The 288,358-nt window shown below is 39.1% G+C and overlaps 13 protein-coding genes across 31 annotated transcripts in view; 8 read left to right on the forward strand and 5 right to left on the reverse strand.

Annotated features, from left to right (window-relative positions):
- c2cd3 (C2 domain containing 3 centriole elongation regulator) overlaps positions 1-8,487 on the forward strand; it is a 31,006-nt gene extending 22,519 nt beyond the window's left edge. For 3 of the 5 annotated variants that reach the window (XM_017491235.3, XM_017491236.3, XM_017491237.3), the window contains 11 exons: positions 1-150; positions 1,304-1,630; positions 3,085-3,223; positions 3,309-3,373; positions 3,520-3,725; positions 3,955-4,085; positions 5,459-5,602; positions 5,727-5,920; positions 5,994-6,789; positions 7,309-7,417; positions 8,155-8,487. The exon at positions 1-150 is cut by the window's left edge and continues 474 nt beyond it. In XM_017491235.3, coding sequence (XP_017346724.2) covers positions 1-150; positions 1,304-1,630; positions 3,085-3,223; positions 3,309-3,373; positions 3,520-3,725; positions 3,955-4,085; positions 5,459-5,602; positions 5,727-5,920; positions 5,994-6,789; positions 7,309-7,417; positions 8,155-8,289 — 2,396 coding nt within the window. In that variant the 3' untranslated portion in view covers positions 8,290-8,487. Of the gene's footprint in view, positions 151-1,303; positions 1,631-3,084; positions 3,224-3,308; positions 3,374-3,519; positions 3,726-3,954; positions 4,086-5,458; positions 5,604-5,726; positions 5,921-5,993; positions 6,790-7,308; positions 7,418-8,154 lie in introns of those variants that run through there. The other 2 variants (XR_001815231.3, XM_017491238.3) reach the window with 2 other exon arrangements.
- A 9,065-nt stretch (positions 8,488-17,552) lies between these two features.
- ywhag2 (3-monooxygenase/tryptophan 5-monooxygenase activation protein, gamma polypeptide 2) lies at positions 17,553-31,379 on the reverse strand. The gene is made up of 2 exons (XM_017490158.3): positions 31,143-31,379; positions 17,553-19,320 (listed from the first exon to the last, which is right to left on the reverse strand). Exons 1-2 carry the CDS (start codon positions 31,227-31,229, stop codon positions 18,664-18,666), a joined length of 744 nt encoding a protein of 247 aa, XP_017345647.1. The 5' UTR covers positions 31,230-31,379; the 3' UTR covers positions 17,553-18,663.
- Positions 31,380-40,256: 8,877 nt separating this feature from the next.
- Positions 40,257-45,992, forward strand: ca4b (carbonic anhydrase IV b). Its single transcript, XM_017491416.3, has 8 exons — positions 40,257-40,397; positions 41,562-41,606; positions 41,713-41,874; positions 42,406-42,551; positions 43,355-43,447; positions 44,694-44,760; positions 44,971-45,134; positions 45,546-45,992. Exons 1-8 carry the CDS (start codon positions 40,337-40,339, stop codon positions 45,714-45,716), a joined length of 909 nt encoding a protein of 302 aa, XP_017346905.1. The 5' UTR covers positions 40,257-40,336; the 3' UTR covers positions 45,717-45,992.
- A 5,531-nt stretch (positions 45,993-51,523) lies between these two features.
- Positions 51,524-54,690, reverse strand: proca1 (protein interacting with cyclin A1). The gene is made up of 4 exons (XM_017491415.3): positions 54,285-54,690; positions 53,820-53,952; positions 53,358-53,492; positions 51,524-53,268 (listed from the first exon to the last, which is right to left on the reverse strand). Exons 1-4 carry the CDS (start codon positions 54,610-54,612, stop codon positions 51,702-51,704), a joined length of 2,163 nt encoding a protein of 720 aa, XP_017346904.1. The 5' UTR covers positions 54,613-54,690; the 3' UTR covers positions 51,524-51,701.
- A 7,377-nt stretch (positions 54,691-62,067) lies between these two features.
- Positions 62,068-66,975, forward strand: zgc:174895 (purine phosphoribosyltransferase family protein). The gene is made up of 5 exons (XM_017491414.3): positions 62,068-62,290; positions 62,466-62,559; positions 62,992-63,138; positions 65,356-65,451; positions 65,846-66,975. Exons 1-5 carry the CDS (start codon positions 62,168-62,170, stop codon positions 65,989-65,991), a joined length of 606 nt encoding a protein of 201 aa, XP_017346903.1. The 5' UTR covers positions 62,068-62,167; the 3' UTR covers positions 65,992-66,975.
- rab34a (RAB34, member RAS oncogene family a) lies at positions 66,351-79,209 on the reverse strand. Its single transcript, XM_017491413.2, has 12 exons — positions 78,947-79,209; positions 78,375-78,428; positions 76,794-76,857; positions 76,155-76,246; positions 75,708-75,773; positions 75,449-75,550; positions 75,301-75,365; positions 73,266-73,317; positions 72,626-72,707; positions 72,443-72,533; positions 69,198-69,305; positions 66,351-67,022 (listed from the first exon to the last, which is right to left on the reverse strand). Exons 3-12 carry the CDS (start codon positions 76,845-76,847, stop codon positions 66,955-66,957), a joined length of 780 nt encoding a protein of 259 aa, XP_017346902.1. The 5' UTR covers positions 76,848-76,857; positions 78,375-78,428; positions 78,947-79,209; the 3' UTR covers positions 66,351-66,954.
- A 1,054-nt stretch (positions 79,210-80,263) lies between these two features.
- LOC108277970 (TLC domain-containing protein 1) lies at positions 80,264-92,726 on the reverse strand. Its single transcript, XM_017491056.3, has 4 exons — positions 92,202-92,726; positions 84,717-84,799; positions 84,161-84,243; positions 80,264-82,374 (listed from the first exon to the last, which is right to left on the reverse strand). Exons 1-4 carry the CDS (start codon positions 92,405-92,407, stop codon positions 81,970-81,972), a joined length of 777 nt encoding a protein of 258 aa, XP_017346545.1. The 5' UTR covers positions 92,408-92,726; the 3' UTR covers positions 80,264-81,969.
- Positions 92,727-98,602: 5,876 nt separating this feature from the next.
- On the forward strand, positions 98,603-109,543 carry nek8 (NIMA-related kinase 8). Of its 2 annotated transcripts, none has more exons than XM_017491055.3 (15): positions 98,603-98,717; positions 99,265-99,470; positions 99,803-100,035; positions 100,136-100,267; positions 100,367-100,575; positions 100,680-100,759; positions 101,052-101,239; positions 102,364-102,511; positions 102,894-102,970; positions 103,671-103,788; positions 103,895-104,045; positions 106,969-107,132; positions 107,247-107,399; positions 107,809-107,967; positions 108,951-109,543. In XM_017491055.3, exons 1-15 carry the CDS (start codon positions 98,671-98,673, stop codon positions 108,977-108,979), a joined length of 2,094 nt encoding a protein of 697 aa, XP_017346544.2. In that variant the 5' UTR covers positions 98,603-98,670; the 3' UTR covers positions 108,980-109,543. The 2 variants fall into 2 exon arrangements, with proteins under 2 accessions (XP_017346544.2, XP_047017451.2); XM_047161495.2 differs by having other exon boundaries at positions 101,109-101,239.
- A 643-nt stretch (positions 109,544-110,186) lies between these two features.
- On the forward strand, positions 110,187-143,479 carry traf4a (tnf receptor-associated factor 4a). The gene is made up of 7 exons (XM_017491054.3): positions 110,187-110,699; positions 131,971-132,022; positions 136,493-136,597; positions 136,894-137,055; positions 138,492-138,653; positions 139,796-139,951; positions 141,152-143,479. Exons 1-7 carry the CDS (start codon positions 110,557-110,559, stop codon positions 141,782-141,784), a joined length of 1,413 nt encoding a protein of 470 aa, XP_017346543.2. The 5' UTR covers positions 110,187-110,556; the 3' UTR covers positions 141,785-143,479.
- A 52,998-nt stretch (positions 143,480-196,477) lies between these two features.
- On the forward strand, positions 196,478-202,162 carry LOC108278302 (uncharacterized). Of its 3 annotated transcripts, none has more exons than XM_017491569.3 (5): positions 196,478-196,585; positions 199,043-199,161; positions 199,276-199,325; positions 199,433-199,588; positions 200,334-202,158. In XM_017491569.3, exons 1-5 carry the CDS (start codon positions 196,487-196,489, stop codon positions 200,504-200,506), a joined length of 597 nt encoding a protein of 198 aa, XP_017347058.2. In that variant the 5' UTR covers positions 196,478-196,486; the 3' UTR covers positions 200,507-202,158. The 3 variants fall into 3 exon arrangements, with proteins under 3 accessions (XP_017347058.2, XP_017347057.1, XP_017347055.1); XM_017491568.3 differs by lacking the exon at positions 196,478-196,585 and adding an exon at positions 196,592-197,949 and having other exon boundaries at positions 199,457-199,588; positions 200,334-202,162; XM_017491566.3 differs by lacking the exon at positions 196,478-196,585 and adding an exon at positions 196,592-197,949.
- Positions 202,163-203,200: 1,038 nt separating this feature from the next.
- tada2a (transcriptional adaptor 2A) lies at positions 203,201-222,179 on the forward strand. 2 transcript variants are annotated; one of them, XM_017491565.3, is made up of 15 exons: positions 203,201-203,461; positions 205,340-205,446; positions 205,539-205,598; positions 206,766-206,857; positions 209,040-209,197; positions 209,530-209,618; positions 211,223-211,295; positions 212,261-212,324; positions 213,697-213,740; positions 215,923-216,033; positions 217,493-217,564; positions 218,113-218,245; positions 219,862-219,905; positions 220,349-220,422; positions 221,571-222,179. In XM_017491565.3, the coding sequence occupies exons 1-15, from the start codon at positions 203,437-203,439 to the stop codon at positions 221,754-221,756; spliced, it is 1,332 nt and encodes a 443-aa protein (XP_017347054.1). In that variant the 5' UTR covers positions 203,201-203,436; the 3' UTR covers positions 221,757-222,179. The 2 variants fall into 2 exon arrangements, with proteins under 2 accessions (XP_017347054.1, XP_053543343.1); XM_053687368.1 differs by lacking the exon at positions 203,201-203,461 and adding an exon at positions 204,690-204,777.
- Positions 222,180-230,317: 8,138 nt separating this feature from the next.
- On the forward strand, positions 230,318-239,484 carry dusp14 (dual specificity phosphatase 14). 2 transcript variants are annotated; one of them, XM_017490121.3, is made up of 3 exons: positions 230,318-230,574; positions 237,439-238,223; positions 238,371-239,484. In XM_017490121.3, the coding sequence occupies exon 2, from the start codon at positions 237,535-237,537 to the stop codon at positions 238,177-238,179; it is 645 nt and encodes a 214-aa protein (XP_017345610.1). In that variant the 5' UTR covers positions 230,318-230,574; positions 237,439-237,534; the 3' UTR covers positions 238,180-238,223; positions 238,371-239,484.
- Positions 231,206-284,098, reverse strand: synrg (synergin, gamma). Of its 10 annotated transcripts, none has more exons than XM_017490880.3 (24): positions 284,027-284,098; positions 279,339-279,379; positions 278,721-278,851; positions 277,345-277,472; positions 277,143-277,248; positions 276,892-277,003; positions 274,741-275,031; positions 273,833-274,108; positions 272,480-272,554; positions 272,124-272,320; positions 270,878-271,087; positions 270,512-270,639; positions 266,841-266,959; positions 266,513-266,575; positions 263,079-263,873; positions 254,140-254,664; positions 252,974-253,134; positions 252,750-252,803; positions 249,960-250,056; positions 248,188-248,336; positions 247,536-247,646; positions 247,313-247,351; positions 244,325-244,357; positions 241,550-242,506 (listed from the first exon to the last, which is right to left on the reverse strand). In XM_017490880.3, the coding sequence occupies exons 1-24, from the start codon at positions 284,059-284,061 to the stop codon at positions 242,375-242,377; spliced, it is 4,008 nt and encodes a 1,335-aa protein (XP_017346369.1). In that variant the 5' UTR covers positions 284,062-284,098; the 3' UTR covers positions 241,550-242,374. The 10 variants fall into 10 exon arrangements, with proteins under 10 accessions (XP_053543137.1, XP_017346369.1, XP_017346363.1 ...); XM_017490874.3 differs by having other exon boundaries at positions 254,140-254,682; XM_017490875.3 differs by having other exon boundaries at positions 272,480-272,557.
- Between the last annotated feature and the right edge of the window lie 4,260 nt (positions 284,099-288,358).

The raw sequence follows: 288,358 nt of genomic DNA on the forward strand, positions 1-288,358 counted from the left end.
TGAGGGAGGAGAGGCTAGAAGTGCAGCTGTGGGTGTCCTTCAGTAAGGAGAAGCGGATGCGGCCTCACAAGTTGGATCGTCTGGTGGGGTCCGCCTTTGTGGATCTTTCAGCCCTCACAACAACTTCAAAGCACAAGCAGACAATAAGTGGTATAGTAATATTTATCTTTATTAGGTACACCCAGCTTATTCCTATACCTACTGGCCATTTTATTAACCAAAAAGTTGCACATTGTAAATGTACAGTTACTGACTGTATTTTATTTTTTTTAATTAAAAATTAGTCAATCAGTCAGTCTTCTAATTGAATATTAGAACAAAATAAAAGTATGCATCTTCAAACTGATATTACGCAAGTTAATTTCTGAACAACTGTTAATTGAACAACTGCAGCTAAATCTTGTTCTATTTATAATAAACTGAACTTACAGCACACTACATAGAAGGGGTGTAAACCTCGGGCTTCCACATGATACGATGATAATTATTCTAGAAAGGCACAGCCTTGTGTGTTTTGTGTGCTGCCCATAAATTGTTCTACCAATCTCCACACTTTCAGTGAACTAAATGCTTTATCTTTGAATTTTAATGCAGTTCTCTTATAGTCCTTCCCAGTATACACCAAATAATGAAGTCTGTGTGGTCTAACCAGATAGTCCTTAATAGAGCACAAGGTGTGTTGCCCTTAATTGAAATGCCCAATAATACAGTTTAAGATCATGAACCCTAACAACACCTGATTGCTTAGCTCTCTGTAGTGTTTAAATGCAGATCCTAGGTACCTTGTCTGCTCATGTAAAGTGAGAAATTAGACAGTGTGATTTATTAAAATAGTCAGATGGTGGGGAGGAACAATGAGAATTAAAAATTAAAAAATGAAATCAGGGGAATACATTCATCTTCGCAAAAGATATCCAACCCTGTAGAGAGACTTTCAGATGATTCCATTTTTCTTAGTCATGGTTAATGTTACATATAGTGCTTATGAAATTGCTTTAGTTTGAAATTGCAAACTGTTAGTTTGGGTGAGTATTGAATATTTCTATGATACAAATGCATAAGGTAACACTGCTGCTGAAGTTAATCTTCTCTGTGGCAAAAATAGTTGTAGGCTCATTAATATTCAAATGCATCCAAATACTAAATATTTTACTTAATTAAAATTATAATTCAATTTTAGCTCTTACAGTAAAAATATAGAAGGTACTTTTACTGTATTTTTATGTACAGATGGGTGACAAAGGAAAAAAATAACAGTGGAAATTAACTAAGGACATGTGTGATATTTCTGATTCCTCTTTAGGTGTGTATCCTCTATTTAAGCCTTCTGCTGCTGATCTGGGGGGAGCTGCTCTGAGAGCCAACATCACTGTGACCGCAGGATCCTTATCACATGCACCCATGGCCCCACCACTCGTGGAGAATGAGGTGCAGCCAAGCAGTTCAGGAGAAGAAGATGATAGAGGACCCTCATCTATACATTCTCCTGCTCCAGTCAGTCAGTCCAGACAGTGTTGTGTAAATATTGAACAACACACTAAATCAGTGCTCAACTCAACTGTGATCACCAATGAAAACAGTTTCACTGCAACTGTCAGTGTAGAGCGAGCTATGCACCTTAGTTTGAAAGGTAAGATATACTAATGAAATAAAAATATCTTACACAATGTACTTCTTACATACAGGAAGTAGGGATATGATAATATTAAAATTTCTTATTCTCTAACCTGTTATTACACTGTTGCATTAAAACATATTACTTGTGTACCCATTTCATTGTGCTTGACATTTGTAAACATGATCCCTTGTAGAGGCAATTCATTCTAACTTGTTTCTCAAAATTACCTAGAACTCTGTTCAGTTAACCAAATTATGGAATTGCCAAGAGGGACACATTGCCACCTTCATATTAAAGACAACATTTGCAGGCTTCCATATGGGCCAATGTTTCTGAGAGTGCACAACTGCTGCCCAAAACTTCTGTCCACTTAGGCAGCTGCCTTCTAATGGAGTGCAGGGATAGTATATTTAATTGGTACTGGTAACCCAGTGGTTACTACTTGCATAACGCAAGTTGTGTACTTGCATAACTTTTCAGTGGTGCCTGAACATTTGTTAACCCTTTAGAATGTTCTATATCCACCTTTTTTACACAGCATTTTACCATTTAATTTGAAGGTGAAATTAGAGTCAGGTATTTTCAATCATTGTGATGACAATCAGGTGAGTGAGTGCCCTGCTTTATTTAAAGAACAGGGATCTATCAAAGTCTGATCATCACAACACATGTTTGTGGAAGTGTATCATGGCATGAACAAAGGAGATTTCTGAGGACCTGTAACAGTACACTAGGTCACAAAGGAACGCAGAGTAAATTCTAAGCAAAAAGGCCTCTCACATTGGCTAATGTTAATGCTTATGAGTCCACCATCAGGAGAACACTGAACAACAATGGTTTGCATGGCAGGGTTGCAAGGAGAAAACCACTGCTCTTCAAAAAGAACATTGCTGCTCTTCTGCAGTTTGCTAAAGATCACATGGACAGAAGGCTGCTCGACAAATGATTTGTGGACATCTGTCCACGAAAGTGGGTCATACAGCAAGACAACGACCCTAAACACAGAAGTCATTCTACCAAAGAACAGTTAAAGAAGAATAAAGTTAATGTTTTGGAATATCCATTTCCTCCAAGCCAATGTGCAGGATGTGCAACAGTTATTCCGCTATAAATAAATGACCAAGTATAATATTCTAAAGAGTTCACAAACTTTCAAGCACCAATGTATATCCTTTCCATTTCCAAAAAGAGTATTTTTGGCTTCAAACCTGATAACTCTATCATATATTGTTACCTCTTTTGGCTGCTCCCATTCGGGGTTGCCACTGTGGATCATCCATCCGCATATTTTGATCCTGGCACAAGTTTTACGCTGGATGCCCTTCCTGACACAACCCTCCTCATGCAACCCTCCAGTGGCTGGGGTTGGTTCCCTGACCAGGAAGTGAACCTAGGCCGCAGGGCTGAGAGTGCAGCATGCTAGCCACTAGTCCACCAGATATCATACAGCGTCTATTTATTCACAGGTTGCCCTTTAGCTGAGCGGAGTAACACCCTCCCCAGCTGCTGGGTGTCATATGTAACAGCTGATGAACCCGCTACAGTGAGCACAGCTCCAGTACAGGACAGTGAATGCCCAGTGTGGGACCATCAGCAGGAATGCAGGTGAAATGCATTCTCTCATGCACATGCACACATGAACATGGACACAATATATCGTGTGTGGCTAATCAACTTACATTTTTCTCAGGCTTTCAAAGGAGCTACTTTTAGATCCACAGCAGTCGCTGGTGTTCAAAGTCTGGCACAAAGGAGGTATAGTCTGTGCACATGCAGTCTCATTTAAATTCTGTTCTTTTTTGCTTTTTCTTTTGTGCTATCAAATTGAGTAACTGGTGATCTTAAAAGAATTTCAACATTTACAGTTACATTTCCTTTTCCTCTGTTTTCCTGTTGAACAGAAATAGAGCGTGTGATAGGCTTTGCTTCAGTGGACCTGTCCCCACTTCTGTCTGGCTTTCAGTCCGTGTGTGGCTGGTACAACATTACAGACTTAAGCGGGCAGTGTCAGGGTCAGATCAAAGTGTCTGTGTCTCCTCTAAAGGGTGTGCAGGAGCTCCGTGCCCAGAGACAGGCCATGTGTGAGAACATTGCCACAGAATCCAGTGTATGTATATTATAAGCTCCATTTATTTTTATGTACTTTACTTATCCGCAGTGTTTTTATATCCTCAATGTCCCAAACTGGAAGAAACTTGGCTAGGAGTGCCTTATTGTACATTGTCTCATGAGCAGTTGACTATTAAGGGTGTTTTGTGATTTAAACTCACAACCTTCTAGATTAACAATTATTTCATCAAGTTAAGTGAAATTGACATTAATGCAAAAATTTTCAGCCTCTGTTTAGTGCCATGCCACTGTGTTATCAAACCACAGCTGTGTACAGCAGCTTCCCGAGCCACATTACTCGCTTCTCTGAGCAGAGGATCAGCACTCCTGAACAGGGGGACCGAATGCTTTTTACAAGGTATGAACCTTTTAAAAACAATGGTTTAATTTCTAAGATGGCTTATAAATGAAAATCACCATATGAGTCATTAATAAGATGGTTATTTATTTATTATTATTATTATTGTTATTATTATTATTACTATTATTATTTATAGTAGTAGTAGTAGTAGTAGTAAGACCTGTTGAACTGTTTGTAACATTTCTATGTCATTTAGAGGTGCATTTTGTAATCTATAAAAATATTTCTATACCTCTAATGATTAGAGATGCATCAGCCAATAATCAGTATTGGCCGATAAAGGCAATTTTAAAATCATCCGATGATCAGTGCCAATTATATCCTGTCAATCAAAAGAGGGCGGGAAAACACATCGATTTCATGCTGTGTGTAAAGATGTCTCTTGTGTGGAATGACGAAAAACTGCAGTTTGTATTCTCTGCACTGCTAACATTTTTACACCGGACGCTGCAGCAGTGAAGTGGGAGTTTCACTGAAAAAAGATTTAAATGAAGATGAGTTGACAAAAAAATATATATTGCACAGAAAAATAGTGACCAGTTACTGTGAAACAACTTGTTCAAATGGAGAGAATAAAGTTTTTATTTGCATTTCCTTCAGAATTGTGTAATTAATTATTATTCATTTAAAAGAAGGCATAAAAGGCAGAGCTATCGTTATCGGCCAATATCACTCTGAATAATCAGTTATCGGTATCGGCTGAGAAATTTAGTATCGGTGCATCTCTACTAATAATGTTAGAATTTCAAAGATGCCTTGGAAAAAATGTGAATCTCTATATGGCCATGCAGTGGATATTGCTAGTATTCCCAACAAGATTTCATTTCAAGTCTTAATTTTAATTTCATTTTGACGGTCTTTAATAATTTTTCCATTTGCTTTTTAAGAGTCTTTTAGCTTCGAGAAGCTCATCATTCCATTTTGAATGGCATCTTAAGGCTTCTATTAATGTTTTCCTGGCAGTAAAATATCTCACCCAGTCAGAACAGAGCTGCCTTTCTCTGCTGTGAGGCAACTCACAAGGCATATACTCACAAGGCATATCTAATGGGTGGTGTTTTAAATGCATTTTTTTTCACTTGGCATCAAATGGCTCTGAAAATTACAAACTGCTGCTTTAAGGGGACAGTTCTATGAAAAGATCCTAAAATGACTAGCAACGAGATAAACGTTGCTAGTTGACAAATGGTAGCACTAGATTTCATGTACTGTTAGCCGCATCAGCATTTTTAGTGTAAGCATTTCTTAGTTTAAAGGGATTGCGTAATTAAACCATTCGAGATAGTCTAAATATTAGTTGAGAAGCTTATTTGCAACGATGGGATACATTAGCACTGCTGAGTTGATCTTATTATCATTATTTTTTTCAGGTCTAGCCTGGTTGATCATCATGATGAGCACGTGGACAACATTCGCCAGTTCCATAAGACTCTGCGGGAGAAGGAAAGTGCCATGCTGAGTAACTGTACTAAAGACATGAATCCCTCTAGCTCAGCACTCTTCTCAGCCCTCAGGTATCAATTATCTTTTTGTTCTGGTTACAAATTAAGTTGTGAATTGTGATTAAACATTTTCTGGGCTTATATTTGTGCTTAAGAAGCCTGGAGATTTTGTGAATCAGGTTTTACGGTCTTTCAGGAAAAACCTCAGTGAGCTGGATGATATCCGAAAGTACTTCAGTCACAAGTTGTCAACACCTGTGTTCTCTGTACTGGGAGAGCAGAGTCAAAACTCTGTTGACAGGAAAATGCAGGGGGATTCAGAAATAGATACGCAACAGCTATTGCTCAAGTCCAACCAACTGGTGGGAGAGGTCAATGACATCATTAAAAGTAAGCCCATCATCAAATCTGCTGTTTTCCCAAATACTATACATTGTGAAAATTTATATCCATGTTTTTTCAGATCTAAGTGAGCACCAAACCAAAGATTCATCCTCAGACTCACATAGGAGTCCTTCTTCTCCAGATGAATCTGAAATGTGTGTTTTTTCAAGTGTGGAACATTCAAACCTAATAGAGTCAGAGAACTGTGAGACCGAGAACTTTAATAAAAAGGCCCCAGAAGCAAAGCCAGAGGACCTCTCACCGCTCATGTCTCTTACTTCAGAAGAACCTGGACCTAGGAATGAGCAACTCCACCAGGACATTATCTCCACTGAGGATGAGTATAAAGAAGAGGATGAGGTGGATGAAGATGATAACGAGGAGTTTGAGGAGACGTTGATAGAACCTCGGCCACTCAATGAGGTCACTTCGGCCACGGACAGGACAAGCCCATGGACTACCATGCTGTCTGATCCTGAACTTGGCTCTTTAGAGAGTCTTGAGGCAACAGAACAGCCTGTAGACCTCATACACCAAAAGGGGAGAGAAACTACAATGTCTCCACCAGGTACTACTTATAAACCACAGAGTACACCTCCTGATTCAGATCTCTCTACTGGGTCTGAATCATGTGAGAATGCAGGAGGAGAAGCAGAAGGAGGTGCAGGAAATGTGCATAATGTTTGTGTGGAACATAGAGATGAAGAGGTGTTTTTTAATGAGGATTCCACACAAGACACCAGGCAGATGACAGAACATGATCATCATGACAGAACGACAGATACAGAAGATTGTAACTCACCATTATCTTCTAGCTTTGGATCTAGCACAAAGGCAAACAGTGAAAGTGAAAAGGATGAAAGCAAGGTAAAACTGTATCCTTTTTACCTGCAATATTGTCTGTGAAATTTTTCATCCAAGACAAGAGTAACAGGTCAAGTTGACTGGACATGTTTTATAGTCATTAAGATATTCTTCATGCATTGAGATCTGTATGTGTGATTCATGGTGACGATATGGAACTTGTTAGGCTAACCATAATCCTAGGTTCAGAAGACATTGAAGGCTGGAGATGTGATACAGTATGAAACCTCAAGGATAGATACATTATATGTATTTGTTATACGTCACATTCTCTGTAATGGGACCTTAATGGCAAATGTAATTGTGTGCATCTTTGTTAAATGCTGTTTTACCAACAACAACAAAGAAAACCCTGATGTCTGCAGGTTTTATGAAGATCTCCAACATGACTGGCTAAAGATATGCTGCTAATGTTTCGAGTATTAAATCACTATAATAACTGTCTAATTTCTGATTCCTAAGGCAAAACCCTATAACATCACAGAGCTGGCATTTGACTTCTATTTATACCTTAACCGGCTTTCTTCTAGCTGTGATGCTGTAGAGATTCCAAACTTCTTTCTTCCATCTCACCACTTGGAGGCATCTATGAGAGTGCTGCGTTTAGCTCCTGTGTTTCCCTCAACCTCCCCTGATCCTGTAAGTGTTGCTATTATATTTCATTTCTTTTTTGAACATTATGGCAACTCTGATGCATATCTTCAAATGGTAAAGATTTCAAAGATGACAGAAGGTGTTTTACATTGGGGGTGGAATTTTAAGCAGCATACATGTGGCATGAACTATGATGTCATACTCAAATAATAGTCAAGTCATTTTTCTTTTAACAGAGATTGAGCGTTGTTTACAATAATTATACCACAGCTTTTTAAAAGTCAGTAATTTTTCTAACAATTATGTTATAGCAGCTCGTTCCCTCACCAGCCTCTCACTTTCCCTCTTTTGGAGTTAAAAAGACAAAAATGCTGCTTGTCATGAAACAAACAAACCAGAAAGGACAAACTCCTCTGTGCTTTGAACTGCTAAAAAGTGTGATGATCATTAGTAAATTACAAATTTTAATCATTGGTAAATCACTGTGGTATAAGAGGAATACCAGCATACAATCTTGTCTCTCTCTGGCATACCAACTTTATTTATTATTATTATTATTATTATTATTATTATTACTGCAGTTGAACCTGCATTTGCAATTTAACAATTCCTGAAAGTTTGGGGCTGTCCCAGCACCCCTACTTCCCTCATCCTTGGATGACAGATATTTACTCAGCTGAAGTGTCTGTGTTTTTAATTTTTCCAATTCTTGGAAGTGTTATGGGCATTTTATGATTTTGTGCCACAGTTCCCCTTATGTCTTTTAAAATAATCTGTTTTAGGCTTCTGGAAAATCTGAGTTTACATATCATAGAATGACTCGGCCAAGACCCAGTGTTCCTCCATCATCGGCGAAGAGAGAAGAAACAAAAAGAATTGCAAAAATCTTTGCGTCACATTTTTCACAGGGAAATTAACAGTTTTGTATATATTTGTTGACTTTTTATTCTATTACCTTTTATGTGGTGCAGCCCTTCTGTATAATAACCGGATGCCTTTATTTATATGATCTTAATTATGTAAATGAGATATTGAATAATGTGAAGGATAAAATATATTTGGCTGTTAATTTTTTTTAAGTAAATTTTTTCTAAATAAAGTTCAGATTGATTTTCCAGGTGTGTTTATTTGATCAGTTGCACATGTAGTTAAGATCCCAGGTGAATAAATCATTAATGCTTGCATGCCATTTAGGTCTGTTTCCACTATGGCAGACAGCAGTGTAGCAGAGCACCCAAGGGCACTAAGCACTTGGCTGGCAGATGAGAAAATTGCCCAATTTGAGTTGTAGGGAACACTGACAGTCACTGAGAGCAATGTAACTGAAGTCTTATCTAAGGGCAAAGAGGCAAACACCGCCTCCACTCTGCCCATTTTTCTGTCTCTATATCTGTTCAATTTAGATTTGATCAAGGAGCCAACCCCTGGTTGAACTTCACCTGCATAGGGTGAGTCCAGATGACAATGGGCTTGTAAGTCTGATTATACTAACTACTAAAATGTATTTAATAGGATTCCGTATTTTGGAGTCTTGGAATTAAAAGTAAAACTCAATCCAGTTTTTTGTATTTAAACCCTTATACAATAGACAATGTCACAACGCAGCTTTACATAAATCTGGACGTGGATTTAGATCCCTAATGAGCATGCCAGAGGCAACAGTGGCAAGGGAAAACTCCCCTGTAACCTTGAGAGGAAGCAGAATCAAAGGGAACCCATCTTCATCTTGTGGCTATTACGTAATATATACATTCTAATTCTTAAATATTAATATAGCTCTGCAGAAATAAAACTTCATGGTGCATGATCTTTAGTTTTCTTGTAATGCTGTAAATGGGCTTCCATTTGTGGCCGTGTATTCTTAAATCCTTGTGAATGCCCTGCACTATTTTTGTGTATTAAAGGCATTCACAAATCAGCATCTGCATAGTGGTTAAGACAAGGTAGGTATGGTGGTCTAACAGACTGATAGATGGAGACATTAAATAGAACATATTCATTACACTGGATGATGTCTGGTCACTTGGAAGAAGTTCTTCCTTTCTCCAGTTTCTGTCTGTTTACATGTGGGCATCCTGCATTTTCTCCAACTGGACCATGTGAGCATGGTAGAACTTCTGAATGCTTTGAAAAGATTCCACATGCAAACAATCTACCAGCAACATTTTACCCTCCCTAAACTTCTGCCCAAGACTCTAAAATTGTAGAAACAAAGGTTTGACTATTTCTTTTTACATTTACATTTCATCACATAGAAAATATGAAAAACATATTTCAGATTCATCCTTAAGATAAGCAAGCTTTTCTTTTAGAAGCTGATGAGTTGCCTTCAGGCTCAATTGCCCATTTATTTTGTCTACATGTTTTAAACTTAAAAACAAAATTATATGAATGACTGCTAAGCAATTCTGAAACTGCGCTCATTAAATAAAGGCACACTAGCTTGGAAAAGTTAGTGCTTACCCAATTCTTTTTGCTTGTGTCTTACTAAGGTGATAAGTTGGCCAAGAAACTGGAACCTATCTGCTAGCAGCACTTTGTTGTATTTCAGATATGGCTGATAGGATAAATTTTGCTGTGGAAGCTTGTGGTTTGAGGTGCACGAAAGCGCTTTCTGTCTCAGAAGTTCCATATTTATTTAACAAAAATTAAATAAATTTAACAGGTAATGGGTTACTGCAGTTTAATTACTGTGCTACTACAGAGACATTAGCATATAAGAGATTAGAGAGAGTAGCATATAAACAGCAGCTGACATAACCAGGTATTCGAAGTGACCCAGGAGGGTATTGAACGCTGTCTTCCACTCGTCCCTCTCTCTGATCCAGACTAGAGGGTATGCATTCCGCGGGTCCAATTTTGTGAAGATGGTGGCCCCAGCAGGGGGTACTTATTTTTGACTGTTATGTTGTTGAGACCCCAGTAGTCAATGCAAGGGCAAAGGGTCAAAGAAGAAGCCAGCACCCAGGACGGATGATGACGGCTGCAAGGGACTCCGAGATGTATTTCTCCATGACCTCTCTCTCAGGATGGGACAGATTATACAGTCGACCAGATGGCAGGGTGGGTCCAGGAAGAAGGTCAGTGGCGCAGGCGTAAGGGCGGTGAGGTGGTAGCGAGAGGGCCTGGTCCTTCCTAAAAACCTCTGCCAGGTCATGATTCTTGTGGGGCATGGATGAGAGGTCTGGAGGGCTTAGGGTAGGAGGTGCACTAGCGGACATGGTGGGTGGAAGTGAGGATTTCAGACATGAGTGGCAGAGGGGACTCCAGGTGACGACTCTTCTGGCTGATCAGTCTATCTGGGGGTTGTGTTTACTTAACCAGGAGTGGCCCAAAACCAGGGGGGTGCTAGAGGAGGATATGATCTTGAATCGGATTAGTCCATGGCGGTTACCAGAAAGAACCAGATGCAAAGGAACAGTATGTTGGGTGACCTTGAGAGACCTCTCTTGACCAAGAGAGAGCTCCAGTGGGAATTGATAAACTGGCTGAGTTTGTTCATTTTGTCTTTATTGAGTTTTAAAAAGTTGTTTGCCATCCAGCTCATGTTGGGTCCGAGTCCACCTTTGTCGAGTTCAAGTCGAGACCAAGTCCTTAACCAATTGACTCTGAGTCCATGTCCAAAAGGGGCCAAGTTGGACTCAAGTCAGAGTTCTTAATGGCCGAGTCCGGCCGAATCCAGGAAGTAATTAAATTGAAAAAAGATTTTAAATTGCAATTGTAAACTCAACAGTGAGCTGTTAAATTTATATTTTAACCTTCACAAACCAGTGGCTATATAAATGTAACAAAAAATACCACTAATACATCTTGCCATTGCCATTAGGAAGGTCTATCAGTAGTATTCAAGGAAGAAATACTATGGAAATTGTCAAAAGCAATTAAATGAAAAATGAAATAAACTTCACTGTCTGACATATAAAGTGATTCTTATTAAATTTAATGAAGATACTCAGTCAAATGAGTGAGTAATTGATTTCCTCTTTGTCTTTTGTTGTTTGATTAACATTAATGACACAGACAGCAGCAGGTTTATTAGACTGCTGTCACTTTAAGACCTAATGCACAGATCCAATATACTGTATTGACACACCTCCAATTTTTTTCCAACTGTTTAAATACACTTAAGACATAACCGACTGTGTTTGTATGAATACTCGGCCAGACCTGCATTTTGACATGATGTGTATGTATTTATTTGACCGTAATAAGCCCCTAAAGGGAACTCAATTTGGTACTCACATGATGAGGCAGCTTTCTGTGTGTGCACAGAAAGTCCCTGGTCAGGCAGGGAGACATTCATTATTTTCTTATCATCTTAATTTTATCTTGTTATACATTTTTTATATTCTTTTCATGTTACACATGACGCGGACTCAACTGTACTTGGAAAAATATCCGAGTCCAAAATGTCTGAGTCTGTGTCAAGTTCGATTACAAATTTACCCGAGCGCATGACAAGTCTGAGTTTGTTTGTAATTGGCCTCAAGTCTGGGATCAAGGACTCCAGCTCTACATCCAGCTTTTGACATCTTCCAGAAACTCACTGAGACTCTATGAGTCTCAGTCTCACTGAGTCTCAGTGAGTCCCAGAAACTCAGTGAGCACAAGTTATTAGGCTTCAAAGGGAGATAGAATTGTGTGTCATCAGCGTAACAGTGAAAAAAAAATGTTTATACTTCCGAAAGATGTCACTCAGTGGAAGCATATACTGTATATTAAAAAAAGGACAGGCCCCAACAAAGAATCTTGAAGGACTCTGTAGCCCGTGGTCAACAGATAAAAACAATTGCCACCATTAGAAAGAACCACCCTTTCCATAACTTTGGACAGAAAATGTAGTTTTGAAATAGGATGGAAATTGGGTTTTTAAAGCAAAGGCTAACCTATTTCATGTTTGAGATATGCAGGGACAGTGGCAGAATTTCATCATAGGTATTTGATAGCACAGAGACACACAAACAGAAACTATAACCCAGTATTCCCCATATCCAAGGTAATACAGTTCAAAATATGAGAGTACATGATATAAGAGAATTTCCTTTCAGCCTGTTACATTTAAGAGGTCTATGAAAAAAATTATTGGCTTCCAAACCAATTGGCATTGTTATCTGCTAAAAGATTATGTTTGGAAGCTATATGTACTCTATAGTTTCCATAACTCTAACAATGTCATGTCTGTGGCTGTGTGCTTATCCTGGCTTGTCTTTATGCCTCTAGAATCATGCCTTCACCTGCCTGTCAGCGTTTACTTCCTGCTTTACCCAGTCCCAAAACAATTCCCTGAACTTGCTTCCTGTTTCCTGCTGCTGCTATGACCTCCAGCTCTCCTGTTGATAGAACATTTAACATTTCTGACAGTATTTCAATAAAAATAGGAAAGGTTCAATCATCAGGGGCATACAGACTACTGTAGATTCCTTTACAAATACATTTCACGTTCATTTGAAGGGTTTCATTTGTGTTTTGTCATTCCACAGAGTAGGATGATCATATTCAGGTTACCGTAGCAACAGTTGCCGTGCAACAAGGTGATGGAATTTTTGCATAGTATCTTGTGGAATTTACCCCAGACTGATCTACAGTACCTTTCATTAAATCCACATTTTTATGTCCCAGTGTGGCTGAGACACTATTATGTTAATAGTTTACACAATTCTTCCTTAGCTCACTGTGTACCCCTGTATTAATTTGTTGTAGATAAAGTTGATTAGCTAATTTTTTAAGTTAATATCACATAGCACGTTTGCACATAATTCCACAATAAGTATTTTTATTGTGTTTATTACAATTAACTAATAGTTTTGTAAAGGATTATAATGGCCAATACTTTTCTGACATTAGAAAATGCCACATTTCTGAATAAAGATTATGCATTCCTTAATTCAGCTCTGAAAGCACTGAAATTCAGTGTTCAGCTTAGAAAGAAAAAAAAGATTAATAAATCAGAGACAGTGAGCAGGAAAAGGAAAAGTAAAGATAAATTCAAAATTCCATCATTCACCTTTCATTGTTGTTTCAAATAACAACTTAAAATGTACATAATCACTGAATAGTAACCTTTTTTCTTCAATCAGCCAATAGAGGGAAGCAAGTAACAATGCTTTGCTCTAGTCTGTGTGGCTATGACACCTCCAATATATTTCTCCCTTCTATGTTCAAACTATTTGGCATAGTACAGAAATATATCTAGACAGTGATTCAGTTTATATTCATTAATATTCTGTGCATGCATCTCTGAAGAATCCTCTAAAACTCATTATAATTCAGACTTAGTCCAAAATATATTGCGTTTGAGTTGGGAAATCACTGCTGAGGGAAATATACAGGCTAGGGTTGCATATCAGCTCATCAAGCATCTTACCTGTTCTGGTGAGTGATGCACTGTGGAGTTTCAAGGTCTCTTCTGCAGCAGAGGTCCAAGTCCACTTTGGTGACATTGTCAAGGTGTGGACCTATGGTGCAAAAACCTAAGAGGGCCTGAGCACACGTGCAGTCTCACAGGCCTTGTATGCATTTGCCCATGAGGATATAGAGAGTCTGGTTCCTAATTCCTGAGCACCCAATATCAAAGTGGTCTCTTACCCCTTGTAGTTGTTAGTGAGGACCAACTACAGTGGATTATTTTGTTTGTCAGAATACAGTAGGGAAGATGAAACAAGTCTTACAGTGTCTTTTATTAATAATTTAACATGTCATTAAACAGCAGTGCTTTAGTTACATGAAACAAACCCATCAACATAACCATTAATTACCTAATTTAGGTAATTGCCTAATTAATGTCCATAGTCAATTGATGTTGCCATGTTACATAATTTAAAATTATCAGAAGGATCTTGTACAATTTTTGTTTTGGTGAAAAGACTGACGAAACGGTAATGAACTTCATTCATCTACATATTGAAGATGAGTTTAATTTTTCACTGTTCTTTGCATTGCAGCCAATTATTTTGAATTATGTCCTATTTGTATCTTGTTGAGACAATTCTCAAAAAAGTATTTTAGTGATAAATGACACTGTGAATTGGTGAGACATAACAAAAGCACCACATTTAACACAAAAGGCAACAACCAGGAATGTGATGAATCTTGAGGACTGTCCCAGATGCCACTTTTATACCCCTAAACCCTCAATTACTTGCATACTACAGCGCCCTCCACTAATATTGGCACCCTTAGTAAATATGAGCAAAGAAAGCTGTGAAAAATTGTATTTGTTAAATATAGGTTTGCAACAATTATTGCCACTCATTTAAGTCAATACTTTGTACTACCTCCCTTTGCCAAGACAACAGCTCTGAGTCTTCTCCTATAATGCCTGATGAGGTTGGAGAATACATGGCAAGGGATCCGAGACCGTTCCTCCATACAGAATCTTTCCAGATCCTTCAAATTTCTAGGTCCATGCTTGTGGACTCTCCTCTTCAGTTCACCCCACAGGTTTTGAAGGGGTTTCAAGTCAGGGGACTGGGATGGACCTGGCAGGACCTTGATTTTGTGGTCAGTAAACCATTTTTGTGTTGATTTTGATATATGTTGATGTTTGTTTATTTTAAGTTTTCTGGCAGAGACTATGTATCCTAATAAAATGTCCAGATCCTCTGGCAGAAAAACAGCCCCAAATCATGAAAGAGCCACCACCATATTTAACCGTGTACATGAGGTACTTTTCCATACGGCTACCTCTCTGTGTGCACCAAAACCACCTCTACTGTTTATTGCCAAAAAGCTCTATTTTGGTTTCATCTGACCATAGAACCCGATCCCATTTGAAGTTCCAGTAGTGTCTGGCTAACTGAAGATGCTTGAGATTGTTTTTGGATGAGTAGAGGCTTTATTCTCAAAACCCTTCCAAACAACTTCTGATGATGTATGTGATTTTGGATTGTAGTTTTGGAGACTTTTTGACCCCAAGCCACAACTTCGGCAATTCTCCAGCTGTGATCCTTGGAAATATTTTGGCCACTCAAACCGTCCTCTTCACAGTGCACTGAGACAATATAGGCACACGTCCAATTCCAGGTTGATTCATAACATTTCCAGTTGACTGGTATGTTTATGTTTATAACCTTTTGCCTTTTCTAGAACCTAGAGATATCTTAAGATAATCAAAACAAGTGGTGAGCAGAAAAGCGTCTCAGAACAGCAAAAGAGCACATCAGATTTCATCAGGATATCACTCATGTCAGCTAAGAGGAATCTGAGACTATAGTGGGTACAGGCTCATCAAAAGATCACTGAAAACTGAGAAAATGTCTCCTGGTTTCCAATTTTTGACTGCTTAGTTTCAACGATACTGTGCACACTGTAACCTCAGATTCCTGAACATTTTCACCCCAGCAACTTCGCTTGGAGAAGGAGAAGCATGCCTTAGCTTCCTGTAAACTTCTGATTCAAAAAAAAAAGAGGCAGCTACTTATTCAGGGGCAGGAGTGTGGACTTGTTTAAATTAAAAAATTAATTACACCTCGCATAGGAGCGGTATTTTAATGAATGAATAGCCTACTTTATTATGCAGCTGTTTGAATTCAGTAAGTGACATATTGAATCGAGAGCCTTGTATTTCTCAATTATACAGTATATATACCCTGGAACCCACATATTGATCCTTGAGATTGAGGAGCGGAGAAGGGTGACCCTGGATTTTTATGTTCTCTCTCTGGTTTTTATTAGCCAGCAGGTTGTTCTGGGTTTCTACACAGTGTAAATGAGAAATGCTTCTCCAGCCCTGGCAACAGGCTATCCATTGGCTGACCTGGACACTCAGACAGTCTGCTATTGGCTGGCAGTACAGCGTAATTTAAAGAGTGAGATTCATGCCTGCACAGCCGGGTGTGTTACTGCATGAGGCTGCAGCTCAGTGCTCCACACAGCAAATTAGTCTTACTTTGATGTGGGCTAATAACAAAATTTTATGGAAATGTGATACAGAATTAGACTACAGTGAAGTGTTGTATTGCGTATTGTTATGTTAATGACAAGCACATTTGATAATTTAGTGCAAATGGTAGCACTCAATAATATACACAAATAAACCTTTGCATTCCATCTGCAAATTTGTATCACCAATGTTTAATGCTAACTAGGCGATTGTATCTGTTGAGTCTGACATATGAGATGACAGCCCCGTATTGTCTGACTGTTCACTCTGCAGCACAGTCAGATATATGATCAGTTATAGATCAGTTCATATTGAGAGTATTTTTTCTTGGTTCCATTGGAAAACTGTTCATCGGGTACAAAGACACTGACATTGCTATGGGTAGAGCTAGAGGAACTCTCTCTATCTCTCTCTCTCTCATTTAATTATTGACTTCTGGTACTATTAAAAATGTTTGTTTTTGTTTTGTTTTGTTTTAAATTATGATCAGGACCAGAATGAGACAAAAATGTGCTCTACAAATAAACTCTAAATGTTAATTGCGAGTCACCTTGATTTTTTCCGAGTATGATCCATTCTCCTCAAGTACAGGTTTCTAGCATGTTTTTCAACAAAAAATTACCTAGTGATAGACTGCAGAAAGCTGCGTTTGGTCGTTTGATATATCCAACCATGAGCATATGGAAAGGAATATGGTGTCCCCTGATTCAGTTTCATGGTGTAGGCTAAACAATAAAGTTCTGCTTTAGTTTACAATACAAACACACACAAGTCTAAGAAATACAACATGCAGAAGATTGTATATTTCTGACTGGGTTGTGTTTGTATTATGCAACTATTTTGATCATCTAAATAGCTGCATAATATATAATATGTTGGTTTTTTTTACTTGATTCAAAACAATGTCTCTCACTACACATGACCAACATAGAGGCATTCTGTCTATGACCACTTTTTTCTTTATTTATTTACTTTTTTATCATGTCTTATTATTTTGGATCTTGTGCAACTGCTACATAATTATTCACATTCAAGATAAGTGTCACTCAGGAGACAGCTAAAAGTTAAAAAAGGAAACAAAAATAAATATATGAATGAAAAAAAAAAATAGTAATACTGCCAAATACAATTTATGGTCCATGTTCTGATTGTGTCACAGAAACACTGATTCTGATACTTCACTGTAGCTCAAACCATACATGTTTCATTTTGCATAACATGACACAAGAGAGCAGAAACATTGTTAAACAATGTCATGATATAGTTTACTGTGGAAAAAAAAACATGTGCACAGTTAAGTGATCAGTAGTGTTTTTCAAATTTTACTTTAGCTAAAGAAATAAAACATATTTCATGTCACAACAGCAACGCCCAGAACAGATCAGTTTATTCATAACAATCACAATTTTTAAATTAGCAAATCAAAAAAAGATAAATAAGAAGTAATCGGTATGAAGCATGTTTGACTTCTCAATCATAGGAATACATAACATCCAAGGTATAAGTTAATAAAGTCAAGCTATTGTATAAATACATCACCAGCATGCACAATATTGAATCATTGATAGTATCATCATCTTACACTGACAAAACAGTATAGTTGGCGAGTGCAAAAATAAATTAAACACAGAAGTAAACCACAAACTTTTGAAGCTGCAATATATTTTTATTTTCCCTTTTTTTTTTTTTTATTTTTTTTTTTTTAAGTCTCTGCCTATCAGATGTGACCTTTTAAAATAACCTATGGTTCCAGAAACATCATAATATGATGGCAATAATATTTTGCTTTGTTAATGTATATTTGATTATTTTGGAGGTCAAAACATTAGTGTAATCTGATAAATATGCCACGTTCATTTTATTCACATTTAAACTCTTATTTAAACTCACAAATTTGCCTTATATATGTTAATCTTTTATGTGACTAATACTGGAACCAATTAAGGCTATTTTGCAGACATTAAATTCAAGTGTTTTTTTTTTTTTGTTGTTGTTTTTGTTTTTTTAGCTCACCCTCTTTTTCAAATGCTTTTCTACTACCCAGAAACATAAATGACTAGCATCTCTTTATCTCTTTGAACTACATCAGTCCATATGCCAGTGCGTGGCTGCAATTCCAAACCAAGGACGACCCCTTCCCGGCGGATTGACTGACATTTTCAGTGGTTTGGCAAACGTCATAGAGAACCAAGACAAAGGAGGCTCGTTCAGCTTTATAGATTTCTGTTTATCCTCAAACTAAGACTTCAGCCCCACCCCTTTTTAACTGCTCTCAATATTTTTTTCTTTTTAAATTCATGGAAAAATAAAGAACTGCCACTGCAGAGGAAACCATGGCAAAAGCTGCTTGCCAAAGTCCACCAGCCGTATTTCTTAAATAAATTTTTCTGCACAGAGAAAGATCTACCACTTAGTTGTTGCCCTCGCCGCCCTCGTCATCCTGCTGATCACTCGTCCACAGTGTCAAGTTGTCTCGCAGCAGCTGCATGATGAGCGTGGAGTCTTTGTAGGAGTCCTCGTTGAGGGTGTCGAGCTCAGCAATGGCATCATCAAATGCTGTCTTGGCCAGGTGACATGCCTGCTCCGGTGCATTCTGGATCTCATAGTAGAAAACTGAGTAGTTGAGTGCCAGGCCCAGGCGGATGGGATGTGTGGGCTGCATGTGTTCCTTGCTGATCTCATGCGCCTCATTGTATGCCTTTTCGGAAGACTCCACCACTGTGGATCGCTTCTCGCCTGTAGCAACCTCTGCCAGGTAGCGGTAGTAGTCGCCCTTCATCTTCAGGTAGAACACCTTGCTTTCATGCTGTGCATCGCTGCAGTTCTTGATCAGATAGTTGTCGAGCAGGCTAAGCACATCCTGGCATACAGTCTCCAGCTCTTTCTCAATCTTCTCACGGTAGGCTCGCACCATCTCAATCTTCTTTTCATTGCCATCAGCTGAGGTCTTCTGCTCAATGCTAGAGATCACCCTCCAGGAGGAGCGGCGCGCACCTACCACATTCTTGTATGCCACAGAAAGTAGGTTTCTCTCCTCATTAGACAAAGCCTCATTTAGCTCTGTTACCTACAACACAAACAAGATAATGCTAGGTGAATAAAATAATTAGGAAAATGCACATTCTACCAATGTCAATTCTTCTTGTTCAGTCCCTGCTACAGCATACATGGCACAGCCTGTGTTGTCTATCATGTCTTCATTTTCACTCTGCATGTGTTTATTTTCACGTTGCTCTAGTGAAATTAAAAGCTCACTTTAATAAACACTCTAGTCAGTGTGAGGAAAGCAGCTTTGCAAACACTAAGCTTAGTTTACTGAGCAAAGAAAACTTTTTGACAGTTTATTCATCTTCAGTAACCACTTTATCCTGGTCAGGGTTGCAGTGAATACGGCGCCTGTCCCAGGACAAGGAATGTCACGATAACTAATTTTATTGGACCAAATATTTGCCAAATAATTGTGATAAACGATATAGTCATTTTAAGATCATTTTATGCCACCGATATAATGATAATATCATTAAAAAAAAAGCATAATTTGTCTTCTGACAAAAATATCCGTTGTCATATTTATTCATTTTTTGTCAATTTTACTCTGAGTAAAATGGGATCGAATATTAGTCAACATTTCAGTTGAGGAGAAAATGCAGAAATTAAAACCAAATATTCACATATTTTATATAATAACTTAAACATGTATCAATAAAAACATGTGCAAACCGCCCTTGCTGTGAAAACGTGATCTCTTGATATAATAACATTTCAAGGAGTAGACTATTGTAATACAATATTGTGAATTCTTTGTGCTTTAGTTATTCACTGTCCATGTTTTAATGCACTGTTACGGAAAGAGCGTATTCACGACTTACCCATTCTACCTAGCGCCTTACTTAAGTTCACTTGTGCGTCATTTTGTGCAGAAGCGAGTGGTAACATTAGGTTTATGATGTGTAAATGTCTGATTAATCATATGTATATTGGATGCGTTCGGGTGAGTTAATTAAGCCGCTAGGAAAGCGCTTCAGTTTACCGCTGTTCATTCTCTGTTCAGCTTCAGCTCACGCAGCTTAAGCGGCTCGATCCCTGACATTATTGATTATGACTGGATTATTTGAAACGCTAGATCTATTCTTTCTTGATTTTTCTTCTTCAAAAAACATTGTTAGTGTATTGTTAATATCTTGAATGTTGTTTTTTCAACAGTATGTTTTAATTAAAATCTTGAAACACTGTAAACTTTACAGTAGTACTAGTATGTCCTTACTGAGGCATATAAGGTTCCGATTATACCTTTATTAGTACACACAGTGGGTATATTTATGAAGCTGGGTATGAACAAATTTTTGTTATTTTTATGTTCATATGAGCATTTACACAAGAAATCTGGTGTTCAGGAAAATCCTGTTTTTTGTATTCCTACGAGAGCTCCTGAATTAACATATACGGAGACTTGCCCGTGTGAACCTCAATCACATGAACTTCAAATCACTGACAATTATTTACTGCAGATTTCAACACAGATTACACTGTCAGGTTTATATAGCTTGTTTATTTAAAATTACACACAAACATTTTGTGAAGCCCAGTCTGTGAGCTTTGCCGTTAATGGAGCTGCAAATGAAATCAGCTCTAGTGCTAGTACATCTGCCTTACATTCATCAACATATGCACGTGAGCACAAAATAAACCAGTGTTACCCAAACTTTTATAAATCTGTTGGAAATTTTGTAATTCAGTTTGGCCTTTGAAAACATTTACACACAACTTTACTAAAAAAAAATAATAAATGAGAGACCCAATGTCACTAATTGCTATTTAAATGCGAGGCAGATAGCGCCAGGCCATAAGTCCTTGGTTGCATAACAATTATGATCACACTGAGCTCCCTGAATGTGACTGCACAGGCGTAGCGATGAGCAAAAGCTAATGCAGTTTCCAGTTTCCATGGCAATAATCTACTTTTGTACATCTGAGAATCTCTATCTGCTGCCTTGTAAAGCTGCAGAGAACTACTACTGAGCATGAGGAGCTAAACTGATGATGGGCTGTGTGTGTGTGTGTGTGTGTGTGTGTGTGCGTGTGCGTGTGAGAGAGCGAGAGAGACTGACAGACAGACAGATAGACAGACAAAATGTTCTCATGAAAAGTCTTGCACAGCTGCACTGTAAGTTAAGATGACTAGTACATGGTAGTCACCTGTCACACTGGCCTTTTCCATGACCTTTCTCAAAACTCAGTCAGGAGCACTGTATTTTATTTCTACTGATTTTAAATTGCAATGCCATACACAAATGCTTTTAATTATATTTAATATTTAATTATGTAGATCATCACTTGGTCTGCATCTCAGTGTGTCTGCAAAACCAATTTTCAGCCGTTGTTAATAAAAAGAGCTTATAAAACCATGCCATATAAAACCAGTAGAGCTGTGCATGGTGTTTCTTTGGTCCATTAAGTCATGTCATGTTTTAAGCTATATGCAATCATTTCCGCATAGTGAAAATAGGATCAGAACATGACTTCAAGGGCATTAAAATATGCAGGATATGGTGATCATGAGTACAAAAAAAGAGAACAAACCAGAATAGCAAATGTGCAGCTATTACTTAAATAACTTGTGTTGGGAGAAGTATTAGTGAAGCAGTGCTTTAGAAAGCATTATCGCCCAATGCATTTTCAGGTCAGTTAATTTATAATTGTTGTGATTGTTTCTTGGGCTATAAGCACTGTTTTATTGCACAAACAGTAGGCAATATGTGGGTACTTGTACGGCTAAAAGGGCTTTAATCTTTGGGCCTGACACCATTTTGCAGTTAAGCAGCTTTTAGACATCCCTCAATAAGCACCCAAGCAATTATAGATGTTTAGGATTCACAATGATGTATCTTTATTTGTACTGATATTAAGATGCATTTATTTACCAATGTTCCAGATCAGCAGACAAGGCTGTTCCACACAAAACATAATTTATATCCTTCATAGGTAGTGTTGATTATTCAAAAAGTATATTTGTGGAAGACTTTTCCCTCCAAATTATAAAAAGGGTTGGTCCTATTCATTGCTCTATGTCTGATTATGTGATAACACCATAAATCAAGAGTCATCCTCTGCTCCTTTACAAACAACTGGCTACAAGTATTGATAATGCGCATGGAGTAGGGACGGGCGATATGGACTTAAAACTATATCATGATATTTTCTAGTATTTATTGCGATAACGATATCAGTGATGATATAAATATTGTACCATTCACCACTGCTTTTAGCTACAAGTGATGCTGCATGCAGTCTTGAGAGCCTCAGGAACACAAACATTGATCTAAAAGTAAAACTGATTTTCTGTAACCAAACCAGTTCCAGATTGTAGAGGTAGCTCCTCGTTTAGCGATGAACTCCTCCTCAGCTTCACGTCCACCTTCCGCCGTACTTGTTTTCGTTCTGCACGTGAGCTGAGAATGGGTCGCAGACCGTCGCACACAGAAATACGTCATCGACTAGGTTTTATCGTTATTATCACGGGAAGACTAATTCTTACTGTGGGCAGAATTTCTACCGGGATATCGCCCATCCCTAGCATGGAGAAGAACATTAAGTAAACTAATAAATAACCTTATCTGCAGACCTAGCTTAACTAACGGGTGAAAAATCAATCCAAATTAAACAACCCATGGCCAAATCTACCCTCTACCCTACGTTATTATACAGCATACATAGCGCAACTGGTTCTGAACCCGAGTCCTGTTGCAATAAGACACTAATATATGTACTGTGAAATGCTGAGCATCATAGCATGTAAACTGACATCTAAATAATTTTAAGAAGAGCTGACCCAGTAGTAGAATATACATTTTAGTTTAACTGCATACAAAATATGTGGTAAATATGTGGTAAATGCATACAAAAAAATGTGGTAAATGGTAGCACCAGCAAAGAAATAAAACTTGCTTTTCAATACTGACTGGAATGGTTAGTTAGACAGTTGATTAATTTTGTGAAGCATTAATACTACTGTGCAAAGTACAGTCAGTCAATCAATAAATACTTACTGCACAACTGCAAACATATTGCAAGGTTCACCGTTATGCCTTAGTGCTTTTTAGTATATTTTCCACAGAAACAGACTGTTTAGGACAAAAGTCCTTCATCAGCTATGCAATCAGAGTGCTTCTGAGGTTGTAGGAGGTTAAACACATGATATATATGCAACATTTTTGTTACATTTGTCAAATTTTGGAGAATAACTCGACTCAACATCCACCATCATCTCATCTTCACTTTTTTATTTCATTTATGCAATCAGGCCAAATCCCACACAAATTCCTTTTCACTACTTATATGTTCCACATAGAGTATGACATAATGGTCTTGTACACCCTACACCAGTGGTTCACAACCTTTTTTCCTTGGAGGACCCCACTTGTATCTAAGAAAAGCTGAGCCACAAAGAAAAGCCTTGCTTTCTTTTTTGATGATGAGTCATCAACACTTTTACGTTTCTTAGACATGTTGTTTTATTCATAAAATAGTGACGCTCTGACTGTAGGAAAAACGAGCTGCTAGCTGAAACTTTTTGAGCGTGGGTCATCAACGTGCACATGTATTTTGGGGGAATCACCGCTTGTACCTTTCTTTGCCATTATTATTATTATTTTTTTTAGATTGGCATTGTAAACATATGATTTTTAATAACATTTTACAATTAAATTATAGTGGAACACTTTATGGATGTTTGACCTCAAAGCAAATGAGATCACACACACTCCCAACCCCCCTGAACTGTGGTGTCCCCCTAAGGGTTGGAAACCACTGCCCTACACTACAAATACACCTTAATAAAAAAATGTATGTATACAAAGCCCTACTGCTTCACAGCGAGAGGGTTGTCAGACTAAAATCAAACTGCAGATGCACATCCACCCATCGTACCAATTCCTCTTTAAGTATGTTATGGCTGCTGGTTGTTTTTAACATTTTACCCCATAGTACTCATCCTTTGTTCATTTGTGTGTGCATGGTGCCCTGCAATGTGTATTCTCCATATATCAAGGATGTCTTCCTGCCTCACACGCAGTATTCCTGGGATAGGCTCCAGATCCACTGCATCCCTGACCACAATAAACAGGTTACTGGAAGTGAGTAAGTGAGTGTTTGGCTGTTGATGTGCGTGCGTTAGTTCTGTGTTCCTGCCCTAATTATTTCATCCAAATCGACAATGCCAACGCAACTCTGGTGCACACAGCTGTGCACATCTAATGTAGGTTAAGCAGCACTATTGTTTCCAATATTTAAGGTGTTTTTTTTTTTTATGACAGTCTTACAGAACATTAATAGAATGCTGAGTGCAAAGCATGTCGCACGATTATTATGTCCGAAACCACTTTCTCACTTGTTCACTATTTACTACTTTTATCTAGAGCATTAAAATAAAGGGGGCTGCTGTTAGGGATGCTGCGATCAGGATTTTTGCAGCCAATATCGACTACAGATATCTTGTTATCGTTCAAGTTATATATAAGTGATAGGTAAGCGTTCTGTTGACCATCACTGTTAAGCTTTTTTTTTTTCCAGATAAAGTAGTACCACAGATATTGCCTTCGTTATATTATTTGCAGTAGTAATGTTGTAGATTCTTGTTTTCATTGAGAATCAAATAAATAAGCACAACAAATATTCATTTTACAATGAACATTTTAACAGGCCTTTAAAAACCACGAATCATGAATTTTTCATTGTTTCTCGAGACCTCGTAATAATTCCACTCATGTGATGACATGACTGAGGCGCTAAAGTTTAACATCATCACGTATTTTACGTAGTCACATGTGTTACGTCATCAAATTGCGATTGGTTCATGAGATCGGACAAATTTAAAGACTACCGTTCGAGTCACAGATTGTGATTATCGGCCGATATCGATTGGCGGCCGATCGATCGGAGCATCCCTAGCAGCTGTAATGAAGAGATTGGACTGAGCTCAGAAAGGACTTACTAGCATGTACTAACACATCTTTACAATTCAAATCTTACAAATTACCTAGCAAGCTGAAAGTTGAAGTGTAGAGTGTAGCAGAGTAGAAGTGATTACCTGCATTAAATACACCACTAGCAAGTAAATACTCGCTTTAGTGGTCATTAAACAACAACTTTACTTTACACATATACCGGATTTAAGGTGCTCACTATCCAGGCAATATAATTTGATTTCGAAAAAACAGCATAAAATGGCTTAACCGCATTGAACATGACCAGAAAAATTAACATTTGTTACACTTATGTACTATTCTTGAGTTTTTGAGTACTAACACTATATATTTTCCTATTACAGAAAAACAAAAAATGTTACCCTTCAAACCTACCAAATAGTCTATTTGTGTGCTAATCTTCTGGATCTTCTAGATTACTAATACTTTTAAATGCAACGTCATAGCATGGGATTTGAGATAATGATGACAACACATACAACAATGGTTGAAAATCTTAACGAGAAACTAAAAGAGCTCATCTGTGTTGTTTGTGTCTACATGCTGCCGCACAGTGAAAAATATTTAGTACAAAATTGCTAAAAGCTTTACAGATAAACTTTTATCCTGCCAGACCGGCTACTTAGGGCATATCAGCCTGAGACCGTAGCACTCAATTTATTTAATTTATTAAATCAGCTGCCTAATTTTTTCTATTTAGTATAAAAGGGTTATGACAGGGTTCAGTTGTTATAATAAAATTGGTAAATGTAATAAAAGTTAAATAATTTCAACCATGTGTCGGGTGTTTTATTTTAAATAAACAAAGTGGGCAGTTACGTACATCGTAAATTTATTAGCCCTGTTTTATTTGAGCATTTTAATCAGAAAAAACATCATCAAAGAATATTGTGCAGGCACTGAAATTAACTTAAAACACTTTATTTACCATAACATAGATATTCCTATGTATCCAGCCTAGACTAGGCAAGCCTTGCTTGTAGGGCTGCAACAACTAATTGATCAAATCGATCATAAAAATAATTGCATAAATTATTATAAATCGATAATAAAAACTAATTTCATTATGGATGAGTTGGGTCTGTGCCGTCACTGTGGATAACCTCGTCAGTGACGTCACTTCACAATGGTGAAAAACACATTTAAAAGAATAAAATGTATCTGAGAAATAGCGGAGGTCACAGAGTGAGCTGCTGCAGGAAAAGTGTACAATCCAGGTCATCCAAAACATGAGAGTGTTTTATATAAAGCGCTTCAAATAAACTCGTAAGTGTATTAACGCAGCTTGTCGTGTCAGACGCTGCGACAGATGCGTGTGCTGTTTAACGTGTTCCAGACATGTTTTCTTCAGCACGGAAATCACATTTTTACCTTTATATCCTTATCTGTACATGTTACAAATTCACGCCAATATTTCCATTTTACATAAAGGCCTGACAGTGAGAGAGTCTCCATTAAACTTCACTGAACGAGTCCACGCATGCACGTCAATCAGACAGCACACGATAGAAAGGAAGCGCAATAATTCTGACTAAAATATTCATTTTGATCAAATATGTTGTTTGATGCTATATTTAGAAACAAAAGTAATGGTGTTTTTTTTATGTGAGCAGTAACTGTAATGGGGTTAGAACATGTAATTGTATAGAAATGTAAGAAGGGTAATACATTTACGGAATAAATCAACATGTTACTGTGTTTAAATGAGTGAATGTGTGTGTTACTGCAGAACACTCAACCTCTTACCAATTAACACTTAGTTTGTGCTTTTGTTTTTTCTTTCTTAGCATTTTTAATACAGTGATTTAACTTCTGCTTTATAGCTTGTGGACAATTAGTTGTTTTTTGTTTTCAAAATATAATGTTTTTTTTTTTTTTAATCCTTTGCACATGTATAGCAGAGCCCAGATAGATACATTTAATACCTATTTCATAGCCTTCAATTTGCACGTTTGAAGGACAACGTTGGGCAGAACGTGAAATAACATGTTTTTTCAAATAAATACAGAAAATAAAAATTGGCCTTTTAATCCAAATAATCGATTAATCGAAGAAATAATCGACAGATTAATTGACTATCAAAATAATAGTTAGTTGCAGCCGTACTTGCTTGGCTGGACCACCATCGGCTGCATGGCAGTTTTGTGGATCTAAGTGGATTTAAGGAAATCTCTAAAGAGAGGGAAAAATTTTATTGGTCCCCTGTGTTCTTATACTGAGACCAAACAGCAAGTTTGCTTAACAAATAACATTCTGTAGATATTTGAGCAATAACAGCTGGGAAATATACTGTAGTATGAGCTACAACATCATCCTTTCATCAATACATTCCTGCCTTCAAACTGTATAAATTATTTTAACAATCCTTCAGACAAGGATGTAAATGTAAACACGGAACCTACACCTACACAATTTTAGTTAACTTGCCTGCAAGTACCAGGAAAAAAGACATTGTCACAAAATTACATTGTCAACCCAGAGGCATTTGCAAACAAACTTCTTCTATCGGCATTCATTTCTTTGCAATCACATTACAATAAATCTGACAATTTTGCTGCAAATTTCACATTTTTCCACTACCTGGCTGTTCAATCGTCCAAACTGGGGACTGGTCTGTGTAAGTCACTATCCAATCCTAGTGCAGGGGGCATACATAATCAAAGCAGAAGTGGCAAAATATGGGTTGCAAACAATTATTGTAGTATTTGAATTCCTTACACTCAATATCCACTCAACTTTGTTCACTTGTTCTGCTTGGCACTCAAGTCATATTGTGGACAAATTAATCTGGTTAAATGTAAATGTCACAGTCCTAGTTTTAAGGCATGCTACTTTATTGAAATATGCCACTTTCAAACAGTTTTTTTTAAAAAGCTCACAATCTGCATATTCACCCATTTGCTGTTCATTTAAACCGTATCCGTACAAAGGTAACAAATACTACACAATGCCTACATTTCAACCCCAGTTTGCCAAAATATTCCTACAACAGAAGACAGACTGTCTGGGCAGATAATTTTTCAACTGCCAGGACTGTTGTAATTTCCATATAAGGATCTGACTGTTTAATTAACTGTTTATTAACCCTTATTCTGAATAAGCATGCTAATTATGCTTAATCATGCTTATGCATGTGTGCAGAATATTTATTTGTGATTTCATCTGCGGGGCTGGACAATGATGAGCAAGAGTGACTGCTTATATTTATATTGCTTAAAGTTAATAGATACCAGAATTGAATTGAACTGAATGACAAAATACATTCAGTGGTATTGACAGACACCAAAAGCAGGTATTAATCAAATTTTGATTAATACCGAACTGAACTTGAACAAACACTGCAGATGCACTGTGCCCACTTTAAAACTTGCTTTTGAAAGCAAATGTACAATGTAAAACTAGATCTCCTTCATAATCACAGCTGGTTAAAAGAAATGGAGACATGTCAAATCAAAAGCTGTAAGAAAGGAGAAAGAACGCACCATGGCTACGACATGATGTCAACTGGCAGAGGTGGGGAGGGCCTCTGTGCTGTGTGTCTGTTACTGACGCCTCCTCCGTGTGTGCAATGAAAAGATCAGATTAAAATCCATGTCCTTGCCATTTTTTTTTTGTCTGAACAGAATTCACACAAGGTGCTAAATCATTTAAATTCCTTTAATGGCCCTGAATTGAGAAAGGCTTAATAAAAACCATATGGAAGAAAAACAGTGTTTAATGCCTGTGATTATTGTAACTAGTGAAGTCATTCAGTAAGTATGTTCCTTTATATGCATAATAACAAATATGTTCTTTATAGAACAGCATGGAATAGATATAAGCATATACTGACATAATAATCACCGGAGCTAAAATGAGAACAAGTAAGGGCATGAATGAAGAGAAAGCAATACTGGGCCCCACTGCAATATGACAGCGACGGAAGCTTCGAGAAGGATTTCTACTGCCTCTGACGTTGGCTTAGAGGGGAAAAGCACATTTGTGGGAAAATAAAACACACGTGCACGCACGCATGCACGCGCACACACACACACACACACACACACACACACACACACACACACAATGACATAAATACAATGTTGGTGAGGATTCACGTTATGGTCATACCAATTTAGACATGATAATGCAAATGACAGAAATGTATGTGAGATTTATCTTTGTATCTCTTGTCTTGTCCAGATGTGGAGCTTTTAAACCTTAATCATACACAATGATGGGAATTAACGAATTAATAAATTAATTAATGGGCTTTCGACCAGTAGGCAAACACGATCAACTTGATTTATCTGGAAAAAACATATTGTCCATGTTGTCCTTTTGTAAAGAATTAAGGTGTGTCTGGAACACATTTGGTTACATTTTGTGTCGCTGTGTTCCTTCATTCAGTTGACTGTGAGCTAGAAGTCAGAAGGCACCACCCAAGCAGCAGATATAATATACCCTGATATAACACACCCTGATATATTATACCCTGATATAACACCCTGATATAACACACCCTGATACAATATACCCTGATATAACACACCCTGATATATTATACCCTGTTATAACACACCCTGATATAAGATACCCTGATATAACACACCCCGATATAACACACCCCAATACAACACACCCCCAATATAACACACCCCGATACAACACACCCCCAATATAACACACCCCGATACAACACACCCCCAATATAACACACCCTGATACAATATACCCTGATATAACACACCCTGATATATTATACCCTGTTATAACACACCCTGATATAAGATACCCTGATATAACACACCCCGATATAACACACCCCGATATAACACACCCCGATATAACACACCCCGATACAACACACCCCCAATATAACACACCCCGATATAACACACCCCCGATATAACACACCCCGATACAACACACCCCCAATATAACACACCCCCGATATAACACACCCCGATATAACACACCCCCGATATAACACACCCGGATATAACACACCCCGATATAACACACCCCGATATAATACACCCTGATATAATACACCCTGATATAATACACCCCGATATAACACACCCTGATATAACACACCCGGATATAACACACCCCCGATATAACACACCCCGATATAACACACCCCGATATATCACACCCCGATATATCACACCCTGATATAAGACCCCCCCTCCCATATATCACACCCCAATATAACACACCCCGATATAACCCCCCCATATATCACACCCCGATATAACACACCATGATATAACACACCCTGATATAACACACCCGCATATAACACACCCCGATATAACCCCCCCCCATATATCACACCCCGATATATCACACCCTGATATAAGACCCCCCCTCCCATATATCACACCCCGATATAACACACCCCGATATAACCCCCCCATATATCACACCCCGATATAACACACCATGATATAACACACCCGCATATAACACACCCGCATATAACACACCCCGATATAACCCCCCGATATATCACACCCCGATATAACCCCCCCCCCATATATCACACCCCGATATAACACACCCCGATATAACCCCCCCCCCCCCCCCCCCGATATAACACACCATGATATAACACACCCGCGTATAACACACCCCGATATAACACACCCCGTTATACTGCTCTAATAATCAGCTGAAAAGAACATGCGAAAGCACCCACATTGACACGGCTGTGTTTTGAATATTCCATATCATATATTCGTGATCTAACCAGGAGTGTCTCTGATCATTCTGTAGCTGAGCATCGCCCAGGTGTCCCAGTTGCTTTTAAATTCGACACGGACATTGTGTGACAGTAAATAAAAAAGAAAGAAAGAGAAACAGAAATAAAGAAAGAAAAGCCCGTGGTTATTGTGTTTAGAAATTAAACGGAGAGACTTACCGATTTCATGGCTGCTGCCATATCGTCATATCTCTCCGCCTGCTCAGCTAGTCGAGCTTTCTGAACCAGCTGTTCACGGTCAACCATGTTTAATGTTTTGGTTTGTTTATTCTACGGTATGAGTGAAATTTTAAATATGCTGGGGTTCTTTTCTGTCTCTTTCCTCTTATCACTGTAATTTGGTGAAAGAGCACCGCTCTGCAGCTGTTCTTCGCCGTCTGCTTCTGGGCCCCTTTAGCCCCTCCCATCATACCCCCCCCCCCCCCCCCCCCCCGCCCCCAACACGCGCGCGCACACACACACACACACATACACACTCATCCCTCCTTCTCGCGCGCTCTGCGGCTCTACGTCAGCGTCTAAACCTGGCGCGCGCCTCGCGCGTGATGTAACGCTCCTTATATGATGGGCCCAAAAGCTAGTAAATCACTGCGCCGTTCAACCAACCTGAGCAGTTTCTTTTCAAAAACCTCTGTACTCTGTTTCTATTTTAAACATTTGTGATGCTGTAAGCTGTATAACTTGGTTCTGATTTGTTTCTATGCCCACTGTAGCCACATATTTCTGTTTTTGGCTGACAGGAGTGGAGCCCATTTACATTTACAGCATTTAGCAGACACCTGTATGCATAGTGACTTACTGTACAGACATGCTTTGTAGTCTTCATCAAAAGACACACCCCATTATGATCTTCTGTTGTAGCCCATCTGCTCAAGGTTTGGAGTGTGGTGCATTCTGAGATGCTTATGTGCTTATCATGGTTGTAACGAGTGGCTGTTTGGGTTTCTGTAGACTGTCAGCTCAAACCAGTATGACCTCTAAAATCAACAAGGCCTCTATCAGCAGCTAAATTCTAGAGACTGTTGTGCGTGAAAATACCAGGAGACCTGCGTTTCTGAAATACTCAAGCCATCCCATCTGGCACCAGCAAAGTCACTAAGTTCATATTTTTCCACATTCTGATATTTGGTGTGAACATTAACTGAAGCTCTTGAGCTGTATCTACAGGGTGTCCTAAAAGTCTCCATACATAAGGGAAATTAACACTTTTTAGCAAAATGTCTTCCCAAATGAATATTTTTTCAGATAGACTTTAAGAATGCTTTTGACAAAAGAACATATTGAAATCATTCTCATGGCTGGTTTAGGAAGCTGTTGCAAGGTTGCGACCTGATGAACAGGAAACATGGCAAGCGCATCACACACAACACTATTGCCAGACCTCATATCAAATTCAAAAAGAATGGAAGTGCTGTGGACTGATTGAGAAGTGGACGTCCACAAACATGCACTGATGAAGGCACAACAGACATGATGCTGGCATACATAATCCCTTATGTATGGAGACTTTTGGACACCCTGTATACATTCATATTTATGATGACTATCAAAAACTGATTTTGTTTAAGGCCTGTGATTTTAGTGGCTTTTTGTTTGCAGGCTCATGCTTATACCTAATCACAGCCATGCCAAGCATTAAATAACAATAACTATGTGTCCAAATATTTATGTACCTGACTGTAGATGCACTAACTGTACTTACACTATCCTTTTGTTTGACAAGCCCAAGGTAGTGTAAAAACCACAACTGTGGCAACCCTGTTTGCTGGACAAAGACCAAATTCTTTAATATAATATGAAGAGGAAACACACTAATCTCTTTTTTTGTCTACCATCAGTGGTTTGCTCCAACAGCCCACCCTAAACACTGCCTCACTGAGCTCCAGATTGTTTAATGGTTGTACAAACAAAAGCACAAAAATGATTTTAAAAATAATAATTTTAAAGAAAAAAATACAGTAGTGTTAGCTACATAATCAATGGGAATGGGAAATGATCTTTTTTTTTTTCAAGAATATAAGTTTTGACTTATAAAATATGAAAGCTCATGAGATGAAGCTGTAAAGAAAGAAGGGATGTCAATTCCACCAGAAGCCTGTCACGAGAGGGAGGCTGCGACGGAAGCAAGTGCAGGTTTGGCAGATGTAATATTAACAAAGTCCAAGGTTAAGGTAGAAGTCGTAGTCAAAAAACAGGCAGAGGTCAAGCAAACAGGCAAAACTAGGCAGAGCAGAGAATCGAAGTCAAAGGAGTAAACAAAGGTCAAAACTCAGAATTGCGAAACACGATAACAAGGCTTAGATAACAACAGAGACTAGGCAGCTGAATGTTTACGTCACAAAGTTCAAATGTCCTCTTATAAGCTGTGTTGTGAGCATGTGTGAGATTGGATGCAGGTGTGTGTAGTAGAACGCCAGAGAAGGTGAGCGTGTGTGAGTGAAGTGTAGTCCTCTTCGGCCATGTTTGAAGTTTGTGGTGCCTCCTGGGAAATGTAGTTGTGGGTTTGCTGTGATATGACAAAGCCTCTTTAATGGGAATGTACAAATCATTGTGAGCTGGATAGCCAGCCATTTGATGTGTTAAAAAGTATATACCTTATAGGTATATAGGTTATTTTTTTCTCTAATCTTCAACTGTTTTGATGTGCCCATGATAGCCTCAGATTCCGGATCTTGGCTGACAGGAGTGGAACCCAATTTGGTCTTCTGCTGTTGTAACCCATCCACCTCAAGCTTTTGTTTTGTGCATGCAGGTGAGTGATTATTTGAGTTACTATATCCTTCCTGGCAGCTCGAACCAATCTGACCATTTTTACAGGTGTGTTTATGTGTGTGTGTGTGTGTGTGTGTGTGTGTGTGTGTGTGTGTGTGTGTGTGTGTGTGTGTAAAAATGGTAAGATTGGTATGGGAATGTACAAATCATTGTGAGCTATCAGGATGGGGCAAATACTTTATACAGTGAATACAGCAAATATATACAGTGCTGTGATAAAGTATTTGCCCCATCCTGATTTCTTCTGTTTTTGTGTATATCTCATACTAAATAGTTTTAGATCTTCAAACAAAATCCAACATGTAACAAAAGCAACCTGAGGCAATATAGTTTTTATTTAATTATTTTATTTATTGTAGCAAAAAAAAAGCTATGCAACACCTATCACCCATGTGAAAAACTAATTGCCCCCTTAAACTTCACCCTAAAATCATGTTGTGCCGCCTTTAGCAGCAGTAACTGCAACCAAACACTTCTCAGTCGTTCAGCAGTTTTTCACAGCATTGTGGTGGAATAGAGTCCTAGTAGTATGTTCAATTGACCACACCACTTCCTGTAGACTCTTGTGGTCCTTGCTGGGTGCTGTTGCCATTCCGGGTGGTGGGAGTCCCTTCTAAGTTGCTCTCAATTTTTATTAAATTGGTGATTGGGTACATTTGTTGGAGCTTTTTACAATTTTGCAACCTGGGAATTTTCACCTTCACTTAAACATGATTGTAAGTTGTATCATGTTGGTGGTAGAGAACTGTTATTACGTTTGCAGAAAACGCATTACTTTTGTGGGATTATTACATCAAAATCTGCAGATTTGGATTACGTTTGTGGTTTATTATGTCTTTGACATTATTACATTTGGGGGTGTAACAATGGCACTGTTGATGAAGAGCTGTCCTTTGAACCAGGGCAAATTATTAAGGTGAGAAATCTTTACCTACTCTATTAGGTCACAATACCCAGAAGTATTGTGGTGTATTGTATAACTTGAGGAAGTAATTTACTTATGTAAACATTTGTTTCCATTTCACAAAAGTTTTCAAGTCAAACCCCTCAACAACATTAACATACCCCAAGAGAGTCATTTTTTTCATTAAAAAATTACAGGTAGAACAGTTTGAAGCAATTAGCCTTAATGTTAGAATACATTAGCATTAATGTAGTATTAATGTAATATCACTGTTTTCAGTTTATCATGGTATCTGCCTACAATTTCATGGCTATTTGTATAACATTACCTATATTGTTATGATATGATAATATGACAGATAATCTGAACAAAAGAAACAATTTACTATTACATTTGTCACAAACATTGCACTTTATCTAGTAATATATATATATATATATATATATATATATATATATATATATATATATATATATATATATATATATATATATATATATATCCCTCCACTAATATTGGCACTCTTGGTAAATATGAGCAAAGAAGGCTGTGAAAAATTGTCTTTATTGTTTAAACTTTTGATCTTTTGTTTTAAAAAAAAATACATCACAAAAATACTCTGCTCTCATAGATATCAAATAATTGCAAACAAAACACAGATTTATCCAAAAAAAAAATTATCTTTGTTAAATATAGGTGTGCAACAATTATTGGCACCCTTTTAGTCAATACTTTGTGGGAGGTACCCTTTGCCAAGATAACAGCTCTGGGTCTTCTCCTATAATGCCTGATGAGGTTGGAGAATACATGGCATGGGATACATGAGACCAATCCTCCATACAGAATCTCTCCAGTTTCTTCAAATTTCAAGGTGGACTCTTCTCTTTACCCCTCAGGTTTAGTTCACAGGGGACTGGGATGGTCATGGCAGGACCTTGATTTTGTGGTCAGTAAACCATTTTTGTGTTGATTTTGATGTATGTTTTGGATCATTTTCCCACTGGAAGATCCAACCACAGTCCATTTTAAGCTTTCTGGCAGAGGCAGTCAGGTTTTCATTTAATATCTGTTGATATTTGATAGAGTCCATGATGTCATGTATCTTAACAAAATGTCCGGGTCCTCTGGCTGAAACCACCAAAACCACCTCTGTGTGTGCGCCAAAACCACCTCTGGTGTTTACAACCAAAAAGCTCTATTTTGGTTTCATCTGACCATAGAACCCGATCTCATTTGAAGTTCCAGTAGTGTCTGGCAAACGGAAGATGCTTGAGTTTGTTTTTGGATGAGAGTAGATGCTTTTTTCTTGAAACCCTTCCAAACAACTTGTGTTGATGTAGGTGACTTCAGATTGTAGTTTTGGAGACTTTCTGAAACCAAAACACAACTAAATTCTGCAATTCTCCAGCTGTGATCCTTGGAATTTTTTTGCCCAATTGAACCATCCTCTTCACAGTGCGTTGAGACAGTATAGACACACGTCCTCTTCCAAGTTGATTCATAACATTTCCACTTGACTGGAACGACTTAATTATTGCCCTGATGGTGGAAATGGGCATTTTCAATGCTTTTGCTATTTTCTTATAGCCACTTCCCATTTTGTGAAGCTCAACAACCTTTTGTCGCACATCACAGCTATATTCCTTGGTTTTACCCATTGTTATGAATGACTAAGGGAATCTAGCCTATGTGTACCTCATATATATTCCCCTGTGAAACAGGAAATCATGGTTGAATAATTTCCTGTTCCTAGCCTCCCAGGTATGCAAAAAAATGCAAAATATCAATGTCATATCACAGCAAACCAGTGCCTACATTTCCCATCCTGCACTGTGGCCTACAAACATGGCCGCCATGGACCACAGTTCCCAGAACACTCACTTTCATTCTAATCACGCACACCTGCATACAATCTCACACACAATCACACCACACTGTTTGAACACTAAGCCTTTGCAAAGTATTAAGTGTGTTTTCCGTATAGCAAGCCATTGTTCATCGTGTCTTGTGTTCTAGTTTTGATCTTGTTCTAGCCTTCATTTTTGATTCTTGTTTTGCCTCGTGTTTTGCCCGTTTGCCAATCGCCTGACCTAGGACCACGTCTATGTTTCACGATTTGGAATTGTCTGCCTGTCTCTCATATAATATAGCTCTTATCTGCATTTGCATCCGTCCTCAACTCCATTATGTGACAATCAATGAGAAAATACTTCAAATATGTTTTTCTCATATGAATTGAATATGAATATGAGAAGGGGTGCCAGTAATTGTTGCACACATATATTTAACAAAGATATTTTTTTGGATAAACCTGTGTTGTATTTGCAATTGTTTGATATCTATGAGAGCAGAGTATTTTTGTGAATTTTTTAAACAGTAGATCAAAAGCTTAAACAATAAAGACAATTTACCAAGGCTGCCAGCAAAATAAGAAAAGCCCCTTTTTCAGGAGACTGTATTTTGAAGATAATATTGTAAAATCCAAATAAGCTTTACAGATCTTTATTGGAAAGGATTTAAACAATATTTTTTATGCTGGTTCAATGAACCATTAACAATTATTGCACATGCACCTGTGGGACAGTCCTTAAGACACTAACAGCTTACAGGTGATAGGGAATTAAGGTCACAGTTACAATAAGTTAAGACACTAAGGAGACCTTTCTAGTGACTCTGAAAAACACCAGTAGAAAGATGCCTAGTTTTCCTGCTCACCTGCGTGAACATGCCATAGACCTGCTATAGGGAGGCATAAGGATTGCAGATGTGGCCAGAGCAATAAACTGTAACGTCTGTAATGTAAGATGCCTAAGACAGTGCTACAGGGAGACAGGAAGGACAGCTGATCATCCTTGCAGTGGAAAATTACACGTGTGTGTCCCCCAGACATGATCGAGAGCTTGCAAATGCCTTGGTGGAAGAGTGGTTGTAAAATCTCAATGCAAGAACTGACTAATCTGGTGCAGTCCATGAGAATGAAATGCATTATAGTACTTAAAGCAGCTGGAGGCCACCAGATACTGACTGTTATTTTAATACCCCCCCCCCCACCCCACCCACTTTGTTCAGGGACTCATTATTCCATTTCTGTTCGTCATACGTCTGTGAAACTTGTTCAGTTTATGTCTCAGTTGTTGAATAATTTTATGTTAATCCAAATATTTGCATGTTAAAAATTTTGCTGGAAATAAAAGCAGTTGAATGTGAGAGGATGTTTCTTCTTTTGCTGAGTATATATAGCTGAAGCTGTGCTATACATGTGTGTGTGTGTGTGTGTGTGTGTGTGTGTGTGTATATACATATATATATATATATATATATATATATATATATATATATATATATATATATATATATATATATATATATATATATATATACTAGGGGCTGTCAGTCAGCAGCTACATGTAACGCAGTGGTTTCTTTACAATAAACAAAATATTTGGTCATATTGTGTCTGAAATGTCAGCTACTTAATATTAATTTTGTGATATAGAACTGTTGTTGAAAAACAATATCACATTCGCAATCGTGCTGTTGTACTGAATATAAGCACGGCTGTGAATCTACGATAAATCCTGTAACTGCTTTTTACATTGTGATTACTGCACTTTGATCCACGAATGCAGAACTGAGTCTCACTTTTGTGGGCTGCTCATGTTATCATTTGTTTTACACACATTTTATCATCACCACAATTTTCCCACCTGTCCCAAACCATGAAATAAGCTATCTCAGGGACAAGTTGTATGGACAAAACCTTTGGTTTTGAGCCCTGTCTCTGCTATTAACTATTGACCATCGCCCTTGGCAACCCTGAGGCACAGACTTGATCTTATCACTTTTTCTTCTTGCCACCTCTACCATGACCAACTCCTTCCTCTGTTTTTTGTTGGACTTGGCTTCTCCCCAGCGCAGACGTGTGTGTCCTGCCTGGATCCTACTGACAAATTCTTGGATCTGGAGATTGCTGATCTTATGGCCGATGTGCACCAGGCAACTATGCACCAACTATTGGATCAGTTCCAGGACTAGTTACATATATCATAAGGCTAATGGTTGCAATGGTTTACAGGGATTACACACACTTCCAGTGTCCATATCACCCACTGGTAAAGTGTAAAATGTTAGTGACACACTTTGTACTTCCCTGGCAGTTTGCTTTGGTCATTTGGTCAATTCATGCCAGGCCATCTGTGAGTTGATTCAATAGCAAGTATTGCATCTGCATGTCAGAGGGGTTGTCTGGTATACTGCCTCCCTTTTTGTACCTCTGGGAGGTTGCTCACCACCAACAGGTTCCTGTTCTGCTTGCCTACCATCAGCAACATGGGGTCTGTGGTTTTCAACCTGGCTTTGGGTCTCTCTTGTCTGACCTGTTGCTGCAGTGTAAGGTTACTCATGGTCTTTCCTGCTACATGGTCTTTCTAAATTTTCCCTGGTGATTTCATAGCCCTCAGAATGTAGTTACTTTCTCCCATCTGCATTCACATCTCAGGATCCCTTGATTTGTTATCAATATTCATTGCAGTGATTTCTCTGTAGTCCATCCATTTTGGCCTATATGCCGTCCCACCTCTTTGATGACCTGCGACTGTCTCTTCTTGTTTATTTTTGTAGTTTCTAATGGGTGTCTATTGAGACACTAGTGGGTTAAGTGACTAGTCACCCTCTCCCAATGCAGTCTTTCCTGCTGACATCCAGACTTTCCTAGAAGTCTCCCAGTCTTCCTGGATGCCAACTGCATCTACAGGTTTGCCAGAGTTCTTACCAGAGTTTTTACACACATCTGTACACTACATGAACACATGCTCTGTTGGCCAGCTACAGGGTCATGAACCAAGGGAACACCAATCAATGACGTTTTGCTTCTTAACCTGGTATATCTTGTGGTGGTGAAGGTGATAATTTAGTAGAATAATATTTAGAGAAATCAACAAGGTTTCCCTGGACTTCACTAAGTCTCAATTGTTGAGTTTTGGACATCTCTGTAGGACATAATTCCAAATCACTGGGAATGCTGACAACTTTTTTTGTGGTTAGAACGTACATATAAAATCTTCTTTAGCTCAAGCTTCTTGTTTTTAGCATTTTCCATAAACTAGAGAATTTCTGAAATAAGCTTCATCAAAATTACTGATTTCATGAACATACAGTAGCTGCTGATGGTTTCTTTCGTTTCATATTCATGCATGCACTGGCCTGGGAACTTGCTTGCATGATTTGGGTTTAATTTGTCCTCTTAGATGGAACAGTCACAGGAAATCAGTACAGTACACTATGTTGCCTTTTCTGGAATGGGGAATTTCCATGCATAATAAAGAAATGAGTTCTCGAAACTTATCACAAAGCTTTATCACACAGTTTTACAGCTTTTGTAGTTTCTTCCTCAATCAAAACACATAAAACTGTCTCAGCTGTAAAATATATCATCAGAATAGTATTTTTAAATCATGCGATATATTCTGGGTACATCCTTATGCAAACACATTTTTCATTCTGTCCAAAAATGGACACGATCGCCTTTGGTGGGTGCCTCAGAAAGGAGGAGTTACTGATGTGTTGTAAGATAACACAAGGTCATATAAACTATAAAAGGCTCCTCCATTAAACATCAGTGTTAAAGTAGTGATAACCTTGGTTAGGTTTTTTGGTCATAGTGAGCAAACAAAGCAACATGCAAATCTTAAAGTTATTGGTTCTTTTGGTGTCTATGTTGGGGATGACTGGCGGTGCAGGTATGTCAGTGAATTTCAATTCTAAATGTATATATTTTTTAAATAATTTAATTTAGATTTTATAAATATGTCATTAGGTTATTTCAAAAGACACCAACTCGAATAACACATTTGTTCTGAAATTAGTGCCTTCTGAATTGGTCATTTTTAGTGAGGCCAAAATTTTGGAAATAAAACTTATTTCAGGGGCATAAAGCAGAATGTACTGACTGTACTTTACTATAGTTGTTTCAAGTGTCTTAAATTCTAAGGCTATTCATTGTCTGAATGTTGACAGATTCAACTGTTGAAGTAACCTTTCAATTAGCGGTTTTCTTTCACGTTTACAACCGTTAGAATAATGTGTGGTAACTTTTCATGAAATTTTCTACTTCCCTAAAATGGTGGTTTCAAGCCACATTGCTCTACACTAACATTCTTCTTTAACAACAATAAACTAACTCACAAAATATCTGAGTTTAAAGCCTTATTCTAATGTGAGGCGTGTTCTTTGAAATATGCTATCAGACTTTAAAACAGTAGCCTTTTTTTAATATATATAGTAAACATGCCAGGACACAGAAAAGATCACAGAAAATGCTATTCCTACATAGAAAAATTACCCTACTGTAAAAAAATATATAAATATATATACTTAGATTTCCCACTATGATTCCAGCTCAGTTGTCAGCTGATTCCAAATCTTTTGTAGGGAGATGCACAGTGTTGATTCTGCTTAATGATCACACAATCTGTCAAATTACCCAGTTTGGGGGGAACTGCCATATGGTCTATTACCGCTGGCCCACAAACTTTCAGCAGGTTAAGAAATACATTGCAACATGAATTACTAAAGTGCTGTAGTCCACAGACCAGTATATATTCCAAATTTCATTGTGGGGTTTATCATATTTTTATTCTTATAAGTCTTTTTCATTTAATTTCCTTCTCTTTTTTCTTTTTAATTAGTAGTTTTCTTAATCTGTGAGGTTTTGTTTTTGACATGCGCTTATCATTCTTGAGGTCCATTGTCAGAGATCTGAAGCATATGGTTAGACAGCATTTAAATATTTGTTTATTGTGCAAATAGAGTACTAAAAGTAGGCTGGTACTAACATGCTCCAGTTTAGCTGCAATAGTAAAACTTCAAGTCTGTCATGTCATAAACCTGAATTGCTCTTTCAGAGTGGTGCTATAAATCTCAGGTTTCCTGTGACAACAAATGCAAGGGTGAGTTCTGATCATTATTATACAAAAAAAAAAAAAAAAAAACTTTAAAAAATGGTATAAATGGTTTTCTCAAAAATTTTTTTAGCACACTGTTGTTAATCTATAGGGCCGGATGAATGGAAGGACATATCACCAACCTGTGGGAACAGAAGCCAGTCACCTATTAACATTGTAACAAAAAGAGTGGAGAGTATCCACCTGGCACCCCTCAGTCTTCAAGGTTACCAACATGTTTTCCAAAGCATTATCACAAATAATGGTCACACAGGTGAGAAATTAATCAGAAAAAATCCTAATGAGTAGATGAGTTCATATTGTAAACTGACTGAAAATATCCAGAAAAATCTGTCATCACAATTACAGTTCATTGAAAAATCTCACACTCCTCAGAATTTGCAACTGGGTGATACATTAACATTTATTTTCTTGTGGAAAAAACACAACCATTTTCTAATCTATATTATAGCTGAATACATACTGAAATCTGTAGTTCAGAACACTTATTGAATACAGTATGTGCTAGGTTTTGTGATACACCACTGAATATTTCCATGAGAAACCCATGCCATTTCCTATGTGACTTTGGCTTTCCCATCACAGCAAAACTATGTTGTCATTTATGTTACCAATTTTGTGACATAGAAAAATGAATAGTATGAAAAGGTTCTGTTGATTAGTGTTTTTACGTCTTTGATTAGTGTTTATTGTTACTGGTTGTCTGGATGGTTCACTTAAATTGGTAGCTTAAAATAATCACTAAAGTGAGTTAAGGAGCTAATCACTATTTCTCTATCCCCAGTCAAGTTTAACTTGTCAGGTGATGCTGTGATTGATGGTGCAGGATTCAAGGAACCTTACAAAGCAATGGAAGTCCATTTTCATTGGGGCAAGAATGGTGGGCCAGGATCAGAGCATACTATCGATGGAGAGCAGTACCCTATGGAGGTGTACACACACACAAACACACACACACACACACACACACACACACACACACACACACACACACAAACTCTCTCTCTCTTTCTCTCCCTCTCTCTCTCTCACCACTCACTTTAATAGGAACATTACGCTAATACTAGGGGTAGGGCCTCCATTCGCAGCATGGGTTGCACAAGATGTTGGAAACATTCCTTTGAGATTCTGGTCCATGTTGACATGATTGCATCATGCAATGCCTGCAGATTTTTGGGGTGTACTTTCATACTGCAAATTCTACTGCATGCCAAACCGCCCATCTGGCACCAACAATCATGCCACGGTCAAAATCCCTGAGATCACATTTTTCCCCATTCTGATGCTTGATGTAAACATTAATTAGCCAGAACTGCTGGCCTGTATCTGGATGATTTTATGCATTGCACTGCTGCCACATGATTGGCTGAATAGATGTAGATGTACAGGTGTTCCTAATATAGTGCTCTGCAAGTGTATCTAGTGGCAAGAAAAAGTATGTGAACCCTTTGGAATTATGGTTTGCACTTTTATAGCGCCTTTTAACCTTAGCGGTTCACTTTTTTTCATTCACCAATTCATACACACTCACACACAAATGGCAGCTGAGCTGTTATGGTATGTGTATATATGGTATATATATATATATATATATATATATATATATATATATATATATATATATATATATATATATATAGAGAGAGAGAGAGAGAGAGAGAGAGAGAGAGAGAGAGAGAGAGAGAGAGATCATGGTGCATTAATTTAATAGATGAGTGTCTTTGTCTTCACAGATGCATATTGTTCACATAAAGAAAAATTATAGCTCTGTTGAAGAGGCTGTTAAAGATCCATCTGGACTAGCGGTTTTTGGATTTTTGTACGAGGTTTGTTTGCTTGTTTGTTTGTTTAAATAAAACAACCCACACTGTACGGTGTCCACAAAGTATATTATTATTTATTACTTTTACAAATGCTTTCATGATGATGAATTAAGTCATGCCAAATCTTTACCACATCAGGAAATAATGAATTATATACTCATATATCAATAGCCAGTTGAGTATTAACATCTTGCTAGCTCATTCTTTTAATCATTGCTGCATCTGGAAATAGTAAATCATATAGTCATATATATCAGTAACCTTAATAATAAATATTACAGTTAAGTACTAATTCCTCATTAGTGTCACAGATTTCCCCTTGTGCTGAATGCAGGAGCATTTACCACGTATGAACTGCCTGAAGCACGACAGAGAGTGTTTCTGGGTTGACACTGACTTTTACTATGACACATGTTTTGTTTTGGTTTCTGTCCTCTCTCCGCCCCTGTTATGTGATTGGTTCATTCCTAATGTCTCAGCTGTTCTCGTGTCCACCTTTGATTACGTTTAGCATTTAAACCCCTCATGTGTCTTTGTTCAGCTCGAAGTATTGTGTTTCTGTGTTTTCCTCCAGACCCATACCAAGCCTTTATTCCGCGTTTCTTAGTTTCTTGATCCTGTTTTGGTCCTTGTGTTTTCGATTCTTGCTCTTGATTTGTCTGCCTGTCTATAATTTTAATTATAATTCATATAATGAATAGCAAAATTAATAAAGAACATTTACATTAAAAACTTTTCATACACAATGTAGATTAAAGCAGTATAGACCAACTTTTTTTTTATTTTATTTATTTATTTTTTACTTTGAGACAACATGATCAAAATCAAATCTATTCAAACCCATGGTAAGGACTGTGGCATACAGTATGCTGATAAGCGTAATTATTAAGGCCTCTCTTGTAATTGTTTTAAGAGTTGATTTTCTAACACTGTATTATAAACTTGTTTCATGCCAGAGGTGTTAATGTTAAAGTTAAAGACTATTTGTATAATTAATGGATATTAATTTATGACACAGTTGGCTGTTACTGTATATGCTTCATTATTTCCTGATGTGATAAGGAATAAGGAAGTGTATGAATTAATTCAGCATTATGTAAGTATTAATTAAACATTAAATATGTTTATTTTTGGACCATATAGTAAATGCTTTAAGGTGTTTATGAGTTATTTGAAAATTATCAAATTTAAATAAATTTGTGATGGAATTTTTATGTCAAAGCAGTTGTTGTCCTTTCTTATCTCACAGGAATCAGACCGTGAAGACAATAAATATGATTCCATCATAAATGCTCTGTCTGACGTCAGATTCCCTGGTAAATCTCACATATTTATATGGGTTCATTCATTATCATGCTGCTTTGGCTGTTTTTCTGAGGATCATATCTCTTTATAATGTTTTATGGCATTTATATGGCATTTATAGAGAACTAAATCAAAGTTCAAAGGCATGCTTTAGTACCAACTCAGTTACTGTTATGGCCTGAGGCTGACTGAATATTTTCATTGACTGGATTCATTTGCAGGCAACAAAACCGTACTGGCATCTGTGAATTTGAACATGCTTATTCCTCCCCACGATACATTGATGCGCTACTTCCGCTACAGCGGTTCTCTGACCACACCTGACTGTGCAGAGTCAGTCATTTGGACTGTATTTGAAAGCACCATTAAGCTTAGCAAGAAGCAGGTAAGTTGTGGTTGATGTTTTTAACCCAACTCAGTCTCACACAAAATTGATGAGTTGCTACTAGTGATCGCAACTAAAAATCATCCCGACATATCAGCTTATAGAATATTTTGCCACCCTTGGCTCTTCAAACAAACAAACAAAACAAAAAAGTACACAGTACCTGGACTGAGAACCTAGCCCAGTAGTTTTCAATATGCTGAGTGTCCCATTTCTTACATTTTTGCACATTTTCTTGTCTTCATTAGGTGAGTCAATTGTGTTACTCTGCGAAAACATTAAAATAAGCAAAGAATTACAGTATGTCTCCCATTCCCTAGATCTGATTGAGTATCATTGACCTGCAACTAATATGTGAAGTTCTGAGTTCATTTGTCCAGCCAGTTGACTTTAATGTCCCTTATTCCACAGCTGTCTACATTCTCTGAACTCTGGTTTGAAAACGGAACTGCCATGACTGATACGTTTCGCCCTGTGCAGCCACGCAATGGTCGAACAATCTTTTATTCCAGAAGCAATATTGCATCTGTCAGCACAGTACTGGTTGTTAGTACTTTAATCATTACTTTTTTGACTCTTTAGGAAAAAAGGATATGAAGTCTAGTGTCACTGATTAGACAATTTGAATGTCCAGTGCTTTTTTATTTGAACAACCAAAGTCTTTGTTACAGTCAACAATATTCAGATGTTCTTCTATCCAGCTTTTTGTAGCATTGTTTTTACCATGTGTTTAGGACAATTGTGTAGTGTTTTATAATAGAGATAGAATATATAGATAAAAGCACACCTATATATTCAAAGGGAAAGTTTATCTTATAGCCAACAGAAGATTATGAAATAAAATATTCTATGTTCTAAGTTTCTTCCTGTTTAAAAAACACAAGTTGAAAACGTTATTGATCTGAAAAATACAGGCACAACAAATTTGGGTTTGGCATGCACAATACATGTAAACCTGAGTGCAAAACTTTGCATGGTTTATGGACAATACGTTATACCTCTATTACCTTGTTTATTGTTTAAATGCTTTTCATTGTCTAATTGTCAACGAATTCCAATTCAGAAGTTATCATTTATGGCAAACTCAAAAGTTTGGATGTCCTTAGATATTCCCTACTGTCAAATTACGTGCCTACCTTCACAATTGTTGGGTTGAGGACTAAAGGTTAAAAGTCATAACAGGGAGGTTAAATGATATAAAACAGTGGTGAGATGGAGAATAATATATATATATATATATATATATATATATATATATATATATATATATATATATATATATATATATAAAATTATTATTATGTAAACATCATTGTGCCAGTTAAAACCCAGAGTTAGTCTTAGCAACTACAGCAAAATGCTGTAAAAAAAAAAAAAATAAATAAATAAAAATAAAAAAAATTAAAATGGCAAGTGGTTTTCATTGCTACATTTTTTTCTGCAAACAAACAGAAATGAAACTCAACCAATTTTATGATTCACACTATGTTATATACCATTGTTGTTGACATTTTTTTTGTTAAAAAAAAGAAAAATAATTAAAATTTCAATACATTTTTGATTGTAGGATTTTCTCATGTTAAACCAAATGTACTAGAAAACAGTTCATTATTGAAAATTCTGTTTGTTTTATTTGATTATTTTTTTAAAAGAAATGTGTTTTACATGTGTAAATCCTATAGTTAAAAAGTTATTGAATTGTAATTTTTCTTTTAAAAAACAATAGACCATAATCTTGGTAAAATCTTACTCAGTTACCCAAATGTGGGACGCTGCAGGTCAGAGTAATGGGTGTGTCTAAAGGTATGGGCATGACTAAAGTTATGGGCGTGTCTACAGGTCTTTTCAATTGGTCGCAAAAGCTGTCTGTTTCACCGAAAGGCGGGCCGTAAGCTTAAATACTACTGGCCAACAGGTTTATTAACAGGAAGTGACATGTCTGACGTGGACAATGGGTGTGTACCTTGTAGTCACTATCCCTAAGCTTATTTCTCTCCCTTTTTTTTTTTGTAAAAATGGTGTTAATGACAATAAAAATATTAAATATAAATTTATCTTCGGAATTTCTTTCTGTTAACTGAGACGGCATGGCGCAGGTTACTGATGTCATCACCAGTGCACGTTTGTTTTGGTCTTGGTGTCCAAGCAGTTCATTCGGGGCACCCTTGATGAGGATCAGAGATGATCAAAAACAAATTACAATTATTATTTGAAGGATACTAATATCTCTTAAAAGAGGTATGCTAAGTTCAAAATTTGCTTTCTTGTCTATTACCATTGTACTGACTGCACATAATAGCAAAAACATATCTGTTATAGAAATGGCAATTTCTACTGTTTAACTTTTAATACAACTATGATTTACAACTGTTTATTTCTCTGTAATTTCACAGCGAGTGCATGCAAACTAAAAACGTGAAAGTTTTGTCTGAGAAGTAATAAAGCAATGGAAATACTGGAAATGTTGATCATAAAACACTGCAACATTAAGCACAGGATTATTAAAAGGTAGACTGCTGCTTCTAGGTGACTGAGAACTATTTAGTAACCTCCTATTAATTGGCATTATGTAATTTAGCAAACTCACAATTTTAACAAGTAAAACATTTATTAAATTATCAATGGCGGTAGTGTGGGATATGTGTTCACAAGTCATTTTGAACAGTTTTAGACAAATCCAACATTCAAATACACTCACTGACATTCACACCATAGTAGCAGTCCATAGAACAAAAGCCACCAAATTCTATCATTGAATAAAATACTGTGAGCACGCCTTTCTTTCCATGGCCACAGTATCCCACAGTGTTTTTGTAGATTTTCAACTTTGAATGTGTAAGAAATTACAGACTGCCTCTCAGCACATTCCACCCCGAACTGTGTTAGGATAAGCTTGCTCCCTAAAAAGGCAGAATTATCAAAGGGACGATTTATCTCAGTCCCAGCAATATGCATATAATACCACCTAAAGTGACATTCACACAGTTATAGCATGGGTGTGGCCGTGGGACATCAAGAACCATCTCTGAACAATGGGCTATGTGACCGTAATTAGCATTCAGAAAGACATCTGTCTCCATATCCCTACCACCTCACCATTTGGGGTCAAACCTGTAAAAACATCTGTACTGTGAGAACAGAATGTGATCACATCAAATGTTATCCTTAATTTGCATTTAGAATGAAACTTCATTTACATTACATACAGAAAACCTGGTTTGAAACACAGTATAAAAATTATGTGCTGATATTATTGCTTATAATTGAGAGATTAGCTTCAGCGGGGTTTAACGGGAGATAATTTTAAAATATATTCATCTGTACTGGGCACGGTGGCTTAGTGGTTAGCACATTCGCCTTACAACTCCAGGGTTGGGGGTTCCCTCCGTGGCCCTGTGTGTGCGGAGTTTGCATGTTCTCCCCGTGCTGTGGGGGTTTCCTCTGGGTACTCCGGTTTCCTCCCCCAGTCCAAAGACATGCACGGTAGGCTGATTGGCATGTCCAAAGTGTCCGTAGTGTATGAATGGGTGTGTGAATGTGTCTGTGATTGTGCCCTGTGATGGATCGGCACCCTGTCCAGGGTGTACCCCTCCTTGTGCCCGATGCTCACTGGGATAGGCTCCAGTTTTCCCCGTGACCCTGAAAAGGATGAGCGGTTTAGAAGATGGATGGATGGATGGATTCAGTTGTACTTGGTTCGAGTCTGCAGTTAATCTCCGGTGGCTGCGTGTGAGTGATGTCACTTTCACTTCCCCACCCACCCTAATTGGCAGGTTTCTCTGCAAGGCATGGGAAATGTAAATGCAAAGGGATTTGCGATTCTGTTTGAATATTGTCCAGCTCCATACACCACACTGAGGAAATGAAATAGTAAATGGTGTAATTGCTATTGCTATTTCAATATGACAGAGTCATAATGCATAAGACACATTGTGTGAAATGCAAGTGCAAATGGACTTTGCGTTACCATTTGAAATTTAGCAGACAATGTACATTCGTGTAAATGAAAATGCAAACGGTAATACATGATTTGCATTTTCATTTCAATTATGTCACAATTTATGCATCCATAAATAGTAAATGCAACTGCAAATACAGTTTGCAATTGCTTTTGAATATTGTCTGCAAAATACCTCCATATAGAAGTTTCCTGGTTTCATCAAAAAGTACGCAAAAATGGTTCCCAAACACTCAGACGCCATCTGTTGGACATTTACAGACTTTTTTTATTTGCCAGTTGTGCTTTATGTACAAGGTTTGCTATATCATTCACCATTCTCATCTTTGATATGATGGATGTCGCAAATGCACAACAATTATTCAAAACTTTGTATCTTATCATGCTAATCAAATAATTTCACATTGTCCCATTCATTTTGTGAAGGGCATTGTGGGTTTTCTTTGTAAGTTGCATATTAGTTAGATTAAATATAAATAAGTACTATAGGTCCAAAATCACGTTTTAATATCTGCATGGAGATCCAAAAGGGACTGAAATTCTTGCTTTGAAGTGTTGACATTATATTATATTATGTTCACTTTTAATGCCAAGGCTTGCACCACTAAAACAGAAACTGCATTATAAAAGAATTGAATTTAATCACTTAATCACATTTTCACTCCGCTTTACCTGGTGGGGGTCCCAGTAATGAGGGGCATATTGTTAAAAATCATGGTAATTAGCAGACTACCTCAGCAAACACCCTGGACAGGGTGCCAGAACACGGAACATAAATATAAATAAACATCACAAAACAACAGCCTCAGAAACTACCACAAATGTGATCAGTGAGTGCACTACAGCCCAGTCAAGCTTGTATTCAAGGGCAATATGCCAAGATGTATACCACTTTTGGAAAAAAGAAATTTCCCTGGACAAAGAAAAAAAAATTATAGCCTTTCTTCCATGTCCTGACATGTTTATATTTGGGGAAAGCCAATGGAATCTCTTTAACCAGCAAGGTCTGTTGTCAAATGTTAAATATGCTAGTTGTCACTGCATGGACCTTTGAATCTTCTTGAGATTCCCATATTCAAAGAAGATACTTTCCATAAACACTACAGGAGAGAAGTACCCTTGAATACCACCAATGTGAAATCACCTCCATCCACAACTAATGGATCTTAATATAATTGCACCTCAACCTTTTGGAGCACAAAATAGATAGTTTGCCACTTTCGTCCCTCAAGTATGAAAATGGATGGAAATATTGCCAACACACACAATGCAGGATAGTTAATGAATCACTGATTTTTGAATCACATTAAACACTTGATATCAATATAATTATGTGTTTCTGTTGTTTTATCCATATCTATATGTGTGGAACAAATATGTACTGTTAATGTGTCAGGGCAGAGAGAGGGAAAAGAAATGCTCTTTGTTTCACCCAAACTGCAAGCTAGATAGAACCATGAGGGTCAGAAAAGGCCAAAAAATCCTACAAAGATCTCGCTTTGTATGTTCCTAATCTACCAGCATGTGAAACTGTATTTGCTTCTTTGTCGTTCTCACTTTACATGTTTTATTTTATTTTGCTAGTTTTATAAGAGGTTGTTTTTCTCTCATACAGATCATGTTTAGTCTGTGGTTTTGTGTTTCTTTTTTTGAAGCAACTTCATATTAGAATATGAAAAAGAACAAGGTCAAGAACATGGTTAATGTACAATTGCACAGCAGGGTCTTTAGCTTTACAACTAGTCCCACCTTTTTCCACCTGGACCAATTTTGTTCTATATAATAGAATGCAGGCTTGTTGTATAAACCATTGTAATATGCTATTATGCTCTTTTTTTTGTACCATCTGAATAAAGCTGCACATTGTTTCATAGCTCCTACTCTAAAAGTGAAAAGTACCAAAGGGCTTTGAGGGAGGAGTCTTGAGTAGGAATGGGTGTAGTTTTCACATCACACCATAATTTGAATGATCGTATGACTGGTGTTCCCTACTTCTTACCCGTCTGTGCAAAGAAAAGTGTATTATTATGGATTTAAGAGGATGCATAGCATTCTTTTGTTCTATTTTGCTTGATCTTTAGATTCCTTACAAATACAAAATCTGTCAATTTCTACATACAGTTTTGAATCTTTTTTGAACCAGCCAGTGTAGGTTTTTTATGTGTGCTTTCCTACACTCTACATATGTCTTCTGAACATGTGAGAGTCAGCTGACAAGAGATTGGATTTGCTGTGCTGGCTATTCTGATAGTCATTGAGTTGGAGGGCTGGTAGAAGGTATCAAACTTGGATTATCATTTTTGCAAAGAATGTAACCTTTTCCCATTTAATCCTTTTACTCTAGTGGCAAAGGTCTGAGAAGACCAAAGCTCAAACTCAGTGCATATTATAACTCCATTATATAGAATACAAATAACCTGACAATGTGTTTTTTCAACTTGCTTTATTTAGTGACAGTGTTGGATATTGGCAAATGTGCTGTTTACCATCACTGAGTTTTACAAAACAGTATACTTTAAATCATGTCTTTCTTATTGTACTAACAACTCTGATCATCATGACACAGGCTAACTACTAAGAAACAATTCCACTGATTTTGTTTCAGGTAGTTAAACCAAGGTTGTTGTGCCTTTGTTTTTTCTTCTACTCTTGTCATCTCTCTCCTTTGATCTTCTTCTCTTGGATTTTCTAGTTTTGAGAGGTAGCATGGATGGTGTGATAGTCTGTAGTCTAGAAGAGAAAAGCTGCCCAATGCTTGCCTCAGCACCCTTTGCCTGAGTAGCCAGATCAGTTGTAGCTGAACCTGTTGAGGTACTGGAAGCTATGGCTTCTCGCCTTGCCTTGATATCATCCTCCATTATGGATAAGTTGGACTTGGGTCGCCAAGCACTCTTTCTGACCCCAGTGCCCTTTAATGTTTTAAGTCGAATTTCACCAGACGTACCTGTTGTAGGTTTTTCTGCTGTGTTCTTTGGTCCATTATACTGTAGCCTCTGTGGTTCAGGAAATGGTTTAACAGTCAGCTCCTGAGTTGTGTCAGTCGGGAGAACTTTTGGTTCTTCTGTTGTTAAGGGATCTATGGGGGAGGGAGGGCTATACAGCTTCCGACTTTTCCTCCTCCCCCCTTTCTGCCTTGACCTCAGCTTTTTGGTTCCAACAATGGGTGTATTCTGTGCAGTGGCATTAAACGCAGATCCCTTTTCACGCAGGGACTCAACGTTGTGTGGAGCCTCCTCCCCTGGTAGACTGATGGGTGTGTGTTTTGTCAGACCTGCTAAGCTGGTGCTTTCAGTTTTACTCACAGCGGTGTTATCTGTCATCATATTGTGTAGGGTGCCTTTTACAGGGAGGAAAGTTGGAGTTCGATATCTCTGCTTCTTTTTTGGCACTCTTTGTCTTGGTATAGCAGTTGTAGGTTTGCTGGTGATAGTCAATGACACTGTGGAGAAGAGTTGCACAAATTCCATATCCTTGATTTGATTTTGTGGTCTTAACATTTTGCCATCTTGCTTTGCATCTGCAGCAGTGGTGGTGCTGACTTGTCTCTCGACAGGTGTCTTCTGATGCTCATCCCTCATCATCTTATTGGAGTACTGAAAATCTCCCACAGAACTGAATTTGCTGTTCATGAAGTTGTCGGTCTTGCTGACCCAGTCAAAATTCCCAGAGTCCTCCACAAAATTGTTCTTGTTGATGATGTCCTCTGCTCTGTTGGCAGAAGGAGCCCCGGTGACATTCCCATTGGCTTTTAGAACCCTGCCTGTGTTTTGTTTTCTCTTTTTCCCCTTCCCCTTTCCTCTTCTCTTCTTTGAGTCTTTTTTCTTTTTGCCTGCATTCTTCTTCCTCTTCTTATCTGAGTCCTGTGTTTCACCTGTGTTTCCACCATCATTTGATGAGCTTTGTGAAGTGGAAACTGTAGCAAGTACTTTGATGAAGTCCTCAGCTGCTGTGACAACATTTGTAAGTGAAGGCTCTTCTGTTGCAGGGTTTTTGGATCCTGAGGTGCTTGAGGTGCTTTCCGACTTCTGAATTTCTTCTTGCTTGCCTTCATCTATCTCAGATAATTTTGTCTTAGAAGGTGCTATGGTCAACACATCGATAACTTCAATGTCACCAAAATCGTAGGGCACTGAGTCTCTAATCACAGCAATAGGCACTTTGTCATATCTCTTACACCTTTATAATAAAAGAAAGCAATAATTACATATAGTCATATAGTATAGCAATCATATATCATGCAGAAGATACATATACGTTTTACTTACACTCCGTACCAGTGCCGCTCAACACATTGCTCCTCAAGGGAGAATTCAAAACAGGGAGCTTCAATCACGTTAAAGAAAGCCTGGCCAACCACCCGTGATGAAGTGTCATTAACCGCTCTCAGACACCGCTTCATTCTGCAGGATGACAATATTATTGATTTGTAATTTTTTCACAAGTACTGAACAGCTTCTTAACAAATAAGGTTACATGTAATTGTTACAGATTGAGTATGGAATAAACTCTTGGATGTGAACATTATATCAATTTCATATTTTATCCTTAGCTGTAATGCAGCATATATACTTCTCGATGGCTTGATGTTTTCCCTTCTCTAAATCGTCTGATTTGACTCATAAAAATCTTAATAATCATCTAATTACATAACTCCTGTGTGTTCAAACATGCAAAGCATGAAACTTTGTAAGCTTCCAGGGCTATATATAGTGAGCGAGGTTACTCACTCATCGTCGCAGTCACAGTGTGAAATGGAATGCCACTTAAAGTTGGTGAAGCCATATTTAGAAGAAAATGAGTGAATGACATGGGGACAGTGGTCATGCGTACGACAGCATTCATCCGTCTCAGCAAACTCTCCTGGAGAGGAGACATGAACAAGTCAAATAAGCGCAAAATAAGTCAAATGAGGGCAAAAATCAGAGGTGTATATAAATATAATAAACAAAATAAGATTTTTTTTTTTTTTTTTAAAGTAGTAAAGATAAATACAGGCTACTGATAAAAGGTCCATTCAATTGCTATATTTTAACAGCTGGACAAGTTTAAGAACTTGTCAATTCTTGTTTTTATATAAAGTGTATCATGAATCACCTATAAGTGTCTACTAAATGAATAAAGTCCACAGAATGTAAACATAACAAAAAAAAAAAAAAGGAAAAATAAAAAACCTTGATTATAATGATCCTCACCTAGTTGATCGTAGTTATCGGCGATGTTTCCTGCTCCACACCACAGAGTCCCGGGATAAGTGAAGCCCCGCTTGGATCTCCGCAAAGTGTGTCTGTCGCTTGCAGGGTATCTCCTGTCTTCAGTCTCTCGTCCTACACCCATAGATTTCCCATCGTCGGCTTTCTGAGGACTCAGCCCAACATGGCACCCCGAAGTGTCCGCACACGGAGTCGTATTGTGCAGAAAGTATGAAACGTGGCTCTCTTTTTCCGCGTCTAAAGCAGAAAGTTCGCCTTTAGCAAAGTCTCCGTCTACGTAAGACAGAAACAGGAAAAAAACTGACCACATGACCGCTCTGCACTTTCAGCACCACGGCTTCTGAGACAGCACCAGATCGGCCGGTCCTCAGATGCTCGAGTGAGCTGGTTTTAAAAGACTCCTGATCATGGGAGGGGTCTCGTCTCACACTTAATTTCCATCTTCCCATCATGAGACGAACTCTTTAACCTGTGTAAATCTGAAAAGCTGTTATTTAGCCTGTTGTGCGTGCAACACAGTGCAAAAAAAAAAAACGCCTAATGTAAAATGATTTAATTTAATTATTTACCTTACAAGAGCCCGATGTAATTCCTATCTGCAGATATACGGTGTCATTTTTAGAAACCGATTATTGTCACCTATTATTGCGAGTAGTAGGCCTATATGGACGCACGAGTAGCCTATTGTTTGCAAACCTGCGTCATGTTGTAAATGAGTTATTTATGAATGAATGAATGAATGAATGCGCGTCGTATGTGGTTTCCCAGGGCTGGGGGAGTTCACACTCGGATAATGAACTGAGAAATAGTACTTTGACCGAAAGTTACCCTTCATTCTTCACAAGCTCGAGATTTACTCTGTTGACGCGGCGAGGGGCGGGGCCTGTCACCGTCTCCACAGCAACAAGAGATGGGGTGATTCCTAAGGCCCAACGAGATTGAGCTTCACACACCACAAAGAAACAGTGACCTGATTTGGATTGGAGCCACACTGTTGTTGGTTTTGTTTTTTTTGTTTTTTAACTCTGGGGACTAAACATGGGCACAGACTAACCACCAGAGTAAACCAGTGTTTTAACCGACATCAAAGTTCTACTCATATCAGTTGCTATAGACAATTATTTATATCCTTTTGTCAGTGTAGAGCTATTCATTAGAACATATGTGCAAACTCCATACTACTCATTTTATTTTCCTTGTTTACTTTTCATGATTTTTTTTCATCCATCAAATAGTGTTGCAAAATCAATTTTCACTTATTTTTGCGGAATTATTATTATTATTTTTTTTTTTGAGCTGGTTTGCCATGGTTTGAGAGGATTTTAATCTCCATAACATCCATGGCAGTATATATATATATATATATATATATATATATATATATATATATATATATATATATATATATATATATAAGCAATGAATGACATAAATATGATTCCTTTTTGTTGAGAAGCAATACACACTGCCACACCCTCTTACACACAACTGTAGTTTTGACATATAATAGGCCTATTTGGTCAGTGTTTTTTTTTTTTTTAAATAACTTTGAACAATGGTTCAAGAGATACCATCAAACTGGCAACTTGTGTTTCTATCCCTTGAACCACGTTTTTAAATGTAGGACTGTAATGCAGTGAAAAATGCAATTACATCTCAGAAAGGACAACTGAAACGATGAAGGTACATTTGTTCGAATGCAAATAGTCTGTGCACAACATTCAAATTGTTGTTATGTCTAGGATGTAACAAGCAGCTGCACTGAAGAAGTCCTTTTTATGGTCTACAGATACTCCAGACCCATAATCTATATAAGGGGGATCTGGAGAAACATAAACCATAACATTTTAGTAACATATATGCTATTAAGAGAAACATTTAGTAGGCTAGTAACTTTTACATGACTATACCGTGCATTGTAGCCTTGCATAAGTGTTCACACACACCCTGACTGGTCACATTAAAAGAAACACATGTACCCCTGCTTATTCATGCAATTATCCAATCAGCCAATTCTGTGGCAGCGGTGCAATGCATAAAATCATAATAATGTGTATATATAAAACGTTGTGGACAAAAGTCCTTCAGATGTGTAAACAGATTGCTTCTGAGGCTGCAGCGAAAGTCACTTGAGCATTTCTAGCATTTGCAGATACACCAATCAGCCAAATCAATTTAACTTTAAAACCACCTGCTAATATTGTGTAGGTCCCCCATGTGCTATACCAAAACACCTCTGACCCATCAAGGCATGGACTACACAATACTGTGTTTGCTGTGGTATCTGGCACCAAGATGTTAGCAGTAGATTCTACACTACCTGGCCAAAAAAAAACGTCCAAAATAAAATGCTGTTACTTTCACTATTAAACATAACGTGTTGATAATATCGATTTTTTTATGTGACTTCACCAAGTGTGTTAAAGCTCTCTGATGGTGATAATTCAAGATTTTTTTTCTGATCACATTTCTTCCTCAAAGATAACAGTTCACCACTCTCCTTTCAGGTTTTAATAATGCGTTGGACAGTTCTTAACCCAATTCCAGTGATTTCAGCAATCTCCTTAGGTGTTTTCTTTGCTTGTTGCAGGTCAATAATTTGCCCCTTCTGAAACACAGTAACATCTTTTCCACATCCATGGGATATGTCCTCCAACAGGGTTGTTTAGGAAATCAGATGCTACACACTGCATTAGTTGAGGTTAAAAGGAATTGTTGCCAGCTGAAACATACTGTATTAATCACTGCAATAATGATCCAGTCATAGGCTCTTAAGTATTTGCTTATTTAAAACCAAACTGCGACCTTTTTTTGGCCAGGCAGTGTATAAGTCCTGTAAATTGCAAGGTGGGGCCTCCAGACTTGTTTGTCCAGCACATGCCACAGATGCCCGATCAGATTGAGATCTGGGGAATTTAGAGGTCAAGTCAACACCTTGAACTCTTTGTCATGCTCGACAAATCATTCCTGAACAATTTTTGCAATGTTGCAGGGAGCATTATCCTGCTGAAAGAGGCCACTGTCATTAGGGAGTATTTAATTGCCATGAAGGGGTGTACTTGGTCTGCAACAGTGTTTAGGTAGGTGGTACGTGTCAAAGTAACATCCACATGAATACCAGGACCCAAGTTGTCCCAGCAGAACATTGCCCAGAGCATCACACTTCCTCCGCCAGCATGCCTTCTTCCTGGTGCCATCTCCTCTCCAGGTATGTGATGAACATGCACCCAGCCTCCACATGATGTAAAAGAAAATTTATTCATCAGACCAGGCCACCTTCTTTGTTGCTCCATGGTCCAGTTCTGATGCTCACGTGCCCGTTGTAGGTGCTTTTGCCCGTCGACAGGGGTCAGCATGGGCACTCTGACCGGTCTGCGGCTACACTGCCCCATACACAGCAAGCTGTGATGCACTGTGTGTTTTGACAACTTTTTCAGCAATTTGTGTTACAGTAGCTCTTCTGTGGGATTGGTCCAAACAGGCTAGCCTTTGCTCCCCACATGTATCAGTGAGCCCTGGACGTCCATGGCCCTGTCCCTGGTTCACCGGTTGCCCTTCCTTGGACCACTTTGGGCAGGTACTAACCACAAGATCCATTGTTTTTGAGTTGTCTAGCCATCACAGCTTGGCCCTTGTCAAAGTCGCACAGGTCCTTACGCTTGCCCATTTTTCCTGCTCCTAACACATCAACTGTGATAAGTGACTGTTCACCTGCTGCCTAATATATCCCACCCTGTTACAGGTGGCAGTGTAACAAGATAATCAATGTTATTCACATTCATAGTGCACAGTCATAGAAGTGCCATATTCTTTTTGATATTTTTTCCAGTACTTTGTCTCATAATTGTTCTCATATATTTGGTCATCATGATGCTGTTTGTATAGCAAACTGCAGGAGGGCAGCAATGTTCTTTTTGGAGAGCAGTGGCTTTCTCCTTTCTCCTATTGTTGTTCAGTGTTCTTTTGATGGTGGCATAATGAACATTAACATCAGCCAATGTGAGAGAGGCCTTTTGCTGCTTAGATGTTACTCTGGGTTCCTTTGTGACCTTGTGGACTATTACACGTCGTGCTCTTGGAGTGATCTTTGTTGGTCTCCACTCCTGGGGAGGGTAACAATGGTCTTAAATTTCCTCCATTTGTACACAGTCTGTCTGACTGTGGATTGGTGGAGTCTAAACTCTTTAGAGATGGGTTTGTAACCTTTTCCAGCCTGATGAGCATCAACAACTCTTTTTCTAAGGTCCTCAGAAATCTCCTTTGTTCATGCTATGATACAATTCCACAAACAAGTGTGTGAAGATCAGACTCTGATAGATCCCTGTTCTTGAAAAAAAAACAAAAAAAACAGGGGGCTTGCTTACACCTGCTTGTCATCCCATTGATTGAAAACACCTGACTCTAATTTCACCTTCAAATTAAACTGATAATCCTAGAGGTTCACATACATTTGCCACCCACAGATATGTAATATTGGATTATTTTCTTCAATAAATAAATGACCAAGTATAATATTTTTGTCTCTTTTGTTAATTGGGATCTTTGTCTACATTGAGGACTTGTGTGAAAAGCTGATAATGTTTTAGGTCATATTTATGCCGATATATAGAAAATTCTAACAAACTCTCAAGCACCACTGTATGTTACCAGAACTAATTTAGGTTTTACGGCAGTGAGGTTAATACTTATGCTATCACAATTTCTCAATTATTTATTTGTAAATAATTTAGCAAATTATAGTGTATAAAAATCATATAAAAAATAGCACAGTAGAAGCTCAAGAGTTAAGTTTCTGCAGTATAATGCCCTCAAGCCATGCTCTTAACCCCCAACTGCTCAGCCATGCTTGAACTGAATTATGTCTCATTTGGAATTTGCTTCAGAATAAGCAAGAAATTAACTAATGTGATTGTTATATTACACAATATCAATAGTTTAAATGTGTTGAAGAACTTGTGCAAATTGATAGAAGTATATTATGATTGTTTGCTAAGTGTTTTGAAAACTTCTCAGTCTACAGTAGCTGTTCACAAAAGACCATTATGTTCTGTTACTAGAAGCTAGTATAAGATTATATGGTCTAGAATATCTGAGTAATCTTGTGACATATAAAATGAAATGTAGCTGAACAGTTACAGTTAAGCATGTTAAACTTTGCAGGAACGCTGTGGACTGATGCACATCGTTCTTGCAGGTCCCCCAACTAGAGCCACATTAAAGTGGAAAATAAGCGTCTCTGACAGACTCAGTGTTTTGTTCTGCTCTCTAAAAATTTGTGTAATGCGCATTGTGGGCAATAAGCTTGTGCACAATGGAATCTGGGAGGCAGAAACAAATGATGAAATATCAGCAGAGGCAAACAGCCCACACTCTTGGCAAACCCCCTAAATTAACATAGGCTTATTTAATGCTTGCTAATACATTTATATGAATCTGCTGGACTTACTACCCAAGCAAGTTAATCCACTTGAATTCCTCTAATAAAACTTTAAAGTTCACTAAAACCATGCTGTGTTCTGTGAAGCTTTAATTTTCAGAACATATAAAGGCGCATACTTTATTCATGTACTTGTGACTTTATTATTTTATTTTATTTTTTCTTGTCTATCTCTCTTCCTGTCCCCAGAAGGTCCATGAAGCATAGCCAGTGATATCTTTTTTATTTAGTTATGGCTGTGGATATCACAACCTAATATTATTATTTTTTTAATTATATTTAATATATATTATTGTCTGTCACATAAGAAGGTTGAAGACAGATGCAAGTGCAGAAAAGAGCTTTATTAAAGAGAGGCATACAGACAAATCCAAAACGTGAATCAGAGTCATGGTCAAAAACATGCAAATGGTCAGGTGATTGGTAAATGGGCAGAAACGAGGCAAGGCAAAACACAAAATGAGAAATTATAAGCAAGATCAAAAACCATGAAACAAAACACGAGGAACAAAGGCCTGACATGGTGTAAACACTCAATACTTCGCACTGAACATAGACACACAAGGAGTTTAAATTGTTGTGTGAAACACAAAACATTGATGACACATATGGGGAAACAACCAATGACAATACAGGGGTGGAGACAGGACAGAAATCATCACAGCTCACTGAAAACCCGGAAGCGTGCACTTGTGCTTCAGGTTTCAGAGCGCGCTGCTACAGCACTAGCGCCTGGGGAAGTTGTGAGATTATCCTGATGTGTTTTGTAAGTGAAAAGTTCTGGAATAAAAAAAACTTGATGGCTCTAATTAATAGACAAACAGTGTATTTAATTAATGTTCAGGAAATAAATCTGTACTGAGTGGGTCCAGGGCTATTTTACAGTAAAAGGGGACCATATTACTCTTGTTGTAGCAAACTGAAAATACTTGATGCCAAAACAGAAAACCAAAAGAGAGAAAATCTGCATTTAGATAGAAATGCTGTGAATTGTCCATTTTAATCCTGAAAATAAAAGATTGTGATATATCTTTTAGAATCACAGAAAAATATAGTAATGTAGGTAGCCCAATTTATAATCTGATATATCCTGCTGTGAAAAAGTATCAATCACTTCTGGGAAGGTTCACTACTGTGCCGAGTTTTTCCATTTGAAGATACTGGCTCTCGCTGTGGTCCTTTGGAGTCCCAGAACCTTTGAAATAGCTTTATAACCCTTCCCAGACTGATGTATTTCAATCACCTTCTTCTTCGTCATTTCTGGAATTTCTTTCAACTTTGGCATAGTGTATTACTGGGTAAGACCTTTTAACCAACTTCATGCTGTTGAAAAAGTTCTGTTTAAGTGTTGATTTGATTGAATATGGTTTGCAGTAATCAGGTCTGGTTGTGTCTAGTCCAGCTGAACTCCAATATGAATGCAGTTTCATAGATTTCGGGAATTAGTAACTACGGGAGCAAATACATTTTCACACAGGCCCAGTTGGTATTGGATAACTTTTTTGCTTCAATAAATAACATCATTTAAAAACTGAGTTTACTCAGTTACTCAGGTTGCCTTTGTTTTATCTGAGATTTTGTTTGAATTTCTGAAATTATGAGATATACACAAAAACAGAAGAAATCAGGGTGAGGCAAATGCTTTTTCACACCACTGTATTTTGCAGTTTGCAGTTTTTATATTATACATCTTCCAGGTATTTTATATATTATATATATATATATATATATATATATATATATATATATATATATATATATATATATATATATATATATGGTAATATTTATAATGGTGGACATATTGGGACTATTTTGAATTTTGTATTAATCCGCGTGGCTGTTTTAATTTATGTTTTTGTCGGAGGTGGGTTTCTGAACATTGATTACTGTTGCCAGATTGGGAGGTTTAACTCGTAATCTGGATTCGTTGGATTGTACGAGGTTAATAATCTCAGGCAAAACCTTATATAAAAGCAAAGGTACAGAACCTTTGCTATATATACATACATTCATATATATATATATATATATATATATATATATATATATATATATATATATATATATATATATATATATATATAGTACAAAAATTGTATTTTGATAAAACAATGTAATCAAAACAATGACTGAAATGCATGATTCAATCTTGTTTAAGATTACGTAGTCCTGTAGGTAGTTCCTGAACGAAGTGCTTTCTGCTGTGTTGTTGTATATATTATCTGAGATTTGTTACAGCCTTGAGCTGCGTTTTGTTCACAGTGGTTGGCCCGGAAAGAAGTAGAGTGAACCTGGCAACCCTGTAGTCGACAGCGCCCTCTAGTGTCAGTGCTAATGGGGCACTCCTCCACTCAGTCCGCCAGGGAACAGTTTCTGCTGTTTCGAAGTTTGCGAGATTTCAGAAGCAGCGCTGATCCTCGTCAGTATGAATGTGTTTGCTGTACCTCAGAAGAGAGATAAAGGCTGGTATCTGTCACTTATGGCACCTAACACAAAGGGCCCAAAGTTTGCGTGGCTTGATCCCTCCAGACTTTATTGCAATTCCCAGGTATGTCATGTTTTAATGTCAAACGCATTTAATAAAACTGTCTTGGAATATATAATGTGCTTGATTGTAGGATTATATAATTATATTATATATAATATTATAATATTATAATATTATATATAATTATTATAATTATATAAGAATTTTTTGTTCTTTTCATCTGTTTCCCGACCAGGCCTTATCAGACTGTGTGAAAGATCTTCTCAAACCATTCCACAGTGATTCGATTGACCTGGTGGCTGGAATAGATGCAATGGGCTTCATCCTCGGTACACTGTATTTGTAGCTGAAAGCAGTACACCTCTAAGACAGGGATGACTCCAGTTTTATTTTTAGCTCATTCCACATGTAATATAAACTGGACTGCGCACCAACCACAGAACTGTATGTGTAGGGTCTTCTGTGTATTTACCGTGCTCTTCTATGCATTTAAATGAAGAAAGCATGCTTCAAATTAAATTATTTCTCTCTTTGGGCTACATGTTATAACCTTCTGCAATATATTACGTTTATTTATTAAGCAATATTCTCCAGTAATTCTATTTTCACATGGACAGAGCTTTCAAAATGACATTTTTTAGATGCAAAAATGTACTTGCATAATAGTTTTATTATTGCCTCACTGTGTAATTGATGCATGCATTTTGTGTTTTTTATATAGATAATTCAAAAATAATAGTACTTAAATTCTATGTTTTCAGGTTCAGCTATTGCCACCACTCTGGAAAAAGGATTTCTGGCCATCCGAAAAGCAGGACATCTGTGTGTAGAAACTCAGACGCAGGAATATACTGATTACTCTGGCAGAAACAAGCTAATGGAAGTACGAGATGATGTGTTAAAACCAGGTACTGAAATCCAGAACACAACTGAGTCCAAACCAATATGTTTTAAACAGAATTATTACTAACAGTAATGCCAGAAATTTCCATAGCCTAGTATCTAACTTTGTTTGACTTGATGGAGTAATGTAAAGATCTGGCATCCTAACCTCCTACAGTGTTGGGCATTGCACTTTGAATAACCCAGCGTGCTTGTTAAGTTGATGATAATAAGTCCTGTCTGTGTTGTTAATCAGAACATCTTGTTGTAAAGTTTACAGGTGGCAGATGCACTGAAAAAATAACTCAAGGATCATTGTATAAAACTGTATAAGGATTTGTTAAACATATTAAATAGAACTATGTACAATGAACTTAATTTATTGTAGTAACATGGACATTATAGCAATATGTAAAATGGTAAATGGCACATGTATATAGTGCTTTTATCCAAAGCGCTTTACACTGTGTCTCATTCACACACATGCACCAATGGTAGCAGAGCTGCCATAAAAGGCACTAACTTGGCATCAGGAGCATCTTGGGGTTCAGCATCTTGCCCAAGGACACTTCGGCATGTGGAGTGATGGGGCCAGGAATCAAACCACCAACCCTACAATTAGTGGACAACCCATTCTACCAACTGAGCCACAGCCACCCCCAGCTACATACCTGCTACACACGCTACGTATGATTATATATATATATATATATATATATATATATATATATATATATAATCATTATTATTATTATATACACAGTATCTCACAGAAGTGAATACACCCCTCACATTTTTGTAAATATTTGGTTATATCTTAATGTGACGACACTGAAGAAATGACACTTTGCTACAGTGCAAAGTATATATATGTAGCAAGTAATAATCTGGAAAGACCTTTGTAATATGACAGTCTAAAACTGGATTTAAAGAGAAGCAAATTAGTAAATGAATCACATGTAAATGAATCATACTTAAATGAATCACATGAAAATGTATCACTTGAATATGAATCACATGAAAATGAATCTCATGAAAATGAATCACATGTAAATGAATCACATGAAAATGCATCACTTGAATATGAATCTCATGAAAATGAATCATACGTAAATGAATCACATGTAAATGAATCATATGAAAATGAATAAATAAAGACAAAAAAAAAAGAGCAGTTATATAAGAAGATTAAAGGCCTTGCTCAAGGGCCCAGCCATGCCAGCTTGGCAGTACTGGGATTTGAACTCACAACCTTCCAATCAAATGTCCAATATCTTACCACTGAGCCCACCATTGGCCCATGGCACTAGTGAATCATGTATCCCTCCCATGCAAACAGTATGGTCAATTTTGCTCTCATGGCCTCCATGGCTCCCAGAAATGGAAAGTTGTGGCATGTTTTGAGGTTAACCCCTTAAACTGCCAAGACCTGCACGATGGTCCGCACTTTCCTCAATTACTTTCACTGTAATTAATAAATAATTCATAGTAGTTATTATAGAATATGCTACAAGATGAATATCTGAATTATAAGATGGAACTTTAAGAGGTTAATGTCACAATTGCCAGATAGTTGGATCAATGCAGTTTTCAAGTAATGTTTAGTATGATAAGGATTAGTTCTGGGCATCATGGTGGTGTAATACTGCCTCACAGATCCAGGGTCCCTGCAATCCTCCGCTCAGGTAACGGTCTGTGTGGAGTTTTGCATGTTCTTCCCCTGTCAAAATGGGTTTCCTCTGGGTTCTCTGATTTACTCCTACTTCCCTAAAACTTGCCAGTAGGTTTGAGAGTGTGTGAATATGTATGTCTATGTATGGTGCCCTGGAATGCCATTCTGACTGCCGTGCCCCATGTTCCCGTGATAAGCTTTGGAGCCACCTTGATCCTGACCTGTATATATAAGCACGTATTGAAGAAGATAATGGACCAGTTCTTCTGTAGATCAGTGTATTCCTTTTCTGCACTACAAACTGTGCAGAACATCCTTCACCCTAACGTTTGTACTGTAATAACACAAAACTAATTTATGTAACACCTCTCTAAGCCTTCTGCCTTATACTATAGTCAGTCTCATGCCACATGAAGTCAAAGTAAAATACACAGGTGGGATAACGTGAACAAGTTCTTACTAATGCTAATTATACGCTGATAATACATTTTTCTGTTGCCATAATGACCACTCACCTGGCCATTCAGTATGGTGTTCTATTATATCATGGTGCATTTGTTTTCTTTTGAAGGTCTGCGTGTTCTCATAGTTGACCAGTGGATTGAGACTGGAGGTACAATGAAGGCTGCCATCAAACTGGTAGAAAAACAGGGAGCATCTGTTGTAGGTGAGTAAGCATTTCCACATTGCAAGATCCACATTTTTGCTCTCGGTCAACTCACACAACACTGGGGGATAGATTTGTTATGCTGTGGGGACATTTTGCTTTCATGGTTTAGATCTACTTGTTTGCCTAGAGGGAAGTCACTACAAATTAATAAAATGTTATTCTGACTGATCTCCTTTACCCTATTATGAAACATCACTATCCTAGGAGTACTCTGATGATGTCACCATTCACGGGGCATGAGGATCACTGGATGATTCGCGTATTTTATGAAAATGTTGTAAATAATATATTCTGGTCTTCACAGTCATCAAAGCTCCAGCACCAGGATAAAACACTTCCTGTTGGTTTTCCTTTCATTTGTAATCTGTCTCTAATGTTCCACTCTTTGCAGGTGTTGCTGCTGTGGCCATTGAGAACAGCGAGGGTGGAAAGTGGATAAAGGAAAACTACAAGCACTCACACTGCATCCCTAAGGCTATTCAGTCTCAAATAGACAGGCAGTATCTGGAATTCTTCAACAGTAACTTCAACAGTTAGACACGTTACAGAATGGGTACCTATGAGGATATTGATACTAGAAACGATTCTGTGCTTCCTTCTGCTATATACACACCATATGCCACATATACACATTGTTCTAATGTTTTCTGGTCTATCTGAGGATAAGTGCATCCTCACAATGGACTGGAAGAGAAAATTATGCTAAACGAAGCTAATCCAATATATTCTTCTGCCACAAAAGTTTACTTACAAAACTGGATTTTATTATTAAGACTTAAACGAAGAACATGAAGTAATTCATAATATAGGATTATTGAAAATACATGTGGCTCACTTTTTTTTTTTGTATCTAAAAAGGATAAACTTTAAACAAAATTCTTAAGCAACAAGCCATGGAAAATACTTAAGAAATTTTAATTAAACCAATTTAAGAACAGAGTATACAATATATAAAGAAGAACATTGTTAACACAAAAAAAGTCAAAAATTGTTCAGCACATTACTGTGTAAAACGGTACAAAACTCCTATCCAACTATAGAAATGTATCTAAAATTTCTGTTGGTGTACTTAATACTACTTTCTTATTGCAACTGCATTTTATATTAAAATACAATAACTGTCACTTAATTGTGCAATTCAGTATGATATTAATAAAAGTGTTCAATGTAAACTAAAGAATTAACAAATTACCTGACCGTTATGATTTATGCCACAGTACCATAATAATTCAAACATCAAGCACAGAACAGAAGGAAAAAATTTTGTGCAAACGGGGGGAGAATAAAAAAAAAAAAAATAATTTTAACCGCAGAAATGAAAAAGAAAAAGAGCAAAAAAAAAAAAAAAAAAAATCAAGGAATGTTTACTCCAGCCTGTACTAAGCACATATTCTTAATAAACATTTAACACTTTATAGTCTCCCTTGTTTGTCTGTACCTATAAGGTCACTTTGGTACCATCATTTAATTCAGTGCAAATATCTCAGGTTTTCACTCCCTTTACTGACAACAGTTTGGCGGTTTCTTTTTAGAAGTTGCATACAAGTTACTCGAGTTGTTACTGATTTCTGTGAAGAAAAAAAGACAGAAAAATGAGTATACCTTGTTGCGTAAATTTAAGTTGGCTTCAATTTTTTTTAATAGACAATCATATCACATGCTGTTATTTATACTTCATATACGTTCTTTGTATACACTCACAGTCCACTTTGATAGGAACACCCGAATACCTGTACATTTATGCAGTGATCCAATCAGCCATCACGTGGCAGCAGCAAAATGCATAAAATCATACAGATACAGCTCAAGAGCTTCAGTTAATGTTCACATCAAACATCAGAATGGGGAAAAAGTGTAATCTCTAGGACTCTCTATGATTTCAGAAACTGCTGATTTCCTGGAATTTTCACACACAATAGTCTCTAGTGCTTATAGAATGGTGCCAAAAATAAAAACAAAAAAATAAACACTGAGTGAGCGACAGTTCTGTGGTTGGAAAGGGTGGAGATGCCAGGATGGATATAGCAATTCAATCACTCATTACATTTACATTTATTCACTTAGCAGACGCTTTTATCCAAAGTGACTTACAAATGAGAAAGATACAAGCAAAGCGACATATCAAGCAGAGAACAATACAAGTAGTGCTACCATACAAGATCCATTAATTGAATTCCAGAAGAAGCAAAGTGCAGAGTTGAGGTGTAAGTGCAATTTTTTTTTTTTTTTTTTTTTTTTTTTAATTATGAGTTGGTTCATGGAAGAGGTGGGTCTTTAGCTGTTTCTTGAAGATGGTGAGAGATTCTGCAGTCCAGTTTGAGATTGGGAGTGCATTCCACCACTGAGGAACAGTTAGTGTGAAGGTTCTGGAAAGGGACCTTGCACCACGCTGAGTTGGAATTGCTAAACGTCGGTCGCTAATTGATTGCAGATTGCGAGAGGGAACGTAGGCCTTCAGGAGAGAGTTGAGGTAGGAGGGTGCTGTTCCTGACAAGGCCTTGAAGGTGAGCATCAAGGCCTTGAACTTGATGCGGGCAACTACAGGAAGCCATTGGAGGGAGATGAAGAGGGGTGTGACATGGGTTCTCTTGGGCTGGTTGAAGACAAGGCGCACTGCAGCATTCTGAATCATCTCAAGGGGTTTGATGGAGCTGTCTGGGAGACCTGAAAGCAGTGAGTTGCAGTAGTCCAGTTTAGAGATAACAAGAGCCTGGACTAGTATCTGTGTAGCCTGTTTGGTGATGTAGGGTCGGATTTTCTTGATGTTGTAAAGGATGAACCTACAGGACCTCGCAGTTGCTGAGATATGGTCTGCAAAGGTCAAGCCGTCATCAAGAATCACCCCAAGGTTCCTGGCTGTCCTGGTTGGCATGAGTGTGAGTGAGCCGAGCTGTACAGTGAGGTTGTGGTTGATTGAGGGACAGGCTGGGATGACGAGATCATCACAACCGTGTTGAGCAGAAAAGCATCTAAGCAGGCATAAAACATCAAACTTTGACATGGATGGGCTACAACGAAGACCAAATCAGGTTCCACTCCTGTCAGTGAAGAACAGGAATCTGAGGCTATCATGGGCACGGACTCATCGAAACTGGACAGCTGAAGATTAGAAAAAATAATCACCTGGTCTTTTTCCAATGATACTCATCCTGTTCTTGTCTGACAGGAGTGGAACCTGATGTGGTCTTCTGCTGTTATAGCTCATCCACCTCAAGGTTTGATATGCTGTGCTTTCTGAGATGCTTTTCTGCTCACCACGGTTGTAAAACGTGCTACACTATACTTACTACAGACTTCCGGTAGGCTCAGACCATTCTCCTCTGCTCTCTCTCATCAACAAGGTGTTTCATACTGCAGACCCTCTGCACACAGGAAATACTCAAACCAGCCCATCTGGTATCAGCATCCATGCCATGATTACAGTCACTCAGATCACACTTATTCCCCATTCTGATGTTTGATGTGAACATAACCTGAAACTCTTGAACTGTATCCTTATGATTTTGTGCTGCTGCCACATGACTGGATAACTGCAAAAATGAGCAATGTTCCTATTAAAGTGGACGGTGAGTGTAAATTTCAACAGTGGAGCCCAGAAATAATACAATGAAATGTGAATTTCAATATGAAATTTATGGTGGTCAGTATGTCACCAATGTTGCAGATTTTGTTCATAATGTAGCAATCATTATATGTAGAAGTTGTTATCTCTGTATTTATTTAGTGATTCATTCTATACTTACTGACAACATCCCCAATGCGCCTGGAGCTGCTTTTTTCCAGTTCTGCCAGCACATTGGCCTCAAATGTTACTGATGCCACACGGAAGAAAAACTCCCTCACATTTTCTCCTGTAGACAGCACAATATCTGTTTAAACAATTATTTATAACATTCCTTCATTAAGTTTTTAATAATTGATTTATTATTCAGAAATGCCACTATGTTCAATTTCTATTAATTCTATTTGATTTGTATAGCAAAAGACGTCACAAAGCAGCTTTATAGAAATCTTAGAAATAGAAATCTTTGAGAGGAACCACACTCAAAAGGGAACTCTTCTTCAGAGTGGCGCTGAATAGTAGGAATGATCAGAGTGGAGTGAAATGTTTGGACAGGCTGGACTGAATATGTATTTTTCATGTACAGTGTCTACATCTCATCTATCATCAAATAAAGTGATTCTGTAGGATTTTCTTGATATCTTCATGGTTTTATCCAACTGCTGAAGCCGTGGTCTGCAAAGAGCTTACGAGCCAGGTACGAGATCTCATTGTCGAAAGTTATGAATCAGGAAGGGTACAAATCAATTTTAAAAACATTAGATGTACCATGAAACACTGTAAAAGTCATCAACAACAAGTGGAGAAAATGGGGCATCACAGTGACATCACCAAGAACCGGACATCCCTCCAATTTTGATAAAAGTACAAGAAGAAAACTTATCAGGGAGGCTGCAGAGAGACCTACAGCAACATTAAAGGAGCTGCAGGAACACCTGGCAAGTACCAGTCACTCCCTAAATGTGACAATGTCTCGTATTCTTCACATCTCTGGGCAGTGAGGTAGGGTGGTTAGACCTTCTCACAAAAAAAAACATCCAAAACCGCCTACATTTTGCCAAACCATATGTCAAAATGTGTTAGGGTCTTATGAGACAAAAGTAGAACTTTTTGGGCATTATAAAAGATATGTTTGGCACAAAAATAAGACAGCTTATCACCCATCAAGGGTGAAGCATGGTGGTGGAAGCGTCATGCTATGGGGTTGCATCTCTTCAGCTGGGCCTGAGGCAGTAGTCAAAATAGAGGGAATCATGGATAGCTCCAAATACCAATCTATCTTTTTTTTTTTGGCTCAATACCTGCAGGTCTCTGTTAGACAGCTGAAGATGAATAAAAATAAATAAATAAATAAATAAATAAATAAATAAATAAATAAATCCCCTTCCAGCACAATAATGATCCAAAGCACAAATCCAAGTCAACAAATGAATGGCTTCAGAAAAAGATGATCAATGTTTTGAAACGGTCCAGTCAGAACCCAGATCTAAATCCAATCAAAAACCAGTGAAACAGCTTAAGGAGGGCAGCGTTTGATATCATCGAAATGAAATTGTTTCCCTAAACATGTAGAGCTACTTCCTTTTTCCAGATGCCATGGTGGATTCTTTCACAAGTAATTATTTTTTTCCCCCCTGAGTACTAATAGCAACCTCACATGTGCAGTCTATAAATGGCTCCCACTTTGTCACACGTATCCTCTTTCCCAGTCTCTCTTTGTCGAGAAAGTGGATTCAGGACACTGAGTATAGTGTTAATCCTTTGATTTTTGCTAATCCTTTTATTGTTCAAATCTGCACCATCATAGAGAGCAAACAGAGGTGTGCCATAGGTGAAGGCATTTCTAATATTGGTTTTTACCAATTTCTCCATGTGTTGAATGAAAAAAATTATAAACTTTTGTGCATTGATGAACTTTGTCAACTTTCCCAACAATCTGTTTCAATAGCGACACATGCAGTGTGCCTCGCAGGTTATGAAAATACTTTCGTATATGCGTCAGTCACCTTCTTCTGGTACTGCACAGCTGCAGTGAGAAGTGAACCCAAAAGCAGACACAGAGACCACAACACAGCTTGCGGTGTTGCAGCTGTACAAATAAAAGTGGACTGAATCTGCTGAGCAGTCCCATGGAAGAGGAGAGATGGCCTTTACTGTGAGGGAATGCAGAGATGAAGACGTGAAAAAGGGCATAGGTCAAATGTGAAAGCTGTTGACAGATATAATAGCGCAGTGGACAAGTACCTTGCATACAGAGACACTTTATACACTGATGTGCTCAGTGGTTGTGACTCATTCTGTGAACTTGCAGAGCAGTGCATGCTGGTAGCTCAAAGCATTGCAGCAGATTGAAAATCAGAGTGAGAAGCATGAGTACATACAGCAGTAGCACTGAGAGTGTATACGCTTGCGTCAAAGCAGCCTTGGCAAAATTTCTGTTAGATCCTCCACCTCACATGACTGGACGAATGCCTAATCCATTTCATGGTACATCAGCCCATGGGAGAGTTGCTGGGCTATCCCACCAATTTCATTAATGGGTTATGTTTATTAGCACACTGAAGCTGCAACTTGATAACAGCAGGCATACTAGCTGCAGTGACTGACGCAGAAACCCTGGGCTTGGGATCAATGCTTCCAGTAAAAAGACCAGTCACCTCATTAGTACTACAGGCTGATATGAAGCGTGGCACATAAAGCCACAATGTGAACAATATTTATTTTTAACATATTTATCAATTTCATTCACATCAAAGCAAGACCCTAGTATTCCCACACATGAACAAAAGTGAACTTTTAAACATGTTGAGTATGATAACATGATATCCTATACGAATACCACATTAATGTGTGAAGCATGTATGTTCTTGCAGCAGGTAGACAGATCATGGTTATTAGTGGTGTAGGTAACATGGCGAAATAATTATTTGTACACATTCTTTTCAGTTCATAAAGCTCAGCTATGGCATGTAAACCGTATCTTTACTAGAGAATGCAGGTTTGGCTGACCTGAGCGTGCAGAGCAGCTATTACAGCGTGGTCATTAAAAATTAGCACAAGGAATTGGATGCAACAAAAAGGTATCACGGGTGTGGAGCAGTGAAGCGAGCATGTAGAGAAACTGTCACGCATGAGAGCACTTCAGTTCTGTAAGCACCGAGACACAAGCGTTTGATTTCCCCTCTCTCACCAGTGTCTACATGATGCTCCCAACATTGACCAAACTGTTGCCCAGTGTTAGTTTGACGCTGACTTTTTTGTGACGTCATGAAAAAAATCTATATTAGCATAGAACAACGTGTAATTATTTAGAAAGCCTTTTTTTTTTTTTTTTTTTAAAAACAGTATCCCACCATATTTTCATCATAGCCCTAACTAAATATAATTTTTTATTAGTAGTACTATTATTCATCAGCAAGATCTTACCAGACAAAGCAGACACAGCCCAGTACTCCGCTTTCATTTCTTGGGCCACTTTAATGGCGTCCTGTTCATTAAGAGAATACTGTGCCGGGGACTACAGGAACACACAACAGTGGGGTAAACAATATGTTGCAGCATTTTTTTAAAAATCTGTTCAACATTACAATATAAAAAAGAAACACTTACAATCAGATCTTTCTTTGTGCCTACCAAGAAGAGCAACACACTGGTGGGGTCGTTCTCCTTCATAGCATCCTCCAGCCATTGCCTTTAAAAGGAGACAATATGTTGCCTAAAATACATTTCTAAGCACTTTTAATCTACACTATGTGGCCAAATGTATGGCGACACCTGACCCCAGTCACATCCATATGTCCTCATTCAAAATTTTGTCCCGCCTTTGCTGCTTTAATAACCTCCATTCTACTGGGAAGGCTTTACACTAGATTTTGGAGTGTGGATGTGGGGATTTGCCCATTCAGCCACAAGAGCATTAGTGAGGTCAGGCACTGATGTTGGATGAGGAGGCCTGGGGTGTAATCGATGTTCCACTTCATCCCAAAGGTGTTCAGTGGGGTTGAGGTCAGGGCTCTGTGCAGGTCATTTGAGATCTTCCACTCAAACCTTGGCAAACCATGTCTTCATGGAGCTCGTTTTGTGCACAGGGGAACCGTCAAGCAGAAATAGCATACAAAGGTATTCTAGACAATTATGTGCTTCCAAGTTTGTGGCTACATAAAACATTTGGCCATATAGTGTATTTTGTGCATTTTTACTTCTGCAGAAGTCAATTTTCTTTATGAATGTTAGAAGTTATATACTTTACCTGGTATGGTCTAGTGTGGCCACATCAGTCAAATCAAAAACAATTATTATGGCTGAAAAAGATTAAGTTTATACATCATCAATAACAATGGCAGATAAGCAGTATTCTTTACTGACTTTCACCAAACAAAATTTAAAATGTAGTTACATGCCAGTTGAAATCTTAACATGCTTAAGGGTGGCGTGATTCACCTCAATTCTCTCCAGCACAAGCTTTTCATTTTAAATCTGAGATGCATAGATCGCAGATGGTAGAAGGGTTTTTATTAGGTGTATTAAGTATAGTGTGAATGAATGATAGACAATCAGGGGCTTTTTCAAAGTGAAAGGGAGAATGGTTTGATACGTCTGTGTATTAAACAGTACATTCAACAGACTGCATAATAAATTAGATTTATTGTCAGAACATGCCACTTATATGCCATGAAGTGTAATAAACATCAAGCCCATACCCCCTCTTCTGAATCTTGAATCAGGAGAGGGTACAGGAGTTTTAGGCAAAACACACTTCTCATAAGAATGCTGTATTCACGGTAATGGTCTAGCATACAAGCTAGCATGCTAATAATGCACACACAGAGGGTTAGGGTAAGTCTCTCTGCTTCATTCAGGCATCCTTTTCCAGATGATTCAATCCAGAGTTAAGAAATCAGTGCAGTTATTGGAAGTTCATAGCTGCAAATACTCTATATTCAACTCAGTATAGTGGAGAAGATAAAAAAATATGTTTGAGCTTCACTGACTCTAGCTAAGATCAGAATGTGAAATAAAGCACCCAGAGTGCTTCAGGGGTTAGCAGAGGCACTCTGACCGGTTTGCGGCTAGGCAGTCCCATACACAGCAGGGTGCAATACACTGTATGCTGTCACACATTCCTCCTGTAACCATTATTAAAAGATTTTTGTGGTTGTTCTATCATTTGGGACGGGACAGTCTTTGTTGTCCTCATGCATCGAGGAGACTTGTGTGCCCAACTATGTATGTACAGTGCCGTGAAAAAGTATTTGCCCTGATTTCTTCTGTTTTTGTGTATCTCTCATACTAAACATACTACTAAGTTTTAGAAATTAAAACAAAATCTAAAACAAAACAAAGGCAACCTGAGTAAACACAAAATACAGTTTTTAAATTATAATCTTATTTATTGAAGCAAAAAAACTTATCCAATACCAACTGGGCCTGTGTGAAAATGCATTTGCCCCCGCAGTTACTAATTCCCGAAATCTATGAAACTGGATTCATAATGGGGTTCAGCTGGACTAGACTCAACCAGACCTGATTACTGCAAACTCTGTTCAATCAAATCAACACCAGTAACACACTATACCAAAGTTAAAATAAATTCCAGAAATGATGAAGAAGGTGATTGAAATACATCAGTCTGGGAAGGGTTACAAAGATATTTTAAAGGCTGTGGGACTCCAAAGAACCAAAGAGAGAGCCATTATCTCCAAATGGAAAAACTCGGCACAGTATTGAACCTTCCCAGAAGTGTCTGACCTTCCAAAATTCCTCCAAAAGTACAGCAACTACTCATGCAGGAAGTCACAAAAGAGACAAGGACAACAAAGGAACTACAGGCCTCTCTTGCATCAACAAAGATCACCGTTGATGAGAATGTTCTGTGGACTAATGAATCGAAAGTGGAACTGTTTGGAAGACAGGGGTCCCGTTACATTTGGTGTAAACCAAACACAGGATTGCACAAAAAGAACATCATACCTATAGTCAAGCATGGTGGTGGAAGTGTGATGGTGTGGGGATGCTTTACTGCTTCAGAGCCTGGGCAATCCAATTTGCAATAATTGAGAGAAACATTAATTCTGCTCTCTACCAGAAAATCCTAAAGGAGAATGTCTTTTTTTTGTATTTACTCAGGCTGCCTTTGTTTTATGTTGTATATTATTTGAAGATCTAATAAGATCTAGTACGAGATTTACACAAAAACAGAAAAAAAAAGCATTGTATGCATGTACAAATATATATAATATTTATTTCCACACATACTAACTCTGTATATGTACAAATGTACTAACCCTGAGCTCCTCTGTAGTATGTGGAAGCAATGCACTTGAACCTTTCCTGACCTGCAGTGTCCCACCTACAACAAGAAAGAACAAACCGGTAACTATTCAGTGGTTTGTAAGATTTAGAGACACATGCTAAACTATGCTCAATACTTACAGCTGGAGGCTGAATGGAACTCCAAGAACCTCAAATCTCTCCATCTCAAAATCTACACCAATGGTAGCTTTGTAATTTTTGTCAAAGACATCTTTGCAAAATCTAAAAAGCAGATGATAAAAGTTAAAACACTAAATGAAACTTTAATATTTTACTGCACTGTATTTTACATTTTAACATTGTCTGGCAAAGTTAATTCTTTAGTAAACATTAACCAGTGGTTTCTGCACTGTTTTCACCCAAGAAAAGTAATGCTTACCTATTAATCAGACATGTTTTCCCTACAGCCAAGTCTCCCACTACAATAACCTTGGAGATTTTAAACCTTTAAAAATGAGAGTAAATTAAACATTCTGTTAAACAGCAAATGCTAGTGTAATTTAGTCCATCACAATCAAACAAGGATTAGAACAAGGGGACGAATTATAGATGAAAGCTTTTTTCCTCTCATGCTTTAAAAGACCTATAAATACAGCATATATACCTCACTTAAGAAAATTACGGTTATGAGAATAATGATTTAAAATCAAGAACATTTTTGTTTTAATTCAGTCCTGAGGTAGGGCATTAGACTGTAAATGTTTGTATTTTCACTGTAATAAAGAAATTGATAATTAGCTGATGGGAGGAAAAAAACATAAGAGCTGGGATTAAGAAACACTGCGATTGAGAAGCCTTTAAACAGGCATCAAAGCTGTAGACTCACCCCACGGTGCCAGTTCTCTGCTCCTGGCAAGCGGTCTTCACTTTGGAATTAAACCCATCTTCTGTGTGTAACGTGGCCTGCTTACTGAAGCACTAAAGCAAATGAGATATGGATACTTGGTCATCTTAAATAAGAGAGAGAAATTACAGCAGTAAAAATAAGAAAAATAATACCAGAACCACCGTCACTGATATTTATAGGGCTACACTGACATTAAAGGCAGACAGAAACTTCCTTAAAGTTCACAGTACAGTAACAACGTAAAATTGTGCATAGATGATGCTGTTTCTTCCCTTTGTTTGCACAGCTGATGAAGTGCTTGTCTAAAATGTCCTGTTTTCCAGAAACGTACTTCTCTGCCATGTTTACAAGCTAGTTATATAGTCCTTGATAGTCTCTATAGACTGTATTGTGTACCAAAAACTTACAAAATATAATAAACACTATAAACCACCACAAAATATCAGTACTTTCTTTGACAACAGTTTTAAAACATTTTTTCCCCAATGAACCTTTGCCCAAAGTCCTACCCTCAAAACTAAAGATGTGGTTAGTGAGCCAGAACATGCAGTGAATAAACAGCTGAATGATTGTGCCATGTGCAGTCAGCAGAGTTCGTCGTGATGAGTGACGTATTACCTTAGGAAGCTGGCTAATGATGCGGTCCTTGCGCACAGGAGGCAGGACACTCATGATGAAGGCCCTGTGGGAGAAACACCAGGGTATGAATCACACCTCACAATGTGAGAACAGGAAACACACCTCATGATCAAGTCGACGGAATAGTTACTGCTGATCTACATGAGCTTCTTGACTTCATGTCAATATAATGTCTCGGTATCCGGCTATTTAGTTTGTATTGTGGAATCAAGTTAAAGCTGGGAAGCATTTTTTTTTTTTAAATAGAAAACTGAAATGTGAGAAATCAGAATATTTACATTAAATGCTAAATAGAGACATTATTAGCACTCTTGGAATGCTATTTGTCCAATCAAATTAGTGGACTGGAACTAACTGTTGTATAATTCAACCATGACAGCCATGTATTTTTTAAAAGTCATAAAGAGACTGATTTACATCAGACAGCTTCTAGGAGTTGATCTAAATTCCAATCATTAAACAAAATAACAATGTACAACGATTACCCTGTTCAAAAGTTTGCTCAAAAGTTTGTATGGTCAGAGTTATAATGTCATGCTAGCTAACCTCTGAGAGATTAGGAATAAAGCTGTTAATTAGCCTTAGCTAATGTGTTTCGACGTTCCTCTGTGAAAGAGGCACCAATTTTGCATCATTAACTGAAATCAGTGTGTGATGTGAGAGGATGTATTTTTCCTTTCTGAGTCTTTCTTGCAAATTTCCTTTTATACTTTGAACAAAATATTAAGTTTCTGCTTTAACTTGAGTGAATAGAAATGATTAGTTCACCTCCCGAGTCTTCAGGTTCGAGTCATTCGTTTATCACGTCACTGGGGCGCTCACCAGAAGAACGAACGACTCGATCCCAAAGACTCGAGAGCTGAACTAATCATTTCTGTTTCCGGGGAACATACGTGACAAACGTGACGTGACAGAAGAACGAAAAAAGAACATGAAGAACCACTCTGATCGGGAGGTGAGGTGAACCAATACAGTGGTTCCCAAACTTTTCCATTGCAAGGCCCCCCAAATGGCATTAACATTTGACCGAGGCCCTCCTTTTGCAAGATGTCTTTAAAACACATTAAAAATACAGACTTCTGAATATATCCCCCCTTTGTTTTAATTAATAATTACATCTTGCATCTTTACATTACATTAGATTAGGAATTGATTGTGTGTGTGTGTGGTTGTCTGAGAGTGAGAAAGAGAAAATCATGTATTTATTTATTTTTCACACCAAATTGTTGAGGCCCCCCGGGCGCCCCCTGGCGGCCCCCACTTTGAAAACCACTGAACTAACAGACTGCATAGCCTGAAGACCAGCTAAACAATTAATCACTCATTTCTGTTTCTCATCATTCGGCCTTGGCTTGCATTAGCCTATAGTTTATTTTATAGTTTATTAAGTACTAGATGTGTTGGGGGAAATTTAACATGTAACATTTTAATTATATTCTGCTGAAATGAACGAAATAACTCGGGAAAAAAAGATTCGTTCATTTTGCAAGATTCAAAGATCCGAGTCAGTAAAATGATCCGAACTTCCCATCAGTGATACCGGGTTAAACGTTATCATACCGTTATGTCTCCACCACCAGGCCTGGTGTAGGTCAGTTTACCTACTCTGCTGATCTGTAAACATACATACATACATACATACATACATACATAAATAAATAAATAAATGTGGCTACGATGATGCCTCACTAATCTGCCATGCTAATCCTACAAATCTGTAGACAAAGAAATCCAACCCGGCTAAAGTTCCTCCAAACTGCTGTATCTGTTTCCTTATTTTATCAACTCCAACACCATTTTAACGTTTAGCATGCTAATTTATACCATAACATTACATTTCTAAAACTGAAATTCATACTGGAGTAAAAGAGTACAGAGTTTTTTAAAATGCGGCGTTTCAAGCACTTCGCTTAATACAGTCATTAAGAGTAAAATAAAACTAGTTGCTAAGAAACCAGACTCTAGTGTATACATTCCAAAAGTTCAGCTGGAAAATTCCAAGCCGCAATCCTACAGTACTACCGCACTAAACAGTATGCATTTTTATTTTCTTACCATTGGAGGCGTACTTTCAGCACACTATTTAGTAGGGTAGTAGGTTTGCGGTCTGGGACGCAGTCTTCTGCACTTACCTCAGCACAGAGGAGATTTCGCTTTGCTCTTTTTAAAAGCGTCGCTAGCACGAAGCAGTTGTGTTTGAAATTCGCTTTAGTCCTATTTAGGAAGTATGTTTGGCGGCACCATTAACAGGAAAACTTCTTATATGCTCCAGGCTACGGAAGTGCCCGATTACAGCATGCAAATTCATTCCTAGCGTCTTTTCCCGACCATCCTCCTGTCTTCCCAAAAGAAAAGAAAAGAAAAGAAGTAACACATTGACGATGCTCTCTGCTGCCCTCTAGTGCTTGTTGTTCTTGCAAGGAAGGGGAAGAAAGACGAGGGGGAGGGGGGCATACAGGGGCGCAACCATGATGTCACAACCCTGGTCCTAAAGAACCCCCTGTCCTGCATGTTTTATTGCTTTCCCTGCTCCAAAAACAGCTTATTCAACTACTCAGCTAATTAACATTCTTTTTTTGAGTTGAAGTGGGTGTGTTAGAACTGGGAAAACATTAAAATTTATAAGGACCAGTGTTGGGAACCTGTAGCATAGGGTAAGGGATTTTAAAAAAAGAGTACTTTTGTACTTTCAAACATAATTTACACCGTAACTGTATATGACATGTTGTGTGCATGTAAAAAAAAAAAAAAAAGGATGCTTTTTTTTATTGTATAATGCATCTCTGCCCAAAGAACTGCCACTCAGTGGCTGTTTTTTGTTTGTTTGTTTGTTTGTTTGTTTGTTTGTTTTTGAGGCTCTAGAGGCTCTAGAGGCTGTTGTGCATGAAAATCCCAGGAGATCAGCAGTTTCTGAAATATGCAAACCAGCCCATCTGGCACTGACATCTATGCCATGGTCAAAGTAATTGAGATCGCATTTTTACCCGTTCTGATGTTTTATGGGAACATTAACTGAAGCTCTTGACCTATATCTGCATGATTTTATGCATTGTGCTGCTGCCACCTGATTGGCTGATTGGATAACTATATGAATGAGTAGGGGTGCAGGCATTCTTTTTTTTTTTTTTTTTTACTAAGTATTGCAATCATCCATTTTCTGGATACATGGAATAAAAACTATACAGCTATACAAATACATTACATTTCACTCTTATCTCATAGAAAAAAAGTCTCATTGAAAAATCCTTCACTTATAACAGTTCATGAGTTAATTCTTACTTGCAGATATGTTGCGTAATAGCCATACTGTAAAACTATCTGGGTTTCAGCATGAACATGAACTGCATTATGTCTTTATTATTGCTCTTTAATGAATGACATCATGTTGTGTATCAGTTGCAATTACTTATCTGTTTTCCCCACTTGTATGCAAAGAAATGTGTCTGAAATTAATTTAGCACAAGTTTATTCACAATAATTTTATGCAAACACATAAATAATGTCGGGTTTACACTCTGTAGTCTAAAGGCCTGTTCAAAGTCTTCACTCATCATAAGGCACATTTGACTTTAACCCTTTATGTTTAAGTCACAGTTCTGACCTGCAGTATGCAAAAAAAGAATAACTTCTCAATGCAAATCTTCAAATGGTGACTTCATGTATTCACATACCCCCATAGCCTGGATGAAATACTTCCACAAACTGCAATAAATAATGTAAGGAATGTGTCAGGTATACTGTATGTACAGTTGTTGACTTATGGTATATTCTTGCAAAATCATCTTTTTGTGCTTTTGTACATGCAAAAGAAAAAAAAATAGAACTATGCAACATAAAGCACCACTGCATCATTCCTTTAGCTTGTAATACTTTGCAGTCCTCCTGATTACACAGCCGATGTGCTTTTAATACTTGAAAATAAGGAAAACACTGTTTGGATAGGCCTTTTTTGGCTGAGAACCATGAGCATGTTATTTAAAATGGTAGATTCACAAATGGCCCATGGACATCTAGCTACTTCAATTGTTCATTTTAGCTATTAGCTGTCTAGCTGTTCAATTATACCAATAAAGCCACAGTTTCTCTCTGGCATAAAATACATTTTCATTCACCCCTATTTACACAACCTACAATACCATACTGAATGAATTTACTTTGCTATTTGATTGAGTTCGATGAGTTTAGTCAATCAGTTGCCAAAAATCTCATCTAAATCTCATCAAAAAATCATCTAAAATTTCATCTAAATTTTTTTAAAGCACAGCCAATGTAATCAAATGACACATAGACAATTTAGATTTGCTGCCTGGAGATTAGCAGACACATGTACCATTATGACTGTCTTGGCTGTAAATGTGAATTACAAACTTCCATCTCAAAAAGGTGAACATTATCTATGGTATAACAAGATTCTTTGAAAGTGTTTACCATTTAATGCTACATTATTGCTTGTTTTGCCATGAAGTTAATCCACAAGGCCTGACAATGAAGGCCATACAGTTTATCCACATCCCCATTAGACATTGATCACAATTGCACAAACACAGGAGGCAGTGAGATTCTTGAGGAGCTCTTGAGAGAAGGCAGAGAGAGGCAGTCATAGATTTTCAGAGTAAACACAAATCCCAATGAACTGGCTACACAAAACCATTAAATTAAGACTTTTCTTACACTTGGTTGTTTCATGCGTCTTGAATACAAGAATTATATCTGGATAGGGAATATCCACATAGAAATACACGTGTAATTGCACCGAGGATGCATTTTAAAAATTAATTTAAATCTAATTAATCAAACCACTTCAAAAGCATGTACGTTTTAACTACATGTTAGATAGGTGTAAATATATCCATCTCTCCAAGCCAAATGTTTGAAAGAGATTAAAAACAGAATGTACACATCTTGATTTTTGATGCAGTAACCTTCTTTTGCATAAATAAAACTGCTTAATTCATAGTAAGTTAATGTGTAATACTGAAATCAGATTTCAGTCTGACTAATGCATGTCGAGATGCTTTTACCTCAAGTATAATTTCATGTGATTCCTATCAGGATACCACCCACATACAAGACACTGAAATGACCAGGCAAAAACGTAGTCTTAAACTGAGGGTAATGAAGCAGACTGTCTTTTTATTCGCGCTCCAAGGTCTGATCAGTCATCAAAGAGCTGAGAGGAGCTGCTGCAGTGAGCGCCATTATGTATGACATGGCCCTTCCTTCTGGGGCAAAAGTCAGCCCTGAGCAATCGGTAGAAGTAGATGAGGATCATGGTGTCCATGATGAGCACGGTGAGCAGGAAGTAGCTGCCATGTTGCAGCAAGGAGAAGTTGAAGATGATGTAATAGGTTATGTAAAACTGGGTGCCTAGGCGGAAGGTGACATACGTGAAGAGGTTGAGGAACTTGTTGGCATTGTAGAGACCTGACCCCTGAGCTCCTGCCAGTTTCAGCAGCAGCCGTGCATGGAGGGTCATGCTGTTGACCTCAACCAGGAGGGCAACCACTGCTCCGGCCACATATCGCTGGGTGTACAGATTGTACAGGAAGCACCACAACACCTGTAGGTTACAGATACAGTAAGGAATACATGGATGCAATGAAGATGTTTTTGTCCTATGTAGGGGTAATGCCATGGTAAATATGGAGGTGCGGCTTTTTATTTGCTGTTGAGCATTATGGTTGTTTTTTTTCTTAATGCTTTTGATTTTGTGTTAGCTTTATGGCATTGGGTTACTGTGTTGCTGCATGTTCTGGAATATCAAATATTGAATAACAAGTTTTCTTAGTTCATCCTGTTGGTGTTTCTCAGTTATTTATATGGGTTTTGTTTGTGTGTGTGTGTGTGTGTGTGTGTGTGTGTGTGTGTGTGTGTGTGTGTGTGTGTGTGTGTGTTAGATCGTCTTGTTGACTTCTGCCAGCTCAGCAGCCTTTATAAAGACTACTATAAATGCAAGTTCCCACTGATTAATAAAGAGCTCTACTTCCATTCATGTGCCCAAGTCTGGTCACCACAATGTTAACTTAAAGCTTTGGGTTAATCAGTTATTGATTTGTAAACATATTATTCAGCTATTCAGGCTCCAAAGTGAAACTTGTAAATATGTATAGTTAGGAGAAAATATGTGTAGTTAGGAGAGTGAGGACTGTAATTTATGCCTGGACCTGTCTAGCGTTTAAAGGATTAAATCTATAGATCTAAAAATCAGTAGATTGTTCTTTCTTTGTTTTTACTTGTTTTTATTTTTATTTCATTTTATATAAATTATATAAACTAGATATAAACTAGAGTAAGAGCATTCATCTTAGCAAGTAAATTTAAATAAAATCAAAATATTTATCACGTCTTGTCACAATATAGCCGGTTTTGTCCCAACAACATGGCTGACACTTGGTGACCTGACTCATTCACACACTCTGCAGCACTGAACTCATTTGTCACTAATCACACACGTTACATAAATAACCCGGACTTTCACACACAATGTGATGTCTCATCCTAGGGACCCTACTATTGTATCCATTCCTTCTTTCTCATTGTGATTGTTACTTCCTGTTTGACTCTGTGCATATTTGTTTCATACACTGCTTTAAACTTATTTATACAAATATAATCATCCTTTACTCGCATGATGAAGTAACTGTAGGTTTATACATATCTACAGTCAATGTTGCTTTCCTCCTCAGACAGTGATACACCATGAGACACATCCATAATATAATATAATGCTAAATTTACTACTCCTGTACTTATTGTTGCTTACATAAAGTACATTTTTTTAAAATACTGTAAAGAACAGTAAACAGTAGTAAATGAAACAAAGTCAAGATTTGGTGTGACAAAAAAAATAAAAATAAAAATACTAGTCTCCAGTACTATTTGTGCAGTTTTATTAGGGAAATGAACTGTAAAATTTTATTGAGCATCTTGCAGAACCAGCCACAGTTCTTCTGGAGACATTGACTGTTGCACTTGTTTCTTATTTTTGCACAAAAACCCAGCAGCCTTCATTGTGTTTGTTGTCTGAAAAGTGTCTCTTATGTAATATGCTGCTTTCTTTAATGATATATAAACATTTTTCTGTAACATTTAATTTTGTGCTAGAAAACTAATGTTTGGGAATCTAAAACGTTTTTTGTTCTGACTTGATAATGTAGAAGTAATAAAATGAATAAAAAATCTATAACAAAGTTTGTACTAAAAAAAAAAATATGGTGCCTAAAACATTTCCACTGTACTGAATTTGTGAAGGAGATGCAGACAGAATGGCTTCCTCACTCGGACCATTATCATTGTTGGACCATATTGAGTTTTTCATTGCTCTGTGTTGCACAAATGCAACTCACCAAGAAGTGATGAAGCAGGAACTCCCATGATCCTATGGCATGTCCTGAAAATATGATGTCACCAGCATCTTGCAAAAAGTAACCTGTGACAGCAAAGGCCCAGGATTAGTTTATGTTCATGTTTTGCATCACAGTGTTCCAGTGTGAGTAGAAATAACACTGACTATTCTGGATAAACTACATATGGTGTGATATTCATTAATTTATATATTATTTATTATTTATTTTATAAATAATTATGCAAATGCACATATATTTCCACAGCACTGAAATAACCCATGTGAGGTTAATCAAAACTAGAAACTATTGCTGAAATTAATTTAAATTTCTTGTGTATTCTATACAGCACTACTTCGTAATCTTTAAATAAAACTTCTTTTTTTTAAAATTTGCACAAAATTCCAAAATTCATTGCTCAATATTTGCTCAAGCTGGTTCTCACATACATAATAATAGGGGGGAAAGGCATTGTTAATGGAGAGTAAACAGTTCTTAAATCAGGAGCGTATTATTGTGTCATAAACCAAGCTGAAGTGGATATGGGGTCGTTACTGACCTGCTGAAACACTCACAAGCAGGTAGCAGACTGGTGTGGTGAATGAATGCATGTTACTCAGCATCTCTGGCCAAAGGCTCACACTGTAGAGTGATAAAGGAATCACAGATAAATTCCTTTGAAGTTGGCACTTCAAATGATTTCTTCACCTGAACTACTCAAAATAAATACATATGCAAAAAAAAAAAAAGTGACAATCTTTCAATTAATCTTAATATTTATTTATACCACAGCACTGTTGAATTCTTTAATATAATTTGGTCATAAGACGTAGATTAATTTTCTACAGCAGCAACTACAAGACAAATCAAATGTTAATGCACTCCTTCTAATACATTATTGTTTCAATAGTAACAACTTACACAGGGACCTGTATAACAGACACTCCACATAAACAGATTTTAAAAATGTGTGTGATGTTTATATGGTGAAGTTTTCTGTAAGAAGACATTTATTTAACATTTGTAGATGGATTGTCCACTGTCAGCACTTTGTAACTATCCTTTAAGTTTTCTGACATAATAGAGTCTTCAGGATGAAGAGCGTTGCATTTTGCAGTTTACGTTAACACCGGCATCATGTAAGAGGAATAATACACTTCGGGACATGCTGTTATTAGAAAACTGACAATAATCAACTTCAGGAAAGAAGGAACATCACACCACAACACCACTGATTGTTTTCCTATAACAACATTGACATTAGGTTAATACATTGGGGAAAATTAGACCATATGCTCAGGTTACTGTTTGTATGTAGTTTTGCACGTTCTGTCCATGTTCTTGTCGGTTTCATCCAGGTTCTCAGGTTTCATTCAACTTCCCAAACAACATACTGGCAGGGACATTGGTGCTAGGAGATTGCCCCAGGTATAAATGAATGCATAAATGTGTGTGCACATGGTACCCTGCAATCTCCTGACTGTCATTTCAACGCCAAATTCAGCATCTAATTCCATTTCCCAGAGTGCACCTCCGACTACATACATGGCTACAATGCACTCCAACTCAGAGTTTACATGCTGAAGGTCACCCAATTACTGATTACACACACCTAGACTCAATCACCACCACACTATGTAAGCACGATCACAACACACTTCATGCTCTCTGTTCACTTCATGTTCATACATCTGACACACCAAGCCTTTATTTATATGTTTGCTCATTCTGTTTTTGACAAATTCTCATTTGTTTTCTCATTTGCTGATCATAGTCTGGTCCTCTGAATACCAATATCTGTTTGTATATTGCATGACACTTCTCCTGATTCTGTATTCTGTCTTTGATATTGGGCTTTGAATGTGTTTGTACTTGCCAGTCTTTACTATTAATAAAAGCAAAAATTGGAGAGCAGCTTCTGAGAGTGACCCAGAGAAAGCAAGGAGCAGCAGAAAATGCCCTGGATTTCAGAACACACATAGCTGGCAGTGAATAGAATGAACCAGCTCTTAAGGCTGCTGTGGCAACTCAGGGCTGTGGCCGGGTGGAATACCGACACACAGGTGGCAGACGTGGGGAAAAGTGCTCTTTTATTTTCAATTAGTGAAAGGAGGTGAGATGAGAGACTCGGGGAAAGGGGTAGCTGTCGGAGACTTTGGGCTTCTGAACCACCACAATGGGACTGGACCAGGGGCTGCCGGACTCCTCGATGATCCCATCATGAATCATCCGGCTAACCTCCTCCTCAATAGCTTGATGGCGAGCTTCGGGGATTCGTCAGGGCCACTGTCTAACCACCACTCCCGGTGTGGTCTTAATCTGATGCTGCAGCAGGTGTGTCGGGCCTGGTGTGGTGGAGAAGATGTTGCCATGCTGGTCCACTAATCCGTCAGCTCCTGTCTTTGTGTCAGGCTCCGGTCTGGACTAAGGTATGCTTGGGAGGATCTGGAGAGAGAGTGCCACATGTAAATACTACAGGATTAGGCTGGACCCACTTCTTTAACAGGTTAATGTAGTATAGTTGTGCATTGGCGCACTTACCAGGCTGTTGTAGGCGGTAGTTTACTGGGCCTACTCTCTCTAAGACTGTACAGGCCCTGCCAGTGAGCCAGGAATTTGCAGGAGGCTTTTGGAACTAGGAGGAGCACCAGGTCACCAGGCTGGAATTCCCAGGGCTGCGCCAGCCAGCTGTAGACCCTAGGACATATCCTGGACATATTTTACTAGGGAGCAGAACGGGGATGGTTGTTATTCCCATGCCTCCCAGGCCAGGTCCAGCGGTCCTCGGGATTACCATCTGAAGAGGCGCTCTAAGGGGGTGAAGCTGGTAGAGGCCTGAGTGGTTTCTCGGTCGGTGAAGAGCACATAGGGGAGAAGGAGAACCCAGTTCCATCCTTCCTAATCTACCACCTGCTTGTGTGTTTGGTTGAACTCTTTGACGAGGCTGTCCGTCTGGGGGTGGTAGACAGAGGTCCTCAGGTATCTCACCTGCAACAGCCGACACAGATCACCCATTAGCTTAGACATAAAAGGTGTACCTTGGTCTGTTAGCAGGTCCTTGGGGATCCCGACAACAGCAGTACGAGTTCACTTGTGATGTTTTGGGAGGTAGCTTTCCACAGGGGGACCGCCTTGGGGTATCTGGTGGTGTAGTCTAGGATTACTAGGATGTACTTTTGGCCTCGGGTGGATTTTGGGAGCGGCCCTACCAGCTCCATGCCTATCCATTTGAAGGGGACGCTGATGATGGTGAGTGGGTGCTGAGGAAACCCCTTTTTTTCAACCTTTCTCAGGGTGTTTTGAGGACCCACATGTCCTCCCAGTGGGTGTGCGTGGGCCAAATGCGTCAAGAGCTGAGTTTTGGAGAGGGGGATCACCAGCAGATCGCAAACCTGCCCACAATGCTCTCTTCGGTAATAGAGTAGGCCATTTTCTACTAGGTAGAAGGAGGCAGGGAGCCACTGGTCGACTAGCTCTATCTGCCACACCTGCACGCTGGTGGCCGGGAGCATCGCAATGGTCTTGAGGGCTCATCCCAGGGAGGCTGGGCAGGCCAGGGTCACGGTGCTGCCAGAATCCAGGAGAGCCATGACCGGCCGGCCATGCACCTTGACAGAGAGCATGGAGCACTGGGCGCGGTCATGTTATGGAGGGCCCAACCCACTAGCCAGGGTTTGTTAGCTGGTTTAGGAGATGCTTGGTCTGGCTCAGTGGGCATAGACACGTCCCGGAGAGTTCCACAGATGGGGGGATCTGTTGTGATGGTTCCTCTCCCTGTAGAGATTGGGGTCTACCCGGCGGGGCCCTTGGTTACCGTGCAGCCCCGGGTTGAATTCTCCCTGCTTGCCCCTTCCATTGTACAGGGTGGTCAGAGTGCATTTGAGACTCTCCAGCATATTTGGGGGTTGTTGGTGCCTCTCATCCCCATGGCTTTCCATTCTATGGGTGGCATAGCCCTTAGGAAATGATCCATTACTACCCGCTCAATGACCTTGGTAGCAGTGTGCAGCTCTGGTTGTAGCCACCATTTGGCAATACGGAGCAGTGAATCCATCTGTGCTTGAGGGGTGGACGTGGGATAGTAAGTTCAGCAGTGGAACTTTGCTGCCATGTTAATTGGGATAGGCCACAGTGTGTAGGGATTTCTCCCTTTAGAGTCTGCAGTGTCAGCCACCGGGAGAGCATAGTAAGCTCGCTGAGCCTCCCCAAGGATGTGGGCCAGCCATGTGTGTTTCAGTCGCCCTGCCTTGTAGCCATGTGCTTCCGTGCTGTCCAAAACACTCGGCAGTTGCACGAGGAGCACATAATGTTTGGCATGCGCGGACTGTAGGCCCGATGTCACAGCTGCTTATCACTGTGGGCTGAACCATCACCTCCTCACCAAGCTTGCTTGTCATTAAGAACAGAAATCCCTGGATGCACCTATTCTCTCTATCCGCCTTTACCACCTACTATGCAATTGACAAGTCCCTAAGATTCTCGACCTTCCTGAGGTAAACCATGCAGGGCATGCAGGTAGTTCAGGCCAAATTGACAGTCCCTGAACATAAACAATGCAGGAAAGCTGGACTGTGCTTCTACTGGGTAACAACCAACACAGAGTTGCTCATTGTCCAGTATGTCTGGTTCCTGTACATTCATCAACCATGAAGGTGCGGGCTCCTCTTGATCAACGTCCGGCTTCGCACTAATTGATTCCAATGCAGCAGGAAATTTCATTGACAGAACCTTTGCCAAAGAACTCAGGCTCTGCCTTCAACCACTCCGACAACCTCTCCAAACCCAAGCTCTAAATGGAGGTCCAATAAGAGGAGCTTCCATTACACACAGCACTGAACCATGCCAATTTCTAGTCAGCATTCACCCTTCACCATAAAACTACCTACCCATTGATCACTGTTACATCCAAATATCACCATTGGCTTTCTATGAATGTAAAAACACAACCTCATATTTCCTAGACAGAAAGAGAGCTCATTCTGATGAGAGCATCAGAATGCTAAAATCCTGCTGTCTGGTAACAATGGTGCTAACAGGATCCACCTCTATTGAGAGTCCCGAGACCACTGAGAAAGTGAAAATTTGCATTGGAATTCCAAGAATACCAAGAAGCGTTCAGCAAAGCCAAAGCCAGTGACCTACCACCTCATCATCCATATGACTGTACCATAGAACTCTTATACCTTCTCTCAGCTGCCCAACGCAGTTAAGGATCTACAATGATTCCTGGGGTTTGACAATTTTTACCAGTGCTTCATTTGGGGCTTTAGCTCTATCAACTAGGGCTCTAACCACCCTGTTTAACAAGGGCTTCAAGAAGCTAAAATGGAATTCTAAGGCAGAAGAAGCACTGGTACAGCTGAAAGCAGCATTTTTTGTCTTCCCTGATCCTCCAACATCCAGACCCCACTAAGCCATTCATTGTCGAGGTGGATGCCCCGATACAGGGGTCAGAACAATAACCCAATGATTTGAAAAAGCCCAAAGTTCATCCTATTCCCTTTTTCTCTGAAAACCTCATCATAGAACATAACTATGATCTGGGGAACAAAGAGCTGCTGGCTGTTAAGTTAGCCTTGGAAGAATGGAGAAACTGGCTCGAGGGTGCCCTGCACCCCATCATCATATTCACAGATCACATGAACCTTCAATATCTGAGAATTACAAAATGGCTCAATTCTCACCAAAGCAGATCTGCCTTATTGTTCACATTATTTCAATTCACCATTTTATTCCAACCAGGCTGCAAGAACAGCAAAACAGATGCTCTTTTACACATGCTACTAGAACTAAACCAGGAACCCATTTTCCCCGAATCATGATTCATAGGTGCACTAAACTGGCATCTGGATCATGAAATAAACCGTGGCAACCACCATCATGCTCAGAGCACATTGCCTCAAGGAAAGACTTTTATAACTCCTCATTTATGGCCCAGACCCATGCTCACACATCATTGTCTACTGGAAATATAGGTATCCACAAAACTCACGACTTGCTCAGAAGCAAATGTTGACAGACATAATTGATCGGTTTTCCAAGTCCCTCTGCCTGGTATCACTGCCAGAGTTACCCACAGCCTTTGAAACCACAGCACTCATGTTTAATCACATGTTCTGATACTATGGTTTGCCAGAAGACATTGTAAGTTACCAAGGAACACAATTGACCTCCCAAGTTTGGAAAAACTTAATGGAGATGCTGGGTGTGACTGTCAGCCTCACCTCGGACTATCACCCTATGGTCAACGGCCAAGTGGAGCAGTCCAACCAGGAACTAGGAAAATTTCTATGGTCCTTCTCAAACCAAGAATATTGGGCCTGCTTTCTCCCATGGCCAAGTATGCCCAGAATACTTTGAGGCTTTCGGCCAGTTCATCCCTTTCCAGTGTGTCTTCAGTTACCAACCTCCCCTATTCCCATGGAATGTCAACCCCATGGACACTCCTGCAGTCAACAAATGGTTCAGGTGGAGTGAGCAAGCACTTGAAGTGGCTCAAAGCAACAAAAAAGTTTGCTGATCGACACAGAACAGAACATCCTGAGTATCTGCTTTTAACAAGGGTGCAGAAAACTTTCACACCGATACATTGGACCTTCCAAGATTCTCTCATGCATCAATGACATCACAATGACATCACAAGCTTCCTAGAAACTGCCGGCTCTCTCCTTCCTTCCACGTGTCATGCCTCAAGCCTGCAATTCACAGTCCATTAGTGGAACGAGTACCTCCAATCACAATACCTGAAACCCTTAAAATTGAGGGAGAATCGAAGCCATCCTCAACTCACCTAGCAGAAAGGGAAAGCTCCAGTACCTGATTGACTGGGAGGACTATGGTCCTTGACCCCCACATGGTTCACGACTTTCATGCCCAGCATCCTGAGAAAACAAAGACTCATCCCAGGAGCCAGCTAAGGAAAAACCCCCGGGGTGAGCTCCTCAAGGGGGGGGGGGGGGGGGGGGGGTGTTCTGTCATGTCAGTGCCAAATTCAGCATCTGACTCCATTTCCCAGAGTGCACCTCCAAATAAAGACATGGCTACCATGAACTTCAACTCTGAGTTTACACATGATTACTGATTACAAACATCTGGACTCAATCACCACCAAAATACATAAGCATGTTCACAACACAGGTATTTATGCAAAGTATTCGTTAAGCTCTGTTCATGCATCTCGCATGCCAAGGCTTTATTTCATTTGTGTTCATTCTAGTTTTGACCTTTTGACCCTTGATCATAGTCTTGTCCTCTGAATACTTATTTGTACATCACCTCTGCCGGATTATGGATTCTGTCTTTGATATTGTGCATTGACCGTAACTGTCACTGTCTCTGCCACCTGACACTGACGTCCCGTCCAGGGTGAATTCCCACATCACACCCAGTTATTTGGACTCAGTTTAACTAGGATGAAGTGGTTACTAAATATGAATAAATTAATGGACATTGGGGGAAAAGGGCATGCAATAACAAATAAAATATTTCCACTGGCTAATGGTTCTTAAAACACAGACATTTTTATTTTATTAACTGAAAAATTCACTAGATCAGGACAATAAACTACTGATTATTATGTGCTGACATTTTTGTTAGGTTTCCAACATTCCCTGCATTGTTCTTCAGCTTCTGTGTCTTCATTCTCAAAAAGTTTCATACATACATCATGCATAAAATCTTGGACCCTTAAAGATTTGAGGATCCTAGAAAGAACCCTAGAGATAGTGTTTATCTATCAGAGAAGGATCCAAGTTAAACCCTTTTAGCAGTCTAAACTACTTAACTGTCCAAAGAACCTCTTTGGAAAAAAAAAATTCTGAGAGGGCATATATGCGAATATATTGGCAGACGTCAAAATAAAACACTTGCTATTCTAAGCTATCTTATACTCTCCTCATAGCTTATGAGTAAACCAAATCAGCACTAAAACAGCTCCAACTCCATACCTATATTATCCCTGGAACTATACCTTATCAATCCCAAATTTGCACACACCAACTAGCTTTTCCACACCATCTACACAAGCACAATCATTGTCACTTACCAGGTAATGGCCCATGGGCCGGTAAGCAGTGAATGGACAAGAGACACACTGAGGTTTCTCCACTTCCAGGAGCGAAGCTCATCGTGCTCGACTACTTTAGGCAGGGGCAGCTTCCTCAGGAGGTGATGGACCACCCTGAACATGAGAGAGAACAACAACACAGAGAAAACAGGGTTCTGGCCCACCATCAACAATATTCCATCCATCTTCTCTCGCCTTCCTTCGTAACGTCCCCTGTGCTGTGCTCTGGGCTTCCTAAGGCTATCCCTTCACTGTTTGGTCTTTCCTGGCCCTCTTTGTATTCCTTATTACCCGTCACACATTGTCTCGCATTTCTCAGCTCCCTGAGGCAGTGAGAGGGTCTTAATTCTGTGCATTATTCCCCTCCTTTGTGCCAAAGACTTCTGCTGCTGCAGCTCCTGCAGGCTGAATGGTGTGAGAGGGGAGATGGAAAAAGAGGGGGAGTGGAGAAGAGAGATGAGAAAAGGGAGGGGAGTGAGCTCAAAAATGGCCAGGAACCAAGGAGGAGCTACGTCGCATTATTTCATGAAATCATAACAGGGATGTCTGAGCCAGAAGCCATCACATTTTTCAAAGCACTGAAATGGCAAGACAAAATGGCTGATTGTTCCCACCCAACAATGTGCTGTTTCTGTGTCTGTTGGGAACAAATTGCAGGCATTGTCACGAGACACGCAGCTCTCCATTTTTTTTTTTTTTTTTTTTTTTTGCTGTTGTCAGTGGTGAATTTCAATGAAGTGCTTTAGAAATTAGCTTAAACAAGAACTGTGTACATTTTGTCATTTAAATCGAACACCCACTTTTTAAAGAGAGAGACAGATATCAAGTGTGATTATATATGAGTGTGGGATGTGTGTGAGAGAGAAACCACTATTTCTCCCTAGTCCTCACTCTTTCAGTGGGGGAAGGGTGATGAAAATAGTCATGCGTCATGCATGATGAACGAGCAGTATCTTAACTCTGAGCACAGGCACAGCAAGAACAACCAACCTTAAAAACAGTAAAATAAATGAATAAACTAAGTAATAATAATAATAATAATAATAATAATAATAATAATAATAATAATAATAATAATAATGTTGCTTTTATTATTAACATTTAAGATTTAAGATGATCAAGTATCATAAGCAGGGGCAGCAGGGTCATCTATACGTGACAATGGATAGATAAAGGGGAAATTTGATATTGGTCTATAGCTGGACAATTGACAGGGGTCAAGGTCAGGGTTTTTAATCGGGGTTTTATAACTGCTAGTTTAAATGATTTAGGTACATAGCCAGTGCTAAGGGAAGATCTGATTACTTTTAGAAGGGGTTTGATTACTTCAGGAATAATCTGTTTGAAGAAACATGTAGGTAAGGGATCTAGTAAACAAGTTGATGATTTTGATGAAGAAATTAATTAAATTGGTTCGGTCTCTCGAAAGAGAGTAAAAATTCTAGTTCTTGATCTGATATTGTTATATTATTATCTACAGGGTTAGTTATAAAACTATTTGGTTTTAAATTAATAGTCTGAATTTTTTTGTCTAATATTTTCAATTTTGGCAATTCATGAAATCATCACTGCTATATAATGTTTGTGCACATTTTTCTGCAGTGGTTTTCCATTCATCCATTCATCTTCTTCATACCACTTATCCTACTGGGTCATGGGGAACCTGGAGCCTATCCCAGGGAGCATGGGGCACAAGGCAGGCTACACTCTGGGTGGAGTGCCAATCCATCATAGGGCACATTCACATACCCATTCATATACTATGGACCCTTTGGACATACCACTCAGCCTACCATGCATGTCTTTGGACTGGGTGAGGAAACCGGAGTACCTGGAGGAAACCCCTGCAGCACGGGAAGAACATGCAAATTCTGCATATTCCCATGGTGGGAATCGAACCCCCAACCCTGGAGGTGTGAGGCAAACATGTTACCCACTAAGCCACTGTGTGCCCTGCTGTTGTGTTATTCCTAGTTAATTTTGCTACCGTATTAAATGAGATTCTAGGATTATTTAGGATTAATCTTCAATTAAGGTGGAGAGATAGACTGATCTAGCATCAGTAACAGATTTCCTATAATTCAGGAGGCTCTCCTTCCATGATGCTTGAAATAATACCAATTTGTTTTGACACCATTTATGTCATGACGTAATTTTCGAGTGGTCTGTTTTAAGGTGCGTGTGATCGTTATACCAGGGTGCTAGCTTTTTCTCTCTAATTATTTTTCTTTTAAGTGGAGCTACCTTATCTAGCATGTAGTGGAATGTTGACTCTAAGCATTCAGTGGCCTGATCAAGTTCATTGGGATCAGACGGTGATCCAATCATAGTTGATACTGCTGGGAGGTTATTGATAAAACTCTGTGCAGTAGCTGATGTGAATGTACGTTTGATGCAGTAGCATGGCAAGGTGCATATATTATGATCAATACGCAATTTAAACGAGAGAATTTAATTAAATTTAATAACTGAAAGTAGTCTCCTAGCTAGTGGCCATCTGCCAGCTTATGTATGCAGGGTAGATAGCTTTTCTGTAAATGTATTTCACTGCCATAGAGTTAAAATATAGAGAGTGTACTTGTGCAGTTGTCTATTATACAGTTTTTGCTATCACAGTGTTACAAAAAAAGGGGTCCAAAACACTATGCCCGTGTGCATAGAATAGACAGGTGTGTAAAAATTGCACACTATGTAACAATTTGCTCTATTTTACTATATATGTTATAACAGCTTCAAATTAGCACTAGTAGTGGTAGCTACTGTTGAGTACTGGTCCACAAGTGTTTGTTTAAAATGTAGGTGAGGCAAGAGGCCAGACAAGAGCACTGATGACGGGCTTCCTGCTGTCTGATTCTCCAAAAATTTTATAGATTGAATAAACAAAGTCAATCAACTGGGGACAATTGAAACATAATGAGCTCTGTGGTACTGCCTGAGGTACCATTTTAACCAGAAATAGAGCTACAAAGTCTGCGAAAGTGCCCGAAATCCCAAATTCCTGTTGTGGTAACAACACAGGCTCACCACGAAAGACCACAACCAGTTGACCAGTGCACTCTCTCGATATTTTAAGTCTGTGTACACTGCTCTGTGATGCAGCATGAGCAGCAGTTTAAAATAATGTCTTCACACGTGTCTCAGAGGAAGCATGTGTTAAGACTTCACCTGCCCAGTTGGTAACTGTTATCTGTCATATGATGGGGGGAGCTGTCTGATTGGTGGGATTTGACAGGTGACCAAATTGGGGAGAAAATGGGGGAAAATAATCAATTTAAAATTTTTTTTTTTAAAGGTGCTTCATGGAAATGTGTAGTTGCAAGCAGCTGTAACTACCAAAAGCTATGATATTGTACCATAATATTGTAGCTATTAACATCCTATAAATTACAAGTAACACTTCCCTAAATTAATACATTTAAATACATCTAAGAAGGATCAATCACAGGATATTCACTTATTTTAAATGAATCCTTGGTCTGGAGCATATGGATATTTTGAAATGGAATAGAAAATGGACACAAGAGGGCAGCAGAAACAAACATAAGAATGTATTGCACTCTTCAGAAATCAAGTTATTAAAAGTTATTAATCAGTATGTAAACAAAGTGTGTTTGAATTTCCTCAGTGCTAAGTACATTTGTTATAGCCGAAGCAAGCAAAACTGAGTTCAATTTGCCATAAAGCCTGTCAATCAAAAAAGTCATAGTAAAGGTCTTGCTACAGGGCTCAATAGTGGCTCCAGTGGACTCTAGCCTTAACCTCCTTGACCTCAGAAAAACTCTGGTATCTACGCCTTGTGTACAATAACTGAATTGAATTGAATTTAGACTCTCTCTCTCTCTCTCTCTCTCTCTCTCTCTCTCTCTCTCTCTCTCTCTCTCTCTCAATCAAGATGGTCTGCCATTGAGCTGGATTTCATACATTTTAATGCAGAGAAACACTGTGTGATCAGTGCTCTGGAATGTGTGGGGGAAAACTCACATCCTCCAGGCCTGAATCACTTTGATTAATGTTTTACATATTCATTTTCAGAAGGACACTAGTTAATTTATAACCACCACATTCAATAATATAAATTACAGAAATGTGCTATGAAATACTGTAAAATAGTGGTTTCTATAACCATAACAGCTTGTATTATATGATAAAGAGGAATAGAATAATAGATTTTCTCTCACTGTGCCACCTCTGACAAATTCAGAACACATTCATTAATGCCTCAAGCAATCGTGTGTGTGTGTGTGTGTGTGTGTGTGTGTGTGTGTGTGTGTGTGTGTGTGTGTGTGTGTGTGTGTGTGTGTGTGTGTGTGTAATTATGAATTACTGGTTAAAGTGATATTGCCTACAACTATCACTCTACAGATGTGCAGATAGTTCTGTGATGTTTTCAGGATGTGGCTCTCGAAACAATGCAGACTAAAAATGAATATTGTCCTGCTAAAACTAAGAAATCTGTGTCTGTCAAATTGTTTAGGATGTGGTGTGTAGGAGCACACTGTAATGTTTCAGAACCAGGCCCCTTGTAATAACCTTTAGTACTTATTAATAAATCATAAAATCCATAATTAATTCAGCTTAATAAAACATAAACGTGATCATAATATAATTTTTTTAAAAATTCTTTACACACAAAAATTTCAAGAACTGCTCATAGACAAGGAATGTGCTACGCCTCCAGGTTTGTACACAAAGTATTTTCCATCACATGCAATGAGGAATGACTGATCTATATTCTGTATAAAGAATACCACTTATCAGAATATTTAAATAATAATGATTATATTCAAATAATAACGATAAATCAGAATATTAAAATTATTTGTGTAATAAGCTGAATTAGGAATATTAGAAGCATTAAAAAGTGATAATTGTTGCCAATATTAATTTTGTTTGTGTGAAAGTTTCTGATGAACGTTCACACCCTAAGACTGTCTGGTTGCATATTTCCACTGTGCTGTGTGTTGGCTGTGTGACTCAGTCATTGGCAAGGAATGCACAGAGCTGATGTTCTCACTGAAACTGAGAACTCCAGTGAGCGAACGCATGCAGTGGAACAGTATCGCTGAAACAGTTCACAAAAGCACTTATGAAAACTCATTCAAACCTGAATCTTCACCTTTTTCATTCCTTACTGTCTGCATGTTTTATGTGTCCCTAATGAATATGACATGCTTTGTTGCAAACTTATTATAGACTGCTACTATTCACCTCCAATAAAAACAGAATTAAAAATGTTTCATTTAACCATCATGTCCAATACAATCTCTCAAGTCTATCGATTGTATCCAATCAACAATTATCAGTCTCTGAAATCCAGCATAGTCTGACAAGCCACCACTTAAAAAAACTAAAAACATGATGTCAACTGCTAAGTTATTTTCCAGCTTCTGTATTATGTGACAAAACTGTGTCCACGTGGGTTTCCTCGGCCAGATATAAAATTGGCCAAGATAAATTGCCCCAGCTGTGTATGAGTATGTGAATATGTGTGTGCCTGGTGTCCTGCTGGTGGCTTGGTGGTTAGCATGTTTGCCTCGCAGCTCTGGTGTTGGGAGTTCGATTTCTTCCTCCACCCTGTGTGCACAAATTTTGCACATTTCCCCGTGCTTCAGGGGTTTCCTCTGGGTACTCTGGTTTCCTCCCACAGTCCAAAGACATCCTGACTGGCATTTACAAATTGTCCGTAGTGTGAATGTGTGTGCGATTATGACCTATGATGGGTCAGCACCCCGTCCAGGGTGTCCCCCGCTTTGTGCCATGAGTTCCCTGGAGTAGGCTCCAGGCTTCCCTTCCTCCTTCACGCCTAGTGTTTCCAGGGTAGGCTCTGGATCCACAGCAACCCTGACCAGGATAAAGCGGTTACTGAAAGTGAATGAGTGATATCTTGTCTAAGAGGTAGTATTTGGTAGAAGTTACCAGCTTGGTTTGTGTTTTGGTAGGTTGTAGCTAGTCAGACCAGCTGGATTTTTCAGTAGGGATGGTGTTGTGTATTTTCTCTGGAAAATAAGAGTGTGCGATGATTTTTAAAAATTATTTTAATAAAAATGTATGTTTGTGATCTTGCATTCCTCAAAACAAACCAGGAAAGACCTTATTATAAAGTTATAAAAATCAACAAAAAAGAATGCTAACTAATTACAACTATTAAAAAACAAAACAAAACAAAAAAAGCGTATTGCCCCATCTTTTTTTTCTTTACAAACATTTGTCATGACTATGCTATGCTTTCAAGCAATTACTCTGTCCATAATTGTCTTTAATAACAATGAAATGTTTATTACATAGTTTTCATAGTGTCTTTTTTGTTTGTTTGGATTTTCTCAAACGCGGTGAATTTTCCAGGTTCACACTTAATTTGTCCCTTTTTGGTTTCCGTAGGATACAGGAAGCGTTGCTTAGAGACGAGAGACGTCGGAGACTAGAAGCACTTTGGCAGAATTGAACCAAGATGGAGAAGTACGAGAAAATCAAAGTGGTCGGGAGAGGAGCATTCGGGTAATGCAAAGAAAAACGTGTCAAAAGCGCTCTTTTTATTTAAAAATGCTGTCTTTTCAAAATAAGTCCAATCGACAGCTTTGCAAATGTTTTTATTCGCACTATTTCCTTTTTAACCTGTACGATTTGCTCTACTGTTTGCGCGCGAGCCTTATTCTTAGGGAGTTAACGGATTTCTTACAAAACAGCTCTCAGGCTTTTCCCACCACAAAACAAGTCAATAGAATACTGAATACTAGCTTTTTAGATTTTTTTAGATTTGTAGATACCATCTATTTTATTAGATGGTAATATATAGGTCCAGCCTGACTAACTCTTGATGCAGAATAATTAATGCCTCTTTGGCTTCTTTAGAAAGAGGCATTAACCTAAGAAAAGTGGATCTACAGGTGTATATAGGTGTCTAAAGTATAATGTTTTTAAACGTATGCATTAGAGACACCACTTCTTTAGTGCAGTACATAGTTTAATAGTCTGATTCCAGTGATAAACAGATCAGACTCGAGCCTTCACCTTGACCATAAGCTTGCCTTTTTCTCTGGGACAGGATAGTGCACCTTTGCCGTCGACGAACTGATGGTGCTTTGGTCATTCTAAAGGAAATCCCAGTGGAGCAGATGACCCGGGACGAGCGTCTTGCCGCACAGAACGAGTGCCAAGTTCTCAAGTTACTCAACCACCCGAACATAATCGAGTATTATGAAAATTTCCTGGAGGACAAGGCGCTCATGATTGCAATGGAATATGCACCAGGCAACACATTTCCTATTTTTTATTACAAGACCGTTTACAGCTCATTCAAACGAAGAGAAACGTTGACCTTTCGTGAAAAATGACTACTTAGACAAATGAAATGAGTGAAATAAATTTTATTCTGTCATAGCCAGATTAGACCCATTATAATGGGACTGAATAATGAACAATCTGCAGCTTAGGACACCAAGCCAAAATGTACACGTGGCCTATTCATTCAAATTTCTGTTGCACAAAATTCACTGACTTAAATAGTACCTGAAAATGCCTTTTTCTATTGCCGTTCAGAATACAATGGTGATTTGTCATCATCATTATCTGTCATATTTTAGGTGGAACTCTTGCTGATTACATCCAGAAGCGATGCAATTCCCTGCTGGATGAAGACACCATACTGCATTTCTTTGTGCAGATCCTACTGGCCCTCTACCATGTACACAACAAACTTATTCTTCATCGAGACCTTAAAACCCAGAACATTCTACTGGACAAACACCAGATGATAGTCAAAATAGGTGACTTTGGGATCTCCAAAATTCTAGTTAGCAAGAGCAAAGCTTACACTGTAAGTGCCATGTGATATAGCCCAGTTTCACTTGTTTCACAGTTTCACTTCCATTGAGCATATTTGTGCTATAATTAAACATTCTTGATGGTAATGGCAGGTGGTTGGGACACCTTGTTACATCTCTCCTGAACTGTGTGAAGGAAAACCATACAACCAGAAGAGTGATATTTGGGCTCTGGGCTGTGTGCTCTATGAACTCGCCAGTCTCAAAAGAGCCTTTGAGGCAGCTGTAAGAAATATTCTCACTTGATTTGTCTCAAACCACATAATTTCTGCCTGAACCTGTATGGTGAAAATCTAAGAAGGAAAAGTTGTTTTCTCTTCTCAGAACCTCCCGGCCTTAGTCCTAAAAATCATGAGCGGCACTTTCGCCCCGATTTCAGACCGCTACAGCCCAGAACTGAGACAACTCATCCTCAACATGCTTAACCTGGACCCATCCAAACGACCGCAGCTCAATGAGATCATGGCGAATCCTGTCTGCATCCGGCCCCTGCTGAACCTCTACACTGACATCGGCAATGTCAGAATGCGCAGGTTGGACAGCTTAACGACATTCACTACATAACAACCACTAATTAACATACTTAAATCTGACTTTTGATAAAAGTCTGAATAACTGACTAACCTGTTTCCTACAGAATTGAGAAGTCACTGCCCACCATGCAGACTGGTACTCATGGCAGGCCAGGAAGCCGTGTAACTGGAACCAGAACAAGGGGTTAGATTTCATGTCTCGATGTCATTTTTTGTTTAGAAGTCATGGCATTATGTTAGAGCGTAATATTTGATAGTATATTTATGGAAAACATTTTCAGATAATAAAAAGATTGGAATTTTACCTTTATAAATATCAATGCTTTTTTAGTGAATATAAACCTATTTAAATGTAACGTTATTTTAATATACTCATTGAATGTATTTGATTGTATTAATGTATTAATAATAATAATAATAATAATATAGCTGAAAGTAGCAAGAACATGTGTAATTTTAGGTGGCACTTTTTTCAGGTGGTTTGTCAAGCTTAATTTCGACCAAGATGATGCATTCTCTGCCCTTGTCGTCAGTGTATACGTGGGGCAGTGGCATCTCCATGCCACTCCGGCTGCCCATGCTCAACACCGAGGTGCTGCAGGTTTCGTTGGGCCGCACACAAAAGATGGGTGTCACCAAATCAGGACGCCTCATCACTTGGGAGGTTAGTTGGTCAAAATCCAGCTTTGAAAGCCAGTGTTAACGGAATAGATACCCCTCTAGAGTTATTATGATTTGAGAACTGGGTGGTGAAAGTGTTCAGTTGAAATGTTAAAAATGGCAAAAAATATGGAACAAAGTCTATCAGTCCTTGTCCTCTTCCCTCCGTCTCTTATTTAAACTCCTGGCTGTGTACATACACCTGTCATTGGCAGAATCCCAAAACCTTCTAATAGTCTTTATCCAGATCAGACAGACCTAAAAGCCTTAAAAAACATTATCGTTAAGCATATAATTTGAAGGATTGAAATGTGCTGTATTTTGAATAAACAACTGGACGAATGATTGATTTCTTTCAGTATAAGTGGACTGAATAACATTTGGTAGAAAATAAAAGGTTTTTACAAAATTTCTTAAAATTTCAACTAATGACTGTGCCTTAGTGGTTTGCACATTTGCTTTGCAACTCCAGGGTTGGAGGTTTGATTCCTGCCTCCACCCTGTGTGCGTGGAGTTTGTTCTCCCCGTGCTTCTGGGATTTCCTCTGGGAACTCCAGTGTCCTCCCCCAGTCCAAAGACATGTGTTGTCGGCTGATTGACGTCTCTAAATTATCCATAGTGTTTGAATGGGTGTGTGATTGTGCCCTGCGATGGGTTGGCACCCTGTCCAGGGTGTCCCTTGTTTTGTGCCCTGAGTCCCCTGGGATAGGCTCCAGGCTAGTGTGTAAGATAAGCAATACAGAAGATGGATGGATGGATTTCAACTATTTAAGTTTTTTTGTGTGTATTGTCTTTATTGTGTGTGTTGTGTGCCCATTAAGCATGTTCTGCTGAATACATTTTTCAGTGGAGTTAGTACAGGGTGTAAAATATCCAAAAATATTAAACACTTACCTGCTCACAAACAATATACCGTTACACTTAGTTACCAGTTAATCTTACACTACACGGCTGATCTTGGTTACAACATTCAAACGCAGTAAACATTTAAAATCATTAAAAAAGAATAAAGCAAGCTTTTTTTAACATGGTATCCTTGACATGCTTGATTTTGTTGTTGAAGTATCTTTTCTTGAGGTGGTCTGACACAGAATGCCCCGTTTATCTTTTGATGCGACACTGTGACAGGCTCCCACTGTGGGCTGTGGCGAGGTTTCTCTACCTGGTGCTGTGGAGCAGATGCAGCACCAGTTTATCTCGCGGTTCCTAGAGGGGCAGTCTGGCGTCACCATCAAATCTGTCTCCTGTGGAGACCTCTTTACAACTTGCATGACAGGTACACAAAAAAGTGTAAAGCTGCTAAAGCTAAAAGGAAATTTCATTGTCTTCAATATTAGAACACAAGTCCAGTCACCTTGACCTACTACTTCTAGATGATGTAATGTTTTTCCTCACTACAACATGAAATCTTTTTTTTTCTGAGCCTTTAAAGAGTAGTTAAAAGACTGAAACAAAGAGCCAACCATTAATCCAGCAGCTCAACACAGCATTAAAAATCTGCTCTCACAGTTCATTTGCTTTACCATTACTGTTCATTACAGATGGCAGATTAATATTTAATGCTTTGCTTAGGATTATACTGTTTTTGTTTCATCCTAATCCCAGTTCACTCTTTGTCAAGAGCTGTTAATTCTCTAGTCTTCTCTTTTTGCTTCCAGACAGAGGCATAATTATGACATTTGGAAGTGGAAGCAATGGGTGTCTCGGACATGGAAATTACAATGACATAACACAGGTAAATGTTTCCTATGACATCTTATGGTCAGTGCTAGTTAGTGTTCAGTTTCACAGTTAGTATTTCAGAAGAATGTGAGCTTAAATCCAAGGACTGCCAGAAAGCCAGTGCTGGACCCTGAGGTAAGGCCCCAACCATCAAATGCTGAACGGTTTGCTGATTGATTGTATCCTTTATCTTCGTTGGATAAAGGTATCTGATAAATGGATACATTTCAGTTCTCCTAACACACTGGCTGAGGGCTCTGGATTTAATCTTAGAATAATAAAGACTGAAATATGAGTAGGGGTGTTACACATGAACAGTAGTGTCTGAGATGTACACAAACAGTAAATATAAGGAATGCAAGGCAATACTTGCACACATGTACGTGTAGAATGATAGAGCAATACAAAACACAAATTCTGTTTTTAGAAAAATATTTTTCTAGCTTCAGAATAAATAAATAGATTTTTTTAAATATTGTATATTAGGGTATCGGCACTGCAAATGTATTCTTGTAACATTTAGTAATCTGATTAATTGTAGGGACTTCAACAAGTCAGTTAAACAATGTTTTTGATAGAGACTACAAAGCACTTCTGAAAGTTGCTCTGGATAAGGGCATCTGCTAGGGGTTTATTTTCTTTTCCCACACATTTATAGAACAGATCACAGCTTCATGTTGCTTCTTCTCCTGTTGTCTTTTGCGTCTGTGTAGCCCAAAATAGTGGAGGCTCTCCTGGGCTATGAGCTGGTTCAGGTGTCCTGTGGTGCCTCCCATGTGTTGGCTGTGACCAATGAGAGGGAGGTCTTCTCATGGGGAAGAGGAGACAATGGTACATTAACATGAGCAGTGATTTGGCCTAATCATTTTTATACCTAGTCATTCTGAATTTGTGGTACGACCCCCCCTCCCACCTCTTCCCTTCCTCACTCTGGCAGGTCGGCTGGGACTGGGCACCCAGGATACCCACAATGCCCCACAGCAGGTCAATATCCCAGTAGATTTTGAGGCCCAGCGAGTGTTGTGTGGGGTCGATTGCTCCATGATCATGAGCACTCAACACCAGATCCTGGCATGTGGCAGCAACAGGTACAGGGACACTTCAGCAGCACCAAACACCTTTATTAATTTGCTTTAGGTAGATATTTGATATGTTTTCAAAATTGCTGGCTCAGTCTCACAGAGCTATAGTTTTCAGTTCAATTCAATTTTAGTTGTATAGTGCTTTTAACAGTGGACATTGTCTCAAAGCAGTTTTACAGAAACATATGCACACAGGATACAGATTTTAAGTATGTGAATTTATCCATTTTGAGCAAGTTTGAAAGTAAAAGTAAGTTCATTATGGTTTTTACATGAAGTCTGTTTATTGAACAGTCCACTGTTCACTAAAGAAGACCCGAGTGTAAAACTACATGTGGTAATTGCAGTCCCAAGGCCATAGTAGCAACCGTAGTCCCAGCAACCACAGCGAGAATGTGGAATTGAGGTCCAAAACCATTTCCATGATACTTCAAGCGGTATTATCCTAATCAATCTCCAGGCTGTAGCCTCCAGTTGATGAGCGCTCCATCCAGAGGTAGGGCATCAGGATGGTTCAGGCAGGTCTGGAGAGCAGAAAGGGTCAGGATCACTGGCATCTCCGTAAAATCATGCGTGGGTTGACAGAAGGAGAGAAGGAAGATGAGTATTTTCACTTGATATACTGTAATGGCACGGTCCGTTATGTAAAAGAAGGGCTGAACTATCAAGCTGCATCTCAAATGGTGCACTTTGTATATTTTAATGTGAATAGTGTGTTCACATTGGGCAACTCATTAACGTGTAGTGCACTTTTAATAAAAGGACAATGTATGAAAAAACACCAAATTGAAACACGGTCAGTTAGACACTTTTTGCAAATTGAAGGATGACAGGTTGTTGTATGTAGTGGAAGGTGTGGAACCACCAGAGGGTGCTGCAGGTTATATTTTGCTGAAAGGCTTCAATTTAACTCAGTTTTATCTGTACAGCACTTTTAATAATGAACATTGTCACAAAATAGCACGTTCGTCTCACAACTCCAGGGTTGGTGGTTCGATTCCTGCTGCGGCCCTGTGTGTGCGGACTTTGCCTGTTCTCCTCGTGCTGCGGGGGTTTCCTCTGGGTACTTCAGTTTCCTCCCCCAGTCCAAAGACATGCATGATAGGCTGATTGGCATGTCCTAAGTGTCCGTAGTGTATGAATGGGTGTGTGAATGTGTATGTGAGTGTGCCCTGCAATGGATTCTCACCCCTTCCATGGTGTACCCAGCCTTGTGCCCAGTGCTCCCTGGGATAGGTTCCAGGTTCCCCATGACCCAGGAGGATAAGCGGTATAGAAAATGGATTGATGAATGGATTGTCACAAAATAGCTTTACACAAATCTGGATACAAACTTTTTTAATTTAAATTGATGTCTAATGAGCAAGCCTGAGGCAAGGAAAAACTCCCTCAGGCGACAGGAGGAAGGAACCTTGAAACTAACCAGACTCAAAAGGGAACCCATCTTCATCTGAGTGACATGGTTTTATTGTGACATTGTGTGATTATAAATCATTACAGTTCTCCAATTGTATACTATATAGTCAAGCAGGACTAAATGTGTTAAAAGGAACTTGAGCAAAAGCATCATTAAGTTTCTTGTATTTGAGGTTATTAACTGCTTAATGATGGTTTTATGAGTGTAAACTCTTCTTAGCAATTGCTGTCTTAATTGCTATCTTTAGGGTGTCTGTGGGGTTCCATCCACAGTAAGCCCCTGGTGATATGTAGGCTATCCGTGCAGGGACATCTTCAGCATCAGTGAGGATTTTTCAGCTGAGCGAAGCTCCATGCAGATGTTGGTCCATCAAGGTGGATCAGGCACGGCCAGAGGGCAGCAGGAATCAGGATCACTAGTATCTCAGGAGTAACTTAACCGAGCGAGAGAGAGAAATAACACAGATTATTGGGTATTCTCTTGTACTGTAATGGTATAAGATATATATTGTGCCCAGAGTGCAAGTAGAGACTGTGGTAAGACTAACTATGACAGCATGACTTAAAGGGAGAGCCAGAAGGTAACAGACATGATTTATCACTATTTCAACTCCCTGCCTTCTGGCCGCAGGTATAGACGACCCATGTGCAGAAAGGCCAGCTATGGTAGGAGTTTTGTTCTTTTGGCTATACGAGTGTTAAACAGCCATTGTGATGCCAGATGCATTTGTTGTATGATGATCCTGATGTTTTTCTTTTTGTTCCTTTCTCCCCTTCTATGCTTGTCATTGTTTATGATGGTTTATATGTATGATGTTGTTGTGTTTATATTTTTCTACGCACCCACAGTGGAAACAAATTTCTTCTTTGAGGACCAATAAATTATCTATCTATCTATCTATCTAGCTATCTATCCATCTATCTATCTAGCTATTTATCTCACTATCTATCTATCTATAAAATAGGTACTACATTTTCAAGTATAGAGTATATTGGATACTATGCCAGTTGAGACACAGTTTAAGATTAGACTTAGATTCCATTGGGAAACATCATTAACCTTTAAGTTAAGCTAAATTATACTAACAAAAGATCTTGACCATTTGCAACACATTGGCAACATCGTATAACAAAACCCTTTTTGCAATGCATGAGCTTAAACACCTGAGGCAGTGTCCCAGTATCATATCCTGTAGCATTTCCTTGACCAAATAGTTCTGATTGTTGATTCCTGTTATGCTTGTTACTGTATATCACTGTGAAAAGCATCAAAAGAAGCCTTATCACAGGGAAATGACCTTGCCTTACACTTCCATTTTTAGCCACATCCTCTGTACTGACTCATACATATGGATGATTATTACATTCAGTATTGTCAAACAAATATTTGAAACGGAATAATTGTATGTTTAATTAATGGGACCCACATGTTTGCTTCTAACCAATATGAGCAGATCACATTTTAAAATGGCATTTTATTCTAGAAAGGCCAGTGATATCTATCCATTTACAGGTTTAACAAGCTAGGCCTTGATACAATCAGCAAGACAGAGGAACCCCCTTCATGTTGTCAGGTAGAAGAGGTCCACACATTCCAGCCTGTTCAGTCGTCCCCGCTGAATGTAGAGAAAATTCTGTACATTGACATCGGAACTGCTCACTCTGCCTCAGTCACAGGTGAGACAAGGATCCTTATGACTATCGATCTTTTTATCTTTGTGTACAGTTATTGCAGTTCCAGCATGAGAGATTTCAACTAGATATCTGTTGAAAATGTGCTCTAAAACCCAGAGAAAGGTCAGTGTTTCACATTTGGCAGTAACCAGCATGGGCAGCTTGGCTGCAGCTCTCGCCGCAACAGCAGAGTGCCCTTCCGGGTGCCAGGGCTGCAGGGCATCACCATGGTAGCGTGCGGAGACGCATTCACTCTGGCTATTGGTGCAGGTACTAAAATTAAGATAGTCTTATAATCTCTTAACAGTGGCTGTTGTATCAGGCTTTAAGTATCTGAAAAACATTGTTTTGTCTTTTGTGTCTAAATATCATTACAAATCATCAATATAGAGTGCTTATATTACATATGTCCCTGTTGGCTAGTTTTATTAGATCATTTGGTACATCTGAATCATTTACAAATTCCAGTTTCAGCATCAGATCCATTTTCTGAATGTGCTTAATGATTTAGTCAGGTCCATTAAGCAGCCTCATGTTATAGACTTCTTAAAGGCAGAAGGAGTTCATGCTTTACACAGAATTGTCTCCAGCCTGCTGCTCAAGACTGCAGTTAAAGACATTAGTTACTAAGATGCTATTACTATGTGATGTGTTACTGGTGTGTTTTTTTGTCCTTTAGAAGGTGAGGTGTATACCTGGGGAAAAGGAGCCCGTGGGCGCCTCGGAAGGAAAGAAGAGGATTCTGGGATACCGAAGGCAGTGCAGCTTGATGAGAATCACCCATTCACAGTTACATCAGTGGCTTGTTGCCATGGCAACACACTCTTGGCCGTGAAACGTAATGTAGCATAATATGTCTTTTGACATTCCATTAGTAAACTCTGGAATCATCCAGGCCTATGAATTTTTATATATATATATATATATATATATATATATATATATATATATATATATATTCTTATATTATTTATCATTCAATGGTTCCTACTGTTCCCATAGTTGAATGAAACATATGTACATATATATATATATATATATATATATATATATATATATATATATATATATATATATATATATATATATATACATACACACACACACACACAGACACATATATATGTGTCTGTGTGTGTGTATCAGCTGTAACCCTGTTAATCTTTCAAGAGACATTCATTTCTACATATTGTTATAACTTTGGAAGTTGTATAGTTGTATAGAAATAGCACTACAACTTTCAAGAGTCACTCTATACACATATCTGCAGCACTGTTGGTTTTATATTATTGAAATCTTTCTGGATCCTAAACCCTTGAGCAGTTTTTGCACTAGCAGTTTTTGTATGTTTGTTGGGTCTGAACCTTTGCATCAGGGCCTCAGATTTTTAACGATCACTGATCCTGGGCTAAAATGGCTTTTTGTCTGTTGTGCTCAGTTGACAATAGTAGCAGCGTAAAACAAGTCGTACTTTGTTTAGGTCCCTTTCGGCATCAATAGCCAAGGGCTTTTTACTAAATGCACTGAATTGACTTCAGATGTGCTTTGTTCCCAGGAATACAATAAAAACAGGACTGTCGTGTTTAGGTCACTACCCTGCTGGAGTCAGGGGCTTTTAAAATGTACAATGTGTAAATTGTAAACAGGAGGAATAACTTATTACTTTGTAGTTAATAAAAGATATAAATATTTTTACTGATGTAATTCCATGTTTAGATTTATGTTTTATTAAGTGTTTGTTTTTAAGTGAGGAATATATTTATTTAATCAAATATACTCATATACTGATACTCTTACTGATAATGACATTCTCTTTTACAGCATTTTTTGAAGATCCTGTCCCTAAGTGACCCTTAAATCCCAGTGGTATCTGCAAGAAAACAGACAACTTCCTCTGAAAACCATTAATGAACATTCAGTGTAATTAACCACGAAGACTTTTAAAGACTTTGCAAAAAGTGGACTGCCAAAGAATTTCAAGGTATTATGATAATCACTGGAAGTGCAATAATGTCTGAGGTACTATTTCATGGATTATGAAGGCTTGTGTATTTATTTATCCAATTGAAATCACAATGTATGGTGTGGTTTTTTCTTGAAGGCAATATCATTTATGAATGCTGTTTGTAAATGCTTCAGCTCTAGGATTGTCAGTTTGCTATACAATCAAAAAGTCATTATGTAACACACTCACAGGAAGTCAGACAAGTCCTGTAGGATTATTATAACACAATACATGACATGTCACACAGCTGGTTGCCAAAGAAAATTGGAAAGTTGTTACTTTCTCTGTTCCGGAATGTGTCATGCTTTATATGATTTATAATTTTATAATCTTTTGTTCACCAAAAGACTTCTAAAGGTACAGAGATTTAAAATAAATGCTTTTGGTTACATACAATGACTAAAATGAGTTTCTGTCCACACCCAAAAGCATCTACTTGCTGTATCAGCTAAAAAAATTTTTTTTCTTTTAACGACAGAGTCATTCCATCCTTCTGAATGCACATTTATTTAATTATTATTAATTTCTCGATAATACATATTCTTTAATAGTGTTTAAATGACTTACACTGGAGTGTCTTTTGCTTGGTGTATTTTTGACAATGCACATCCACCTATAGAGGGAGTCCTTCCCTTAAAGAATAGCTTCCCCCCCGTCCCCCTCCCCATTTTTGATGATTTTCAAAATAATGCTACTTGTAAACTTAAGTGCAGCATCTGTATGCAATGAACATCTGCACAGTTTTCATTTTAAAAAAGAAGAACAAAAAATTTATTTTGAGCATATTTTAAAACATTTCAGTGTTTTTTTTTTTTGTTTTTTTTGCAGTTATGCACGGATATTATTTTAAATTTAGCCTATTCATGCATTTCAAAATCAGATTATACTGGATATAAAGATATGGAGATAAACCTGTAGGCCAGTTAGGGCGCGTGCGATTACAGTAAAAAAAAAATAAAAAATCAGCCAGACACTATCGAGTGACTTGAGAAGGGTGGTGACGTAATTAGATCCCGCCTACGCTGGGCCGATGGGCGTGGCTTATCCGAACTAAACAGATGGGAGCAGGAGCTTTTGTCCACACAAGACTGTCAGTGTTCGTGGAAGACGGAACGTGGACGCGTCTCGCCTGTTTGCTCGCCAAGCTCATTGTTTTCACCCAGAAGACAAACCAGCAATCGCAGGTGTTTACTGGAGGGAGCTGACACGTCTCCCAGCCGGACCGCTTGCCTGTTTGTAGGCGCGACCTTGTTGCTAGAGAGACAAGACGGTCTTGACAAGAGGACAATAGCGATCATCTGTCTGGTGGCTGCAGGCTGGAGGTTAGCGAACCTTGTTAATAGAAGCAGGGTCGTTAACTGTTAGTGAAGTAGCAGGATCCGCTTTCTGTCATTGATCCGCTTTGGTTGGTCCGAAGTCGCCATGCCCGGCTACGACTATAAGTTCCTGGAGAAGCCCAAGAGGCGCTTCCAGTGCCCGCTGTGCAGCAAAGCCATGAGGGAGCCGGTGCAGGTCTCCACCTGCGGCCACAGATTCTGCGACACCTGCCTCCAGGAGTTCCTCAGGTACGAGGCCTTCTTATGGACACACCACTGTATAGATAGAGTTTAGAGGAGATGAAGGTGGAGGAAAGGTCATGTAGAGTGGTTTCTCATGACTGACAACACCGAGACAATGTGGCTCTAGCTTTTAAACACACACGCACACACACCTCTCATGTACTCTAGCTTGTGACACTTTGCTGAGAGCTGTTACTATCAACTGCCTCTGTGCTGCCTTACATCACCAAAAGGCTTTGGAACAGCACCAGGGCTTTGTTGACTGTGCAATAAGACCCAAAAGGTTTTACGCATGCAATTATCCATTTCTTAATGTGCAGTACAGTCAGGGTAGGTCTGGAAACATTGGCACAGTGGCCTGGTGTTTGTGTGATTATTCATCTCAGTGTCTGGCTGCAAAGGTTGTTTAAATTATTACAGTAAGTGCTTTAGTTTTTGGTCAAAGATCTGATTAATCAGCCACTAACAAAAGATCTTAGCAGCTTTGCATGAATAGACGTGGCCCTTTTGTTTGACTGTATGATTTTTTGGGATGTATGTACAATGTATTGTGTGTGTGTGTGTGTGTGTGTGTGTGTAATCAGGCAGTGGATAGCCTAAGCTCTGGCCCTGTCGGTCACTGTAACCCTGAGGCAGTTCATTGGGAGGATGGGGGCGGATAGGAGTTAATAGAGTCGAGCAGCCTCAGACGTGGGATTACTGAGGGATTCTTTATTGGATTTAGGGATCCTGTGTGCTGAAAGACTGACGGACCTTTTGCTCACAACTTATGTGTGCTTCGGTGGATACGTATACACATACAGATGCATGAACTACTTCTCTGTACATACTGAACCTCCCATAGAAATTTCCACAGTACCTTATGAGTAGTGTCATACTGTGGAGTTGCTATGTCAGCCTTCATGCATGTTTATCTTCAGCAGTTATTCTAAAGATCACGTTTACTGTGTTGTGTCAACAGAGAAACAGGAAGGGCACTACTTGTCATTTAAAAATAGAAGCTCTTTATCGTGCTTTCCCTACATATTCAAACGACGAGGCCTGTTTTCCTGCATACTGTACAGTGAAAGCACGTCTGCTGGGAATGTTTCACTACAGAGATATTAGGTGTCCTGTGACAAGTGTGGTGTCGACCTCCAGTTCAGGCTGTCGGGTCAGACACCTCTTTGCTAGCAGCTTGGAGAAGTTGTGCTCCCATGAATAGCATACCATCATAAAATGTGAGATGTGTTTTGTTTTGTTTTGGGAATATGCCACATCTCTGCCTCACGTTCTCATTTACAGCTTGAGTGTTGTCTCACACACATATAGCATGTAGTCTAACTGTGCTGCAGGAGCAGTTCATGCCATGGTGCCAATAAATATATTGATTTGTTGAGAGAAGAAGAGACTTGTTTGAACAAACCCCAGCAGCAGGTGAATCATGAGAGTGTCCTGAAGGGAAAATGATGAATCATATTTCTTTTGAAACACGGCTGGCACCATTTTAGATATTTATATTACGGAGATACTACTGTTAGTCAGTCTTCTGGCCTTCACATAAAAACATTCAAATCATGTAACTTGTAACTATGTTATTTTGCGCCAACTTGCCTGGGAATAGTATGTGTGTGTGTATATATGTGTGTGTGTGTGTGTGTGTGTGTGTCACCCAGGTATAAAGTTTACAATAGGTGATTCGGGAGCTGCTTATCACAACATGTTCCCACATTTCTCACTTTTTATGAATAGCTCAGATTCTGATCCTTGTCTGATATGAAACGCTGATGCAGGGTTCTTCTAGTATTCCTCATGGTTTTGACAGTGTTGTAAATGATCCATGTTTCCTCTGAAGAAGGAATGTGTAAATAAAAAGCAGCATATCAGAAGGCCATGTGAGTCCTGGGAGAGGCCCATGGTCCTGGTTTATCGCTCCTGCAATCAACCATGAGTCAGTCACATGCCCACACCATGATTGCTGATTGGGTAAACCCCGAGAAAAAGGCAATTAAACCACATCTTCAGCACAGAGGAATTCCTCATGATGAGGGTTATTAACTCTGAACTCACAGATATATAACAGCCACTTGCAGTGTACAATGCTGTAGTGTCCTGTGTGCTGCGGGCTTTTGCATCTCTGTTCTCTGTGATTTAGTGTCCACTATTTGCTGACTTGTATTAAATGGGGGTAGCTTCCAATGGAGTCTGTTTTCTTGATGTTTAAGTCTTTTTTTTTTTTAATGTTCTTAGTATTTTAGGTTTTATCATTTGTCACTTAAAATGTGAGGTATGATATGCTTAATGACATTTTAAGAAAACCAAAACAGGTTACCTCTTTACTATTTCACTATTTTACATTATTAGTGTAGTTTGTACTGTTAAAAGAAAAATGAAAATAAATATTGTTAACTGTTACCGTGCTTTGATGAGCAACATTTGTCATCCCTTAAGACACACCTATGCTAAGAGAACATGGAAAAAAACAGTGTTTTTCATTTTACATGAAAAAAACGCTGAAGGCCCCAAGACAAGTTTGCAAGTTGTATTAATGTTCAACTCAATTCAAATCATTTTAATAACCGCCATTGTCATTGTCATTATTAAATAACAGCCATTTAATAACAGCCTGTGAGCTCCCTAATGAGCAAGCCAGAGGAGATAGTGGCAAGGAAAACCTCCCTTATAGGACATTACGAAAGAAACCTCAAAATGGAGCACATCCTCTGCCGGTGATAGATAGTGGGATGTTAAACATCAAAAAATTAAAAAACACTATTATTGGACCTACAGAGTGGTGAATTGCATCAGCTTAAACTTACTGCAGTTGTTTAAATCGCTGCTTAAACAAATGCAACCATCTCGTATTGGAGAAGAATGGACGAACTACAGGCAAACATTAGACCCCATCATTAACTGTCGTGATCATATAATGCAATCCTTAACTGTGATGATCATATGATATGCTACGTAGGAGCATCACATGTTTGTTTACTGTTTATTTGTTACAGATTTTTGTCAGTCAGTTCTGCAGCCCGTGTGACGTCGTCTTTATGGTACTCGTTGACATTCAGTAACTGACTGTCTGATTTGAAAGATGTCGAGGCATTCTCTGATTAGTGATGTTAGATGGGACAGTATTCTCATTAGTCCTATGAAACAAGCAAACCCACTTCACCTTACTGACAGGCAGGTTTTGGGTGCCAAGACTAGTGTTCACTAAAGGAAGAACAATCACTGTAATATTCTGACAGTATACGTCAAATTCCACAATATGTAATTATTTCATTATTTATTAATTATTTTCATTAATTTATTTATTAACATTGAAAATGTGTGGAGGATTTTGAAGGTGTTGTTGCAAATCCATTAAATGGATCCTTGTAACCTTGGGGACTTGAAAACGATTTGCCAAGAGGAATGGGCCAAAATTGAACACTGAAAATTTAAGGGTTTCATTTATTTCTTACTGTAGAGCTGTATTTGCCAACTGCTTTACCAACAAATGTTGTTAATTTATGTTGTCTGAATACATTTTCCCTATTAACTGTGGGGGTTTTTTTGTTTGTTGGTTTTTTTTTTGTTTTTTTTTAAACATATCTTTTGTCGACGCTTAGGAATACATCCTTTATTTGTTATATTTATCAGAAAAAAGAAGTCAAAAAAGTCAGAAAAAAGAAATTATATGTGCAAATTTGAAGTGGATATATGCGTTTAAAGTATATTAAATCAAAAAAGAAAAGTGTCCAAACACTTAATACACCTCACCGTATATATGTCTGTTTTATGTCACCAATCAAAGCAAGGCAACCAAGGGCCTTATTTAGGCCTGTAGAATCCAATTGGATATCAAAACCAACAAGTCAGACTAGGCGCAGGTTATTTATTCCATCGGCTCCTCCTTTCCTTCTTTTTTCTTTTTTTCTTTTTTTTTTCTTTTAAGAAATGATGGCTCGTAGCAAGTGCACACAAAACCAAGTATAGAGGAAGGATGAGTTTAAATAGGACAGAAAGGCCTAATTGACGACTGGCAAACTGGAAAAGAGAGGTTTACTTCTCTACTGCTAGAGCCATCTGTAAGAACGGCATCACTCACCATTAAACTCCACATGAATTGACCTCTGTCTATTTAGACCTTTTCTACTGAGGGCAGTAAAATGGTCTCTTGCCAGTTAGATGGCTAGTGGCTCTGTTGAGGAATGAATAGACTGGGGATGTGCCTTTTTTGCCTTGGCTGAGCCAAATGAGTGGGGTTTGCCAGCTGGGATGTCTTGTATCAGGAAATGTGCAACTGAGTCTGCTGAAAGGGTGACTGCATCCTATCCCACTTCCACTGCCACCACTTGGCCACCTGGCATCAAGTGTTGCTACGGTCTCTGAAATATCTGAATGACTGTGTTTACATGTACAGCATTTTGTGAATTATAACATTTGTACATAATGGAATAGGTCTAGATGAATGGATCACATTTTTTTGATGGACATCCTCAACCTTACATAAAATACTTAATGACAACGAGGTGAATGAATGTTCATTTAAATAACATTACCTTACAGAAAGCTTCACCGTGTCATTTATATATTTCTCCTGTTAAATTTGTTACTATAGAAACAATAACATATTTGAGCCAGCGTGTTAATATAACCCTGTGCTTTGATCTCGGTGAAAGCAGAAAGGTGGTTGTGCATTTGCTTTTGCTGCACCAAGACTCTGGATCAATCTAGACATCAGGCATGCTTCTTTTGTGTACATGTTTAAGTCAAAGCACAAAACGCACTTTTCATTCGATCGACATTGGGGATGGTTAAATATACAGGGAGTCCCGAAAGTCACCATACATAGGGGGCTATGTTTGCCAGCACCATGTGCTGAACCATTTGCTAAAAAGTGTTCATTTTTCCTATGTAGAGACTTTTGGAACAATCTGTATATTACATTTGTATGTATATCTGCATATGTCATTGTCTAAAGCAGCTGAGAGCAGTAACTGTTGGAAAACACACTATATAGCAGTTTTGCACAGCAGTTTGGTCAATGGACATTGTGCTTTTTAAATGACAAATGTGCTTAAGTAAATTTTATTTATTACTTATTTATTGTGATTTGCAGCTGAACTCCTGTCACAGCTGTTGTCACTGAGAAGTAATCGACACCTTCAGAACACAAATCTGAATGAATAATTCAAGAGCACAGTGATATAAAAAGACTTTAACCCCTGTGTTATATAGTTTTTGATGCTGGTTCAACATATAGATCTCACGGTGCTTTACAACCTTGAAGCATAAAAATAGATGCACAGTTCATTCTGGTTTCAGTTCATTTCACAGAGGAATACACCTGTAAAAGATCATCTCTCTGGTCAAATTTTTTATATATATAAAATACCAGAGTGAATTTTGGCCCCTTATTATGTGAAAGTCCAATAGTGCTTACAGATTAAACCAGGTGTTTCACATCTGCTGCAAACGCAAACAATCATTACAATATCTCTGCCTTGACTGTTTCTTTGTCCAGAGCAAAGTGCACAAGACAATGCAAAAAAGAAAAAAAACACCAAAAAAACCCCCCACAACAACCAACCCCCCTGCGCATGTGTTTATGTTTTCTCCAACGACTCGCTTTGTTGAGATTTCAGATAATGGTGTCATTGGATATACGCGCTTGTATAAAGTGGTCATACGAGTAGAGGAAGGAAAGTGAATCTCCAGGTCCAGCTGTGAGAGTTGGACGTTTGTTTCACACAGCTGCAAGCTCACACGAGAGCCATGTGCAGTATAAGAATGTTATTGCAAACATATGTCATTTGGAAGTTTTGAAAATTGTCCACAGTTTTCTAGGTTTGTAAGTGTTACCAGTCTTAAAGTTGTGGTGTTAATTACAAGCATATTAATCTCAGCAGCAAAATCCAGACCGTGTCGAATTCTCGCCAAGCGTGCACTTGATAAGCCATTAACGTTATTGTTCTTTCATTAATAACCACCGGTTTACACCCTCACAACTGCTGGGTTTCTGTACAAACAGCTGTTAAAGGGGTTTAGAGATATGAAGCTCTTTTTTGGAAAGGGCCCAGTGGTCCAAACCTTCCTCCCTCTTACTGAGTGCAATACAAAGTGAGTTATTTAAGCTATGCGCTAAAGTACCCTTACTCTACATATTGAGCATGCTGGGACCCGAATGTGTTTTAACCCAGCCATCTCTGAGACGGTTTAATAGTTGAACAGAGGTTCATTTCAGGTGCGTGACTGAACTGTGCATTTACAGATTTGCATGTTGATTTGCATGTTGTGGTATAAGAATATGACTATAATATTGACAGGCCTGTTAGGCAGATTGCATGTGCGTTTAAGGCTAATATCTCTGACAGACTTTTAGAGCGGTTTAGACTTGTGTGTACTTGTAACTAGGGCTGCAACTAACAATTATTTTCATAATCGATTAGGCCGATTATTTATTTATTTATTCTTTCGATTAATCCAATGGGGGAGCGGGGGGGCATTCAGTATCATTTTTTTTTTCCATTTATTTAAAATAAAATCCACAAACTGAGTGTTACAAATATAAACTTCAGAATAAAATTTTACACAACTGTTTGTCCAATTATATAAGACTGAAAAGACCCCAATACACACAGACACACCAGAATATATAATATTCATTCAGGACTGTAGTTTAATTCAGTGCTTTTTGTGCAGCCATAAAAATAATGCAGAAATATTAGTTTTTATATGCAAGTTTATATATATATATATAATATATATAAACCGTGAATCACTTATCTGTTGCCTCAAATTATTAATCCTCATGAGTGCATGTACTATAGTAGAAGAATCACTCAGCTGTAAAAGGAAAGAAGCTCTAGGACTATGCTCAGACATTCCAGTCCAGTCAGATTTTTTTGGGACATCCTACTTACAGATAAGAGCTGGAGCTAGACCAACAATGATGATTAGTTTCCTTTGTTTGAAAAGCAAGTCAGTTTTTGTTCAAAGCAGTCAGTCGATATTGTTTTTATGTACAACAGTCCGAGGCTGTGTCCGAAATCGCGTACTACCCTACTACACAGTAGGCATGTGAAAAGCAGTACTCCATAGGGGTAGTGTGTCCGAATTCTCGGTAGGCGAGAAATACCCGGATGGCGTACTGCTTAAGGTGAGATTTTGCAGTATGCAACCGATGGACACTACACGAGTCAAAAATCCCATAATGCAACGGGATTGGTATGGACAAGCTCAGAAAAAAATTGTGGAAGACAGCGCAGCGGCTCTTTTTAAGTATTTAACCTTGCTTAAACAGCACTTGTTTAACAATACCTGAATAAATTGTAAATTTGTTGAAGGTTTAAACAAGAAAACAGTGGTCACAGCGTTTGAAAGCGTTTTTTGTGATCTCCATCATGCCTTAACCGGTCAAAATAACGGCATCGAATTTACCTCGGACTGTTATCCCCGCCCACATTAAATTACTAATTCAGTTTACTTTCCTGATGTGCATTTTGCCGTTAGTGTGGTTGCTTAAATTGGGTTGTCCCTTTAAGATTTCTGTTTTTATGAGACGTCGAAGGTCACATGACAATACCAACATGGCAGATGTCGTATATCCAGGATTGTATTCATACTACATACAAATACTGATTAGTACATACTGTTTCAACAGTCGTGCAGTATGCACAGCATCGAATGCAGTATGTACTGTCACAGTCAATCAGTATGCAAGCAGATGGAACTACAGTCTAAATAAAATGCACCCGATTTGGTGCCTTACAATTTGTAATGTGGGGACACAGTCTAGCAATCATATTTTTTAAAAGAAATCGATTTTGCCTGCTGTGTGAATTAAATCTGGGACAAAGCTGTGTTTTCCAGTTTGTGGGATACCTGAATGTGTGTGAGATCAGTTAGAGAGAAATGCAGTAGCAAACAACTAGGGGTGAGCTGTATAGTAAATATACTAAAAATTTTGCATTAAAATTATATTTACTAAAGTAAATTACCCACTAAATACCCACCCGCATTCAGATTCAGATTCTGTATGAGTGAACTTGTTTGATGAAGCAGTTATTGTACAGTCCCTCCAGGAATTCGCGATTTTATATTCGGAGGAGCTTACAGCTTTTTCAAAATTACTGCAGATTTTCCGCAGATTTGGGTCAAAACACGTCACGTGGCGTCGTCGCAACACATATTCAGCTAAAGCCCTCTTCAGGTCACGTGCGTTGAACATGAGTACAGCTAAAAGGTCTCATTTACCATCAAGCATCACTGTGAAAGACCGTGAAGAACAATTTTGCGCAACTGCAATTTCGCCAATTTTTCCGCAAAAAAAAACACATAAAATACTGCAAGTGGCATCGCAATTTTTTTAAAAAGCCGCATCAAAAGCAAGCATCGCAAAAATCACAGCAATCCCAAAAAAACTCTGTGAAATCCTGTATATTTGAGAAGACAGTTGTATATCATTACTACAAATGCCTAATTTGAGCGAAGCAAATCGGCTCTTTCCAGTTAAATCTAGATTTCTTTTTTCCAATCAAATAAAACGTCACAAACACTTCAGTTACTTTTTCATACTTACTATAGTATTTAACCTGAAACCATTTCTTGAAGTTTAATCAAAACTGTTAATACATGATGTTCAGAAATGTCTGACAGGTAGTATGACCTATTGAAATACTTTAAGACATTTTTAAAACATTTTCACGATGCACAAAATACTGTATATCGTGGGACATTTGCTAATAGAGCGGCAGAATGCAATTCCGTGTTTAAGAAACTTATGTAAAAACCATGCATTCAGTGATACTTTTACATAACTATACTTTTACATTATGTAACATGTACAAAACATAAAAAAAAAAAAAATTCAGGATGAAAATTAGATATGTTTCTGATTCCAATCAGTAACCTGGTAGAATGGAGTTAATGAATAGTAACAATAGATTGTTAGGATGTCATTTTATCACAATATCTATATTATTTTATTACATCTCCCAGCCAGACAAGTAACCAAAGTTTATTCATATGATCACTGGGATCACTGTGTGTGGGATCTGGTGTTCTAGCAGAATTGTTCTCCTCTGTTTTGTCACACCTGCACAGAGCCGTTGCGCTCATTTCTCCCACAGTCCATCTGCACAGGTCAGTGCTGTGGCTCGTGTGCACCGTTCCAAGCCGATCTCCACGCCCACCTTCCCACACCAGTACCATCTATTAATCTCTAGTGTCGTTTTCAGTTACCTTGCCATGTCCTAACTTGCATGCTAACAAACATCCTGAGGATCAGAAGGCAGCAGTGTTGGTTTGCTCTGAAGAGGAAGGGAAGGGCTAGGCGACGCTCTCCGAGTGATGAGTGATGTGAAAGGGCTTGTGTTGCATAGTGACAAGCATGACAGGAATCTATGTGCAGACTCAGGAAGAGGGAGCAGCTGGAGGAACGCTGAGTGGGAACGGATGCGTCTCCAGCTCCGAGGGCACCTGTTCTGTGAAAGGTCCTCTTTTAGGCTGCAACAGGTGCTGGAAGAGGAGCTCAGTTAAAGCGTGCACTCATTCACCATTATTGCCAGCACGTCCGGTTAAGGTCAGCGCCTCCATTTCTGTTCTTCAGAGAAAAGAGCATCTGTGGTGGCTTCCTTCCTTCCTTTGCAAGCACAACGGATCTATTCTGTTAAGCAAGGTGGGCCTGTTAGCCTCCCAGTCAAGCACATCAGTGTGTATGTGGCATCCGTCTGTCTCACTGCCAGCTTTCAGATTTATCAAATTGACAATTTGAGCACTTGTCCTCGGGTGACACCGCCAGGCCATTGATGCAGTGTGAGCAAAGAAGAAAATAACTTCCCCAAGTAAACTGTTCCAGCTTATTCATTAGCTGATGAATTCCCTGCTTTCCTGATTGAGCACTTTGCAGCCAAAGAAAAACTTCAGAGTGGCATTTCATGATGTGGATTTCTTAAGCAAATCTGTGCACTATTTACAAGCACTGTCCTGACAATCTGTGTGTTAGATCAGGCAGACATACAAAATGTGCAGTGCTGGGGGTCCTCCAGATCAGGTTTGAGAAGCACTGTGTTAACACATCATGCCATACTGCCCTGCCCGGGCAAAAGCTCTATTGGAGAAGCATGTACATCTGAGTTTTTTTCTGTGGGATGATGGCTATTACAAATTGGTGCTTTTGAACGTTGTTTGGTGGCAGGTGTTTGTTACCTGTTTGGGTCTCACTGATGGAAAGGTGGGAGCTTTGTCATGATTTTCTCAGCTGTAGGTCTGTACAAGCAAATAAACTTGTACACCATTCTTTCTCTGATACAAAGGACCTCACCTTCCCTGGTTGCCATGGCCACTAAAGCTGTGCTCGCAGCCAATCAGTGGCTGGGCTGAGTGTACTGACAGATAAATGATCAACATGTCATATTTTTTTCCTTCATCTCAGGGTCTATGGCCTTGGCAGAATTGCATTTAGATTATTCAGCACTCGTCCACTTTCTGCTTTGAAGAAAGTAGTTTGATAAATTGATCAACCATTTTAACAGAGTAGGAAGCAGCAGCAAAGGAGGAAAGTTTTGGGGCGGGAGTTTCAGGATGGTGGAAATGACTCATAACAGATTATGTGCGTGGCAGTGTTCCTGTGCCATCCACCAGCACCCTGTGACTCAGCCTACCAGTTACTCAGCTGAAGATAACGAGCAAAATCATTAACTTCCTCCGAAATGCTCCATACTTTTGAACAACTTTTAACTAACTGACTCACAGGAAAGTTTATCAGTTGAGAAGTCCAGCATAGTGCTCACTTTGAACTTTGATTATATATATATATATATATATATATATATATATATATATATATATATATATATATATATATAAATTTATTTATTTATTTTAATAAGCGGATAAGGAAATGGAAGACAATAATTTGACCTGAAGGCAGCATTTTAAGGGTGTGGTTGAATTTTTATTTTTCCCCACAACTGCTCAAATGTGATTAAGTATAGCCTCCACCAAGCACCTGGATGAGCAGTTCTTAACAGCGTTCCTTCACAGAATGAGCTGCAGAGCCTTTACTTCTCATTTGCAGCAAATTTTCTGATCATGCTATAGGATGCATGATATGAACCTAATTCTATATTGCAGTTATGTTGTGATTTTATATTATATTTCCAATATCCTCTTCACCATAACAACCTGGTTATTGCCGGTTGAGGTAAATGTCTGGATTTATTAAATCACCAACAGAAGCACTGAGGATAATCAGGATGCTGACCCACATATAATAAAACATTTAGGTTCGCTGGCTTATATGCGTGTTGCAGCAATCTACAAAATCGTATAGCAAAGTCTAATATTCGGATAAGATAAGCAAATGTATACAACAACACTTCTTGATGCATATTTCTATGAATTATGTAGAACTAGATAGAAACATGAAAAACTCCAGTGTCACCGCTTTCTAACAGAGCTGTAACTTTTTCGACACTTGAAAGTCTTTATAATGGACAGATTTGTGGTTTCTTGGTAACGTGACAAGCTGCATATTCTCTTATTAATGTCAAAAGAAAGAAAAAGAGAGACTGGTGAAGGAGTGACTGTTTATAGCTGCTGTGGCATAAGTGATTACATGAACTTGATTAGCAGATGTTCCACAACATTAAACATAACTATAAATGGATAACACATACAACATATCGTTCTTTAATAAATAAAAAATGGTTAGCGTTGGTGAATTACTGTGGTATAAGAAGAATAAAACATTTCTGACCATGCAAACGGACCTCCACTTCATCATTCTGGGATTTAAACCAGTGACTTCTGGCTGCTTTAAAACAGTTTTATACTTTTTTTTTTTTTTTTTTTTTTTTTTTCCATTTCATTTCATGGTTTTAAGGTGACGGCATTTCTTTCTTCTTTCAGTTCCCACAGTGGTTTAGAAAATAAAGCCCTAAACGAACAGGTATTTAACATGAAAGCATGTGAGTTAGAACCTAGGAACAGTCTTTTATTCCAGCAGGCACATGCTGGGTCATGCTATAAAAAGGAAAAACTCTGATTCACTGGCTCCTGCATTGTGTGAAAGAGCACAACAAAACTACACCTTGTTTACCAGGTGAAATACAGAAGCAAATCAAGGCAGAACACTAACATTTACAGTCAGCCTAGTCCGTAAATATTTGGACATTAACCAGGTTATTGTTATTGAACTTAAGAAAATATATAGGTCATGTTCTCAGATTCAGCTTAAGGGTATTTACATCCAAATCAGCTGAATGGTGTAAGAATTACAGCACTTTTAATATTTCGTCGTCGCCCCCCCCCCCCCCCCCCCCGACTCTTTTTTGATGGGCCAAAAGTAATTGGACAGTTGGCTGCTCGATGATGAGGTATGTGTTATTCCTTTATTATTTCATTTCAACTCCAACCTACTGTGGTAGACAGCAAAACTTACAAAAGCTTTGTCAGTGACCAGATATTTATGGACCTGACTATGTGAAAAGGGTGGCAGAAACGATGTTACTGGGTAAAAGGATTATCTGGATGCCCTCTTGCTGTCTGATGACCTTGCCACCGAGAGTCAAGACACAATTATCACTGTGCATGTTTGTATTACAAACTGTTGGAAGAGCTGGAGAAGCAGTATGCAATATGACTCATTTTGAAAGTATGTACTTCACTGAATGGAATGAATTTACACAGAACATATCATACTCATTTCGCAGAGTAGCTGGCTACAATTAGCGATGTTGCTAGCATAACTACTTATTTTAGTCATGTTTAGAATAATGTAGCTTTCCCTGTAACAGCTAAGTAGCTTTTGTTGTACTACACCACGGTTTTCTCTTTTCACATAATCAGTTCTCTATTATATTTTAATCAAACAAATTGCAAAATGAAACTTATTTTATCCATCTTTAATCAAATTGAGTGTTTCTGTTAAGTATAGAACATGTGTAGGTGCGTGCACTTGTCTAGAGAACAACAGCAAAAGCTACAGATGGACAATCAAACGTCTATGGCCATATTTATAAAATTTTATAAGTATGAATAATTCCGTATCATTTTATTTTTTTGAAAGAATTTTTAAGTTTAAGGCATATGTTTGCATATCAGAAATTCTGAAAGTTTGAGGAAAGGAAAGATCTCGGTTGATGTTGAATTATATAAGCAGAATACATTTAAGACATATGGTCCTAAGACGCCAACATTTTACCCGATGCAAATATAACCACTCCTGGTCTCTTCAATCCAGGAGAACTGGCAAAAACAGTTCTATATCTGAGATAAACAGGACATCCTGCTTCTGAATACCGGAACAGCACTTTTAAATGGCTTTAATACCTGCAGTTTTATATTTAGGGCTCAGATCTTTGTGAAATCCCTTCTGAGACTCCCATGTGCTGGCTCTCGATCTGAATTAGGATCCTGAAAGCTGAGACTCCTTTTGTTGCTGTTTAAGAAGGGATCACGAACACCTTTGAAGTGCCACGTTCATACGGGTAGTCTTGTTGTCAGTAAGCTCTTCAGCCATGTGTTGGACTTGTACAGGATCACTGGTGCGCTGCATGCCCTCACACCTTTTTCCCTTTTTCTACAGAGGCCTCTTTACTAACATACGACACGCCACCAGTAAGTAAATGAGGAAAAAATTATCCTATCTGAACCAATTTGTTTACCATTTCCCCACTTTTTCTCATGTTTATGTGTGGGGGTGCAGGGGGGGATGAAAGACAAGAGTCAGAGGGAAGGAATAAGGAAGAGAAGGTGGGCATGAAAGTCGGAGCTGTGAGGTTTCACGCTTGTCTTCACTTGGTGGGAGCATTTCACACCTACAAAGAGATCAGCATCTAAAGCATAAATGTCTCGTTAACTAAAAGCCTTTTCCACCTCCTATCTTCCCAAAGATCTACTGCATGAAAGAAATCCTGTTTGTCCCAGGCTGTAATTCTGGTGTTGATGGTCAGCACTAAGGCTGAGTCGAGTTATTAAACCTTGCATGCAACATCAGGAAGATTGGTTCAGCAAATACAGCAGGAACTAATGAAATGGAATTGATTTCTCTCCTTCACGATTGCACCACACTGCCAATTTTCATGACTTAGAATTAGCGGAGTGTTTGAGGTGCATGCTTTCCACTGAACTGTGATTTCAGTATTCTTTTAGACAATTTTTATTGTGATAATGTATTAATTAATTATCGGGGTTTTCTCTCTTTTAGGTCTAAATGATTAATATATTGTGAAGTGTATCATATATCTTAGAAATGTTCAAGTATCGCAATGTGAGATTTTTGTCGTATTGGCCACCCCTACATTTTACTTTAGCTCAAACACACTTGGTCTTGCCCAGGTCGTAAAAGTCGAGGTGCAGTGCTCGAAGTGTTTTATTGTTGGAGGTGTTGTGTGTTGGTCATCCAGTGCAATGTCAGCACTTGTGTCCATTCTGCAAGATTAATATCGCCGCCTTTTAATGTTTCAGTGACTGTTCCACTTAGTTCTGTGAGCCTGAAAAGTATTTTTCATTTCCGAATTAGATTTAATGTATTAAACAGTGCTGAACGGTGTGGTTTTCTTGACACTACTCAGTAGTATGATTAGGGTATTGTGTTGCAATGGTGGGAGCACTGTCAGTCTGGTATAGTTTCAAGGGCATCACCACATCTGAACCTTAACAATCTCAGAAACAGTCTACATCACTAATGTTAAAGAAAGCTGACATTTTGGGGGAAATAAGTAGATATTTTACTAACCTTTTTGAGCATGGAGGGAGAGTGTGAATTAGATCACAGATGGTGATTGCTCTCTCAAATGTCAGGACAGAGAGTGTTCAGAGAAGTGCAAGAAGCAGTGGTACGATGGCGTAAGCGTGAACCTGTGTGACCTGTGGTGTCACTTGTGTCAAAGCGAGTGATTGAGCCCCCTTTGAATTCCAAATGGCAAGTGCATTACGCGTCAGTGTTTTGACAGAAACTTGCATTGATAGTAATCAGCCGCCTCTTCTCTCACCAGTGCTGTATCTGTCAAAAATGTTTTACTCATTATGAAGCTACAGCCCTATTTTCTGCTCTATTTGCAGTCAATATAATGTGTGGTTAGTTCTGCCAAAAGAGCATAAAATACATATTGCTTATGTGTTTCTAGCATTTAGATGTCTGATGTCAGGTCAGTTTCCACTGCAGGAACATGGGTTAATCCTAATGGTTTTTCCTGGCTGATAGATTCCATCGACCTTTTTACTTCCTGTTCCAGAGGGGATCATTTTTAACAACAGTATTTAGATGGAACTTGCAGTATTGAATGTTACTGATTCATGCTAAACAGAATCACAGATTTGAGCTTTACAGAATGACCAGAGGAACGGTATAGACTGCCACAAGTTCTTGTTTTGAATTGCCACTCTTTGTGTTCCTCAGTAACAGTACAGTAACTACTCTGGAGCTGACATTAAAATGGTGTGCACTTATTTCCAAAGCGCCCTACTGTGTCTCATAGACCCATTCACACACACTCACACCCCAATGGTAGAAGCATTTTTCTTGGTAGCAGAGCTGCCATGCAAGGCGCTGACTTGCCATCGGGAGCAACTTGGGGTTCAGTGTCTTGCCCAAGGACACTTCGGCATGTGGAGTCATGTGGGCCGTGATTCGAACCGCCAACCCTATGTTTAGTGGACAACCCGCTCTACCACCTGAGCCACAGCCACCCCTTGGTTCCACCCAAAATGGTTCCTGGAAACTATGGCCCAGGAACTAAAAGCAGTTGTAGTTCCTCTGGTGGAAAAGCACTTAATATTTTTGACATCCTAAAAAATGTCTTGGGTTCCTATAAGATTTGTGTTTTAAGACAACAGTAGTTGCAGTACTGCAAGGTCTGGGACCTCATGTCAATACTACACATAATGACAAATCAAATACTCCTAATGATCAGTGCCTAAGAATGATATGTGGCAATGTCTGCATTGTTACTCCCCAAATGTCAAATGAGTGGAGACTATACAGGCTAAAAGCAAGATTCATGCTGTCTAACCATGTGTTCACATTAGTAAAGGTTAATGTGACAAGCATTTCCTATGTACGTTCTTGACACAGAGGTAATGACACTGTAAAGAGTTAAATCCAGATTATTGTGTATAGTGAGTTTTTAGGACCAATCCTACAGTTGGGTGCCCCACTAATTCGTACAGTCACCATTCGTTTCCTGGGCTTGGTTGTAATTTGTCAGCTTTGGGTTTAAAACTAGAAAACCAACTTGTAACAATATGGTTAAATTTTTTTCTTGGTTTTATTACAACATTCAAATACATTTTAAACAGAAATACCATACAACAGGCTGTGTACATTCTGACTTGTAGCATTTCGTATTGGAGCTGGACAGCGAACACCCACAAGAAGAAAACATGGAGCGACATCAGCGACTTGCCACTTGCTAGCGTGAACACATGGTACTAACACATGTTTCTACTCACACACACTTCCTTTTAAATCAGGAGTTAAAAATCTCCACTCATGCTATTGTCACTACAGATAGAAGTGTGAGGTGATGTAATATGCACAACACTGAGAGCTTTTCAGTCTTTTCTGTCTTTCAGAATTCACACACACACACACACACACACACACACACACACACACTACTGACTAGTGACTATTGAAAACTAGAGATTCCACCTTTTCCCATGCCCATAACACCTCACTGGAGTCTCAGTTTAATACCATAAAGAGTCTGTGTACTGTATATCCAGGGTAAACAATTTTGGCAGTGCCAATATTTGTAATAATAATAATAATAATAATAATAATAATAATAATAATAGCAGTATTGGTAACAGCCAATTAAAAAACAAAAGTTATGCATTTTATTTAACAACAAACAGGTGAAAGATCACGTCACCCTTATTAGTATACACATGCACTTACATGTACAGAATATTTCTGTGTTTCAAGTATTAAGAGATCTCCAGCAGAAATGTAACCTCTCTATTTCCTGAAACTGACACATAGACACATTTATTAAGATACAAAGACTAGATAGACTAAAGCAGGGTAAACAGTGACTACATTAAGATAAGATAAGATCTTAGCAAGTAAAAATATCTTGAATATAGTCAAATTCATCTCGTATTTCTTATTATAATGTTACAATAAACCAAATATCAGTCCATACATGATTTCGAGTTTTGGGGGGGGGGGGGGGGTTTTGTTAGATTTTTTATTGTTTCAGTTAAAAAGGCTTGATTTTGTTGTGGCTTTTTAAAAAATTTGCGAGACTCATGTTTGACACACGTGATTTGAAGGGGGCTTTGATTGAATGCTCATTGTGATGACGTCACATGACACGTCTTGGCCCAAATCAGCAGAAAATCTGCGGTAATATTGAACAATTGCAAGCTCCTGTGAATATTACGGCGTTTCCATGATTTCGCGTTCATTTTATGCGATCCTTTAGAGAACGGAAACATAAGATCATTAAACCTATTTCTAGACATTACTCTTTTAGTTTTCTTATTCTGTTGCAGATCTTTCTAGAAATAAATGCTTAAAATGAGCAAAATGATCTGCCAATAGAACAAGAGTATTTCAAGCTTGAAATACAAACATGGTAGTAGACTACAAATGGCTTGAAATAGGTTTAATAATCTTGTGTTTCGTTTGTTGTGATCTTATACTAAGTAATACTGGATAAATTTGACTGTATTCAAGGTATTTCTACTTGCTAAGATGACTTTTTTTTTTTTTGCAGTGTGCGCACTTTAGTGCAGCTCAGGAAGAGCTGGCATTATGGATGATTCGGTGTCCTCAATTAACTCACGATCCACTCATTTGAATTACTCTGTCTGCATTGCAATTAGCCAGAACATCTCAGCAAAAGAACATTGAAAGTGAATTGAAAAACCGAGTACTTTACTGTTTGCAAAGGCTTCTTTTCTTGAGAATGCTTTGTCGTGATTGGCCACTTCTCTGTTAGCCCATCTGTCAAAAGCAGTGTAATGAGTCTTCGTGCAGTGTTGTGATGGCTGTCCACATCTATAGCAGCAAAGAAATGGAGGATTCTCTAATGTCTGCTTCAGGGCACAGCAGAGAATTTCAGGCACCACAATAAGAGAGACCACAGTGGAGTGGGAGGATTAAAAACAGATATTAAAAACTACACCCACAGCACAAGCGCACTTAAATATCCTATACTTTTGCTCATTTGGCTGCCCAGGAACTTAACTTGTGTTTGTTCTGATAATGCGTCTATTGTTTGAATAAAATACTTTTAATTGTTATAGTGCTGTGGCCATCTGCAGTTACTTTCCAGCATTCATGAAGAAGGGTTGAGTGCTGGGAGAGTGAAGATACCCTGCAGGAGTTCCCCTCTGTCCTGTCGCTTTGCTGGTCCCTGATGCACCACAGCATCTGTCATGTCTGCCTGTATATTAGAGGAGACCAGCATGACATCTGAATATTTAATGCAGCCACAATAGTCACATGTGGTTTGCCCCATGAAATCGGATCCATTTAGCTTGCTTATTACATATTGCTTATTTCAGTTCTCAGTAACTGCTTAACGAGTGTTCTTGTCCATTTCTGGTGTACCACAGTCTCCTAAAAACTGGCTTTTGGCCCTCAAGACGTAAGCATGAGCAGTTTTAGCTGAAGCACAGAGGTGGACAAATCATAAATACATTAGCTAGCCCATCTGCAAATAAAATCTCCAGTGTGCTTACAAAGTCCCATTTTATGGTTAATTGAATAGGTTAAAAAGTGGCAGCTAACATAATATAGTAATGTAAGGTGAGCTAATATATAAATTAATATCCATCCTTCCATTTTCCATACCACTTATCGAACAAAGAGTTATGGGGGAGCCTGGAGCCTATCCCGGGGGAACTCGGGGCACAAGCCGGGGGACACCCTGGACAGGGTGCCAACCCATCACGGCATATAATTTACTGTGTAAAAAAACAAACAAAAAAAACGTTTCTGAGCAAGTTGTTGGCCACCATTTGTCTATGAGCTGTGGTGTTTCTCGTCACGTCACACGTAAAAGATATTATCGTTAAGCGTCATTATATTTTTCTCCATATGGTTAACTGTGAGGTGACTGTGTCTTGTGCTAGCAGGAGAGTTGTCTTGCTTGGGTTTGTTAGTGCTTCCAAATTCCTGATTCATGATTCCGGGCGTATGTGATCAATGCAAGCTAATTAATCCATCGATTTATGTAGTGCAGCAGATAGTGGTATTCAGGTTGAGTAGTGCATGCTATACATACAGCATTGAGCAGCACTGTGAAGTGAAAAAGAAAAATGTTTGCTTTACAAGTCAATAGCGAGTTTTTATTTTCTTTTATCTGATTGTTGAAAAAGAGAAGAAGGAAAAAAACAAATCGTTGGTGACCGCCAGCCTACTGAGCCTGCTGGTCCACCAGGCAAATGAGAATTTAAAAAAACTATTAACCCGGACCAATCTTCACATCCTAAGCACCCAGGCTACTAATTTTTCTAATCCTTACGTAGTAGATGCTCACTAAGGGTCCCTTGTGCAAGACTTAAACAATATCTATACTTTGCAACCTACAATGGGGCTTCTAACCTTTTAGAATCACACAGTTCATCATGGGCATTGTAAGGTGCTGTTGTTCATTTTGTCTCTTCTGTCCTAATCTTAATTTATGGTCACAAAACAAACATGAGTCTCCTGGCTCTAAGCTGATGGGACACTCGGTTTTTCCACATCATCGGCTCTCTTCCTGTATGGGTGCACATCAGCAGGGGCCTTGGATCCATCTGTAAATTACAACTTAATCTCACGATGACCTGCCTGAACAGGCGAGTCCAGTGAACCAGTAGTAATCGGTTTTATTCAGCAGCACATCCATAAGGGTGCTAAACAATTGATTGGTCTTTTTGTAGACCCCAGTGCCCTTGTGACACATTGACCTTAATGGAGGGCACGCAGTAAGCTTTCACCAACAGGCTAATGAAGCTGGAGGCTTGTTGTGTGCCTGTGTTGGCCCTCGTCAGGTGACATTTCAGTTCCAGCAGATTAAGGACACTTGAGACTCAATGGGAGCATTGTAGGCTTCTTCGTGCTCGTTAGATCTCAAGCTGCTGATTCCATTGTTTTTTGTCTATTTATGGCATTAAAGGGTGGCAAGGATGTCAGAAAAAGTCCATTCATTAGACACTGAGCAGTTCATAGACAGTACCTCCTTGTGAAGACTCCTGAGCACATGAAGCCTCCAGCCTAATAGAGTCTCATACCCCCCCCCTTCAGACTCACTCACAATGTACTGAGTGTCTCTTTTCATTATACTTAAATAATGTTGCTGCTTCATGCTTTACCCAGATCTTGCGGGTAATTTCTGTCTGCTGCTCATGCTTTAGGAAATGTCTGTGTTCGGCATTAGTCACTTAAAAAAAAGTTTTCAACTTTTCCGCAGTAAGGCACTTAGGTTTTTGACAGGACTGAATATACGCGCACACACACACACACACACACACACACACACACACACACACATACGTACCTCTACCACTACTTAAGTCTAATATCACATCCAGTATCTGCAATTGAATATTTCACTGCCCTGAACAGGCTACACTGCAAGCAGAGCCTCACTAATGAGCTGTTCCACCAATCTAATCTGACCTTAAGTCACATACCCTTCTCTCTCTATCTCTCTGACACTGTCAAAAAGAGCTCCAGCAAAAACACTCACTTTCCAGTCCAGCCTGACCCTCCCTGTGTAATCATTTCCCTATGGGGGAAAGGAGCAAAGCACAAAACCCCAGCTTGAAACACATTAGAGCAGGACTGAGATGCCTTGCTGTATTTTTCAGATATCATGCTATTTATATTAGGGGTGGGGGGTTGGGGTAGAGTGGGGGGGGGGGGGGGGGGGGGGGTTATTACTATGGCTATTATTTTGTACAGCCATAGAAAGTAAGATTGGAGCCATTTGATCATTCTTAGATACATATAATATTAAATTAAAGATATGTTAAATATTCATTTCTAGATACGCATATTAAAGTCAGCTGTTTTAGAGATTATAATCTAGACGTGTTTGCATAGTTGCATGATTGGTCATAAGTTAAGCAGGCTGGGAACTCGGCCATTTGTTTCATTACTCAGCTCAGCAAATTTCTGAGCCCATGTTGATTTGACAATCCTTTGTGTTCATACAGATCTGGGTTTTAGAATAAACAATAAATATGTTTTAGCCCAGTCTTTTTATAGAGGGATGATGGAATTGTCTGTGCATAAATGATACGTGTGCTGCCACACAGTCAGGATGACCTTAATAATGTGTGTTTCTTCTTCTGTTTGTAGTGAGGGGGTGTTCAAGTGCCCAGAGGATCAGCTCCCCCTGGACTATGCCAAGGTAAACCATTAAACCCTTCCCCACTCTGCACTACACTTTCATGCTATTCTGAAGCATTAGTTCATGCTCTCTTAGCGTGAACCAAAAGCCAAACAGGACCACGTTGTGGCCCCTTCCTCCAATCCTTATGTTGCTTTAATCAGATTATGCCTCAAGGTAACATCTCAGCAACAGTCTGCAAACGTGTGCAAATGACACCAACCAATAAGCCTCTTATTAACCTGGGAATATCAGATGTGGAAGTAGGAGGGCAGATGTAGGATGTGGAGGTGTTTAGAAAGAGAATACAGGATGAATCATCTCAATTATTCTCCAGTTTGATTTGCCTCTGCTAGAACAAAGCTTGCTGTCTCCCGGATGGCACGGCAAATGTCACTGCGAGGCACTCAAGATGAATAAGTCTGAATTTCGACGATGATTTAATGCTAGCTCTTTGTTTGTTCAATGTGGTCATGATGTCAAGACGAAAACGTTAATGAGCTCTAGGTATGGTTGTGAGGGAGATTGTGGTAAGAGACCAAAAAAAGGACCCATGCTATTTCTGGGAGATTTCTCTAAAGACTTTCCTCACAGTAGCTTTCCCAAAAGTGATACTTTCTCCAATCTATTTATGGGAGAAAATTACAACCTGCATTTTTGGATCATCTTGCACTACACCCTGATGTCTTTAATTAGAGTTTTGGCTCGTTTCAAACCCTTCCTTTTAAGCATTTAATCGGACCGGACCACTGTGGGCAACAAATGGCCCTTAGAATTTAAAATGCAAGTTATTCTTCTGTACTTTATTTCACCATTGAATTAAAACGGATCAAGAAATCAATATTCAGAATAGATGTAACAATGTCCGACATGTTCTCAGTTAAAGCCTTATTGTGGCGTTTGAGGCGAAATGGTAACTTGTATTCTCCCGCCTCCAACCAGTAAAAGCCACCGAAAAAGCCCCTCCGACTTGAAATTTCAACTCGTCAAGTCTTCTCAACTAACAGTTCCTTCTCCATTTATGGAGTGATATCAAATCAACATGGCAACCCATACTGAATAGTGTAAATTCGAACATGCCGAGGTGGGAAATGACATCATTACAACTTATCAGTACACTTACCACATACCAGACACCATGAATGTATCACTTATATGCTTTAGTGACTTGCAGGAAGGCCACTGGTTCCTTAGTCATCTCCTCATGTCATGGCGTGATCAGTAGGCAGAATGTTTCTGCATGTTTCTTAGATCTTCAAACATCTCCAAACATCTCCAAATTGATATGCAGTGGGGAGTTATGGTCAGGGGTAGGGTCAGTTTGGTAAAGTCGTACCTTTAAACAAAAAGGCTAGTGACTACATGGCTAGTAGTTTGAAATTGCCTGGGACCTGCGTTTCAGCTTCTCTGCCATAACAAGATGAAAACGTTTCAGACGACCTGTGTGTTTAAGAACGCCACTCACAATGCACACACATTCACGCATTACTCCGTCTTGCTATATACCCCACTTGTCTGGTTCCATATAAAGTCCAAAAATCGCTAAAACATCCTCCTGATCCAAAATCCCTGAATGTCTCAGGCTTACAGATCTTTGGTTCTCAGAAGTATTTCTGACAAAATATGAGCCAGCCTTCGCTACATGAAGTCAGATTTTGTGAACTTTAGAGTTTAGTGACTCAAAGCAGACTATGTCCCCTCAAAGGATTGACTACACATATGATGGCACACTTCTTTCTTTTTTCTTTTTCTTTTTCACGTTAATCTGAAAGACTGCTTGCTGGGATTTTCAGTTACTCTGTTTAATGCTAAATGGTGGGGTTGGGGGTTTGAGCTGATTGGATGAAGCATTTTCTTCATGTTTAAATAGACAACAAGAGAATGCACAGCAAACACACCAAGTCATGCACACACACAGTCATGACCTCGGTCTTGATAATACACTCTAAAACAATATTCAGTTTAGGAATGTTGTAAACGTAAATATTTGTATAGCTAATGTCCTGTCTGAAGGTCATTTCAATCTCAAGTAAGCCCCTGTATAATTAACAAGCATTAACATGCTTCGTAGGGGTATGTGGACTCAACACCGTCCTTTAAATAACTGGCCTAATAAATAAATATCTATAACCTTTTATGGCACCAAAGACCTCATGGCCACAAATTTTTTTTTAATGAATTATGCACAAGTGGAACATTGCTTGTAGCACAGTGGTGTGTCTATGGCAGTTATTATCATGCTTTAAAAGTGAATATTATTTAGATGTAAGTTTGCAATGATAAATAATCTAACAAAAAACACAGTTATTTAATAGAACTTTGAAATCATCCAAACATTGCATTGTACAGGGTTATTTTCCTGTTTTTCAAAAGTCACCCACACAGGTCTAACTTTTTAAGACATTGGACTGGTCTTTGCTCACTGATAGGTGTAGCTTATTTACAAGGGCACAACATATGGAATTCAATTTTGTGCCGAAAGCATTTAACGTAACTATTCAAGAAACGAACAAAAATATACAATGAGAAAAAAAGAAAAACACTCTGAAACTGAAAACAGTGAACTCGCAAAAATTTAACCTGGTCCTCAAATCCTTTGTTAACAGTTTTCTAAGCTTTTTGCTAATCATGGTTTATGAATGCCTTGCCAGAGTTTTCATTTACGCTTTCAGTGTTTTCATTTATGCTCCGAAAGTTTACATTCATCATTCTGTCACAAATCCCACATATGGGTGGGGCTTTACAGTAACTTACTCTCATTGGCCAGTGAGATTTGGATCGACAGCTCTCTGACCTGGAAGTAGAGACTTCAGTGTTTTGGAGAGCGTTCTGGATGCAGTTCTCTGTATAGTTATAGTGTTTGTACTTTGTAGTGGAAATTATCTATTTACTTAGTCAGTATATTAGTTCCTAGTTAATATTTGAGGTTTGGGTAGTCGACTTTTCAAGATCAGCTCTCAGGAGGGGCACGGAATGGCATCATCATCATTGTCATCATCGATGTCATCCTCCTCCTCAGCTGTACACTCGAGCTGTCAATCTCACTAGCCAATGAGAGTAAATCGTTGTTAAGCCCCGCCCACACGAGAGATTTGTGCCAGAATGGTGAACATCAACTTGCGGTATGTAAACGAAAAATTTGAAAGCGTTAGCGTATAACCCATAATTAGCACTAAGGAAGCGTAGAAAACTCTTAACAAAGAATACTGCTTATTTGAGGGCCATTTACGTTTTTGCCACGGAGTTCACCGTTTTCAGTTTCAAAATATTTCTTTTTTTCTCATTGTATATTTTTGTTCATTTCTTAAAAAGTTCCGTTCAATACAAATTTGGCACAAATTTAATTCCATAACTACATGTTATTTAGTGAATATAACAATAAATTTATACCACAGCACTGTTCTTGATTCTCCATTCCTAATGGCCAGAAGCACAGCTCTGACAGGAGTTCCAGCTTCCAGTTTTCTATTACTGTGCTTGTTCTAATAAATTAGCATTTCTATAGAAATAACTTGCACAGGGACAGCCAGAGGAAGCCGTTTCGACACAAGAAAGTCTTCAGGATGGAGTACTTTGTACTTTCCTTTTTTTCCTCTTACTAACTTTAAGAAGATAGGCTGGTGAGGGAATGACTTTTTATAGCTGTTATAAAGTAAGTCATAACAAGAACTAACTTGTTGCACTGATGTTCCACAACATTAAATTAATTCAATTATAAACTGATGAGAGTTTGACATATTGTTATTTAATTATTTGTTGTACAATTGTTAACATTAACAAACTGATGTGGTGTAAGAGCAATAAAACACTTTGGGTGGTGCTATTATAGGAAAATACTATTCTTTACAAAATACATAATGGCACTGTTATAATGCGACATTATGTAACTGTTTATGTAACTTGTTTCAATAAAAAAAGCAAGAAAAAAGAAAGAACTAGCCTTATTCAGCCTGTAGCTAAAACATGGTGTTCTTACACTACTGTGAGTCGCCCTGGAAAGCTTGACATAGTATCTTACAAAATTTAAAGCCAGAGCTGTTGGGTCAGATCTGACACAAGGTTATCATACTCATGTATATGAAGTGACAAATTTAGAGATTTGAACCCTACTGAATAAATGTTAGGCAGTCAAACTGCAGTGCTGTTTCTTACCAATAATAATTTTGATCATTTTGCATCCTGTGTATAAAACAGTACATCATCCCTATATCCCAAAATAACCATGTGCATATTTATTATAGATTATAATTGCACATTTTCACAAAGGGTGCCAATAATGATGGAGTTGACTTTCAGAAACAAAAACAAAATATGATTAAAAAAACAACAACAACCTCTCACTAGTTAACAAGGCACCTGTTGGACAAGTATCTCTAATCTCTAATTCATTTGTTTCTACTGTATAACCTGTACATGCAACACACCTTTTGTCCAGTTCACTTTTCATGTTGTTCTCACACATGTCTCATTTACTCTGGCTGTGTTGTGCAGATCTACCCTGACCCTGAGCTGGAGCAGCAGATCCTGGCCCTTGCTATCCGTTGTATCCACAGTGAGGAAGGCTGCCGCTGGACCGGCCAAATGAAGCAGCTGCAGGTCAGTTCATCCCATCACTCTGTATGTATGTTTTTTCTTCTTTTTTTCCGTGGGATTTGATCTATGTTTATGAATTTTTTTCCCACTACCAAGAACTGTTTTGATTTTGTTCACTTTATAGTTATAACTTTATAAAATAGTAATCATTTTTTTTAGTTATCCTCTACCTGTATCTCAGTTGCATTTGCAGGTGTTATAGCGCTCCATTTGACTGTAACTATGAGCACCAGTGTTTTATGAGACTGAAATAGATCAAATGTAACGTGTATGTGCCTTTGATTTGCTTTCTCCGACAGAGCCATTTCTCTACCTGTGCATTTAATGTGATCCCATGCCCTAACCGCTGCAGCGTCAAGCTGACACGTCGCGACCTGCCCGAGCACCTGCAGCACGACTGCCCTAAGCGCAAAGTCAAGTGTGAGTTCTGCGGAAGCGAGTTCACCGGCGAGGCCTTCGAGGTACTCACCTTAGAACAGTCACGAAAGAGTGATCGTTGTTGTTGTCTTGACTTTGAGAAATGTGCAGTGGTAGTGCTTGCCTTGTGCGTGAAAACAGGCAATTTGGCTTACTAATCACTCAAGCCTTTTAATCCAGTAAGCCTTTTTCTCAGGGTGCCTTCACAACTACCTTACCTTGTTTGGTGTGGACCAATCATAATTATTTTGACTCCCGTCTTCACACTTCACGCATACTCGTGCTCACGAAAAAACCAACTGGTCCGCCAAACACTGGTGGTCTCGGCCCTCATCCAGGTGGTTCAGATCATCATAAAACCTAGTTTTACGATTATCCACACCAAAACGACATGAAAGGGACTAACCACTTGTATCATTGTGGTAAAGCTTTATTTTCAGTCATCTTTTCATCTTCTCAACTATAATAACCAAAACAGTGTGGAACTGTTGTTGCTACTTCTTTATGAGCAAAGAAAATGAAGAATGTGACACCACATGATTCATTGTGTGAAGACCTCTTCTCACCACAGAACAAAATTGTTTATTTCTAGAGCACATTAATGCATGCACAGTTTGCTGAAATACACTTTAATGGATATTTTATCATCTAATTGACCAAAAGTATAACTCTAAAATAGCTCCATGTTGGAAATTGATATTGACGTTAAATTAAGGGTACTTGCCTAAAGTATGCTGTCTTCTCAAAATACATCTGCATGGGAAAACAACCCTCAGTGAGACCAATAAGAAGTTTTCACCTGAGAAGCACAGGACAATTGCAAGCACTTCATGTGTCTCAGAGGAAGCATGTGCTAGCCTTTACCTTTTCCCATGTGATAGGCAAAGGTAGCTAGTAGGTGAGAATGTACAAATAGGGATGTAAGGATGCACTCTGGTCACAATTTGATTGATTTTACAATGCTGGTTACACGATTTGATTCGATTTGATTCTCAGGAAATTTTGAGCAAAATTTGAATGAAGAAAATTTATGATTGAAAAGATATTTCTGAATTATGAACAAGGCAAAACAATATGCTTTTTTTTTGTCTGTGCAAAATGAAAATTTAAAAAATTGGTATGAAAAAAATTGTAAACAAACTGTACTACAGGTTCACCACATTTTAAAAATCTTTACATTCACCCAATACTTTGATTGAATAAAGTAAGTCTCTGACCCAGGGAAAATGCTTGATTGAAACATAATGAGCTCCATAGCAGTCTCTGAGGTGTCGTTATAAACAGAGCTCCAACGTCAGCTAAAATGCCTGACATCCGTGACCTCGTTCTCAGACACTGTAGATTGAATTCTGTGGTTGGGTTTATAGTTCAAAGCTTCAATTAAAACCAGATGAAGCATCTGTGAAGGGTTTTTTTTTTTCTTTTACTTTATCCCTTTTTTGACTCTTCCTCATGCCTTTTATGTGTTTGTCTCTTTCAGAATCACCAGGGCATTTGTCCCCAGGAGAGTGTTTACTGTGAGAACAAGTGTGGAGCAAGGATGATGAGGAGACTCCTGGCCCAGCACACCATGGCTGAGTGTCCCAAACGCACACAGCCATGCAAGTACTGTGGCAAAGAGTTTGTCTATGACACCATCCAGGTCAGTTTCATGATGCAACCATGAACCACTCCAAATAGTCACCTCTCTAATCTGAGCTAACATTTCTTTTTACTTCTGTGAGTAGTTGTCTTCAGTGAGTCATACCTCTCTGTCATACTTTAACACAAGACATTTCGCAGGTGTTTAAGATGGCGAGGTGGTGCAGTGTAAGTAATGTGTATATGTTTGTGAGTTAGTTAAAGGAACAGTTGGGTCTCAGTGGTGTATGAATAGGGGCGAAGGCTCCTAAGACTGGGATGGCAGGAGGCTTGTGACTATATGAACAGGGGCATTCATGGTAGAGCTGAGTTTGGTGCCAGTGAGTCACAGCTTGAGCTGGCCCAGTCTCTATACCCGACACCTGCATCACACACAATCCTCTGCTCACACACACTATCCTCACACAAATTCACGCAGTAACTTTCAGTAAGTGCTTTCTGGTGCATTAAACTATATTATACCACAGCACAGTTGAACTCTTGATTCTGATTGGCCAGAAGCTGTTGATTCATTTTCTCTAACAGCAGCTCTAACAGTAGTTCCATCTGCAAGGCAAGATGTTACTAGGGTTAACATTTTGTACCATTCCGTAAGTTTTCAGACACCCGAAAACCTCCTTGATGGAGGACTTTATGCTTTCCATGACATGATGATTTTGTCCTATTTACTTGAAAAGAGTGAGGGGGAAAATGAAAAACCTAGTCAGAGTGTTTATAGCTACTATAATGTGAAGTGATAACAGGAACTAACTTGTTTTATGGACGTTCCACAACAATAGATGTAATTATGAATGGATAAAAAGTACGATCTGGGATAAATCACTTCTGAACATGCTGTTATTGGATTCGGCATGACTTTTTGGGATTTATTCCTTACATAAATTATTGGACCATAGTTCCATTTAATACTTCTTATTCAAGTCCATGGATCCAGTCTTGTCCTCTGTTTTCTACAGTCTCCTCCAAAAATATTGGAACAGCAAGGCCTGTTCTATTATTTTCATTTTACATTGAAGACATTTGGATTGTTTAACACATCTAGATGTAAATATCAGGAAATTAAAGCTGAAAACTCTGAAAGCTCTCATCTCATATTCATCTTTTTGAGCTCAAAGGTCAGGTGCTGTGTCTTCTTTTTTACAGAATCATCAGTACCACTGCCCACGTTTCCCAGTTCAATGCCCAAACCAGTGTGGTGCCCCCAACATCGCCCGTGAAGATCTTGCAACCCATGTGAAGGAAAGCTGTGGCAGTGCGTTAGTGCTCTGTCCCTTTAAAGAAGCTGGATGCAAGCATCGAGTGAGTCTCACTTTCCTTAATGACTACATTACAGTTAAGATGTAGTCCACTTGGGACACTACAGTTTTTTGGGATTTGGGGGATTTTGCCTGGATGATTTAAAAACCAGAAAAACAAAATGTATTTTTTTTTTTCTCCTGGTTCTGTAACTATCCCTCAAAAAATTTGAACTTTACATTTACAGCTTAACTCAATTTTGATCATATGGGTTGAGAAGGCTGAACACAAAGCAGTAAAGTTAAAGTGACTCAACATTACCTTCCCAGCACTTAAGGGAAAACACCCATGAGATAATTGTACACAAAGTGTACACAAATCTATATAGATGGTTCACTATAGTGCAATCCTTAGTTCTGAAGCTAGTCACATTAAATTGTGCATAATGCTGTTCTTACCCAGATTCTGCCCCCTGTACTACCTGCTGTACTGCCATACTGTCCTGCCCAAATTCTAAATTTAGAATTTTGAAATTTGAAATTTAGAATTTAGAAATTTGAGCTTAAATTTGACTACATTTGCAATGTTAATTGTGATAATTACAACTAGGACTATTCATTCAGCAATATATTGGCAGGAAGAATTCAGTTTCCTTCGTCAGTCTGCAGTTCTATCCCTCATATTTTTGAGCTTAAAAAAGGCAAGTCACTGAGTCTAAAGGCAATGGACTAGATAGTAAAAATCATTGTGCAAGAAAAATCTAGCAACCTTGGACATGTGAACTTGGTTTTGACACCTTGAGTAAGGCTTGCTGAAGCCAATACACATTACTTTATCGGTCACTTTTTACATGTTTTCAGCCGTCAAAATAAAGGCGTTTTAACTGCAAACAGTCCACATGTGTGCCTGGTTTTTGATTCTTTTGTCTGACAATAGCCAATTTTTTTTCTTGCTTTTGCTGGCTTGATTTTTTCCAGTTTCCAGTGCACCTGTGGCTTTTTATTTGGATACTAGATGTGCTCTTGCACTTCATTTTTGACTACATACCAGGTATTTGCATAAACTGAATTGTGCACCCAGAAAATATAATTACGCATCTGTGTAACCTGAGTGTTAATACCTTTCTTGTCTACATATTAAAATAAAACTTACTCGCTGGCTCAGAAAAGACTCGCAGCCCAAAAAACTGCTATGTCATGTTTTTTACTATTCATATTCTATTACAGTACCCATGTCCATTGACAAATGCTCTCTCACTTACAGTGCCCAAAGCTGGTGATTGGCCGACACCTGGAGGAAACGACCAAGTCCCACCTGACCATGATGTGCAACCTGGTAGGCCGTCAACGGCAGGAGATCTCCGAGCTGCGGCGTGATCTAGAAGAGCTGTCAGTGAGCAATGATGGTGTACTCATCTGGAAGTTAAGCGACTACTCGCGCAAGTTGCAGGAGGCCAAAATGCACAGCAACCACGAGTTCTTCAGTCCACCCTTCTACACACACCGGTATGGCTACAAGCTGCAGGCATCCGCTTTCCTCAACGGCAACGGTAGTGGTGAAGGATCGCATCTCTCCGTTTACATCCGTGTGCTGCCTGGTGAATATGACAACCTTCTTGAGTGGCCCTTTTCCTACAAGGTCACTTTCTCCATTCTGGACCAGAGTGATCCATCACTCTCCAAACCACAGCACATCACCGAGACATTCAACCCAGACCCAAACTGGAAGAACTTCCAGAAACCCAGCGGCAGCCGCAGCTCACTGGACGAAAGTGCACTAGGCTTTGGCTACCCCAAGTTCGTCTCGCACGAGGAGATCCGCAAGAGAAACTACATCCGTGACAATGCTATCTTCCTCAAGGCCTCCATCGAGATCCCACAAAAGATCATGGCTTGAGAGCTTGAAAGCTTGAATTCTTGGACCAACAGATTACTGACTTCATGTGAAGACCCATTGTTCCTAAACCTGAAGTATGCTAAAGGAAAAAACTTCAGGAACTCCAGGAAAAAAGATTTTGAGTTCATCTGTTTGATCTGTTTGCTAGCCCATGGTGAAGCATATGAAAGTTAATGTTTTGCGCCACAAAACTAGCATGTTATATTTGTTTTTATAGGGTTTTTTTTTCAGTGCTTTTTCCTTGCAACACAAGCCTCTGGACTTTCAACAGTGCCTAGAAATTTTCAGTTAAATATTTGTTTAAAAAAAAAAAAAAAGACACCTTATAGTGGGGTGTAAAAGGTTATATGTAGCCTTTGCTACATATAGAAAGTTTGAATGCTGTGTGGGAAACAAGGCACCACTGTTCTAAGTACACAGCAGGTGACAAAACTTGTGGGGTCTGGGCTAGGTATTCAGTGTACACACTCGAGCTTGACTTTTGTTTACACACTCTTTCCCAGTGATAGTCCTTCAACAGAAACTCAACAGCAGGGTCAGTGGCACACAGTTTTCTCATTTACTTAGTTTGAAGTTAACTAACAGCAGCTGTGAAGTGAACTTGTCTCAGTTGGTCACCTCCTGTCACTTGAGGTCTTTCCAGGCTCAGCTTTTAGTTTAGTACATCGTGTCAGAGTGTAACGTTGAATTTTATTTCTGTTAAAAGAATGCTTTGGCATTTTTTATGAGCACTCTGTCTTTTTGAGTGTAAGGAGAACGCAAGGATGGAAGAACTTTGTTTACATGCTATAGGTCTACAAGTGTAGGAAGAGGGGGTGGTGTACTAAAAAGCAGAAGCTAGCAGTGAATACTTAACATTGCATACCACATACTATGTACTGTAACACTTACAAAACCTCTGTCTATTGAGTGGTTTTTGCAGAAAAAGCATCATGTGAAAACTTAATTATTTTGCGTGAATGAAATGTGAGGATAAACTGTTTGCAAATGTGTTCTAAACCTGGAGATGGGACCTCCAGACTTTCTACCCTTCTCTTTGTCTTACTCTGCTGGTCACTGGCAGCTGAAAGAGAGTACAAGGGACTCCAAAGTATGTTGGTGCCTCAAATGGACGGGCGCTCCAGTTTGCCTTTGCAGCTTGCAAATTTGAAGAAGTGTGTCTCCATATGTCTGAGGAAGACAAGCTCTGTGCAATATGGCAGCCAGTTCTCAGACCACAGACCAGGAGGGCCCGGTCCGTAATATGTGAATACTAATGAAAGACATACGGATGCACATTCGTACATTCGCTTTCTCATGTTCCTACTCTTCATGAAAAGTCCTGATTACACCACACTGTTATACCAGCTAATGTTGTCAAAATAACATTAAGAAAATGTGGGGGAAAGTTTTTTGCAAGATTCTGTATTTTACAATGTATTTGAAAACATTTTATACAACACTTTTGGGGTGACAAGAAAAGGGAGCTGTTCTTGGACATTTTTTTGACCCTTTCTTCGTTTCAGTCTCTCTGAAATTTGCTCCGTTGTTTTGGTCTGCATTTTTTTGTTGCATATTCTGTCTGTACTATAAGTTCTTAAAAAGTATTTATTTTAAGCCATTGCCTAGGCTCGATATGCACACTGGTGCAAATGTTTTTATATGTTAATAAATGATTGCTTGTCATTTTCCCCTTGAAATAAAATGATCACTGTAGCAATTGTGTTTGCTTGGGTTGCCTTGTGTGTTACGATGTGATCTCTGCCCTTAGGATAGTTTACAGAAAATACTCTGCTGTGGATAGTGCTGCCAAGTTTCTGTCACGTGGCAATTTGATGGCCCACTATTTATATGCCTGCCTATCACAAATATTTACTGTTCACATCCTTCACTTCCTACTTGGTTTCGGCTACACAGTAAACACAGACTGCATACCTGCTGCAGAGGACAATGCAATAACTTTGAATACAAGGAATTTCTTGAAGCAACATTTGTCTCCTGTCCTATTCATAATGAGCTTATTGCTCAACCCATTCAGCTGTACTGACTCTTGTTTTGTTGGGAAATTCTTCTTGTCAGCATTTTGCCGTGGTGGCTGCATTTCCCCAGATCCCCTGCACGAGATTTCTCACTCTCACATTATTTCATACTCACCTGTACCAGGCACTCATGAGTGTTTGCATGCCAAGTCTGCCTGCTTTTTCCTCACAACAATAACTAGCAAAGTAGCACCACGCACTACAATTACTTCATCCCTAAACTTCCCACCCTATCTGCTTTAAAAACCTAGAGAGATGGAGGGAGAGGAAATAAGGCAGACACATGTTCCGCTTTGAAGTTGGTCCACTGTCGTGGGTTTTTTTTTTTTTTTTTTTTTTTTTTGGCACCATAAATGTGGGGGTTTATAGAAAAGGTGGAGGAAATACTTCCTCAGATTTCCCCCCAGGAGAAAAGCCGTTGCTCTGCTTAAAGTGTCCAAAGCAGAATTTTTGGTCTTAACTAAAGCATAGCCTTTGAATGGTATGCTGAAACATCTGAGAAACAGCTACGAATTAACTGCAAATTCATGTTTACAAGAGAGTGATGACTCTGAGAGTCATTCATGTTAGTAAGCCTCTCCCTGAGCTGTCTCTGTTTGCAGAGCCAGATTTAAAAAGTTGCACGGTTATTTAAAGCTACGTGTAATAATCCAAAGACAGAGTAAAGTTTCCTGGCATGGTGGCTTTGTGCTCCTCTGTGGCATAAAAAAATAGTAACCTCTAATTACACATTAGCTCGTATGTGTTTCCCAGCGGGAGTGGAGGAATCATATGTGGCTCCTGTTTCAGCCTTAAATTCATTGGCTGAATCCTTGATAGTGCCCTACTCCCTGTGTACATTCATCACATATGGTATGAAATATGGGCTTCAACACTCTATGTAGTGCAGTAACGTGTTGTTGATTTTTTTATTATTATTATTTAAACATTTTTTGACTAATATTTTTAATCAACGTCACCAACATTCACTCACACTCCCTCTTTGTTCCTCATAGTTAAACCTTAACAAATGGAAACTTTCCCACCGATAAGGGCTCTGATGGAAGTGTGCTGGAGAGAGAGACTAGCACAGCAGACTATGTTTCTTCATACTCGCTGTGTATTTGTAGTGGTGCCATACTGCTGTCGGTCACGTCTAAAGTTAAACAAAGCATACACTGGGATCAGGGACAGAGAGAGATCTGCTGACTCGCTCTTCTCTCCCACAGATCACTGAAAAACCTTATCAAAGACAAGGCAAATGTCCAGCACTAATAAAATGTTCCTGAAAGACTCTTTTTTTTTTTAGCAATAATTAATGTCAGACTGTTTTTAGAAGCACCCACTGCTAGTTATTATTGTATAATATTCCACCAATGCCTCAGTGTTTTACAGTTATCATACTAAATCTACAGACCCTAGTTTTAGGTCTGTGTGACAGTACTGAACTTTGGTATTTCGCATTGTTTGTGACTATAGTATATTTCCCTCCCTGCTGTCTCATTGGAACACGCATATTGATTTGCAAATTATGCACCTTCTTACAACCTTCATTTAAATTTGATTTGTATAGCACTTTTAACAACAGACAATGTCACAAAGACACTTTATAGAAATCTTAATGTACATTTAGATCCTTAAAGCCAGAGGTAACAATGGCAAATAAAAACTCCCTGAGACGGCATGAGGAAGTAACCTGACTTAAAAGGGAACTCTTGCTCTTCTGGGTGACACCCAGATTATAAATCATTACAGTACACACACGTGTAGAAGAGTAAAGATAAACAGTACATTGTGTTGGGTGTGAGCATATTTTGAGTAAGACTATTGAGAGAAACACACAGCAATTCTTTATTATTACAGCAGTTTTTAGAGGGTACACGTCTACAGTAACCAGGTGAGATGACCTTATCTTCACTATCACATGTCCAAACCCTCAAGCTGGTGTTTTAACTGCAACGCCTAGAGGCCAAGAGAGTTGAGTATAGTTCAAAATGCTCCATTGTACATTGGTATTCTAAGATGGAAAGCTACCTGCGTTATGAATGATTTTCCACATTCCTCCTCCTCCCCCTCTTTTGACTCACTTGCTTGGAGAGCCAGTATTTAGCATGCCTATGAGAGTTCCTCCCAGTTTATGAGTCACCAAACATCAAACCAGGAAACCAAGAACAGCACTATTTCGAGGCATTAGGTTAACAGGAAATATTTTTAGGTAATGCTTTCATCTTAACGATGTCCCAGATAATTTAGTTCAACACTGCTGTTCTGCAGCCACCTTGCTGTGCTCTCCACTGAGTGAACGCTATTGCCTGTAAAATGCACTCTCACTCTTGAGTCGCTGTAGCACTGATGTATGTGCCTTTCCATACTAAACAGAAAGCCATTTTTCTCAAGCCAGGAAAGTGTGGCTCAGTGCATGTGTGAGGTCAGCAAGGACAGTTTTTGCCCTTTGAGCAGTGAATTATGGCCCAATGCGGAGATGAAAAAGCTATATTCAGAGTAAACAAATAGTGTGGCTGGCCTCCATGGCTCACATCACATTCCTGTTTGTGACTGGGTTTGTCCCAGCTTGTGTGCGCTGTTTAAAATGAATCAGCCGTGTACACAGGCAGTGGTGTTTCAATGTATATATCTATTATAATGATTAAAAAGAAACTGTTTTAAGAAATATTAACATTTCATATAAAAAGTCTAAATTCAAAGGGTTGACACTGATAATGAAGGAATTTGGTAGACACAATCCTGTAGTTAGCTTTTAGATCTGCCTCTTAGTCTCAGTTTCAGTATTTTTTTGTACACTTTTCTATCCACAAATGTTAGGAAGTTGCAAACTTGCATGTCTATCTTTAAAAGTTATTAAAGAGATTTGTTTGAACAAGTTAGTGGCATGTAACCAATATTTCTGCATGTGTGCCGACATGTCAAAGGTGCATGGTTGGTCATTCTCAATGTCAATCAAATGGCCTCTTTTTTCCTGAAAGTAGGTGGTCCTTGGCAACGTTTCATAACAAAAACTAGAGGTCTGGCCTCTTAGCTAAACTGAATCTAAATTATCCAGTGTTGGCACGGATTGTTAACATTTCTGGAGTTAATATTTTAACACCCAGTGCTTTGGCTTCAGCTAAAGAGTGACTGCATTGCTGCTGAGACTGAGAAGCTTGTAATCAGTCGTGATGAGGTGAAAAGGGGTGTGCAAAGTTGAGAGGACAACAGACATCAGAAACCTTCACAAGAACACAGAGACACACTCCACCAAAGTCCAAGTAGATGTAAAGCATGACCCTCTAGTTGACTGCCGTGTGACAACCATGAAAACTGCATTAAGCTGCATATTACTGATGGGCACTTGACTGTTATTTTAGCTAAATTGTCTAGAGATAGGACTCAGGCTCTTTTGTTTTCCATTGTAAAACTAGATTTTGTGGACTAACACTGATGTCATGGGCACCTGAGAGAGAATTTCTCACAGCTTGCTGCTGGAAAAAAAAAACCCAAAACATTATACACTCTGACCTTCATATATGCCAAGGTTTTGTTTACTGGAATTTTTCAGCGGATGTTCAATATTCAGGAATTCTAATGAGAATAAAAAATGGACATCCGCTCCATAATCCCCTTCGCTCTATCTTGAACATCAATATTCAAAATCTATTTCCTCATTAACAGTAGATCGGCATTATGTCATTTCTTGTACGTCAGACATAGTGTAAGACACTCTAACAAAACAAATGTTTTGACTATAGGAGTAAAAATCTAAATCAAATTAGTATCTGCGGTTCCTACCCATCCATCTGACACACACTTGCTCTTGCACTAGGGATGCAAACAAACATTATACATTACTTGGAATAAATAGATAATGTGTTCATAACAGATACAAATGCAGACACAAATATGGGAGGCACACAATTCAAGAAAGTTACGAAACAGTTTCTCAGGGCTTCAGGTTAAGACCAGAGGACGGGACGCAACAAAAAACTGCATGAGCAGGAGGTTGTTCTTTTACATACAATGAACATGAGCATACAATGCTCATTCAGTCATCCTTAGTCTAAGCCTGGTGGTCAGTATTGCTGTAGTAGATATTACGCCACTAGTTTTTATATGTTATGGAAAGAAAGAACCAACTTAATTTGTTAGAATATATTGCTAACTGGTATAAACTGGGATTAAAAAAACAGTATAATTGAAACTAATTATGAAGTGATATAGATGAGGTTGAGGAACTGTAATAGCCTATACTCACAGTGATGCCATTTCTACCTGTTTTTTTCCCAATGCTTTCCAGTGTTTCAGGTGCACAGTCACAGGGTTTATAAAATAAAAAGAAGCGAAGGATACAACAAAGACAGAAAGAAAGAAATCACTGTTAGACCATGCCCATTTTGGGTTTAAATTCGAATACAGAATATTTTATACTGAATATCTGAAGCAGTAAACAGATACACATATTGTAGTGGACTTGCATTACACTATTACTATCTTGCACACTTTTATATAGGGCCAGTCTGTAAAGCAGTGCAGATCAGTAGGTTGTGTGTGTGCTCTCACAAGGGAGTTCACAATATGTAGACACATGGGGGATGATGTGTAATGAGATTTGTCTCCCTCAGACAGCCACATGCTGTTTTTGTTAACTTCAGCTACTCTTAAATGTAATTCATCAAGTGTCAGCCAAGTGTAATATTAGATATTTAATTTCATACATAATATTTCTCTGCGATACTTTAGCAAGTGGAAGGAGCAGGTAACAAGAGAGCGGGAGTAAAGTGTGCTGTGCCACAAGAAAAGTAGATCTGACAGTTTTGACTTTGTGGGAACATTTGGTTATTCCCACTAGAAGCGCCAGAAGATTTCCATTTCATTACTAGGGTTGAGGGTAGTATTAGATTTAGGTCTAGGCAGAGCATTAATTAGCTGCATTAATAATTATGTCAGGGGAAGAGGTAGATGTGTGTGTGTGTGTGTGTGTGTGTGTGTGTGTGTGTGTGTGTGTGTGTGTGTGTGTGTGTGTGTGTGTGTGTGTGTGTGTGAGTGAGTGTGTGTGTTTATGTGTGTGCGCTGCCAGTGCACTCTGTTTTCCCACATCTGCAGAAAGGCTTAAATATCACTCCTTCCTCCTCAAACATCTGCCTCCAGCATCAGGGCTTTACATAATCTTCAGCTGCTGTACAGTACAGTGAGCAGTGAAGCACCTGTGGGGAGAAGGAACATTAGGACGTCAAGGGTGACAAAAGTAGAGCTTATTACAAAGAACGAAGTAAGGAGAGAAACTCAATCACATCAAAGGAAAACACACACACATTGCTAAGAGTAGATTGACATAATGGATTACACCCATTGATGGTCATTATAATGGAGGCAGGCACTAATTACCCCCCAACACACCTGACTATGTAGAGTGTTAGTGTGTGGTGTGTTAATATGCCCCAGTTCCCGCGTTGACTTTCAGGTGTGCTGAGTCACAGAGATTCTGCCCCGCGGCTCAGCCAATGAGCGCCGTCTGACAAGAAAACCAGCCAACAGGGGAAAGCAGCTAGAAGCGGTTGCCAGGGTGAGGAGACTCAGTTCGATTTTGCTCGGCTCTGATTGGTCGGTTCCAGCACTGAGGGAAAGAAATTCCACCAATTGAAAACAATTGGTGTTTTGTTACCGAGCTGTTGCGTCACGAGACTGACTTCAGTCAAAGCAAAAGAAAGAGGCTCTACTAGTTAACTCTTTAGATCAACACCAGACAGGCTTTGACTCTTCCATTCTGCATATATATGAGTGCACTATTCTTATCCCTTTGATAGACTTGGTTGAGGTTTTTGATATTGATTAGAAGGCTTTTATTTAAAGTTTAAATGTTACAGTTAGGGCTTGTTTAACTACAGTGTAAAGGTCTCTAGACTGGAACAGATCAGTTTAAAAACACACAGGGATCAGGCTTGATTGAGATTCATAAAGAAGAAAGAGAAATAAAGCCAAATGATGAAATCTAAATTTAGGCCCTCATGAAAAGCACATTGCCTTATTCACATGCGTCACTACAACCACATCGATGCAACTGTGTTCAATATTGACCGCATATTTAACTGGATGTAAGCCACATTATAAACCCACCCAGTTCTAAAAAGTTAAACATGCTAATAAAGTACTCCTTTGATTTAAGACTGTTTAGTGCTACACGTTTACTTCACTGACTATAACCAGTACTGTGTTTAACCCAATGACAACAAAACAGTGCATTTCACAAGATACATTTTTAAAAAGGTGGGCTACAGAAAGGTTTTCCATTTCATGTCTTGCCTATTTAAAAAATAAATAAATAAATAAATAAAAATTTAAAAAAGGATTTTTTTTTTTTAAATGTGGAAAATCACTTTGCACACTAAATTGTTTCGCCAAAGGTTTTATTCACAATACATTTGAACCCATTTACCTTTGTGTTAGTGCCATATACATTTTTGACTTCTTAGATGTTTACAGTTGTGTCATGAAGTAGGTTTATGTTTCAGTTCCTCCCTCTTAACCCCCTAAAAGTCCTTATTATTATTGAGATTTACTATATACTACTCTTTAGTAACTTCCATGAATTATTCAGTAACTACTGTAAAACTAATCAGGATTAATTAATTATTAGCATTAAAATTTACTGAGCATATAGAGTGGTAGGACTCCCAGCCGCTGGGGGTGCACAAGCTAGTGCACTCTCAGTGCTGTTCCCGAGCCGGGTTAAAACGGGAGGGTTGCATCAGGAAGGGCATCCTGCATAAAGCCTAAGGAAGATGAATTAATAAACGCATGAATGTAGAGTTAGGGTTAGGGTTAGGGATGGATAGTCATAGTTCCATCTTGTTTGCCTGATACATTTCTGAGACGCAAAGGCAAATACATCAACTTTTTTGTCTACTCAATCTAAAATGTGGTAATTTCTCTTTTTTTCTTTCTTTCTCCCCTTAGCAATGAGCTGTGCATGTGTGTGGATGTGGCCATGGGTACTTCAAAGCAAAAAGCGGTGAGTAAGCTGGAAAGCTGTCAAGTTATTTGTTTTGAATAGTTTTATGTGACTGACTACTGAGCCACAGGCATAAGCATAAATAAAATGCTCACATGTAATTTTACCCTGGGTGTGCTGTGTTTCTGAGAAGCAAACTGACATTCTGCCTCATTTATCACAAAAATCCTGTTAGTTCAGAAAAATGTTTGTATCCTATGGAGCTCCTGAGTTTCTGTAAATTTATGTAAAAGGAGCAGTTGCTGTTCCTCCATAGGGGCAGGTGGGGCAATAAAAAAAAAAAAATCTCACATGCAATCTTCAGTAATGCAGTAGTCAGAAGAATAGTCAGAAGAGTAGCCCGAGAGCCAAGGATTACTCAGAAAGAGCTCCAGAAACACTTGGAGGCAGCAGGTACCATTGTCACAGAGAAAACAATAGGCAGTGCACTCCACTGCTCACGCTCATCCCGCAAGACTCCATTACTAAAGAAAAGGCATGTCGAAGCTCGTTTAAAGTTTGCTGCAACTCATTTGGACAAGCCTATGAACTACTGGGAGAGTGTAGTCTGGTCAGATAAGAGCAAAATTTAAGGTTTGGCTGTCATACTACATACCATGTTTGGAGAAGAAATTGCACTGCACATCACCTTTAAAACACTACACCAACAGTGAAGTTTGGAGGTGGAAGCATCATGGTGTGGGGCTGTTTTTCATTGCATGGTAGTGGCAGACATCATATAATTGAAGGAACGATGAATGGAGCCCTTTACTGGGAGATTCTTGAGAAGAATCTGCTGCCATCCACGAGGATAATGAAGATGAGACATGGGTGGACCTTCCAGCAGGACAACGGTCCAAAACATACAGCAAAGGAAATTGGTTTCAGAGAAAAAATCAAGGCGTTAGAATGGCCCAGTCAATCACCTGACTTGAGTCCAACTGAACATGATTTAAAGACAATATGTTTAGAAGAATGGGCCAAAAATCACACCTGAATACTGCGGAACATTAATTTCTTTATACAGGAAGCGTCTTGAAGCTGTCATTACAAACAAAGGCTCCTCCACTAAATATTAAATAAATTTCAGTTAGCATGTTCAATAGTTTTTTCCTGTGTCATTCCACTTTATTAACATAGCTTCATTTTCAGAGTTTAATGCTTGGGTTTCTGAGTTAATACCAAAGTCTGGTGAGAATTTCATGTGAATATCCTCATTGGAAATATATTTACTGAAAACAATGGTGATGCGTCCAATACTTATTTCCATCACTGAATATCAACTGTTCCAAAAAAAACATTTCTTCAAGATCTTCATAATGTCCTCATTCAGAATGCCACACAATTGTACTGCATAGATAGATAGATAGATAGATAGATAGATAGATAGATAGATAGATAGATAGATAGACAGACTTTATTGATGGTTTGCGGGAAATTGTTAAAATACAACACATTCTGTTAAAATATTTAATAGCTCTATTGTGAATGATTGTAAATAGTTACTATTTCAAAGATACAAGCCAATGTTCCACTGATTTGCTTGTCTTTGTAGATGCTGCACAATGGTGGGGCAGCACACACACTGCCCCACATCATTCCATAGTGTTACAGCTAGTCGTCAAAAATGGGCCAAGCAACATGAATACATTTCTGCAAACAAAGGCAAAATGTATGTGCAGACAATGTGTCCATGGTGTACATAATCATTTCTACTGTAAAATACACTGAAAAGGTTGGGAGAGGGAAAGGGGGATTATGGAGTGGTTGTCCACACATCAGAAATACACCTGCTGTATTGAACACAGTTGAAAAAAGGTATGCCTAAAATTTGCTCAAAATGGGCTAACAGATTATACTGGATGACTGTATGTTGTCAACTGCCTATTATGGGGTAATTGAAAAAATTCACTAGACAGTAGTCTATAGCAGAAGTGCAATAGGGTCTCCATTTTTTGTGGGTATGATATTATTAATGTCATCCTGCCCACCAGAATCTATGGTCAAGAGTCTCTGTTGATAAGGAGACTCATTAAAGTGAACCTCGAATGATAAGCTTCAAGTCAATTAATTGGAGTTACTTGAGCTTTAATTATGGATTATGTTGCAAATTTAGCTTATTAGGCTACTGGAAGATTTAGCGCACAACACATTTAGGAGGAAGTGGGCAGAGGAGACTGATGTGTTTTTTTCAAGGATGAAAACTGGCTTATAAATATGTTTTGTTTGCTACTGCATCTTCTTTTAATGTGTCAGGAACAGGTAATGGAGGCGGATGCAAGTGCAGATAATTTATTGTGGAAAGTTCAGCCAAAATAAACAAAAAAGTAAAAATAAAAATCATTAACATGAACTATAGATATGAGACAAGAAACATACAGCCTATAAGCGAGAACATGGCAGACTCAACAACATATGACAACTACAACAGGGAGACACAGAAAAACTAGAACTTAAATAGTGGTAACTATTCAACATGGCCTATTGAGTCACAAGTGAGAGAGTGTTTAGGGAATGTGTGACATGCAGGGGATGATGGATAGTTCACTTTGGCACCACAATGACAGAACGGACCACCCCGAGCGGCCCCTGATCAAGTGCAAAATACATGGTCATGATGAGTCCTGGACATGTCCCTCTGCTGGTAGGGGCCCTTAGGCTGATGAGATCCACAGGGAGTGCTACCCTTAGTAGAGCAGGCAGAACATCCTCTGAACAGTGAGGAGGAGCAATGTCCTTAGCATACCTAAGGAAGGGCAAGCGGGAGGGAACAAAGCCCAAGGCAGAGTAAGAGGGGGGAGTGACTTCATCCACAAAGCCAGAGGGGGGGGGCAAGATCCTCCATAAAACTAGAAGGGGGAACAACATCCTTAGTGGAGCAAGGAGTTGGAGTAACGTCCTCGGCAGAGCATGGAGGCAGGGCAACATCCTCAGTGGAGCAGAAAGATGGAGCACTGTCATCAGTGGAGCAAGGAAGCAGAACAATATCCTCAGCTGAGGAGGAAGGTAGAGCGAATTTCAAATCGGAGCAGGGAGATGGAGTGATGCCCATAGCATAACCGTGAGCCCTTATAGCATCCTAACAGCATCCTCTGCAGGGCAGAGGGGCATCCTTAGACAGGCAGAGATGCAGAACAATGTCCTTCAGTAGGGCAGAGAGGATGGGAAATGTCCCCAGACTGATCAGGAGCCCCATCCTCTAACAACACCTTTCTCAGGTGGCACATGGCCTTGAGCCATTCCAGTGTGGTGTTAATCCATTCCGTTGTCACCTGTCATTCCATACAGGAGTCCCTGATGGAACTCAAAATATCTGCTGCATTCATGGGTTGGTCAAGTGTTCTGTCAGAACTATTAGTAGAGGCAGATGCAAGTACAGATCATTTATTGTAGGGGCAGTGGTAGCTCAGTGGTTAATACACACAGTAGGACTACTGATTGGAGTCATGAGTTCAGATCCCAGCACCACCAAGCTGCCACTGCTGGGCCCTTGAACAAAGACCTTAACCCTCAACTGCTCAGTTGTATAAATGAGGTAAATGTAAGTTGCTCTGGATAAGGGCGTCTGCCAAATACCATAAATATATTGTGGAAAGTACAGCCAAAACAAACTAACCAGTGAAAACAAGAACCATTAACAATGGATACATGGCAAGAAACATAGAAACTATAAGCGAGAATGCGGCAGACTTAACAACAAACAACAACTACAACAAAAGATGGACAACAGCTGCGTCCGAAATCGCGTACTGTGACAGTACGTACTGCATTCGATGAAGTACCTACTGCATGGCCGTTGAAACAGTACGTACTAATATGTGTGTGTAGTATGACTACAGTCCCAAACATACTGTATCTGCCATGTTGGCATTGTCACATCATCATGATGTTGTGCAGGAGCTGATGGGTAGTGTAGTTTCTTTAGTTTCTATAGCCAGCTATAGTTTCTATAGTTTCTATAGCATAGTTTCTATAGCCAGCACTAATTCAACTGACAACACTACCATTACTCTGCACGCCCAAACTTTGCTAGTGCTTAAATTTCTTGCTTCTGGCACCTTTCAAAGAGAGATATGTGACTGATATATACCTTTACATTTATTCATTTAGCAGATGCTTTTATCCCAAGCGATTTACAAATGAGGAAATACAAGCAAAGCAATATATCAAGCAGGGAACAATACAAGTAGTGCTACCACACAAGATTTATAATTGAGTTCCAGAGAAGCAGAGTGTGCAGAGTAGAGGTGTAATGAGCCATATGAGCCAATGAGCCAGCACACAATCCCCAGTGTACTGTGTGCCATTATCTGTTCCATTATGACACATGCCCTCCTGCTTTACCAAGACAGCATAAGTGATTGTGCAATGCACAAGTGATTGCTTTAAGACTATATGGGAAGCCTGGCTAAAATTGGGATTAAAATGTTTACCGAAATGTCTATATTTCGTCTATATTTTTCCTTAATCTAGGGAAATCTTCCTTTTCCTTAATTCAATATTTTTGCTAATCAAATGATCAAATATCCCACTGCAGTATCACACTGTTCATTCATTAAACTCAAACTCAAACAGAAAGTCGGCGTGAAAATCTCCTTTGAAGCCTGTGTCTCTGGTTGTTTATTACAGTTTCGCATTCACAGTTTCAGTGGGATGGAAAATTAACGCTCATTGGACAACAGGCTTTTAGAACATCATTTTGAGCCACACCTGGCTGCACAGTCTTCACAGGGAGTGAGTGGAAAGTGGGCAGGTGAGTTTTACGCAGAAAAAAAACATCTCAACAATTATTGTACCTTGTGCGCTTTGTTTATCCTGCCTCTGGGTGCACTTCTCATTATGATGACTGATAGACCTCTCAAAGTGGGGTGGATAGGGACCTCATAACTGTCAATGACTGAAACAGTAAAGTGCATGACTGACACCGCAAACTTAAACATATCAGCACTAGTCGAAATCGCTTGGAACCTGCAGCAGTGGTCTAATCTGTAAATATTGTAAATAAACTGTAAGTATAAAGTTATTTTTGATTATTTGCATTCGTTTCTGATATTTGATGTTTTTAAGTCTGGCTAGCAAGCTAACTGTCACTTCCTTCTTCAGCTAGCAACTTAGGTACTCTTTTGGACAAAATGGCAGACACTGCTAATGATGACCTGATTTTAGAAAAGTATTTTGATGCTCATACCTATGAGAAAGATTAAACACAAATGACTAATATTATAATAAAAAAATCAGAGAGCAAAGAGGTCCTTTTAGCTTTCTTGGTACAATAAAATCAATTGGCTGCTTTGTTATTAGTCTGAGATTATCTGGAGTGTCCACCATACAAGTGTCTGAATTACTGTACAACTGACAAGTGAAAACACATTTAAATCATTCTTGTTAAAAGTTTGTATGCTTCCTCTATTTTAATAAGCACCAGCCGCCACTTATGCATTGGTGCATGAGAGTGTGATGTGCATGAGAGATGGAAGAGCACATTGATGTGAGAGACACTAAGTCATTGAGACACTTAAAAGAATGTTTCAGTGTGATGTGCTTTGTGTCCATGATCACCTGAGTACAGTGTAGAGATTTTTTTTTTTATTGCTGTTGTTTTGTCAATTCACCTTTTCTGTAATTTTTTTTTCCAGATTTTAGCCTTTTCAGATGCTGTTACAATACTAAATATTATTTTAATGGTGCAGACATGAGTCAAAATAACTTCCGCTTTCTGAAAAATTCTTTCCTATTGCTGTTTTGTCTACATTTGTGCTTTCATCTCTCTGTGAGCCTTGTCTTTTATGAGGTTTTGTGGGTATCACTAAATGCAAATCAGCTGTAGCATGATCGCATTATGGGGTTGGGGGGGGGGGGGGGGTGGCTCACGGAGCCTGCATGTTCTCCCCACGCTTCGGGAGTTTCCTCCTGGTACTCTGCCTTCCTCCCCCTGTCCAAAGACATGCAAATTGTCCATAGTGTGTGAATGTGTGTGTGATTGTGACCTGTGACGGGTTGGCAGGCACCCCATCCAGGATATCCCCCACCTCGTGCCCCAAGTTCCCTGGGATAGGCTCCAGGCTCCCGTGACCCTGTGCAGGATAAACGGTTAGGAAAATAAATGGATATCCTGTATATACTGTATATATAGTTGTTCACTGTATAACTTCCATAAGTGTCAGATACAGTATATACAGTCAGCTGTGAGTAATTGCATGTGGAAGACAATGAGGACACTGGATATTAACTGCTTTTTAGGCTACCAGGCCCCAACAATAACAGTCTTGAGGAGACACGACCTCTCATTACAGTGCTAACAACCCACATAAACATACGCTGCCACAACCTATAATTAGGCGGCAGAATTAATGTCACAAACACAGGATTCCAATTAGACCAATCTGCTGGCCTGATGTCATGCTCATTGAAAGAGAAAGTCCTGCTAATGTAGGAGAGTCTGGACTCAATTTGGTTGCATCAACACATGTGCAAAGGCTGTACTGGAAAGTGTTAAAATTTGTGAAAACTTCTGCACATAATTTTATAATAGCCACTGTTGTTTCCACTCCTGCAGTTTGTGTTGATTGTTTATTCTTTAACAACATGTACAGTAACGTGTACAGCAAAAGTTTTCATACCCCTAGGCTAAAGGCATTTCATTTTACCATACATTTCTTTTCAATTAGGAGGTCAATTAAGGCATCTACTTTGTTTACATCTGGGTCATTTTAAAACAATTGATTAGAGACAGATTTATTTCCGCTTTAATTCCCTATATCATATTGTCATAATTAGGAGTTAAAGATCCTACCTTTAGAGACCTTTAGTGCCTTTTTTCCCTAAATACCATGAGAAAATCCAAGCAGTTCAGCCAAGACCTCAGAAAATATTGATTCTCATAAGTCAGGTTTCTCTTTAGGAGCAATTTTCAAACACCTGAAGGTACCACAAACATCTATATAAACAGTTGTATTTAAATGTAAAAATCTCTGAACTACATAGACACTGCATCATCCAAGAAAGGGACACAAATGAACTCACAGAGATGAACGAACATAAGGTCCAAAAGGTTCAACCGAACCCTAAGACAAGGAACTTGAAGGCGCCAGGTACCAAAGACCATGTACCATCCACCATTAAGAGAATCCTACATATCGTGAGATCCTTGAGGAAAGCTACCTTAAAGTATTTGATTCAAGTTCAAGCAATAACACCAAGCAATAACATCAAGCAATAACGCCTAAATAATCTTTAGGGTATATGTGTGGTACCATTAATAGCAATCTCACAGCAAACTTGAGGCTGGCCTTGTGGGCCCATCCTCAGCAGCAGTGAATGATTCTCTGGCAATGGGGGCAACAGCATCCAATCATCCAAGTTTACCAAACCATCCAAATCTGTGCCTTTACCTAAGAGACACACTATTAACAAAATGCTTGACTGACATGGTGAGTTCCACCCTTCATTGGTAAGCTGTTCCATAGCTGGGGGTTTTGTAAGAAAAAATCTGCCCCCCTGCTGTAGTATTGATTATTCTAGGTACCAAAAAAGAACCTGCACTTTTTGATTGAAGCAGGTGGCAGATCATAAAACCCCAAGGTCATTAGTAGTATTTTATAATCAATGAAATATTCTACTGGTAGCCAGTGCGGTATGGAGAGGGGTGATGTGATCAAATCTTCTGGTTCTAGTAAAGACTCTGGCTGCTGCATTCTGGACTAACTGGAGCTTGTGTATCCTCCTACTTTTTATGGGAAAAAAAATAAGTAGATACTTTGGCACATGTTGATCCAGGGCAGCCATGTCGTTTGAACTCACACAGAATCTTGACTACTGAGTTATTGGTGAAGTTTTCTTGTTTGGACCGAATGTGATGAAAGCAATGCACAAAAAGAGACTAAAGCATTTGGTAGAGCTAATATGAATGGTTTGATTTAGCATAGCTCATGTGTGTGAATCATGTTTCGCCCTGGGAGACGTGGATGATGTGAATGTGGTGGAGGGACAGCAGGTCATATCCCAGCCTTGACTCTTCCTCACAGTTTTTGTGTGTGTGTGTGTGTGTGTGTGTGTGCTGGTGTGTGCGAGAAAGACGGAGCACATCTGGAACTGTAGCCACAGAGCACAGACAGGCATCATTCCCTTAAACACACACACAAAGAATAAGACTGTCTGGTGACACTAAATCCAGAATGTAGCTTGTGTGTCTAATAAGTCTCTCTTTTACCCATTATCTCTAAAAGGCCTTGTGTTTAGGAGATTCTCCTTGGAACATGCCCATATGTTTCAATAAACACTGTGGTTACAATAAACAACTGGAAATGATCAGAACGCATTGCAGTCTTTCTAGATTAGCAACACGTGTGGTATACAAAAATACGAAAAGGCCCTTTGCAAATTCAGAGCTATAGTTGAGGTTTTCTGCGGAATAAGTGAACTCGATCTCTTTTCTGACACAAATTTTCTACATCACAACTGTTACTCACATTTGGGAGTACGATGAGTTAGACTGTTTCAACTGAACTGGCTATATGGTCATATACTTTGAATAAAGCTGAGCTCTCAGCACTGTTTTGAGTGACAAGTGCAAATCTTTCCCGATTAATTTTGTACCCATAATTACAAATTTGATTTGCTGTACAGGCGAGGTGCCATTTTGAGAAGAGAAATAATTACTGCCAGGAAAATTAGACACCGATTTTTACTTTGGGACAGAAGACAAGAAGCTGATGTTACCTTTGGTCTGTCAACGGCGACTTTTCATCTGACATGAAACAGCTTCCAGCCGAAATCCGAGAGCTTTTGAATAAGAGCCCATAAAGAGGCAAACCAAGAAAAAGGTAGTAGGGGCAAGGAGGATGTCTGCAAAACTTTTTACACGAATTTGACAAATGTTTTATCCACAGCAACATTACAACTGAAGAAGAATCTCGTCCGAAGTTCTAAATAAGCAGGTCTCACTGAAAAGGCCTGCATTTTTAAAGAACTTAAGAACAACAAATGTGTCTTTTCAAACAGTCTCTCAGGATAAACACAGCACAGAGGGGTCACGACAAACCCGAAATGCTCCATCTATGAGGATCTTTAAATTACTGCTGATCCCCTGCTCCCAGCATTTACTGGCTGACTAAAACTACATAGAAGATTTAGCAAGGCATGCTGGGTCGGGGGCTGGGGTTCAGCCATCACCAGAGTGTCTCTCACTTCCTGCTGGGGCTCAGTGTATACAGTGTCAGGTTTCAACATATGGAGCACATTATCCTCCACACTGACAAAAACTCACCCAAACTCAATGTCCCATGAAGCTTTTTTTTTTTTTTTTGTCTTAGTGGCTTTTTGTTGTTCTGTGTGCAAAGAAGGAATATATTCAGTAGTTTGTGTGGCAGGAAAGGACAAAGTTTTATCCAAGACACACAGTAAAGATAGTCAGCAAATTTACGTTATTACTACTAAAAACTGTGCGGTGTAATTAGTGTTTGTGAACTCTAAAAGTTGTCGTGTTCGCTCTCTCAAATTTAGACACAAAGTTCCTACATATTTGTCTACTACAAACGGCAGTCATTTCAACCTCTGTTATAATAACTTCTTGAGTTGATGTCAAATACAAGTACTGTTGCAACGTACCTCTATACTGGGATGAGTTGTAACACTAACTGGGGTAAGTTGTAACAATAAGAGGCAAGAAGCCAAAACTGAGCCCACACTATACACTTTGCATTAGAAAAACTTTAATGAAGTTATGAAATGAAAGAACAACTGTGAATGTCAGTTAATGTGTGTGTGTGTGTGTGTGTGTGTGTGTGTGTGTGTGTGTTTGACTATGAAAGACATAACAGTGCTCAGGGCTTTACAGTGCGACCATTTCACTCGCATTTGCGACTGAAAAGTATTTTGTGCGACTGTGAATAAATATTTATTCGCACCGGTGCAAGTGACCTGTTCGGAGTTGTGTAATACAATCGGAATAAAAACTACAGGAAGTCCAAAATGCACAGCAGTTACTTTCACACTGCTTTTCATCTCCTCAGTCAACTGCAGAGAAGCCATTATGATGAAGAGTAACACTGAACATCATCTGCTTCTCTCAACTTCACGATCTCACAAACCGCCATCTTTTATTGATCCCACAAAATGACCTGAACCTGCGACTGTGACCTGCTCGTGTAGACAGAGCGGCGTCAGGCGGAGTAAATTAATAATAATGCTAACACTACAAGGTGGGGTTAATTGAAAATTATTTATTAAATAATTCCTCACCAATCATAATCAAGAGTAGCAACTGTTCAGTCTGTAAACATACAGAACGCTGCCGCTCTCCGTCACTCTCTTCACTAACTCTAATAGACAGTGCATTCACTTCATTTAAACTCACGGTGGCCAAATATCACTGGCATATATAAGTCAACTCCAGTTTCCATGTTCTGATTTAATCCCCCAAAAACACAATATTATCAGCAGACATGGCAACAATGTACTGGGGGAACCCTCTAAAGAAACCCTCTAGAGAACCATCTAAATGGAACAACTGATAAACAAACAAACAAACAAACAAATAAAATGTAAAGACAGAAAATGTGGTTAGTTATAAATACATCATTTCATATAAAAAAATATATATTATAATAAATTCATAAAACAGCATAGATAAAATAATATACAAATTAAATAATGTTTAATTACTATGGGTTGCATTTAATATCAATCTGACATTAAGCTAAGTAAGCAATTTCCTTAGAAGACTATTAGCCTTCTTTTTCCTAATTTGGAAAATTTTGTGTTAGTCTACTTTAAATTAGGACTCTTTATTGTTTAAGATATTTAAAAATAAATATTTTATGTTTGTTTATTTATCATTTATCAATTGCTATTATTTTAATTCAATTAACAGTGACCATGAGTGCTTACATTTAACTGTTTATGACAGTTTTCAGTCGATCAAGATGACTAGAAATCGGTATCGGCTGTAAAAATCCTGATTGGAGCGTCAGTAATGAACACCGTTAAACTAAAGCGCTGTGCATCTGACGGGTAAATGAACTCACCCAATCACATCCTATGTGACATTATTCAGATATATACAATATACACAGAGCGGTTCGAGAATTGGTTTTGAAGAATTTGGAAAATGTCTAATAGTGGAGCTTTAAATATATTTAAGAGGAGCTGACTTCAGACTGAACATTGATGTTTATTGTATTTGTTTACAAGGTTAACGGTTGTTGTTGGGTTTTTGAAGAATTTGGAAAATGTCTAATAGTGGAGCTTTAAATATATTTAAGAGGAGCTGACTTCAGACTGAACATTGATGTTTATTGTATTTGTTTACAAGGTTAACGGTTGTTGTTGGGGTTTTTTTTTTGCATACAGCCTGTAAAATGAACTGAAAATATTACATTTAGTTTATCAGAAGGTAAATTAATGTGTCATGGCTCACACTATGTTCCTAAATTCTGTCATAATTGACAAGCTCAAGTTTTCTCATGCCTACTTGTGTGTTATATTGTAGCACGTTAACTTTACCATCTCTAAAAAAAAAAAACAACAACAAAAAAAACCCCTCAATTTCACAATTCCTTGTGTTTGTGATGATACCAAGCCTGTTTATCTCTCTGCTCATGTTTATGTTATTGACCTCTTGTTGCCTAGTGTTTTCTGAGATTGTCCTGCTTTTGATAACCTGTTTGTTGATCACCTGACCTTTTGCCTGTTTCCCGATTCAAATTTTTGCCTACATTTTTGGATTTGTCTGCCTGTATCTTAATAACCATCTCCCTGCCCTTTCTCTCACGTGACAATTATATTTACATACATTGACAGGTGAAACTTGTACTTTAAAGGTTTGACACAAAAAGGTGAATGAATGAATTTAAGTACAGTCCATAATAAACAATGTTCTTTATGTGTATGCATATGGTGATAATATTTTCCATACATCACTACCATCAATGCTATACCTCTCAATTACCTCCCCAAGGCTCTTGAAAAATTCTATCCACCTTTAAATGGTTAAAGCCTATAGCTCGCTCCAGATTGGTTGCCTCCATGCCGTTTCATAACCAGTCTGGACCAGTGAAGTTTGAAGTTATATACTACTGCCAGTTGATATGCACACTTTCTGACCTAAAATGTAGAATGGAAAAAGTAACATGGAAGATAGAGTGGGCCTTGGAAACAGATCTGACTGATTTCCCCTGTCTGACCTTTTTCCAAGATGTCTGCAGGCACACCTCTGTCTGTTTTCCTTGTCCACTGTGTATATGGTTTGGGGTTGGTTGTAACACTGTGTTCAAAAGTGTTGTAACTATCCCCACCCCTGTCAGATATTTTATTCCTAACTGTTGTAGAATGGTGGGTTGAGATTGGTTTCGCATGATTGAAATGCATCACATTTAGCTTGAAAGTCTACTTTTTAATCTAGAAAAAGTTCTATCAATTTAACTTCAACACTCTAAGTGCAAATTAAGATCTAAACTTAGTCCCCAAAATTAGTTTCTTACCTCTAAATGCATTTTTTGTCTCTAAAATCTGCAACTTTGCTTACAAACCATGAAGTTGCATGTGTGAGATCAGGAAGGAGCTAGAAGTGTTCAGTAGTGATCATAAGAGTCTAGCTTAAACCTGATTGGTGGCTACAACTAACCATATGTTACAACCCTCCCTGGTCTCCCGTGCATTTATATAATTAAGGGAGCGGTTTGGCAAAATTAAATGTACACAGTTTCTCTAAATGTAATTAACTAGACCATCTAAAAGGTTCTTTAGACTTGAGCTATGAGACTAATGCTGAGAAATGTTTAGAAAAATGCTAGACATTCTTTTGGCTATTGGCTATTTTTGTGCATTTGGACAACCAACTCACAACCTTCTAGTCACTAGCACAAACCCTGAACTGCTGAACTGCCACCATGCAGCCTTCCTGAAAAATTAGCTTTCTCACTACTGAGAATGAAAAACACTCTAACTATGAAAAACATTGTTGGGTTGATTTATAACATCACTGTTCAATGTAAATGTCAATATTATGCAACACTTGTGTAAAATTCAGTATCGGGTAATATAGAAGGAAAACAACACACCTGGGCTTCATGTTACAGGAAAATAATCAATGACGGGGTGGTGCAATGCCACCTGACAAGAACTGGAGTCACAGTTAACACCCCAATGTTGAATATTTCTCTATAACAGCATTAAAATGGTTTACTCCTCTGTTAGCATTGACACAGCATTGCGTCACAACAGTGTATCAATTATAATGTTTGATTTATTAAAGAATGATGTAGCTTTTATCCATTTATATCCATTGCATCTAATGTCATGGAACAACCGCAAAACAAGTTATTTACTCTTTCCACTTATGTTACAGCAGCTGTAGACAATCGTTCACACACCAGCCTCTCTTTTTTTTCTCTTGTGAAATTATTTTAAAAAAAAAGATTGTCCACAAAAGTACTATGATATATATATATATATATATATATATATATATATATATATATATATATATATATATATATAATGACTATATGAGTGAGACAGAGAGAGAAAGAGAGAGAGTGAGTGAGTGAGAGAGAGCGAGAGAGAGAGAGAGAGAGAGAGACTGTCTGTTAAGTTTCACATTGTTTCCTTTGAAGCATTAAAACTGAAGATGCCTGATGAATTGGGCCAGGGATGTTAAATTGTCTCCACTGTTTAAGACATTGTGTCACATCATGGAGGTAAGGACAGATGCAAATGCAGAATAACAGTGAAACATTTAATCAAGGTTCAAACAAAACAAGACAAGACTTCCAAGAACCAGAATGCCGTGAGAGAGAAGGATAAACCAACATAACACCAGACAAATGTGCATTGCAAGCTGAGGCTATATATACACACCTTGTGCTCGTTACCATCAATGAGATTCAGGTGCAGGTGGTCATGTGATGATGCTGTGTAGTGCACTGGCTGCTGGGAAATGTAGTCTTAGTCCTTTCCCGCTATTTACATGACACGTTTCTGCTGCTGACCAAGTATTTGGCGCCTGAGTTTATGCAGTAAACGTCTCTATTTTCATTGGGTCTCAAAATTGTTTTATTTAAAAATTTTGCCCATGCTGTCTTTTAATTATTTTGCAGTCTTCAGGGCTTAAATGCATTGTTCAATTTTTTACTCTGTAGAAGTGATCAAAAATAAATGTAGTTAAGCTGAACATTTTCTTTTTAAACAACTGAAATAAACATACTATGATTTAATCATACTCAAAAAAGTATCATTATAATGACCCGTGTACTATAATGAGAGAATGTAGTTTGTTACTTTCCACCCCAGCCATCTGTCCATAACACGTTCCAGTGTCTGAAAACTTAAAGGAACAGCATTGCCTCTAACAATTACAAAGCACTCACACTGGAGACTCCTTCCAAAAACGTTAAACAAATGTCACCTCACAGAAAAATTCACCATATCAATGGTTACACACATCTGTTTATGTGAAACGTTTGCCATACAAGTCCCTGAGTAAGGTATAGAAACTATCATTTATTTGAACAATTGCATTAGTATAAACCTGTCATTTGCCTTGTAGCTCAAAACTACTGTCACAGCTGCTGTCATAGAAAAGTAAACACTGTCTAACTAAATAGATTAGAGGATTCAACAGCGCTGTGGAATGTAATTATAATGTCACAGCAAATAAAATAAATACATTTCTTCCAAGGTTAAAATGAGATAGTTAAACTAATTTGCATAGATTCAAACTGTTTTGAAAGCCTGTGCTTTGGAATTCTAGAGGAACTTTTTTTGAAGGTAGCTCCATGCTTCTAAAATGCTCAGTAAAGCAATTACTGAATGGGTCATTTAAATAAAGGAATCTGTACTTACACACTAATTATACACATGCAGTGTTTGTATAGCTTAAGATTAAGCATTGATGTAGTTGCTTTTTTTTTTTTGTAAACATATAATTGAAATGTGTATGCACCACATAATTGAAAACAATTTGTTTTGTTTATGTGCACATATGCAATTGCACATCAAGTATTTGTGTTGTGGAGAAACCTTAACTCGAGAAATAAACCTGGAAGTTTAAACTGCCCTGATCCTGAGAAAAATGATACAGCTTAATGATACAGTCTTTTAAATCTCCTAGTGATCTCTGGGCCATATCAGTTTTAGCTTTTATTTCAGGCCGTATAGAACCTGTTCTTGTGCCCTGAGCGCTGTGGGAGGTGTGAGGGTGTGGGCAGACACTTGCTACACTTATTCCATGGCTTGAAATGCAGAATTCCGGGTGTGCAGCTGCATGCTATAATCAGTGGTGAGTTTGATGCCATACAGCCTGTGGGAACAAACGGTAATAAAAGCAGCAAGGCCACAAAAAAAAGTCCTGATGCTATCTTTATCCCCAACAGCAGGGGAGAGTGTTAGAACACTGAAAAACTAAACGACTTTATTAACTGATGAAGTTTTTTTTTTTTGAAGATTATACTCCTACTCATGCTTTTGATAAGTGTGTAATTGCGGCCATAGACAAAATCAGCAATAGCAAGAAGATGTGACAATATCTATTGTTAAACTGCTATACACATAACAATGAACTGAATCGCTGGCAGATGATCAGTTGGTGGTTAGGGGCCTTCTCTAAAGTTAAGTCCTGGAAGAAAACCTTCTGGTGATCAGCACAGAGCCTTGATCACTAAGCTTCCGTCGGCACACAGAGATTAATGCCTGATCTTTGCGTTCTTTTATCCTTGTCACATTTAACATGCCAATTCTGACATTTACTATACCATATTTTTAAAACCTATATTTGAAACCTGTAAAATGTTACAAAATATTGAGATATCAACATACCTCAAACTCCACAGAAACTAGAGAAGAACTGAAGTGTTTTTGCATTATGCTCTGGGCTCTCTGGTTTCCTCCATCTCCACAAAACATGCGGGAACATTAGTTAAGATAAATTGCTCCTGTGTGTGAATGAGTGTGTGATGCCCTGTGATGGACTGGCACCCAACCCAGGGTGTATTCCTGCCTCACATGAGGTATTCCCAGAATAGGATTCTGTGAACCACACCAGTCAAACAAATGAATATTCAGGAAATTGTCAATATTTAGGAGCATGTGGTAATTTAATTGGTGCTAATGTATGTGGTTTTGAATAATCAAAAGTCAGTGCAGGTGTATTTAGTTAACATTTTTTTTAAATGTCAATTAGCACATGCGTTAATTGGTTTAATTATGCTGATATAAATAAATATATAAATATATATTTAATAAATAAATATAAAAACTAATGTAGCAAACAATGTTACTTAAAGGGACCTTAATGTAAAGTGTTACCAAAATATGCAAAGGTGTCTATTTATTTAGACTTAGGCCTTTTAGTCTTAGGAAACAAATGAAATAGTGTATTCTTGGTGATTTACACATTTTCCTATATGGCTGTTTTCCTATTAGGTTGCTTTCTAATTTCGCAGTTAGACTTATTAGACTTTATAATTATTATATATTAGACTTATATCTTCTCTATTTTAAATCTGATCTCGGAAGACCAGTACTAGCTATGAAGTGAAGTGAAGTGGCTGAATGCAGTTCTTTGTGTGTAGTGTGACTAAAACAACTGACCTTTCATTGGTGCTGTACCTTTAGATTTGAAACCAGCGTGGGACAGCACATTGTGGATGAGATCATACTATTCTCACTTTTCTGAGGCTGGAAACAGTAGATTGCTGAACAATGGAGATATTGAACAGGATCTTTACATTTCTGGCACCGATTTAACACAGCCTAAGGAAACCTATGAGGCTTGGATATGTTTGTGTTGGAAAGTAAGTCTCCATGCCAGGTTTTCACACATTTGTTAAGCTCATTATTTTTGTGGTTCTGTCTGCTGAAAGTGATACCATAGTGAACAGTAACTTGGGCATTGTCTTACATTGGGTGGCTCTCTGTGCGGTTTTACTGCCTCCTATGGACATTTACTGCCCATAACAATTATTAGTTAACAAGGCCAAACTGCTGTGAATATAATTTAGTACTGCCAATTCAGAGCTGGTCATGTTTAACTCATAGCATGTCGACTGTGCTTTTAGTTTTGATCAAAACCTGGTCAAAAAGAATAACTGTATATCCAGACAAGCCACTGAGGATTATATAGAAAATGGTACATATTTTCTGTTTGATTTCAGTTGATTTGAAATCGGATATGAGCATTTAATGTGTCGAATGCCTTATGGTTTAATCATACTAAAGTTCAGCTTAAGGTTTGGATGTTTATTTAGAAATGTAAAGGAAGTGTGATTCTGTTGGAGATGTCCGATAATTCTACAGGATTGGGTTTACGAAATATTTGATCTGTGAAACTGTAAATAAACTGTTACAATAATTATAGTAAATGGTCCTGTCATGGGGAAACAGATTCTTGTGTAAATAAACATTTTCTCTTGTTATTTCAGAGTACTTGAGCTTTCAGCTTTTTATTTGTAAGCTATTTGCATGTTTGTATATTGCATTTACAAGCTGATTGGTCGTTACCATGAAAGTGTACGAAAAAATTCAGAATTCACATGAAAATTATATGATGTCTGCACTGGATGTGCCGTTTACATTTCTGTGAAGGCCTTGCCTACTCACACACACTCAGATGATCTCACATAACTGAGTAATAAGATTTTAATATATACTCTCTCTTACATACTTCCCATTCTCTTCAGTGATGTAGTAGTGAGCAAAGTGTGGCCCGAAAAACTCAACACACGCATAGTTCTCACGGTGACCACACAGACCTGCAGCCACTGAAACTCGAGCTGCTCGTGAGGTCATTTGGTTTCAACCCGCAGATGGATGAGGTTCTGAGTCAATAAAAGGTCTTCCACTCTGACAGGAACCACTGACCCTTCACTCCAGCCTCCTGCTGTTACTGCTCTGCTGCTGCTTATACACACATACACTGACACACAACAACGTGTTTCAATCAGTTATACCACAATCTGTGCTATAACAAACTAACACGTGTTTCATGGCTGCATATCTAGGCAATGTGTTTTTTTTTTTTTGGTTGCTTTTTGGTTAAAACTGTCAGTTAATAAAGTTAGCGCTTTTATCAAACACAATAACCATTATCATATTGTACGTAAGGAATAAAAATATTGGAAATATAGGAAAATTAATATTACAATTTTTAATTTATTCAGGAACAACGCATCACACTTTTTATCCGTTTATAGTTACATTTAATGTTGGTCCACAAAACAAGATAGTTCTTGTAAAGACCAGCCCCCCCCCCCCCCCCCCCTTTTAAATGTAATAAGACCAAAAATGGCAGCTTATTATGTTACAGACAAACACCTGTCCTCTGTCCCAAGCAAAACTCTGTCCATGGTGGAAAACTTATAAAGTGCTGTCACTGGAGACTCCTTAGAATTTTTGTGTCCATGAAGAAATATTTCACCATATCGACATCTATTCATTGTTCCTTGTGAAATAAGATTTTTTTTTTTTTAAATTTATGAGTTTATTATTAGGTTTAGATTATGTGGACCATCTATCGTACAAGTCCTGGTAAATGAGTTGTTACTAAAGAAACAGTAATATTTTAGAATTAGTGCATTAATGCAAGTCTGTGATTTTGCCTTGCAGGCAGCACTACTGTGAAATCTACTCTTATAGAAAACGAATCCATACCAATCAGATTCAGAATTCAGCAGTGCAGTGGTATAAACTGACATAATGGCATACTGGATTAATGCAACATACTGACATAAACTAACATGTGAATTTATGATATAGGCAACAACCTAGTGTCTATTTATCTATCATCCTCAGTTTTCATCCACCTTTAAAAAAGATTCAAAAGATCAGCTTAGTCAAATCTTAGTCACACAGATGCTCACTTGCTTACTGTTTATAATGTGAACAATACGAGGAACTAACTTGTCCTGCGGATGTTCGATAACCTCCATAAATGTAAATATAAACAGTGCAATGTCTCATTCAATAATTAATTAAATTTGTAAACATTGGCAAATTGCTGTGGCAAAACTATGGGTCCATTGTCTGAACCTGAGCTCAGGTTTCTGTCTGTTTAAAGTTTAGAATGTTCTCCCAGTATTTGTGTAGGTTTCCGCTGGGTTTTTGAGTTTCTTCCCACTGTTCAAAAACATGCAGGCAGGTGGATTAGTTAAACTAAATTGCCCCTATGAGTGAGCGAATGTGTGTGAATGGTGCCCTGTCAAGAACTGGCATCCAGTCCAGGGTGAATTCTTTCGTCTCCCACCCAGTGTTTCCAGGATAGGCTCCAAGTGTAATATTGCCTGATCTGCAGCCAGTATCAGGTCACCGGTGTTAACTTGAACTGCTGCGTACAGATTAAATCTACATAATAGGAATTGGATGGTTTTTCCCTCTCTTCCCATCATTAATTAAGTCTCTGCTGGTGTGTTGATAACATCTGAGTTCAAATGGGTTGCACTGTAATCAGAGATTACTTACTATCAGTGGAATATATTATAACATGAAATTCCTTTCTTCAGTTTTGTTTATTTAAGCATTTATTTGCAGTAACTGCTTTGTCTTGGTCAGGGTTGCAGTGGATTCAAAGCCTATCCCAGGAATGCTAGGCATGAGGCTGGAATACACCCAGGATCAGGGATGCGGGAAGGCGTATTACATTGGGGGTTCTGGAATTTAAACAGCATATACAGCATGTCATATATACATGTGGATGTTAATATTATTATTTTAGCAGTTGCAGCTCCAGTTCAAGTTAAAGGAATGCTGAAAGTCAGGGGTGCTGTAACAGCCTCAGCACACCCACGTTACCCTTACCCTGGCTGGGATGCCAATCAATTGCAAAGCACCACACACACTCACTACGCACTGTCCACTAAAGTACCAGTCCATTTACAGGCATGTTTTTAAGAGGTGGGAGGAAACCAGAAAAACAAGAGGAAACTATGGGGACATGGGGAGAACATGTGAAACTCCACACAGACTATAACTTGAGCTCAGGATTGAAACAGGTACCCTGGATCTGTGAAGCAGAAACACTACTGTGAAGCTAGAATCCACTGTGCTGTCGGTTTTGTTTATGCATAATGGAATTTTCACAATCTTTATAATTGCACCTAACTGATCTGTAAAACATTACTACAGTTTACTATTATGTGCATTACATATGATGAATTTGATTAGATTCATACATTTATTAGATTCATCAGACTGAAGTATACAGTGTATACTTTTAGCACTGGTGTAAACATGTGCAATTTTGCTGTGGAGTTGCATTACATTGTTCTTCAGAAAATATACAGTGCTGTGCTCATGACATTTTTCCGTTGAGTGAAAAACACAGTAACTGAAGTTTCTTGGGAGCTGACCAAACAGTATTGACAAAGTCCAGAAATATGAACTGCATTAAAACAGTTCTGTGTTTAAAGCTCTTGGTTTGGCTCATTGTGCTGGCATTGTGTCTACATCTGTAGTATCTATTGCTCTGAAACACGCCACATACACTAGGACTCCATTTGAAACACCTGACCTAATCTGCAGCCTCAGCACTCTCCAAGTTGTCCACATATCAGCTATTTTCCACACATTCTATCCTTTTCTTTCCTCCCTGTACTTTTACTGTGTGACATCCAGACACTCAGAGACCTTGGCTGAGTTCCAGTCACAATGTGTTAGAGTGCCTCAGCACTGAGAGAAACCAGAAGGAGAGAAAGCTATGATCTCAGAGATAATACAAGGGAGTGTATCTAAATGTATGTTCACCTTAAGTCACTTTTTTAACATGGTGATGAGGTTGTCTACCTCAGCTTGCTCAAAATCATGAACTGTAGACAGGTCGATCTTGATTCGAACAGGCTGGTAAATGTGGTCTGCAGCAAGCTTCCTAAAGTAGAAAACAATAATACATGCTATTTCGGGCAGACTTGATTTGGTTTTGTGTGAGGATGATGCAAGCAGTGATGTTTTTGTGGGATGAAAGAACACGATGCTCTTATTTCCTCAAGGTAATGCACAATTATTAAATTCTTGTTCTAGCAGAAAGGGGTCAAAAATATACTTATATGGCCTTAGTATATATTATATTAAGAGGAATGTATGTACAGTAATTATGAATTTAGATGCATGTCCTAATAATGCTCAGTACACCTTAACAAACATCCACCCATCCATTTCTGTACCGCTTATCCTACACAGGTTTGCGGGGAGCCTGGAGCCTATCCCAGGGGACTCGGGGCACAAGGTGGGGGACACACCGGATGGGGTGTCAACCCGTTGCAGGGCATAATCGCACACACAATTGCACACACACTTCACACACTACAGACAATCAGCCTACTACTCGTGTCTTTGGACTGGGGAGGAATCGAACCCCACAACCCCAGTGGTGCAAGGCAAACATGCTGACCACTAAGCCGCTGTCCCCCCCACCTTAACAAACATAATAGTAATTAATGCATCCTGAACACATAATAGTAATTAAATATCTTGCACCTAAGCTGTGAGCAAAATTTTACAAGGTCAGCAATATAATAACCACTGAATGTTTGAGTGTTGACAATACATACCATTTTGAACCATTGTAATGTAAGAGCTGTCTTACTTTGCTCTCTGTCAAGCTGTATGCACACTCTTGTAAACTGTGATGCTGGTGCCTGACCCTCACACACTTCTACTGCTGTGGCTCCTCTCACCCTCCAGACTTGCCTGAGTCATCCTGATGCTCTACTTGGAGCTTTCGTCACTTGTGACTCACCTTCTCCTGTTGTGGGTGGTCCCATGTGGATAACCAAAGGATTGCACTTCCCAAAAACAGTTTAGGCCCACTTCAGTCCCACTCTCACCTGCATGCTGTAGATTTGTACTTACTGCTTTCAGGCACCTTTTATGGGCATGTGTAGGCAGCCGGAACTATAATTCAAGTGAATGCAGTAGGTTGATGGCAATGTGTATAACTTACCTCAAAGGTATTTAGAGATGCATCAGGTAAATGTGATTTCATATCAAATTCTGTGACTTTGCCAGCAACCTTGGCAAGCCTTCAGACTGTCTAATCTGTCTGGGACTCCCAATTAAGACTTTTATCCTCCTAAAAATATTGTATGTGCTACCAAAAAATGAACTGTTGTTTCAACTCCCTTCTCCTTGCCTCAATTCACTTTGATGAAAGTCATGATTTGTGCTAATGCTGTTCATTCCAGCTCTTATATTTAATCATTCATCATCAGTAATTGCTTTATTCTGGTTATTGTTGCAGTAGACTTGGAGTCCATTCTGGGAACACTGGGTGTGAGGCAGGAATACCCTGAATGATATGCCAGTCTGTCCCAAGGACACATGAGCATCCAATCCAAAAATTACCAAAAACACCTATGGGCATGTTTTTGGGAGGAAATTGGAGAAAACTGGCGGTATGTGGACATGGGGAGAACATATGAAACTCAACAGAGACAGTAACCCTGGCTCAAGATTGAGACAGGACCCCTGGAGGTCTACATATTACCCACTGATCCACCACGCCACCTGTTTTTTTTTTTTTTTTCAACCATAGTGGATTTTTCACAAACCTCATAACTGCAACTAACTGATCTGTCAATCATCATTATAATTTACAATTATGTTATAGTATGTTATATGCATGTATAGAATCTTTGTAGTATGAATTTTATTAGATTCATACAGTTATTAGATTAGATTTATTAGATTAACCATTTTATACAATTTGTATAAAATCTACACATTACCCAAACAAAGAATTTCTGGCTTCATGAGTTGTTGCTTCAACTCCCTTCTGCTTGCCCTAATTTACCTTCATGAGTTGTGCGGACTCTGTTCCTTCCAGCTTTTTACTTTTCAGTGTGCTGCCCTTTATGACTTCTGTTAAACTTAATGTAAATTACCAAACATTTCCATTTTGCATTTACAGCATTTGGCAGACACCATTATGCAGAGAGACTTACATAAGTGCTGTGAGGTCTCTATCGAAAACCATGCAAATTAGCAAGGTTATAAAAATACTATCAGGCTAAAACCCTGTTAGAGATGGGTTAGTACAGCTAGAAAAACATAACTCAAATGTTTTTGTGTAGATGTAATGCTTGCTTAGTGAAGTTCTTAGTGAAGAAATGGATATATGTTTGAACACAGCCAGAGGAAGTATACTCTCCTCATTATACATTATGTGTATGTGTGTGTGCCTCTTCTTATACATGCCTCAGCACAGGACAGGTGAACCTTCTGACTCTCTAATCCCATAATTATTATAATGGCACACTAGAATGGCAGCAAAGATGCGTGGCATCATGAAAATTTGAGATATCTGAATACCTGAGAATATCTGGACGTTACATCTGCATGTGCTGATTGAAGCTAATGTAGCTTCCTGAAATCAGGAACTCTGTGCAGGAAGTTTTGGCAGGCACTGTGTAAACCAAGTGCAGGAAATGAGTGGTTGATGGAGTGTAACCTGAGATAGAAAGAAGGGTTAATATACACCCATTCACTCCAGCACTCTCTTTTAAAGGGAAGATGGCATAGCCACATTAGCAGGAGTGAGCATGTGTGGGAGTGAGCAGAGGCGTGTGTGGATCAGGAGAAGTCCTCTGTTATGTTCACCCCCAAGAATTTAATACCGGGGACTCTCTCCACAGTCTCGCCATTTATGAGCACAGGTCGAAGGTCAATTCTCCTTTTCTTCCTGATGTCCACCACAATCTCCTGTGTCTTCCTGGTGTTAAGGATGAGATTATTGGCAGAGCACCAGGATGTCAGGTGCCATACTTTACTTGAGTATTCCAGAAATTGCATACTTAATTTAATTACATTTACGTATTTACATTTTCAAAGAAAAAACTTTTTACTCCAAAAGTATTCATTGCAATATTAAAGGTCTTATCTTATCAAGCTAATTAATTACATTTAATTACATTATTACAAAACAAAAAACATTATACCTCAGTAGAATGAGCTCCCTCATATTTTATTTACATTTCAGTTTAAAGTATCCAGTTTTCTTCAGTGTAAAAAAACCTTTTAAGAATCATGCAAGTGACACAAGGAAATGTGATGTGTCACTTACAAAGACCTTCTCATGCTATGCGATGTAGTTAACGCTATAGCTATCCATGTGCATCAGAATATAGATAAGCCACTGCACTGTGGAACGTGAGGAAGAATGCCACTCGTCCTACCTCAGCAAAAATGTTCCAAAACACTGGCAAATAATCATACAAATGAGGTGTCTTGTTTGCCTTCCTAGAATGCATGAGCTCCATCTAATTTGAAAAACAAAAAAACATTTTGAGGTAAGTTTTGCTTATTTGCTAACATTAGCTGGCTATATTGACGTTGGCATGTTTTCTTTGCTAATGCAGGTTAGACTAGCATTGATTCCAGTAGCTAATGTAATTGGCTAAGCAGCAAGCAAGTGTTATTGGTTATTTATATGATTATTTTACTTCTGATTAATTCATTAGCAAGTTACATAGAATTAGTCATGCATATCACAAGCAAATTTACAGGCAAAACTCCACAGCTGCTTAAAACAGTTTTAGACAATAAAGAAATGTTTTCACATGAAAACATGACTTTGTTCAATTTGGTCAGTTAAAACATTTACCTTTTTTTGGCTCGATACTTCCACTTTTAATTAAGTTTGATTTTGACACAGTATCTATACTTTCAGTAATAAACAGTTATAAACAAAAAATATATCTCGGCAAACTGCTTAATCTACTGCATAAAGTCCATAATTAAATAAAACACGTTTTATGCGTTTTCTCCTGTTTAAAATAATTTCTTGTTCTCTTGCATTGATGTATCAGTGATTCCCAAATCTAAATGCTGCACAGTGACCTGACATTTTCACAAAAACCTTCATGGTTTCAATTAAATTCAGTGGGGCCACACTTAGAGGGTAATGCTGCTGACATGTAAAGTTTATCCCAAGATGGTGTGCATGTTTTTTGCATTAACAGGAATCGTCACCATTCTAACTTGTTGTTGTTAACTCTTCAGCTAGTGACAAGGATAAAGCAGGAATTGCAATCCTACACTTCCTTCTCATGCTTGACTAGTCTGTGAACTGATCTGAACTGAATTGTCCATAGAGCCACATAAAAAAGCAAAGTATCATTGTATCACTTCAGACAGGTTTTGATGTGGCTCCTGGGAAACAGGAAACCAAAATGAAGCATGAAATTGTGTGAATGAAAAACATGTGTTGTGATGTTCATGAGCATGTGATGAAAAACAGGAGGTAAATGACAAATGGCACTGTCACCAGCAGAGAAAGAATAGGAACATATGCACAAGTAACAGCTGAATCAGGGTAATGCAGACCTACTGAAATGAGATAAGGTTTGGCAAATAATCCTCCAATCACAATGATGATTTGCTCAGGCAATCAAAACAACCAAGATTTGTGGTGTTAGTCAAAACATAAAATTTGTTTGTGGATAATTTTATTCACAGCTTATCTTTTACTCATTCATCATGAAACAGACAGAGAGACAAGAAAAGAATAGAATAAAAAAAGGCTCATTGGCTGGCATAAGTGTTCACCCTGCTTGATCTTTTCTACATTTTCTGGTATACATTTTGTTGTATACTGTATGCCATGAATCTACACTAAATTACTCATAATATTATGGCAGAGGGTTCAATAAAGTTTACAAAATTATTCACAAATAAAAAATGCAAAAGATGATTGCATATTAACTCCATTGATGTGAAACTCCTAAATTAATACTGGGGCAACCGGTTGGCATCAGAAGTCATATAATCATTTAAGTATAGTCCAACTGTTTGCAAAGGTGTCACATGATCTTAATATAAATACACATTTTCTTGAAAGGCCCCAGAGATGTTTAGGGAACATACCTAAACAAACAGCATCATGATGTCCAAGGAGCTATCTAAACAAATGTCTGGGATAAAGGTCTAGAGAATCAATCAGGGTTTGGTTATAGAATTATCACAAACTGTGAACGCCATTAAATCCATTATTAGAACATAGAAAGGATATGGCGCAAGCACAACTCTGCCTAGAGGAGCTAGTCCACCAAACGGCAGTGACATGGTAAGGAGAGCATTAGTCAGTGAAGCATCCAAGCACAAGGGCAATGCACAACACGATGCTGCCACATCCATGCTTCACTATGGGGAGGGTTTTCATGGTGTGAGCAGTGTTAGGTTCCCCCTAAAGGCCAAACATTTCAGTTTTGGTCTCATCGGACCAGAGAACCTTTTTTTCATGTTTGATTCATGTCTCCAACATGGTACTGCAACTTTTGGCAAACTCCAAACAGGACTTCCTGTGGCTTATTAATCTCATGTAAAGCCCAGCTGTGTAGCGTGTCCAGGATAGGTTGTCCTGTGAAGTCTCTCAACTGAGCTGTGGATCTCTCACCTACCTTTGATTGATGGCTTCCTCTAGGCAGATTTAATGGATTTAATGGTGCTCTGCTGGACATGGTTTGGGACTGATACTTTGCAGTCAAGGAGGCAAGAAGACCTAAATGATCACAGCAAAATACCTCCACAGCATAACAGTGCCTGTTTTCCCTTGAAAGGTTTTTCCTTTTGTCACCAATATGTAGATCGTGTACACCATCTCTCTCTCTCTCTCTCTCTCTCTCTCTCTCTCTCTCTCTCTCTCTCTCTCTCTCTCTCTCTCTCTCCCTCACACACACACACACACACACACACACACACACACACCCCGCTGCTTGCAAAAGTGCAACCATCATCCTTTTTGAGAAAAAAACAGCATGGTGGTTTTGCTGATTTGGCCTTCCTAATAAATTTATTGTTAATTCGTTTGAGTCAGGGTTCTGTCCGAGGGGTGAAGGTGGTGTGGTGCTCATAACTGTGTTTAGAAAAGAACATGTGGCCGTGAGGGGAAGCAGCCTAGTAATGCATATGATAATATGCACTAAGTGATGTAATGTGATTTTGATGTAATTTTTTTTCCCGTTTGTTTTGACTGCAACCCAAAAGTGTTAGACACTTGATCATACAAACAAACTTGACCAATTTCTCCAGTTTCTTCAGGTTAACTTCAATTCGATGTGATTCAGTTCAATTAGATTTGTTTAGCACGTATAACAATGGATTTTGTTACAAAGCAGCTTTATAGAAATAAATACATTCAGAATATACATTTTTAATGTATGAATTTATCCCAAATTAGCAAGACGGTGGCGTCGGTGGCGAGGAAAAACTCCCTGAGACGATATGAGGAAGAAACCTTGAGAGGAACCAGACTCAAAAGGCAACCCATCCTCATCTGGGTGACACCAATTATAAATAATTCCCTTCTATAACCGTGTACTACATTGTCAAAAAGTGTCATTGTTTAACCAGGAAATTCATTACAGTTTTCACATGAAGTCTGTTTTGTTGAGCTTATCCACTGTTCATGGCAATTGCAGTCCTAAAGCTATCACAGCATAACTGTTCATATGAATTGTGGTCCAAAGCCATTTTATGGTGATTACCATCCTCAGTAGTCTCAATGACCTTCAGGCTGTCTATGTGGGGCCATCCTTAGCAGCAGCAAGTGATTTCCAATTGATGAGAATAATAAGTAATAAATAAATAATTTTGGAGTGGCTCTATTTCTGAGTGGACTGAAAATCAGTGTGTTGCTGCCTGTGGACAGTGAAATGCCTTGATGACTCATGCAAATGATCTGGGTCAGAAGTCAGCTTGGAAATGACTAACACTTGTTAGCAAATAATTTTAAAACTATAAGATAAGCCTGATTTATGGTAATGAATCCTTCAATACCAGTGTTACATGCAGCTTCAAATGAAGCTTCATGGTTAGCCCAATTTTCACACATCTCATTTGCAGCACTAAATTTTGTCCCAAATTTACTGCAGCCAAAATATTACTGTACATGTACCAGACATTTTTTAAATAGTAAACACAATCAAAATACAAGCAAATATAATTAACACTGGTGAGTGTTATTCTGTAATGTCTAACAATGTTGGATGCACGTTTAGATGATCTTGAACTTCCGCTCTAAACAGAACATTTCACGCACCCTTATATTATATTTGTGCACAGGGGCCTTTTTCTTCAGTTCAGGTGTTCAGTAGGGTTCAAATACAGAGATTGAGATTGTCATTGCAAAACAGTAATTTTGTGTTCCACAACCATTTCTGTTTTGGGTTGGATGTGTGTTTGGGGTCATTATTCTTTTGAAAAGTCTGGCTATAACCAAGTCTTAATCTTTAGTTTGGGGCTGTCGCCATTTTTGTTGGGCATGTCCAAAATAATGTTTTTGTTGCATTCTGGGAAACAGGCTGCTGGTATGGAGATGGTGTCTGATAGTTGATTTTTAAATCTGACAATCACTAGAATCAACTGCAGAGCCCCCCCCCCCCAATAAAGCTTAGTTTATTGTTGTTGTTATTGTTGTTGTTGTTGTTTAAGGTAAGACAGTTTCTCATATTATTTGAGTGTTTTTTTGTTTTTATACCATTATTGTGTCCCATTCTTTTGAAAGATGGAATTGAAATTCAGGAACCGAATGCATGTGCTGTTGTATCAGATTTATCCGGTTACACTGTACCATTTTAGTTCTGGCATTTCTTGCATTGTACTGTTTAATCATATCCATCCATCTATTTTCTGTACCACTTATCCTAGGGTACAGGGTCGCGGTGAACCTGGAGGTGGGGGACACCATGGACGGGGCACAATTGCATACACATTCACGCACTACAGACAATTTGGAAATGGCAATCAGCCTACAATTCATGTCTTTGGACTTGGGAGGAAACCGGAGTACCCAGAGGAAACCTCCGAAGCACAGGGAGAAAATGCAAACTCTGTGCACACAGGGTGGAGGTGGGAATGAAATCCCCAACCCCCCTGGAGGTGCGAGGCAAACGTGCTAACCACTAAGCCACCCTGCCCCCTGTTTAATCATATATTAATTGGATTTCGTATAACATATGCATGTCTGTGTCACATACCCTGTACATGTGGCAAGGTTTCTAAAGCAGATTTCTGTGCTGTATTTAAATGTCTCTGCCTTTTCGGGCCCTGGATCAAAATGTAACTATATCTGAGACAAATCTTAGATCTGTTCTTCACACTTAGACACACAGCTGCAGTGGCTCTAAATGAACTGGCTCAAAGTTTGCATGGATGTGTCAAAAAAAATTGCAATATATTGCTAAAGGAGTAGATAAAGCAACTCCAAGGCCACATGTGTTTTTTGTTTCTCTTAAATTAACACTAGTGTGGTTTCTGATGGCTCTGAATGACTAAAAGTCTACATGCACATGGAAGCACATGTGTCAGGTTAAGCAATCCGATTTTATTATGATTATGATTAGTGTAATTCAGGTTACAGAAGACTTCTGTAGATTCGTCAATTTTCTGCCAAGCCAACTGATATTAATTATGTTTTAAGAAGCCATTATATTGTTGTAATTGGTTGTCTCGCTACATAGATAGCCTCTTTTATCTAATATTTTTTCTCAGTGTTGCTCAGCTTTGTTTATTACGTGCTTTAAGTAATAAAGTAATGCGACAATAGTACATAGATGATAAAGTTGTCATAGAAATATTATGAAACCGATGTTTGGACTGTGCAGTTTTGGACTGTTCTCTTGTTCTCTCAGGCTTTGGCAAAGAAAGTTGTGTATTACCAGTCTGACATCAGCTGTGTAAGCTGGACTGCACTGATGATTAAACAGATTGATTGTATGGCAGGAGCTCCAGTCTTCTGCGCCAGCATTCCAGGACTAAGGTCACTAAAAGCATTGGTGCACTATGATTATTCACTTCACCGCACACATAACACAATGCATTTACTTTTCCTTTAGTTTTGGCTCACTTTGAAGGATTCTATCCTGATTGACCATGATTGTTTTTGAGTTCTGTTGAATTTGACCATTTTATTTTTGGATCCCATGGAAAGACCAAAGTCAGGAGTTCTATTAAGAGCTTTCTGTATATTTCTGAAGATGACATTGTGTGTGCTATATGTCTATCTTACATAGAAAAAATGTCAGCTTTAAGTCAGGTTGTATTACTGGACAAGGAATGTAACAGTGTTATATCTGTGTCATATTTAAAAATTGTAAAGTTTGTAAGAAGTGACTGACTCTGCAGAATCAAAAAACATGCTCTGAATTTGTCACCGTAGGAAATATTGTCCAGAATGTTAAAGTCAGCACTTTGATCTCCATCTGTAATAAGGTGATTGACTCTGCTAATGCATATCTCAGTTTTGCACATCATGCCTCCTTTTTATGGCCTTACAGCATCTACATAAATATACTCTGAGCAGTGGCAGCTGGTGTTTATTAAACTCTGTGTGTGTGTGAGGGGTGGGGGGGTGGGGGGTCCCCCTTGTGCTGCCAAAACAGTTCTGACCTGTCGAGGCATGGACTCCACAAGACCTCTGAAGGTGTGCTGTGGTATCTGGCACCAAGATGTTAGCAACAGATCCTTTTAGTCCTGTAAGTTGTGAGTTGGGGTCTCCATGGATCGGACTTGTTTGTCCAGCACATCCCACAGATACTTGATCAGATTGAGATCTGGGGAATTTGGAGACACCTTTATCTCTTTGTCACATTACTCAAACCATTCCTGATCAATTCCTTCTTCCTATAGTGCATCCTGTTGCCATCTCTGCCCCAGGTAAGTGATGCACACACACCCGGCTGTAAATATGATGTAAAAGAAAACATGATTCATCAGACCAGGCCACCTTCCATTGCTCCACTGCTGATTTTACTGTACTTTTAAGCCTGCCTGATGAATTAAAATATTGGGCATTTGCTCTGCTTTTTTGTTTAATTTTCAGGCTCTTCTCATAAGTAGGAGCATCAAAAGACTTTTCTAATATCAGGTCAAAATTAGCAGTGTCTGCCATTTTTTGCCCAGAAGCTGCTAGCTGAAGAAGGGAGTGACATCTAGCTTGCCAGACATATTTAAAAAATGAATGCAAATAATCAAACAGAATTTTACACTTACAGTTTATTTGCAATATTTACAGTTAAGACTGCAGGCTCCAAGTGATTCCAACTGGCGCCGATATGTTTAAGTTTCAGATGTTCCACCCCAAGAGGTTCCACCCCTTTGAGAGGTCTACTAGTCATCATTAAGAGAAGCCGTGCATCCAGAAGCGGGTCAAACCAAGCGCGTACTGTCTATTAAACATTGAGATTTTTGTTCTGTACAAAGCACACTCCATTCACTCCCAGTGAAACTTGTGCGTCAGTGTATCCAGGCCATCTCTTTTTAGCAGTTCCATGTGAAATGGACGTATGGTTGTATGGTCACGTATGGTCACCCTAACAAAAGCATTTCAGAGAACAATTTCTACCCAATTAACTTTGCACAAAATATATTTTCGCATGCACCAGGAGGTTGCTCATGTGAGCCACGACTGGCAAAAGAGTTCCAGAATTATAATCCAGCAGCTGTCTATACTGTGTTATATCAATAGATTCATTTCTTTGGTTTCAAATGAAATAAATTGTAATCCTGATAGCATTCCCATTTTTTACTAAATGTACCTGTAATATGATTACTTTGTTTTCTGACGTAACTGTAACAGATTACAGTTGCCGTACTTTTGTATTCCGATTACGTAATACCGTTACATGTATTCTGTTACTCCCAAAGCCTCGTAATGAGGCATACTCTGTACAGGTGGTGGTGTTTAGAAATAGTGTGTGTGAGTTAGACGGACAGAGAGTCTAATGTAACACTGCTCCCTTGGCCCACACTAGGTTTCATATCTCTTGTTCCTTTCTCTTTCACTGGCATGTTAATTTCTGAGGAGCAGGTGGCTTCCAAAAATACTTTCCCTTGTTCAGTTTTCCTCATACCACTCCTTATCTACATCTGTCATATAGCAGTAAAAGCAGTATAATTCAGTTGTTATCTATTAAATATACATGCTTCCATATACATATAGTCTGTGCATGTGATAATACATTCCTGTAACACTACAGTTGAGACAGTCTCAATACTCCTCATGCTGTCCAGGATGACTTCTAACTGATATTGTTTTACATTTTGAAATGTTTGTAACTACAAATGAATGATCTGATTAATGAATCTGCAACTGTAAGTATACGTTCATATTCCATTTATAAAACACAACATGATTACACTGGCAAGTACAAGTCTTGAATTAATTAATTAATTGATTAATGTTTTAAATGGTGTGATCCAAGCAGTCAAACATTTAGCACTTAAAACACAAAAAAAATAGCACAAATTATAAAAAAGAGTGCTGGTGACAATAACTGACATATTATATAATTTAGGTAAACCTTGTAATTTTTTTTTCATTCTTGTATTCTGTCATGATTATGCACTGAACTATGTTTCCCATCAATCACTGCACCTCATGGGATCATGTCACCTGAGTGTTTGCACTTGTTTCAGGTTTTGGTTTAATGAGCACAACACTCTAAAAAATATGGGGTTATTTTTTTCTACCCAAACGCTGGGTTGAGCCTTCTGGGTCCTTTAACTGGGTTATTTTCTCAGTCTTGAGTAGTTTTGGGGTAGTTTTGTGTAATCCAACCGCTGGGTTAATGCACAGCTCTACGGTAACAATTTCTTTCTAATTACAAAAATTTAGGAGCACAGTTTTGTTTGTTTGTTTGTTTGTTTGTTTGTTTGTTTTAGAGACCGTAACGTTCATGTGCCACAATATAACGCACAAGTAGGCATGAGAAACCTTGAGCTGGTCAATTATGACAGAATTTAGGAACATAGTGTGAGCCATGACAAATTAATTTACCTTCTGATAAACTAAATTTAATATTTTCAGTTCATTTTATAGACTGTATGCAAAAAACAACCGTTAACCTGTTCCACCTTGTAAACAAATACAATAAACCTCAATGTTCAGTCTTTGAATTCTGCTCCTCTTAAATATATTTAAAGCTCCACTATTAGGCATTTTCCACTGTCATGGTTCGGGGCTGGAGTCAGTTCTTGAACCGCTCTGTGTGTATTGTGTATATATCTGAATAATCTCATATTGGATGTGATTGGGTGAGTTCATTTATCCGTCAGATGCACAGTGCTTTAGTTTAATGGTGTTCATTAGGGATGCACCAATCAGGATTTTTATGACCGAAACCGATCCAGATGCCAATCTTTTTTAATTTAAGCTTTAATCAGGAGGTCTGTCATAAACAGTTTAATGTAAGCTCTCTGCTCGTGGTCACTGTTAATTGAGTTAAAATAATAGCAATGAGAAATACTGTTGGTTAATTGAAAAATAAACAAGCATAAAATATTTATCTTTAAATATCTTAAACAATAAAGAGTCCTAATTAAAAGTAGACTAACACAAGCATGATCCATATTAGGAAAAAGGCTAATAGCCTTCTAAGGAAATAGCGAACTAAGCTTAATGTCAAATTGATATTAAATGCAACCCACAGTAATTAAACATTATTTCATTTCTCATTTTATTTATATTTTATAAATTTATCATAATATCTTTATATATATATATATATATATATATATATATATATATATATATATATATATATATATAATTATTTATAACTAGGCACATTTTCTGTCTATACATTTTAGTAGTTTTATTTTTGTTTGTTTATCGGTTGTTCCTTTTAGATGGTTTCCCCAGTACAGTGTTGCCATATCTGATGATAATATTGAATTATTTGGGGGGATTAAAACAGAACATGGAAACTGGAGTTGACTTATATATGCCAGTGATATCTGGCCACCGTGAGTTTAGATGAAGTGAATGCACTGTCTATTAGAGTTAGTGAAGAGAGTGAAGGAGTGTTCTGTATGTTTACAGACTGAAGAGTTGCTACTGTTGATTATGATTGGTGATGAATTATTAAATAAAGAAGTTTGAATTAAACCCACCTTGTAGCGTTATCATTATTATTAATTTACTCCACCCGCCGCCACTGTGTCTACAAGAGCAGTTGAAATTTCAGGTCATTTTGCGGGATCAATAAAAGATGGTGGTTTGTGAGATCGTTAAGAGAAGCAGATGATGATGTTCATTGTTACTTTTCATCATAATGGCTTCTCTGCAGTATTTACACACTTGTTTGGCTGACTGAGGTGATGAAAAGCAGTGTGAAAGTAATTGTTGCTCGGTGTAGCTGTATTTTGGACTTCCTGTAGTTTTTATTCCGATTGTATTACACAACTCCGAACAGGTCACTCGCACCGGTGCGAATAAATATTTATTCACTGTCGCACAAAATACTTTTCAGTCGCAAATGCGAGTGAAATGGTCGCACTGTAGAGCCCTGTAGTAGCTGGGTCATTTTCACTGATAGTTGAATCAATGCACCCCTCCCCCACTCCGACCCCTCAGCTCAGCAACTTGGATCATATCAACTCAGAGCGGACTGTTTGAATTCGCCTCGGGTGGAGCTAACAGGTTTCACACGGACAGACTGTTAGATTTATTTGGAGAAACACACTCAGAAAGCACGTGTTAATATTCGACACACTTTTTGTGTAATTACTATTTCAGTGCATGTTGTTTTAATTTATACAATAAATATGTTAGAAAAAGAAAAAAAATTCACAAGATTGTCCGATCATGTTGCAGACTGCGGTGCCGACGTCCTCATCCAAATCTTAACTCGCCTCAAAGTGAATGTTTGTTCCTTTGAGCTTTTGATTGTGACAGCAGAGTTGGAGTCCTGAGGCGAGGAAAACAAATGACCACCAGTACACTAGCCTTTATCACTATTTAGCGTTAATGCTGCTGAAAATGCCTGGCCGAGTTTGTGATATTTAGACAGGGAGCTCTCGAAAATTGTATTCATTGCAAAACAGTAACTCAACGAGTGATTATTAACTTTACCTATCGCGACGGTTTCATAAGTGAAAATCATGCACTGCTTCCTGAGTGTTGGCGTTACACTAGTGTCATGTGTTTATGTTGGCTGTGAAATATGGACTGAGGTTATTCTATAATTCTCTGCATCTTATCTGAGGCTCTGAGTTAGGGTTAGCTAGCTGGATGCTGTCACCTGAAGGGATGAGCGATGCTAAAGTAGACGCTCACTTGAGTTGATAACATTTCTTTGGCATACAGCTCGCGGTAATGTTAGACATTCCCATTCTCTTTCTCAAAGTTAACAATAACGCAGCATTACAGCTGTTCACCATGATGTAATACAGAGAGTGGGTTAACGTTAACTACATTTAGAAAGTGTTTTGGACAAGGCAAGCTGTAGTAATTAGCATTAGGAGGATGAGTTAGAGCCGTGTTTCTTCATGTATTCGTGAATGTTAATGCTGGTTAAAAAGTGCAGACAGTCTGTGTTTAACACACAGCATATGCTGAATGTACTAACACACTGATTGTGCTAAAAGCAACACAAAATGTGTTGTCCTTATCTAGACACGGAGGTGTGTTAAAAATGAACACGTGATTGAGTGAAGGTTTGTATCAATATATTTATCCATAAAAGCATTATGAGAAAAAGACTAGAACACTAGAAAAAGCAAGCAGTCCACTCCAGTTTACATTAAATTACATAAATAACAGTCCAGTTTGCATGACATTAAATGCACCGCTATCTTCATTAGCTTTAGCTTACATGTTTATAATGCCCACTGGATTGAAAGTTCGTTACTCAGTTTTTTGGATGTTTTAAACGTCTCCTTTGATCGAAATCTGACATTTTCTTCTTAAATATGACTTATTTGAATCATTTACTTCAAAGTCTATATATAACCACCACTTCAGCAGCTCTAGCATACATTTTTGAACACCCTGTGTATAAATAAAGGAGATACAATGTTGACATATTTGTTTATAATGTATATTTGATATATTTATAATGTATATTTGACATTTTCAAAGGGTAAAAATAAGCCTAAAATATTCAACCATTTATTAAATAAAATTAACCCAATGTTTTTGTATAAATGAAACTATCCTTAAGGTTGAAAAGCAACCTATTTGCTGGGTTAAAATTAACGACCCAACTTGATGGGTTAGTTTAGCCCAAAATGTGTTCTGTCACATATTTACCCAGCCGTTGGGCTAAAAATAACCCAATTTGGGTTGTTTTTAACCCAGTGGTTTTTTAGAGTGTAGTATTTAAATCGTATCTTGTACAGCACTCGGCACAGCTTTTGTCGTCTGTGTCGGTAACCTGCACCTGATTTATCTCTTGCTCATGTTATTGCCTTGCTTTGATATTCTTGTTTTGTTTCTTGTTTTCTTTCTTGCTGTGAAAAAGTATTTTCCCCACCCTGATTTCTTCTGTTTTTGTATATCTCATACTAAATAGTTTTAGAAATTAAAACAAAATCTAAGATCAAAACAAAGGCAACCTGAGTAAACACAAAATACAGTTTTTAAATGATAATGTTATTTACTGAAGCAAAAAAGCTATCCAATACCAACTGGACTTGTGTGAAAATATATTATTACTAAATAATAATAACGTAGTTACTAAAATCTATGAAACTGCATTCATAATGGGGTTCAGCTGGACTAGACACAACCAGACCTGATTAGTGCAAACCCTGTTCAATCACATCAACACTTAAACAGAACTTTTTCAACAGCATGAAGTTGGTTAAAAGGTCTTACCCAGTAACACACTATACCTAAATTGAAAATAATTCCAGAAATGATGAGGAAGAAGGTGGTTGATACATCAGTCTTGGAAGGGTTACAAAGCTATTTCAAAGGCTCTGAAGATCCACAGTGAGAGCCATTATCTCCAAATGGAAAAACTTGGCACAGTAGTGAACCTTCCAAGAAGCGTCTGACCTTCCAAAATTCCCTCAAGAGCACAGCAACAACTTATCCAGGAAGTCACAAAAGAGCTAAGGACAACATCAAAGGACCTACAGGCCTCTCTTGCATCAATAAAGGTCACTGTTCATGACTCCACTATCAGAAAGACACTGGGGGAAAATGGCCTCCATGGAAGAGTGGCGAGGTGAAAACCACTGCCAACCCAGAAGAACATCAAGGCTCATCTGAATTTTGCCAAAACACACCTTGATGATCCTCAAACCTTTTGGGAGAATGTTCTGAGGACCGATGAGTCAAAAGTGGAACTGTTTGGAAGACAGATGTCCCGTTACATCTGGCATAAACCAAACACCAAATTCCACAAAAATAATATCATACCCATGTTCAAGCATAGTGGTGGAAGTGTGATGGTGTGGGGAGCTAAAGTTTAAATAAGAATCAGGGGCATTTTTTATTTTAGTAGAGGTTAAAGCTTAATATCTATAATATCCAGGTGATTTTATCCACTGTACAATGAATGAGGCATTGGCATAGTTTTTAGCAAGTGCAGTCATTAAACTGGCCAAATGAGAACATCCACAATCATCTTTATCCATGTATCCGTGTGGTACCATTCACAGCAACCTCATAACAAACTATCAGCTGTCCTTGCAGGCCCATCCTCAGCAGCAGCAAATGATCCTCAGGTGAAGAAGGATCCAAGCTGATGTAGATGGGCCAGCCAGGACTGGAAGGCAGGGAACGAGAGAGAGAGAGACTGACACTGACTTCTTCAGGGGACTTGTAGCTCACTTTGTAGTTCTTTAGCTCGCTAAGAACAGGAAATGGAGCTTGTCACATGATGTGATTTGCTGAAGATTCTGTGCGTGCTACTAAATGTGAAAATAAAACGGCACAGGTACATTTTCTATTTTTGTTCTCCCCGTGTCCACATGGCTTTCTTCTGAGTTCTCTGGTTTCCTCCCACCTCCCAAAAACATGCTAGTAGGTGATAAATTAACCCTAGATGTGAATGATTGTATGAATGTATGTGTACATGGTGCCTTGCAATGGACTGGTGTCACATGTAGGGTGTGTTCCTGCATCATGCCCAGTGTTCTCAGGAAAGTCTATGGATCCACTGCGACCCTGACCAGGATAAAGCAGTTACTGAAACCCAGTGAGTGATTGGGTTTTCTTGTGCCATCTAAAGGGGACACACCCACATTTTGAATCTTTAGAGTGGGTGGAGCTGTGCCTAAAGGTTTCACAGAAGTAGCAGCTACAACCTGTCAAACCTCTGTCATCTGTAAGCCCAGTAATTGAGATGCAAAGTATGAACAGAATGCTTGATTAATGATTTGGAAATTTCATAAGAACACATTTGAAGTGCACATACAAAATTTTAGCTATTTGTGCATAATTGAACTACAATAAGCTAGTCTTTAAGCTAGTCTTCTGATATCCAGGCAGTTTCTATGTGTGTGTGTGTGTGTGTGTGTGTGTGTGTGTGTGTGTGTGTGTGTATCATAGTCTTATGTAACTGAGCTCTGCACACAGTGCTCTCTGTGCCTCACTGGATCATCCCTTCCCATCGACCTGAAATCAGAGCTCTCTTGATATCCTACAAACAGCTCATTTAAAGCACTGAACAAGCATTATTCAAAATCGTGATCTGCTTTTCTCATCCCTCACAGACCGTTGGACTGATCCACAAACTTCCTCCTACACATTTAGCTCCTGTGCTGCAAGAGAAAGTACTCAGTGTGTGCAACAGGAAAACATATGCGTTCCACACCCTGTTGTTGACCCCCTCTGCTGAGTGTGCGAGCTAATGCATGCACACACACACACACACACACACACACACACACACACACACACACACACACACACACACACACAGGAAACTCCAACACAAAACAGATCTCCTGAATACATCAAAGAGCTGAACCAATGTTCTGGTACACGTTAACAGCACCAGCTCACGATGCTTGTGAATTGTACAGGTGTCCAAAAGGTCAGGAGAGAACAGGCATTTAAAAATATTAACATTCAATTGTGTTGTTTACTTTCCGCGGAAACATCTTTAGATGTCGATATAAATAAACTAAGAATGGGAACATGAATTTAGGAGGGGGCTTGAAATATTGTTTAAATGATAACTTGCAATCACAAGGTCTTACTAAGCAATGTTTTGAGTATCTCTGTATCAAAATATACATCGATGATTTCTATATACTTAAAGCTGCACGAGGACATGGCTACGTTTTCTCTAGTTTCCCTTGGAAACATATTTCCTTGTGAAGTACATGAATGCAAATCCTATTTTTAAAAAAATATTAATAAATAAATTTTAAAAACGCTTATAGTGAAGCTGTTTAATAGCCTTTCCTAAAAACATTAGTTAAAACTGTATTTGTTTTTGTTAACTATGTATTTGTTTAGTTCATCAAGCTTTGGGAGATTTGTTTCGTTTCTTAAGGATGCAATTGCTTTTGGCTTCGTTGCAACGTAAAGCACATGGTAACTCAATTCCTAGACCTGTAACTGCTTATTATTGATTCGTAAAACAAGAGCCATATTTGGTGTTGTGTCCCGGAAAAAAAAAAAGAGATTACACGTTTAAATAAAACTGTCTCGTAGAAGTCATTTTAAAGAAACATTCTAACGTCTCAGATAAAAAATAAAAAAACCCCAGTCATGTTATTTGGCGAATTCCATCTTATTGCATACATTTTAAAACATCAGCTGATGCTAATGTTTAAAGATCAATTTGTACATCAGCATTAGTGCCATGCTGACAAGTTATTAAGTAATTAGTATGTTATAACTTGTATTAAAAACTGTGTTTAATTTAAGATGAGAGCAGATGGTTTCACAGTGTAACCTCCTCTACCTATGTAAAGCAGGTCATGCTGGTGAAACTAACATTATGCCTTTGTTTATGCGTCTTTTCTATTTCTGTTCATCCGCAACCTGTTGAAGAAATGAATTCTGCCATGAAGAGGACAGATGGATGAATGAACAGGTTTTCTGGTTTTAATAAATAGTTTGAGTAAATATGGCAAACGAACCAAAGACCTAGGGCAATACCAGAAACACGAGGCAGGTGAATGGTATAGTGATCAGCAAACAGGTATAAACTAAATACGACTAAATCAGTAGAAAGGAAGCAGGTTAGGGTCTAATCACTAATGAATAGATAAAGGCTTGGACTTGGACAGAATCAGAATCTCTTTATTTTGGCAAGTGTGTTACACATACAAGGAATTTGTCATAGTGAGTGCACACATGTATGACATCAGACACACCAGACAAGTGCACGGACTGTTAACAATATTCAGGAAAACAGACATATAACTGAGGGAAATTTTAAATACAAATAGAATAATGGAGTAGAAGATTAGATATAATGAAGCAAATGTGAAAGTATCCAAAGATGAAGAAGTGAAAATATATTCAAATAGTGAGAACGTGACACTGAAATACAGGGTTACTTAAAGAAATTCAATTTCTTTAAGAGTTCAGTTAATACTCAGGTGACTATGAACATGAGGATAGACGCCTGAGCAGATGCCATGTGGGCTGAGAACATAGGAGTTGCAGACATGGCAGAACAAACTCCAACAAAAGGTTTCTGGTGGAACTGCAGAACTTTTCGAGAGATCTGCTATGCCATGGATAATACCTACATTTGGATGTAGATGGGTTTTAATCCACTGGAATCATGTCATTCTCGGTGAACACACACCTTCCACAACATAGACATCTGGACTTTAAATCTGTGCTTTTGATCAGCTAAAGGCAGCGATTTTCCTTAATGACAGACAAAAGCCACCTTGGCATTATTTGTACAATAACTGCTAAAATGGTCAATTTTGGTCATTTAGATTAAAAAACAATGGGAAAGTGATGATAAAATAATATAGATACTTTTAGAACTCCACCTTAACACTCATTCAGCTGAATACAATATCATGTATAATTTGTGATCTGCTTTAAATTCTAGAACGTAATCACAGGATCTGTATAACAGCAGTGTATTTAAGGTCCTCAAAGTTACAGTGTAATGTAGATGTCATTTAAAACAACAACAACAACAACAACAACAATAACAAAACAGGAGTCTGGAAGATGAAATACGATCATTTCCATGAGAGTTTTCCCTGAAACCAAAGAGTGCTCCCTAATTCTGTATGTACGGCTTGATTATGGATGAGAGCTAGCCATTAGATGTAACAGTAAATATATTGAACTAACCTCATATAATATGGAGACTTAATTGCTTTGATTTGCAATTGGTTTGCATCAGACTGCATGACTCAGCTTATCAAGCAGCACTACAGCACATGAGTTTAATGGAGCAGATTTCCAAGGACGTATGTTGTTCAGATTGCATAATACGCAGAAACCGTCTTTAAATTTTGTCCCACACCCCCTTGTAAGACATTGTAAGGATACAGGGGTTATTTAATGTTGTAATGAGACTTTCTGATACGATGCTTCATCAGATCCAAAACAGTATTGCCTGCTACACTTCAAAGAATTATGATTCCCTGTGATGTATGAAATTTGCACACTGAGCAGAGGCCGCATGCATCATTTGCAACAAAAGCAGCAGCTTAAAACGGCGCATGGAGGCACACGTGTGTATCCAAATGGCCGTGTTGCCTCGGGGACTAGCCAGCTTGTCGCCCGCTCTCTGCATGTTGACCCTGGGGAGCCTCTGAAAGACACTGCAACCCCCCTCAGGTCCTTTTTTGGGGAGGATCAAAGCCTGGAAGATCCATAAACTGTTTAATGCAGAAAGTGTGCCATGTTGAGCTTGGGCCACACAATTACCTCATTACACACTTTCAGCTCCACCACCTCTTTTCAATAGCACCCCCCCACACACACCCCCACCCCCCTAGTGCAACAATACCCATCTGCTGGGACCTCAATGTGGGCGCTGTTGAAGAAAAGAGAGAGCATCTGGTGTAAGCCTTTGTGGGTCCTCTTTGTAGAAAATAAAATATTGTGAGATTTTGAATTTAATTTAAAGAAACACATGGTGGTTCCAAACAGTCTTGTTTTTGTCACGCAAGAAAGAACACCTAATAATGAATCAGCTACTGATCCCCCATGCCTTGTGATATTCATCCAAAAGCTTTTTGAAATGAATGTTTTGAGAAATATTTGAATTTGAATACAGTAATTTGAATAGACTATGTTTTTTTAAAATAACTTGGAGTATACAAGGTCCAATTTATTGTGATGCGCAGACATACCACTAGTGTATATTTTGACCAGTAAGTAAAAAAGCTCAAAAGTGGATTCAAATACAGCCAATTTTCAACTAAGCCAATAAGAGACACTCTTTAACAAATCATTTGCTCTTAATGTAAGCAAGGGCTATTGGATTCAATCTGTTGGTTCAAGTCAATTCAAGTCTGATCTTTATGGGGCTCAGGAGAGCACACATGAGATTATGCTTTGAGTAAATGTCTGCCCAAATAAATCTCTGTGGTCCAGATGGGTTTGTGGATCCTAGATCGAAACAAGCTCGAGCTCACTGTCACCCCTAGCTGTGTACTAGGGTAGTTCACTTCCTACAGCTTGAGGAGCAGACAGCAGACCCTTTTTTTATCTTCTTTAATTTCCCATTGTACCAAAAGCATCTTTGAAGGATTACAGAGTATAGTCCTCATGAAGGAACAGCCCTGTTCCGGTTGTCTGTCTGTTTGTTATTTTCCAACATAGTAAAAATTGTGGTTGTGTTGCACAGTGTAAGATCGTCCTCTTGTGGAATGAAAGTGAAACTGCCATAGATTCAGTGATCGTTTCAGATGAGACGTTTTCTCCATCCACCTTTCTGACACGATATCTTCCAGGATGGAAGCCCGTCATCTGATCTGCTTACCGGTGTACTGTATAACGCCTCTATACTGGACCGCTCAATCACCACTGAAGCCCTTATAGTCCATCTGGTAAACACAGCATCTTCTAAAGAATCTTGATGTGACTCTAGATGATGAGCATGATTTCTGTGATCACATCAACTGTTATATACTGCTGGTTTCTTACTCATCAGAAACATCAGAAAAAATGACTACTGTTCAAATTCTCATTCAAGCTCTTGACCTATTCAGATTAGATTCCTGCAACTTCCTTCACAACACACTGCATCATCTTCTCTACATCATAGTGATGCGTCATTCAGGACAGAGTCAGCTCTTTCTGCTGGCTCATTTAGCTAATCCCAAAGAGCTGATTCACATACAGTACTGTGCAAAAAGCGATTGTGCCTTGTGATGGGTTGGCACCCCGTTCAGGATGCCCCCTGCCTTGTACCCCGAGTTCCCTGGGATAGGCTCCAGGCTCCTGTGTGATCTTGTGTAGGATAAGCGGTATGGAATGGATGGATGAAAAGTATATGAGCAATTTACTTTGTAAAGGCATTGCTGCCACTTGCAGTACAATTTAAACAATGGAAACCTCTTTTCAAAATCTGAGCTATCTGTCATTGTGAATGGTGGGTCGTGTGCTTAACTTCCCATATGTTTAAGTATATTAGCGGTGGGTGATAAGTATTCTGGATAAATATAAATAAATCTTCTTGATGAAGCACAGACATATCAGGCACAATAACATTAATGAACATATGTCTACTCCATGCATATTTGTAGTTCCTTGCTGTTTTAATTACAGATGCACCAATGTAAAAGGCAATTTACATTGGTAAATGTACCAATGTAAATTTTAAAAACATCCGATGATCAGGGCTGATTCCATCCATCTTCTATACCGTTTATCTTTTTCAGGGTCACTGGGAACCTGGAGCCTATCCCAGGGCGCATCGGGCACAAGGCGGGGTACACCCTGGACAGGGTGCCAGTCCATCGCAAGGCACAATCACTTACAAATACACACACCCGTTCATACACCACGGACACTTTGGACATGCCAATCAGCCTACCATACATGTCTTTGGACTTGGGGAGGAAACCAGAGTACCCGGAGGAAACCCCCGCAGCACGGGGAGAACATGCAAACTCCATACACACAGGGCCACGGTGGGAATCAAACCCCCGACCCTGGAGGTGTGAGGCGAACGTGCTAACCACTAATCCAGGGCTGATTATATCCTGTCAATCAAAAGAGGGCAGGAAAACACATCGAATTCGTGTTGTGTATGAAGATGATGTCTCTTGTGTGGAATGATGACAAAACTGCAGTTTGTAAACTCTGTAATCTCTGCACCGATAAAATCTTACACCGGAAGTGAGCAGCAGTGAAGCGGGAGTTTCGGCGTCGAGTCTAAATTTTTTGTTCTTTCTTTTTTTTGTCGCACTGCTCACGCTGAATTAAAGCGCCAGTAGACCATTGAAAGATTTAAATGAAGATGAGTGGCAAAAAAGTATATATTGCACAGAAAAATATATTTGTAGAGAAGTATATTTCATATCCAGTTAATGTTAATATATAAAAAAGTTGATATTATATATTACCAGTTTGATGTTCAGTGATGAAGTAGAAATGCTTTTGTTTGTGGTGAGTGAATGTGAGACTAACAGGAGGTTTTGTAGAATTCAGTCCATGTTAATATGAATTAATAACATTCAATAAATTAATAATCCTACTTTAATCTTCAGAATTGAGTTCATGTGTTAATGTTAATTAGAGTAATGTGTTTTGTGTTTGAGACCAGTTACTGTGAAACAACTTGTTCACATGGAGAGAATAAAGTTTTTATTTGCATTTCCTTCAAAATTGTGGAATTAATTATTATTAATTTAAAAGAAGGAATAAAAGGCAGAACTATCGGTATCGTTATCAGTATCGGCCGATATCACTCTGAATAATCGGTTATCGGCCGATATCACTCTGAATAATCGGTTATTGGTATCAGCTGAGAACTTTAGTATCGGTGCATCTCTAGTTTTAATAGATTTTATCAACTGCTATGTAAAGTAATGCTATTTTGTTAGTTAGAAGGTAGAGTCAAATTTCCTGAAACAATACCATTCATAATTAGGAAAAGAAGACCAATCACACTTTGTGATAAATTCTTGCGACTCTCCTAGTGAGATCACACCACTAGCGCCATCTTGTGGCTGGAATCATAGTCTCATATTTCAGGCCTGTAAGTGCTCTGCACTTCATAATCAATGGCCTCTGTTTCACACACATCAGAAAATATGTGCCAGCTCAGCTCTTTGATTTCAGGATGCCTGTCATGTCCTTCTCTGAGATATGAGCATGCTCATAAGGCGAGTTGTCACTACTTTAGTGTCCTGGCTGTATATCAGTGGAATGAGCTTCACCTTCCTCTCTGCACACTCCAGTGTTTCTCCATCATGTCTGCAATGTTCTAAAGACTCAACTCTTCTGACAATATCTAGAATAAGACTCATTTTTCTCTGCACTTTTTATATGAAATGTTCTTTCTATTATTTATTACTTTATTTTCTGAACTCTTTTACCTATTTATTGTTTGTTCACTTACTTAAATCCTCATGTTTTTAAATAGACCCTTTTAGTTACAGATTAGACTGCTCTTTTACTTATACAAGCTCTTACTATTTTGTATGCTATCACATTAGAATCCCATACAAATTCTCCAAGGTCTATGTATTGTTGCACTTGCAGCTGTTTCACTGTTTGTAAGTTGCTCCTAGATTCATTTGTGTTGAAATCTCCTGTGACGGAATGTTACCACAAATACTAAAACCATATATTTGAAAAGACATCTCACAACTGAGATGCGTTGTTACTGTTGAATATGTGTTGGTACACATCTAACCAAAAATAGCCTGAGGGACTCCTACTGTATGGTGGTGTGCCACTGTTGGTAAGCCAGGATAATCACATACAAAAGAGGTAAGCATAAAAAATCTTTTAATTAATAACTTCAGGAATGATTACTTCACAGTTCATACACTGTGAGGGAACACAACACGTCATCATGTGGCTATAATGAGTAATACGCGAAACGCAAATCTACAGTGATGCAAATGACGTATTTCCTGCTTATGTACCAGGAAGATACAGCCAAACTCAATATGGCGTCCACACGTGTATCGGGACTTCTTTCCACTAATGAGAAGGTATGATATTTTAAGGATTAGCGCTGATTCAATTCACAGTGTGTGCAAAAAGATAGGACAGTTATGACACACTCCTGCAAAACTTGTTGGTGAAACAGATGAGCACAGACATTCAAAGTATTTAACCATCTTAGTCACACACGCACACGCACACACCCACACGTGTGGGGGTGTGTGTGTGTTGTGTTTTTGTGTGTACTGTCCACACTATTTTGAATATAAAACTCGATTTGTTCCATTTGGTTTACAGTAGCATTCACTTTGCATGTTAAAGGTCTTATTTTAACTTCGAATTGTGAGATGTTTGTTCTCCTCACGGCCCAATTGAAAGTGAAACTGCCATAGATTCAATGATCACAGAGGTTTCAGATCAGAGTTTTTCTCCATCCACTTTTCTGAAGTAGTAGCTTCCAGGATGAATCATTTGGTCTGCTTACTATTGTAATGTATAACTCCTCTATACTGTACCACTCAATCACCACTGATGCCCTTATAGTCCGTCTGGTAAACACAGCAAAGAATCTTGATGTGAATCTAGACGATGAGCTAGATAACACAGAAGTCAGAAAATGACTTAGACATCTAAGACAAAATGAGTATTAACAAGTTTAGGGTGCCTAAGACTTTTGAATAGTACTGTAGAGTATGTGAGGGGGCATGGTGGCTTAGTGGGTACCCCTCCAGAGTTGGGGGTTCGAATCCTGACTCTGCCCTGTGTGTGCGGAGTTTACATGTTCTCAACATGCTTCGGGGGTTTCCTCCAGTTTCCTCCCCCAGTCCAAAGACATCAGTTGTAGGTTGATTGGTATTTCTAAATTGTCTGTAGTGCATGAATGTGTGTGTGTGTGTGTGTGTGATTGTGCCCTGTGATGGGTTGGTAGCCCGAGTTCCCTTGGATAGGCTCCAGGCTCCCTGTAACCCTGTGTAGGATAAGCAGTATGGAAAACGGATGGATGGATGGAGGGATGTACAGTATATGAGCAATTTATTTTGTAAGGCAATGCTGCCACTCTTGCAGTGGAATTTAATCAATGGACACCTCTTTTCAACATCTGAGCTGTCTGTTATTGTGAACGCTGTGTGACCGAGACAATACGACCGGAAGTATCCGCTGTACTGCCGATTGTTTACAATGTTCCCTATGTAGTTAAGTTTACTATTAATAACTTCAGGAATGATTACTTCACAGTTCGTACACTTTGAGGGAACACAACAGGTCATCATGGGGCTATAATGAGTAATACTCAAAACACACACTCACAATGATGCGTATTACGTATTTCCTGCTCACGTACCAGGAAGATACAACTAAACTCAATATGGCGTCCACATGTGTATCGGGATTTTTTTCCACAAATGAGAAGGTATGATATTTTAAGGATTAGCACTGATTCAATTCACTGTGTTTGCAAAAATATAGGACAGTTATGACACAATCTTGCAAAAAATTTTAGCGAAATAGATGAGCACAGACTTTCGAAATTTTTTACCATCTTAGTCACACACGCACAGACCCACACGTGTGGGTGTGTGTCTGTTGTGGTTTTCTGTGTACTGACCAAATTATTTTGAATATGAAACTTCCTCTTGCTTTACTGTAGTGTTCACTTTACATGTTAAAAGGTCTTATTTTATCTTTGAATACCAAGATGTTTTTTTCGCCTCAGGATCTAATTCCGGTTAATTTTCCACGTAATGTATATAAATTACACATCCCTCACCTCCACATTATGGAACAAACTAATGAGAAGTAAACATACCATCACACTATATTTTCAGATTAGTTTTAGATCTCTGCAATCATGTAACTTAATGTAACACCAGTCAGGATACCAGGGAATTGCACATTCTTGGGTTAATCACAGTAAATCACAGTTTGCATAATGGCTTATGATCACAGTACTGTTAAAATTCTCAAAATTGCTTGGTGTTCTGGCTACAAGGCATCATTTAATGTCAGTATTGTCAAAGTGCTGTGGTAAAAGGAATAAATCAGTTTGGGACTTTGGAAAATAATCAACTTCAGGGTGGTAACACATCACACCAAACCATCATGTTTTATTCCTTGCATATATTACGTGTACTAATCATAGGTCATGAAACATGTCTAAAACCATACAGAGAAAGTCATTTCATTTTAATATAACCATATGAAAACGTTACTAATTCAGATTGCAGAACTACAATATAAATCTATAACTCACTGAGCAACTATTAGAGTCTGAAATATTTAATTGTTGTGTTTGTCTCTCTCTGTAAATAGCTAAAAATAGCATGTGTATTAGCATTACTGTCGAAAAGTCTTCGGCACCCATTCACCCATTTATTCCAATCATTTATTTTGCACAAAAAAAAGGTCCATCACGTTAAATGTTATACCATTAAAGAAAGGCAGATGTTAAGTAATAAATCAACTGTACAGAAATCCCAGTGTCTTTTGTGTGCTTTCTCTTTCAGATTCCTGTACAATGTATGGATGACCCCTTTGGGTTCAAAGCTGAGGTGATTTATGGAGATGAGTCCATTCCTCTGTATCGGTGTACCCCATTTCTCACCGTCCATAGTAGGCAGCACATGTAAGTCAGCTATCGTGGGTGACCTGTTGAAATAAACTGCACCTAGTTGCTATAGTGCTTGTGCTTACAATTAATACTGTACACTGTAGAGTTTAAACTGTTTTTCATTCTAAGGCCCACTGTCTACGGCAATGAAAGCTCTGGTGCTGAAGTTGAGGATACCCGTAAGTATACTTTATATAAGTGCTTTATATATCAGGTTCTTCTGTGAATTTTATTTTATGTCCAACACCGTGCATAAATCTCAATTTCACAATGTTTATTTTTCAAGACATCTTTGAATCACTTCATACAGCTGAATCAAGACATCAAATGCAGGACATGTCAAGTGCTGATGACCGTAGACAACCTAATGCCAGACCACGTCCTGTCTGGCCCGAGGACACTGATGCTCACTACAGTCGCAATCAACTAACCTTTACTGATGGTAGGACATTTCCTGTATTCATAGATATTTTTTATACATCCTTGTCAACCCTTTCATATAACTTGTTAGTGCACATTATTATGTCACACTTATTATTATTATTATTATTATTATTATTATTATTATTATTATTATTATTAAGGGGCCACTTGCAGTGCAATGGAAAGTGGATTTTTAATTTATGCAATTCCCTTGTCTTTCTATGATTCTATAAAAGTACTTTCAAATTTATCATATTGTTCTGCTAACCAACTACAGTAATGGCAGCCCTACTGTAAAGATGTTGATGGCAACATTTATAGCATTTATCTACATGATTAAATATGCTGTTGTGAATAAGAGTTTGCGTCAGATCACAGCGCCAGGGTAAATACTGCTTATGAGGTTTATCCCCCAAGCCTCCAAGGGGTCAGCTAACAAACTTTATGCCCAAGTGCTCCATAAATTTCAATAGTGTATTTGCTAGCTACATGTCTAGCCTAGCTTGCTAGCAATAGGTTAGCTGTTACCTAAGCAAATAAAACAACCACACTTGACAACAAGGACTGAACAAAACGAAAGCAAGGATTCCCCCAAGGGGAAACACTGAGAAAAAGATGACAAGGGTGTGTTAAAAAGAATACTGAAACTCACCCATTATCCATAATCGTAGTCGCTGAAGTCTTGTAGTTGCATCTTGTGATTTCCTGGGAAAGGTCAAGAACGGTAAAACTAATTTGTGATTGATTTACGCCTCTTCTTGTAGGTGGCTTTCCACTAACCATGGCTATGGGTGGAATGGGAAACTACAAGCCTCAGCAGATAGAGAGTCTTGTACTGCCGGAGGAGGAAGAATGGGACAAGAATCCAAGAACAAGGATGAAAAAAGGGGGGAAAAGAGGAGGGAAAAAATCCCGTAGAAAGCAACGGCAATATTGACGAAATATGGAAAATGCACTTAATGCACTTGTATAATGCATTAATACTTTAACTAGCTTTTTCTATAGTGTAGACTATGCTGTTCCTTTATAGTCCAAACTTTATAGTCCAGAGTCGTTTATGTGCATTTCTTCTGTGTCTTTTTTATGTATGTAAACTGCACAAAATAGAGATCAGATGACGCAACAAACTGCAAACAAAATTGACTTGAAAAAGACTGGTGTAGGTTCTCATCTACCAGAATATACCTGTACTCCAGCAGAAGAAACCAGTACTGCCCTTCATAGTGTGGTCCAGGGTGCTCAATACTCTTAACCATGTCTCTGGCAACGCCATCCATTTAACTCAAATGTTTGTGTTTGGTGGATGAGAATAACTGTGCTAAATGTACCTTTTCAATCACACACAAGATTCCATTTGCTGAGCAAGTATTAAACAAGGCTAGTGTAATGAACATGCAACAGAAAGGAGATCATTCTAGAAACTTCACTTAAAAAAAACCAAGGTAACCAAAATTCTCATTTCTCAAGATACAGAGTCAACAGTTTCTATTAAACTGTCAGAGTCAGTCATTCCTATAACATTCTTATTGTCATTTCTTTGCATACTTGTTCATTTCAAGTTTATGTTCAAGTGCTCCATAGATTTCAATAGTGCATTTGCTAGCGACATTGCTGTATTTGCAATCTGTATTGCTGACATCTGTTACCTAAGCAAATAAAACAACAGCACTTGACAACAAGGACTGAATAAAACAAAAGAAAGGATTCCCCCAAGGGGAAACACTGAGAAAAAGATGACAAGGATGTGTTAAAAAGAATACTGAAACTCACCCATTAGCCATAACCATAGTAGTTGAAGTCTTGTAGTTGCATCTTGTGATTTCCTGGGAAAGGTCAAGAACGGTAAAACTAATTTGTGAGTGATTTATGGATGTTCCTTTTCGGTGGCTCACCTCTAGCCATGGCTATGGGTGGTGTGGGAAACTACCTAAATGTTAACTTTTTCTCTTTTTTTTATCTATAAAGACAAACAGGTTTTATTCATGTTGCATGATGCACATGTCCTGGGATAATTAGTTGTGATTCCCATGCAAATCTTTTCTACTAAAAAAAATAAGCAAAGAGCTGCACATCTAAAATGTTCACACATGCATTAGAACAAATATTGGAACAATATAATCTGGTCAGACAAAACTAAAAGAACTTTTTGGCAATAATTTATCTTGTCATGTTTGGAGAAAGAAGAGTTGTGCATATGATCCCCAGAACACCATAACCACAGTGAAGTACAGAGATGGGAGCATGATGATGTTATTGTGTTCATTACACGCCATCGAAGGAAACATGAACAGAACAATTTACCAAGACATATTGGAGGAGAATTCGATCTCATCAGCCATGAAACTGAACCTAGGGACAAGATGAACATTTCAACAAGACATCCCAGAACATACAACCAAACTAACTTACGAAGGCCTTACAATGGTCTAGCCCAGGGGTTCCCAAACTTTTCCAGAGAAAGGTCCCCCAAATGGCATTAACATTTGACTGAGGCCCCCCTTTTGCAAGATGTCTTTAAAACACATTAAAAATACAGACTTCTGAATATATCCCCCCTTTTTTTTATTATTAATAATTACATCTTACATCACATTTCATTAGGAATTGATTGTGTGTGTGTGTGTGTGTGTGTGTGTGTGTGTGTGTGTGTGTGTGTGTAGTTGTCTGAGAGTGAGAATTTATTTTTCACACCAAATTGTTGAGGCCCCCTGGCGGCCCCCACTTTGAAAACCACTGGTCTAGCCAATCTCCTGACTTGAATTCCAAAATTTTTTACATTTTTATAAGTTTTAAAATTACGAGTCCATCAGTTGGACCCTCTTAACCTGGGGAACTGAAGAGGATTTGACAAGAGGAAGGGGAAAAAACGGAGCACAATGCTGCAAAAAGTGAAGTACTTCTCTACCATAGTTGTCTCTGAGCTGTAATCGCGAACAACAGCTTTTCAGCAAAGTACCGATGTTGGCAATTTGTGGTGTCCGAATACATTTTAAAATATTTTTTAAACATATCTTTGTTTCTGATTTAATTGGAATGCATACTATTTTGTTCAGATTCCTAAGACAAAATATATTCCCTGCTGAAAATAAATAAATAAAACAAGCATAGACTTTGTAATGGTTTTAATGGTTATAATGGGAATTGTATTGCTTTTAATGGAAACTGTCATGGTCCCTCCCTGTGGGTGTCTACTTTTAATATGTTGCCTTCTGTTGATGGCATGGTATGTCTAGTTGACACCATTAAGGATCATTTATAGTAATGGTTTTAATGGTTAGCTGATGGTTTGTAATGGTATTTGTAGTGGAAACCATTCGTATTTCTTTGATGGGTTCTATAGTTTGTTTTTTCAGCAGGGTTATGTGTGTAGATTGTAGCATTCATATAAAATAAACAGAAATAAAAGTGTCTGAAAATTCACTCACAGGCATGAGCACGGGGATTAATCATTAATCACATCTGACTAACCATTAAATTCAGCGCACTCATCCTAACGCCTCAAAGCTCCGTTGTTTATCCGCCATTTCCAGTTGTCCTTGTAGCTGTAGCAGGAGCCACCAGGGGCGCTGTTGCTTTTCTGCATCACAGTTTTATACATTAAAGGGTTTCCTTTGCTCGTCAGTCACGTGGATGTCAGTGGCTGGAGTCTGTGCATGTCTTTAATGCTTTAGGGGTTAATAAATAAATGACTGTAGAATGTACACATGGTTTTGCTGTTTTACTTTACATTTACCGTACTTGTAACTAAGAGGAACAGATGTAGCGCTTAGCTTAGCTGCCAGCTAATGCAGCGAGTATAAACCAAAACAAAGGAGTTACCCGCTGAATTAACATCCGTAAACTAAGCATTTCCACTGGCAACAAAATATGGATCGCCTAACATCTTTTGGAAGTAAGTAAATATAAATGAATTGCTAGCTAACCTAATCGCACATGTACGGTAGCGCGCTAGCTAACAGTTACCACCGGGTGCTTTAGTTAAAGCAGCAGTTAACGTGATCCCTGAAATTTATTCTCCAAATTGCCCCCTACTGGAAACAGAAGTGCACTACATGGGGTATTAAATGAGGGTGGTTTAACTTTATGACCCATATGGATAACCGCTACACCACTTCACTGTTATACCACTTCACTGTTCAGTTAAATGACTCGTGTTGACTTGTTCTGTGTTTACATTGTTATGTTGCACATTTATTAACGCACCACACTCGTGAGCTAGCTGCTAATGACCTCAGCGTGTTTGGTGGGAGCTCAGTTTTTACCATTGAGCTTTCAGACGTGGTTCCTTCAGGACCTCAGACCCCAGCTGAGTGACTTCAGGATACCCTTTGTTCAAATTGCTTGTTTTGTTTACACTGATGCTATCATTTGGATAAAAAACAAACAAACAAACATAAAACAAGCTGCAGAATTATGAAATGGCAGCAGCATCCTGGGGAGGAAAAGAGGCATTGAGGAAAGGAACCGTCGAAAAACCGACTCTTCCTAATACCAAAGACCTACTTGAGATTAACTATAAGAGTAACTATTTTTACCGTCACTGTCTATGTTTACATGCGCATCAGTATTCTGATATTAATTGGAGATTAGTGATATTTGGATTAGTACTGAATCATGTAAAGACAATATTCTGACCTCCTGGAATACGCCTGTTTTTAATTAGGAAATTTGTCACGTGTAAACGCCTTATTCAGAAAATCCGCTGAAAGGTAGATGTATGTGCACGCTCAGTCCGCAAGGAATTGTGGGTAGCACGGCAGCATCTTGAATCTCCCAGGGGGAAAAAACCATCAGGGAAGGAAATGCGCATGTGTAGATCTTGATACTTGCAACAACCATGTGGAATATTCTGATGCTTGTATGCATATAAACATCATATTCAGAATACGTCTGCAGCCTGAATGTAGATCTTAAACAGAACTCGATGTGCATGTAAACATCGTCGCAGATAAAAGTGAACACCCGTAATGGGTATTCTACCCTGTTTTATCAGGAACCTTAGCTATTGTCATGTAGGTCAGTTTATAGGTGTACAATTATAGATTGTGGCTCAATCTACTTCATTTCACTTGGTTCTGAAATACATGAGAATGTTGCCATGATGAATGTGTCAGTCCCTTCTACCCTGTCTAACAATGGACGTAAACCACTGTAGGACCACCATGGACCAGATATCGTTTCAGCGGGGAAGCATTGACACCGATGCAGGTACGAGTATAACAGGTGAAGGAGTGAAGCCACTGTGGTGTAGTGGTCAGCACGTTTGCCTCGCACCTCCAGGCATGTGGGTTCGATTCCCGCCTCCTCCCTGCATGCGCGTGCTCTCCACGTGCTTCCGGGGCTTCCTTCCGGGTTCTCTGGTTTCCTACCCCAGTCTAAAGACATGTGTTGTAGGCTGATTGGCATCTCTAAATTGTCTGTAGTGTATGAATGCGTGTGCGATTGTGCCCAGCGATGGTTTGGCACCCTGTCCAGGGTGCCTTGTCCCTGTGTCCCCTGTGATAGGCTCCAGGCTCCCCACGACCCTGTGAAGGATAAGTGGCACAGAAAATGGATGGATGGATGGGTTCATGCATACAACAGATGGGCTACAGTCAGTAACTGTACATCTATGAAGAGACTTATACATAGTCCTATTTCCTGAGCAAATTTGGGTTTTGCTTAAATAGTATAGCATAACATCCTCAATGCTAAGAGCTTCCTGAACACAAGGCAATGAGGACTGTAAACAAATATTTTTACATTACTTAATGTCTTTTTTTCCTGGTAGATGATCCTTTTGACAAGCCTCCTTGTCGGGGTTGTTCATCATACTTGGTGGAGCCATATGTAAAGTGTGCTGAGTGTGGACCCTCACCCTTCGTGCTCTGCCTCCAGGTGACCCAGCACCTTACACTCAAGTCATCTTCATGCACTTTTGTTTCACCTGCATAATGTACAGCTTATCTTGTTGTTTTTTGTTGTTTCAGTGCTTCACTAGGGGCTATGAGTATAAAAAGCACCAGAGTGACCACAAATATGAGATCATGGTAAGAAAAAAGATCTATTGAAATATGTAAGAGAAAAGTAAGGAACTAATCTAAGGAGTTTATCAGTAATTGAAAGTGTCATTTGGCTCTATCCTGTGTTCTCTTGAGCTTTTTTTTATTCGTGGTAGTTTCCTTGGAACGGTAGAGATTATATGTGGGGAAACTGGGCTCGGGTGTGCCACATTACTCGTTACCCCGTAACTCATTTTCCAACCATCCAAGTGACCCACATTAAACCATGACCCCACCTGCTACGGTTAGGTAGATAGAAAGAGAGAGACCCTGTGTCTCAGTTCACCTGCTGTCTGTCCTAAACCATATCCAATATTAGAATTAGCGCGTCCCAAATCACAGTAGTTTGAAACGAGTGTCCCAAAGGCACCCAGATGGTCTACTATTTTCGAAGTGTGGCTCCATGGCCACTTTTGCAGCTGATATTCCCCACAATTCCTTGCGCGGAGGAGGAGGAGGAGTTTTGCCGAATTCAAGGACGCATTTTAGAGAGGTGTAAATGAAATGTGGAAAAATAAATCGAGGGAACGGTAAATGAAATTCTATCGTATAAATTATTTAAGGAATAACGAATGAAGAAAATCTGAAATGCAGCGAGGAGTTGATGTGTGTGCATGACGTGTTAGTATGTTCCAGGACTTTTGCTACACACTCAAAAGTATGTACATTTTCTCCACAAAAAAAGTGTGTACATGTAGTGCATAGTATAAGTAAACGAATTGAGAAGCAGTGGGAGAGAGAGTGTAATCCAAGAAGTAACTGCAGTACACTTCAGTAATATTTGTAGATGTAATAAAAATAAAGTGTAGTTCATTGCTATGTGTATTATGCTTAATTTTTTACCCTGATTCATTTTGACATGCTATAAAGCTGCGATTGTAGACTATTTTATAATTTTTGATAAAACTCAACGATACAGAGTAGCACAGCAACAAATTAAGAGATTAAGGTAATCATTATGGATTTGTTTTTACTAATAATTCCCTGTAGCTGTTTCTTCACTGCAGCAATGGTGTCCTTGTTTTTGAGTGAGAGCACTCAGGTGTTGAATTTAGTGTTATATGAAACAGCATGACTCAGTTTGTATCTAACAATTTATTGAACATTGCTCGTGAACCTAGCTTATGTTTCTGGGGTTTTTTAAATTTCTTCTAGACATCAGATTTTCCTATACTGGAGCCTGGTTGGACAGCCCAAGAGGAGATGGCTCTTCTAGAGGCAGTAATGGACTGTGGCTTTGGGAATTGGTTAGTATCATTTACACATTGTGTTTGATTGCACAAGCCAAGGTTGTAAGTACTAAAGATTGATTATAATGAGACATGTTGTCATGTCTTGGCCAGTAATATAATAATAATAATAATAATAATAATACCTTTAGTCATATAGACTCTGACTTTTTCAGTTTAATTCAATTTTATTTCTACAGTGTTTTAACAATACACATTATCACAAAGCAGCTTTACAGTAACTTTTTGCTATTGCACATGATGTAACTGAGAGTCCATAATTAGAAAGCTTATTTCCAGCTGCCTGTGGCCCTAGTACAGTGATGTCAATTACTGGTTTTTATAACTGCTACTTTAAAACATTTATGTACATGGCCAATGTATAAGGGTTAAAAGTTAAAAAATGTTTTTATATCAATTTCTTCTGGTAGATTTAAAGAGGAATTCAGTGAGATTAATTCACTGTAGCTTGTTATTAAATGATTTGAATTTAAGTTAATACCCTGAATATATAATATGCATAAATACAGTATATACCAATATATAAAAGGACTGGAAAGGATTAAATGGGTACATATAGTGTATGACACGTACTAGATTTGAATTATCTTATGCATTTTAAAAAGAAAAAGTCTGTTGTCATCAACTCATCTCTCTTTTCTCTCTTTTCATTTCGGCTTTTCCCTAGTTCAGGGGTTGCCACAGTGAATCAATTTTCTCCATATGTCTCTGTCGTGGGTGTCTTCCAGCGACACCCTGGCCTCTTTTAAGTCGATGCTTATTTGAGCCATGTAGTTCTGTAGCGGTCTTCCCCGCTTCCGTTTTCCTGGGGTTTTCATTCCGAGCATTCTTCGTGTGACATGCTCTACCCCTCTTCTATTTATGTGCCCAAACCATCTCAGTCGCTCTTCTCATGCTTTGTCCATGAAGCGCGCGACTTGGGCCGTTTTCCTGATTTGCTCATTTTGGATTTTGTCTAGCCTAGTGTGGCCTAATGAAAATCTGAGCATTCGCATCTCTGCTACTTCCAGAGCAGCAGAAAGTCTTTTTGTGGTAGCCACTGTTTCCAGACCATACAGCATCGCTGGTCGTACCACTTTGTTGTAGATGGTTCCTTTCATTTTAGCCGACACTCTTTCGTCGCGCATGACTCCACTAGTTCTTCTCCAGCCAGCCCAATCTGCTTGGATCCTGTGGTTGACCGCTTGTCGGGTCGTTCCATTTTTCTCCACAATGGATCCAAGGTAGCAGAAGTTATCTGCTTGTTCAATTTCTTCTCCATCATTGAACTTCAATGAGTCATGGTTTTCAAGATCACCAATGCACATGTATTTGGTCTTCTTGCTGTTAATTTTCAGTCCCCCCTTCTCGAGCGCGGCTCTCCAGCTTTCCAGTGCTGTTTCAGCTTGGCGTTTGCTCTCCGTGCATGATACGATGTCATCGGCATACATCATCGTCCATGGTGGCTCTTCCCGGAGTCCATCTGTCAGCCTGTCCATGAGGGTGATAAACAGAAATGACTTAAGGCTGACCCCTGGTGGAGTCCAACCTTAACATCAAAGCTGTCTGTGGTTCCCACAGCGCTTTTGACTTTGGTCTTACTGTCAGCGTACATGTCTTTAACTGCTCTGACATATTTGGCTGGCACACCTGACTGGTGCAAGGCGCGCCAAACCTCTTCGCGTGGGACTTTTTCCAAACCTCTTTGCGTGTCATCAACTCATCTAATACTTTTTTTTTTATGTTCACATGACCTATTTTACAGTAGCTTTGATTTATCACATTTAATTTTTTTTAAGTAATACTTTATTGAAGTTAATACATTTACATTGATAACAGTTGGAAATTCATACACTCCTTTGCTAGTCCAACTATAAGATAAGAGAGTCCCATACATCTGGATCTTTAAACAAAACCTTGCTGGATTTTTGTCTTTTCAGTTCTGTTTGAATGCTTTTAAAAACGAAACCAACTGTTGGTCAGTGGTCATCCCACAATGTGTTTCCCAAAGCTTTGATTTAATCATACATATTATGAACCATAATATCGAAGTCATGCTCACTTTCAGTTACATTCTCTTTAATAAATACAGTTGGAAACTGAAATCATATTAATATCCATCTTAAAACCTACTCCCTTCATTTCCTCCCACACCTAAATATGATTTGCTGTATTTCTCTTAATTCGGATGTCTAAATAGGCAGGATGTGGCTTACCAAATGCGCACCAAGACCAAGGAGGAATGTGAAGGGCACTACATGAAGAACTTTATCAACAACCCGCTTTTCTCGTCAACTCTGCTCAGTCTGAGGCAAAGGGAGGAGGCTCGCTCTCCCGATACAGCCATCCCATTTAAACGTAAGAGACCTGCCGCAGTGTCATCTTTGAAATAGTTTACGTGGTAGAAAATGACTGCCAGACAGAAAATGATTGCCTGCTTTGCAAAGAGTTCTGGAAGAGCTTGAATGGTTGCATGTTTTATTGTTTAACTGTTGTTTCCACAAGTCCTTCCTCCCATTCGCATGTATGTTGGAAACAAGTGAAATTAAGTAAATTGAGCATAATAAAGACACATACCACAGAGTAATGCAAAAATAGAACTGGAAAACCGAAACGCCTTCAGTGCATTCATGATCTGAAGATAGTGCCGTTGGTGTTTTATAATCTTAACCAAAGTTTTTTTCCCACAGCCACTGATGATCCTCCTAGACCTTCGTTTGACTCTCAGCTTTCCAGAGACATGGCTGGTTACATGCCAGCTCGTGCAGATTTCATGGAGGTCAGTGCTGTGTGTTTTCTATATACTGGAATACATAAATCATTTTGGCCAATGATCCAAATATACAGTCATATTACGGGGGGGGTACAATTCTATGTTTTTATGTATTAGGGTCTAAATAACAATTGTGTGGCCCTTACCAACTTCTATAAACAAACAAATGTCAGATGACAAGAAAAAAATACAACAGATTTCAATATGTAGTTTTGGAAACCAGGTCGGAAAAAATAAATTACAGTAACATGTAAAACCACCTTTAGCAACAATAACTTGAAGTAGATGATTTCTGTATGAGTTTATCAGTCTCTCACATTGTTTTGGAGAAATGTTAGGCCACTCTTCTTTGCATCATTGCTTCAGTTCTTTGATGTTTGAGGGCATTTGTTTATGCACAGCTCTCTTAAGATCCCACCACAGCATCTCAATGGAGTTGAGGTCTGGACTTTGACATGCCCATTCCAACACCTTCATGATTTTCTTCTTTTACCACTGAGATGTCGATTTGCTGGTGTGCTCGGGATCATCGTGCTGTAGCATGAGCCAATTTGGGCCCAGCTTAAGCTGCTGGACAAATGGCCATTTGTCTCAAGAATATTCTGGTTTAAAGTGGAATTCATCGTTGTCTCAATGACTGCAAGTTTCCCAGATCCTGTGGCTGCAGAACAAGCCCAAATCATCACCCACCCAACACCATGCTTGACGGTTGGTATAAGGTGTTTGGTTTTTGCCGAACATAGATTTGTGCACGATGACCAAACATCTTCACCTTGATCGGTCCAAAGGATATTGTTCCAGAACATTTGTGGTTTCTTCAGATGCAGTTTTGCAAACCTTTCTTTTTGGAGAGAAGGGTCTTTTCCCTAGCCACCCTTCCATGAAAGCCATACTTGTTCAGTCTTTTTCTGATCGTGCTGTCATGAACATAAATATCTAATATGTTTACAGATGCCTGTAGGTCACATGATGTAGCTCTTGGGTTTTTCTTTATATCTCTGAGCATTAAACAGACTGACCTTGGACTGAATTTGCTGGGACGCCCACTCCTGGGAAGAGTGGCAACTATCTTGAAGGTTCTCCAGTCCTTCTCACTGTAGATTTCAAATAGCTTGGAGATGGCTTTATAACCCTTCCCAGAATGATTATCAGCAACAATTGCTTCTGGTCATGGCCGATATCCCTCCTCTTTGGCATGATGTAAAGACATACCTGATCCAAAACACCAGACTGCCAGAAGTTCTGCTTTTATACAAGGAGTCACGCTTCTTGATGATTAACTAATCTTGTGCATTTCCATAGTAACACAAGAGTATGAATAGTGGCACAGACATGGTCACTGAAGTTTATGTTTTATGAATATTGATGTCTTCATGGGAAATTAAGTAAACTTTTTAAGTTTGATTTGTGCAAAACATCAACCAAGAATAATTTCACACTTATTTCAGTCCTACATGACAAACAAATGTAATGTTCATGTAATGTTTCAGATGTAATTGAATATACTGTAGGTTCCTTATAGAAATGTACACTATAATTTTCTGTAATATATTTAGTAAGAAATGTTGGAAATAATAGTTTCTCTCTCTCTCTTTTATTTGGTCTGTTAGGAATTTGATAATTATGCAGAGTGGGATTTGAAAGATATCGATTTTGTTGATGACGACTCCGATATTCTTCATGGTAAGAACATACAGCCCAGATTCATGTACACCTTTCATGAAAAAAGCCAAATAAAACCTCTGTTACTAATACAGATATAATACGGCTAAAATTGCAGGTTTATAATTGCTATAAGTAATGTTGTAAATATTCCAAACCCAGAGAAATAGTAAATGTTAAGAGTGTTTCGCAAAAGTTATGCAAGACACCAAAACTCACCTTTAAATCTCAGGTATCTAGTACAATTGCAACCCTGCTAACATGATTGCAGGACATTACATTACATTTATTCACTTAGCAGACGCTTTTATCCAAAGCGACTTACAAATGAGAAAGATACAAGCAAAGCGGACGAGAGTAACCAGGAAACTCAAGCATCTGGGCATCTGACAAAGAATTGAAAACGTGCCTCAAGCCTGTGCATGAAACTGGATCTCAGTGACCTATGGAAATTGAAAAATTCTTGATGGTTGCTATTTTTGTCTCGAGAAATCTGTTAGTGACTGCATGATACCGTAATTGTATTCGATCTCTACGTCAACATAACATGTCAACAGTCTAAAGTTATGTCATTCTTTTCTGTTTGCTTCAGCAAATCTTCAGCACGTAACAATAAAGAAATCCACAACAAACAAACAGACCTCTGCAAGCTTGAGAAATTTGATATGGGTGGACTATGTGTAATGTAAATACATTGGTATTAAAGGTTGCATAATGTTTTTGTTTCATATCCAACACGATGGAGTTCTGAGCCAAAGACTTTCCATATCAGGTTTACGTCTGATAATGCCAGTAATTATGAAATATTTTTGCCCATCAGAAAAATTTTCATAATTTGAAAATACTCGTTTGGCCAGTTCAGTTAGAACACTAACACGCTTCAAGGAATTTCACACACTGCAAGTTGACTATCATCATTTTGTTGTCATTGCTTGGCTTGTGGCTGTTATGCGCATTAACATTGATATTATATTTTGCTCTTCTAGCTCTTAAAATTGCAGTTGTGGACATATACCACTCAAGATTAAAAGAGAGACAGCGAAGGAAAAGGTACGTTTAAACGCCGCTCAGATGCTGGCCTGAAAATAACTAGTGTGTCAGATTCATGTCCTGTGTTTTCCCCAACACCAAATTCAGCACATGAAGGACTTTGTAATTAGGCGGATTAAATGAGGTGCATTTGCTGAACTCTGTGACCTGCACTGTAGAGTGTTTCTTACCTTCCTAGATGTTGGAGTTGTATATCGTACACAAGTGGGTTGGTTATGATAGCTTATTTAAATATACACTATATGGCCAAATGTTTGTGGACACCTGACCATTACACCCATATGTGCGTTTTGAACATCTCGTTCCATATTTAGTCCCCGCCCCTTTGCTGTTATAATAACCTCCACTCTTATGGGAAGGCTTTCCACTAGATTTTGGAGCATGGCTGTGGGGATTTGTGGTCATTCAGCCATGAAAGCATTAGTGAGGTCAGACACTGATGTTGAGTGAGGAGGGCAGGCTGTTCAGTGCAGGCCACTCGAGTTCTTCCACTCCAGCCTTGGCAAACCATGTCCTCATGGGAAAACACTTTGTGCACAGGGGCATTGACATGCTGGAACATGTTCAAGCCCCTTAGTTCCAGTAAGGGAAATTGTACTTGTACAGCATATAAAGACGTCCTGTTCGATTGAGTTCTTCCAACGTCATGACAACAGTTTGAGGAAGAACCACATATGGGTGTGATGGTCAGGTGTCTACAAACTTTTCGCCATAAAGTATATGTGTGAAGAATGCTGAAATAATCTTTGGCACAATTTTTGGTTAAGGAAGTGGGGATAATGTCGAAACAGCATTCATGTTTGACTCGTATCAAACATGGCTGCACAGGGATCTTGTTGTAACAAGCTTTTAATGAGCCATGGCTATCTTAAACGAAGTAGGCCGTGTTTATTGACTGTAGTTTGAAGGATCCTGTTCAATTCTCTGACCCTCCTGCTGTGCCTTTTATACCGTTGTAATGAGGATCGTGTTTCTAAGAACCAGTCCGAATCAGGTTTATGGTAATGTTGGTCTCAACAAGAGATCCTAAACCTGACACTCATACAGAACATCGCAGTAGGGGTGCTCATCTCGGATCACATTTCTGGTTTATGGTAATGTTAGTCCCAAGAATAGAACCTCGATCATTAAGTCACACCAAAGAGCTCCATACAGCAGACTGGGCCAATTCCCAATGTACGTTCTAGCTGTTAAATTCAACTAGAATATCACATTTATTTTGATATTTATTTATTTGTTATCATTACACCTGGCTGTAAAACTAACCGAGTATGCATTCATGTCTGTCCACAACTTTAGCTCAATTGTTTAGGTGTCTATCGACTGCACAGTGTGTGTTAACAGCTTAAAAATGTTTTGTTCTCTCTTTCAGGATCATTCGGGACCACGGACTCATAAACTTGCGCAAGTTTCAGAGTAAGGGCTTTCTAACACGCAAACCAAATTCAACACAATTACCATGGTGACTTTAAATTTCTCTCATCATACACTTTAATAGGAACACCTGTACACCTGATCATTTATGCGGCTATCCAATCATTCAATCATGTGGAAGCAGCACAATGCATAAAATCATGCAGATACAGGTCAAGAGTGTCAGTTAATGTTCATATCAAACATCAGAATGGGGAGGGGTGAGTGTACTCCCTGTGACTTTGATCGTGGCATGGTTGCTGGTACCAGATATGCTGGTTTGAGTATTTCAGAAACTGCTGATCTCCTGGGAATTTAACACACAACAGTTTACACAGAAGGGTATTGGGGGGTCCGCGTGTGAGTGAGCGACAGTACTGAGGGTGGAAACGCCGTGTTTATAGAGATCAGAGGAAAATGACCACATTGGTTCAAGCTGCCAGGAAGGATATAGTAACTCAAATAATCACTCTTTAGAACCATGGTGAGCAGAAAAACATCTCAGCATGCACAAATAAAACAAAACGTGAGGCGAATGGGCTAGGAGTGGAAACTGATGTGCTCTTCTGCTGTTGTAGCCCATCCGTCTCACGGTTTGATGCGTTGTGTGTTCTGAGATGCTTTTCTGCTCACCACGGTTGTACGGAGTGATAATTTGAGTTACTACACACTTCCTGTTAGCTCAGACCAGTCTAGTCATTCACCTCTGATCTCTCTCATCAACAAGGTGTTTCAGCCTGCAGACCCTCTGCACGCTGATGTTTTTTGTTTTTTGCACCATTCTTTGTAAACTCCTAGAGACTGTTGTGTGTGAAAATATCAGACGATCAGCGATTCTGAAATACTCGAGCAAGCCCATCTGGAACCAGTAACCATGCCATGATTAAAGTCACTCAGATCACACGTATTGATGTGATTGTGAACATCAACTGAAGCTCTTGCCCTGTATCTGCATGATTTTATGCATCGTGCTGCTGCCACACGATTGGCTGATTGGATAACGGCATAACTGAGCAGGTGAATGTCTAAGTGATGTACGGTGGCATACCATATTTATTAGTTGTCTACGAAAGCTGCTGGTCATCCAGGTCATTTGAAAGATAAAGAATTACTTGTACATGGTATAATGTTGGTACAGGTTTGCACAAACAATCTTGTTCTGTTGCTATTTGAGATGTTTACCAGTACCAATCAAATTGTGATTACCAAAGTAGCAGCCACACTTGGAGAACTGCCTGCTCATACCAAATAAATCCCTTGCACCTCGTAATATAAGCTCTGGGTGCGAGCGTTTTTCGACAAAGGCTCTGAATAGTTCAACTGGACCAGTGCCAGAGCAGCATTTAACGCCTGTTACTGCTCTGCTATGAATAGTCCAGCATGAAATGAACACCCGGTCTCTAATGATAAAAGATACGCCAGCTTCACAAGCTCCTATTGATCTGACCTCTCAGCGAGGGTAGGGCCAGTGCTTTCACTAAATTGAAATCCCCCTCTCCTGTCACAGTGATTGCTGCTCCTCAAATTTTTATCCTCCTCAGCTGTTCATTGTTTATTTTTTTCCTTCAGTTCTGTTTTTGCTCAAAACCCTGTAATGTTTGCTAAAGCTACCAAGGTTGCCTTTTCTGTTTGTTTATCAGCCCTGTGCCACCTTCCTTATCTCCTGCTCTCTCAAGACAAAAGACTGCCAATAGTTGCCGTGGAGCTGCAGACCAGTTGTCATGGAGACTGGCTGAGATTGTGCGTGTGTATGTTTGCGCAGAGTAAAGCATACAGTGGCCAAGGCTTTGTGAGAAATGTGCAAATCTAGTGGAGGTAGACTCTCAAGAGCTGAGTGCTGAACAAGGACCAATCAGGGAAACGGCAGAGTGAGTTAGTGTAATTAGTGTAAAAAACAAAACAAAACAAAGAAGTGCCAAAAATGCTCATGTCTGTATTTCCTCTGTGTGCATTCAGTTACTGTTTTTGGTTTGTTTGTTTGTTTGGGGGGGGGAGGGGGGTGCTGGTGTTTATTTAACTGACCAACTGTCAGTTTTGTCCTTATGGGGAAATTTGGCTGGTCCATGTGGACATTATTATTATTATTATTATTATTATTATTATTATCATTATTATTATTATTTAAGGATAGCAAGACAAACATGTTTGTGTGTGTGACTGTTTTTGCGTGTGTGTGTCTTGACAGTACTGGAAAGGCGTTACCCTAAGGTCGTACAGGATCTGTATGATGCCATGAGGCGTTTCGCCAGGGTTGTGGGGCCACTAGAGCATGATAAATTCATTGAAAGCCATGCTTGTGAGTATTGTATTGTTTTCAATTATTTTGTTTTGTGTTTTTTGTTTTTGTTTCCTATCGGCTAATTGTACCTGTGAAAAGTAGGACGGTTTGTTTGGAGGTTGTGATGTGATGACATTTACCACGTGACCCTACTATTAAATGTAAACACTAGCAACAGTGGTGACCATGAAGGAACTGGAAGGTCTGGTTCACCTTTTACTTAGAATTTGGTTGTACAGATTAAAAAACGAACTTCCAGGGGTTTCCTTTTTACTCTATGGAAATGTTATTAGATAGTATTATTGAAGATTTACCGTGTCTAGATCAGTCTGCATCCCAAATCATATACTGTCATTCTAAAAAAAAAAAAAAAAGCACAGAATTGTGGCCTACTTGTTTAATTCCAGTGCAAATTTTAGCATTTTTAACAGTAAACGCTGTCATAAATCAGCTTTACAGGAATACGGATGTAGATTTAGATCCCTAATGAGCAAGCCAGAGGCGACAGTGGCGAGGGAAAAACTCCTTGACAAAACATGAGGAAGAAACCGGACTCAAAACGTGAACTCATCTTGTTTTGAGTGACACCAGATAGTGGGATTGAAATTCATTGCCGTATAGAGGTGTAGAAGAGTAAAGGCGGCCATAAGACACTCTGGGATCTATTTAGACATACTATTTAGTGTTGTAGTATGCAGTGATCTGGGAATAACGGTGATTCAGAACAGTCTGCATGGTAGTATGAGCCACTTTGAAATGGAAGTAGCAGGTTTGATAGTGTACCGTGCCATACCTGACTTACTGGTGGGGGGAAAAATCACTGCAGACAATCGCCCTCATTTTTCAAGCTGAATACGAACGGATTTGTTAGTAAATCATTCGTACGAGCATTTACATAAGAACTTTGGTATTCCTGAAAATCCCATAAATTCAAGGGGGAGAAAATTGTATTCGGCTCTACTTGACTGTGTGTAACTAATGTAAACCTCGACTTGATCAACTTCATATCATAACATTTGCATGGATTACTGCACTTTCATATCTGGAATATCCAGTCAAGTTTAAACTGCTTATTTTTATTACGTTTATAGCATTTAGCAGACACACTTATCCAGAGCGACTTTGGGGTCTCTGTCAAAAACACATCCTCATTCTAGTTCACTAAGTCAGGGATATTTTATGAAAACCAGTCGTTTTATATTATTGGTATTAATTAAATAATATTTTTAAAAAAAAGAAAGAAAGAAAGAAAGCGAGCCAACACAAACCCATAAATTAAGATTCATTTATTTTAATTATTCAGTTAGAAAGAAATAAACAGAGGACGGGGCGATCTGTCTGCGCAGAGCCGTAAGCCATAAACAGATTACTCATCTGATGGAACATTTAAAGTTCACTTACTACTGAATCTATTAACAAATCCTGGAAATGAAATCCTCTTTCCTGTATTGTGTTTTTGTAAATCCCTGCCTCTCAGTGGAGTTTGAATTGAGGAGGGAGATTCGCAGGCTGCAGGAGTACAGAAAAGAAGGGATCCAGTCTTTCTGTGGTAAGATGAACTTCTCTCCTGACATTACTCACTGAAACACACAGCCCGCTGCCTTGACGTCATCAAAATGCCATACTCCTCCTGTTCCTCTCTCTACGCACAGCATTAATCTAATCCAGGCGCAAGGGATGAAGTGGAGATTTATGACACAAACACTCAGATGCACTTTACTTCAATTCAATTTCAATTGGCTTTTTTTTTTTTTTAGCAGCGATTGTCACATAGCAGAGAGTAGATGAACTTGTAGTATTTATTTTAGTTAAATCCTTATTATGGTTATTAATTCTAAATGTTAAAATTGGTTTTGATGAATGTCATTTGAGGTTATTTTGTGTTCAGGTAATATATAATAATTTATAATAATATGAACTAAATAGTTTTTCCTTGTTTTTCCTCTTTAAGTACAGCGAACACAGATGCAGTATATCAACATGCATTACTTTAAATGATTATCTAAAGCCCAGGTCAAACTCAAGATTTAGCGCATGGGTCTGATTTGAATCTCGCACGTGTTTCTTTGTCATTGAGACATGCGTTCTCTGATTCAGGAGCTAAGGTGTACGAGCAGGTGAAGCAAGCGCGAGAAGATGAGCGGAATAAGAGGAACATGCTGTGTGAGGTTCTTCAGTACATTCATGACAGTCGCGCCTGCCAGCAGTGGCTCCACAAACAGGCTGCCATGTGAGATCTGAATCCTTTCACTTTCTGTGCAGCTCTTCTCCACATTAATGCACTTCTGTCCTGACAAAAATATTATACTTGGTCATTTATTTATTGAGGAAAATGATCCAATGTTACAGATATGTGAGTGGAAAAAGTATGTGAACCTTTGCTTTCAGTGTCTGGTGTGACCCCCTCGTGCAGCAGTAACTGCAATTAAATCAGTCCTGCACATCGGCTTGGAGGAATTTTATCCCGTTCCTCAGTACAGAACAGCTGCAGCTCTGGGATGTTGGTGTGTTTCCTCACATGAACTGCTTGCTTCAGGTCCTTCCACAACATTTCTATTGGATTAAGGTCAGGACTTTGACTTGGCCATTCCAAAACATTTAACTTCTTTAAACATTCTTTGGTAGAACGATTTGAATTACATCGTTCCATCAATGATGGCGAGTCGTCCTGGTCCAGATGCAGTAAAACAGACCCAAACCACAATACTACCACCAGCATGTTTCACAGATGGGAGAAGGATCATATGCTGGAATGCAGTGTTTTCCTTTCTCCAAACATAATCCTTCTCATTTAAACCAAAAAGATCTATTTTGGTCTCATCCATCCACAAAACAGTTTTCCAATAGTCTTCTGGCTGGTCCACGTGATCTTTAGCAAACTGCAGAAGAGCAGCAATGTTCTTTTTGGAGAGCAGTGGCTTTCTCCTTGCAACTCTGCCATGCACACCATTGTTGTTCAGTGTTCTCCTGATGGTAGACTCAGGAATATTAACATTAGCCAATGTGAGAGGCCTTTTTGCTTAGTTGCTTAGAAGTTTCTCTGGGTTCCTTTGTGACCTCGTGGACTGTTGCACGTCTTGCTTTTGAAGTGATCTTTGTTGGTCTCCACTCCTGTGGAGGGTAAACACTGGTCTTGAATTTCCTCCGCTTGTACACAATCTGTCTGACTGTGGATTGGTGGAGTCCAAACTCTTTAGAGATGGTTTTGTAACCTTTTCCAGCCTGATGAACTTCAACAACTCTTTTTCTAAGGTCCTCAGAAATCTCCTTTGTTCACACCATGATACACTTCCACACACATGCGTTGAGAAGATCAGACTTTGATAGATCCCTGTTCTTTAAATAAAACAGGGCACTCACTCACTCACACCTGATTGTCATCCCATTGACAGGAAACACATGACTCTAATTTCACCTTCAAATGAACTGCAAATCTTAGAGGTTCACATACTTTTTCCAATCACAGATATGTAATATTGGATCATTTTCATCCAAAAAAAAAAATGACCAAGTATAATATTATTGATATAGTGTATCGTGTGACATACCCCATCATGTGTCTAATACTTTATCATCTGCTCTACTATTACTCCCTGTTATTGATGCAGTTTGAGATTCTTTTTTTTTTTTGTCTCAAACAGCTTGCCTTTGGCTTGTGTTAGAATATTAGTTGGAACAAAGTGCATAAGCGGCTGTCCAAACCCAACTGAAGCATTCTGCACAAAGCAAGAAATTATGCAGTGATGATTCAGATTGTGTGTGTGCTGTGGCTCTCAGCCTGCGTGTGCCTGCGTGCGTGTGTGTGCGTGTGTGCGCATGCTGTTGACTCGTGTTTTTCTCTCACAGTGACGCTGGCATTACTCCCATCATCACTACCATCACTACCTCAGGTGAGCTGCTACACACTCAACACCCTGTCTTCCTCGATCCCTCAGTACGTAGCCTCAGGCTGAGATGCGCTAATGTAATCTGCCGTTAATATACTCCTCAAAGACACGCGCCACACGCCCGTCTGCTTCTTCTTTCTCTTACTTTTTCTCGCTCATTCACTCTTGAACATCTGTGTTGTTGCTGTATTTGCACATCACATTAATTACCAAGCTAAGTTATATATCCTGCAGCCCAGTAATTTAAATGTAGAAATTTAAATCATAATTAATAATCTATATAACATGGTATATTTCCTTATGTTTACTGCATGCATCAGATACTATTAAAAATATCTCTACTCTTCTCCATTATAATATTGTAATATAATATTGAATATACAGTGCCTCCAGAAACTATTATTTTGTGGCTGCTTGTAACCGTTTACTTTCTTTGGAATCCGCAGGCAGAAGAAGCGCACCCCCTCTGAACTTAACAGGGTTGCCAGGTACAGAAAAGCTCAATGAACGGGAAAAAGAGGTATAGCACCCTTTCTTTCATATGCAGTTGACTGCAAAAGTTTACACCCCCATGGTTATTGGATTGAATGGTTGAATGGCCCATTTAATGATGATCAAGGGCGCACAAACCTTTGCCCACGTTCCAGATCTGATTGAACGTGAGCAGTTTATCACTGGCATATAACTGTTATGTTAAGAACAAAGTTAGTTACAGAGATTTTGGGAAAATGCATATATTACAAGTCAGAGGATCCAAAAGCAGACCTGAGAGAAGATGGAGGCCATTATGACGGCAAACACTGAGCATACAATTTATTAGACTGTTTATAATCACAATCAGAAATGTTGCACACTTTTAAACTGATGTATATACATGATATGTTTTTCTTCCATTATTAACACTACTTACCAATTTACTGAAGAACAAGTGAAGGAACATCCATAGAAACGAACACACACAATTTCTCGTTTGCGTAAAATCCATTTCCTTATACCACAGCACTGTTGAATTCTCAAATCTGATTGGTCAGAAGGTGTTGATTAAACGCCTCTATCAGCAGCCCTGACAGTAATTCTCGCTGCAAGATTCATCACAGGGTTATATTTCTACACCGCTATAGTATAGTAGTTTCTACGATAACAACGATTATGGCGGATGCTCCTCCACGTAATCTAAGACTAATAATAAACGGATTAAGAAACGAGCTATCATTTTACAAAGGAAAATAATTAATGCTGGGGTGACGTTTTCTGTAAGAAGATGTTTATTTACATCTTTGTAAGGAGTGTCCGGTGTTTCCTACCACAGGAAATTCTTCAGGACCGAGGACTTCATACGTTTGTTTTGGGGGGGTTTTTGGATCATGACGAGCTACATTTTAAAGAGCTGATAGAAACCTTAAAGTCATCGTAGGCAAATTGCTGTGGTATAAGAAGATTAAAACACTTCAGGGCATACTGTTATTGGCAAATAATCAACCTCTTCATGTCGGGCCACATCACAGCACCATGTCATCCATCCTGTTGATTCTTTTCTTGACTTCATAGTTTTCATTCTCTGACTAAACTTTTGAACTCAACTGCATCGTCTTTGTCCCAATGCTGCATTATTAAGTGAATAACAATAAAATGAATCTGATCCCTTTTTTTTTTTTTCCTGCCCCTTAGCTGTGCCAGGTGGTGCGCCTGGTGCCCGGCGCGTACCTCGAGTACAAACAGGCCCTGCTGAACGAGTGCCAGCGGCAGGGTGGCCTCCGACTGGCACAGGCTCGCTCACTCATCAAGATCGACGTGAACAAGACGCGCAAAATATACGACTTCCTCATCAAAGAAGGGTACATTAACAAAGTTTAACAGGAGTGAGCGTGAGTGCACTCCTGGACGGGCAGAGAGGCGACACGTTACACACGGGTTCCGTTAACCCAGACATTCAGATCTTCATGAGGATTACCGATAAAGACGTTCATGTGTCCTGTTTCTACTCAGTGCCACTCGTCTTTCTTTACAGGAAGATGCAGGTGATGTTTTGTAAAGTGCTGTTCAAAAAGTATGTGATACTGTGACTTTACAAAAGTAAATATTATATATATATATGGAGCTTTTGTTTTTTCTAAAAAAAAAAAAAACGTTTTGCTGTCAGTCTTAGATTTTGTTAACTGATATCTCCAAAATGAGTAATTATGTGACTGTGTTGGAATGTATTTAACCACATGAATACACCTGTTTTCAAAATATGGCAGGTGCTTTACATGCGATATTATAATATTATCTGAACAATTGTGAGGATTTGTCTCTCTCTCTTTCTCTCACACACACACACATGCGCGCGCACACACACACTTGCGTGCATATACACTGAGTTGCATGTTCTCTGGCTCACAGGAAAGGACAGCTGCAGGCTTTATCACACCCCTGTGTACAGATCTCTGTATCAGCATGCTAATGTTAGCTTTAGCAGCCTAATAATTAGCGCTGCTCATCTTAGCTCTGATATGCCTCATGTGGAACATGCTCCGTCTGTGATGCTGTGTGAGACCTGAGAGCTACATGAAACGAGATTTTTTTTTTTTAGTTGGGGGGTGAGTGGCAGATCTGTCTTTTCTCACCCCTCCCACTCACTCTCTGTCATTCAACTTGTTTATAGGTCCGGTTCCGTGGCTCAATTCACTTGTCCACCTCTATTCACCATGACAGCTGTGCCGCCTCGCATTTAGGTGCACTTCTATTGTTTGCCCGCTATATGAGGGAGTCAGTCTATATTCCCCAGACTTTACATTCTGTGCTGCTATTCTGTCATCGTCTGCCGAGTCTCTCGCCACCTCCGCCCTCAGGATAAAGGTGGAGGAAAGCACTAAAGGTATTCACAGGATTTTAGTAGGATTTTAATGTACTTATCATTTAATATGAATCTCAGCTTACTTTGCCTTCATCAATATTGACTCGATTATCAGTGTGTTAAGCCAGTACACTTTAACTAACATTAACATACAGCTTGTTTATTCAATTTAACGAAAGCTACCAAGTTCATGACGAATGAATAAGGAATAAAACACCTGGGGCATGATGTTACAGGAAAATAATCAATGATGGGGTGGTGTGATGCAGCCCAATATGAAACGGTTGAGTCCATATATTGATGTTTTGATAATGAGTCTTTGTTAATCGCATATACATGTGAAATTCTCTTCTTTGCATACGTCAGCATGTTAGGATCAGAGTGCAGGGTCAGCCATGATACAGTGCCCCCTGGAGCAGAGAGCGTTAAGGGCCTTACTCAAGGGCCCAACAGTGGCAGCTTAGCAGCATCGGGGCTTGAACACTCGACTTTCCGATCAGTAACCCAGAACCTTAACCGCTAAACCACTACTGCCTGTTTTGCCTTCTGAAACAGGAAGTCAGAATGATGGCATGCTGAAGTGAAGACTCGCAGCCAGAAACATCATCAAACCATGTTTACTGCTAACAGGCTGCTAGTGCAGCTAACAAGCTACTGCTGTAGAGTAACACCTCCCTCCAGGGACAGGACATGTACGGTCTAGAGAGCATTTTTAATTGGACGTCCACAAAGTTTTGCTTAGAAATGTTTTTTTTTTTTTTTTTTTTTTTTTTTTTTTTGGGGGGGGGTGCCTAAACTTTTTTTCAGATACAAGATCATATTGGTGGCCATAACACTAACAAACACTGTACAGTTTATAAGTTGTAAAATAGCAGATTGTCATGTTACAGAGAAACTGGAAAGCACAAAGTTATATGTCCTGAAGTTTTCCCACGGTAGAAAATGGACTGACACTGAGAAAAGAAAAGCACGACACTGGAGACTCCTTCCATAAATGTTAAATAAACATCATCTTACAGAAAAAACTTCACCATATCAACAAGTATATGCTTTTATTTTATTAAATAACAGCAGGTGTTTAATCCTAAATCCACACGTGTGAGGTGACTAAGCAATATCACGGCATATTTCTTCAGGATCTGACTCTTCGCCAGAAACTTTGCAGCTTTCGTGATTTCATATCTCACCCATTTCAGTGATAAAGTGCATTTATATATTTAGAGTTAAGAAACTATCTGACTTGAGATCTGTACGATACAAAAATAATAATAATAAAAAGGTTGCTTCATCTCACGGGGTTTCAAAATTCCAAGCGCAGAGATCAGTTCTGGAAATTGTGCATGGCAATTTTCCAACGCTGCATGAGTATGAAGCCCAGATTCTTATTATGCTCATCCAGTCATCACACCCTGCTATCTCTCTCTCTCTCTCTCTCTCTCTCTCTCTCTCTCTCTCTCTCTCTATCTATCTATCTATCTATCTCTCTCTCTCCCTCTCTCTCTCGATGTTTCTCTCTCTCTCTATCTCTCTCTCTCTCCCTCTCTCTTTCTCTTCCTCTCGGTCTCTCTCTCTCTCTCTCTCTCTCTCTCGGTCTCTGTCACTCTCTCTCTCTCTCTCTCTCTTTCTCTTCCTCTCGGTCTCTCTCTCTCTCTCTCGGTCTCTGTCACTCTCTCTCTCGCTCTCTCTCGGTCTATTTCTCTCTCTCTCTCCCTCTCTCTCCCTCTCTCTCTGTCTCCCCCTCTCACTCTCTGTCGATGTCTCTGTCTGTCTCTCTGCCTCACTTTCCCCTCGGTCACTCTCTTTTTTTATCTCTGTCTCACTTTCATCTCTCTCGCTCTCTCTCTGTCTCTCTCTCTCTCTCATATCTGTCTCTCATATCTGTCTCTCGCTGCCTCTGTCTGTCTGTCTCTCTGACTTACTTTCCCCTCTGTCACTCATTCTCTGTCTCTCTTTCTCTCTGTCTCACTTTCATCTCTCTCTCTGACTCACTTTCCCCTCGGTCTCTCTCTCTCTTTCTCTCTGTCTCACTTTCATCTCTCTCTCTGTCTCTCTGACTCACTTTCCCCTCCGTCTCTCTCTCTCTCTTTCTCTCGGTCTTACTTTCATATCTCTCTCTCTCTCTCTCTCTCTCTCTCTCTCTCTCTCTCTCTCTCTCTCTCTCTCGTGTTATAGAACTAAAATGCGAAGAGGGGTTGGGCACAGGGGGGATGTTGACCATGATTGTCAGCCACATACACACAGAGCTTAACTGCCTTCTATTGCCCTGTTGCATGTGATGCACTGAGGAGTCGTGACTAACCCAGACTAAGCACCACCCACTCCGATGGTGTCTCATTCTGAATTCTGACAACATAATCCCCATTCGGCAACAGACTGGTGTTTAATATATTACAGTTTGTCATTTTTGAACATATCTTATTATGTGTCAGTTGTTCTGTAAACTGTTCTAAAGGGCTTGCAGCATGATTTCTGAATGTGTTCAATCCCTTTCTGCTCACGGCCACATGGTCATGGCTGTGGGTGTATTCACTGCTGTTTCAGCTAGACACACTTGTGCCTGTGGGATCAGACACGGAGCTTCATCTCCGACCATAAAGCTTTTTTCCACCCACCATCAAAATGAGAGATACACCAGCAGCCCAAAATAGCTGATAAAACTATTCATAGCAGTAAGAATTCATTTCCAGTGTTGATCTGACTGACTATTACAAAAGTGTCACACTGCCACACACTGTATATCATAGCTAGGGTTAGGAAAAATACACAAAAATGCTTCAGTGAAAGATTGTTTAAAAAATTGGAACTCATAGTAACTAGTCAAAATATATTTTGAAACCATAAATTAGTATTCAAATAATTTACAAATAAAAAGTCAATCATTTTTACTGTTCCATTTATACCACAGAGCCATAAGAGTGACTCTGACAGTAGTTCAGGCTGTAATTCAAATCCCAGGTTTAAATTAATGAGCTTATTCGTTTCTATAGTTACAACTAATTCACACAAAGTCTAATTTGTTTAACTTGTCTAATTTGAAACTTGTTTAATGGATATTCCACACTATAAAATGTAACTATAAATAGATTTTTTTTTTTTTAAGTATGGCTTTTTATTCTCTAATAAATATAAATCATTATTATTGGCAAATTATTGTCATAAAACAGAAAACGATTTAGGGCATGCTGTTATTGTAATATAATCAATAAAATTTGCATCAGGCTGTATCACACCAGGTTTAAAGCACCGTAACACAACAAGGATATACAGTCATTCTTAATCCTATGACTCTGACCTGTGTAATCTCAGCAGTATGTTCTCTGGGTGAACAGGAGATGAAGGAATGTTTGGAGAATGCCTTGACACACTACTTCAATTTCTATTCCAGCTCTCACACTGGGGTACTGAAACGCATTTAGGCACAGCGCATGACATTCCTGTCCAGCTATTTAATTAGACATTGGCCTTGATGCAAGTTTCCCAGCTAATCTGTCAGAAGTGATGACGTTGTTGGTTTTAATTCAACTCAATTCAATTTGATTTGTATAGCACTTTTAACAATGGACATTGTCTCAAATCAGCTTTAGAGAAATACAGGATACAGATTTTAAATGTGTGAATTAATCCTTACTGAGCAAGCTGGTTGTGAGGAAAAACTCCCTTAGATGATATGAGGAAGAAACCTTGAGAGGAACCGGACTCAGAATTGAACCCGTCCTCATCTGGGTAACAACGGATAGTGTGAAGGTAAAAGAAAGTTCATTATGGCTTTTATATGAAGTCTGGTTTGTTGAACAAATCCACTGTTCACTAAAGGAGACTTGGGTGCAATATTGTATGTGGTAATTGCAGTCCTAAGCCCATCGCAGCAACCGTAGGTCCAACACCACAGCAGAACTGTTCATGTTCATTTTACTGCTCCAGATCTGCTGTATGTTAAGCTGAATGTTCTTATGGACTTTGAAGCCTGGTTGTGACCTCTCTTTCTCTCTGATCCTATTTATTTATTTATTTATTATTATTATTATTTTTAAAGGTTTCATGTTGAGCTTGACAGTGGAAAACCCTCTCACTGATAGACCGGAATGAGAGGTTGATGATGGTGACTATGCTGACAGAATTGCTAAAAATATTCTGCTTTTATTCCTGCCTGCGACAGCATATTACAGCATCACTGACTCATTGTCTCCAGCATTTGAGACTCCGTGAAGTTCCATTGCTGGATCTTGCAGCTCTTATATCATGCTGTCTGTCATTGTTGCTTCCAGAGTATGTATTACTTTCACACTCACTCATTCTTCTCTTCTCTTCTTTTGCCCTCATTTACCTTCATTCAGCTTCAATGTGAATGGCTAATGTAATTCACCATCTTTTTTCTTTTATTTAACAACTTGTTTCTTGGCACTCTAAAGTAATTATCGTAAACCTGTCATCAGTAACCTCATTCTTTCACCCCAAATCAGCTGATTCTGTAGGTTTTTTTGGGGGGTTTTTTTTTGACATCATCTTGGTTTCATCCGATTTCTGAAGTCATGTTCCACAAAGAGTTTACAAAGCAAGTACAGGAGCTCATTCTCAATGACAAGTGGAGAAAACGGGGCACCATGGGGACATTATTAAAAAAAACAGGATGGCCTTCCAAAATTGATGAGAGGACAAGAAGAAGACTTTATCAGGGAGGCTGCAAAGAGACCTACAGCAACATTAAAGGAGCTGCAGAAATAGCTGTCAAGTACTGGTCACGCCCTACATGTGACAACAATTGTTCATAATCTTCACATTTCTGGGCTAGAATATTAGAAGATACTTTATTGTCCCATTTCTGGGAAATTCATCTTAGACAACCAAGACATGGCCAGTACACAACATTAGACTCACATAACACAGTACATAACATGCAATAATTACTAATAACCAACAATCCAAAATATAGTTGTCACGTTACAAAGGTAGATACGGAAGCAAGCGCAGATCTTCAAACAGTTTAATAAACAAACAAACAACAAAACAAAGACACTAAGACAACTCGGCAAAATACTGTGGCTAAGGCTAAACATAAACTATGAAAGAAAACATGGTACAGGGTCACACGTCAAGATAGACAATACGTAAGATGAGGAAGCAGTACAACCAGTGACTATATATATATATATATATATATATATATATATATATATATATATATATAAAAAATGAGTGCTCATTAAACAGAAACGTGATACAGGTACAGGTGGTCATGTGACAATGATGTAGTATGGTGCAGTGGCTGCCGGGAAATGAAGTCCAGAGTTACGTCCTTGATGTATGACAATAGTAAAAGGCTACAGTATACAAATCTGACATCTAATTTTTGCAATTCTCTATTGAATAGTTTAACCTCAGTTAGCACCAAAGAATTTTTACAGCGATTTGATTCGCACATCAAAATCCTCAATCGTCTCCCTGAGGGTAACATGTTAAAATTCTCATGCAAATTGTTTGAGTCATCAGCAACAATTTTCTTAGCTTGTCTTAAAACAGATTCCTCATACAGGTCTTGTATAGGTCGTTTCTCTTCCCACCCTACAATTTTTTTTGAGCAGTATGTACAAGTCGTGCAAGTTTCAATTTTGATTGGACAGTCAGGTTTTCATACCATGCTGTAATACCATATCTTATCACACTCTCAAAAACAGACTGATAAAACAGAAACAAATTCTTTTGATTTAACCCAAATACTTTTAAACTTCACAAAAAATATAGCCTCTGCTGCAATCTAGAACACAGACTGTTGATGTGAGAAGACCGACATAACGAATTATCTATGTAAACACCCAAGTATTTTTATGATGAACCCTGTTCAATAATATTAGCATGTATTATTACAGGGCTATGCTCCCTCACAGATCTGGGGTCGAAGATCATTTCAACAGTCTTCTATGGGGCTCTGGGGTAGGGTGGTTAATGGTAGGGTGGTCCTTTCTCACGAGGAAAAAAACCTTCCAAGCCTGCCTAAATCACCTTGTGAGACCAAGGTAAAACCTTTCGGGGATAATTCTAAAAGATATGTTTGGCACAAAAAACAAGACAGCTTATCACCTAAATATCACTAAACCTACAATGAAGCATGGTGGTGGCAGCATCATGCTATGTGGTTGCTTCTCTTCAGCTGGGACTGGGGCTCTAGTCAAGATAGAGGGAATCATTGATAGTGCCAAATTCCAGTCTATTTAGGCACAAAAACTGCAGGCCTCTGTTAGACAGCTAAAGATGATGAAAGATTTCACCTTCCAGCACAATAATGACATAAAAGCACAGGATGATCTTTCAGACTTCAGTCAAGGACTAGATTTTAGTAGTTTACTTTGAAATGTATTATCTATGCTTACTCCAGGCCAAAGCAAAGCTTTCCTTCTTTCCTCTCAAGCGGGAAACTCAACTCTTCCTATTGGTCTCTTGGGGTGCTCTCTTAAGGCAAAAGCACTGGGTGAGCCATTGACCCTTTTAGGCTATTTTCTCCTCCCTCCTATTACCTCGAAGTCAAAACAGTAAAGGCTTTTATGTTCTCTGGCCAGATAAAATACCTGTGATGAATACGCTTATGAGCTCTACACATAAAGGTAAAGCCTGGCATGGGAACAAGCATTTTTGCACTCATTCAGAATTGCACTTTACAGGAAGACCTGTGAGAATGCAGGTAAACTGAGAAGATATCTCAATTGCCTTTATGTCTAAGATAATTTTTTTTATATGTCTAACAGAATTGCTTTTTCAGCAATCTGTGCTACAGTAGCTCTTCTGTAGGATCGGACCAGACAGGATACCCTTTGCTCCCCACGCGCATCAGTAAGCCTTGGGTGCTACTGACCCTGTCTCCAGGTCACGGGTAGTCTTTCCTTGGACCACTTTTGGCAGGTACTAACCACTGCATAAGACCTGCCATTTTGGAGATGCTCTGACCCAGTCGTCTAGCCATCACAATTTGACCCTTGGCTCTTGCCCAATTTTCCTGCTTCCAACACACCAACTTTGAGAACTGACTGTTCACTTGCTGCCTAATAAATATACCCCACCCGTTGATAGGTTAGGACTGATCGGTGTACACTCACTTGGCCCTGGTCTCTTAATCAGACATGCTGACATGTTTGTCATAGCTTTTCCATTGACAATTTGTTTTGATAGTATCAGTTTCTGACCAGGGCATCACTGTCACCTGGATATTTTTGGTTGGTGGACTGTTCTGAGCCCAGCAGTGCCATACACTCATACATATGCAACACACACTTCCATGTCAGTGTTAGTGCTCTGCTGAGAATGATTCACCGCTCACTGGGAGTCTTCAGTTGAAGTGAAGCTGACTGTATATGGAAAGAGATGGGATATAATTGCATACCTATATGTGTGTGTGTGTGTGTGTGTGTGTGTGTGTGTGTGTGTGTGTGTGTGTGTGGTCTACACTACACCGCCTGTTTGCCCCACTGACGCAACAAGTAGGTTAATGGCGGACTAAAAACCGAGATTGTCTCACTTTACAGAATCACTGAAGTGTTTTCTTCTGTGTGTGTGTGTGAGAGAGAGAGAGAGCGAGAGAGAGAGAGAGCGCGCATTATCATGTGGAGGGGAGGGCGCCCCGTTCTGGTTGCTGAAGCGTTGACTCTGTTTGCAGAATCGGACATTTCTTGTTGTCACACTACACCTCGTCTCCTCAGCAGGCAGCGCCTCCTCTCCGGATGGAGTTGGTCACAGTGATCAGTCCTGAAGAGAGCAACCTGAGGCTCATACACGCTCACGTCTCGCGCGGTGTTTTCAGGCTTCACGCGGAATCTCGCCCTTTTACCTCAGCGCTTTAAACTGATTCAGGTAAGTTGCGCGCGCTGACAGAAAGATCTGGAATCAAGCTGAGTAGCACGTAACAAGTCGTATTTCTTTGTTTGTCGCGCGAATTATGTGAAATATTCAACCTTTCTGTCGCAAGCAAGTGAAATATATATATATATATATATATATATATATATATATATATATATATATATATATATATATATTTCCTTCGAGGATAGACAGCACAACACGGTGTTTAATTCGGTGCCAAATGTGAACCCGTTTCACACCGAATACTGCTTTTCCTCTAACCCTGATGCCTGTCTGTTTCCATAATTCCATAACAATTCCATTTGTTCAGCTTCTATAAGTTTCTTGTTCACGCTAGTATTTAAACAGCGCTTAGTTTGTAGTAGGTCGTGGCTACGTGCAGCACCGCATACCGCTGGTGTGGTAACTATGGTAACCACTGGTGTTGTACTTACATTCTGGTTAGTAGCCTGTGGTAGTGTGTGTGGTAGTGTAGCTATGCGGTTGTGACTCATAACCAGTGACTTTTGAATATGAATACTCAATTGACTTTGGAATGTGTTTTATTATTATTATTATTATTATTATTATTATTATTATTATAAATGTTTCAGTCATGGGGTCACGGTGACTTAACACGGTGGTTGGCCCATTTGCCTCGCACCTCCGTGGTTGGAGGACTGATTCCCGTCTCTCTCCTGTGTGCATGGAGGTTGCGTGTTCTCCCTGTGCTTCGGAGGTTTCCTCCAGGTACTCTGGTTTCCTCCCCAGTCCAAAGACTGCGTTATAGGCTGATTGGCATTTCCAAATTGTCCGTAGTGTGTGTGCTATTGTGCCCTGCGATGTGTTGGCACCTCATCCAGGGAGTCCCCCACCTTGTGCCCCGAGTCCCCTGGGATAGGCTCCAGGCTCCAAGTGACCCTGTGTAGGATAAGCGGTACAGAAAATGGATGGATGTTTCAGTCATTGGTTCACACACACACTATGATACCCAAGTTATAATCTGGCAGCAGGCATTTATAATCGGTTACATACATATAACACACATTCATTCCTGACACGTGAGACTGCCTCGAGCAAACCAGATTATCATCACATCCATTCACTTTCTTCTAGTTCACCATATTGCAATAACCGGTCTATTGTAAGACTCAGATTCCAGTGGACACTTCATGTCTCATATTAGACTGATGAGAACAAGATGGGGATTAATAGTAAGGCATGTGGAACAGGTACAAGGAGAACCACTTGTGGAGAAAGAATGGACTGGACTGTGTATAGCCTGTTTTCCAGGTTTGGTGTGGAAGAAAGGCTGCCATTTTGCCACAAGCTCAGGTTCCTCCACAGGCCTCTCTTGTTGCCATTCGTGCCTGCACAGAGGGAATTGGACTCCCCAAGAACATACAAACACACACACACATAGCCAGTGTATGCTTGGGTCTCTGATTGAATGATAACATTGACAGCTTAAGGAGTATAACCTGAGTGATGTGTGTGTGTGTGTGTGTGTGTGTGTGTGTGTGTTCATAGCTGGGAGTCATGACGCACTCATACTCATATACTCACATACTCGGCATTCTCATCCAGCAGACCTGAGGTAACCTTAGTGGGTAGTGGGTTTGTTCACTTTGAGCTTCACTAATTACATTGCAGCTCCCAACATGCTTACTGGGATACATGAATATATTTTGAAGTGTTAGAAGACAGAGGTTGAAATTAGGGCTCAGTGCACTGTGTGCATAAATACCATATTCCAAGTTCACGATCCAAATCTTTACATTTCTGGTTGCAGGTTGATCTGTTCGATTTATGATCATGTAAAACTTTCAGAGTGTATTTTCATAAATGTTGAAAGTACAAAAAAAAATCTCTCATAGGCCTTGTTTCTTTGGCCTATGGGCAATTCCAGTATTATGGAAACAACGCCTTTGAACTCGCATTAACTTGTAAAGTGTCTCATTTTCTGCACACGATTCATGTGTCTTGCCATCTGACCATTCATGTAGACCAAGGTTAAAAGAAGTCATTTAGATATTACAGATATATAGAAATCAAGTTTTATGGATATGACCTTACATGGATAGCTGTTGATTTTAAGGACTTTTACAGAAAATATAGTGTGCACGGTGGCTCAGTGGTTAGCGTGTTTGCACCTCCGGGGTAAGGGGCGTGAATCCCGCCTTCGCCATGCGTGCACAGAGTTGGCGTGTTCTCCCCGTGCTTCGGGAGATTCCTCCGGGTACTCTGGTTGCCTTCCCCAATGCAAAGACGTGCTATAGGCTGATTGGCGTTTCTAAATTGTCCATAGTGTGTGAATGTGTGTGCGATTGCACCCCATCCAGGAGGTTCCCCGCCTTGTGCCCCAAGTTTACTGGGATAGGCTCCAGGTTCCCTGCGACCCTGTGTAGGATAAGCAGTACAGAAAATGGATGGATTATATATAATATGAGGGAAACTTGAATGAGGTTTATTGTGGTTTAGTGTATACACTGCTAAAGAAAATCTAGTGTTACGGATAGTGATGTGATTGTAGAGATCACATGTGTGGGTGGTTAGACAACTTAAAACAACTAAAATGGGAATTAAAAATAAACTAGGTATTAAATCAAATCCCCCTCCAGCGTGAACTTCTGCTGCACTGATGATATTAAACCGAAAAAAAAAAATGTGTCCCTCTTGATCTCTCTCCTGAAACATGCTGAAACTTGCTGTTTTTTGTGAAAACACTGCTCATAGCTGATGGATTAGGAGATGCACTTTAATTAAAATTCAGTCAAGTAGTAAAATAGAGCCAAGTAAGCCATTTAAAACGCTTTTACTTTATTGTGAACATTTAGAGAGAAAACGAATCATTCGGATAATTTCATTGTATATTGATTCTGTATTGTATTGTCAATAAGCCAAAGGTTCATCACCACCCAACGTTGTTAAGAAAAAAACTAAAGTGGCTGATGTGCTCTCTTCTGCTAGAGCTAGATCTGGGAAAGGTTGTTTTGTTCATGCTTTTGACCCAGTTTCACTGTGGTTTCAAGCTGACATGCACAGATCTGCCTGGCCACTGGGTCACAGCAGTACAAACAACACTAAAATTTGTTTGTCACTTAGAGTCAGTATTATGTTTCTCTAGAGGTTCCCATGCCTACCTCGGCTTTCAACTCTACACACAGGCGCCATAGCAACACTTCCGTAACATAGAGTGGTGTTTGTGAACCGTTTAGTATTTTCTGTATATCAGCATAAATATGACCTAAAACATCATCAGATTTTCACACAAGTCCTATAAACCGATAAAGAGAAACCAATTAAACAAATTAAACAAAAATATTATACTTGGTCATTTATTTATTGAGGAAAATGATCCAATATTACATATCTATGAGTGGCAAGAGTGTGTGAATCTCTAGGATTAACAGTTCATTTGAAGGTGAAATTAGAGTCAGGTGTTTTCAGTCAATGGGATGACAATCAGGTGTGAGTGAGTGAGCGCCCTGTTTTATTTAAAGAACAGGGATCTATCAGAGTCTGATCTTCATAACACGTGTGTGTGGAAGTGTATCATGGAATGAACAAAGGAGATTTTTGATGATCTCAGAAAAAGAGAGTTGTTGAAGCTCATCAGGCTGGAGAAGGTTACAAAACCATCTCTAAAGAGTTTGGACTCCACCAATCCACAGTCAGACAGATTGTGTACAAGTGGAGGAAATTCAAGACCATTGTTACCCTCCCCAGGAGTGGAGACCAACAAAGATCACTCCAAGAGCACGACGTGTAATAGTCCGAGAGGTGACAAAAAGGAACTCTCAGGTGAAATAGGTTTATTACAGAAGGATGAATGCAGGATAGAAGATGATGGTGCTCTGCAGCACTCATCTCTCATGCCCTATATAAGTTTAAGATAAGGAGAGCTGGACATCTGCGAGTCTCGAAAAGGGAGTTCTAGGAGGTTTGAGCCAGTTTGGTGGTTTCAAGGACTTAGCAGATGTGCAGACATTCCTGAACTCAATATCATGTTTGTGTCAATGTAAGAGGAAAGAATGTTCTGTACTAATCTCCATGACATGACCACAAGTGGCATTATTCATTGATGAACTTGAAGAGAGCTGTTACAAAGTAAGAAATTAATCATTTCCCTCACAGAGAAAACCACTGATCTCCATAAAGACCATTGCTGCCTGTCTGCATTTCATAGGTCATGGGGACAAGCCAGAAGGCTAATGGAAAAATGTTTTGTGGATGGATGAGACCAAAATAGAACGTTTTGGTTTAAATGAGAAGGATTATGTTTGGAGAAAGGAAAACACTGCATTCCAGCATAAGATCCTTCTCCCATCTGTGAAACATGCTGGTGGTAGTATCATGGTTTGGGTCTGTTTTACTGCATCTGGACCAGGACGACTCGCTATCATTGATGGAACGATGAATTCTGAATTATACCAGAGAATTATAAAGGATAATGTCAGGACAGCTGTCCATGAACTGAATCTCAAGAGAAAGTGGGTCATGCAACAAGACAATGAGCCTAAACACACAAGTCGTTCTACCAAATAACAGTTAAAGAAGACTAACGGTAATGTTTTGGAATGGCCAAGTCAAAATCCTGACTTTAATCTAGTAGAAATGTTGTGGAAGGACCTGAAGAAAGCAGTTCATGTGAGGAAACCCACCAACATCCCAGAGTTGCAGCTGTTCTGTACTGAGGAACGGGATAAAATTCCTCCAAGCCGATGCGCAGGACTGATCGACAGTTACCGGAAACATTTAGTTACAGTTATTGCTGCACAAGGAGATCACACCACATACTGAAAGAGGTTCACATACTTTTACCACTCACTGATATGCAACATTGGATCATTTTCCTCAATAAATAAATGACCAAGTATAATATTTCTGTCTCATTTGTTTACTTGGGTTCTCTTTGTCTACTTTTAGGACTTGTGTGAAAATCTGATGTTGTTTTAGGTCATATTTATGCAGAAATATAGAAAATTCTAAAGGGTTCCCAAACTTTCAAGCACCAGTGTATGGGGCGAATAATGATTGGCAGGACAGTGACTAATGTATCGTCTGCCCTCATTAAAAAAAAACAGACATTACTGCGAGTAGAATCCTTGCAGAATTTGTAAAAGGCTGATTTACAAAACAAGAATGTTCAAAGATTCTCACAGCGGCTGAACACACAGATTGTGACTGACACAACGATTCCCAACACACCCAAGAAAACAGATGGGATGAGATTATTAAAGTACGTATACATCAGATTGTCTGTGACTAAACATATTTAGAGGAGGACGTTGTGGCAGAGAGGACAGCTAAGATAGCCACATGTTGCTCCTGACACCGCTGTGGAGAGCATGACGGTGACAGCAGGTGCTCAGGTGCAGCCTGCACAGCCATCAGATCTGATTCATATTTAATGTTGCTGCTCTGATATTTCTTGCCCGATAATCAAGGTTAGAAAGCCTTCATCAGAGTGCAGTGGATGCTGTCCAGCACACCTTGCAGGTGAAGTGATGAGGTGTGATATATTACATTTGCAGAGAGAGTTTAATTAAAAAACAAAACAGAGAGAGAGAGAGAGAAGGCAGTTGATCTACATGCAGCTGCAAGCACCCCATCCTCCCTAAGCAGCAGGTGAAAGCACAGGTCGGCGTAGCAAGCTCAGGGCAATGTGTGATGCTAAGCTGCCTTGAGGGACATCTTTATCTAACATAAAGATGGTGGTATCAGCATTTTGCAGATTGTTTGGGATACATTTGGCCAAGTCAGTCAGCTCAAGCACAGAATAAATCATCTGAGATGTCAAAGTGATCTCAAAGCAGAAACACACAGAAGTGCTGTAAAAGCAGTGAGAGGTGCAGGTAATTCCGAGGAATTGAATACCCAGGTTGCCCAGTGGGATACTAGGGAATGATAAATATTAGACTGAGGGAATCAGTGCCTGTTAGAAGCACCCAAAGTTAAGATTATTCTAAAGCAAAGCTCTGTTAACATTAATTAACATTTTCTGTACCGCTACAATGTATCCTACACAATGTTACAGGGGAGCCTGGAGCCTATCCCAGGGAACTCTGGGCAAAAGCCAGGGGACATCCTGGACGGGGTTCTAACCCATCGCAGAGCGCTATCGCACACACACTCATTCACACACTACAGACAATCAGCCTACAGTACAATGCGTGTCTTTAGACTGGGGGAGGAAACCGGAGTACACCTCCTAAGCACAGGGAGAACATGCAAACTGCACCCACACAGGGCGGAGGTAGGATTCAAATCCCCAGTCCTGGAGGTTCAAGGCAAACGTGTTAACCACTAAGCCACCATGCCCCTATTCATCCATAACCGATGGCAAAATTTATTTAACTTTGAAACAGTCAGAAGTTGAAACCAAAGCAATATTCATAAAAGCCCTGGTTAAGTTGTGCAAATAACATTTTCCGGCTGTTCTATGTATCGTGGTCACTGTGTAACACTTTTTTTCTTTCGTCTGTGATATCTGATTTCATGATCACTTCCAGATCTTTTGTTAACAAGCCTCCTCCTGGTCCATGAGTAAACAGCACCCAAGCGCGCTAATGATATTGTCTCAGCCCTGTGGAGAGAAGCTGAGTCATTTCGTCATCTAGAATAAAGAGCGTGTCAACAGTTTCTGTTTGATATTATGCTGTGGACAAATAGTCCACGTTTATTTCCATTTTTCATTTCCACTTTTAAAGGAAATTAAAATAAAATGGGATTGTTTACTTCGATCAGTACTTCTTGTAATATGTATCCTCAAGATACCTTAGGAGAGCTTAGGAGTCAGTAGGTCCTTGTAAGTGGACATTTTTTATTTTCACTTCTAAATTGAACTGCATCCTGTTTGGTTTGTTTCAGATCCACCCGATGGTGAAATACTGCTCAGGATGATGGAGGATCTCTGAAGAACAATTTTATTTACACTTGAATTGCATATTCTCTCTCCCTTCCTCAATGGGCTCCCGCAGCCAAGGTTTCTTCCACAACCAGCATCACCACCATCACCACCACCGCAGCTCCACGATGCCCAGTCCGGCTGTGCCCAGACTGATGGCTGAACCGGGCAGCCTGCTCGGTGGCATTGCCCAAATCACTCCCACGTTGTTCCTCAGTCGCGGTGCCGTAGCATCCAATCGTGGCCTGCTGCTGTCCAAGGGAATCACATGTGTAGTGAATGCCACCATCGAGCTGCCCAATTTCAACTGGCCACATGTGGAGTATGTAAAGGTTCCACTGGCTGATGCACCACACTCGCCTATAGCGCTGTACTTTGACAGCGTAGCAGACAAGATCCACAGCGTGGGGCGGAAGCGCGGCGCTGTGCTGGTGCACTGCGCCGCTGGTGTGAGCCGCTCTGCCTCGCTCTGCCTTGCCTACCTCATGAAGTATCATGGTGTGTCGTTAGCTGAGGCACACGCCTGGGTAAAGGCTCGACGGCCGGTCATCAGGCCCAATGGTGGCTTCTGGCGCCAGCTTATTGACTACGAGCGCAAACTCTTTGGCAAGACCTCAGTGAAGATGGTTCAGACGCCGTACGGAGTCATTCCCGATGTTTACGAGCGCGATCGTAGGAACCTGGCACCTTACTGGGGCATGTAAAGAAAGCAGTGGGGGCTTTTTCAGGAAAAAAAAAAAAATGGAAGGTGAGCAGATTTGATCATTGAACTTTGGTGATTGGTGACTCATCCAGTATCCAGCCACAAAATGCTGTTGATGATTCCCAAACACTGAGACAAATGTCATTGTTGAGTGTCGAACACTGAGACGCATATCAATGTGTTTTTCTCCAGCGGTGAGAGGGAGGAAGACAGACCGGGTTGAGATTCCAGGTGACATCAGCAGTGACCGACCCTGAGCTATTCCTGATTAGGAAGATGAACTGGAAGTGGGAGGCTGAATCAAAGCCTTTAGGGCACTGTAGGGAAGTGATGCAGGTTTCTTAATCTGCTCGATAGTGTGATGACGTGCCGGTTCTGCTGGCATTTTCTTCTTTTTTTTTTTTCTGATGCAGCAATCTGTTCTCGATTACTGGTAGCATTTTCAAGCATATTTTTGAACGGGATTGGTTACTGAAAGTAACTAAAAGCCTCAAAAAGATTTAAATGAATAAATTAACTAATAAAAATATTAGACTCATTATTTAAATGTGTACAGTAACATTTTGGCTATTTATTAAAGCCATAGAACCTTTTTATTCCTGAACTTTCCACCAACACATAAGGTCCAAGTGAACATTATTTATAGGCTTCTTGTTTTTGCGTTGTTGAGGTTTGGATTAAACCCATTTAAGTGAAAAGTCAAACCAGTCTAAAATAACTATAAGAACTCAATAGCCAAATGTAACAACTTGATGTGTGGCTTGATGATTGATGGTGGGTTGTGATTTTCATGACTGTAACAAACGAAAGAAATCACAGACCGCACTAAAAGAGAAGCTACTGAAAGAGCGATCTGCTTTATGAAATGATTTTAAAGGGAATAAATAAGCATCATCGTGGATTAGAGAGTTTTGGGAATCCGAACTATGGTGCTGCTAAAAAAAAAAAAATTAATAATAATAATTTAAAAAAAGACATTTGGGAGCAGTGTAGTTGTTTTGGTATATTTTCTAATTCAAATAATAAAGTCTTTTTTTTTTCAGCTAGAAATTATTAGATCCTTTTGATACTTTTGCAGTTTTATTCTTAGTTTACAAATAATTAATTGGGGTTTTTTCCCCCTTATGATCATTTCCTTATTACACACTATTTCACATGATTACGACTGGAGAAATGAGCTGGGAAAGTATTCAAAATGTTACATGTAATTTTGTCGGATAAGTCATGGTGTATGTCATGAAATAATATAAAAAGCTGAAAAGATGAATAATGATGTTGAAATTAATAAAGTGTTAGAAGAAACAAACCCTTGGTTTTTGGTCATGTTTTTCTTTTTTTAATTAATATTGTTTTGTTATATGTGAACAGGTTGTTCTAATGGACAGATGAAGACGTTAGGTCAAGTGTTGTATCTGGACATGTGGTTTCTTCTTGCGCACTGCACAAATTTACAAGCGGATCTGCTTTTATCTTGCATTTAGCCTGCAAAGTGTCTGTGCTAGTGTTCTAATTACAGAAGCAGTTCCCGAGAACATGCAAGAAAAACTGATTCATTATTATATAATGACTTCTTGACTTGTTTCCCAAGATATTTCCATGTTCTAATCAATTCTAATTATATTTTATACTGCTGATTCCTAAATATTTACTTCCAAGTGTGAGATCAAATTGATCAAGATTCAGCAATAACTGTAACTAAACATTTGCGGTAACTGTCGATCAGTCCTGCGCATCGGCTTGGAGGAATTTTATCCCGTTCCTCAGTACAGAACAGCTGCAGCTCTGGGATGTTGGTGGGTTTCCTCACATGAACTGCTTGCTTCAGGTCCTTCCACAACATTTCTACTGGATTAAGGTCAGGACTTTTACTTGGCCATTTAAAACATTAACTTTATTCTTCTTTTAACATTCTTTGGTAGAACAACTTGTGTGTTTAGGCTCATCATCTTGGTGCATGACCCACTTTCTCTTGAGATTCAGTTCATGGACAGCTGTCCTGACATTATCCTTTAGAATTCTCTGGTATAATTCAGAATTCATCGTTCCATCAATGATGGCGAGTCGTCCTGGTCCAGATGCAGTAAAACAGACCCAAACCATGATACTACCACCAGCATGTTTCACAGATGGGAGAAGGATCTTATGCTGGAATGCAGTGTTTTCCTTTCTCCAAACATAATCCTTCTCATTTAAACCAAAAAGATCCATTTTGGTCTCATCCATCCACAAAACAGTTTTCCATTAGCCTTCTGGCTGGTCCACGTGATCTTTAGCAAACTGCAGAAGAGCAGCAATGTTCTTTTTGGAGAGCAGTGGCTTTCTCCTTGCAACCCTGCCATGCACACCATTGTTGTTCAGTGTTCTCCTGATGGTAGACTCAGGAATATTAACATTAGCCAATGTGTAAGAGGCCTTTAGTTGCTTAGAAGTTTCTCTGGGTTCCTTTGTGACCTCACGGACTATTACAGGTCTTGCTCTTGGAGTGATCTTTGTTGGTCTCCACTCCTGTGGAGGGTAAACACTGGTCTTGAATTTCCTCCACTTGTACACAATCTGTCTGACTGTGGATTGGTGGAGTCCAAACTCTTTAGAGATGGTTTTGTAACCTTCTCCAGCTTGATGAGCATCAACAACTCTTTTTCTGAGATCATCAAAAATCTCCTTTGTTCACACCATGATACACTTCCACACGTGTTCACACGATCAGACTCTGATAGATCCCTATTCTTTAAAAAGAAACAGGGCGCTCACTCACTCACACCTGATTGGCATCCAATAGATTGAAAACACCTGACTCTTATTTCACCTTCAAATCCAGTATTCCAGTAATACTGGCATATTTTTGTCTCATTTGTTTAACTGGGTCCTCTTTGTCTACTTTTAGGACTTCTTGAAAATCTTGTCTATTGTTTTAAGGCATATGCAGAAATATAGAACATTCTAAACCAAACATTCTGACCAATGAGAATTGAGAATTCAACAGCGCCGTGGTATACTCTTCACTTATGGCATCATTAACATTATCCATCTACGAAATCCTTACACCCATGCAGAAGTAAGATAATCACTACAACTCCGCAAAGCAGAACAGGACAGAAAACAGGTCGATGAAGTCATTAGCAAACATCTGGACACCTACTGCTTGTCTGTGATTACTATCTGAGGGGAAGGAACGTGCACACGTGCGTGTACGCTCCAAAATGAAAACATCTGCCACTGGGTGCACTCTTGCTGTTATTTCATCCAATTACATTTGATCCATTTTAACCTCACTATTTTATAAAGCTCATTTTATTTCACACGACTGTCTTGAGTTGTTGGAGTGGAAAACATCTGATAGGATATTCTAATAAATAACCATGGAACAGTAGTAGGAATCATACACAGCGTTTTAATAGACATTGTAAGAGACATCACTGTCTTCAGCCATGGATTAACACTCAAAGTATTTGATGTAAATAAGCTGAATTTTTGTCTACAGTAAAGAAAAGAACAAGCCATTCTGAAGTATCATCTCATCATTCTTCGAGATATAAAACAAAACAAAACAAAAAAAAGATAATACACATCCAAAATGCTGTCACATCTCAACATCGTAAAAGGCCTCGTTTAACGGTCCTGTCTGCTTGTGATGTTTTATGAAATCCACAAAAAAAAGTATATAATTACATCTCAGACAAGCCCACACCCTCCATTTCCATCCATTAACATGATCAACAGCACAGCCCTGATGAGAACGAGCAAGAGGAAAATACCTTTCTATATAAATGTCTAAAGGACGTCTGAATTATACAGAACTCTTTAATATAGTCGTGATCTATTGAACAAGTGTCCTAAATAAATACTACAGTGTAAATCATGGTTGTTTCACATTCTGCAATTAACGAAAGATTATGTTACACTTCTGTTTATCTGACAATCACAGCTCTCTTTATCCGTCCCATACAGTAGTTAAAAGTCTGACAGCCCCCCGCCTCAAGAGGATATACAATCAAAAATACAAACACAGAAGAGTTAAAGATACATGTCAATAAATTATCCATCAGCAAACATTCACAAAACACTGAGTACCGTAACAGGCCAAGCTGAAGAAGCAAAAGCTAGAGGGGGGAAAAGAAGAAAAAAAAAAAAGAACAATAAATTAAGAAGAAGGAAACGTTCAAAAGCAGGTCAGTGGTTCCGCAGCAGCAGAGAAATCACAGCAGGTCAGGGAGGATCAGGCCAGGAGGCTTAGGTTCTACACAGTTAATCCAGAAATTAGCGCAGCTCGCGTGGTACTGGTGTCCGCCGTACGTCAGTTTGAAGTTATCCGTCTCGGAGTTAAAGGCCTGTCCACGGCGTCGGGGGAGAGAGGAGAAACAGAGAGCGTTTAGGCTGGAGAACGTTCGTTAGCATTCGACCAATCAACATTCAGTGCTTTTCTAGCTGTAATCGAAGAGAGAAGGATCTGTTCAGACTGCTGTTGGAGATTACACGTTGTCTAAAAAGACAATGTGAACGGAAAAAATTCATCAGCTTTAGCAGTAAATCCATGTATACTCTCTCAAATGTCTTCTCAATTCCTGTTAAAGACTTCACTCACATTACCCATTAGAATGAATTCAAATAATAATAATAATAATAATAATAATAATAATAATATTAATAATAATAATAACAATAAATATTACACACTTTTGGGACACACCCACACGCACCTAAGGATGGTTTTGGGTTTAGTTAGGGGTATTAAGCATGTATTGGGCGTGGTAAGTGACACTCAACACTTATGATTTAAAGGAGATGCAGACTTTCCTCTTGGTGTCTATATATGGAAGTGGAAAACGAGCATTGTATATGAAGCCGACTCGACAAGCCAATTCTGCACTATCTTCCTAAAAGCCACAGCTGCTGCTCGGTCTCTGTGTGCGTTCCAAGTGAAATATCCATGACTCATGTGTGGTGAATCATTCCCTCCTACACAGAGAGAGGCTGTAATATACACGAGCCTATATAAATACACGCTCACCAGCCAATTTAATAGGAACACCTGTACCCCTGCTTATTCATGCACTTATCCAATCAGCCAATCATGTGGCAGCGTTGCAATGCATCCATCCATTTTTCATACCGCTTATCCTACACAGGGTTACGGGGAGGCCTGGAGCCTATCCCAGGGAACTCGGGGTACAAGGCAGGGCGGGGTACCAACGCATCGCAGGGCACAAGACTAGGTGATTGGATAATTAAACGACTGAGCAAGGGTACAGCTGTTCCTCTACACACACACACACACACACATTTCATTTAGCCTATTTTGACAGGTATTTTCTGTAATCATTTTATTCTTATTATTCACTAAAATAACACCCAGGACTTGTGAAGACCTGTGTTTGTTTGTTTTTAAAGCTGTAAAGGACATGTCTGATAATCCTCTGACTTCCCTGTTCATTTAATCGCTTTTCTCTGTATGTTCATTCATTTACATTTATTCATTTAGAAGATGCTTTTATCCAAAGCGACTTACAAATGAGGGAATACAAGCAAAGTGATATATCAAGCGGAGAACAATAGTAGTGCTACCATATAACATTTATAATTGAGTTCTAGAGGAACAAAGTGTGCAGAGTAGAGGTGTAAGAGACAGAGTCGTTTATTTATTAATTTTTTTAGGATAATGTGGGGTTGGCGTTTTAGGGGATAGTTAGGTGTTCACAGAAGAGGTCGGTCTTTAGCTGTTCTTTGAAGTTTCTGTGGTCTGGATTGAGGTTAGAAGTTCATTCCACCACTGAGGGACAGTTAGTGTGAAGGTTCTGGAAAGGGACCTTGAGCCACGCTGAGTAGACACTCGTACACATTCGTAATTTGGCCATTCAGCAAGTATATGACAGCAATGGACATTTCCATAACAAAAAGGCTAACGTCATGGCGACATATTCCACAGGGTAAGAGATCCGCCGATGGTGAAAGGATCAACCAAATGGGACAGAGCTTGGCTCAAAGGTTAACTGTAATCCAGGTTTAAATGGTTAGGCCTATATGTGAAAAGCTGTGAAGACCATGATACAATCCAGAGGAGGATATTTCTATATCAGAGGATATAAGAGCTTGTCAAAGCCTTCAGACAAATAAAGAAAAGAAAGAAGAAAAAAAAGCACAATATTTACCGTTAACTTTGTGCCTGCATCTTTTGTCAGTGCCTGAAAGTAGCATAAACATTGTCATGGATGTCTGAACCAAAGCAGACTAAAGGAAGTGTCAGGATGGAAAGGAAGTTCATCACCACAAAGCCCCAAGTGTTTGAGTGCTACAGCCCCTAAAAGCCTCACAGGAATAGGCAACTAAACAGTCTCCATATGGTTCGAGTAGCTGAATGTAAATCAAATCTATGCAAATAAGTCAAATTAATAATCTTAAATTAATTATGTAAAGAAACAAACGATGAATACTGTCCAGAAGTGTGTGAAATAATTTAATCTATTCTAGAAACCTAATAGCATTCTGCAAGATTCCAACATTCTTCAGACATAGTGAATGAAGTCTGTGTTTGTTTCCGGACTAGCAGTGACGAGTCAGGAATAAAACACGACAGGGAGTGATGCTTAGGGAAACTCATGAACAGTGGGGCGGTGTGATGTGACGCAGCCTGATGTGAAGCAGATCACCACCCCACAGTGGAGTATTATCCTATAAGCTTTGTGAGTGGCAAATTGCTGTGGTAGCAGGGGAATAAAACAATGATGACATTTTATTATTAATTAAACTACGACCCGTTACAGACTTTATATCGATTTCAGCAGCGCTGTGGTAGAACAACACAATGCCAACAAAAGTCAGCTTCAGATCACAGGGAAGAACATGACGTGACTGTGTTGGTAATACTGGTGTACAGTTTAGATGATATACGTGTGACCAATTTACACAAATACTACTGGTTTGGATTTCATACAAGGATTTAAATAATGTATTCTGGTATAATGTGTATTAACTAGGTAAATATTTGCGTACATTTTCGATGACGATGATATAAAAACAGTCTAGCTTTTAAATAACTAAAATATCAATATGAGGTCTAACTTCCAGCTAGTTGCCCATTCCTGATGATGTTCATGATCCTGAGCCCCTCGGCTGAGATGCAGCCAATCCCAGTCCTGCACACTACAGTCCTACAGAGAAGACCTCCATCCTGAACACCTTTCCCATCAAAAACACTCCTAATGCCCAGCCAAAATGTGGAGTTGTACCTTTCAATTTTTCCAATGAGCAGCTTTTCAGTCTTTCAGGTGAAAAGCAGTAAAACTATTTGATTGGACTTAGTGATGTAAGAAGAAGCATTTTTGTGGAAAGGTGATGGATGGTTGGAATTCCTCTGGCCTTCTTCAGACACTAATGTACTATAGCAAGAAGGCTGTATCTCAGCTTTTATTCACTACCACCAAGACATTCATCCATCCATCCATCCATCCACCCACCCAGCTATCCATCCATTCATCCACCCCTCCATCCATCCATCCACCCACCCACCAACCAACCCGCCCATCCGTCCATCCACCAACCCACCCATCCATGCATCCAATCCACACATCCACCCACCCATCCTTCCACCCATCCATCCATCCATCCATCCATCCATCCATCCAAACTGCTTTATCCTGTATCCAGAGCCTATCCCAGGAAAACTAGGCGTGAAGCAGGAAGTTGCCAATCAACCTACTGCAATGTTTTCAGGATATGGGAGGAAACCGGAGAACCCAGAGGAAACCCACACAGATATGGACAGAACGTTAAAAAACTGCACAGACAGTAACCCGAGCTCAGGATAGAGCCCTGGAGCTGTGAGGAGGCAACGCTACCAGCTGTATCAGTGTGCCGCCACCCATTAAATCAACTGCGCCCTTTTGGAAACATCAGCCCCCTACCAAACTGAGGTGCCAAAATGACTCGTCACCATCATCCGACTCTCTAGAGTTATTTATAATAGCATGCATAATAGAACAGCAGCCTCACAGATCCTCAGCAAAGCTGTGTACTGGGAATGAACAGCCAGAGCCAAGAGAATGTGTATCCTGGAATCCAGTGGTGCTTCAAAGTTTGTGATCCCTTTAGAATTTTCTGGATATCTGCATAAATATGACCTAAAACATCATCAGATTTTCACACAAGTCCTAAAAGTCAAAGACAACCCAATAAAACAAATGAGACAAAAATATTATACTTGTATACGGAAAATGATCCAATATTACATATCTATGAGTGGCAAAAATATGTGAATCTCTAGGATTAACAGTTAAATTTAAGGAGAAATTAGAGTCAGGTGTTTTCAATCAATGGGATGACAATCAGGTGCGAATGAGTGAGCACGCGCCCTGTTTTATTTAAAGTACAGGGATCTATCAGAGTCTGATCTTCACAACACATGTGTGTGGAAGTGTATCATGGAATGAACAAAGGAGATTTTTGATGATCTCAGAAAAAGAGTTGTTGAAGCTCATCAGACTGGAAAAGGTTACAAAACCATCTCTAAAGAGTTTAGACTCCACCAATCCACAGTCAGACAGATTGTGTACAAGTGGAGGAAATTCAAGACCATTGTTACCTTCCCCAGAAGTGGAGACCAACAAAGATCACTCCAAGAGCACGACCTGTAATAGTCCGAGAGGTGACAAAAAGGAACCCAGGGTAACTTCTAACCAACTAAAGACCACTCTCACATTGACTAATGTTACTGTTTAGGAGTCCACCATCCAACACCGAACAACAATATTGTGGGCTGCAAGGAGAAAGCCACTGCTCTCCAAAAAGAACATTGCTGCCCTTTTGCAGTTTGCTCAAGATCACATGGACAAGCCAGAAGGCTAATGGAAAAATGTTTTGTGTAAAGGTCACATACTTTTGCTACTCAGATATGTAATATTGGATCATTTTCTTCAATAAATCAATGACCAAGTATAATATTTTTGTCTCATTTATTTGATTGGGTTCTCTTTGTCTACTTTGAGGACTTACTTTGAGATTTATGCAAAATTCCAAAGGGTTCACACACTTTCAAGCTACAGAGTTTCCATCTAACTTCTACAGACACGGGTCATTTTGGCACCTTGGACTAGGAGCACCAGCTTCCCAAAGGCACCAAAACAAAGACCAGTTTGTCATACTTTTTTAAACAGACGTCCAAATGTGTTCTCCTCTTTCTTCTACAAAATAACCAAAGGCAAAGGGCAGAGGTCAGTCTCGGACCTTTTGTGACCAAAATTGTGTGAGGTTAGGGCATTTTTGCTGTTGTGACTGCAGGAAAAACATCATGGTGAAGGTAACAGGAATAAGAATAGCAATACATGAATATATCTGGCCTGGTATGACTGTGTATGCAATGCAGACCTTGCTGCGCGAATCCACATTGAGTAGACACACTCCACAAGCCAGCTCCTTTGCATTCTTGATTCCGTGCCTCAGGATACAGGAGGAGAAGTCCAGAGAGCTCTCATCAGGCTGGAAAAACACACAAACACACAGAGAATGAATGCCTATGCTCCATAAAGAGATTTTAGACTCCTCTGAGCCTCAGATGGCAGTGGAATTACAGCAGCTGATCCAGTCTGCTGATCACTACATCTGCACAAAAAAAAGTACAACACCTCAGACAAGACCAGGTGCTTTTGGATTGCATGAAAAGAGAATTCATATACTGCCTTCCAACTCCCACTCGCTCTTGCCCAGAGCTCGCTCACTTACACACACACACACACACACAGAGACACCTCAAATATTATCGTCTGCTCTTTGAAAAGTAATATTCTCCCAGGGGTGAACCTCTAGACTGAGCACAAACCCATCTCTCCATTTTTTGTTCTTTTGCTACACAGCACTGACCAGCAATCTGCTTCACACCACCTCAGAGCACAGAAAAAACTCACTAGAAGACATCTCGAAAATTGTGTTGAATGACGTTCCACCTGACTGAAAAATGAGATTTGTGTCAAAAAGTTACGGTGTGCCTGGAGCGTTTCGTTCCGATGGTGGACCCACTCACCGTGAGGTTGGCCAGAGACATGAAGCCCATGAGGTTGTTCCACACACGGCTGATGTCTTTCAGCAGCTCCTGCAGTTTCTCCGAGCACACGGCCGTGGCCTTGATGCCCAGCTCCACTCGCCTGGCCACACGATACACCTCCACCACACCTATAACACAAACACACATTTGATTTGGATTCAGTGCCAGGCTGGAATAATAATAATAATAATAATAATAATAATAATAATACCACCATTGTTAATGCATCTTGATCTGTTGTTAAAATATAATCTTCATATAATTTTTAACATATAATCTTCACCCATCATAAAGACTAGTTTTCCTGTAGTTTTTTTAAGTGTCTACTAATACTACTGCCCTGTCACAGACACAACTGGGGTAACAGGGGATATTAATGCACAAGTAAGGTGAGATGAAACTAAAAGCACTAAGCTGTCAGTTGTGCAGTGTGTGCTGAGAAAACAGATCTCAGCAAGCTTCAGCACTGCGTTTTAGTGAAGATGTAGCATTCAGAGCTTAATAAAAGCCCACTACAAGCCTGATACAAGGAGAAATTTGAAACTCTCCACTGACACATGAAAAAAGGATGGTGAGGTTCATTTCTAGTGGAGCGATCACGGTATATATCACGGTTAAAAAAAGAACGGCGTAAGGAGATGTTACACAAGGAATAAAATACAGTGGGGTGTGCTGTTATAGGGAAATAATCAACAACACAGTGGGGTTATATGACCCCAACAGGAAGTATTGTTGCACTTGATTAGAGGTCATAACTCAGAATTCCCAACCTCCGACCAGGAAGAACCAAAGAAAGCCCGCTCAACTCGGAATTCTTAACTCTGGATGGTCTACTCAAGTCCGAGTTCCTACGAGTTACATCGAGTCAACACGGCCGCTCACAACATCAGCAGTAAACATAAAAAAAGGTAGCAATTCTTACCTTTATGTTCTTTATACAAGTATATGCCTTAGATCAAACGGACATATTCGCTTGTTAAATCGATAACATTGACTATACAGGATGTCAAGGAGGCATCAATGTTTTTCCCCGCTTTATAGCGTGCATGCATGGAGGTTGAAAATGACATAACTCTGAGATTCCCACTTCCTCAGTGGAATGCAGCATATCACACCACCCCGGGGTAGATTATTGTCCTACGACAGCATGTTCGGAATAGTTTAATTCCTCTTATATGACAGCAATATTTACTTATTGTTCATTAAAAGAATTCTTTTTTTATCCACTAATAGTTACATTTCCTGTTGCAGGAGGTCGTGCGAAAACAAGTTACCGCTTTCCATAAGCAGCTGTTCCCTCAAAAGTCTTTATTGATTCATTTCGTTTTAATTAGAGAGTTACTGAATAAAGTGTAACGTTATCACCCTGAAAACTTTCCTCTGGACGAAAACGTATCCTTTACCTCAAAGCCCTGATGTGAAGTCTCCTTCCATGAATGGTAAATAAATGTTCCTCGTTACAGAAAGTTTCACCATAGCAACCGTTACATAAGCTGCTTTGTTAAATAACAAATAAATCTGCTTAAAACTTTTAAATGGAAATTATGTCAGCGTCTTCCACAAAAGGTCTCTTTGGAGTTAGTTGTTACTATAGAAACAATAATGTATTACAAAATGGCTGCATTAATTAAAGACTGACATTACTATCAGAGCTGCTGTGATGGAATATTAATCAACACCCTTTGACCAATCAGAATGAAGAATTTACTTAGTGATGTGATACAGTGGATATTAATCCCAGCAGCTCTCACCTAGTAGGTACTCCATGCCTCGTGCGGACTGGATGACCTCAGTGCACACGCTGGAACTGCTGATACCATTAAGGGTGTTGTTGGCAGTGGAGATCACCTGCAGAGTGAAAGAGAGAAGAAGCAGGGGGAGGTCGAGATGTAATGCAAAGATGTTGAGAGAATGAAAAGTAGCATATGAGAGAGGAGCTTTTTTCCCCCGGACACAGATCCTTTGTTATGTAATTTTAAATAGTTTTTAAAAAATGAATACAATGCTAGTCAAATACTAAGCATATTAGGCAAATGTGTCCCATGAAATTTATTCATTAGAGACATTTCAGCTTTTTTATTCCCGAACCTTCAACTCACAGAATTCAAACCTGTCGCACTGTATAGAGCTGCCAAACCCTGAAGAGGAATAATACATAACCCCACTGGTAGGAAGGGGAGAGTACGGTAAAGAACATTTTCGATTGAGTGCTTTCACTTCAAGTCGAGAGGAAAGCACCAACCAAAAGATTACTACTGTGAGATGGGGGAAAGGGGGGGGGGGTTGGCAGGGGGGTTTAAAACACGTACACAACTGTCAATCATTCATATATCAACTGGATTATCTGTCGTTTTTATTGGACGGTGTGGGGGAAGAAGACTTTTGGCCAATTCTCACTTTGTGTTTTTATTCAAAGTTAATCTATAATTTTATGCCACTACAAACCTCAACGGCCAAAAGTTTGTGGACACCTGACCGTCACACTGATGTCTTTGTTGAACATCCCATTCCAGGTTTAACAGTTTCGGGAAGAACCACATATGGGTGAGTTGGTCAGGTGTACACAAACGTTTAGCCATATAAACACATCTGTTTTTGTTTTTTTTTTAAAACAAAGCCCAATTAAAGCTCGAGATAAAGCCTGAGAGGTTTATCAAGCGAACATACTTCATATCACCAGAACGCAACTTGGGCTGAAAACATGTACAGTGTTTTTAACGCAGGCTGAGGAGTTTTTGAATCTTTCAATGAATTTGATTATTACTTTGACAGTGGACCTGAATGCAAGAATGCAAGGAAACTCCAGCGCAAAGTGCAAACACGATCACTCACTGAATACAAAGCCTTTTGATTTACTTCACTCAGAAATCCACTGGTATCCTTACAGCATAGATATTGTTCAGTGTTCTGTACAGAAACTGATTATGTTAACGCAGTAATATTACACCGATCAGACAGAACACGAGGCTTGACGTTTTGGAGGTGCTCTGACCCGGTTGTCTCGCCGTCACAATCTGGCCCATGTCAAAGTCGCTCACATCCTTACGTTTGCCCATTTTTCCTGCTTCCAACACATCAACATAGAGAACTGACTGTTCACTTGCTGCCTAATATATCCATTGCCATTGTGATGGGGTGATCAATTTTATTCACGTCACCTGTCAGTGGTTTTAATGTTATGCCTGATCGTGTATTTTTCCCCATTTTATTTATTAGATGTGATTTTGGTTCTTATGCATTACTTTTCTTTAGAGATGCACCGATGATCGGCTGATCAGCATGATTTTTCATGCTATCGGCCGATAGTTTAAAATCATCCGATGATCAGGGCTGATTATATCCTGTCAATCAAAAGAGGGCGGGAAAACACATCAAATTCGTGCTGTGTATAAAGATGATGTCTCTTGTGTGGAATGACGACAAAACTACGGTTTGTAATCTCTGTAATCTCTGCGCTGATAAAATGTTACACCGGACGCTGCAGCAGTGAAGCGGGAGATTCAGCGTCGAGTCTAATTTTTTTTTTTTGTCGAGCGGCTCGCGTTGAATTAAAGCGCCAGTACACCATTGAAAGATTTAAATGAAGATGAGTTGACAAAGTATATAATGCACAGAAAAATATATTTGTAGAGTAATATATTTCATATCCAGTTAATGTTAATATATAAAAAAGTTGATATTATATATTAACAGTTTGATGTTAGTGATGAAGTAGAAATGCTTTTGTTTGTGCAGGGTGAATGTGAGACTAACAGGAGGTTTTATAGAATTCAGTCCATGTTAATATGAATTAATAACATTCAATGAGTTAATAATCCTACTTTAATCTTCAGAATTGAGTTCATGTGTTAAAGTTAATTAGAGTCATGTGTTTTGTGTTTGAGACCAGTTACTGTGAAACAACTTGTTCACATGGAGAGAATAAAGTTTTTATTTGCATTTCTTTCAGAATTGTGGAATGAATTATTATTCATTTAAAAGAAGGAATAAAAGGCAGAACTATCGGTATTGGTTATCGGTATCGGCCGATATCACTCTGAATAATCGGTTATCGGCCGATATCACTCTGAATAATCGGTTATCGGCCGATATCACTCTGAATAATCGGTTATCGGTATCGGCTGAGAAATTTAGTATCGGTGCATCTCTAATTTTCTTTTTTTTTTTTAAATGTTATATATAAAATATATATATATATTTGTTAAAAGCCCAAGAGATATCTCATATCCTGTTGGAGTCTGATGCTTCTCTTGAATATATTAGCTCTTCATATGCACACGTACACCACTATGAACACAAACCTTTTTTAAATGATCCTAGGTTATAAGGAGCTAGGATCAGAGCACGGGGTCTAAAATAATGACTACAACGACTTTAAAAGTCGCTGATTACTGATCATCGCTGTTAAATAAATGAACAAATACACCGGGGACCCCTATCTCTACCCAGTGGAGCCCTGAGGATTAACAGTTTGAAGAGCTCTGGCACTCTTATTCGTGAGGTTTGTGTTTTGACGTGTTTGGGTAGGGGTGCAGTGTTACCTGAAGAGCGCTCTCCAAGCACCTCTGCCATTCATACGCGTAGCGCTCACTCTCCTTTGTTGTCGCAGCGGAGAAGAGCGGTTGTAAAGAGTTGAGAAAGGGAGAGAGAATTCAAACGTATTCAGGCGATTATTAGAACATAGTTATGCCGAGTAAATCCAGAAAAGAACCAGTGCATCTGTCAGACTGGGAAAGAGGGACCGAGAGAGAAGAGCAGCACTGACCTCCACCTCTCCTGTTAAGTCTTTGTACTTGTCCCGGATGACTGGCAGTGCTGGTTTCTCACTCAAGGTGTTGGAGCGATCGCGGAACTGCTGCTCCGGAGCAGGAGAAGGTGTGGAGCAGATCTCTTTCTCCCCTAGACTGTGGCTGCGCTTATGGGACCCTGCAAACACACACACACACACTTCATTAATGATGTTTCAATTACTGTTTTTCCACCATGCTTCATTTATTATGTGGGTCTGGGTATTTATCCTGTTCTTTAATTACAACTTTCAGCCCTAAAACGTTGCCACTAATGCATCCAGGACCAGGACAGCGACCACAAATACCTCATTTGCAACAAATGATAATTATGTAGTGAAGCAGCAGGCCAGTGGTGTAGGTATAAATTATTCAGCAGATTTCACACAGAAACGTGTAGTGCAGGCACTAAACACACACACAGCACAAACAGTCACGCACGCGCATGCACACACTGGTGACACTGACAGACATTCACACTCCCAAAAGATACACATCAGTCTCCAGGTGACCATCACATCACTAATCTTTTGCAGCACAGGACACACTCATCAGATTAACTCACAAACAGAGGACAGGGAAAACAACGAATAGCATGTTTCATAGCAACAAAATCACTCTGGCGTTGAGGAGGGGGCGGCGAGAAGCAAATAAGCTTTTATCACTGTGAGGACGCAACAATAAATGACAGCAGATTAATGAACGAGGAGGCTGTTAACGTTTGCTCGTGGCGTTTGTCTGGCTGCGTTCCTCTGTCTCTGATAAACTTGGCAGATTCTTCAGTCGCAATACTGCCATCTACTGTTAGCTGGAATAACTAATGGAGCTGCTGACAGCAGCTGTGGATCCGCTACGTGCCAGCCTTATCAGGCCCAGTCCGCCACAGAGAGAAACTTGGTTCTGTATTGCAAAGACCAGGCAAATCTAACATCCTCAAATGTTGTTATACAAATGCTAGCCATCTTGTTATTCATATATCATCATACTAGTTGATTATAATGCTTAAATTTTCCTTTGCTTTTATGTTACATCATATTACATTTCACAGCAAGCAAAAAAAAAAAATAAAAAAAAAACAATGTCTGCTTCTTCAGTCTGCCTTTTACTTCCCCCAATCCCCCTACCCCCAATGTGGCTCACTCACCTTGCACGGACAAATCAAAGGTGGCGAGCTCATTCTTGATCATCTCCTCGCTGGATTTTGCTTTCGGCTGAGCACTTGCCTTGAGGAAGTCCGATTTGCCAAACTTGGGCTTGTCAGCCTGGAAAGCCCCAAAGTCGTCTGGCACCTCGGGATGCGTGGCCTCGAGACCTGGATCAGCTGCGTCGGACTTTTCTGAAACGGTGCTGGCGAAGTCACCGAAATCGTCGTCTTCTTCCTCTCTAGGCGTGTGCTGGGCTGAGCTGAAATCGGCAAAGTCAGCAAACCCTGCGTCCTCGATGGGGAACGTGGTGACTTTTTCAAGTGTGGTGTGCGTGATGTTCTCCGAGCTTCCAAACGGCGTCTCCTTCTTGTGAAGCATGGCTGAGGACGGGAGACCAGACACAGGAACTCCCAGGGCTTTCGTGCCGTGGCCAGGCAGCGCGTCGTCTTTGTCGGACCAGTCGCAGCCGGTCAGGCCGCTGATGCGAGAGTTCCCGAAAGGATCGAACTTGAGATCGTCAACCTCTGAAAGAGAACAGAAACCTATGTGGTTCCAGATCATAAATGTAAACCGCCAAACCAAACCAAACAATTAAACACAGACTTGATTCCCTATGTTCTTTTTTCTATGTTGACCAAGATCACATTGTATATGCAGCACAAAAAAAAAAAAATGAATTTCAAGAAAGTTATAAAATAAAATAAAATAAAATAAATAAATAAAAACCTGCCTTGTTTCTGGGAAATAAGTCTTATTTTTTTGTGTAAAAAGAAAAATAATATTATCAAGCATGATCTACATTAGAAAGGTAATCTCATTTTAAGAACGTATATCTAACTTCGTCTTAATAAGATCCTCCAGTAAAATAAAGCCAGATTTAACCAGTAACAAGCCAGAACAATGGTTTGCCGCTATAATATTCCAGCAGAGGAAACACAAATGTTTCCCTTATTTTAGGAGTAAGCTTGCACTTGCACAACTTAAAGAGTTTACAATACAGCAGCTGTGTCATGGTTATGCTGAAGTCCATACTAAACTACATTACCCATCAGCCCTAGCATGTCACATGACCATCTCATACGGCTCACTGATCACTCACACCTGTTCTGTGTTACCCCTAATAAGCACCCCTATAGAAGTTTTACTTTTTCAGCACCTAATTTTCAAGCGTTTGTTGTTGTCATGTGTGCTACAGCCGCCTTCATAATCCGCAGGTTTGTGTGTATGTTGTGACGGTTCTTGTTTTCACAGTTTTCGTTGTTTGTTTTGCACTTTATTCGATAAAAAAATCTGCGCCTTCTACAATCCCTGACACTATGTTGCAGAGTTTTTCCCTGTTTTAATAAAAACGGCAAAAATACCAATGCTTATTTTTAGTCACTTACTTTTATTACGCTGTTGGAAGAAATTGTTTTATTGTAAGCTTTTCTTTCTTTCTTATTTTTTTTTGCTAATTATTAAGCTTAGATTAAGGGATAAATTCTTAATCAGCTCAAACAAGAGACTAAAATATTTTAGTCTCAATTTAGTTAACTCTATCTTGAATAACTGTGTTTTCATTGCTTGTAATAAGCATAACCTGCAACCAAAGTTTGGCATTTTTGTCTACTTTTTAAGATCCAATAGCATTTTTAGTGACTAGATATGTATGCTATTTTCAAGATTTCTTTACTGAGACAGATTTTTTTTTGTTTGTTTAATTTTTAGTAAACTAGATTTAAGTAAGCGTGTCTTGCTTGTTTCAAGAAAGGCATTTTTTGCAGTATGGAAAGTGAACATGACTCCTTCCGGAATTAAACCTGTCCAATGACTTTTGATTAAAACACTGCAGTTGTTTAATACTGCATGTTAAAGACTTACCGAGCTCATTTTAGCGTAGTTTGAACCGATTTGAACGGGTTAGGATAATAATTTTAACTATATATAAAACTTCTATGCCTATATACTTGTGCAGTGTGGAGACAACCTTACACAACAAAATCCCCAGTGTTGAATTCATATCCGAAGTGTTTATAGTCCAGTTGGACTATATAAACGCTCTGGGGGTTAATTCAACACTAGGGATATTGCTGTGTACCTGTGTGACACCTACTGATTACACAGCCTGGTCTACTGTAGGCATGTTTGACCCTGGCCACTACAAATAACCTGAGAAATGCTTTCAGAAATAGTTAACTTCAGATAGACACTTGGGGGACACTTTTTCAGGTACACCTACCATACAGGTGCTGGTGTTTTAGGTCTGCAGTTACTGACTGTATCAAAGCGTCAGCCTACTTCTACCCTGTCCCTCAATGGAAAAATGACCACGCGCAACAGTAGCCATGTTTCCATCTAAGTTCCGCATTGAACTTACGCCAAACCATGGAATATTGCATAAAACATTTGCGAATATAGCACTGCTCCGATCCCATGTGTTAAAGAGAACAAAACTGGCACATCTTGCTCATCACCGTTTTTATTTTTCTGAGCCATTTATCAATGAACAAGTCACATGATTTGCTGAGGCAAAGTCACATGACTTGTTTGATGCATATCGAGGAACTTATTCGTTAAAAAGACTTCTTATCGAATAGCGGCTTAGCGGCTGTGGCTCCGGTGGTAGAGCGGGTTGTCCACTAATCGTAGGTTTGGTGGTTCGATTCCCGGCCCACATGACTCCACATGCCGCAGTGTCCTTGGTCCAAGTTGCTCCCGTTGGCAAGCTAGTGCCTTGCATGGCAGCTCTGCTACCGTGTGTGTGTGTGAGAGAGAATAAGAACCACTGTAAAGCAATTTGTGGAACCGCTAAAGGTTTATAAAAAAAAAGGCACTATATAAGTGCACACCAAAAAAAGATCCACCTCAATTGAGCGTATCCATTTTTTAAATGCACATTTTGGAGATTTTATTCGCATCTGGAGTTTCCATCCTGCATTTTTATCCCAGAATTTGCATAAAAATACGTGGATGGAGACACAGCTACTGACATGGCTGTGTGTGTGTGCTCCCGGTAAGACTGCATCCGACTTCGCAGTTGTGCTCTGATTTTTAACCTCCTCGATGTCACTGATGAGAAACAGTCCATAAACGTGGATGAAGTGCAAATGCATGTGCATGAGTTTTTGTTTTTTTAAGTTGAGAGCAAGTTGTAAATGAGCTACAGGTAATAAACGAGGCCTAGCCAAATGTGTTGTTTCCTTTTCCCGTATTATTTAGTGTAACTGGTGAGTTAGTTTAGTTGATTGGTGTTTTCAACAACATATGGAGTTCTGGACGGAGACGGCGTGTGCAGTTCGTACTAGAGCTGAGTGAATCTTGTGGCCTAAACAACAATGTTAAAATCATAATCCACTCAAGAAGGCAGCGTCACTGCATTGAAAGATCCAGAACATATTTCAGCATTCTGAGAGAAAACTCTGCTGGGTCTCAGAAGCACTTACAACCGAACACAGAGTGCAACGCTCTTAATGACTACGTTTACACGGATAGCAATAATCGAATTATTGACCTTATTCTGAATAAGACAATATTGTGATTAAGGTGTTTACATGAGTCGCGTTTAGAGTACTCCTTTCATGTTCCTGTTTTACGTGTTATAGAACATGGATCGATTAACGTCACACGTCATTACGTCACCGCGCCACGCCGTCCGACGTCCCTCCAGAATTTCACGTATCGACATACAGTTCATCTTCGTTATGGAACCGTATAGTTTTCATTTTGAATTTTTACGAAAGCTTCAAGTGCAGTTAATTATTTGTCATGATGTACGTGCAAATAAGATGACTGAAGCCGTGGGCTGCGTCCCAAACCGCGTACTTACCTACTATATAGCAGCCGAAATACATGTATACTATACTACATAGTAGGTAAGTACGTGGTTTCGGACGCAGCCATGATCTGTTGTTTACTGTCAAACAGTTGAGCACTGCTGTGTGTGTACCTGTCCGGTCACAAAACGCGGTGAAAACTCTCACACGACATTAATAGTGTGATTAAGGTGTGTACATACACACCCACACACCCATAATGCGACTGAAACAGGAGTACGCCACACGTCTTAATTCGATTCATGTTTACTTCGAGTATGACTTTAATCGGATTAAGGTCATCAATAATCTGTGTTTACGTGCTAGTTTCTTAATCGGAGTATCGTCTTAATATCGGATTATTGTCGTCCATGTAAACGTATTGACTGTTGCACATGACTTCACATAAAGAGGGCACCGTCTCTGGACATTTCGCACATGCAGCCTGCCTTCTTTAAATAAATGTAAAATATGTAAGAAATAAAACAAACCAAAATAAATGTTTTTTTAAAAAAAACCATCATCCCTGATAAAAAAATAAAAAATAAAAAATAAACCATGAAGGAACAGCAAAGCGCTGACATTCAGACTCCAGCAATGTAAAATCTCCTTACCGAAAGCGTCACTATATCAGTGATTATAAAATTCTACTAAACAAACACCTTTTTAAAATCAGTTTATCACCAGGCTGTGATTATGTGCATTATCTGCCCAGCAAGTCACTCTGTATGCTGTTATAAACTAATAACATAATAGAAGAGGCACATTAAACCTAAACCAGCGGGCACTGCTGTCGGAGCTGCTGTTATAGAAAACAAATCTGATGGTGTGTTTATTTCACGAGGCACTCAACAGTGCTGTGGAATAGCTACAGTTAAAATCCATCAATCGTTACTGCTGTGAAGGTATTGATGTGCCTTGGAGCTTTTCAGGCTCTTTTCAATGTTCGCTAAATACTAAATAACTCAAATACTCTCGCCACTCTTTTATGTGTTAACTATGCCAGGCTTCAATGGCTTGCTTAAGTAAGACAAATTGCTGTCATTTTAGATTCCATTCATATTTAGCAGAATGTTGGTTTACACCATGAAATTTGGAAATATTGTGGACTGTATTGTTAAGTACGTGCAAAAGTCTTGCATCTTACAGAACCAGCCAGGGTTTTTCTGGAGACTTTGACTGTTGCACCTGCATCTAAAATAAACCCAGCATCCTTTATTATGGTTTTTTTTCTGGGGGAATAATAATTTTTAAAAAAAAAAAAAAAAAAAAAAAAAAAAAGTGTTCTTTTACGTAATATACTCGTTTCTTTACTGACATACAAACATCTTTCTAATGTTTGGAAAGCCATAATGTTTTTGTACTGACTCGATAAGGTCATGATAGAAAACATGAAATAATAAATAAATAAATAAATAAATAAAGTTTGTAATAAGAAAAAAATAGGGGGCCTAACACTTCTGCGCAGTACTGTACAAGTTTCCACATGAAACTTCAGGTCATTAGTCCACAATTTTTATGCATCCAAGCTTGCTAACAAATACACTGATCATTTCCCTAATCGTTTCTTTTTGCTTAATTATAAATCGGTCGTATTCGTTGTTTTATAACCACGATACTTTTTTTTTGCACCACCTTTTTTTTTTTTTTGTTTCCAAAGAAACAACCACAACATGCTCTATATATACGGTTTTGTTTGACACGGCTGCTTGCAGAAACCATTTGTGAAATTGACAAGGAACTTGTGCAGTGTGCTTGTTTCGTGCATGGCTAAATCCACTTTGAGTCGCAAGAGGAAGAAAGAAGGAAAGGGAAGAAGTAAGAACGGCACGCATTTCCGCTACACCAGCATTCATATTTATTACGACAACATTGGCAGAGAGAGAAAGATAGGTCACAAAAAGGTCTGTTGTTACAAGAGCTTTGCCAAACACTTAAAACGTCTTTTTTTCGGTCATTATGAGAATACAAAGGCATGCAGAGTTGGGTGAAAATGGAGAGAAAAGAAAAAGAAAAAAAAAAAAAAAAAGCAAGAACGTTAAGAGAGTATCCCGAAACCAGAACTGAGAAGGCACATTGACAGCCTAAAATGTTATCGTGGGTCAAAGACACATTCTAGTTGTGCTGAAAAAGGAGAAAGCAAGAGAGAGTAACAGATTCATACAGAACATTTACTAAGCAAAGAGAAAAGCGGAATCAAAATACAAGTTTGCAGTTTTTCTCCCTTTGAGGAACTGAAAGCGTCATTCAAATCTTCCTCACGAGAACGTTCAGGAATTTGGTATGCGGTCACCGAATCATCTACGTGTATTCTTAGGACGTTCCATTTTAAATTGCTTCTCAAACAACCGGACTAGATTGTATTGTGCGGCATAGTGTAGATAATATTCTCGCTGCCAGGTACTCAAAGGGTTCAAAGTAAACAAAGAGGACTAGCCTATCAGAGCATTAGATTTGTTTGAGTGACAGGTGCAGAATTAAGACAGCAGAGACAGTATCCTTTTTCTCTCGCCACCTGTATGTGCAGAGCTCCTGTGCATATCTGCTAAGCAGGAACACCACAATTGGTCCCCCCCCCCAAAAAAAAAAAAATTAAAATAAATAAAGAGTGGGACCTTATTTCATCCCGACATAATGCAGAAAATGAACATATAACATCAGCATATAAAACACTGTGCAGAAATACTGATAGAAAGCAATCTCACATAAATACAAACACAATCCGGAGTATCAATCGAGTCCATCTATTTTGAAAATAAATAAGAGTATATATTCCTGTAATAAAAATACACTATTCATTGAACAGGTGTACATTTACTTGTCCGAAAACAGTACCCATTTCCACAGGTATGTCTAGAATCCTGGCAATATTCTTACTGCTTTCTTGTCAATTTCACAAATTGCAAAGGCAGGCACAAATTGCGGCAAACAAAAGCAAGGTAAGATGAGAAGTAACACGGTGTTGCCCTGTGAGAACCGCTGGAGGCTCAGTTATGTGGCAATGAACCCATAACGAACTGAGGACACATTGTTTTGGGGGCTCTGGCTTGAAACAGAGATGCTGGGGAAAAGAGATACTGTCTCGTCAAAGGTTAGCAAGACATCCAGAGCTTAGTGCAGGTGCTGGTTAAATCAATACTGGCCAGTGGTTGAGCAGTGACCAGAAGGTAGTGAGTTCAAATCCCAGGACCGGCAAAGCAGCGCATCTTATTCTGTCTCACTTGCTTTTGATGCAAAGCGACTAACATCAGCCAAATGAACAAATGTGAATGTATAACACCTGAGCTCTGGCATTGCTCGCTAACCAGACTAGAGACAGCTGTAGCAGGAATACAACCCACCCAAATAAATAAAATAAGATCAATTTTCATAGAACACAGTCAAGCTCAAGGATGAATGAAGCTCTGAGTTTAGGGCTTTTGGAGCACTGAATTTATGTGACTCTTTTTACGGGGACTTATTTACCACTAGCAGGCTGTGACAATAAGGCAACGGGCCTTTCAATCGATTTACCTCTAACCCCGTTCCAGCAGGCTCGGAAACACTGTATCTACCCTCAGTGCTTCCTGATACTGGGCCGATATCTTCATAGGTTAACGGATTGATGTAATGCCTTGCATGAAAACTAGACGACATGAGCCACAGAGGGTGAGATGTCACGTAAATTAATGATGATTGACCGGAGAGAAGGAAATGATCCATATGAAAGAAGTCCTATTAAAACCGTGCTCACAGTGCACCAACACACCTAGAAAGAAAAGCCCATTGCCAAGAAGGAGCATCAACATTTCATCAGAAAATGCTGATAGATGCCAAGCAAAAGATAATCTGTCTCCAATTTAAATACATCAATATATTAGATACAAGTTACAAATAATTTAAGTCTGGTACTCAACTTAATGCTTCATGTTCAAACTGCAGCAATAAATGTCCTCACTTTTGCCAGATCAAGCTGTGATTCCCAATGACTGGATGTTTGTAAATGCCTTAAGCTGAAAAATGGCTCTGGATAAATAGTGATTAGATCTCAGGGCTGGTTTATAGTAAAGTAGAGTTGGTAATAAACTATGGTTAAAAACAAAAACCCATTTAAACCAATCCTGCAAACCATTAATTATTTGTTGTTAACACCATTAAAAGCTTAATTGTTCTGCTATTTTGGGCGTGCCCCATTGTTTTTGCTCAGGCGTGTAGCAGCAGAGTGTGAAAACGTTGAGCAGTAGTGTTCTACGAGCCACCATGGGCAAAACGACACGAGGCTGCGGGCTGGATTTGGCATGCAGGGGTGTTTGACATGTTCAAGAAAGACAAGTTCATTTGTGGTCATCTCTGGAAATTCTTCCGACCATGTTACCACTTATAAAGAATCTACACAATACTGAGAGCTGAATCATCCGCTGTGAGCCCAGGGCAGTAAAAGAAATTGTGTCACGTCTCTACCCCAGAGCTGAACCTGAAGCCTAACATCCAATGAGTTGTTTTGGGAGAAATGTGGCCACCTGCCTACTAGCATGTTTGCAGTTCAGTCGAAGAGCAGTGAAGCTACAGGACATGCATTATAACGGGGACACTGGCGATCATTTCTGACACAAGCATTAGTGTTGGACAAAAGGTGGGTCGTGACACCCTAAATGAAGCCGCAGAACAGAGAACCAGTCACCTGATTCATTGTAAGCGATGATGTTAGAGGATGTTGAGAGATTATTATTAGTATTATACTTTCCAATTAGATTTCCAATGTAGAGACCCCACTGCCACTTCAGCCTAAGACCAAGCTTCATTTACATGTGGAAAACCAGAGAAATACTGCTAATCACGAATACCGATCATCTTCAAATAGAAGCTCAGGCTAATCAAAAATGATTTAAAAAAATAAATCAATATAGAATTATAAATAAATAAATAAATAAATAAATAAATAAATACTGTGTAAATGGAAGGTGATGAATGAAATGAGATGATATGGTATGTGCCAAGCTTTCTATATGTCAGAAACATTTAGCCACTCGTATCTAAATACTACTCCTCTCTATATACTGCTGGAGATCTGACTGTAAGAGGGCCGTGAAAAAGGCCTGACTGGAGTGTGGAGTGTATATTGGTATGTGTACGTGTCTCTCACCACAGCAAGCGGACTAATTCCTCACCTGTGGCGGGGGGCTGATGAGAGCTCAGGCCTGGCAGGTCCAATGAACTGTCAGATGCACCATGCTTTAGCTCTCCGGCTACGTCTGATAACTTCATGTCGAGCTGCACGGAGAGCGCGTCCTCCGAGTCATCTTTTCCCACGCTGCTGCCTCCAATAGAGGGCAGATCCAATGACTTAACCGAAGCAGAGTCCTCCTTGGCCTGTTTGAAAGCCGCCATTTTGTCTACCAAGCTTTTCTCTTGGAATTTGGACGACTGAAAGTCAGCAAAGTCATCGCTCTCCTTGCTGCTCTCATTTGGCTGCTTCCCAGGGTTACCGAATGACAGGAAGTCGGCAAAGTCGTCCTGTGCCACTGCTCCTCCTCCCCCAGATCCTCTCTGAGCTGAGGCAGTTGCCTCAGAGGCAGAAGATGAGGAGGAGGAGGAGCCAAAGAGTGCAAAGTCACCAAAGTCATCTGGTTTGGGGCCTGTAGACGGAAGGAGCAGCGAGGGCACCGCGGAGGAAGAGGAGGAGGAATTGGAAAAAGATGGGGCTTTAGAGTCGACAGTTGAAGGAGGAACAATGGAGGAAAAGAGGTCCAGGTCTGACATGTTTAAAGGGTTTTTAGGTTGTGCCAGAGATGTTGGCTGGGTCTGGGATTGAGAGTGAGAGGGGCCGAAAGGAATTGGAAAAGAAGCGGGTTGGAATGTCTTGGCCTGGTCTGGAGGATCTAGTGGAGAAGTGCTGTTGGCCGTTTTAAAGTCGGTGAAGCCATCGTCGGCACCAACGGACTTGAAGTCAGCAAAACCTTCCCCTGAAGATCGGAAAAAAATTGGAAGGAAACAATTAAAAGGGTGCTGTGACACAGTTCATAGTGGCTACAAAAGGCTACTGACTGGCACAACATTCAAGCCTGGCCAGCATTCAAGCCTCCCTTGACCTGATTTTCTTTTTTTATTATTATTATTATTATTATTATTATTATTATTATTATTATTATTATTTCACAATCCTACAAAGAAAAGAAAGAAGAAAAAAAACAAGTGTACTTTCAGCTCTGAGGTACATCAGACACTCCAGTTGAAATAAATAAATAAATCACTCAGTGAGTCACTCTGTGCATGAGGAGACTCATAGGGAAGAAAGAAAAAACACAAAAGAGCACCACACAACAGAAGCACTTCAAGCCACTCACATACATAAACATTTCATGCACGGAGACGGGATTCAGGACATCAAGAGGTTATGCCTCACGGAGATGTGGTTCTCTGTAGAAGCACGTACTGTAATCTCCATATACTGTGTTCTGATCTCATAGGGAAAAATAGCAGTTCTCAATGTTCGGGCAAGTTTTAATCCATTTTAACACGATCAGAACAAAATCGTTAGAACGGTGCAGAGATAGAGTGGCTCTATCGAGCTACAAAACATACTCAGTGTGAAGGAAAAGGAAGCAGAAAGAAAACACTGAGTATACGTTCGTGGAAAAGAGGCCAACACCACTGTTAACTTACTGGAGCGCTCAGAGTTGCTCCCATTGGATTCTGTTCTAGTAAGATAGGGACAAACACATATACCTGCATGAACGTATGTAACTTCATGTGGAAACAATCACATTTAGGCTGACTCGAAGCCAGAACTGCTTTAACAGATGGGAACAATAACATATCCGATAGTGAGGCCCATATTTATCAAAATCATTGGTGTACTGATATAAAAATCACCGTTTCTATGTTTACACACAAAGTGCCAACTTTACCATAACAAAGTAAAGTGTGAGAGTCCAGTCAGCGTGTGCAGCTTTTTAATAGCATCGGTAACGTGTTCTACAGTGTTTCTTTGCGATTGTTAAACAGAACATCGAGAAGAAGTACTGCAAAGTTGTGTAGTAATGTTGCGCAGCATTTCATAAACGTATAACGTTCAGGCATAAATTTTATCCAAGCTTTTCTTTCTTTATTATTATTATTATTATTATTATTATTCCCCTCCAGTGTGTATGTTCTGCATAGGGTTGTCATGGTACCAAATTTTCAGTACTCTGTACCAATTTCGGTACCAAAGCAAAACACAAAAACATGCTAATTGAACAACACACTATTTTATTAATAAAGTTAAATATCGATATATAATGTATTTTTAAAAATGCCACTCTGTATACTTCAAGTACGTCACCATCATTAAAGCTACTAGAGTTCTCCAGACAAGAGTAGAAATGTGTTTGACTGACTGATATCAAAGACAAACAGTGCTAGCCACACATCTGTTCTTTTCTAACACATGAATTTCAGATATATCGCTCGTCAAAAGCCTCTGGTGTGTAAAATTAGTGAACCCCATCATGTCCTCTCATTTATTTTACTCCAATAAAAGTTAAAGCAATAAATGGTTAATAAGGACTCCTGTCTGTATTAGCATTAAACGCACGTATGCTAACATTAAGTGAGCAAAAACGAGGATGTTTTCTTGCAATAATACACTCGAATTAAACTATGCTACAACATTTATAATGCAACCGCTTCCATCATTTTAAACTCACCTGCTTGAATAAAATACTGCGGTTAAGCAGCCGCTCTTCCTGAAAGCACGGTTAATCTATCAGCACATCAATTTTAGGGGCGTGGTTTTTACACACTTTGCGGTAACACTACCGAAAGCGGAAAAAGAGCGTCTGAGAGAAATACATGTATTTCGCGTATTATATAGTAGGTAAGTATGCGGTCTTGGACGTAGCCATGGCGACCGGCGGAGCTGCTAATGCTTTGGCTCCAATGTCTTCTTGTTGCACGGTGCACCCATGAAAAGTTCCCGACTGACCACCTGTCAGGCAGCACGTCAGTACCAGGTTGACCCGGTACTGATGAAAATCCGGTACCGTCATCCTTTTCTCTTTTTAGTACCGACACTTTTGACAACCCTAGTTCTGCATGAACGCCTGAAATGCGTTGAAAATGCGCGTTACTGTGGTCAAGCCATATCCTCAAAAAGTTAGTTTGGAGCCCATCCTACTGCTAATCCAATCACACAGTTATTTTAAACAAATTATAATGTGTAACACAAACATTGTTTTCCTGCACAACTGTTTTATGTGCGCACGCTGATAGTAAAAGTAATCACACCCACGTTTACATGGCTATTACTCTTCTGTTTAATGGAGTATTAAAAGGATATTAACCCACCACATTCAATCAGATCTTTCATCCATTCTGGCTTCAATCGGTTTACTCTATTCTGATCAAGGTGTTTACACGGATGTTTTTTATTCCGATTACGCCATCAGGCAGATCACTAACAGACTATAACGCTGCATGTAAAACAAGCCGCCGTAACTTTGTTACACCATACAGGTTCAGACACGGATCCAAAATCAATCTCTGCAAACATGTATAATTATGGGTCAAGACCTTAATGTGTATGCTGCGTATGCGCGGTGTAAGAGCGGAAAATGCTTACCAAGTGGCTTTCTGTCTGATGGATGCTCCAGCTCTCTGAACACACTGTATTTGTCTCCAAGATCTAAATCAAAGACAAGTAAACCTTCAGGAAATTATAAAACAGTATGACTGTCTGCATAATATAAAGCATACACATAATATAGACAACAAATCTTTGAGCAACTCTATTGTGACAGGAATAAAGAAACCCTTATGACAATAAAGACGTCAGTAAGACATTAGTAGAAGCGGAAACCAAAGTACTATAAGGCGAGGGAGGGAATACAGAAAAGGTGTGTGTGTGTGTGTGTGTGAGAGAAAATGTAGTGTTGTGTTATGTTCTGTACCTGAGACAGGAGCTGTGGGTTCTGTAGGATGCTCCACTGACAGGTTTTTAAACACTGCATACTTATCAGAGGTAGAAGAGGATGAAGAGCCAGACACTGGAGTCAGCATGGTTGGAATGCTGCAACACACAAACACACACATTCAGGCTACACTAGTTTTTTATTTATTTATTTATTTATTTAAAATAAATTTCCATTCTAGATAAAAACACCCCAGAGTTGCCACTAATCCATCATTAAAATTATGGAGCAGCTGTAGCCACTGGAATTGTAGTGAACAGAAAAGCCGTTCTGCCTGATCTTCCCTTTCTGCTTTTGCCTGAGGAACACAGGAGCTTTGGGTGCAGTTTAGAAACTGGACGAGCTTAATCAGCTGTTCAATGAAACAGGTTCATTGGCAAAGACGCCAAAACTTAATTAGTCTTCCTGGTGGATTATTAAAAGCTCCTACGAAGTGGCCACAATACGATGCTCTAAGACACTCAGGAGATACCCACTGAGCAGAAACAGATTCTCATAAGCATTATGTAACATGATTGGATGGCAGTGTGTAAAGGTGTATTCAGAACAATGCACTGACAGAACAGACATACAGTGAGGGGAAATATGTAATCTGACACTTTGTCTTGGTTATTTTATATATATATATATATATATATATATATATATATATATATATATATATATATATATATATATATATATATATATATATATATATTATATGAGAGAGTGAGAGATAGATAGACACACATCTGAAGGTGTATGATTAAATGTTTGAAATCAGTGTTGTGGACAAAAATATAATTGTGCAGACAGTTTTCTAATGAAAGAAATTAATAACATTTTATTTTTTAAAAAAAACTATATTTTCAGATGGCAAAAAGGGCGTCTACGTACTGTGAAGATGCTAAAATATTAAATGATTCTGATTTATTTTGGATTTTTTTTCATCAATTAACACAATTCCCATAGTTTCATTTGTGTTACTCCAGAGTTTTGATGACCAGAATTTTGATTATTATTATTCTAAAATGTGGGGAAAAAATAAAAATAAAGAATGTCTGAGAGTGTCTAAACTTTTGACTGGTAGTAAGTGGGTATAGGCACTGGAATTTGAAGTGGGTATACTTAAAATTTACACACATGGTGTGACCTTTTACTTATAATTATACAGTGGGGGAAGAAAATATTGAAAGCGTCAACATTTTTTTTCCAGAAAATATATTTCCAATGAGGTTATTCACATGAAATTTTCACCAGACATCAGTATTAACTCAGGAAATCCACAAATATAAAGAATTCACAACATTAAAGTCCATAAATAAAATTATGTGTAATAAAGTGGAATGACACAGGAACAAAGTATTGAACACGCTAAGAAAAAGCATCTCTGAGGCAAGGTAAGACAAGGAACCAGCTGAAATCCGTAAGTAATTATACCCCCTATCTGTGCAAATTAATATCAGCTGTGTTAGTAAATTGGTGGTCTATAAAAAGACTTTTCGTTACCAAGGTGTCACGCAAGAAACATCTAATGATGGGTAAAAGCAAAGCGCTCTCCCAAGACCTTCACATCCTTATTGTCGTGAAACATATTGATGGAATCGGATACAGACGTATTTCAGAACTTCTGAATCCTCCAGTAAACACCATTATCCACAAGTGGAAGCAACATCACTCCGTCATCAACCGGCTACGCACAGGAGTTCCTCACAAGATTTCTGACCAGGGAGTCATAAGAATAATCAGAAGAGTAGCCCGAGAGCCAAGGACCACTCGGAAAGAGCTCCAGAAACACTTGGAGGCAGCAGGTGCCATCGTCACAGAGAAAACAATAGGCAGTGCACTCCACTGCTCACACTCACACCACAAGACTCCATTACTAAAGAAAAGGCATGTCGAAGCTCGTTTAAAGTTTGCTGCAACTCATTTGGACAAGCCTATGAAATACTGGGAGAGTGTAGTCTGGTCAGACGAGAGCAAAATTGAACTTTTTGGCTGTCATACTACACACCAAGTGTGGAGAAGAAATTTCCCTGCACATCACCTTTAAAACACTACAACAGTGAAGTCTGGAGGTGGAAGCATCATGGTGTGGGGCTGTTTCTCATCACATGGTACTGGCAGACTTCATATAACTGAAGGAACGATGAATGGAGCCCTTTACCGGGAGATTCTTGAGAAGAACCTGCTGCCATCCACCAGGATCATGATGATACGTGGGTGGAGCTTCCAGCAGGACAACGATCCAAAGCATACAGCAAAGAAAACTCTCAATTGGTTTCAGAGAAAAAAAATCAAGGTGTTAGAATGGCCCAGTCAATCACCTGACTTGAGCCCAATTGAACAAGATTTAAAGACAATATGTTTAGAAGAATGGGCCAAAAATCACACCTGAATACTGCGGAACATTAATTTCTTCATACAGGAAGTCCCTTGCAGCTGTTATTACAAACAAACTTTTCCACTAAGTATTAAACAAATTTCAGTTAGCGTGTTCAATACTTTTTTCATGTGTCATTCCACTTTATTACACATAACTTCATTTATGGACTTCAATGTTGTGAAATCTTTATATTTGTGGATTTCTTGAGCTAATACCAAAGTGAATAGCCTCACTGAAAATATATTTACTGAAAACAATGTTAATGCGTTCAATACTTATTTCCCCCACTGTATAAATGCTGCAAAAAATTACAAGAGACATTATATAAAACGGGGAAACTGGGAAGATTTCATGCGGCACAGCAATCATGGTGAAGGTGAAGGCGCTTCTTAGCGGACAACATCTGTAAACAACGTTTGGATGGAAAATGCTACAGAGCCATAGCAAAAGACCTTAAACATTCTCATCAGTACATCTGGTTTGATAACAGGCAGGTCAAACGTTCATAGAATCACATCATCCTTGGACAGATGCATCACCCAAGATTTCACACCTAATTGATAAGGAAGGAAAGAAAGACGCTAGCAGTCACTTGAAAAGAGTTGCAGGAAGACCCGAAAGCAGCAGGAACAGCAGTTACACAGAGAATACTAAGCACCGCAATAATCTCCGTTCCTATATCCTAATAAAACTCCCCGGTTAAAAAAAAAAAAAAGAGGCACAGAGAGACACATTTATAAGCATTTAGACAAATCAGAACTCTTTTGGAACAATTTATGCTCGTCATGCTTTGGACTATAAGGGTTGTGCGCATGATCCCAGCACCATGTCCACAGTGCAGTACGCAGGGAGGCACATGATATGGAGCTGCTTCTCTGAAAAAGGTACTGGGTCATTTCACACAAATAGAGAGATATACCAGGACAGATTAGGAGAGAACTGAAACTCGTCAGCCAAGAAACTGAATTTAGAGAGAAGATGGACATTTTAACGACAATTACTCCAAATGACTCCTTGCATGGTCTAGCCTCTAGACTTCCCTTTGAAAATTAACGGTCGATTTTTAAATTGGAAGTACATCAGAGGGACTATCTTAACTTTGGGGAATTGGAGACGATTTGTCAAGAGGAATGAGACAAAAAGCTGACTACATGAAGCTAATTACTTCTTACCATCAACATCTCAAAGCTGTAAACAGTGTCTTTGCCGAAACAAACGTGTCTGATACTTATTTCTCCTCGCTGTAAATGGAGAACGAGTGACCAGTGTTCAGCTCTCATACCTGCTTTGAGAGGAGGTCACGGTGGGGAATGCTCCACCCGTCTCTCCTTGGAAATCTGTGAATGAATCATCTCCAGCTTTTGGAGCCTCCTGAAAGTCCTGGAAATCATCATCATCCACTTTGGTTCCCTTTGGGGGGAAAAAAGCAACATACCAGTGCATAAGCTTTCTTTGTCTCAAATTGGACAACTGTTAAAGTCAGATTAAAGGTACGAGAGCTACTTGACAAGTTAAGGTTTACAGACTTTGCCCAGAATTAGCTGTTCCGATACTGGAACTCAACAACTTGTGCAAGATTTGATACGTTGAGGAGTCTTCAAACACCACAGCAGTCACACATGTCGACACATGTATTGAAGCAAGTTACCTGGACAGGAGGGAAGTTGGCGATGAAGCTGTTAGAAGGTTGTGCCAGTGAGTTGGAGGCCATGGGCATGACAGCAGGCGTCGCAGGGGGCATTATGGGCTGCTGGTGCGTCAGAACAGTCGGCATAGTCATAGTCAAAGCAGGCAAATTGGGCACTGGAGGGGTAGGGAACTGACTCAGGATGTCCAGGCTCATCGCTGGAAGCCCACTCTGGAATAAAAGACCATGAGAGCTACACAACAGTAGATTCACAAACTAATTCATTTACATCTAAGACCTGATTTAAAAAAATATACAATACTGAAGTGTGTTTTAAACAGCAGCATTGACTGATCTTTAAACGCTGATCCAAAAACAATCACGTTTGTGGGTTCTGAGAGTGTCGTCAAACTGACACTTAAAGCTTGTCATGTAGAAAAAAAAAAAGGATTCATTTATCTCACAATGTAAACATGCTTTCCAGTAGGGCTGCAACTAACGATTATTTTGATAATCGATTAATCCGTCGATTATTCCTTCGATTCATTAAAAAGGCCCATTTTTATTTTCTGTATTATTTTTTTTAAACGTTATTTCACGTTCTGCCCAATGTTTTCCTTCAAACATTGTGCAAATTGACGGCTATGAAAAAGGTATTAAATGTAACGGTGTAGGCTACGCTATAAATTGTAAAAAGGATTTTTTTAAAAATATTAACATTATATTTTGAAAAAAAACAACTCTTAGAACTCCGTGAGCTCAGATACAGTTTATTCTTTTAAATGCATTTTTCCACCATTGTGAAGTGACGTCACTGACGAGGTTATCCATACTGACGTCACAGACCCAACTCATCCATAATGAAATTCATTCTCGATTATTTTAATGATCAATTATCAATTAGTTGTTGTAGTCCTACTTTGCAGGTAAGTACTTACATCATGGGCAAACATTTTCTGCCTTTCTGATCAGCAAGTATTAAAACTCCTTCAACCCTCGGCACACCTCACTTCACCAGGAGCAGACTGAGAGGTTCTCCTAAATTATTCATTAAAGTCGAATTCCATTTTTTACATTCATCACCTGTAGCACAAATTCCCCAACCCCAAGCTCCCTAAAGATGACAATTTACATTACCCAAAAAAAAAAAAAAAAAAAAAAAAAAAAAAAAAAGATAGCTCCGCCCACCCCCAGTGGTCAGCCGTTGTGTTTGCACTGAAGCATTTTGTCGTCCTTTAAAACAATATGTTTGCATCAACTATATTACCTGTGCTACTCCAATCAAGGCCAGCACGGTGTACAGCTCCTCCTTGGTCAGCTTGCCCGGTGTGGTACGATTGGCTGAGGCCCAGATCTGACCCAGAGCCTCTCGGGGCAGCCCCGATGACATCAGGATGGGGTAAAGTTTGGCTGTGTCGATACCTGCTGGAGTCATTGTAAACTCCAGAACCTTCTTGAACATCTCTGTGCAAAACACAGAGACACACACAGGCACATAACCCTTAAGAAAACAATTGTAAACAAAAGAAGGCACACACATACCAAAAAACAAAAAAAAAAAAACAAACAAAAAAAAAAAAAAAAACAGTGCTTAGACATTAAATGGACTCCATTTCTAATTACCTGGAACAAGAGAGTCGTTGTAGAGCCAGGCTGGCAACAAGGACTGCATTTCTTGTTGGGGATAAACACCAACACCTGCTTGTGGTAAGAGAATGATGCAGTGAGAGGTGGAAGCAGAATCTTAAACTAAGCATACTGTTCATCACATCTCCTGCGGTGCTCAGTGCAGATGTTTCCCCCATTTCTTCAGCAAGGCTCTCTCGGACAGCACAGATTAAGCAGCCGTTATCATTGATCTGAAATCATGTCATGTTAGTTCATTTGTAAAAAGACAAGAAACTGCTGATCAGTATGATCCCTATAGAAGTTGGCAAGCACGAGAAGGCCAGCAATGCAGAGACAGAGCACAGAGTGAGCAGGTGGATCTCCAGAGGATCTCCAGGGACAGTGTCCAGCTCTCCACACTGTTAGCAAAGCAGGCGTCAGGAATCTCTAACGAGGATTCGCTTGAGGGAGGAAAAAACTCCCTGCGCTGGAAAAGTGGGTTCGTTCCGAATAGTTCGAGAAACCATGTGGTCATTAACATCTAAATGATGTTAGACATCCAGGACTGGGGAGAAAAGTTATTTAAAAAAAAAAATAAATAAATAAAAAAAAAAATATAAAAAAAACCCACAATCATCACTTTGGGGACATTTCTGTAAAGACCTTTATATAAGGAGTCTCCAGTGTCAGATCTTTGTAGCGGTCAACAAGTTTTCTTTAGAACGGCGTGCATTCTCATTTATCGGGAACATGACGAGCTGCAGTTTTTTGTGTTATTAACTTCAAAAGAAAGGTAAAAGAGAGGCTGGTGAGGGAACGACTGTTCGTAGCCACTACAGCATAAGTAGTAAGAAGAACTCATTTGTTTTGCAGCTGTTCCACAACATTAAATGTATTTTTTTTAAGTATCCTTCTTAAATAAATAAAAAAAAATGTCAACCGTGGCAACTCGCTGCAGTATAAAAGGAATAAAACGTTTTGGCATGTGCCATTATTGGGAATTATTCAACTTGGATAAAACAGTAAAACCGCTTTGTGATGGACCGCATCACACCACCCGGTCATTCATTATTTCCCCATTACAGCACACCCAGCCATGTTTTAATCCCTACCGGCCATTCAGCTCCTAACCACTAGGATTCGGTTAGTAGGAAATTTGTTTATGTGTTGAGAATAATCAAAACATATGCATGCAGTGGAGATTGTAAATAAGAAAAGCAGAGACCCATTGGAAAACGCATCTTCCACAAGAATTTGCAGAAGCATTTTATGATTAGTAGAGCGAGAAAGACTGAGAGCACAGCTGCAAGTTGAACTCCGCCGAGTTTGAACGACAGACGTGAGGTACACGAACTGCTCTGCTCTCACCACTAGCACTTGATGACTGATGGAGCGGAGCTTCTGCTGCTGTGGGAGCTGGGGAAGCAGCTGGAGGCTCAGGAGTCTTCTCCACAGTGAAGGCAGCACTGAGGTCATCGGCGCTGTTGGCCCAGTTGCGAGCTTTGGAGCTACTCTGGAAGCGTACTGATACTTGAGGTCTGGGAGCCAGTTCAGACATGACGTGGCAGGGCTTAAAGTTAACCTGAGCCTTCTTATCGGCTGTTAGATCGCATGAGGAGAAGAGCTTCTCATCCAGAGACGGGCCTGAAGAGCAGGGCAAGGAACTGCTAGAGTTACCATTGGAGCTGAAAGCATCTCTAGTTTTATCATTGATACCTTTATGCAAAGTTTAGTTCTAAACTTAATTCGGCAAACTGTCTGGAAATAGTCTAAATTATGCAACTTGTAGTTTTAAAGCTTTGGATTGGCTCTGAACTCTGCAGGACGGCCTAAGCGAAGCACATGACAACATTACATTATAATGTAATGGCCTTCCTGGACACACTCAATATGAAACCATATGAAAAATGATCAACCATAATATAATAAGCAAAAGTTTCACACTGTCAGGACATTGTTACTGTTACATACAGAGCTGTTGTGACTGTGCGCTCCAGAAGGAGCCAGATGTCTCAGTGAGAACATGACTAGCTCGTCAGACTCCGCAGCACTAACAGCAGTGCATCAGATACCGACAAAGGTGGAGAGCGTCCACAGCTCTCCTCCAGCTCAACGTTATAACAATGAGTCAATGATATGACTAGGATGTGACTTGGACACACATATGTTGCCTATAAATGCAGCTCTTGGGTCATAATCAAAGCAGAAATCACATTTCAAGCGCTAATGAGAATGAGAGATGAGGAAATAAAAATAGAGAATGAGACAGGCGTTACCTTGGAACGTAGATTGGGAGCTGGAGATGACAGAAGAGTGGTGAGGGACAGTGAGTGTGGGCAGAGAGGGAGCAAGGGAAAAGGAAAGAGGGCTGGAAGAGGGCCGCTGCCCAGGTCCTGTCTCTAAAGGTGACCTACTGAGACCTGAGGAAGAGGAGGGCAGAGGGAGGGAGGAACTGGGAAAGGAGGCCTCATTAGGGCCTTGTATAAAGTCACTAAATTCATCATCCTCCTCTGCGAAAGCAGGGGAGAGGGAGTGTGGTGGGACAGAGGAGTGAGATGGTGATGAGTCTGCAAACACAATAAACAAAATAGTGAAACAGGCACAACGCACAGCACACACGGTGTGTTTAATGGATGAACTACAGTGTCACAGGGGACAGGAAGGGGTATTTTTACACATACATGTGAAAAATAAAGTACACCCCATGGAAAGTGTTGGCCTTTTTTTTTTTTTTAATCACAAGCAAACATTTGATCATCTTTGAAACAGTGTCTATTAATGAAGTTGATATACTTCATGATATAACAAAACCAAAAGGAAAATGAGCTTTTTCGATAATTTATTCAACAGAAATATACAAGATAGATAATATAAGTACACCCTTGGCCTCAGAAGTTAGTATCGCCCCATTTAGCAGAAATAACTTCTTGTAGACGTTTTTGCATAACTGTGACTACTCCATGCAGTATTCTTTCCGTTGCAAGATGTTTGAGGGTTTTCTTGAATGTACTGAAGGTTTAAAATCCCCCCAGAATATTTCAATGGGATTTAAATCCGGGCTTTGACTAGGCCATTCCATAACCCTCCATTTCTTCTTTTTGATCCATTCCTTGGTGGATGTGACAGTGTGCTTATGATCATTATCCTGTTGAAATGTCCACTTTCAGAAGGATGGCCTCACATTATCTTCAAGCACTCCTTGATATGACGCAGAATTCATGGTTGAATCAATGAATGCAAGCTGTCCGGTTCCTGAGGCACCGAAACAACCCAAAACTATAACATTTCCACCACCGTGCTTCACAGTTGGCATGAAGTGCTTCTCCTGAAATCTTCAATCCGTCTGTCCAGAGCACATTATTCCAAAAGGCCTGGTCTTTGCCTATTTGCTCATCGGCAAACTGAAGTCTTGTAAAGGCTGTTTCCTGGCACGCCTCCCACGCAGGTTAAATTTGTGCAATCTCTTTATGATTGTATAAATATCACACTTTGACACCAAGAGTTGCAAGAAATTTTGGGGTTCTAGGGGACTTCTTTTTGCATCAGACGGTCTGCTCATGGGCTGAATTTGCTGGAACAGCCAATCCTGGACAAATTGGCAGTCGTTTGAAATCTGCGCCATTTGTAGATGATTTTCCTTACAGTGGAATGTTCCATTTAAAATAATTTGGAGATCCTTTTAAATCCCTTGCCAGATTAACAGACATCCACAACCTTTTTTTCTGAAAGCCTTACAGAACTATTTGGCATGATGACTCCACACACTTCTATAACAAAGGGAAGACCAGACACTAGATATGAGAGGGGTATGAATAAGACCGGCTCCACCTGCACTCCCTAAGCAGGTTCTAATCACTGGCACCCGATCTTGAACAACTGATTCTAATTTTATGGATTTAAAGGTGTGATTAATGTAGAGGTGTACTTACTTTAAATTGTGAAAATTACTACAAAATGTCAATTTTGTGTGTCATTTGATAGAGTGCATCACCTTTATTAATAAGCAATGTTTCAAATAGGATCAAATGTTTGCTTGTTTACAAAACCCCCCCCCCAAAAAAAAACACTATTTCGATGGGGTGTACTTATTTTTTCACATGACTAAGATGTGAAATTTAATTAGTGAAAAAATAATAAAAGCATAAAGGCAAGTATGGACAAAGAACAAGTTTGACCAATAAAGTTGAGAAAAAAATATACATAAGCTATTTCTTGTGGATATAAAATAAGAGTTGAATCCAACACAGAGAGATCATGAGAACAGAAAATCCTGCAGGGGGGGGGGGGGGACACTAAAGACAAGACATACTTGAACAGACTAAACATAATAAAGGTTATGTATTGACAATGCTACCGTCAATCACAAACCTTTCAGAGAGGGTACAATGTTCTGAGGTTGTGCTGATGAGAGCAAGTCAGGACTGTACCTGGTTTCTTAGATTGAGAAGATGGAGTGGGATGCATCTTTGCATCTCTGCTGAAGCCATCTAAATTCCCTTTTATGGCTTCCAGTGCATCATCTCGACTCTTCTCTCCAGTCTGTACGGACAATAGCGGTTTGTAATAGTTTAGCTCAATACTATGCAGTAATACCATGCTTAATAATGTAACGCGTCAAAATGAAGAACACGACTTCTCTATCTACAGACTTGGGAATAATGAGGATTTCAAGTCTCACTTTGGGCTTGACGCTGCTCAGGAGACGCAGTTTCTGCTTCTGCTCTTCAAACTGCCTCCTCTTGCGATCTTCCTCCAGCATGCGCTGCTGCTGCTCCAAGCGCTTTCTGTATAAACACACATTCAGCCGGAACCAGAATGAGTGGGGAACTTGCACAGCGACACGTTACAGCTGTGCAGTGTGTGACAGTCAAGAGACTCACTGGTGCTCCTCAGCCATCTGTTTCTGCAGGTCGGCAGGGTACTGTGGCCCCGCAGCCCTCATTCCCATGAACTGGGGTTGACCCATGAACTGCATGCCTGGCGCCTGCATCCCCATGGCCATGCCACCCTGTACAGCCACGTACGAGAGTTCAATACACCGTGTTATACCACAGGTTGAATGCTCAAATCTGATTGGTCAGAAGGTGTGCAACACTTCTGTTTAACAGTATGGCTCGGACAGGATCAACAGGTTCATGTTAACACGTCAAGGTTTCTAGAGAAACAGCTCATACAAAGAGACGTGTATGGTGGACGCTCAACCAAATCTGAGACTAATAATACATTTTTTTTAACAAAGTAGAACATAATTGTTGCCGTGGTGATGAGGTATTTATTAAACATTTATGGAAGGTGTCTCGGGTTGTACGCGCTTTGTAAGAAAGTTTCACTTTCTGGGTTCTTGGTAAAATGACAGAGAGAGAGAGAGAGAGAGACCAATAGAGAGACCGAGACCGATAGAGAGAGACTGATAGAGCACGTGAACGAGAGAGATAGAGTGAGATAGATAGAGAGCAAACGAGAGAGAGAGAAAGCACAAGAGAGAGAAATAGATAGAGCGAGAGAAATAGATAGAGCGAGAGAGCATGAGAGAGAAAAAGATTATGTAATGCAGCTGTAACAGGTGAGAACAGGAACTAACTTGTCTCTCAGAAATTCCACAACATTAGATGTAATCAGACATCATCGTTCATTAATAAATGAAACGTTGTATGTTAGCAAACTGCTGTGGTATAAGGGGAATGACACTCCAGAAGGTGCTGTTATATGAAAATAATGCACACCAGGTGGGTCGTGGCACTCCGCATGAGCGTTGTTCTGCATCACACCTCCCCAGAGTTCACTATTTTCGTATGACAGCACGGTCTGTCATGTGTTATGCCTTACTTTAGTAAATCTGCTTTTCCCACTAGCAAAATCAATTCTTAATCCATACTTGCTTGTACTGCTAGAATTTTACTTATGATTCAGATACCATATTTCAGTCCAGGAGCAACTGGAGTTCACAACTACAGTACACACAGTAGAAAATCTTAGGATTTCACCATGTGAAGGGTTCTCCCAGGCCACCATACACACACACACACACACACATACATATAAAGACTACCATAAATGTATGAAAATCTTGTTCATGATTACATTATGACTGCATACCAAGTCACTTAGGATGAAAAGGTGCTCACATATGATTTTATACTCATTGTGAATTCACTGAACATCCTGATTTTATTTACACGATCAAAGCTAAAATCACATAGTGGGCACTCAGCATTAAGTGCTCTGCAAAATGAAAATCTCTCTTCTTAATAACAACCTGCATGGGCATCGGTCCGGTAGGCATCTGTGCTCCAAAATTCATTCCCATCATGCCTTGCATGTTGGGCTGCATGACCGGGACCATGGGAAATCCCTGTTGCTGCTGCTGTTGCTGCATGGGCATCATTCCTGTCAGGAATCACACGGCAGTCAGAATACCAAATGCTTAAGATTCGTGTTACAGTGACAAAAATCACAGCTCTGATTAATAACACTACTTATAATACAGTTTGTCTCAACAGTATTTACAAATGGTTTCCACAAACTAATACAGATGTTAAAAGGTCTGTGCAAAAACACTTCAAAGAAAAGACTAGACACTAAGAGTCAAAGGTCAGTTATGCAAATGATCACAGCTCAAATTCTATTGCTAAATTTAGTGCATTTAACCAAAACATCTGGAATGTGTGTCATACTGTGCACACACACTGTCGTTTAATTGGATCACGTGATACTTTATCATGACATTTCAGAAATAAAATTAAAAAATTATCGTTTCAGAGTGGATGTTTTCTACATTCTACAATCCTATCCTTTATACAAAAAAACCTCATATTTAAGATCCAAGAAAGAAGCTGCAACATACTGTCAGAATGCTTACACACAACCATCTTACCTTGTGGTGGTCCGAGTCCCCCTCCAACAGGGTACATGAAACTGGAAAGAGATTCAGACAAAAGAGATTAGCTGCTTTGTTGCTAGTTTTGCACTAGTATTAAGAAGCTAAATATCTCACGCGTTCTGTTGATCAACCAGGAGACAATATCACTTTGTAAAAACAGCTGGACAGCTGCATACCATATGGCCAAAAGTATGCGGAGACTTGTCCATCGCAACCATTTGTGCTGGTATAATAACCTCCACTCTTCTGGGAAGGCTTTCCACTAGATATTGGGGAGTGCCTGTGGGGGGTTTGTGTTTATTCAGACAAGAGCATCGGGCACTAGTGTTGGGTGAGAAGATCTGGGGCACGTTCTAGTTCACCCCAAATGAGTTCAGTGGGGTTGAGGTCAACGCTCAGCCTTGTTAAACCGTGTGTTCATGGAGCTGGCTTTGTGCACAGGAACACTGTCGTGCTGGAACAGGTTTGGGCATACAAAGACATCCTGGACAATCGTGTGCTTCCAATTTTGTGGCAACAGTTTAGGGAAGGCTCGCTTATGGGTGTGATGCTCAACTGTGCACAAACTTTTGGCCATACAGTGCAAGTCACTTGGAAAAAATCATCAGCAAAAGAAATAAACAAATGTAATGGCAGCTGCAATATATGGCCAAAAAACACAAATCCTCGGTTTTCTCTTAAAGCACACCCATTATGGTTTTGAAACGTGCCATTTTGTTTTAAAAGGTCTCATACAATAGATTTACATGCATTCAAGGTTTAAAAAAAAAAAAAAAAAAAAAAAAAAAAAAAAAAAAAAGGCACTTCAATGTGCTCATATGACCTTTTCCCCCCAGTGTCAAAAATGACTCGTTCAATGATCCGTTCTAAAGGATTCGTTCTAAACTCCTCCTTTCAGAGAGCCTACTCTTCTCTGATTGGTCAGATGTCCCAGTCTGTTGTGTTTGGTCTACCGCTGTCAGTGTGTTTCAAAAAGCAAACACCCACTACCGTAACGAGTTTCAGCACCGTCTGTTCGTGAGCAGCCGATGAAGACCAGAGGCGGGGCTTTTTGTTACAAACCTATGTAGGTGAGTACAGGAAGTAAATCTGGAATCACTAACGACTCGTTTCAGCTGTTCAGAATCAGTTCCTTCTTTTGGTAGTCAATAACGCCGTTGGTCGTGCGCTTTGATTTTGGAAACTTTGCAGATATTTGGGAAGAAAAAAAAAAAAAAAACATAAATAAGTGCACTTTAAAGGTCACACTGAAATGGAAGAGAGAGCTCAGAGTGAAAGATAGGGTATCGGAGGACTAAAGAGGTCAGTACTACCGTACTTGTAGTGCTACTGAAGCAGTGACTCAGGTCAGCAATTTGGATTGCTTGTGTAAACTTCTTTGACATGTACAGATTTCAGATGTCTTCCAACATTACATGTTAATAAAACCTCAGAAAAGCTAAGGGTCTTATGAACTTGTTAAAACATTATGGAGCTGCTTTTCCTAATGTGGCTCCACAATAAAGTGATTCAGCCAGAGAGGGAACATTATTATTATGAAAAAGATTATGGTCAGCCATGGTCTGAAATAGACAAATCTGTGTACAGTTTGTATATGCGCCTGTTTCTCTGATCGACCATGCCGACGGTGGTAGTAGAATGTAGCGTTAACGACAGTGTGATGTAAAACTCTCAGGGAGGCCACTACACCAGCTTTTGGCCCAGAGCAGCTTGATGACGCACCTGCTCTCTTACAGATTTACAGCTTTACTCGGCTCCCGGTGTAGCTGTATCGCTACGCAAAGAACATAACAGTGGTTCAAGTCTAAAGATGACCGCAGATTTCATTCAGTGTTCATATCAGGGCCGGAGGAGTTTCCGAGCATTCACCATCAACAATCAGCTAACCTCATCATCCTCTTCACTACGGTTTTGAAATGGGAAAGAAAATCTTCAAGCTAAACTTACGTAACCTCTTAAAACACAATCCATCGACGTGTCCAGACTTGCATTCCTCAATCTCTTAATTATGTTGCTTTTAGCATTAACGTAGAAACAATCACTGAATATTGTGCTTTAAGATGAACACCCAAATAGAAGCAGAACTACAAGGGGTATCCAATATAAGCTCTTGTACAAGATTTGTTTTAGAAACTTTGTCTTTCAAAGAACTGAGTATTCATTTAAGAAACTGATCAGGATGAATTGCTGAATTAATTGCTGATCATCCATCCCTCCATTTTCTGCACCGCTTATCCTAAACAGGTTCATGGGGAGCCTGGAACCCAGGAGATTCGAGGCACATGGTGGGGGACAACTTGGGCAGGGTGCCAACCCATCACAGGGCACAGTCTCTCACACACAAACAATTTATAGATGCCAATAAGCCTACAATGTATGTCTTTGGACTGGGTTAGGAAACTAGGGATGGGCGTTATCTTATCGTTTGCGATATACCGGTAGAAATTCTGCCCACAGTAAGAATTAGTCTTCCTGCGATAATAACGATAAAGTCTAGTCGATGACGTATTTCTGTGTGCGACCCATTCTCAGCTCACGTGCAGAGCGAAAACAAGTACGGCGGAAGGGGAACATGAGGCTCAGAAGGAGTATCACTGAACGAGGAGCTACCTCTACAATCGGGAACTGGTTTGGTTACAGAAAATCAGTTTTACTTTTGGATCAATGTCTGTGTTTCTGAGGCTCTCAAGACTGCATGCAGCATCACTTGTAGCTAAAAGCAGTGGTGAATGGTACGATGTTTATATTATCACTGATATCGTTATCGCAATAAATACTAGAAAATATCATGATATAGTTATAAGTCCATATCGCCCGTCCCTAGAAGAAACCCTGAAGCACGGGGAGAATTTGAAAACTCCGCATACGCATGGACATGAGAGGCAAACGTGCGAACCACTAAGCCACCGTACCCCCTCCTTCATCCGGGATCACTCGTGACGAACGCAATGGTGTTTTAAACCACCTTGAAAGCGACATCCCCTCATCGTGCCTTTCTAACACTGGTCTGGCTTGAGTGCTTAGCATTTAGATCAGGTTCCAGTCCCAACCGGTTCATCAGCATCAAGAGCACCAGGTGAGCTGCGGTCACGCTGACTTCACACGAAAAGCAAAGGAACAGTTAGACATTGCTGCTACAGTGTACTTCTGTAGTTTTGACCACAGTAAAAATCCTCACTCTCACTCAACACATCTCAACAAAGATTCCTTTACCGAGTCATGCGTGAGAGAGCATCAAAGGTCAGGTCAGATTTATGCATCATTTATAAGTATGCAAAAGTTGCTGGTCTACTTAACGGTACGTCAGTGTTCATTCAGAGCATTATCGGTCACGCGGTCTCACCAGCGGATCTCTTTTACCAGGCGCCGTGGTGCGTGGAGCCGAACATTCATTATTGAAGCCGTTCGCCAGAGGCTGAAGCTTGGCCGGTAAATAAATAATGAGACCAAACTTTGAGATAAAGAGATAGACCGAGCTCGTCGTAGTGTTACTGAATTCAGCACACTAAACAGGACAGAACCAGCAGGGCTGCAGTTTTATTACCGAACTGAAATGAAACAAGTCGAATAAACGCATATTTGAATATAACCAAATCAAATGTTTAGACTCCTTACCTTTTAACCTAGCTGGTGGAAAGTTTAGAATAATACAATGAAATAAATATCATGACTAAAATCATTAAACCGTGCAATTATGGTCATAAAATTAATCAATAAAAGGAATTATATTGTACTCTAAAGGGGTTGTGTTGGTGAAAACTCCAGCAAGAAGAGGATTCAGGTTTCACTGTCCACACACACACACACACACACACACACACACACACACACACACAGTTTAAATCAACCAGTTTCAGAGAATGTCTGAAAGAAAGGTTTAAGTGTTAACAGAGCTGGGCTTCATCCAGTCCCCTTCATCAGCTTCAAACCCGTTCACCAACTAATGCTTATAGGCATTTTCATTCATCTTGTTTTTGTGAAACAGAAAGACTCGGGTCACAACCAGAACATTCGAGAGCCGTGAAAAAAGACCCGTCCATGTCTATTACATCCCTTCTACATGGTACAACCAGGCTTCCAGAACTGATGAATGAGAAGTGTAAGCGGCCTTGTGGCCTTTCAGATCCGCTCCTGCCCCCGACTGTCCAGCTGAGCTACTGAAACCAGCACCGCTACATGATCACACTGATCTACACGGCGTCTCAACGCGGTTACAGAGGAATAATAAACCCCAGATCATGGTGTGTAGGAACCTGCTTGGGTCTGGGTGAGCTGCCTCACCTCTCTTCTGTCTGTCTATAGAATATCCCGCATTAACATTTAACAAATCACCCGCTTTAACATCCGTCCCTCACACAAACAGACCGTGTCTGCGACAGCTGACATGATGACACTGCTGGCCCCATGAAACAGAACAATACGCTTAATCTGTTAGCATTGCTAGCCTGTTAGCTGTGCTAGCCTGCTGTATAGCAAACTGACAACCGAAGGCTAGCTAGCTTAGCCGTCGAGCTAGCCAGCCAGCACAGAAGATATTACAAACAATTGAGCGCCTAACACTAAAACAACCTTTAAACGACCGGTTAAATTTATGAATACACACTTAATACTGGAACACACAGAGTTACATAAAAATAAAAAAACAAAGAGCGACAAACGGTTAAATTGACAATTTTCCGTACCTGCCACCTCCCCCTGATCCGGGCCGGAGCGCCATCTTAATCAGCTCTGTGAAGTGACGTCATGCAGGGCCACTTCCGGGGTCACCTGTAGAGCATCGTCGTCATTATTATTATTGTTGTTGTTGTGTTATTGTTGTTGTTGTTATGTCATTATTGTTGTTGTTATTGTTATTATTGTTGCTGGTGTTGTTATTATTACTGTTGTTGTTGTTGTTGTTGCTATTCTTGTCATTCTAGTCGTATGTCAGTACACATTAGAAGTAAATAGCCTTCTCCAAGGCGTTGGTGCGACATTACAGAGGTCAGACAGCAGTTTACACAATCAACAACATGCAGTGCATAAATGAAGGGCGTCCAAGTGGCAGTACACAATAGGCAAGCAATAAATACAATAAAGTGGACAGAACAATAAATATATCAATGGGACAATGCAGTAAAATCAACACAATCCATTAAATATAACACACAACAAAATGGTCCCTGCTGGGAAAAAAAATAGAAACCATTAAAGAAATTCTAATGGTTTCCATTACAAACCATAAACTGTTAACCATGAAACCATTACCAAATGGTTTCCATTATGCAGGAGGATGTATTAATGGTATCTACTGGACATAATGTGCCACCAATAGAAGGCAACAAATTACCAGTAGAGACCCATTGGGACCATTAATTTTTTCATTAAAACCAATTCAATTCCCATTATAAACATAAAAGGCATTACAAATTCTGTGGGGGATTCAATTGTTTGTTTGTTTTTGGCAGGGGTGCAGTGGTGAGTAGGGAATAATCATCATTAGCAGCACTGACGTCCCTGAGTTATGGAAGTAAAGTGACAGTGCTGTAACTGATCAGAAAAACTCATTCTAGTGCAGTAATGTGAGAAACAAAGTAAGGAGGTGGGGTGGTTAATGGTTAAAGTGTTTACTGAGTTGGTGCGTGATGGGTTGTGTACGTTAATTATACAACTCGTTATTGTTGTTGTTGTTGTTGTTAGTGGTGGTGGTGGTTTTTGCACCTGACTTGGAGGTCTGAGGTCAGAGTCTGTGTGTTTGTGTGTGTGTGTGTGTGTGTGTGTGTGTGTGTGTGTGTGTGTGTGTGTGTGTGTGTTTTAAATGCATGGTGGAAATAACATATATATATATATATATATATATATATATATATATATATATATATATACACACACATATATCCGTATTTATATATATATAAAGCAAAAAAAGAAACGTCCTCTCACATTCAACTGCTTTTATTTCCAGACTATTTCTTAACATGTAAATATTTGTATTACCATAAAAAGATTCAACAGCTGAGACATAAATTGAATGAGTTTCACAGACTTTTGATGAACAGAAATGGAATAATGAATCCCTGAACAAGGGGGGGGGGGGGGGGGTCAATATTAAAGTAACAGTCAGTATCTGGTGGCCTCCAGCTGCTTTAAGTACTACAGTGCATCTCATCCTCATGGACTGCACCAGATTTGTCAGTTCTTGCTGTGAGATGTTCCTCCACTCTTCCACCAAGTTCTCCATCTCGTCTGGGGACACACACAGTTACATGTAATTTTCCACTGCAAGGATGATCAGCTCTCCTTCCTGTCTCCCTGTAGCACTGTCTGAGGCGTCTTACATTACAGACATTGCAGTTTATTGCTCTGGCCACATCTGCAATCCTCATGCCTCCCTGCAGCAGGACTATGGCATGTTCACGCAGGTGAGCAGGAACCCTAGGCCCTACTGGTGTTTTTCAGAGTCAGCAGAAAGGTCTCTTTAATATCCTAACTGTGACCTTAATTCCCTACTGCCTGTAAACTGTTAGTGTCTTAAGGACTGTCCCACAGGTGTAATTAATGTTCATGGCTCATTGAACAAGCATGAAAAACATTGTTTAAACCCTTTCCAATTAAAAGGTCTGTAAATCTTATTTGGATTTCACAAAATTATCTTTAAAATACAGTCTCCTGAAAAAGGGACGTTTCTTTTTGTTTCGTTGAGTTTTTAAACAGGAACAATAATTGTAGGATAATTTCACTTTAACAAACTGGTTTGTGTTTGTTGTAGCTATAATGTTAATTACACAGTGATGGTTTGTTGAATCCAGGGGTCTCATTTATCAACACACAAATCTGTGCATTAACAGTGTGAAAGAATTTTTCAACACAGTGTGTGGGATTTATAAAAACAAGCATTTCTGCGTAAGATTGAGATTATAGAGGGCATTTCCCGATTATCACTGAGCAGGATTATGGCTACAGCGTTATTTGCCATCATTTCTCTTGACCAGACCTTTATCGAGTTACTTTTGTGTCTGCGCTTCTCCATGGACCAACAAAATGTACTATATACACTATATGGCCAAAAGTTTGTTGACACCCGACCATCACACCCATATGTGCTTTTTGAACAGCTTTGCTGTTATAATAAGCTCCAGTCTTCTGGGTTTTTCACTAGACTTTGGAGCATGGCTGTATGGATTTGTTTTCATTCAGCTGTAAGGGTATTAGTGAGGTCAGATATTGATATTGGGTGAAGAGCCAGTATTCCAGTTCATCCCAAAGGTTTTCAGTGTGGTTGAAGTCAGGGCTTTGTGCAGGCTGCTGTGTCTTCACAGAGCTCATTATGTACACAGGGGCATTGCTGTGCTGTAGCAGGTTTTGCCTCTTAGTTCTAGTTCTAGGGAAATTGCAGTATTATACAATTGTGTGCTTCCAACTTTGTGGCAACAGTTTGAGAAAGAACCACATATGGTTCAGGTGATGGTCAGATGTCCACATAATTTTGGTCATAAACCGTGCACCGTATATGTGTCTATAACTAAATGAGCAGCACATACATGACGAACACTAGGCCTAGATTTTTATTAAGATTAATTGCTTGTGTATGTACATTTGATGAATCTGAATTTCATTGTCCGAACCCTGAGGATGTTTAAAATCTTTCCACTAAGAGTTGACGACCCAAGATCCTTACCAACTGTTTTTTTTTCCAGAAGCGAAGCCAATGTTATTTTTAAACACAAGATGGGGCCATTACGCTAGCAACCCATTCAGTCTTGGCTTCTCAAACGAACAAGTGAATAGTTTTATTAGAATACTCCCGGCTTGCCTTTTTCACACACACACACACACACACACACACACACACACACACACACACACACACACACATTTACATATATATATAAAACCCCTTTGTGTAACCCTGCTGGAAGATTAAGATTTAATTTAATAGGGCCTAGCCCGTTAGTTTCTGGAGACTGGGGACAATTAAAAAGTAATAGAAATTATATCATTTCTATGACTTTTTAATACACACACACACACACACACACACACACACACACACACACACATATATATATATATATATATATATATATATATATATATATATATATATATATATATATATATATATATAGGTAATTCTATAATTGCGGATCTTATGTCCGTGGGATATATCTTTAATATATTTTCATCAATATATAGCACCAAATGTTTATTTTCCTAGCACAAAAGTCTATTTTTCCAAAAACGTGGGGAAAGCTATGTTTTTTTTATTTTAAAAAAGCTGGCTTATAACACATACATCAGCTGTCCGATTTTGTAAAGTTGCTCATTTTTCTAAGCATGAACACTACCTCAAATATGAATTCATTTAATAAGTTTGCCTTTAGAAAGCTAGATTATGAAGACATTTGAGTGTCTATTACAAAATTTCAATTCAATTCAGTTTTATTTGTATAGCACTTTTAACAGTGGACATCATCTAAAAGCAGTTTTACAGAAATATATCAATTCAGGATATAGATTTTACATGTAGGAATTTATCCCCAATGAGCAAACCAGAGGTGACGGTGGTGAGGAAAAACTCATTAAGACGATCTGAGGAAGAAACCTTGAGAGGAGCCAGACTCAGAAGGGAACCCGTCCTTATCTGGCTGACACCGGACAGTGTGATTATAAATAAATACACCCCTTCTATAAATGTGCTAATACCACATGAATAAAAAGTGTTTATTGTGAAATACCTTATTTTATGTGTCCGAAAAAAAAATTGTCAACTAAGATACCCATTACAAAAATCCCCTTCAAAATGGGATGTTTTTTCCCAGAATCACAGAATTTGCAGAACATGATACCATTTCCTTAAGGACTAGGAGGCATGCCCTCTCTCTTTTCCTAAATATTTATTGAAATGGCAAACCTGTGTGGACTCATTGACTGTCAACAGTGTGGCACAAGTATTATTGCTTCAGATATTTACAAGAAATTCTGACTGAACCTTGCATTATGTTTATGAAACTGCATTTCTAAAGATACCATGT

The sequence above is a fragment of the Ictalurus punctatus genome, chromosome 17 (genome assembly GCF_001660625.3).
Source record: "Ictalurus punctatus breed USDA103 chromosome 17, Coco_2.0, whole genome shotgun sequence".
Classification (NCBI taxonomy): domain Eukaryota; kingdom Metazoa; phylum Chordata; class Actinopteri; order Siluriformes; family Ictaluridae; genus Ictalurus; species Ictalurus punctatus.

Coding starts and splice junctions, on each gene's coding strand:
- proca1 (XM_017491415.3), bottom strand. CDS start 54,612: ATGTGGTCAGTTTTTTTCCTGTTTCTGTCTTACGTAGACGGAGACTTT. Junction 53,953..54,284: donor CGATAACTACGATCAACTAG/GTGAGGATCATT, acceptor TCTCCTCTCCAG/GAGAGTTTGCTGAGACGGAT. Junction 53,269..53,357: donor GAGCGGCACTGGTACGGAGT/GTAAGTAAAACG, acceptor TTTATTATAAAG/GTGTAAGAGATATGACAAAG.
- ywhag2 (XM_017490158.3), bottom strand. CDS start 31,229: ATGGTTGACCGTGAACAGCTGGTTCAGAAAGCTCGACTAGCTGAGCAG. Junction 19,321..31,142: donor TGGCAGCAGCCATGAAATCG/GTAAGTCTCTCC, acceptor TTTGTGTTGTAG/GTAACAGAGCTAAATGAGGC.
- synrg (XM_017490873.3), bottom strand. CDS start 284,061: ATGGCGCTCCGGCCCGGATCAGGGGGAGGTGGCAG. Junction 266,960..270,511: donor GTGACCTCCTCTCAAAGCAG/GTATGAGAGCTG, acceptor TGTGTGTTGCAG/CATTCCAACCATGCTGACTC. Junction 247,352..247,535: donor ATGTGGATTCGCGCAGCAAG/GTCTGCATTGCA, acceptor GTTATTTTGTAG/AAGAAAGAGGAGAACACATT.
- dusp14 (XM_017490121.3), top strand. CDS start 237,535: ATGGGCTCCCGCAGCCAAGGTTTCTTCCACAACCAGCATCACCACCAT.
- traf4a (XM_017491054.3), top strand. CDS start 110,557: ATGCCCGGCTACGACTATAAGTTCCTGGAGAAGCCCAAGAGGCGCTTC. Junction 110,700..131,970: donor TGCCTCCAGGAGTTCCTCAG/GTACGAGGCCTT, acceptor TTCTGTTTGTAG/TGAGGGGGTGTTCAAGTGCC. Junction 139,952..141,151: donor AAGCTGGATGCAAGCATCGA/GTGAGTCTCACT, acceptor TCTCACTTACAG/TGCCCAAAGCTGGTGATTGG.
- nek8 (XM_017491055.3), top strand. CDS start 98,671: ATGGAGAAGTACGAGAAAATCAAAGTGGTCGGGAGAGGAGCATTCGG. Junction 100,036..100,135: donor GCAAGAGCAAAGCTTACACT/GTAAGTGCCATG, acceptor TGGTAATGGCAG/GTGGTTGGGACACCTTGTTA. Junction 107,400..107,808: donor CACTCTGGCTATTGGTGCAG/GTACTAAAATTA, acceptor TTTGTCCTTTAG/AAGGTGAGGTGTATACCTGG.
- rab34a (XM_017491413.2), bottom strand. CDS start 76,847: ATGAGTGTCCTGCCTCCTGTGCGCAAGGACCGCATCATTAGCCAGCTT. Junction 72,708..73,265: donor GCCACACTAGACCATACCAG/GTAAAGTATATA, acceptor CTCCTTTTAAAG/GCAATGGCTGGAGGATGCTA. Junction 72,534..72,625: donor GCACAAAGAAAGATCTGATT/GTAAGTGTTTCT, acceptor GTGTTCCTGTAG/TCCCCGGCACAGTATTCTCT.
- tada2a (XM_053687368.1), top strand. CDS start 204,705: ATGGACGTAAACCACTGTAGGACCACCATGGACCAGATATCGTTTCAG. Junction 209,619..211,222: donor CTCGTGCAGATTTCATGGAG/GTCAGTGCTGTG, acceptor TTGGTCTGTTAG/GAATTTGATAATTATGCAGA. Junction 213,741..215,922: donor AAACTTGCGCAAGTTTCAGA/GTAAGGGCTTTC, acceptor GTGTCTTGACAG/TACTGGAAAGGCGTTACCCT.
- ca4b (XM_017491416.3), top strand. CDS start 40,337: ATGCAAATCTTAAAGTTATTGGTTCTTTTGGTGTCTATGTTGGGGATG. Junction 41,875..42,405: donor CACAAATAATGGTCACACAG/GTGAGAAATTAA, acceptor CTCTATCCCCAG/TCAAGTTTAACTTGTCAGGT. Junction 42,552..43,354: donor GAGAGCAGTACCCTATGGAG/GTGTACACACAC, acceptor TTGTCTTCACAG/ATGCATATTGTTCACATAAA.
- LOC108277970 (XM_017491056.3), bottom strand. CDS start 92,407: ATGGATGGAATATTGTTGATGGTGGGCCAGAACCCTGTTTTCTCTGTG. Junction 84,800..92,201: donor GGCCCATGGGCCATTACCTG/GTAAGTGACAAT, acceptor ATCACTCTACAG/TGTGAGCCTTTGGCCAGAGA. Junction 84,244..84,716: donor GCTTGTGAGTGTTTCAGCAG/GTCAGTAACGAC, acceptor TTGCTGTCACAG/GTTACTTTTTGCAAGATGCT.
- zgc:174895 (XM_017491414.3), top strand. CDS start 62,168: ATGAATGTGTTTGCTGTACCTCAGAAGAGAGATAAAGGCTGGTATCTG. Junction 62,291..62,465: donor GACTTTATTGCAATTCCCAG/GTATGTCATGTT, acceptor TTTCCCGACCAG/GCCTTATCAGACTGTGTGAA. Junction 65,452..65,845: donor ACAGGGAGCATCTGTTGTAG/GTGAGTAAGCAT, acceptor CACTCTTTGCAG/GTGTTGCTGCTGTGGCCATT.
- LOC108278302 (XM_017491566.3), top strand. CDS start 197,848: ATGATGCGTATTACGTATTTCCTGCTCACGTACCAGGAAGATACAACT. Junction 199,162..199,275: donor GTCCATAGTAGGCAGCACAT/GTAAGTCAGCTA, acceptor TTTCATTCTAAG/GCCCACTGTCTACGGCAATG. Junction 199,326..199,432: donor TGCTGAAGTTGAGGATACCC/GTAAGTATACTT, acceptor TTATTTTTCAAG/ACATCTTTGAATCACTTCAT.